Source organism: Anastrepha obliqua, chromosome 5 (assembly GCF_027943255.1).
Source record: "Anastrepha obliqua isolate idAnaObli1 chromosome 5, idAnaObli1_1.0, whole genome shotgun sequence".
NCBI classification, from domain to species: domain Eukaryota; kingdom Metazoa; phylum Arthropoda; class Insecta; order Diptera; family Tephritidae; genus Anastrepha; species Anastrepha obliqua.
The window spans coordinates 7,850,891-8,070,705 of NC_072896.1; the positions used below are offsets into that span (position 1 = coordinate 7,850,891).

At 35.9% G+C, this 219,815-nt stretch overlaps 6 protein-coding genes across 8 annotated transcripts; 1 reads left to right on the forward strand and 5 right to left on the reverse strand.

The window, feature by feature from the left end:
* Positions 1 to 6,025: 6,025 nt before the first annotated feature.
* Positions 6,026 to 6,970, reverse strand: LOC129247453 (uncharacterized). The gene is made up of 2 exons (XM_054886584.1): positions 6,860 to 6,970; positions 6,026 to 6,767 (listed from the first exon to the last, which is right to left on the reverse strand). The coding sequence occupies exons 1-2, from the start codon at positions 6,908 to 6,910 to the stop codon at positions 6,114 to 6,116; spliced, it is 705 nt and encodes a 234-aa protein (XP_054742559.1). The 5' UTR covers positions 6,911 to 6,970; the 3' UTR covers positions 6,026 to 6,113.
* Positions 6,971 to 18,316: 11,346 nt separating this feature from the next.
* LOC129247487 (vitellogenin-A1-like) lies at positions 18,317 to 19,383 on the reverse strand. Its single transcript, XM_054886627.1, has 2 exons — positions 19,262 to 19,383; positions 18,317 to 19,208 (listed from the first exon to the last, which is right to left on the reverse strand). The coding sequence occupies exons 1-2, from the start codon at positions 19,310 to 19,312 to the stop codon at positions 18,372 to 18,374; spliced, it is 888 nt and encodes a 295-aa protein (XP_054742602.1). The 5' UTR covers positions 19,313 to 19,383; the 3' UTR covers positions 18,317 to 18,371.
* Positions 19,384 to 25,537: 6,154 nt separating this feature from the next.
* Positions 25,538 to 29,544, reverse strand: LOC129249121 (uncharacterized). The gene is made up of 3 exons (XM_054888774.1): positions 29,472 to 29,544; positions 27,139 to 27,252; positions 25,538 to 26,913 (listed from the first exon to the last, which is right to left on the reverse strand). The coding sequence occupies exons 2-3, from the start codon at positions 27,202 to 27,204 to the stop codon at positions 25,846 to 25,848; spliced, it is 1,134 nt and encodes a 377-aa protein (XP_054744749.1). The 5' UTR covers positions 27,205 to 27,252; positions 29,472 to 29,544; the 3' UTR covers positions 25,538 to 25,845.
* A 7,239-nt stretch (positions 29,545 to 36,783) lies between these two features.
* LOC129247345 (uncharacterized) lies at positions 36,784 to 37,426 on the reverse strand. The gene is made up of 2 exons (XM_054886452.1): positions 37,373 to 37,426; positions 36,784 to 37,275 (listed from the first exon to the last, which is right to left on the reverse strand). Exons 1-2 carry the CDS (start codon positions 37,424 to 37,426, stop codon positions 36,844 to 36,846), a joined length of 486 nt encoding a protein of 161 aa, XP_054742427.1. The 3' UTR covers positions 36,784 to 36,843.
* A 3,615-nt stretch (positions 37,427 to 41,041) lies between these two features.
* LOC129248516 (cytochrome c oxidase subunit 4 isoform 1, mitochondrial) lies at positions 41,042 to 42,461 on the forward strand. 2 transcript variants are annotated; one of them, XM_054888089.1, is made up of 3 exons: positions 41,042 to 41,158; positions 41,631 to 42,054; positions 42,116 to 42,461. In XM_054888089.1, the coding sequence occupies exons 2-3, from the start codon at positions 41,643 to 41,645 to the stop codon at positions 42,247 to 42,249; spliced, it is 546 nt and encodes a 181-aa protein (XP_054744064.1). In that variant the 5' UTR covers positions 41,042 to 41,158; positions 41,631 to 41,642; the 3' UTR covers positions 42,250 to 42,461. The 2 variants fall into 2 exon arrangements, with proteins under 2 accessions (XP_054744064.1, XP_054744065.1); XM_054888090.1 differs by having other exon boundaries at positions 41,044 to 41,139.
* An 8,463-nt stretch (positions 42,462 to 50,924) lies between these two features.
* LOC129247634 (protein sickie) lies at positions 50,925 to 204,613 on the reverse strand. 2 transcript variants are annotated; one of them, XM_054886836.1, is made up of 6 exons: positions 204,493 to 204,613; positions 126,370 to 128,317; positions 52,679 to 54,510; positions 52,365 to 52,620; positions 51,673 to 52,152; positions 50,925 to 51,601 (listed from the first exon to the last, which is right to left on the reverse strand). In XM_054886836.1, exons 2-6 carry the CDS (start codon positions 128,098 to 128,100, stop codon positions 51,482 to 51,484), a joined length of 4,419 nt encoding a protein of 1,472 aa, XP_054742811.1. In that variant the 5' UTR covers positions 128,101 to 128,317; positions 204,493 to 204,613; the 3' UTR covers positions 50,925 to 51,481. The 2 variants fall into 2 exon arrangements, with proteins under 2 accessions (XP_054742811.1, XP_054742812.1); XM_054886837.1 differs by lacking the exon at positions 204,493 to 204,613 and adding an exon at positions 196,243 to 196,341.
* Between the last annotated feature and the right edge of the window lie 15,202 nt (positions 204,614 to 219,815).

Sequence of the window (219,815 nt, forward strand, 5' to 3'; positions counted from 1 at the left end):
GACTGACGTATAAAGGTCAAGTAGACGCATACACACATGTAGCGAGTGGGCATCAGCACATGAATTGAATCAATCAAAACTGTTTGAGGCAACGAATGTAGTTATGTAGAGGCAATGTAATTATCATCCTCCTCCGTTGTAGGCATATATGTATGTTAATGTAATATTTCTTAATTACAGATGATGTCAAAATTAAAAATTCCAATTAATCTAATCGGGATTTGGAAAAGGACGACCTTTCCCGCGCACTTTTAGTACAGAAATTGATATTACACAAGCTGCTGGTGCTTACTGTGGATCGAGTTTGATGGCGCAATCTTTTGATGGCGCCTAGGTGCTGGTGTGGAGTTTGAGCTCCTTAAATTGCATACTGTTTGAAAGCTTCTTCTTCTTCTTCTTTCATAGCGTTACAACGCGGGGTGCGTCAAAGCTTCTTTCAAAATGCTCCTCCAAAGCGTTCTATTGAGCTGTTGCTTCATTTCAAGCAAAATTATATACCAGGTATATACCTATGAAATGAGACTTTTAGCTATTAGTCCATATATGTCGCTAGGAGTATTTCTTAACCTTCCCAAATGTCTTGTTTTTTTCGGCTGTCATCTGTCAACAATATTCAGTTCATTGTTTGTTACGTTTCATACAACAATGCATTTTTGCCGCTCTTACAAATGTCGGATTTCGTGCCTTCAAACTACGATTTGCGGACATCGAAAAACCACTTGTGAAATGCTGCTCTTCCGGTTCAAAAGGAAGTCTTTTTTGCATCGAATCATTAAGGGTGATGAAAAATGGGTGTATTTCTCCAATCCCAAGCGTAAACGATCGTATGGTCCGCCCGGCCACAAGCCAAAAACAACGGCCAAACCAAATCGCTTCGGCCGCAAGGCAATGTTGTGTTTTCTGGGATCACCGTGGTATGATTTGGTACGAGCTATTAAAACCAAGTGAAACAGTTGACGGTGCACGATACCAACGACAAATGGCCGATTTGAACAGCGCTATACACCGAAAACGCCAAGAATATGCCGATCGGCGTCACAAAGTAATTTTTCTTGATGACAATCCACTGCCACATCGAACAAGAGCGACCCGGGAATTGGTGGAGACATGCGGCTTACTCACCATACTTGGCGCCTTCCGATTATCATTTGTTTGCAGCGATGGGCCAAGCACTTTCCGAGCAGCGCTTCAATTCTACGAAGAAGCCAAAAAATGGCTCGATGATTGGCGGCGAAAAAAAGTCTCATTTCATAGGTATACACCCAAAATTCATCGATTTGTTTGTGTTTTGTTTGAAAAACCTTAGACCTCTAAATCTCGTCCGGTTAGTTGGAACATACTAATTAATCCTAAGTTGTTATTGTCATGAAGTCCAGTTACTGCCCAGTTTCCAAACTATTGTTTTCCTGTATTATTAAGCTGCCAAACCACCTGGATTCACAACTTTACATATGAACCTGTATGAAGCTGATTTTATGGAACTTTCAGTAAAGAGCTCCCAAACGTATGCAACAAATTTTTGTTAAGCATTTCATGGCTACAAAGTAGCTTTAGGAATTATTTCTTTAATTTCGCCTATTCCATAGAACTTTTTGTAGATACACAAAATGCTTAGAAGGGGCGAGGTATGGCTCGACACTATAGCAACAGAAGTAGAGAAAATATGATTAGGCCTTGAAAGGTATTAGTATTAGGGATTTCGCGCAAATTAGTAATTTTTTAAGAGATTTAAGGTTTACTGTATCGAAAAGCAAGCATATTTTTGGAAATATGGAAAAGCTGCTTTTAGTCGATTTTGGATTGCGCTTTTATACCGTTAAATTCTTGACCATACTTGTGATTTAGCTTTCATGAATAACGAAAGTGAACTTCAGCTGGCGCACCCGCGGTGGGTGTGATTGTGGGAGGGTATGAAACGTGTCGAAAAAAAATGTCTACCATCTCATTTTATACCGGCTGAAATTTTGTCCATGTATTGTTGACATTTAGTAGAATCAAACAAAAATAGTCAGCTGCGCCGTAGAGGGGGGAAAATACGTCAGCTGAACGCAATGATACATTCTTGCTTCGGCTGACGGTCTTCCCACCGCTATAAACGCAGCTGACCATCATTATTATATTTTCATATGTGTCCAAAATTATTAGCATTTTATTTTATTAAAATTTGAAAATTTTCAATCGGCATAAAGTAGTTTTACTTTGTAATTTATTTTACAAGTTCGCCTGTTCAGCTATATGGCAGATTACCTGCAAAATTGCTGTCAATCCTGTTGTGAAAGGTGTTTCTTCATAGAAATTATTTTGGTGGAATATTTCGGTGGTTTTGGTTTGTTTAAGTGTTATTACCGCAAACAAAAATGTTCTGAAGAAGAAGCCTTCGAAATAAAAAAGTTTATGAACATCAGTCTTAAACGATTTTGTCTAAGTTCAACTAAGTTCCCCAGTCGCTTTTTTCCTAAAATATGGTTCAACACTATAGCAAAAGGAGTACAGAAAAAAAACAAGCACAGGGACTTCGCGCAACTCAGTTATTTTTTAAGAGGATTAAGGGCTCGAAAGGTAAGCAAATTTTTGGATTTTTTAGTAGCATAATAATAAACCCAAATTCCGAAAAAGCTGCTTTATTTTACATATCACAAACTGTACAAATTATTATTTTTTATACGAAAGAAAAGGGCGGTGTATAACTTTATTTGGCGAAGTTCTTTCCTTAAGAACGCGGAGCAGGAGAGACTCTTCCTGCAGCAACAAAAGTTTACTGTAAACAAAAAAAATCATTTTTTCACGGCTATCGATTTGTTTAACAAATGGATTTTTTGTTGAAAGCATCGCATTTCAAAAATAAGGCTGCTATTTAAAAAAGCGTTCTACAATTTTTTATAAAAATTTCAGTCTTCTTATTTTTATTGAAGTCAGTTCAAGGCCGGTTTAACCATAAAACAACAAATTAAATTATTGCTATAAATTATTTTTCACAATAAAGCAAGCGTTTGAATTTATGCGAAACTTCAGCTTTGTGCGAGTACTTTTGACTATGGCTGTATGTGTAAGTATATGAGCACAATGTTTTTCTTTATACATTAATAATTATAAATAAATGCACAACGAACTTATACGCTTGGCTGTGCCTTTCCGACTAATTAAAGAGATCATAAAAAACTATTGAATATATCGAAGAAACTCATCATCACCTCGAATTTAATTGTAGATAAACAGTTCACATTCAATTTCAATAGTCAAGATTTGTTCAACTTCTGAGTCCGGCTGGCTTGAACAATTTCTTTTCGAAAAAAAGCTTTAAAAGTTTTCGGTACGGACATATCGGACTAAAATGGGCTTGGTCAAAATTGAAATATTTATGCATTTTTCTCATCTTGTTGTTGTTGTTGGTATTGTTGCTGCTTGATGTTGTTTTTGTTGTTGTTGTTTATGAAGTTGTTGTTGATGTAGCAGCTTACTAAACCCAGTCAGTGTGATGTAGTCACCAGTCGCCTTCGTCTAACTCATCTAACAGTAGACCCAGAAAACATGCTATTTCGACAGGTTGCGACCAGAGTGAGAGGGGTGTTAACATTCATTCATTTACATATGTTCTGCCTAAATAAATTTCTTAAGAGAAAAAATAGATAATATTATAAATAAATAAAAATAAAGATAAAACATAGCGATTTAGCTGATTTTTTCATGTAAAGGCCAAAAATGGTGATATTTTGAAATTGGGGGACATCAGAATTCGTTTTAGAGGTATGGTTCCTTCGGCAAAGTTTCTTATTTTGATCACTAGAATACGATTTTCATAGAGCAATGAGCGATTTTTAAATCGACCCGCCCTACTGTACATGCAATGCTGTGCCTATGAATGCGCGCTGGATTTCTTGAGAAATTTTACCGTATGTTTTGCTGTGGCGAGGCACATACATATGTACATACACACAACATATATACATATATCCGCATATATACATACATATATAAATTCACAAATTTAAATTTGCTTATGCCATCCTTCTGTGTGCCTGGTAATGAAGCACTTTCTATACATACATACATTCTTTTTGGTGTCGCTTTTTCGTTTCACTTTTTCTCAAATCACTCCCAACGATTCTAAAGAAGTTTTCACTTCAAAAAGTTATTTGTTGCAACGTAGTAAGTTTCAGCTGAATTGATGTTGTTGCGTATTTCAGGCAGATCTATGGATGTAACATTTGTGCGAAAAAAGGTATAAATAAAATTTTAAATTTTATATTTAAAATTGCTATCGATGCTGCAGCAACCCTTTTATTAATGAAAGCCGCGACACTGATATGTACAATGTGATGCGATACACGGAAATGATATCTACATTTTCACTGATAGCCAAGCGGCGATAAAATCCCTCACAAAATAGTCGACAACCTCCAAGGTAGCCATGAAATGCCGCACATCTCTTAACGAGATTGCTGAGTCATTTCACTTAGGGATCATTTGGGTGCCTGGCCATCGCGATATTGAGGGTAACTGCAGAGCCGATGAACTAGTGAGACTCGGCACCAAATTGACCGATGAGTGCATAAACAATGTCATAGGGACACCCTTACAAACATGCAAGCTACTTATCCTTGAACAAATCGTAAGAGCAGCGAACGAAAAATGGAGTAATGAAACCAACCCAGAATCGCCCGACAACTGTGGCCGGCTCTCAATGCTAAACGCACAGAATCTCTGCTAAGCCGAAATAAACACAGTCGTAGCACACTGACTTCAGTCATAACGGGGCACTGCCTAATAGGTAGGCACAAGGATGGGTGTGCAAGCACATGACTTCTGTAGAAGTTTTCTAGATGAGGAGGAAGAGACAATTTTGCACCTTCTGTGCCATTGTCCTGCTTTATCCCGACGTAGGTTTACTATTCTAGGTAAAGAATTTTTTAATGAGTTGGAAGATCTCAGTTCTGCAGAAATCCGAGATATTCTAAAATTTCTGAAAAGCATGCACTGGTTTTAGGAGAAATAGGGACAAGCTCCCCACGCGGCATCACAATGGGCTATGAGCCTGAGTGCGCCCCACAGGACAACCTCTTTAACCTAACCTAGGTAGGTAGGTAGGTATAGTGGTTGTCGTTTGACACACCTAGGACTGCTGTAGACCCATTGTGATACCACCGGGGCTGTCCCCTCTCCTCACTCTACATCGTCCTCATTGAACCAACCGGTGGTTTTGATATATCTAACAAGACTTGTTATTTTTATATTGGCTACTTCTGCCAAGTTATTCAGGGAGATTTTTCCTAAAATATTGAACCTTCTTCTATCCAGAGCCAATCGCCTGCATAGCAAGTGTTCTATAGTCTCTTCTTCTTCGATGTCGTTACAGCTTCTGCAATAGTCGTTATAGGGTGCTCCCAGTCTACTGGCATGCCTACCAATCAGACAATGCCCTGTTAGGACCCCGAGAAGACTTCTCATGTTTTTCCTGTTTAGTTTCAACAGTCGGTTTGGCGGCCGATGTTCCATTCAGGCCACGTGATTCTACTAGTTGCACAGATCAGGGACTGAGACCATAGCCTGTTGGCAGCACTGATAGTGTGTTTATCTATAAGCATCTTGCAAGTTGCAAGCATCTGAATATATGCTTATATATCTTGTTGTGAGAACACTTTTATTTAGGGTTAGCAGGCCTTCCCTGATAGCCAATATTTCAGCATGAAATGCACTGCCTAAACCTAACCTGCCTAACCTAACCCAACCCGTTTATTCACGTAAAAAAAGTTGAAAATATTCAATTTAGAAAAAATGAAACTTCCACCCTCCTTTTCTCCTTCCCTTCCCCTGAATGGTAGCGCAACAGACAAATTTTGAATTCTTGTTCCAATGGGCCCTCGCAAGGAGATGAATATAAATATATTAGATTTTCCAAAAAGCAAACGTACATCATCTGATTCATTGTTGCTCCCGTTTTCTGGCACTTAGCATAGCGGTAACTACATAAACTAAAAGTTTCCAGAATTCTCAGCAGCATAGACATCATCCAGACGTAAAAAGTTAGTTAAAGTTTTGAGCATTTAGTTTTAATTTAAAATACTAGCATATTGAAACACATTACATTTTTGAAAAATTTCTAATCAAACATAAAATTATGGTTTGAATGAGTCGAAAAAGTTAGCATAGTGCTCTGCCTTCTTCTCATCATTCTTCTCGTTCTTGAATTTTGTGAACCAATCAATCAGTTTGGACTCCTTTGCCGTGTCCTCTTCATTCAAGGTATCCAAATATCTTTGGATTGCCTTTTCGAATTTTCCAGATACCACTTTTAGTTCCGCCAACAAATCCTCCTCGAACTTATCCGAACCGTTATCAATAAAAGCCCGTTGAATCGTTTTTGTTTCATCCAAATCGGCTGGCATGTCGTTGGCATCCTGCAATATGTCGGTGAGTGTAATCATCGATTCGAACAGGGACAGCATGCCTTCAGCCTCGACTGTGTTTGTAGCGTCGTTAGTTTTCAGATATTCGGAAATACGACTAATATTCGCCTGAAGCGCGGGACTCTTTTCTGGGAGCGCTTCCAATTGTGCGAGTGTCTTCTTGAAAAGTGGACGCCCATTTTCCGTCGTATATTTGGCCAATCCAACTAAGTCTACAAGGGTGGTCGTCATCAATGATTGACGTCCTTTTGTAAAGCCTAACTTCTCGGAAGAGGAGGCATCTTCATCTTTAGCCGCACTCGTTTGCTTCCTTTCGACTGCTACCTCGCCGGCATCACGTCGCATACGTGGAATGGCCTGTGCCTGCAAATCGAAATTTAATATTTAAAACAAGTAATACATACACATTTAATAGCTAAATTTATGTATTTACAGTTATAATTTTTTTTACTTACTTGCATCAGCAGACATGCGCTGAGTATTAAAATGATTGAGCTCTTTGACATGGTTGCACTTTGGATGATCGACTGACTGAATCGTACTGACTGCTGCAGCTGCACTTTTCAATTTATATTCGCTTGGAAAATTATAAAAAAGTAACCCCTTAATATGTCTCTGTATATATACTATACATTTCAAGAAATTGAGTTTCTTGGGTATATTTGTAATCACTAAAAATAAAATTCTAATTAAATATTCATGCGATAGCAATGACCTGGCCTTTTTTCCATTCAGTGCCTATAAATCCTTATCTTTGTGCAACATTTCATTTAACTCTATTATGCATATTTATATATTATTTGTTTGCATATGGGTGTAGAGGTTTTAAAATGTGCGTTTATTTCACAGAAATCGACCATACACAAATTGCTGATTAAAAAGTTCAAAACATACTAAGTATTGCGAGTAGTTGTTTGTAAAAAGTGCTCAGTTGTTTTAGGAGATCGTTTGCATTTTCTTCTTCCGCCTACAAAGAGATTGGCGGGAACGTTGATTTTGATGTTGTTGTGGTGTTGGTTGTTGTTGGTGTTGTTGTTGTTGTTGTATCAGCATAAAAACTCCCCATACAATTACGAGGAATGCAGCTGGAGTCACCGTCTGTGGCCGGATAGAAATCCATGTCGTCCCGGTGAAGTAGAAAGACCGCCGTGGGAGCGTTGGCGAGAAAGTCGTTCTAGATTCTTCGTGTTTCTTTTTAGGTTATTTCTGATTTATTTGGTTATATGACATGACGTCCAAAACCAAGAAATAAAAATATGTTTACTTTTTTTTGTTATGTAATTAAAGGGTATGCTGATTAATAAAAATCTTCAGTAAAATTTAAACCAAGCCTTGATAGTTAAAAATAGTAGGGGGTGGGGAATATTTATTAATAATGCCACATGCTTTGAAAAGGGGGAAAGTGACTACCATTCGGAAGAAATAGGTTCGAATCTACGTGAAATACCAAAATGAAGAAAAATTTTTTTTCTAAAAGCGGTCGCCCCTCGGCAGACACTGGCAAACCTCCGACTGCATTTCTGCCATAAAAAAGCTTCTGATAAAAAACATCTGCCATTCAGAGTCTGCTTAAAACTGTAGGTCCTTCCAGTTGTGGAACAACATCAAGACGTACGTCAAAATAGGAGGAGGAATTTGGCCAAACACCCAAAAAGAGTGTAAGCGTCAATTATATATATGTATTTACAGTAGACTAGCGGTTGAGGGAACTCCCGATTGAGGGAACTACACGGTTGAGGGGACCACAAAAATTCTTTCATTGAGTACTCTGTAGAGGGAACTTTCAATCTAATAAGTACCGAGTAGAAGGAACTTCAAAATTTTTATGCAATTTCAGTTATTTTACAGTTATGTTAGAATGCGTATATGATTGGTATATACATACATATACATATATGTATATTGTGTACATTGTCCAGTGTAAAGCTATTTACTTCGGTTCAGTACGTTGAAGCAATTTTGCGAAATAAGATAGTGATAAAAAGATACATTTACTTTTGCTAGTTAACTATGAAAGCGAAAAGGTTATTACCCCTCAAAACAAAATCTGAAATTATACAAAAGCTCGATAAAGGCTTTACATTAAAATCATTGGCTTATCAATATGGTGTTACCAAATCGAGCATATCACGTATAAAAAATGGCAAAAGAAAGATTTTAAAAGCAGTGACAGCGTAGAGCATTAAACGGAAGTCTCTGAAGAAGGGTGAGTTTGTTAATATGGAAACTAATTATTATATAAATGGTTCATCACTCAAAGAAGTCGATATATTCCAATATCTGGAAACCTTATTAAAGAAAAAGCTAAAGAACTGCATGCAGAAACTTATGGAAATGGAAGTGGCTTTAACGCAAGTTCGGGCTGGCTAAATGGATTCAAGGCCAGATTTGGAATTAGATTGTTGAAAATTTGCGGTGAAAAACTGTCTTCTGATCAAGAAGCAGTGCCAGCATTCAAGGCAAAATTTTAGCGACTAAAAAATGATTTACAGTTGGATGAAAACCAAGTTTATAATGCTGACGAAACTGGATTATTTTGGAAAGATTCTTCGTGTTTCTTTTTAGGTTATTTCTGATTTATTTGGTTATATGACATGACGTCCAAAACCAAGAAATAAAAATATGTTTACTTTTTTTTGTTATGTAATTAAAGGGTATGCTGATTAATAAAAATCTTCAGTAAAATTTAAACCAAGCCTTGATAGTTAAAAATAGTAGGGGGTGGGGAATATTTATTAATAATGCCACATGCTTTGAAAAGGGGGAAAGTGACTACCATTCGGAAGAAATAGGTTCGAATCTACGTGAAATACCAAAATGAAGAAAAATTTTTTTTCTAAAAGCGGTCGCCCCTCGGCAGACACTGGCAAACCTCCGACTGCATTTCTGCCATAAAAAAGCTTCTGATAAAAAACATCTGCCATTCAGAGTCTGCTTAAAACTGTAGGTCCTTCCAGTTGTGGAACAACATCAAGACGTACGTCAAAATAGGAGGAGGAATTTGGCCAAACACCCAAAAAGAGTGTAAGCGTCAATTATATATATGTATTTACAGTAGACTAGCGGTTGAGGGAACTCCCGATTGAGGGAACTACACGGTTGAGGGGACCACAAAAATTCTTTCATTGAGTACTCTGTAGAGGGAACTTTCAATCTAATAAGTACCGAGTAGAAGGAACTTCAAAATTTTTATGCAATTTCAGTTATTTTACAGTTATGTTAGAATGCGTATATGATTGGTATATACATACATATACATATATGTATATTGTGTACATTGTCCAGTGTAAAGCTATTTACTTCGGTTCAGTACGTTGAAGCAATTTTGCGAAATAAGATAGTGATAAAAAGATACATTTACTTTTGCTAGTTAACTATGAAAGCGAAAAGGTTATTACCCCTCAAAACAAAATCTGAAATTATACAAAAGCTCGATAAAGGCTTTACATTAAAATCATTGGCTTATCAATATGGTGTTACCAAATCGAGCATATCACGTATAAAAAATGGCAAAAGAAAGATTTTAAAAGCAGTGACAGCGTAGAGCATTAAACGGAAGTCTCTGAAGAAGGGTGAGTTTGTTAATATGGAAACTAATTATTATATAAATGGTTCATCACTCAAAGAAGTCGATATATTCCAATATCTGGAAACCTTATTAAAGAAAAAGCTAAAGAACTGCATGCAGAAACTTATGGAAATGGAAGTGGCTTTAACGCAAGTTCGGGCTGGCTAAATGGATTCAAGGCCAGATTTGGAATTAGATTGTTGAAAATTTGCGGTGAAAAACTGTCTTCTGATCAAGAAGCAGTGCCAGCATTCAAGGCAAAATTTTAGCGACTAAAAAATGATTTACAGTTGGATGAAAACCAAGTTTATAATGCTGACGAAACTGGATTATTTTGGAAATTACTGCCAGACAAAACATACGTTAGCCCAAATGAAAAAAATGCGTGCGGAAGAAAAAGTGAAAAGGCGCGAGTCACAGTTTTTGTGTGCAGTAATGCAACTGGCAAACACAAATTAAAGCCATTAGTAATAGGTCAAGCCAAAAAACCACGATCATTCAGAAATTTTCAGCTTCCGTTGAACTACAGGTGCTAGAAAAGAGCATGGATGACTGCGCACATTTTCGAAGAATGGTTCCACAATTCCTTTGTACCAGAGGTAAATTAAATTATTAAATCATAACATAGGTAAATAATATTTAAATTGAACTAAATAAATTTATTTTTATTTTTTAGGTTACCACATTCCTAATACACGAGGGTCTACCAGTGAAAGCTCTTTTGATCTTAGATAATGCACCGTGCCATCCAAAACAAGAGTTATTAAAAACAGAATGTGGTTCAATTTTCGTTTTATATATGTCACCAATTGTAACACCCCTTCTCCAGCCGTTGGACCCGAATGTAATAAGGTTAACCAAGTTGCACTGTAGAACAAATTTATTAAAATCAGCTATTGGCCGACTTTTTAAAAAAAATTTCTTTGAAAGATGCCATTTGCCTTTTGACCCAACATGGCAAAAAGTCGATGCCGACGTTATTAAAAAATGCTGGTGCCCATTACTTGATTATAAACATCCGATAGACAATGATGAGTGTATCGAGGATGGTGTGCCTCTCAGTGTTTTAAGACAGCAGATAGTTGCCCAACAACATTCCGAATTTGAAGAATTACTCAATTTAACTGAAACTGCATTTCCACAGGTAAGAAACACAATCACTACAGTTACACGTGCACTTAACATGCCATAATTTTTTTATTTCAGTCAAACCTAAGTGTCAACGAACTAAGAATATGGGCAGGAATAGATTGATAATTGCGCTAATGGTACTGAGGGCGTTATCGATGATGTTAATCAACCTGTTGAGGCATCTGATGAGGATGAGGATAAGCATGACGAAATAAACGGCGACAAGTGTACAATAGAGTCAGCTGAAGCCATTAAAATTTTTGACAAAGCTATCCATTGGACCGAACACAATACCAACTCGCTCGCACACATCATTTTTCTTAACAATATCAGGGATACTGCAGTGAAAAAATCACTAGAAGCTAAGAAAAAACAAAGTACTATATTAGACTTCTTTAAATAATATAATATGTTTTTATTATATGAAATAAATACACTCACTGCACAAACTATGTACCTCTACCTTACATACAACAGTATTAATAAAATATTTATAATCCGCCCACTTCTGCACATGTATAATTTCAATCTCAATTGGAGGGAAAGTCTGGGTTGAGGGGAATAGCCCTTGAACGAATTAGTTCCCCGAGTCTACTGTATTTGTATAATGGCAAAAGTATTATTTTCGGAATAGTGAGAGTTATACAGGTTGTTCAGAAAACACTCCCAACATCTCCATCAAGTTTCAAAAAATGCGGCACATACTAAACCCGACCCAAAATGGCTACTTTACATCATAAAAAACAAATTTTTTGGAAACTATTTTGCAAATTATATTAAAAACTACATCTTACCGGGAAGCCTGTATATACATTTGTAGATTGACGTAGTGTGCGGATTAGACCAGTCACAATGGCTCCGTTGTGTCCGTTGCGGCAACCCATGACAAGTAAAACGTACTGTGGTGCCACATTGAAAGTATTTCCGGATATAAAACAGACGTTTTTGTCGTGAAAGTAAATATTATATTTCGTTGTGTTTGGACAGGTTTTTGTTGGTTATGAAATACATATATTGTACGAGGCGTATTTTTAAAGTGAGTACCGCTTTAACATAAAAAAACAACAAGTAAACTTTTTCCAAAAATAATTTATTCACTTGATAGCCCTACTTTACTCTACTATTTTACATAATTCCCATTACTATTGAGGCATTTATCATATCTTGAGACCAGCTTTTGATTGCCATCGTTAAAGAAGATTGCCGCCTGATTAGACAACCACTGCTTCACAGTCGTTTTCACTTTGTCATCACTGAAGGTCTCCCACTTCGTTCCTCATCATGAATGTTTGTGCGGCCATCTTTAAAGGCAGAACCCATTTCCGCACCATTACATTACTCATAATGTTTTCACCATACACTTCACTGATTTGGTGATGAATGTCAACTGATTTAAAGCCTTGAGCACAGAGAAACCGTAATACAACACGCACTACACAGTCGGCGGAGTTCTCAATAGGTAGAGGCATTTAAAATCACGCAAACAGATGTTGACTAGATCGGATGGCTCCGAAATAGCGTCTGTGGCTTCCCAACAGATGTAGCTACACGACACGCATGCTCTAAACGGCGCCCGCTACGCTGCGGTGGCGTAATTTAAAAACGGTACTTACTTTAAAAACACGCCTCGTAAAATTAATGTTTATTGAACGGGTCAGTGGCCCGAAAAAATTGTGATTTTCAATCATTTTTTTTTGCTAGTCAATTACTTTATTTTACAAATATAAAAACATAGCATTGGTTGGTTGGTTTAAGGGTGACCCCGCATCGGAGTGCCATATAGACCGCAAGTTGGGTCCGTTGTGTTGCCCTAGAGCTCATTATGTTATATGATTTCCCCACCTAAACGAGATTTTTATTGAAGATTTTGGTCAAAGATATTAATTCGTTTCGAGAATTTGATGAGAGATTCGATTTTCAGGTTCGAGAGTACTGAAAGATTATCAATTGGTGGAGAGCCTAGAAGAGTGAGTCGACTTCTGGCTAGACCGGGACAACTGTACAGCAAATGCCTGCTCGATACTTCCTCATCTTCCTCCTCGCAGTATCTGCACAGGTCATTTTGAGGAACCCCAAGCCGACGTGCGTGAGTGCCCAAATGGCAGTGGCCGGTGATAAGAGATATTATATGCCTTAGTTGGTGTTTCGAAAGACTTACCTATAAGGGTTTTTGTCTGTTTCAGATTATAGGATGGCCAGATTTGTCTGGTCGTAACGCAAGTAGTTTCCACTCGCCACCTCCGATCAGCAATGCTGTGAAACTCTCGATCAATGAGAAATTTACATGTTGAGAGCGGAATGTGGATTGTGGGTAAGTTACTAACATTTGATTGCGCAGCTCCAGCTCTTGCGAGCTCATCAGCTTTGCAGTTACCTTCGAATCCACTGTGACCCGGTATCCAGATAACTTAGACAGAATTCTGAACATTTATTTCGTTAAGAGATAAGAGAGAGGATCGAACCACATCTGAGTGGGTATAAGAGGAGCTGAGTGCTCGAACGGCCGCTTGACTGTCGGTGAAAAAGCGGATATCCTCTAGTGATATTCTATTTTCTAAGCGAGTTTTCGCAGCATACCAGCTAGCGCATACTTCCGCTTGGAATACACTACAGTAGTCGGGTAATCTAAATGATAGATTGATGTGAGGGGAATTGGTAAAGATTCCAAATCCCACTTTACCGTCTTTACATCATGTTTCGACTTGCCTTAAGCAAAATCCTAAAAAAAAAACACAATTAATAATTGTATAAGTTATCGCTGTTTGTGTGGAGCCCATTTTTCCAGAAGCCCCTTGCGGTGATCATCACAAGTCCTTGGAGATTCATCTAAAATCAATCGCACAAGAGAAATTAGTTTTATTAATAGATAATCTGGTGCCTGATCAAAGCATTATTCTTCAAAATTAATAATATGGCGCCCTCAGGATATATTTTTCAGATTTTCGAAGAAAAAACCGACAATTAATTGTTAAAAAAAAAGAAATTAAAAAAAAAATCCTCTGATTGAATTTTTCCTGTTTTTCAAAAGCAATATACATTTTATTGAAATCATCCAAACGCGTTTTTCTCTAAACGACTTTTTTTGATACGGTGGTAACGATTTCTCGAAGACTAATGAACCTATTTGAATATTTTTTTTTTGAAAATTTTTGTTATCGCATTGGCTATCGGCTACTTTGAAAATAACTCTTTCTTTAGGCCTTTTGAAAATCAAAAAAATGGTGAAAAACACACATCAAAATTCAAATCATCACCATTTTGTCAAAAAAAAAAAACAAAAAACGGCTACGTACAACGATAGCCACTATTATGTAGATTAATAAAATTTTTGGTTTTTAAATTTCAGATGATTATTAATTGCTGTATCGCTGCCACCAGATGACGTCATTTTTTTTTCTCGTTACGTTTATTTACATAAATTTGTCAATTTTCAATATTTTTGAATAAAAATTTTCATCAACATAGTTTAGTACATGCCTTACTGTATATAATAAATTGCCTTTTGTCTGATCCTCGAATAATCATTCCTACTTACAAGAAAAATTCCCAAAAATCGACTATTTTTTGGCCCCCCACAGTGGCGCTCCCCCTTAAAGTTTTGCTATCAATTTATGTATTGTAGCATCCGAGCACCCTTTGTTTATTGTTGAACAACTCGAAAAGTATTTGTCAGACTCATTTCAAATTTTCACTCAATATTTTTAAGATATTATACTTTAAGAAAATGTATAACAAAAAAATCCAAATCTTTGAAAATTCTGACTACCCATAACCCCTCAAGAGAGAGTTTTAATATATTAGAATTTATGGCAGTCGTAGATGGTGAGTGCGACCATAACACCGAGATCGGGATGCACAAACATATTTCAAGACAACTTGGTTAAGCCTAGCCTTTTCCCTACCCTTTCCAGCTTTTATGGAAAAGATAGGGGTGCATTTACATTGACTCAATTAATTTGAATTTAATAAAAAACACCACCGATAAAAATTTGCGCGATACAAAATTGTTCTTCTTCAAATAGTTGTTATTTTCGCCGCACCTGCCGAACGGCGAAACTAGAAAGTCGCCAAGTTTCTGTATATACCTTAACCCACGACAGTCGGATTTATATCCGGCCAAGGACTGTCACTTCAGCAGCATTCCCCATATATGTATGCAAGTTGCCAATTTTTGTGCATTTCGGTGTATGGTGTACAGGACGTATGTGACGCCTTCGACTCAAATACACATCAGCTATTTTGCTGTCAGTCGAACTTGTTGCCGCCACGGGCAAAGCGGACATGGGTACGCCTAACTGGCCTATTATTCCATCGTCACTGCGATGAATATTGCAGCTAACAAGCAAAGGTGCATCATTGAACCAAACTTCAGTGGCGTACTCTGTATGGTGTAGGTGTGACTTTATGAGAAGCTTTCCAATTCTACAGATGGATTCGCTCAGCGTCGATTTATTTAGTCATATGAACAAAACGAGTGATTTGAATTTCAGGCATCCCGGTAGGTACAACTTTTTGTGTTGTCGAAAGCGGCTTTAAAATCGACAATGAGTTCAAGTGTCAGATTTATCATGGCAAAGCTATCACGACGCTAACTTCACCCAATAAGCTTTGTGACTTCAAACTTTACTTAACGGTAAGCGTCAACATTTTAAATATGTAAAGAAAAACAACAAATCAGTCAAAAACTGAGGGAGGTTTACAAATTTGACGGAGAGGATTTAGACAGGGCAACTAGGTGCTAGGGAGGCCTAAGGCTAATTTTACCGATTTTTCTTTTCACTCCTATTGTTTTTTTTTTTCTTTGAAAATAGGTTGTAAAGCAACAACAATATCGAATGAGCAAAAACGCTCTCTAATTCCAAGTTGTATGATATCCTCTTTCAATAAAAGTGCCATAACTCCCTCAGTGTTTCTCCGATTGCTTTGAAACTTTCTTTGCGGAATTTTACATTCTCCGGCCTTTCCCAACGTGCAACAATTTTGAAATTTTTTTGTATAACAACAATAGAATCGCTCTCTAATTCCAAGTTTTCTAAATATCCTCTTTCAGTAAAAGTTCCATAACTCCCTCAATTTTGCTACGATTGCTTTGAAACTTTAATTGCGCAATTGTACAAGTCATCAGTAAGGTTGAAAATAAATATCGGCCAAACTGGCCTAAAGCCTCCCTAGCACCTAGTTGCCCTATCTAAATCCTCTCCGTCAAAGTTGAACAACCCCCCAGTTTTCGCCTGATTTGCTTGAAATTTGTACACAAATCAACGTCTAAGTTTATCTCTGCACATAGACAAATGGCATACATCTCCGCTTTCAAGATGCTTGGAAAACTACCCATCGGCGCAGAACGCTTGGTTCTTGGGTCGTATAATCCAGCGCCTATGCCTTTTGGAGTCTTCGAGCCAACTGTGTACCAGTGCAGGGTACACTCCTGGAGCTTCCTTTCAAGTGCAAGTCTACTTCTGTTTAATTTATCGTCCAGTTCAATTCTGAACTTCTTTTCGTATGTGATGACTTTAGTGATATCATCTCTGGGTAGCTGGGTAAATAGGAGCACTTAGGCATTATAAGCAAACCTTTCGTGGTAGTAATGGACAGTTAACCCACCTAAATACTTTCTGATCTCACAAAATGCAGCATTCATTGTTCTCAGTCACGATTTTCCGCATCATAGAACGATTTGCGGCTGCACTTATGGCTGTCATAACACAAGTATAAGTAAACACTTTTTTTGAAGTGAAAACTTCTTTAGAATCGTTGGGAGTGATTTGAGAAAAAGTGAAACGAAAAAAGCGACTCTCTTGGCTACGAAGCGTTATATTATATGTTGATATAAACGTAGCGACGAACTAAATAACTTTTAGGCCAGCGCCGACAGCATGGCGCGGTAGCCGAGCGACTAGCAATGTGAGCTTCCGATCCAAAATCCTTGGTTCGAATCACAAGAAAAAAATTTTTTTTATACAGTTATTTTATTTTATTTTATGATATGTTTATGAGGAGCTTTTTTTCATGGCAGAAATACACTCGGTGTTTTGCCATTGCCTGCTGAGGGGTGAGCGCTATTAGAAAAATAGTTTTCCTTAATTTTGGTGTTTTCACCGAGATTCGAACTGACGTTCTCTCTGTGAATTCTGAATAGTAGTCACGCACCAACCCATTCGGCTACGGCGTTTGTTTAATTTTACTGATGCAAAAATGAGGAAAAATATATGAATAAAGTTTGCTTACTGTTTACACATTTTCCAAAGGTGACGGAGAACCAAAAAAAAAAGTCGATTTTCAAACAAATACGAGTGCATATGTGTAATTGTGTTAGAGTTTCGGTCACGCCACAGCAAAACCTGCGTGCATATGTGTTTGTAACATTCAAAAAAATGTAATTGTGTTAGAGTTTCGGTCACGCAGGTTTTGCTGGGGACGCTCATAATAGCAACCGCGTGTGTATTTTTATATTCGTAAATATTTTCATTTTTAAATATTTACCGCAATTATTCCGAAAAATAATGCAGAAAAGTGTCGTGAATATCGACAGAAAAAAAAATCAATAAATAGCATCACGGAATTCATTCACGAAAATTTAATAAAGTATACACCAGAAGTATCGCGGATACTTAGAAAAGATTACGATAAAGTTCCAATGATTTTAAGGGGGGATTTTACCGTAAATTTTGCATTGGACACAGCGGTTCCTTTAATTGACTTTCTCAATACAACATTCAATTTAAAAATGTGTAACAATCGCACTGAACCGACAACACGATCAAAAACAACAATTGACGCGGTATTTCAAAGATATGTTGACCAAAGCATTTGTATCATATTTTAGCTATCATAAGCCACTCGTATCATTTGTTGAAATTGAAAACATTGAGGATGAATAATAATAAAATGAAGAAAATAAAATATGAACTTTATAGCAATATTATAATGAACCTATAATTATGCCGCCCCTAATGCTGCTTTCGTCTCATTCTCTCTCAGTTTGTTTTACGGAAGGTTTCACTTCTATCGCGTCTAACCATTAGACTGGTATTTTTTTTTTTTTTTTGTTAACAGCAACAATAATCTACTGCTCTTTTGAGCTTCTCATAAAGTGAGATGATTGGGCATAAAAGTTTATAAAAACTAAATTTTGTACAATTTGAAAAAAATGGCGCATCAATATTTGCATTTCGCACTCAGTTGAAAACAAAGAAAAAATAAAATAACAAAATCCAAATCAAAATATTGATATCACACAAAAATGTATTTCAATTTTACATTCTAAACTAAACATCATTCGTTTCATAGATTGAGAAGAAGCGGCGAAGTACTTTTATTTGGACCTCGAGGCCCTTTGCTTCTTTATACTGATCGTACCAGTCGATCAATTGCGTTTCAGTTGCCCTCTCTACCGCTGATAGGTGCGCCTTGTAATGACGCACTTTATCACCAAACGATTTATAGAAATCTTCAAATATACTTAGTATTTCTTTCATCAAATCATCCACGCCTGATTCCGCGAGAGCCTCTTGAATTAGTACTTCTGTGGCATTGGGTTCTTTCAACACTTGTGGACTATATTGGCTCAACACCTTAAGGAAATCGGTTATTGTGTCCAAGCTGGTAGTAAAGTACTCTGCAATCGAATAAATATCCCCAGTGGTTCTTTTACCATACGTAGTATCCGCTTCTATGAACTTTGTGAAACTCAGCTTGACTTCATCCACATATTTAGCATCCACTCTTGAGACTAGTCTGTTTTTAAGGAACTTTTTAGCCACTGATTTTAGTTTTTTTGTTGCGGATTTGACAAATTTCGTGTAACTTTTCAAAAATTCACTCAACAATACGTCGCGTGTGACACGTTCCTCGGAGGATTCACTAGAGCTGGAGCTGGAACTGGAGCTTTCATCGCTGGTCGATCGTTTGTCTAGTCTGTGGTGTTCAGAGGACTCTTCGGAGGATTCACTAGAGCTGGAGCTGGAACTGGAGCTTTCATCGCTGGCCGATCGTTTGTGTAGTCTATGGTGTTCAGCGGACTCTTCGGAGGAGGAGGATGAGCTGCTACTATCACCGCTTTCATCACTATCGTCTCCCGATCGTCTGGGCGTTGTTGAAACCAACTAAAGGAGTATGAAATGCGTAATTGGATTTATTTCATTGTCGTTTTTCATACCTGCAATAAAATGCAAGAAATCAACAGCAAAATTATCGCCTTTTTCAACATTTTTCCACTTCCTCTGTACTATTTCTCAACAACGTCTCGAATGTTGAAATGAAACTAAATTAATTTCCAAAATGTTTGCTTAGTTATATGCCATTTACTTTCTAATGCAAACTGTATTAAAAAGTTGCAAGCTTTCTAATTGTATTTGCTTTAGATTTTAATTTGATAAACCAGCACGCTACATTCATTGCCCTAAGTTCAGTTAGATTAATTCTCATTTTCACATCATTTATGAAGTCTATGGTTCCAAAGCCTTACAGGCTGGAGGTGAAAAAGAGACAAGGGAGACAACGTAAAGATAAGACGTAAAAGTAATTTTATTCCAGCATAGATAAAAATAAAGCTCTAGGAAGGATGACATCCAGATTGAGACTATTCAAAGTTCTTTTAATGGGTAAATAATTTGATTGAAAATTCTTAAAGTGAAAATATACGAAGTTTACTCAAAAAGTAAGGTGGCTTTACACATTTCGCGTACGTAGCCACATTCTACGGATTTCTATCTGGCCAAGGACTGTGACTTCAGCAGCATTCCCAGTATATGTATGGGGAATGTTTAGCTACAACAACAAACAATAACATAGCTGGCCAATTCGACGTCGTTTTTTCCCACGACAGTCGGTTCTACGTTACCGGAACGACCTGGATTTATATTTGGCTAAGGACTGTCACTACAGCAGCATTCCAAGTAATGTATGGGGATTGTTTATGCTGCTACAACAACAACGACGTTTTTTAGTAACTACGAGGGCGGGTCAATAAGTCCGTGACTTTTTGTATTTCTGACCTCTTTACTGAAAAAGAAAAATCACAGTCGATCACAAACGCAATCGTGTAACAACTTCACAGAAAGGTTTGGCGTTGTTTAATCGCAATATGGAGGAGTTTTTGCGCCGTTTTGTAACCGTGTACGAAACATGGATCCATCACCACACACCAGCGACCAAACAACAGTCGAAACAGTGGGTTTATAAGGGTGAATCGGCTTAATAAGCACACGAAATTCATTTTTTTTTCAATTTCTCCTCAAATTACTGGGTAGTCGGATAAAGGTAGCTGTAAAACACAAACTAACTGACGCAGCACGTTCAAATTTTGACAGGAGTCAACTGACAGATGCCTGTTGACAGGAGCAGTATTTCTTTTTCAGTAAAGAGGTCAGAAATACAAAAAGTCACGGACTTATTGACTTATCGAAGTCAGAGCAAATAATTTGTACGAACCGATTCTAACGGCGACTACTTAATAGCGAATTGTCTTTATGGCTGTCTGGACACCCAGGCTACGCAAACAATTATTCTGCTTTTTGACTGCTAATATGAGTTTTATATTCATTTGCCTTCTTTAAGCTAAGACTTTAGATTTTCTTGTCTATGAGATATCTTTGATGACCGATGCTAGGCGGATGATTGAGTTTACTTGAGTTTATCCGGAATGAGCGAATTGCCATTCTGACTAACAGTCCGGCGGCACTCATGGCCCTATCGCCCTATGAGATCAAATCCTCACTGGTACTTGAGTGTATCGAGAAACTTAATCTAATAGGAATGCACAATAGCATCTGGCTAATTTGCGTCCCAGGACATAGGGGTATAACTTCGAATGTAATAGCGGACGCTCTTCTTTGCTATGGCACACCACACCTTCAAGAAGAAACTCAGGCGTGAAGAGCTAGGGCTCAGGGAGGTTTGCTGGCACCAAACTATAGGGCTACGCCAGGTGAAATCCTTACTTCAAGGGTATAACCAAAAGAGGTTTCAAAGGCTCATAACCCTCCGCAAGGCTAAACTAGGAATGTTCGCGCAAATTCTCACAGCCCACTACAGATCTCGAAGTTATCTGCACATGAACAGAACTCTTCTTGTTTCTGCGATCCATCTCAGGATGCTCCAATTCACCTTCTTCTGGAATGCCGCGCTGTACCGCGGAGAAGGTTAAGACATATTGGCCAATTGCTGCCAGAAGAAAGGCGCATACGCTCAATCCAACCCAGCTCTAAGCTGAATTCAATAAGGGAATTGGGCTTGGATGAGGTAGCGAGATGAGTAGAGGGCACAAAGGACGGTGAGGTCGAAGTGCATTTTTTTTTCCTTGTTCACTCCTCTCGGAAGCATAGGGCCTCGACAAGACTCTTCCATCGTACACGGTTCTGTGCTGTTGTTGGAGAATGCTGGTTTTATTTCTATACAATGGTTGTTTTTGCACCGTCCCAAGAGATATCGGCATCAGCTAGTTCGCACAGCATCGAAGTTCTCCAAGTGTTTTTTTGATCGACCGCGACCTCTGCTCCCTTGGGGGTTCTAGTCAAGTGCCATCCTCAAGTGCTCGAAGTGCATACCTCATAAAAAATCTAATCTAATCTAGTCTTGAGTTTACTCCATTTCTAAAATTGTAGATACTTATATTTGGATGTTTGTGGCGGCCTTCTCCAACACAATAAAATTTATACAACAAATCGAATCTTCTTTGAAGCAGCGCTTCGAAATCCCCGCGCACTCTCCTATTAAATATTCCACTACAATAATTACCGAGTACTAGAATGATTTCATGCAAGTTCAAGGCTTCTCAATTTAAATATTTATCAATTTTATTAGTACACTTGAAGAATTTGTTATATTTTTATCCACACATACATATGTATGTATGTATGTATGTACGCAAATAGGAGATTCATCAAGCGTCAGCTTCAAGGTTGTTCAATTAAATTTTTTCTGTTTAGCGAATTCGCATTTAGGCAACGAAAATAATATTTTGTAGGGTGTAACATAAATCGCTATACTCAAAAATTAACCTATACTTATTACACTGCATAAATCATAAATTAAAAATAAATAAATGCATTTGTGTATGCTATGATTGGGCGTGACGAATTTTAATTTTTAAATAATTAAAATTGGCAAAGGTCGGTTGAGTTAGATTTGAATTTTGAGATTATAAGAATATTTTCTTACGCAGTGGAGCACTATCAGACACATAATATATACATATTTACATACATACATATATATATTTGCGGCAAATTAAAGAAATAAAAAACGCTTTTATTGATTTCATCTTCGTGTATTTGGAAATGCAGCTCCTTAATAATTGCTTACAAGGTCTGTGGCGGATAGTTCTGAAAAAATAATAGGACTGTTTATGAAGCAAATAGTTCGTAATAATTGTTATAAATTATCACGTTCTGGAGTTCACGTACCCAAAAAACTTGCAAAGTAGGGGAAAGTGAGAGAGCAAAATGAGATTACATTTTGAGGGGAAGTTGCACGTTTTTACTGGATAAATTTTTACTTGTAAGAATTTGCAAGTGAAAAACAGTTGATCGCAAAGCTTAAATAAATATGAATTTAAATTTACGAATTGAGTCAAATAAATTAAAAAAAAAAATATTATAATTAAATTGTAGAATGTAAGTAAACAACGAGATTTATTTACAACGAGATGGGATGAGAGTGGCATTGAAGGGCCAAGGGTCTCAAGCTCATTTAGAAAAAATCGACATGGCATTTCAAACGAGTGACCAACAACCAATGACTAATTAGATTTAGATTAAGATTAGTTGACAATTAACTACATCGATTTTGCAATATTTGTTGGTGTTTGACAGTTTGATAACTTGATAACTTGGAACGAGGTCCAAGCAGCCAGTACAATCTCTCGTTTTTTCTTCAAAAGCTCCATCCAGTTTAATTTTGAGTCGTTCGTAATGCTCAGCTGTTGTTGTTGTTATTGTTGTAGCAGCAAAACATTCCTTATACACGTACGGGAAATGCTGCTGGAATGACAGTCCTTGGCCGAATACAAAACCGGGTCGTTGCGATGACTTAGAACCGACTGCCGTGGGAACAAAAGAAATCACTCGTCCCCATCGTTGTTGTTGTTGTAGCAGTACCTCGTCATCGTTGTTGTTATTGTTGTAGCAGTATCTTCGCCCTGTCAGTGTAGTGTAGTTTTTTTACCTCGTCATCGTCGTCTACTTCGCTTACGTCTGCGCCAGCGTCTTCGTCTCCGGTAACGTAATAATGCCCGAATATTCACTGATATGGTGTCAATATGCGCGTCGGAATTGTCAACCCTAACTGGCATCATAGTATAGGGTAAGCCATGTAAAATTTGCTTTTTGAATCGGCCATAAAAAAAAACTAATCAATATTTTTTCAAACTTTTTTTTTTATTTTGAAGATTGAACATTGTCATTTATGAATAAAAAATAATATCGTTCAAATGACTACCACGACTGACTTTACAGTAGTGTAAATTGTGTAAATTTCAGACATTTTCACTTTTGCAGCAAAATTATTATCTCACGTTTAAATAAAAAAGTAAAAAATATTCAAACATTTTTCCATTTACAGTATCTAATCAACTAATATTTCTGAAAAAAATCATCAATTTTTGTCCATTGCTATGAAATGTCTTTTTCAATTATTTTTACAAGCATTTCTGCCAACATATGGTTGTCTTTTTCTTTCACATGCGCACTCAAGCATATTTAGTACTTTACACACAGTTCAACTTTAACTTCGATTAACTTTTAAAGGAGTCTATTTATCGAAAAATTTTAAAAGATCTTTTTTGCAGAGGGTTAAAATTGCCATCAGAATATGTGTTTTTCATAGCTATAAATTAGCATACTAGAGAAAAAAAGTTTATTCCAAAAAGTAGCAAAATCCCATGTAATTTATATGGGAAATATATCGTGTTTGGGGCAAGGTTTATTCTGAATATTAATATATACATACATAATATATACATAACGGACACCCTAATATATATATATGTATATGTAATAGACGCGTACACCCCTTTTGGGTGTTGGGCCGAGCTCCTCCTCCCTTTTGTGGTGTGCGTCTTGATGTTGCTTCCCAAATGAAGAGGCCTACAATTTTAAGCCGTCTCCGAATCGCTTTTTCATGGCAGAAATAAACTCAGAGGTCTGCCATTGCCTGCCGAGAGACGACCGCTATTAGAAAAAACGTTTCCTTCATTTTGGTCTTTCACCGAGATTCGAACCTACGTTCTCTCTGAATTCCGAATGGTAGTCACGCACCAACCCATTCGGCTACGGCGGCCGGGCTACGGTAAGCCTAATACAGTCTCAATATATTGGTTTTCAATTTAGAGTACTGCATGATAGAGTGTTACCCGACCCACTTGAACCAGTTGCAGAAGTGAGGCAAGGCTGCATTCTGTCGCCCGCTCAGCCCTCACAGAGGCATCCTCTGGATCCCAGTCTTAGTAGCCAAGTCATCTAACACTCATCTAACACCCTTCGCCCTCTGGACCCAACAACCTGTTGAAACATGAAGTTTCCTGGGCCTAGCGTTAGATGAGCTAGGCGAAGACGACCGGTAATTTACATTGCACTGACAGGGTTTGTTGCTACAACCACAACAAGTGAACAAGTCTGGAAACTTAGGAATAGGGCGGATGTCAGTTGGCGCGTTGTCGTGATGGAAAAAGAAAACCACTTGTTGTCGTTGTTGTTATTGTAGCAGCAACATAAACATTCATATACGATACATGTACGGGGAATGCTGCCGAAGTGACAGTCCTTGGCCGAATATAAATCCGTGTCGTTGCGATGACTTAGAACCGACTGCCGTGGGAACAAAAGAAATCACTCGTCCCCATCGTTGTTGTTGTTGTAGCAGTACCTCGTCATCGTTGTTGTTATTGTTGTAGCAGTATCTTCGCCCTGTCAGTGTAGTGTAGTTTTTTTACCTCGTCATCGTCGTCTACTTCGCTTGCGTCTGCGCCAGCGTCTTCGTTGGTTGGTGTTGTTTTTATGAATTGTGGTATCGAGAAAATCACTCGACTTCCTCAATTCAAACGAATGCCAAACACAAAGAAAAGTCCCATCTGACTGAAACTTGGTATGTGTTTTTCCAAGAGATGCTACAAACTAAACATAACCTCGATGGGTGCCAGTAGTGCCCTCTCTCTGGCTTTGCACAAACTTTTCAAACGACCCTCGTACTTACGTGTGCATGCAATTATTATATATTTTATTATCAGACCAGCATTAAAACAAATTATTTATAAAAATGCGTATTTTATTAGGCAACGATTTTATTGTACGTATTTATGTATGTGTGTTTGTATAATTTGTTTGGTATTTACCTAATTTACGTATTATGTTATTGACCCTACGGTATTGTATATTTTTGGCAAAGTTTATCAAATTTTATTTGGTTTTTGGGTTTTAAAATTATAAAACCCATCGTTTTCGCATTTGAAAGTGTATTAAGCGCAAACAGTTTTTGGTACTTAGAATAAATTATTAATACTTTATTTACATAGGTAGAACTTACGGCACAATGCTTACACATAAACACATATTCAGCTTTTGATTTTGTTTTCATTGTTCTCATTTTTGTATTTTTCTTTGTTTTGTTTGGCGCTTATCATAATTAGGTATTCGTGTTAAATTAAAATTTAGTTTTCTTATCATTACTTTTATTATTATTAAAAATATTTTTTTTTTTTGTATTTTTTTTTTTTTTGTTTTAATTTTGCTTCCTTCTTATCACTTCTCAATTTAATTCAATTTCTATGGAAGATATATTTTTGTACAGTGGTAAAAACTTTGACAAAGCTGTCACTTGACTACTAATATTCGTCGCTGCTTTGAATTCTTCATACCACTCCACCATTGTTTCATCCAACTTCCGTTCATGCGGCAACAGTCTATCCACATATTTACCCACTATCGACTCAAATAATTTTGAAAATTCCACAAAACGTTTCTGCATATCCAACTCGATCTGCAACACACCCGCCTTCTTCAGCGCATTGTCAATAATCACATTTTCCGCTGTCGGTTGCTTTATGCGCGTCGTATTATGTTGATCCACAAATGATTCGAAATTTCTCGCCATCAACGTTTTCATTCCGAACAGCGCGAATTGTGTAGGAAAATCTTTACCTTTGTCAATCTTGAGGGCTTCTCTCACACCCTCTATGAATGAGGCGCAGCTCTTTTTCACCGTCTCCATTGTCGCACATTTCACCATCTCAATTGTATCGTCTTGTAAAAACTGGTTGACGACCGATCTCTGTTGCTCCAATGCATAATCAATCAACTGTGTGAATTCGCGCATCATTATAGACGCAAGCCGATCGCGCCCGCGTAGCTTAAGTAGAGGAGCTTCGGATGCTTCAGCATTACTTTCGCCAACACCAATGTATTCTCCAGCGAAGTCGGCGCTGCCCCCTTCACCAACATCAACACTACCACCACTGCCCTCGTCGAATACATTCGCTTCGCCATCGTCATCGCCATCGTGATCACCAACACCGCCATCGTCCCCGTCCCTGTTGACTTCGTCGCTATCGCAATCGTCACCGGCGTCTACTTCGCTTACGTCTGCGCTAGCGTCTTCGTTGGTTGGCGTTGTTTTTATTAATTGTGGTATCGTTTTCTTTGTCACTTCGCTTCTCTCCTCATCGGCTTCGTACGTTTCAACTATTGCTTCATCGGGATCATGATCGTCATTGTCGTTAATATCCAATGCTGTCGCCACGGAACGCTCCGTGCTACTACTACTGGTGCTGATGTCTTTTGCATTAACTGGTGGTTGCGTTGATTCCGTTGCGACCAACTAAATAGTAAAGTAAATAGATGGATGTTTTGATTAATAGACACATATGCACATAAACTATACTATACATTATGGTTGTTGGTTTTTTTTGTCGTTTTTGTATTTTTTTTTTTTTTGTTTTTTTGTTTTGTTTTTGCTACTTGTTTAGTTTGCATGTAGTTTAAGGTCAGATTTGTTTATAAATATAATAGGAAAGTGTATAGTGGGAAAGTGACACGGACTCACCTGTGCTAAGAGTAATGCGGTGAGCAGCAGCAGCAGCAGCAGAGGCAGCATCGCTTTCTTCCACATTCTCTCAGCGAAAAAATGCTATACCACACACCAATGACTGAGATGCAACTGAAATTGTTTATCATGTCTATAGTCTTTTATACATTACACTTAATAAAAGAGAAATTGCAATATCTCTTTGATTTGTTTTGTATGTTTTGATATTTTCACACCCTACACGCAACAAATGGAGGAGTATTAGTTTTTCGGAAAGAATATGTGTGGAGTTTGTGCAATTGCGTGAACGGAAATTGTGCACTTTTAGAGATATTTTAAAGGCGCTCAGTTGAATGAGATTACAATCCAAAAAGGAGAATGATGTTTAAATTTATTGAGAGGACTTCGAGATTGTTAGTTTTTTAGGATCATTTTAAGAAATGCAAGTGAAACGGATACGATATGGAAACTAAAATTCAAAAAATATAAGAATAGAAAGGGCATCTCAAATAGATGAAGAAACGCGTATTTGTTATAAAAAAACAAAATAGTTTAATGATATCATGCAATTATGCGCACAACGAATAAGTAAAGCTTCTGTAAGCAGCATAGAGCTATGAAAATGTTTATTTTTTTGTTATAATATTATTTTTTAAATATATTTTGCATTAATATTTCAGTGAATTTTTTAAATTTTTTATCCTTTTTGTATAAAAAATATGAGTTTTGAAGCATGTACAAAATATATTTATGTTAAAAAATTATATACAATAAAAAAATACTAGTTTTTCTCTTCACAAGAAAAAACTATATAGAAAAAAAATCTGCATCCTATTAAAAATGTTAGTTTGTTGTTCAATAAACGTTTCCCTTCTTACTTTTTTCGCCTTGTTAGACCAACAACCTTAAAAAAATTCACATCTAGTATTAATTACCATTACAGAGTGCTGACATGAAAATTATTTGTAAATATTCGAAAAAATTGAAGAATTTTACAGTAGATATTTTTATTTAAAAGCACTAAATAAATGATAAAATGAGAGATTTACAAATATGGTTCCAGTCGCAAATGTTTCCATTTATAAAACAAGTTAAAAAAGCATAATAAAAATGTGTTTCAAAATTATTGAGAAAACGAATTTAAAAACTGGCATGGTAAATATTGGTAACGTTATTAAATACTAAAATAAGAAGTAAATATATTTTTTAAACAAAAAATGCAACAACACACAGATACGAAAAATGTTTCAAATAATCCTCACTTTTACTCAAAAAAAAAAAAAATAATTTAAATGAATAAATTGCGCGTACACTTCTGTTAAGCTGTTAAGTGTTTGACCGAATTTTCACTGAACAATATAGCCCTATATTCGACACTAGTAATAAAATATGTATGAGCTTTTTGATTTATATATATTTTTTGCTTTTGCTTTTATATATTTTAATTCAAGATTTTTAAAATTACATAAACCTTACACCAAAAGTACTATTCTTCAAAACTAAAAATTTAATTGATATAAAAAAACATTATCAGTATGCAAAAAATCCTCAATAATTTGATAAATTAAATGCTAGAAATTTCTTTTTATAACAATATAAAATTGAACTGAATAATTTGGTGAATTAAACTGCAGAAATTTTTAAATTTAACAACAATTTCATCAATAAAGGCAATTTTCTGACTAATGACACAGCCATTCATATTTTTCGACCCAATCGTAAGTTCCATCTAGACAAATAGTATTCCCCTAAATGCAAATGCAACACGAACACAAATTTGTCCACATTGTTTTTCTTGCGCAGACACAATTACACACATATAAGCGTCCAGATTTAAGGAATAACGTGCATTCACAGTCGATTCTGTGTTATCGGAACGACCTGGATTTATATCCCACCAAGGACTGTCACTCCAGCAGCATTCCCCAAGCATGTATGGGGAATGTTTAGGCGGCTACAACAACAATGGAATAACGCGAAAACAGTAACGGAATTGCCGCAAAATAATAAATAGCGCATTGAGAACTAAACGAATTGAAATACGAGTTAAAATTTTACTCCAACTCAGAATAATTTCCGTTCAATTACACATTAGCAGATACTTTAAAACGTTTTCGTTCAAATACACATTTTTTAATCACTAAATATTATTTTAAACGCAACAACGTTTCGCAGCAAACTTTTTTTTTGTTCTAGAGTAACTGCACACTCATTCCTGCACAATATTTTGCCACTATTTCGATAAGAAAAGAAATATATTCGAAAAAACGGTCCTCAGCAATAGAAAATCGCTGCATATTCACCTGACCGATAATAAAATTCAACATATCTTTATTTCTGTACACACTCACGCTAAGCAATTTTTATTTACTTCACTTCTCGTTAATGTAATATATATATATTTGAAATTATTTTATATTTATAAATTCATATGTTTTAATATATTTTCTTATGCTCTTCCTTTAGCTCCCCACCGTCGTAGTGCGCCTCATATTCGCACTTGACCGCACCGATTTGCGAACTTGTTTTTAATTGGAATCAATTGCTTGCATTTTCAACACCCAATTACATACATATTTTCATACATAAAAATCACACGCGTTCTTAAATACATACTTATATGAGTACATATGTACACTTGACGACATGTGATTAGCAACACGAGAAGCTGGCTGCAAAACTCAACTGCGAAATGTGAAGTTTTGAGAATCCAGTCTGTGGGAGAGCGAAAATGTTAATTGAGCATCATATTTAAAGAATCAATTCACACCACACATTCACATTCACACAACATTTACGTACATGCGGACATAAATAGTGTATTTAATTTTGGTTTGTGTGTTATTGTTGTTGCCTTTCGACGAGTACTATGCGTGCGTTTAAAAATATATCTAGCTATGTGAATTAATTCACACATTTCGAACTTGAGGAGAAGCGTTGCTTTCAGGGGTTTTTGGGCAGAACTTAAAAATTCATACCAAATCTCAATGAACTTAAACGTCTCTTATTTTACCCCCACAACGGCACTTTCAGCTACATAAATTAATAATTGGCGCGTACACTTCTGTTGAGTGTTTGACCGAGCTCCTCCTCCTAGTTGTGGCGTGCATCTTGATATGGGAGGACGAACCTATAGCTTTAAGCCGACTCCAAACGACAAATCGTTTCATATGAGGAGCTTTTTCCTGGAAGTAATACATTCGCAGATTTTCCATTGCCTGCGAGGGGCGACCGCTATTAGAAAAACGTGTTTATCATATTGCTGTTTCATGCACAGAGTGCTACATATGTACATATTTCTTGAAAATATCGACCCGGCTACTCTTTTATGTTCTGTGGTGTATGCAAGTATGCAAAATACAATGTATGTACTTATATGAACGCACACTCTGAGTAACTTTCAATGGAAAAATAATGCTCCTCTGCAATACTTTCAGTTGCGTTTTGGGATAGCTTCTCTTTATATCTCAATGAATTCTTTATATTTACGACATCAAGGCATTCATAACAACTCCATAATACGTACATTTTTATGCATGTTAATATGTATATATGTATGTATATGTACATATTACTAGTATGCATATGTGTTTAAGTACACGGAATGGTTGTTATATATAACTTAATCGATAACAGCAATTTTATATTTACTTATTACAATATATGTCAGTCCCGTGGTCCCGAGATAAAGTCGCGAACTGGAACTGATTGTAGCTGTATTAGAATAATGTTAATTATATTAGTTGTGTCATTTTTGCTGATTTGGAATTGTAAAAACCAATTCATTTATTTGAGATGCAATCAGTAGGGCAGTTGTGCTATTAATTATTCAGATTTATTTAATTTTGTTTTTGCTAAATAGCTTCCACTTTATTAAAGGTGAGATGAATAAACACAGCTAACATTACTTGCAATCCGTTATTCGAGATTACTATAATATAATATTTTATTAAGTGATGGCTCTAACCGCAATCTCCCAAGTAAACAACGAGAGTGTTAAAACCCAATAACAAATGTTGTGTTGCATGGTGAAACGGTTTTTAGAGATGTACTTCCTAGCAGGCCGTTATTCAACTCTGAGCGAATTTGACAGGTATTCCGACGTCATTCTTTTTGTTTTTCACTAAGCTAAAGCTAAATTTTCAGAAACACAAAACGAATGACGTGGAATCCAAAGTTTCCCTCAAAAAGATTTTTTTTTCACCATACCTACCGAACAAACCTGGTATCTATTATCCTTGGTCGTGTTCTAACTCCTTGAATTAGTCATACACGCACACATTCTGATAAATCTCTAGGCTTGTTTCCGCCTTTGGGATACTAGCATCACAACTAGTTTCCTTTCTATTTCCTTAGTAATTCTACGCTATGCTAAATTAATGTATCTTCTCCCTTTCGTTGCCTTGAAACCCCTTATGCACTTTACCGCGTTTTGTACATCCAAATATGTCTACTTCGTTACAAGTCAATGGCTTATATATTTTTCATATGCATACATATGTACATATGTAACTACATATATAAGAGTTCATCTGTTGTTACTAACTAATTTGAATTTTAAATTCCCGCAACAGCTTTGTTATTGTTATTCTAATAAAAAAATATTTTTCTGCGCCCACATGTTAATTATTTTGTATTTTATTCTTATGATAACTTTCATAACTACATATAAGTGATTTTTCCTCCCTTGCAAATCAATTAAAATATACAAAGTAATTTAAAAAATGTTGTGTTGTATTACTGTTTATGAAGAGTATTAGTAAAGGTCACTCTTGGAGAGAAAACACGTGCGGCATATAATTGTTCTCAAAATTCTAGCACCAACAATAACGACAGCTACACTTGGATACGTTTGTTTCTACGAGAGCTATGGGGAAGTTGGGCTGTCGAATTATTAAGTAGTGAGCTCAACACCCGAAAACCTTAAACATTACATTTAGTTCTTTACTTGCATATAGCAGTCGCCCGTCTGTGGCCAATATCATTTGTTTTTCAAAGTTTGTATAAAACTCATTTAGGCCTAAAACTGAAGGGGAAATTTAACCTACACCAACAACAATTTTAGCTTAATCTGACTCAAATTCGACATTTGGAACAAGGCTGGAAAACAGGTTGTCATTCTCATTAGAAGTTCCTTCGAAAAAAAATTTTACATGCCGCTCACTTACTTCAATAATGCCGTAACTCAAAGAACCAAAATCTCGAGAAATATGTACATGTGCAAATGCCTCCCTGTGGAAAATTAAATACTTATTTGCATCTAAAAAGGTACTGTTACCGCGATGAATCTCTTACACAGCTCAAAAGCAGTGCGGTCATTTCAGTATACTTATTTAAAAAATATGTTTTCTCCTTTTTAAAAAAAATTTCACAATCGGAAAACAAGTTTTTTTTTTCAGAAAGTATTTAGTGTAGCGGCATTTTTTTTCTATTTTGCCCTTAAGAGGCACACGAATGAATTTCAATGATATTAATAGCTATTTTTAATATATATTTTTAAGCTATTTTTAAATAATTCTCAATAAATATTTATTTACAATAATGTATATCTGTCTTATCTTATGGTTATACATTGCGATAACCCAAAAATATATATATTTGTTTTATTGATGTTATTTCCTAAATTTGTTCTATGACCAAAAATAGAGGACACAAATTTAATTTTTTTTTTTAATATTTTTAACCCGTGTCGCCAACGCTTCGAAAATTAATTTTCCGTAAATCTGGTTTAACATGTTTACAGATCGATATTATTTAACCTCTTCTTTTATTTTCCCTTCACAAATGTCTAAACAAATTTACCATATGCCGTATTAAAAAAATATTGTCTTATTGAAACTATTTATTATGCACTCGTAGGTTTGCCATTGCCTGCCGAGCAGCAACCGACACTCAACAAAAAAAGCCTCTTATACCAAAATATTATGAATTTAAATCACACTACAAATATATGTAAATACATATACACCTTTTACATCGCGTCGGAGAGAATACAGAACCGCTATCCTGCTCCTACTAGATTTGGCAGCATGAGTCTGACGTGATATTATAATATTTTTATTGATTTTATATTTGCAGTGTTTTTCACTTTTATTGTTATTCACGAGCAAACTTCCCCTACAACGCCGTTCTCTTTTTTTTTATTGTCACGTCACAGCCAGAATTGCTCTCACGGTTGTCCTAATCTTGTAATCTAACATTCTTGTCCTCACATACACCGCGAAGTATACCTAACGGTAGTTCGCGGAAGGAGGAAAACGGTGCAGGGGTGGGTGAAACGGCTCACTGCAGTAAAAACCAGCATGCTTACATATTGGTGTACATATATGTAGATATTTCGAATATGCATGCAGGCATTTAGAATTAGAAGCTATACTCGTAAATTATAATTACATATTGTATAAATATTCATTAATTCTTCGTCATTTTACTTGCAAACCAAAAAATGTTACATTAGAAGAAATAAAACAATGCATATGTAAGAGAACTGATCCTAAGAAGTCGCCAGGATACGACCTAATAACTGGAACAATTTTAAGAGAACTCCCACAGAAGGGGCTTATCTATATAAGGAACTTGTTCAATCAAATCTTGAACTGAAATATTTCCGAAAAGTATGGAAAATTGCTCAAATTATCGCAATACCAAAACCATGCAAAGATCCTACGCAAGTAACTTCGTACAGACCTATAAGCATACTACCAGTATTATCAAAAATTTTTGAAAAGTTACTTTTTGACAGAATCGATCCCATTATACAAAAGGACAAAATAATACCTTGCCACCAATTCGGATTCAGGCAAAAACATTCCACCATCCAACAAGTTCACAGAGTTACAAACAAAATTTTTGAAGACATCGATAAAAAACGAACGTGTGAAGCAGTATATCTCGACGTAGCCAAAGCTTTGGACACAGTATTGCACGCAGGACTTCTACAAAAACTCTTGACTTATTTACCAACAGACTACTACGAACTAATGAAAAGTTATATAACTGGAAGACAATTTTATGTAAAATTCGAAGATAAGTATTCTGATATACTAACAATGGAAGCAGGTGTACCGCAAGGTAGTGTCCTTGGGCCGCTTCTTTACCTTCTTTACACAGCTGATATCCCTACACCGGCAACTAAGAATTCTCTAATAGCAACATTTGCAGACGACACTGCTAACATGGCATTGCTGCCATCGGCTGATCGGTCGCGCGGCGGCTTGAGGGACCGCGCAAACTGAAGCAGCGTACAACTACGTCTCACTTTCTGCACTTTGAGTAGGACTGAAAAGCGCATCAAGTTACAAAACTGTCAATATCTCGGGAATGGAGTAAAAGTACAAAATTCTAATTTCAGATTATTGAAGGTAAACGTTTTCCGCACAATTATTCGTAAGTCCGATTGTTTAACAGCGTGAAGAAAACATGAAAAAATGCAACTGATTACAAAAAGTTATTATTTATTTATCTATTTGTCACAATAAAAAGAGTTATTAACACTTAAAAAATAGTACAGACAATACTTGACTGGTATGCAAAATTTCACGTCATTATCTATTGTAGTTTTGGAGTAATTAATTTTTCAATTTAATTTTGCTTAAAACTTTGATTGTTAATAACAATTGCTAAAATTGGAATTTGCGCGAAATATTTATAGAACAGCGTTAACATGACTTTGACTACACAACGAGACATCTTGCGCTCAAATCCGTGACTTAGTGAAATTTTCGAGGATCACTTGACATGGCTTTACTCAGTTACAGATTGGACAAAAACGACGCGAAATCAAGACTAGGTTTAAACAACTTCATTGGCTTTTGGGAAAAAATTCAACGCTCTCACTAGAAAATAAGATACTAATATACAAAGTAATTATAACACCAATATGGAAATATGGTTCAGAGCTTTGGGGAACTGCGAGCAGAACAAATATAAAAAATTATACAACAAACGCAAAATAAGATACTCCGTATAATATCAAAAGCAGAGTGGTATATACTAAATGATAATATCCATCGAGAACTTAAAGTAAAAACAGTCCATGAAGAAATACGCAACAACAGCTTAAGGCACACAAACCGACTACTAGAACATTCTAACAGGGAAATTCGGCAACTTCCATTAAAAGAGGAAACCGAGACGAGGAGACTTAAGCGCAAACGACCAACTGACCTGCAGATGTAAATGGTGTCACAATTTTATGAATATATTTATTAATTAAATAATTAAATTAATTAAATAACTATTTTTTGTTTTTTCTTAGATAAATGTATATTGTGGTATTGGCTTCTAAATACTGTTGAAACCCAAAAAGAAAGAAAAATTGTAAATATTTTAAGTTGAAATAGAAACAATAATAAAGGGTTAAAAAAAAAAAATTTTTTTACTTGCATTATTTCACGTTACACCTTCTTACCAGTGTGATAGACAATAGTCAATACTCAACATTGTTATTCTAATAAATAAAGGGTGTTTTTTTAGAGGTTAGGTTTTCAAGTTGGCACTACTTTTTTCGTAGATGGTCTTTTTGACAGCTGTCACTTGATTTATGCTCAGTTTGGTTTGCCATTTCATAATGAATAGACTTACACCTGAACAACGTTTGCAAATCGTGCAAATTTATTACGAAAATAATGGTTTTTGTTCAGCGATGAAGCTCACTTTTGGTTGAATGGGTATGTCAATAAGCAAAATTGTCGCATTTGGAGTGAACATAATCCACAAGCCATTGCTGAGACGCCGTTACATCCTCAAAAAGTCACTGTTTGGTGTGCTCTATGGGCAGAGGGAATCATTGGTCCATATTTCTTTAAAAATGAAGCCGGCCATAATGTTACAGTCAATGGAGAGCGCTATAGAGCCATGATTAATGACTTTTTCGTGCCTGAATTGGACGATGTTGATGTGGACGACCTTTGGTTCCAACAAGACGGCGCTACATGCCATACAGCCAACGCAACAATCGATTTATTGAAGGAAACTTTTGGTGAGCGCATTATCTCGCGCCGTGGACCTGTGACGTGGCCTCCAAGATCGTGCGATATAACACCGCTGGACTATTTCTTGTGGGGCTATGTGAAGTCGCTTGTCTACGCAGATAAGCCCGAGACGGTTGACGTCTTGGAAGAGAATATTCGGCGCGTTATTGCTGACATACGGCCCCAATTGCTGCAAAAAGTGGTCGAAAATTGGGCCTCTCGGCTGGAATTTATTCGAGCCAGCCGCGGCGGCCACTTGCTCGAAATCATTTTTAAAACATAATGGCAAACCCTTATCTTTATAATAAAGCTAAATTCTTGGCCATAACATTAAATTATATACGTTTTATTTCATCTTGAAAACCTAACCTCTAAAAAAAACACCCTTTATGTATGATAAATAGGTGTGAATACACTCTTTCGCGGCAAACAGCAGGGGAATTAGCATCACAGATGTCGTACATTCGTTTTACTACAGCTTATTACATACATATCTTATGCGGTATTTTTAATGACATTTTACATTTATTAATATTTTTACTATCACTTAATTCTCACAAGTTTTTACAAAAGATTCGATTTATTAAGCATATCTAACAAACAAAATTCTATACACACATTTTCATAAATGTTGCAAATATTGCACTGTTATATTAATTTAAGCGGCAGGCCATACTGATCATTAGGAAGCCCGGTAATTGTTAACAAAAATTAAAACATGCATTAAGAATTACAATAGTTAAGTAAAGTTCTAAAATAGTACGGTCATACTGTGCAGTTCGCACACCTTTTCACGTTCGTTTAGTTTTTTCAAACGTTCGGCGCGTGCGACATAATCCGAAAAATCGCGTAAATATGTTTTTAAAATCTCGGAGTGTTCCTCGTGTGTGGATGCTTCTTTAAGAACGTTTCGTAAAAGTTGTGTGCCATGTTGAACGGTAAAATTTGAGAGCAATGTTAATTGGTTGAGCGAATAGAAAAGTAATTTATCACGATCACTCCGTTTATCGTAGTTGTTGTTAATGCTATTGTCATTGCTCTTTGCATTAGTTATAATTTTTTTAACCCCGTGTTCGCCGTGGAGAACTGCACATTTCGTCAATTTAGTAGTTAGACCCTGCTGATCTTTAGCATCTTCGGAAGTGCTGCGGACTTCATTCGGTTGTGATAAGGCGTTAATGAGCTATGCATACGTTTATATGTCCATATGTAAGACGAAATTGCAACATTGTATTCGCTGATTTTTTAAGTAAACTGGCGATAATTTGTCATACGCTAACCTTTGTGAGCACAAGCAAATAGCTGAGCAGCAACAATATATTCCTGCTAAACATTGTGCGCCTATCTAAGTACTTAGTCAATTTTATTTGTTTAAATGCTATATTATATATTTTGTTTGTTTTGTAAACAACCTTCTGAATTTCAACGCGGCTCAATTCGTACTAGATTAGCGCCTAGTCATTTTCAAATACAGAAATCAATTTATTATCGGCTAAGCTGTGCAAAAAAATACTCTAGACTGTGCAGACAATATTCACATTCAAAAAGCGCGAAAAATACTAATAATAAAAAATATGTATGTGTGTATGAAAAGTATGTTAAATGAAAAAGTTCAAAGCGGTCAAGTTCCAATCTGAGTTACTTAAATTTTATCCGTTGAGATTCTGTGATGATTGCGCTGATATCTGCGAAAAATGTTTACAATTCTAGTGCTATGGCACTGATTTAGAAGAAAAAAAACATGTTTTTAACATTAAAGAAAAAAATATATAAATACATATACAGTTCACTCTCGCCTAACGGTCACCTCTCTCAAGCGGGCACATCTCATAAGCGAACACATCTCCCTTTTCAGACCAATTCAGCAGACTAGAGCGGAGTGCCATACCATAACAGGATACGAACACGTTTTCCCCACCAAAGCCGTTCCAGTTTCCCCATAAGCGGAAAACTTACTATTACTTTGGTTTATTCATAAAATCACTTTATTAAATGTTATTGAAAACTAACATAAATTTAGGCTCTTTATTAGAAAGCATTTCATATAAATTAAATACATGACGTCAATTATACACGAAAGCTGACTGTGATTGCGGCATCATTTCACGAATTGTTGAAACGACTTGTTTATTCCACACACCTGCGAGCAAGGGAGCCCACAGACGGGGAAAAATTGTTTCAGGAAAGCTATCCCCCCAATAGCGAAACGGTTGGGGCGCAGAGGATATAGCTTCCCCTATCAGCAGTTGCTCAATTAACCAATGTTATTAATCTAGTTGAGATCCATATGTAAGTCGAAAATATCAATTGTTTCTCAGGAATCGCTGGTCAACTCTTGTGAAGCTAAACTAAAACATGAGATGTATAAAGAAGTTTGTAGGCCAAAGGCTAAAATAAAACTGAAAACATTTTACTGATATCCTAGCGACATCAAATGCACCCCCAAGATATTGGAATTAAAGAAAAAACTTGCCCAGCTAAAATATCTGACTTTTTTAACTCTATTTGAAACCTTGCATAACAAAATATGTATGTTTTTAACATATCTCGTATTTCTCTATATTATTTAAAATTCTGTTTAATTTGGCAAATATTTATGTACATCGTATGTTTTGGAAATAAAACTGAAGATCTGTAAAAAATGATTATTAACTTTTTTTTACTTTTATCTTAAACCCCTCACATAAGCGGACAAATTTTTCTGGTCGCCGATTGGTGGCTGATTTTGGAGTTATGATTACCAACCTTTTTGAAGCAGAAGTAGGGGATATGGTCTTGGGCGATTTTTAGTTTCAGCAGGATAAATTCTAGTGTAGCGGGCCACTCCACACAGTCCATTAAAAATGGTTCTTTTACGAGTAAACTTTAAAATCATATTAAACAACATGGCGAAATTGGGAAGAGGAGCCCGCTTATGTAACTTAAGCGCTGAAAATCATAGTCATAAAAACTCTGGAAAACTTCAAGATATGCGGTGGTATATTCCATTCAATTTAAATATAAAAAAATCGAAGTTTGGAGTTGCTTAAAAATTGTGTTGACTTTTGACAATTTCTACCATATAAACAGTTTTTGTTGTTGTTGTTTATATGAATGAAAATGCTCAACTCCTCTGAGGAAAAAAATTGTGAAATATCAACGAGAACTTTGAGCTACCTGAAAATTACACTTTGTTGTGCTATTTTGGCTATAATGGATGTATTTTTTTTTTTTTTTTTAATTTTTGTGAATTTCGTACAAAGTTTAGAGCTTTGATTGATTTTTGCACTATAGCTTTATTGAAAAAAAAAATTAAATGCAAAAAAAAGAGTTAAAACATGGTTATTCATCCTGCTTCAATTATATGTAACACAGGTGTGTGTCCGTCCGTCCTCTAAAATTAACATTATATACATCCAAAGATTTTATTTTATGTACTATTAACACATTTATTTTTATGAATCATTAACTTAAAGTTTTGGCTATAAAACTGCATTTCCAATTTTTTTATATTCTAATTAAAAAATGTGAAATTTTGGCAAAAATTTGTTAATTTTTTTTTCTAAAGTTTTAAGGGGTTACATACGTCCAGTAGCGTCAAAAATACGCTAAAAGAAAAACTGTTTTTAGAAAGGATAACAATAGAAATACATATAAAAAATTTTCTACATGGGTTATTAGTACTTAAGCTTTATAAAAACATTTGTTTTAATTTTTCTTTACAAAAATTACTACATAAAAAATCAAGTGACCCAAAGTAAAATAAAAAAAAATAAATAATTGGCGCGTACACTTCTGTTAGGTGTTTGGCCGAGCTCCTCCTCCTATTTGTGGTGTGCGTCTTGATGTTGTTCCACAAATGGAGGGACCTACAGTTTCAAGCCGACTCCGAACGGCAGATATTTTAATGAGGAGCTTTTTCATGGCAGAAATACACTTGGAGGTTTGCCATTGCCTGCCGAGGGGCGACCGCTACTAGAAAAATGTTTTTTTTTTTTTTTTTATTAATTGTGCTTTCACCGAGATTCGAACCAACGACCTCTCTGTGAATTCCGAATGGTAATCACGCACCAACCCATTCGGCTACGGCGGCCGCCCAAAGTACAACGGTTAAATGTTGGTGGATCTGTAAAAAGTAAAAAAATTCTTGAAAAATAAAGTTGTAATTATAGTCTGTGATGCCGGATTTTTTAATTTCGCAAAATTTAGCAATTTACGGCCTTTAAAAAAAAATTATGCGTTTTAAGACAAAAATGTCACACTTTATTTATGTTTATAAAATTTTTTATTAAAAATATCTAAAATCTGGCTCGACAGACTATAGAGGAAACACTTTCGAATATTTAAAAAAAACACCAGCAATATTTTTTGCTTAACTATATTTTAATGGCGGCCGCCGTGGCCGAATGGGTTGGTGCTTGACTACCATTCGGAATTCAGAGAGAGAACGTTGGTTCGAATCTCGGTGAAAGGTCAAAAAAAAAAAAATAAGAAAAAGTTTTTTCTAATAGCGGTCGCCCCTAGGCAGGCAATGGCAAACCTCCGAGTGTATTTCTGCCATGAAAAAGCTCCTCATAAAAAACCAACAAAGAGGAGGAGGAGCTCGGCCAAACACCCAAAAGGTAGTTGTTCATTATTCCAATTTTTATTTATTTTTCAAACCAAGTTCGACAAAAGTTGTGTTGTAATTCGATTATGTGTGGAACATATCTCCAATCACTTTGCTCTAAAAAGCGTTCACTTAGTTATGTATGTATAGGAAATATGTAAAACAAATTAATAACTTTTATTTATATCATTTCTTTTTTATTTTTCGGTTTGTGGTTTAATCTAATTGATGTAAAACAAAATGTTCCAGAGTCGTTCCGAGCAGATGAAACGAAAAAAAGAATACTGCACGCAATCGCCCGTAGAGTAAGTTGATGCAACCCTGAAGCATGTGTTTATTGATTTTTTGTTGGTTATTCGTTATATTCGTGTCAGATTCGACGAGTACACCAGTGACACTCGCTACATAAAAGTTGGCATATTCCGCGAATATTTCTTCACAATCACATCGAGTGAAAAAGTGGGTTTATTTTTAAAAGGTTAATTAGTATTAATTTATTGACAATAAAGAACAAATCTTCATAAAGCTGTAATTTATAAAAATTAACTATTCCACTTGTCCAGCGGTCCACTTGCTAACGTTTGCGGGTTGAAGCAAAATTTGTATGACTTTTGGTTGTGTAATCTTCGATGCCGTCATGCTAATATGGGTTTCAATTATTAATTAAAATTAAAGCAATTATTAAAAGCAATATAGTATGAAATTTGATTTATTCAAACATTGTGCCGATAGCAAAAAGCAACTTTTCCCATCCTTCGAATATTTTCTATTCATTGTGTTTGAAAATAATTGAGGTGGCACCCAACAGCCAAAAGTTACATAACCTCTGCGCAATCATAAAATCGCTTTAGTGATTTTTCAGCCGCAAGCTCCCTGCCCCTTTTTAACTTAGTTTTAAAATAAAAACGTCCCTTATTTCAAAACCAATTAATTTTTGTTTTTACTTCTAGGCAGCATAGAAAATGGCACTCCGTGGTATGAGCCTACCCATGCAGCGTCAGCTGTTCCAGCAGTTGATCAAAAATATGCAAAGTGGCAGCGTTGCCTCCATTCACACATTGGATAAAATTGGTAACCGGGAAATTGTCGGATACGGCTGGAACGGTACCGCTTCCTATGCCGATCGTACAGATTTTCCAATGCCCGCTATTCGCTTCCGTGAGCCAACCAACGAAATTAAGGCACTGCGTGAAAAGGAGAAGCAAGATTGGAAGAAATTGAGCCATGAAGAAATTAAGGCTCTCTATCGTGCTAGCTTCTGTCAAACCTTCGCAGAAATCAAAGCTCCAACTGGTGAATGGAAAAAGCACTTAGGTGTTGGTCTCATTTTCACCGGCCTGGCCATATGGATCGCCATTTTCATGAACTTGTTCGGTAAATATAAAAGAAACAAAATCTATATGAAGTATACACTTACCACAAGATTTTATTTTAGTTTACGATGAGCTGCCAATTACCTTCGATGATGAGCATAAAAAGGCACAATTGAAACGTATGATTGACTTGGAAGTCAATCCAGTCACTGGTCTGACCTCCAAATGGGATTACGAAAACAACAAATGGAAATAAATCAAATGAGATTTTTCCCCTGTTTCGTGCTGCTTCTGCACCTACTTAATAAGTCTAAAGCAATTACACTCTACAAAATACAACATCAATGTAAACCCAATTATGCAGGAAAAATTATTGTAAAAATAATCATTTAAGCTTTATAGTTGAATGCAGTACATTTAAAATAATAGTGTAAACATTAAAAACCTGTGAAGAAAATAACTGTTAAATTGGAGTTTTAGTAAAATTCTAAACTTAAAATGTGACAACACAATTATTAAAGAGCGAGTATTATTTGAATACATACATACTTAATTTTAATGAATTTCCATATAATAGTTTCGCAAAACCAAGACTGGTAAATTGGTGAATACTGTGCATGTGCCCCAAAACACAAACCTACATTCCTGCGTGCCAGACTGGCAATTCTTTCATAATAGCACATTCGCTTGAATTGAGGGGATTTCCGCCATCGGTTTGTCACTGAATAAACTAATGCGAGAATTAACGCTAATTGCGATAAATGGTAGAGATAAAATACTACCACAAACAAACGCGTTCCTGTTGGAGGAATTACCATTCAAAGTTAACATACAAATTATATTTTCGGCTTCAATAAAATGAACAGCGGGAGTCCTTGCGGTAAAGTGCATGGATTTCCTATCTACGTAAAATTAATTGTTTTTCTTAGTGCGAACAGTTTCGTAAGATATGAAAACGGTTTTTGTTGCTGTTTTATAAAGTGCTTTTTATAAATAAAATATAGCGAATAAAAGCTTGTCAAATTGAATAGATGAATTATTAGAAGATTCAGGATGAGGAAGAATTCTAAGGCTACTTAAGTTCTGACATGACGGGGTTGTTGATGATAAACTCGATGAAATCAATGGGTAAAATACTAGCCTGGAGGATGAAGGTGCAGGTTCTCCTGATATTGAAATAATAGCTATTTGGCACAATTATACAAAGCCAATACCATCGTCTCCATTCAACCTTAGTACATATCCACTGATATTTCAAAATTCAACAGAATATCCCGTACTTATGTTCCCAAAACTAAATAAACTCTTTTAAAATGCGGAATACAGTAATTTTGCACATTTGTTCGACACAGCTTAGAAAATTATACTGTGAAGTTACGCATTTACTTTTTATATGAGAAATATGAGCCATATGAGACTCCCTGTACGGTGGAGAAATATCTAACGCCAAAATATATGCAACGTGAAATCAACTACCCGTTAAGCTGTACAATAATTAAACCCAGCAGAAGAATTGGTTGCAATATAAGCAGATGTTAGTAATAAGCAGAGAATTTCTGATGTTCTAGGATAGTTTCGCAAATCGTAGCTGATTTGTGTAAAAAAGTGCCAAATGTAAGAGAATCCCTAAGCTGTTGTTGTTGTTGTAGCAGCATAAACATTCCCCATACTTACATACGGAGTATGCTGCTGGAGTGACAGTCCTTGGCCGGATATATAATATATCCGGGTCGTTTCGGTGACGTAGAACCGACTGTCGTGGAAACGTATCCCTTTATATATTTTCCCCTTTATCCCTTTATATACTTTGAACATAAACAAACTATTAAGGAAGTTATTTCCAAATACAAAAAAAAAAATCAAATCAACAAAAACAAATTTCAAAACAAAATCCCTAGCGGCTTACCACATGCCTTTGGACACAATTAACAAAATAATATTACATACATTTTCAGTTTTATGAGTGTTGTAAAGTTTGGATAAAATTACCCATCAGCTTTTTCATAAGTAATTCTTCGTGTAAATTATGGAGTACTCTTCCAACTGAGATGGCTGTGGTATGAACGCTTAGTCAAACGGTATACAGACAGGCATTAAGGGGGGACCCTCATTTATCGGGTCAAAAAAATCGATTTTTTGGAAATAATTTTAATCTATTCTACAACTATTTAAGAATATACTTTCAAAATTTCAAGTCGATATCTGTATTTTTGAAGGAGTGACAAAATTTTTAACAGGACGCGACGGGTGGCCTGATCGCCTGTATCCAAAACTTTAAACGCGTTTTTCTCGAAACATCATTTTTCGATTTTGTGTACACAATTGAGAACGCTGTATTGAACCAATCAGGCTTTACAATAGCTCATTTTAAAGATAATTAAATTGTTTTCAATGTGACATTAAGTGTTTTTAAAAAAAAAAAAGATTTTCATATTTTTTTGTAATTTTAAAGTCAATTTTTATGCATGAAAAATCACTTTTAACATAAAACTGGGTAAAAAATATCAATTTCGACATTTTTTAATCAAAATGTCACATCGAAGGTATTATCCTAAAGTTTTAAAAAAAATTTGGTTTTTTTATTTCAGAAAAAAATTCAGAGCGCTAGAATGTACACAGATAGAATGAGGTGCCATGGACGAGGTGTATATTTCCATACTTAAAATGTTTTTTTTCTTCTCCGAAAATTTTTCTAGACAGTCAAGACATTTATTAAAGTACTTTATGAATTACAAAACGTTTGAAGTTATTTTACCTGAGAAAAAAATTCCCAAAAATGATGCATTTTTCGACCGTCTAAATGAGGGTCCCCCCTTAAACGACATTCATCGGGAGTCTCTTACAACCTTCTTAACCGCCCGATCCCCCAATTCCGTCATCGGACTCCAACTACCACAAATTGCAGACGAAGAGCTTGAGCTGTATTGTGAGCCCCACGGACGTAAGAAGCCCTTGGCCGGATATAAGGCGGAGGGCGTGTCGCTCCTGCAACGATGAACTCACTGTGTTTGGAACTGTAATACTGGTTGTAATAAGTGCCGCTGTCAATATGTTTCAACTTGGCGAATTTTTGGAGGACTTCAAGCTGGCCAACAAACCCGTCAGGGATATGAACGGAATTTATCAATTAAAACGCAGCAGTTACCATTAAATTAATATTTTCTTTATTATTGTTGGCTTTGTTTGAATTTTGATTCTGCATGCTTACAATCATTCCAGCGCAGTTGTGTTCATTTTTTCATTTATTTTCCTCTTTTACTTTACCACTACATTTTACCAACTTCGTAAATGTAGATTCTTTACGCTTAAAAGAAAAATTGTTTTTCTTAATAAATGGCACAAAACCCAAATAAATGCGCCAATAAACACAACTCATCGCTAAGAGTTTACTTGCTAACGAAGCTGTGTGCATCGCACAGCATTCGAAGTGGGGGGAAATTAAATTTCACAATCTAATATAAGTTTTTATTTTTGTTAATTTTATTTATTTTATTGTACAATTCGTAAATAATAGTTATAGTCAATACATTTACGTATATGCATGTATGTGTAAGCTAGTATGTAAATTTTTTTTTTTTGTTGCATTTTAGTTGTATTGGTTGTTCGCTTTGATTTTCGTTACTTTTTTGTTTAAATTATTTTATTAACACTTAGATTTTTTTGCTTGTAATTAAAGAAACATATTACGGCATTTTTTCTTTTGAACTAAGCTAAGTTATTTATTTATTTTTAAATAAATATAATTCGCATTTTATACATTTTTAATCATAATTATTGTAAATTTAATATTTCTTCATTAATTCAAAATATCTACTATTCTTATACAACTTGATTGTTTGCCTTCCTAGCAAAAGAGAAATCATGTTTCTTTACTCTGTTTTTGTTTTTTTTTGTAGTTGGTAGCAAAAGTTATGCATGCTTCTTCTTCTTCTTCTATTTTATACTGCAAGCCACCGAATATCAATATTATTTAAGTGTATATAGTAGGTTTTTGTTTGATCCTGGTTTTTAGGGTATAAAAAGTGACAAATTCATAAATTTTAATTAATACTAGCACATTTTTTTATAGCTTTTCACTATTTTTTCCATACAATAGTTCAATAGCTTCATTTTTATTTTATTTCATAGTTTATTATTAGCCAAAAAAGGAAGTTCTGTTGGTTGTTTTATTTTTTATGTTTTGCTCCCTTTATTTTCAGCTCTCTCGCTTATAGTAAATACATACACTAGAGTCTATATGTAATTTTGTCCACAAATTCCATTCCAAAATACTCTGCTTTTTATTCAATCCCATCTCATTAACGGGAAATAAGTAAATTATATAAATCGGTACGAGTTTGGAAAATTTCCGTGTTTGCCTTGCTCAGGACCGAATGCAGTTTAGTATAGTTTATCTATTTACATACGTTTTGTTAGTATTAAATAATTACAATCAATAGCGGGTTTGATTTATGCATGCACAAACATGCATTTACTAGGTATTTGTTGCATTTGTGTTTGCTGTTAATGCATGACTTTCTTTTTGTATTTTTAGGAGAGTGAGTGAGTAATATGAATGTGAGTGTATGTATATATTCATGCGCTCTCTAGACATTCAACATTTATCATTAAGCTTTATCGTACTTAGCATTAAGCTGCTTTATTTGTATTGGCATGAATGAATTCGTATGTAGGCATGAATGTATGTAGTTGGACGCGTAAGAAGTGCTGAAAAATCGGTGCTTTTTAGTAGGTATTTTAATTTTGATTTTTGCAACTCTTTGGACATTTTTCTTCTGATTTTGACCTTATTAGCTATGCAGTATTTGTAAAAATTAGTTTCAATAATTTACTTAAGTTTTGCGAATCTTTTTTGAGTTTCATAACTCTCTTTAGAAACGATAATTTGGTTTTTTTTTTTTGAGAAATTTGTTCTTCAATAAGTTTGTTAGATTTTTTTCCTTCAAGTATCTATCAGCTGGTTATAGTCTTTCCCTAGTGTTTTAATTTTTATATACATACATTCACTTGAACGTATGTATGTATGTATGTTTGTATATACAAACATTTGTATTAACTTTGCTTCCATAATCCTAATCTAGGCAATACCCTTCAAAGTATGCAATGATAAATGGTTGAAAAATAGCAAATAATATTTTTGGCAATGAAGTGTGAAGTGGAGTGAAAGGGTAAGGATCGTTTTCAAAATATTACTTAAAAAAAAAAAAAAAAAAAAATGTATGCAAAAATTAAAAAGAAAATTTTGCTAAGAAATTTTTATACAAAAATTGTGTTAAGAAAGTGCTATAAAAAAATGTATGAAGAATTTTTTAAACAAACTGTACCAATAAAAAGTCATGGAAAAATTGTATAGTGGGAATAAATGTGAAGCGGAGTGAAAAGTAGAGATTGTTGTATAATTTTAACTTATTAATAAAAAAACTATAAAAATATTGTATAAAAAAAATTGTACAATATAAAAAAATGTGTAAAGAAAATATAATATAAATAAATATAAAAAAGTATAAAGAATATTTTATAAAGAAAATTAAAAAAAAAGTTTTATAAAAAAAGTTGTATAAAGAATATTTTCTAAACGAATTGAATAGGAAAACAGAATCAAAAAAAATAGTTTAAGAAAGTTTTATAAAAAAAATTTTATAAAGGATATTTTATAAAAAAATTTTATAATGTGAATAAATGTGAAATAATAATAAAGAAATATTATTTAAATAAAAATTTAATAAACATTTTTTAATTTTTTTTTTTTCAAAAATCTTATAAAAAAATTGTATAAAAAATATTGTGTTAAGAACATTGTCCGAAAAATATTTTACAAAAAAAATGTTTAAAGAAAATTGTGTAGAAAAGTTGTATAAAGAAAATTTTATAAAAGATTAAAAAAAATATATAAAGTTTCCAAATTTAAAGAAATTTATTTGAAAATAAAAATATACTTTTTAAAACTTAGGAACGTATAGTACAACACTTTTGCTCATTTTATCCTAATATTTAATTATTTGCAGTGAGTTACATTGTAATAATAAATTTTCTTGATACAGAATTTGAATTAAAAATGAAAAAAAAATGTAGACTACAAATAAAGACTTCAGTTTTTTAATTTCATTTATTTAGTCCATTTAATATAATATATAATTTTAGAGGCTTTTATTTCATGCGCACAGAGCCATACAAGGAAGGTGTAAGGGAATATAATTTTTTTGCTTAGAGAAAAAAATACATGAAAATAATATAAAACATAAGGCCCATAAAACATAATAATAAAATTATATCTTTGAATAAAAACTTAAAACTATGCTTTCCATTGAAGGCTAAATTAGTTAAAAAATAGCAAATCATATAAAAATTCAAAGTATTTATGGCAGCGTATATTTTTGTTCTTCAAAATTTATATATTTTTAATTTTGTTTTTTAAATTTGCATTTTTAACAGGTGCATTTAAAAGTGCAATTTCCAACATTTCAGAATGGAAAAGTTTTCGTCCTATAAGAAAGTTCACAATTTACTATTTTTTTCTTATAGTATTAACACATTTTGCAGGATAGAAATCAAAATGCTGCTCATTCTGAAATATTTTATAATAGGCGCTGCCTTGTTTTCGTGACAAATAAAATTTTCTTAAATATAACTGCTTTCTAAAAATCGTGCGATTGAGTGCCGAAAGTAGTGCAAGAAATTTTATTTGTGCAATCAAATGAATGAAAATTAAATAAATAAAATATAAATAAAAACATGGAAATCACTCAGCTAAATCAAAGGAATAAAAAGGAAATAAATAAAAATAGAAAATAAAACTAAAAAAATAAAATAAAATAAAATAAAATAAAAAATAAAATAAATAAAAAAGCTAAAATAAGATAGTTGGTCCTAGTAGTAAAAAAAATTATTAAGAATATGAATTCCTACTAGAAAAACGATTTATTAACTACTGGAGTGAAAGTAGTTAAATGAAAAACAAAAAAAAATTATTAGAAATTTTATATTGATGTGAAAATATCGTCACGCTCGATCAAAAAGGTATTTTTAAAACGATATTTTAACATTTTTTTTATAGTAAAGCCAAAAACAGAAAAATAAATAGGAGTATAAATTTCTGCTTTAACCCTACAGCTAACGACTACCTGGAAGTTGCCTTCCAAAAATTAAATTTTCGATTTATGGATAAAACCTCTTGAAAAGGATCTTTGAACAGGACGAAAAAACTGCCAGGCCGGGAGCCCAACCACAGGCTTTGAAAAAGCATTCAACGGAGGGTTAAAACAGCGATTTGTGAGTGTTCAAATGCCTACCAATTTGTTTTAAATTTAGTTTTGATATGAAAGTGGTTTTACCTTTATACCGGAAATGTTGTTCTTAAAATGATATTTATTAATTTTTTTTAAAGTAAAACCAAAAAGAAAAAACTAAATAGGGATATACATTTTTACTTGAAGAAAAAGGATTTGTGAGTAGTTAAATGCAAACAAATTTATTTTAAATTTGGTATTGATTTAAAATAGTTTTACATTTGTAGCGGAAATGTTTTTTTGAAGTTGTATTAAAAAAAAAAAAAAAAATTAAATAGGAATATAAATTTATACTCGAAGAAAAATGATTTGTGAGTAGTCAAATGCAAATAAAATTATTTTACATTTTGTATTGATATGAAAATATTTTCACCTTTATACCGGACATCGTTTTTTTGAAAGCGATGTTTAAAAATTTTTAAAAGTAAAAAACAAAATAAAATTATTAAGAACATAAATTTCGGCATCAAGAAAAACGATTTGTGAGTAGTCAAATGTAAGAAAAAGTATTTTAAATTTTATATTGATGTGAAAATATTTTCATCTTTGTACCGGAAATTTTTTTATAAAGAGATATTTAAAAAAAAATTTTGAAAGAAAAAATAAAAGAAATTAAATAGGAATATAAATTTCTGATTAAAAAAAAAATAATTAAGAATATAAATTTCTACTTTAAGAAAAAATGGCTTGTGAGTAGTCAAATGCAAAGAGAAAAGTATTTTATATTTTGTATTGATAAAAAAAAAAAATAATAAAAATATTTTCTTACAATTGTTGCGGAAATGTTTTTTAAGTGGTGTTTATAAAATTTTTTAAAGTAAAAAAAAAAAATTAAATATTAAATTAAATTAAAAAAAAATTAAAAATTTATATTTTAAGAAAACTCTCAAATTTTGTATTGATGTGAAAATATTTTCATCTTCGTACAGGAAATAGTGTTCTTAAAGTGGTATTTAAATTTTTTTAATATTTATTTTTAGAATTGTCTTTTCTATTTCATAACGCGCTATACAAGCATTTCAATTATTTTAGGCAATAAAATAAAATTTAATATTTGGCCCTACCAATAAAAATATAACAAAAAAAAAAAAAATTAAGAAGATAAATGTCTATTTCAAGAAATACGAAAAGAGCGGAGTACAAGGAATTGAAGGAAAAAGTGATTTATGATTTTGTGTTTATATGTAAATACTTAAACTTTTCTACCGAAGTGCAATTCTAATCGGAAGTGTTCTTTTCATATGCTCTTTAATTTTTCTTTGTGTTCATATTCTTTAGTTCTGAAAATTTTATTTTATATTTCATATTTGGGCCATGCAAGTATTTCGTTTTATTGGTGCTGTTGTTGTAGCAGCATAAATAAACTTTTCCCACACATGTATGGGTAATGTTGCTGGAGTGACCGTCCTTGGTCGTTTATAAATTCGGGTCTGGTAACGTAGTATTGACTGTCGTGAAAACGAAGAATTTCAGGTCGTAATGTACGCGGCATTAAGAAATTCGAATGGAATGGCCATCAATACCATAACAATTTTGCTCCATACATACAATTTTGCTCATGCATCTGTATATAAAAGTCCTAATTAATTTATTATGAACACTCTACAGCTTCGATTTTAAGAAAGAAGAAAAATGATGACTTGACTGACTTTTCAACCAAATGCGCAGAGCTTTTGCAAATAATATGAGAAAAGATATCTCAACAGCAACTTAGTCATAAGTCATCTATCTTAGGAAAAACTATTTCAATAAATTACTAACTGGATATAGTAAGAAAATAATATAAAATAAACAGTGCCCACTTAACCCTCGCTCGTTCACACTTCATTGCCAAAAGGACTTGGCACTTAATAATTTGATTAATTGTAAAATATTTTTTTACACAAAAAACTTTTACTTTGAATACCTAAATTGCAACTAAAATTAGTTTTGCGTTCCCTAAACAAATGTCGCATTACTTTCAATAATTTACAAAATTTGCATACTGCCATTTAAGCCGGCAGGTACGCACATAACAGCACTTACAAATATACAAGCCATGCACATGAATGTTTGATTTTAAGCGATTAAGTGTACATAGTTTGCAGTATCAAGATAGATAGGTAAGTAGGTATTTAGTATTTGATTAGTTTTACTTTGGGCCTAAAGCCCGCCGCTGCTCGTCATTGTAGTCACTTCGGCCAGCAACAACACTTTGGGTGATTACTCAGCGCCCGCCGAACTGTCTGGTGTCACATTTGAGTCTAAGCTCGCACAGTCGGACTCCTGATCTTGATTTTCCGAGTAGTTAGCTGCCTCCTGTAGGCGCATGAGCATATTTAACTGAATGGGAAGAGGAAGAGGTAGAAAGAAGTGTTAAATAAAAGTTATTAGGAGACAATTTTGCCGCTTACCAATGGGTCTGGATTGTCACCATTGCTAGCCGCCACACCTTCTAGTCCTACATCTTCTGCGTTTATTTGCCGCAATGGTGGCACCGAATCCGGACCATATGGCCATGGATAGGAGTTGCGTATGAAAATCGATGGGTCATTCCATGCGCCACCGCGTCGTCCATATAATTGTACACCCTCGCGCACCGCCTCAACCAGATATGGTGAGAGATGATAATTCCAAATGTCAGTGAACCACACTTGTGAGTCCTTCAAGTCCAATGGACAAGCGAGAAAGAGGCGCGGTCCGATTGTTACATCGCTGGAGCTGTGCGCCTCCAAAAACCGATTTATATGCTGCCACACGCTGGGCAACCAAGCCAGAACAGTTGACAATTCGGGCTGAGGGTGGCCAGTCTGCAGTTCCAGCTGAAATAGACGGCGACGTAGAAAGCGGCCAAGGAAACCTTTAACCGGTTCCATGTGGTTGGCAGTAAGTACCTGCAATCAGAGGTGGAAAAATGCATTAGAACAGTTGCAAAAATTGTAAATCTATGAAAGAGAAGAACAGCTGAAAACTGGTAAATTCCGAAGAAGGGATGTGATGATTTCCAAAACAGCCGCTAAAACGACTTCAGATGACCCGACATAGGACTTTGGCCAAATCCCCCATTCAGTATTTGCAAAAATTCTAGCTGCCAGCTGCGACTTACCCATCGGAAGTTATGATGCAACTGCAGATTGGTTGTGTTGCACGTGGCCTGCGACATGGTGCCAATTATGCATGGCAGCTTTCCAGCAGGACCAGCGCTTAGCAAGCACGAGAAGACATCGCCCAAAGCTGACGCGTGATGCAGATTATCCAGAATGATCACAGATGGCAATTCTGAAGCGCCATTCGCAATGGCTGCCTGTTCGGCCACATGGCCGAGATACTGACGCAGCTCCTTTGAAGATTTATGGTCAACGCTGCAGATAAATTATAAATTTAATAAATTTCCAGCATCGGAATTTGCCTAAAACTTACTTGAATGTTGCAATCGTTTCGGAGGGATTACCGCGTCCCGAACGTGCCACCAAAAACTCTGCCAATCTACGCGCTAAATAGGATTTACCTGTGCCACTGGGTCCGCACAAGATCAACCGACGATGCTCGGTCAACAGGCTGATGTAACGGTGCACAATGCTACGCGGTATCAAGCTATCAAAGGCTAGGCTGCCTACACCTTGCAGACAGATATACAGCGTGCGTACGTTGCCAATGATGTAGCCACAGGGCAGCAGCTCCGGGAAGCCCATTTCTGGCCCACGCTTCGCTTCACCCAAGTGGTAAGATGTGATTGAGTCTGTATTCAAGCCCAGATTGGTGCCGGGATCAATGCGCGACACATAATCTTTGAAAGTTTTCCGAACAATATAGTCCAGATTCTGCCAGGTTGTCTTGCCCGAGATGTATGTGTATGCGACGACAAACTCATTCAAACTGGCCGTGGGAAACGCCTTACGTTCGCTGATGCCATCCGCATCGACACCATTTGCATAGAATTCATCGGCCTCTAGCATTTCCTCGCAGTACTTGACAAAGGACTCGGGTTGTCCCAGATAACAAGCGATGGCAATTTTCTTGCCATCAGTGACATCGGGCAGCTCCTCAACTGCCGCGGCTGCAATGTGTGCTGGGCTAGGAATCGTATTGAGTGCGGGTGGTGGTGGCGTTAGATCGATATGCGTTGCAGGACTTAGTGGTGGCGGTGGCGGCTCTGGTGCTGGTGCAGGCGGAATGTTCTCTTCCTCGACCTCCTCCTCCAAACGTTTTGGCAACTCCATTGGTGGGCGCGCATTGCCATCTGCTAACGAGTAGCGGCGTGACTCGCCGATAGAACCGCTCGGGCTAATCGCATTACCCAGCGACGCTTCAGAGCCAGCTAATGAACGGCTGGTGACCAACTTTTGCAGACGCTCGTTATTTTGCTTCAATGACATCATCTCAGCGCGCATTTTGTTCACCGTATCTTTGAGACTTTCCAATTGAGAAGCAGAACTCAGTGCCTCCAAACGTATATCGGTCAACACCAAGTCCTTTTCGCGCAATTGCTTCTTGAGGTCTTCCACCACATGATGATCATCGTGATCGATTGCATCGATCGGCTTTGCATTGTCTATCAGCGTGACAGTCTTAGCTGGACTACCTTTGGTGGGCGAAGCATTCGCTGTAGGCAGCGGTGGTGGCGGCTGTGTAGCCAAGGCGGCCAAACCTACAACAGCATCGGCATGGCTATGGCCATTAGCTTTGTTGTAAGCAGCGCTGTTTTCGGCATGCACTCCAGGCGTTGCATGCACCCCTATGCTAGCGTTGCTGCTGCCAGTGCCTCCTACATGATGATGACCGACGTGCCGACTAGTCTTCGAAATTTTGGCATTGCGGGAGAATGCTTTGGTGAAGGAGCTGCGCAGCCAACCCTTCTTCTTTTGCTTTTTGTCCTGCGTCGAACAGCCGGAACTAATGGAATTCAATGAACACATCGAATCAGAGCTGTGGTGACGTTGCATAACACCGGTTGCAGTAGACGAAGGCGTCGATGAGGCGGTACCATTGCTGGCGCCATTCTGATTCGACATCGGCTGCTGTGTGATGGCAGTGCGACCGAGCTGTTGTTGCTCGTTCTGCTGCGTTTGCACGCCCATGCTTTGCATATGCGCAGATGTAAGACCCGCCTGAATGGATTGCTTGCGTAGCAGCTCAATTGTTTGACGCATATCGGTCAGCTCACCATCTTTGCGCTCGGCGGTAGCCGTCAGATGCTGAAGGCGTGACGTCATATTGGAGAGGGACTGCTCAAAGGCGGCAACCACATGAGCCTGAAATGGAGAAGGTGAAGAATTAATTAATTGAGAGTAAAGGTAGCCAAATGTTGCTAGGAAAAAATTAAATTTTAATTAAATTAAATATTGGAGGATGTATGAGGTGTGTTCAAAAGGTAAGGTGACTTTTCACACTTCGCGGCAAATGGATACAAAACTGTGATTTTCTGTTGGCCACAAGTAAAACCGTAAAAGATGTAGTCATCGAAATTGAAACTTTACGACTTGCTCTTGTTATATATGAAAAGACGGAGATTTGTCACAATTGTAGAGCGAAGGCCATACTTTGTGGAAGAGCTCAGGAGATAGCAAAGCGCTTTTAGGTGAGAAGCGGTTCGGAGATTGGAAAAAGCGTTGACTTTAGTGTATTACATGTGAGGAAGACTACTTTGAAGAGGACAAAATACAGGGTGGGCCATATAGCGTTTGCTTTTTGAACCACCTATTTTTTTGAGAATGGTAACACAAATGACATGTCAAAGGTGTTCATAACTTACTTAAAGGTTTGACATTTACGAAATGGGACGCTATACGCTTGAACAAAATTGGGAAATATTGAAAACCTATTTCCAAAGTGGTGATTCTTCTTCTTCTTCCGCGGTTACAGTAAATGGCGAGCGTTACCGTGACATGCTCAACGAGTTTTTGTTTCCAAAAATTGAAGAGGATGACATGGACGACATTTGGTTTCAACAGGACGGTGCAACTTGTCACACTGCCAAAGTTACACTCGAACTTTTGGCTACCGTTTTTGAAAACCGAATAATCAGCCGAAATTCCGATATCAATTAGCCGCCTCGGAGCTGTGATTGAAGCCCGTTGGACTATTTTTTGTGGGGATCCCTGAAGGACAAATGCTATGCGAACCATCCAGAGACGATTGGTGCTTTAAAACACGAAATCGAAATTGCCATTCATGAAATTGGAGCCCAAACAATCGAAAATGTGCTTAAAAATTGGGTTGATCGAATGGCCTACTGTAAAGCCAGTCGTGGCAGTCATTTGAACGATATTATTTTTCATTCATAAATGACAATGTTCAATCTTCAAAATAAAAAAAAAGTTTGAAAAAATATTGATTAGTTTTTTTTTATAGCCGATTCAAAAAGCAAATTTTATATGGAATTTGGTGGAAGTTCCATCAACATACGATACCAGATATTCGGCAGAAATTTCTTCTTGATTGGATCGATTTTTTTAATGAAATGTGTAAGAAGCATGACTCCTCGTTAACGAAGAGCCCATATTACGCCAGCTGACTCGCAGGAAATGGAGTTGGATAGGCCACGTTCTTAGAAAACCACCACACAGCATCACAAGAGTGGCCCTGGATTCGAAACCTCAGGGAAGCAGAAGCCGCGGCGGACCAAAGAAAGATTCACCTTGCCTGACCTATCTTCCACAAACACAAGCTGGGATAATGTGAAGACGAAGACGATACGATCTAATCGCGTTCGTTGGAAAAGCCTTATAAAGGCCCTCTTTACATCCGAATAAAATATAAAAAAATCGCTAATTTTAGTTAAATACAGCGTACAATTATGCAGTGCGACCACCTTCCTAAACTTCGGAGCCCCGATTGCCGCCATCGTAGTCCAACCACCACCCATCGCAGACGAAGAGTTTCAGCTGCTTCATGAGACCCGCGTAACTTTAGCTTATCGCATCAAATACTTGCAACAATGAAAGCGATATACCTTCAACGCTCAGAGTGACAGCGCAACATGCAGCGAAGAAGTCAAAAGCTACTCTCGACTGGAGGTGGACAGCCTACGAACTGATGACAAAGCACAGACGCCTGACAAAAGTGCTCACGACGGTATCAGACCACGACATGTCATTAATACTTTCGACATCTTTGCCGTTGTTCCATTTGCTGCAGAACCGCTTATGAAGTGGAAGCAATGGATATTATCGATAGGGTATAACCTCCATAAGCCCATGTGAGAGGAGCCCGAACGCAGGTACCTGTTGTGTCAATAGACATAAAGGCGGCTCCACCTTGATGAAATGTTAGCACGGTCTCAGGGTGGAATTCAGCCGAGAAGGAGGATGCTAGTGGGATGCTTCGCGTACCACTGGTGCGACGGCATCTTTGATGATGTTTCTGACATTTTGATTTTAACCACCTTCGCTTTTAGTTTAGTTTTTTCACAGAATGTCACCCTTTGTTTTAAAGCGACTTAGTGCTTTAAAAAAATCATATAAATCTAAACTAATACAAGGAATACAAATACGGGTATCAAATTAAAGAGGACAGTGCGCGCTTTACTAAGAATTTTTATTTTTTAGTTACTTGGGGTACACCACCTCAAAAACTATATTTAAAGTTTACATTTGTATATTTCAGTACCATATTTCAGTACATTATGACATTTTTTTTTGAAGCCAGTTTCCTTATTGTGACTTTAAGGCCTTTTAAAAAATAATCGTGACATTCTGTGCAAAAATTAAAATTGTAGATTTTCTTTATTTGACCTAAAGTTTCTTCGCACGAATGTATGTAGGTATATCGATTTTCTCATATAAGACAAAAATAGTTCAATTTTGTAGCACGGTGTTGTAATAAAAAAAGTCCAATCCAAACAAAAATCTGCACTTTACGAGCCCACTGTAATAAGTAAATGGCGAAAATTGACTAATAAAGATAAAATTTTTCAAGAATGAAAAAACTTAGCACAACACACAAAAGAAATTAAGAATGACTTGTGCAACTTGAGCATAAAGTGAGCCACCGACAACAGACAATGAGGCAAAAATGCAACAATGCGCCTGTGGAATTAGCGGGTGGGCGCACAAGCATTATTCTAGTAACGCAGCAGCAGCCGCCGAACAATGCATGCAACCGCAGATGGCACAAAACTGATTTCATAACACCAACAACAACAACAATAACAACAAATACTAGCAACAACAACAATTGCAGTTAGCCGCAGGAATGTAATTTATAAAATTGCGAAGCGCAAGAAGTGAATGGAAGTTTGAAGTTACGTAGAAGATCGGCGATAATGATGGCGAAGAGAAAGAAATAGAAAATAACCCATCCACATCTACTGGTTGAGCGGACAATTTTACTAGTCAATAACTATGTATGTACACATACAAATAACCATGCTATGTTGCGTGCAATCTGATATTTGTTCAGTGCCGATTCTCGCCATTATTATTATCTTTTATGTGCCATGCAGTCTACCGTTCGCGTGCCAGTTTGCTCTGTGTAAGAATGATGATCGATAAGACGTTGAGTTCTTAAAAACACTGGTCAAGCTCATAGACCGACCGGGGGCAAACATTTCTGATCAATAAAGATGAAGTTGGGTATGAATAGATGTGTGTATGTATGTATGTATGCATGTATGTACATATGAATGTATGTTTGTATGGATATTCTGAAAATTGCGTTTATTTATTTTCAATACAGTAACAATTTATTTTTATGTACTGTTATATGCTACAAATCTGATAAAAAACTGAGCCGAATTATATTTTTGCCTTCTAATTCCAATTATAAATACTTTACGAGTACCACATCGAAGAGTTGCGAGGCTGAAGTGGAGTCCTTTGGACAATGCAGGAGTGGTCTAGAATAAAAAAAAAACGATTTTTTGTTTTTGATATTTCGAAAGTATAGGATATATTTTTAAATATCCTGTCAAATTTTTGGAAGGATATTCCCAGTATTTTCAATTCTGCGGGTGGTTTCATTACTCCAACTTTCATTCGCTACTCTTACGATTTCTTTAAGGATAAGTAGCTTACAAGTTTGTAAGGGTATGCCTATGCCATTGTCTATGTACTCATCGGTCAATTTGGTGCCGAGTCTCGCTAGTTCATCGGCTCTGCAGTTACCCTCAACGTCGTGATGGCCAGGCACCCAAATGATCCCTAAGTGAAATGACTCAGTCATCTCGTTAAGAGATGTGGGGCATTTCATGGCTACCTTTGAGGTTGTCGACTATTTTTGTGTGGGATTTTATCGCCGCCTAGCTGTCAGTGAAAATGTAGATGCCATTTCCAGATATCGCATCACACTGTACCAGAGTCGCGGCATTCATTATTGCCATCAGTTCAGCCTGAAATACACTACAGTAGTCGAGGAGCCAAAAACTGGAGGAGATCCGCAGATGCTCGGAGTATATACTTCCGCCTACCTTGACCTCGAACTTTGAGCCATCTGTGTATACATGGATAGACTCGCTCCTTACATCGCACAGTGCGGCCGATTCCCAAAAAGCTGGCCAAAAGTCGAAAAAAAAAGTTTCTAGATAGAGTTTTTTTGTCTTTGGGTTGGCTACAGTAATGCCTTGAGTAGTGAAAACCGTTCATAGCAACGTCCTGTACCCTAAGTATCCTCTGTATTTTCAGTCGCAACGTGGCCTTCGTTTGAGCATCGTATTACTGTCGATGAATAGTGAAAGTTGTACACATTTGAAAGATTTTGTAATGGAGTAAATTGAACAAAACCAAATGGAATCATCTTCGGAAGGTTAGTAAAATACGAGAAATCTTTAGTACATATCAATACCTCGACACAAAATTTTTAGCTGCAGCAATACGTAGATACATTTTTTGCAATTTTTTTTATAAAATTTGAGTTTTCAAACTGTATAGTAATACAACGCCGTCATATGCTACTTTGAAACCTATTAAAGGTTATTCAAAAAAGTAATGGTTACTGAATAAAACAAGATTCAGCTGCTACCGCTTGCTACCTTGCGACCCCGAAAACATATAAATTTACATGCATCTTGATTATGTTCTTGAATATACGATATTTCACGTGAGGGGGTGGATTTTCAAAATTTTAAGATCAAATTCGTAATCAGCGACCCCGACAACCCCCGAGTAAGAAATTTTGAATCAATTACTTAATTTTTTGAGTTTTGGCCAGCTTTTCGGGAATCGGCCGCACTGTGCATCGTCCCGTTCCCACTCTTCCCTTCAGGGTAGGAGGGTCGTGAATATTGTAATAGAAAGTATAGACGAGAGTGCATAGTCCACCAATCCGGGAAGCTCCGAAGTGGCAGCCAGGATTTTACCGTTACCGTAGTTCTTATTTGACCACTTACTTAGAGTGTTCAGCCTACGCGCGATATATTTTGCCTGCAGATTTACCGGCAGGAAGTTTAATGTCGCATATAATGCTTTCGATGGTGTGGTTGACATCGCGTCATTTATAAGAACAGATGCTAGTCTTTGAATCTTCTTCTTCTTTTGATGTTCACAACCTTCTCAAGGGCATTCCACCGTCTTACAATACCATAGTAGAGAATAGTCCTAACCCCTGCTGTGTGCCGCCAGTGTATCATTCTGGGTTTCAATACACATTTCTTTCCAATTAGCCTTCCACAGGAGTACAACGCCATCATAGATTTGTGTACTCTATCTGCGATTGTGAGTCCCCTATTTAGCTTTCTATCAGTACAACTCCTAGATATTTAGCCGTTTCTGTTACTCTAAGTGGTTTCGCTCCTAGGAATATGTGTAGCTGGAGTCATACTGATTAATAATTTTTTTAGTTTTTGTGTTTCAGATAAACAGAAGAGCCAAAATGGGCAACACCGTTCAGGTCCAATTTTTCGGGAGGGTCAACTTCATCACCACTTTTAAAATTATTAAAATTAAAAAAAAAAAATTTTTGTATGTAAAAAAAGTTAAAAAGCCTAAAAAATTTAAAAATCGTTTTTAATTTTTTTTCTTGTAAACAAAAATTCCTCAAAATACCCTAATTTTCGAGCTCTAGAGCACCAGGACCCCTAAAACCAAATATCGGAAATTATCGATAAAAACTTATCATTCAAAATATTGATGAACTGGCAATAATCGTTAATAGCGGAACCTATTCGGATATCACAAACAGAAGGTCTGAAATTATCGGTAGTGACTGCTAGTTTGTGACTTATCATCGAAAAACTAGCAAAGCGTGTCGATAGAGCAGGCCGGTCAATTAAATTTTGTACAGATGCACGAGCCGTTATTATAAGACCAGCCTTACTGAACCCACTTTACGATTACACCATTTGAGTGGTGGTGTCAACAAAATCATTGTTACGGACATGCTTATGGAAGTTTTCCTAACTTAAAATTTATCTGCTCCTTAAACACATTTTCATGTTTTACACAGCCTGTTGAAATGTGGAAACGATTTTTAGAGGTGTGCTTTTTTTCGGCTCTGAGTGAATTTAACAGAATGAGCTGATATGCTGACGCCACATAGGATGTGTTTATAAAAAAACTGAGACCGTGTTGGTGATATACGAAAAAGGTCAACCAATGACTCTTCGTTGCTATCTGAACAACGACTGATTGGACGAATGTGAAATCGTGCAAAATTCGGCTGCCGAACATCCCGAATGACATGACAGCCAAAGTTCTCATCACAATTTTCTTTTTCACCATAGTTAAAGAGCAAACCTTGAAATCTTCTTCTTCTTCTGGCGTGTTATGCCTATGTCAACGGAAAATTTTAAAAGGTCGCTCATCCTTTGATTAAGACTTGAATGCAATGAAATGTGATTTGAAAAACTATTGCAGTGTTAAATATCTTAATAAAAATAAACTATGTTGTTGTTGTAATAAAAAGTAGTTAAAAGCATGGAACCATCTGATAAATAAGGACGATGCCAATTAAATGGCCATCTAGTGACATATGACACGCGTTGGTCTTTTTGCCGAAAATTTGTCTTACGAAAATGCCAGCCATCGAGGAATAGTTCAATATAATCGAAGAATAAATTAATCCACTTATTATACGACTTAAAATACGGCACAAAAGTGCCTCGGGCTGAATGCATGGGAAGTTAAAATATCACTCTTGGCATTCCAGTTTCTCATATGCAAAAACTTTGGTCTAAAATTGTGATCAAAGAATACCCGAAATTTTTGAAGGACATCCGTTAAACTTCCACCATTTCGGCAGTGGATATTTACAACTCCTGTACATCGTGCTTCCGTAAGATTCTTCATGGCAAAGCCTCAATATTCATATATAACGCTGCCAAACCACAGCTGCGTGGGGCTGGCACAAAGCAATGTCGTGAAACGAAACTACTCGTATTAGAAAATAATTGAAAATAAATTTAATTTTGGTGCAGTTTAAGGTGCAATGATTTATTACCAATTCTGATGGCCAAACGAAAGAGAAAACCAGTAGTTGAAAATAAAGCTCAATTTGTTCCCCCTAAAATATCTTTAAAAAGCCCAATACCTCACTTCTTCTTATGCAGCTTCAAGGTTAATCCTAAATGGTAGCAATTTTCTAGGCGCTTGTCGGCTGCGCATACACATGGCACACACGTACATACGTATATAAAGGGTGTGTATGTGGGTGAACATGTGTGCTTGCAAGCAATTTGATGTCGCATCACGTAAGTCGTCGTACATAAAATTTGATTACAGCCAACGTGATGCGATGCGTCTGATAGCTGCAATGAAGCTGGCTGCCTTGCTGGCTGGCTGGGCGGTTGGCTGCTGCAAATGGTCGGGAATGCGTTGAATTAAAGGAAGAAGTTGCAGTAGAAAAGGTCAAAACCAGGCAAACTAGTGCTGTTTTTTTTAAATTAGTGGTAAAAAAACAATTCCCATGGGAGCAGGCGAAGAAGGTAGGTATTTTAGCAATCGCCTAGGGGAGTTAATGATTGCGTATATTCTTGTGGTAAAGACTGGTCTGATAAAAGTTGGAGGTGTGCATAATTTATATTTTTTATAAGAAAAGTACGTTTTTGACCATAATTACGCAATTTGTTTGTAAAACTTGTTTCACACTTAGAATTACATTAAAAATTGTATTCAAGAAATCGGTCTTGAGCGTACACAGAGACAGTTGAAGTGCAAAATTTAGGCTTGGAACAGTTTTATGAATATGAGTGCAGAGGAGTTTCAGTGCATGGATGTGCGTACGGTGAAACATCAAGAAACACTCTTAGTTTTGCTGAGCGAATTGAATGGCTCTTAATTTTATTTTAAATGCTCTAATACTTTTATTAGAATTTGTTATATTTTCGCGAAAATGGTGTTATTTTGTGTGACACTCTTTTTTACTAAATAAATAATAATTTGGTTTTGGCAAGAATTAAAAGGAAACAAAAATTTTCGAATTCATATTTCCTCCCAAGAATATCTACTATTCGCTGCTGCCCACTCCATCTACGTTGGGTTAGGCTAGGTTATGGTGGTGTTGGTCTGTACGACCAACTCACATAGACCTTAGACCAGGTCCATTGTTATACCATTTACTCCTCATTTTCTTCATGGAACGATTTTGTGGCTCTTATGAAGCGCCAATACCCACGCCGGACTGTTCCGTAAGAGTATTGAAAAAGTATTTACTTAGACAATCTGCTCAGCTAAGCTAAGGCTGGACAGAGGATGTGCTCAACTGTTTCTTCCGCTTCCTCATCTCTACAACATTGATGGCAGAAAACTCTTAGTCTGAAGGAATACCTGCCAAATAGCCAATGGCCGGTTATACAAGCCACCCCCTTCGAGATATCCTCTCTTACAGATTACAGAAGAAAAAACATAAAAATTCAAAATTTTAATGAATAAATATTTGTGCAGTAAAATTATTTAAAAAAAATGTAATAATATTTTTATAAAGGGTGGTTAAATTTCAAGGGCCGATGCTGAATGTGAACCACACCTAAACGTCAACGACACCGTTGGACTTCTTTCTTTGGGGTTATTTCAAAGAAAAGTTGTATGTCGATAAGCCAGCAACAATTCAAGAGCTAAAGGATGAGATAATTCGGCACATTAACGGCATAGAACCTCAATTATGCCTCAGCGTCATCGAAAATTTGGACCATCGGATGGAGGTGTGTCGCCGAGGCCGCGGCGGCTATTTGGCCAATATTTTGTTCCATACGTAATTCAGCCGTACCAATATTATCATAATAAAAAGAAATGACAATTATTTCTTAAAAAAATGCACTTTATTCAAAATCAACACCGACCCTTAAAACTTAACCACCCTTTATAATATCTTAAGAATATACTGTGAAATTTTCTTGTGGAAATTACCAATATTATATCCTCTACAGTCCATTAACTAGGTAGAAAGCGTTCCGCGCGCTCCTGTACCTCAAACTTTAAACTCATTTATCTCGAAACGACGTTTTTCGGCCTGGTGTTGTCCAAAAAACCAAAAAAAACTATTCATTCGAATCATCTGAAATTTTAATATATTTTTAACACAGTCAATGGCTATTGCCCGTACTAAAATCATATTATTATTATTTCAATTATTTCGTTTTTTTGTTTTTTATTAAAAAACTCGATATTTAGAGTGTCAAATTCAAAGCCTAGTAGCTGGACGTAGTTACAGTTATACTGATTATTAATTTTTTTTGGTTCTTGTGTTTCCGATAAATAGAGGAGCCAAAATGGACAAAACCGTCTGGGTCCAACTTTTCGGTAAACTCAACTTCAGCGCCATTCTTAAAATTATTAAAATTTTTTTTTTAATTTTTGTATGTTAAGTCTTAAAATTTAAATATCGTTTTTCATTTTTTTTATTGTATAAAAGATTCCTCTATTTTCGAGCTCTAGCCCACCGGGACCCCTTAAGGTCTCTATAGTGATAGCATCACCTGGTGGTTGCTGCGGGAACTTTTTGATCAAGGTGGTATTTGCTCACATGGAGTTCAGGATAAAACCTGTCAATTTTTATGTAGAATTTCATGAGGATAATTTTTGTAAAATATTTTGAAATCATTGCATTCCGACTTTTTTCCAGATAAATTTACTAGTTTTCTAGAAAAATATTGTACAAAAAGTTCTTTTATATGGAATACTTGAGAACTAAAGCGTTCAACGAAAATATTTGAGTAAACTGCTACAACAACAACAATGAAGCTATTTATCAAAAAATTTCAGTGGAGCCTACCGAAGACACATTTTATATGCCAACTCCGGCAAAGGGTTAGTTTTTCCAACAAAAAAGGGTTGCTTTTGATTGCCTTAGTTTTTGAGTCATTTATTCACAACGAAAACTATTACCATTTTATTAATACATACATACATATGGTATATATTTCCATCTGAATATCATCATCCTTTTTCTAATTACTATTAATTCGGTTAAATATTTCTCTAATTTAGAACAATATTTTCCCCAATTCATAAAAGTGCCACTAATTAATATGCAAAACTTGTGAACATCATTACAGACAGACAATCCAAGCACCCAAAGTTTTCTAATTACTTGTACATGGATGGAAAATAAAATCTGTAGCACAAATTTTACTGATATCAAAGTATCACAATTTGGCTGGCATCAAAGTGATAAGTAGGTACGTATGTATGTATTTATGTAGGCGTGTACGAGTATAATGCATTTCCCGCACATTACCATTTAGACGACGCCGTCACGCTGTTTGCAATAAAAATTTTAACGCCCGCTTAATTTTTCCACGTTTTTCCGCAATTGAAAGTCAAAAGCGTGCAAAATTTCTACGAATAATCATCCCGCTGGCAACTGGTGCCGCCGAGCAACCAAACACTGATTACCCAGTAGCTGCTGTTATTTGCCCAAGTGATGGCGAGGTGGCGATGAGGAAAGTGTAAGTTATGGCGATTATGTGCTTTGCATGAACGCAATTAACGTACAAGTATTTACGTGCGTGTCAAGCGACAGTCGTTTAGAAAATATTTAAGCGGTTAATTAGTATTGAAGGCGTGGAGTGGTGTTGGGTGGCGGCAGTGGGTTTCATGGATGAAGGGATAGTTTCAATAGTTTTGGGAGGCTCAACCTTAGATTAGATATGAACGAAGTTATGTGATATGGCGCCAAATTTGATTGCATCAAATGAAGACTAAATTACACTTTGGGAAACAATTTATGGGTAAAATGTGATTGGTATGAAAGAGTACCCTTTGGATGGGGGAAGTAGAGCAATGCTGAAAAAGTGTTCGATGCCGAAAAGTTTGTGTATTATTTTCAATCTCAGTAATATTCCTCCAACTCAGCGAGCGCTGGGCAAGTATACAAACGTGTAAGGTCGCGAAATCCTTCTGGCCACGTGTGGACCGGAGGCGCTCGGGCGAGCTTCTGAGGCTGACAAAATATTAGCTCTCTAATCACGTGGGTTCTCTCACAGGACACAATGCGCGAGGAATGCATGCTGTGAGACTTGGAATCACCTCGAGTCCTTTTTGCGCTGGATGTATGCAGGATGAGGTGGAATCATCTCAGCACCTTCTACTAAGCTGCCCTGCTCTGGCATCACAAAGGTATCACAAAGGACGAATCTTTCTTCGTCCAAGTGTGCCCATTCCTTGGGCAATCATACCAACCTAACCTAATATTCCTCTTTTTAACTCCAAAAATAAGACCAAGTATTCCAAATATTCTAGTATTTTTATTAGAGGATTTCCGTTACAGAACCAAATTCCGAGTGTATTTCGGTCTTGAAAAAGTTGCTCATATAAAACGATCTGCCGTTCGGTAGTGGTATGAAACTGAGGAATCCTCCATTTGTGGAACAGTATAAAGACGTGCACTACAAAAGGGAGTAGGATCCTGAACTAAACAATTTTGAAGAATAAATATGTCAGGATATTGGCTATTATTCCTGATTTCTTTAGGAAGTGATAATGAGGAAAAAAAACCTTTGTTGCAGCAAAACTCGACATGTCTAATGAAATAAAGAATGTACTGTTTACTCTTTCACCTTTTAATTAGCATTTTAATAGGCCAGTATCAATGAAAATGGTGTCCGCCGTAGCCGAATGGGTTAATGCGTGACTAAAATTAGGGAACACTGGAACGGCACAAACAGCCTTAATCACTCCAAAAAGCTTGAATGCGCAATCTGCGCTAACTCTAGATAAAAAGGGTCTCAGATTACTCTGTCGAGCACTTACAGGTCACTTTGCCTATAATAAACACTTCAACACAATAGGTTATCTAGTACAAGGTCATACAGGTTCTACTGTGCTGAAGAGGACTCTAATCACCAACTGTGAGACATTAGGCCACAGGAGATACAGAATACTGGGCTCGTAACTACTAGAGGAGGAAGACGTACAATTGCTCCCTCCTAGGGGGCTGGTTCGATTCCCGGGTACTCGTATACTAAATGATTATAGTTAAGTAATTAGTGGCGCACAATAGATCAATCTGCATACAGGCCTTAGCCTAACCCGTACAACCAAACACCAAAATGAAGTAAACGTTTTTTCTAATATCGGTTGCCGCTCGGCAGGCAATGGCAAACCTCTGAGTGTATGCCATGAAAAAGCTTCTCAGGAAAAATATCTGCCGTGCGGAGTCGACATAAAAACTGTAGGTCCCTCCATTTGTGTAACAACATCAAGACGCACACCACAAATAGGCGGAAGAGCTCGGCCAAACACCCAAAAATGGTGTCAATGAGGAAGTTGGCTTTAGTGATGTCAGTCAACACTAAGAAAATGTAATTTAATCCGAAATAGCGCATTGGAAACATTTTAGCACACTTAGATTACTCAGAATACTCGATTTGACTTAGGATAGAATAGAATAAATTTGAGATTTGCATTTCGACCCCATGGACTTTTGTGTCTTCTACTCATCACAGTATCTCATCCAAGCCCAGTTCCCTTATTAATCTTAAGATAGAGCTGGGTTGGGCTTAGCGTTTATACCTTTCTTCTGGGTTCGATTGGCCGAGATGTCTCAACTTTCTTCGCGCTATACCACCTCATTCAAGGAGAAGGCGTATTGGAGTCTCCGGAGATTGGTCACAGAAACGGCAAGAGTCAGTGGACCATATCCCATGCGCAATCTGCAGTGACTTGTGAGAATGTCCGTGAGCATTCGCAGCTTACCCTAAGGGAGGGTTTTAAGTTTCCTAAACTTCTTATAATAATATACCTCCCCCAGTGAGGACTTCGCCTAGCGTAGCCCCATAAATTGGTGTCAGCATTAGCTCTTCACTCCTAAGCTTCTCCTTGATAGTGTGTTCTCTCGTAGCAAGGAAAGGCTCGGGTCTTGTTGGTAACGAGGCCGCATCTTCTCTAACTAATATATCCGGATTTGACTTAATATAATCAAAGATAAAAATATACAAATTTTCTTCAAAAATACAAACCTACTTATACGTAGTAAAGGTGCAAATTACAACCCTAATGCCAAACACGTGTATTCCGTGCACAACTCATACGAATATCGCTTTCAAAATGGCTTGAGTCACTCATCAGCATAAATTGAAATTGATTAATGCCAATAACTTAACTCGGCAACTCAAACCCATCTAAGCGGCGAGTAAATGCAGACTTGTTAGCAAACTCATTATCTTAATTAAAATGAGCCAATAATGTCGGCCATGTGGTTATTGATGTCGCAGTTGTGGATAATTTTGCTGGAGATGATGAAGGGGATTATGATGGTCATAACTTGGACGCTGCTTAGAGTTGGTGGTTGGCTGTGATAGTAGAATTCATTCGGCCGTTTGTTGAGTAATTATTCTATAGGCCGAGATTGGCTTTGATAAAGCAAATAAAGGCGCATCTCACAGCACAGTTAGGACTGGGCAAAAGAGGCGGCAAATGTAAAGCCAGAACGGGGATGCTTAAGTAGTCACTTTGTGAATGCCAAATGACAATTTATGGATTATTACTTAAATTTTACTTTGAATAGCCGCCAACTGAATTTTGTAAGTACTTATGGGAGAATTTAAATGGAAAACTAAAATATTTTGATAAAAGTAAACAAAATTCATATGATTTTTCATTATATAAAAACCAAAAAAAATATTTACATATGTACTTTTCATATTTATTGATGTCAGCCTGTGTTATTTATATAGTTGTGCCTCCCTCGCGATTTTATCTAATAAAATGTTGAAAATTTTAGTTTATTCAATTATTCTCAATATTTAGCGGATATGAGACCTGGGCCTTTGAGTATGACCTCGAGCCTGGCAAATAAAGTCAGCAGGTGGTGGAGAAGGGTGTGGAGTAGCCAACGAAAGCGAGGATTTCCAAGTCGCGACTGAAGGCTCTATTGATCATTTGCGTTCAATATCCATGATATCATTCATTGGGGCTATGATACTGCCTGGGACTATGACTGCCTATGCTGATATCCTAGAGTGGCTGCGGACACTCACTTGAACTCGCCGCAAACGGATGAATTTTGAACCAAGACAACTCATCGTCCCATTTCTCGTTAACTTTTCGCGAAAAGTGGCAGGCCAACATTGAAATTAAAATTTGAAAAGTCGCACCGAAAGATTTCGTAACTCCTAAAACACTCAGGCTAAAAAGCCCATTGTATTTAAAGCACTAGAAAGTGATAGTAGATAGTCAAGGCGGAAAGGGGAGAAGTAACAGAAGGAAAAAGATAAGATAGAATAGAGATATAGAGGTAGCTAGATCTGTGAGAATTTTCCAGATTCTTTGCTAAATTTGAAAATATCCTTCAGTTTGAGAGAAGGAATTTTATTCGTGATGACTCATGACATCGGAACCCAAAATTCGCAGCCTTGCTCTAGCAAATATAGGGCCCTCACAAAGAAAATGCTCAGTGTTATCTGCCTCCTCCAAGCAAGACAGACAAATAGGGTTCTCAATGATTCCAATGATGGTCACATGTAGACCACATGGATTGTGTCCTGTCATAATACCGACCATCAACCGAACGTTTTATCTTCCAAGACTTTTTAGAAGAAAGTTCGATAGTTTTTTGCTTGGGATTGTCACAAAATACTTTACAGTTCTGCAGCAAACCCGACCATCGCTCCTTATGTGCGATAACGGTGCACCCTACAGAACTGATATAATTCCCTAATACTTTTTTTGATTTTCTAAGATGAGGCAACCCATCTCGAGGGAACTCACTATGAAAGAAGCTGTAAATGTGAAAGACGCTGAGCTATAGGGAGTCTATTTAGTAGATCTCCATGTAATACAATTTTTCTTATTACTTAATTTGCTTCGCTTTTATTTAAAAATTTCCGGAACTTAATTTTCTTGTGACCACTTATTTTGCCTCATTTAGCATATGAATTTCAATGAGATTCCATAGTCTACTGCTAGTGTTTTTCAAGCAGAAGTCTTTGCGATCTTGCAGGCATGCAAAATGCTTAGGGAACGCGGGAGCGAGAGAGATATTAACAGTTTCTTCGATAGTCAAGCCGCGATTAAGGATTTGACGACGCCGTGGTACAGAACCAAATTAGTAAACTCCTGTAAAGAAGAGTTCAAATCTGTGGGGGGTGCAGGTAACATTTCTCTGATCTGGGTGATGAGCTCGCCACAAAGGGGACTGAATTGGCCTCAGAGACCTCCTACCCGGTCATCGGCATCCCCTTGACAGTTGTTAAAGGGGAACTGCATAAGTGCGCATAAGGGATTGCATAAGTGCGCTTTCAGTAAAGTGGGTCTAATTTCATCATCATATTATACATTTTTAGAGTTTCAGTTGGGGTCATAGGGCCACAACGAATTTCTTCCATTCGCATCCGTTTTGCGCTCATCTCTTAACTCTATTCCGGCTAAGGTGCTGATTCTAGCAGCTGTCTTCTGGTGTTCGCTGGTATTCCTCATCTGCGGCTTTCTTGAGTCCAGCTCCAATCAGTACCTGCGCAGAACATGGGTATCGCGGCACTGAGATTTTTTATTTTTTTTTAGAACATGGCCGATCCATTTCCATTTAACAACGTTGCATCTAATAGCATTGGCTTTTGCGGTGTTCTGGCCCATAAGTCAGCATTCAATATTCGGTAATTGGGCAAAATATTGTGACGATTTTTCGAAGGGCATCTGTTTACAAAGACTTGTAGTGTCAGCTGTCGTCGCATTTTACGTTTCGCACCCTTAAAGTAAAAATGACTTTACATTGGAAATTCTATTAACTTCGAAGAGCACAAAGCAGATTTTGGTTTTTGTTTTTTTTTTTGTGTTTCAAAATTACCTTTTGTTTGATCACAGTAGTAGTGTTGTATATTTACTTATATATGTAAATAACCAAAAAGTAGAAGCAAGTTGACGAAGACGTGAGATTCAGTTTCGTAGTAAGCAAATAAAAAAGAAAACAAATTCGTGTCTAAAAACGACCGCACTTCAGGTCAGCCAGTAAACAACAACTGGTAGTGCATTCCTAATTAGAGGCTACTGTTTTGGCTGCCTCTCGCAGACTGGCCAAAGTTGTTTCATACAATTTAAGTAGCAAGTGCAAGGCAAGGCAACGCATTGGATAGGTAATGAGTAAATGCATAGGAGAAAATATTTAGTTTGCTGTAATGATTGCTGGTAGCTACACAAATTGCTGGTACACGTACGCAAAAACGCGCACAAAGAGGCAAATACGTTGTAGAGGCAATGGAATTAGCTGTGACAACTGTCTGGCTTTTGGCTCTCGTGAAGCACGTGCATGTGGTGATAAGAAGGAATATGCGGACGTATAATAACAATACCTTTTAGACAAATTTAGCAGTAAATTTGCGCAAAGTTTAATGCTTCAAAATGGAGTGAGAAATTTAAAGGTCGCAGGAGGTGTTTTGAAAAAATATTTAAAATTGTTCACATTAATGCCTTAATGAGATTGCAAAAAATTTACCAACATAACGAAAGTTTTATATTTAGCACACAACAACTTTTTTTACTCTCTGCTTCGCAAGTTTGTTATGCAACAAATTATTTAAACATTATTAAAAAGTCAGAAATTATAATAAACTATATTTAGAATTATCTTCTTTTAATAGAAATGATATGGCGTTAATGTTGTGATATTACATAACCTAAAATTAAATTAAGAACGATAAGCAACTTGCTCACAACAATACCACATATATGCATACCCATACATAAACACAAACACAATAATAAATCACTAATGTGCTATGTTGTGACGAGTGTAGATAAGATAAATTACAGTGGGTAATGCAATAACGATTGCGTGCTGCGGTAAACAGAGCGGAGAACGAGTGTAATCATAGAAGAGTAGGTTACTGCACACTTGCGCAGAGTTGAGATGCTTTAACTGTGCAGACTGTTAACACACATGGCTGTGTGCTGTGGAGGTGTGAATATACCATACGCCGGCATACAAAGATTCTACGTGAGTGATTGAATGAGCATTTTTTTGTGATGTATGTAGTAAACAATGTGTGCACATAAAAAAATTAACAAGTGTAAGAGTAGTTAGAAATTAAAATTGTATACGTGCCCACATTCTTGCAACTAAGTATTAGACAATTACCTTAGGATTAAAAAATGATGTTATGTAAGCAACATTGAGTAGGTAGTAAATGTTTACAGAGGAACATTGTAGCAGAAACAGTGATGGGTAGAGTGACCTTACCATACATCGTTTTATTACATCGTAGATATAAAGTTACTCGCACGACAAAGCACAATTTATTACAGGGTTTTTGCGTTTTTTGCGCATTGAATTATGTTAATCAGACACATTGAAATTTTAAATACTTATAAATTGAATTGCTGCAAATAAAAAATGAAGCTTTAAGTTATTGCAAAAAGTACTAAAAGAAAAAAAATAAAAGTAAAAACAAAAAAATTAAATCTTATTAAAAAATTAACTCATACATACATGCATATATAGGGGCTTTCAATAAGAGCGTTCGAAATAGAATGAAAAAAGGTGTGTATAAGCAAACTTTTTTTTAAAGGAAAGGCCCATTTACAGCCATGGACAGATGAATAGCACAAATGTGAACCTTATATGTTAAGTTAAGTTTTTAGTACGAACTCTGCTTTGATCAAATAAATTTGTTTGTTTACATTTATTACCGTTATTAAGCTTACATTTATGCGATTAATTTAGTTAAGAAAGATTCATCCTATCTAAGCAAAAAAACGGGAAGAACACCAAAGCCGGGAAAACTGATGTTAATGTGGATAGAGCTATAATACGGAAGAGCAAAGCAAATCCTTTTAAGTCGGCACGGCAAATAATGCTTGAAATAAACCAATAATCTAGTCTACAGATGTCCAGAAAGCTTGTAGGAAGGCGACTTAACGAAGCCCGTTAAAGCAGAAAAAAACCACTCCTCTCAAAAAGACATATCAAACACCCACTTGCCTTTGCAAAAGCCCACAAAGACAAATCTATTCAGTTTTGGAAAAAACGTTCGTTGGATCGACGAGAACAAAATAAATAGGATGGGACCAGATGGGAAAACTATTGTACGTCATCCAAAAAATTAAGCGCTAAATCCTAGGTTCACAAAAAAGACGATTAAACACGGCGGCGGACATATCATGGTTTGGGGGGCTTTTTCCTGGCATAGTGTTGAGCCGATTGTTCGCGTGGTTGGTAAAATGGATAGTATTTAGTATCTGGATATACTCCAGAATAAAATGGGGCCATTTGTGTTTGAGTTTATGCCATTAAATTGGACATTTATGCAGGACAATGATCCAAAGCATACTGCAAAGACAGTGAAGCAATGGGTCAGAAAAGAAAAAAATTAATGTACTCGATTGGCCGGCGCAGAGCCCTGACCTCAATCCAATCACGTTAAAGTTTCCCTAACAACATTTTTAAAAATTTTTATGATTTATGAGCCGCAGTTGAGGAGGCTTGATACTCGATTCCAAAGGAAAGATGCCACACGCTTGTAGAAAGCATGGAGCGACGGCTTGAAGTAGTAATCAAAATCGGTGAAAATAGTACAAAATACTAACCTGGTAAAACAATATCATTATTTGACTATCTGATTTTTTTACTATTTTTGCTTTTATTTGGAATTTTTTAGAATGTGCCTTTTATGTGTCCAGGAGGTTTCGTGACTTATCAATGTTCTCGCAAATTAAGTCTGAACTGAAATTCTTTTTGACTATTTTTTTTGTTTTAAAGTGGAAGTAAATAGGTTTTTTATTTTTTATGTTGCTTTTTCTCCAATAAAAAATAATTATTTAAAATCATTTTCAACCCTTTGCTTTCAAAGTCTAAATGTGCTATTTATATGACCATGATTGTATATTTTATGTTTTCTATTTATTTATATTTATATTTATTTATATATCCAGACATATTATGGAAGTGTGGATGTGTTCAAGGTCAGACCGTTAACTGGCTCTCAGCCAATTTGAAAAATATGCTGTTTGGCTGACGTCACCGAGGACGTGACAACAGTTTTTTTACGAAAAAACTGAGTTTGTGCTGGTGATATACGAAAAACTCCACACATTTTAGCGATAGTAACTCAATTCACCTTTACCCCGATCGTAGTACCAGTACTTTATTTGTGTAATTTATTCTTCTTCCTGTATTCTTGTTCTCTCTGATGTAAACAATGTGATCTCACGCACTCTCTAATGGGCGCAATCTTGTTTCTATTATTTCTGCTAATCTATTATCCTTGACTTTATGTCATATCTATGAAATGTGGCATCGCTTAAATATCCGCCGTGGCTTTAAACAAGTAAATTTTTCAATAAATTCGATGCACAGATCCGGCTAAATTTCAGAAATATCGTTGGTTATATTGACTACGAAAGCATTTGTGGATTGCGGCTTATTGGCAAAGACCTGCGACTTCAAGAAACCGCACAAGCACAAGCCTAGCGAGGTTAAATCACACGATCTCAGTGGCCACATTACCTCGTCGAGAGATAACCTTACCACAAATTGTTCATAATAAAGTTTTATCATTTGCAATTTGTGTGATTTGGCATCGGCGATCGAGTAATAAATAACAAATGTGACATACGCCGCCAGAATAACATCGTCGTCTGAGCCTGCCAACATCAAACCGTCAGCATTAGAAAACTCTAAAATGATATATGTATTTAAGTATGTTCATTTTCATTACAAGCCATTTTATTAAATCTTACTTATGACCGAACCTGAAATGACAGTTAAAAACTCATAAAAGAGTATACTTTGTAAGACGTGTGTCTGTGTGCAGGAATTTACTGAAATGCATGGCTTAAGAAGTATACTTAGAAGCTCGAATGAACGCCTATTAAGAATACGTTTGCTGGTGTTTATGACTTTCATGCATATACATACGAATACATACATACATACATACATACATATGACATGCTTAGTTACTAATTTGGAATTCCAAGCGGTTAGGTGATTGCCGCTGTCGTATTTCATTCCTGCTGCCAATTATAATGTTATAATTTTTGATTTTTTTAATTCATACTTTTAAGTATTTGCTCTAACAGCTCACTAATAAAATACTATATTCTTTAATTGAGTCAGTTTTTTTTATCATATAAAGCACAAATGCCTCGTTGATGTTAGTAGTCGTACTGGAAATATTCTTTATGCTTGCATTGGCAATTCGAATTAATCCTATGCACAGTTGCTTCAAAGTGGTTCGATATCTAAGCTAATTGATCAGGTTTTTATTTCGTTTTTATTTATATAATAAAGGGTTTTCCAATAACAGCGTTATCTCTCGAAGAGGTGATCACAATTGGCCACCGAGATCTTGTGATTTAAAACCTTGTGACTTTTTTCTTTGGGGCCACGTTAAGAGAAGGTCTACACCAACAGCCGAGGGTCGATTCAAGACTTCAAAGATGGAATTTGTGAGGCTATCGAGGATATAGGACAGCCACTTTGCAATTCGGTTATGGAAAATTTCATGAAATGGATATTGTCCTGTAAGCGGGGTCGTGGTAGTCATTTGCCTGATGTTATTTTCCACTATTAACATTCCTCTTTATAATGAAGTAAACACCCGATCATTTATATTAAAAAATAGCATTTTTCTTTAAATATCAAAATAACACCTCTGTTTGGAAAACCCTTTCCATCTACGTGCATACGCATACTTAATGTTTTAATAAAGGAAGCATTCACGGACTAAAATATACTCGCTTCGAAGTCCGGTATAAAATATAAGCATATTAAGACGTAGGAAAAGGCTTTAGAAATTCTGTTGAGACAAATTGTTTTTGAGCTTTAATAAAAGACAAACATCGAATTACAATGAAATTTTTGAATTTGTGGAAACAATTTATTTGTGAGCTCAAATAAAAAAATATTGTAACGCTTCTTAAAGAAAGAAGTAGACAGCAAAATGTTATAGACATTATATTATAAAAGGACTGAACACGGAGATCAGAACATCTATTTCAGACAATGCCAACCTGACACTTTTCAATAGTATCTGGAATTTGACAAGGCGACAGCTTAAGCCCAATGCTTCTTAATTTTATAAAGAATGCCATAATTGAAAAGGTGAAACCAGCAGCTCCAGGGTATCACATGTCCACTGGAGACTTCAAAATATTTTGCTACGCTGATGACGTAGTTCTATTTGCAGACTTCGAGGACAACTCACAGCGGCTTACATTTGGACACACAGCAAAAAAATACAATATGGATATATCGGTGGGAAAAACCAAAACACTTGTGGTATTCGAAGAGCCAATACGATGCAAGTTGGTCGTAAAAAACAAACCCATATAACAGAAACTTGAATTGATCTATGTACCTAGGGGCCCATATAACAAGCAGCATAGATTTAATAAAAAAAGCAAAAATACAAGCTAATAAAGCAGCTTGAATACGTTTGCGAAACGAGGTAGCACGTGCAGGCACTAGCAGAACTTAGCACTAGCAGAACTTAGAACTGCTGAAATGAGTGCACTAAGATCTATCGCTGAATTTTTCCGGCTGGGTAGAAAAACAAACACTGAAGTCCGAGAGATTTCCGTATTATGGCGCAGTCCGTTGGTCGAGAATACGAATTAGAGGATGGAAGACTATGCTCGTAGAAGGCCCAACAGCATAATGGCAAAAATGCCCTTAGACGGTTAAATATACAACCCCCACCAAAAAGATGGAATCAATGTTGGACCTGATACTCAGTTGAGCATAGGTGCATTAACACAACTCATATAACTTATACAATATATTGTATACATACATAAAATAACTTGAAACCTTTATACAATTTGGTTATAAATTTCATTATGAGCTGCAAATTAACTGTACGAAGTCCTAAATAAAGTTGGATAAGAAGAATAATAAAAAATGGGCATCGGTTTTTTTCCATGTGGAGAAATTATCTTTCAGCAAACCAAATGGGGAAAATGAGTGTATATGTAATAGTATGTATGTACGTATGTTCTTGTATATTATAACTATAAATGCCCGTTAGCTTATGCATGACCTAACTGATCCGGATCCATCATAAATTATTTTCGTTCCCTTTTGTAAGATTTAACAGACCAAATCCAAAACTCTCATTGTACAGGGTGAACGATATGAAGTATTACCTATTCAAAACACCATAATTTTTTTGTGTGAAATTAGTTTTTATTGATTTCAGAGACAAAATTGTTAAAAAATGATTACAATTTTAACATTTATTCACTTTAGCTCGATATGACCACCTTTTGCCTTAACTATAGCCTTAAAACGGTCAGAAAATTAGTTGCATGCTGCACGAATGTGATCTTGAAGTTTTTTGGCCCATTCTCGTATAATTACTTTTTTCAGCGCATCTATACTGGCATATTTTTTAGTCTTCACCTTGCTCTCCAAAATGGTTCAGATGGAATAGTTCGGATTTGCGGCTGGCGAATTCGAAAGCCATTGTGTGGACGAAATGAAGTGTGGAACATGATTTTTTAACCATTCTTGGTTCACACGTGCTTTATGAGAAGGTGCCGAGTAATGTTGGAACGTCCATGGTCTACGACCGAAATGTTTGCGTGTCCACGGCCTAAGAAGCTTCTAAAACATTTTCCCTTTAATGAGACGCATTCACTTTGACACCAGTCTCGATAAAAAACGATTGGAGAGCGTCCATCAGCGGTCACTGCGGCCCAATTCATTACTTGCGATGGGAAATTGCTTTGAGTGGCCATACATAGGCTCAAATTCTCGTATGAGCGTTTGGTCAAGTAAACACGATCGTTTTGGTGTTTATGAACTGCTCAATTGGGAAATTTGTTTCATCAGAAAACACAATGTTAGGAAATTCGCCACGTTGGTGCAAGCGCAACCCCTCCTTTGCTCTTTCGCCCCGAACTTTTTTTTTGCTGGGGTGAAAGATCGTGTGCTTTTTGGAACTTGTAAGCCTTGACCTTGAGCTCAATGTGCTTTCAATATGAGTCGAATGCTGTCTTGCGATATTTTCAGTTCTTTGGCCATTTTTCTTCCACTTCGACATGGATTTCGTTCAAGTCGAGCCTTCACTTTCCGAACCATTTCTGGTGTTGTTGCGGTTTTTTTTTGTCCACCTCCATAGCATTTTGCGAAGCTACCAGTATCATTGTAACGTTTTATAGCGCGATACACAAACATTTTATTCACTTTGAGGTGACTGAGCTCGCGAACAATGGCTGATTGTGATTTTCCAGCCAAATATAACGCAGTCCCACTATTATGTTTGAATTCCATCACAGAAAAAAAAAATTCAACAAAACTGAGACGCAAATGCTTTTGATGGCTTTAAAACAATATATTGAACTGTCATTAGAACAATTTTGACGTTGATGTCATGAGCTGTTTTACAGATACAAGCAGTGTGAAGTTGGTAACACTTCATATCGTTCACCCTGTATATTTCTGTTTTCTCATGCGTATATTTCTGATATTGCTGCTGCTTTGTTATTCTTTCACTCAGTGCTGTTGATGATGGATACCTCAACTAATGTTAAATGAGTTCTCTTTTTTATTCTTACACCCCATATTGAACCCAAATTAAAATAAGCAAATGCCATTCGGTATTAACAGCTTTGATGTGATGAGCGGATATTTAAATATTTAGCAATAAATATTTACATTCAAAATTATTTGTAGTCAATAAATATTTCTATAGGAGCAACTCCCAAAGATATCGATATTGCTATGATTGTGAAATTTCAAGAAACATGATAAAAGAAAAACATTCTCCCACGTCGAGTAACATAAAAATAAATAAAAGTTTTACCACAACTTGAAACACAAATGATGCCATTGAACTAATGAAATAAATAAAAAAGTGCAATAACATAAAACCCCCTACAAACGGTAAGCAACGAAAAAAAAATGCAAGAAATATTCACTTGTAACCAGCAGCAATTTGAGGAAGGGTACGAACAACTGCATGCCGTAGTAGATCGCTGAAATGGCAAATGTGCAAATGTGAACGAAGCGAAGCGTTGTGTTTCGCATCACATGACACCCCAAATGCTGCTACGAACAAGAAAAACTGAAAGTAAAAAAAGGTAGACAGAATCATAACAGACAGATAAAAGTAGCAAAAGTGCTGCAAGAGTAGCAGCAAAAAACTGTCAGCAGAACAAATGCAATGACAACCGACAACCGAGTATAGAGTAGGAAAGCACAACAAAAATACAAAAACCGAAAAAAGAGCAGTCATCTTGCAGGTACAGAAACAGCACTTCAATAGCGCCAAAACTTTTGTGAAAATCGGAGATGAAGATTAGGAGTCTCCTTTTATTTTCGGCATTTTTTTTGTTTTCAAAGTCCTACTACATCGTAATTTCTTGTAATTTAAATTAAATGACTTCTTATTATTGTGGGAATATTTGAGGTTGTAATGGATAAAGGAATAGAAGCAAATATTGATGGGGTTAAGTTAATTTGTGGCCCAAGCCCAAGATCAACATGTGTTTGTTTTCGATCAGCTTAAACAGAGGGAGTTTCAGATAACAAGTGCTCAATTCTCAAATAAAGGCAGCACTTTGTACTAACAACTGTGTAAAAACGATCGAGAAATGCTTCTCCTGAGCTTATGAGTTTCCAGTGTCCCAACAACGCCAGTTGTTGGCCTCCATATCAATTGTTTAAGAAAATAGTCTAAGTCTACCTAGCGACAAAAGGGAGGTGGACGCACAAACTTATCAGAAGCGTACAGGCTGGGGTTGAGAGAGGAAATGGTGACACAGATTACTACCTGACACAGTTCTTGACGGGACATGGATGCTATAGAGAGTATCTATAAAGACTCGGCCACGAGGACGTAGCAGACTGCTCGTTCTGCGGCAACGGTAGTGAGAACGCGGAACATGTCTTCTTCTCCTGCTCGAGATACGCATCTGAAAGAATGTCCATTGAAGAAATTATAGAGGAAAGAACAGGCAACATTGTAAATCACGTGCTGCAATCGAAGTTGGTGTGGACCAAGACGAGAGAATGGTCCGCAAAAGCGCTACAGGAGCTGCGGAAAAAGGAATGGGAATGCAGTAAACAAAGAAGAGAAGCAAGTAATGAAGCATAGACATAGAAAGAAACATATATGAAGAGCCATACTGGCCAGTTTGGCCCTGCGACGCAATGCTTAAACGGCGGTACCGGAGGGCAAACTAAAGCTACGGAGGTCGGAGTTAGAGTTTAGTACGTAGGTGTACTGTTTCGCAAATCCAGTTTAGTGGTAATACTGACTATGCGTGGCCCCGAATGAGGTGCACCTTTATGAATAGTGCATGCCGTCTATGCTGACAGCATCTATGAAAGATTCCCCCTTCGGATAAAAAAAAAAATTACTTGCGATGCATAGACCACTAATAAGAGTCATGCTGCGAAATGGCTAAAGTTCAGCTATGATGACAAACCGAACTACTATAACGAATAGTGTAGGAGCCACAAAATACTCAACAACTGTGAACAGCCGAGCCATTTAAAGTACCTCCTGTGAAGCAAAAACTACTCCAATAAACCTGACTTCAATGTGAAAACTTTAAACAACAAGAGTATCAGTCCAATCAAAAGCAGCTTCACAAATAAATGCAACACTTGTAAATTTGTGCATTTTGCGCTTTTTTACTGCCTGCTTTTTTTATGCTGCCAGCCACAGCGTTGCAATTTTCTTCACAGATCGCTGATTCAGTATTCAGACTGGCTTGCTTAACTGCCTGACTGCCTGGGTATCTGTCTGAGAGCTAAAGTGCCATGCTATTGTTTGCTAGTTGTACTATCAAATTGAGAAAGACCATATGGAGTTGGTTGGAAGGTAACTGAGGTGGTGGTGAAATAATGGAAATTGCAGCAACGGTAGAAAAATTGCAATAAAAATGAAATAGTTTTTTTAGGTTGTTGCTTTTAACGAGCAGCAAAAGTTTTAAAAGCTAAATAAGAGTTTAATTGGAAATAAAGAAGTATTATGTGGGTGGAGGTGTAGAATATTTGAATTTCGCATATTAATATGATATTTTGTAAACAACTTTTTTTAGTTTAAAATTGAGGTTTAGCTATTTTTTGATGGAAAAAGCTTTGTATTAAAAATTCCACAGGTGTATAGGACCTAAACTTAAGCTACTAATGGTCATATTGCAGCCATTAAAGACTAAAAAGGTTTTTTCAGAAAAGCCGTCACTCTCCATAGGCAATAAAAAGCCGTTGAGCGCAATTCTCCCAAGAAGAAGTGACTTAGAAAAATTGTTTCTCCTTCGGAGGCGGTAAAAAATACTGTGGGTTCCCTCATATTGTAGGTCAACATCAAGATATATAGCACAAATTTTAGTAGAAGATCTGCCTAAACATGGAAAATTGGCGAATTCCTACTCACGTTAACGAATATCATTGGAAAAATGAGTTTGCCAATGTATTTTGTATTACTTCTCAGGTATGATAGATGAGCAGGTTTGGCGTTCAGCTGTGGAGAAAAACAAAATTGAGCGACTAACTTCGGCTTCTACGTCATCGGATACTCGGCAGCAGAATTCTGCACGCTCATTTCACACGTATTCACACACTCGTCCAATCATTCGTTGTTCAGATGGTAACGAAGTAACATAAGCGGAGAATAAATTGATTCTTCTGTGCACCAACCAATTGATTTTTCCATACCTACAAATACAATCTCAGTTTTTTTGTAAACAAATCGCCGTCATGGCCTTCTTACGTCAGCAAATCAGCTGAGTCATTTAAAATCGTTGAGAGCCGTTTTTTTCCCCCCTTGTTTTTCACTCCTCTCGCGAGCATAGGGCCTCGACAAGACTCGGTCTTGCGTTGGTTCCTTTAATCTATTTTGATTTCTGACAGCGTTGGTGATTAGCCTGCCGCTACCAGTCCTAAAGTAATAATAAAAAATGGCCCACTTGTCGTTTGGAACAACGCCTTCTTATTGCTTGGAGCGCCATCTATGTTTCACATTTTTCCGGCAGAAGGATCGCACAGATGGTTTAGGACTTCGCTAAATTTGGTGTGTCTGCGGAATCACCGCGGTTGCCCGCTTCCTCTTGCTGGCTCCACTGATGCAATGTGTAACTGTATGCTTTTCTTTGTTTTTGTTTAATTACCAGCCACAATGCAAATAATGCGCTGACTATTGTGCGGGAGTGACGATGGAAAGGATAAGTTTTGGTTTGAGTGAGTTTTTGAAAATGTTTTTGGGATGGAAAATTATTAGAAAGAGGGAAAGTGGGCAAATTTGGAAAAGTGTGAGGACTGTGCTTTACGTGGGTTTCGACCCCACAACCTCTGGGATGGCAGGCCAGTGCACTTACGCTAGACTACCGAGCAGCCACACCTAAAGTTGACCATGACTTCTATAAACGCCGTCATATTGAATTTTCAAAATCGATACTCTGCTTTTGAGCGTTCAAGAGTGTACAAGTATTTTGCTTCCGTGAACGTTTTTTGTATAGCATATTTTTTTTGGCAATAGTTTGGTTCCATTCGAGGTGGATTAGACGCAGTTCGGTTCCTTTCTATGGCGTTTTAAAAGCGAATATGTAATTATACAAATGTAAATCGCACGATAACAATTTCTGAATTAAAATAACAAATTCGACGCGTTGAAACTGTAAATTTGAAAGACTAACGAAAGTCGGTACTCTGCTAATTGCCAAGCTTTTTTCTGAAAAAAAATGCAAAATGGATGCACGTCACTAAACGACGATTTATCGGAGATTCTCTCTGCTGGTTTATATGTAAATATTTGATATTTCCGTATAGGTTTATTCACGCAACAACAAAAGTGAAGTGAAAGGTTGGTAAAATGTATCTATCTTAATTTTAATTTTGAAATAAAATCTAATTTTATACATTCTTTACTGTCGAATGTAGTGAGAAATTTGTTGCACCAAACTTTTGTGATAAATTTTGAGTAAATATTTTCTTTCCGATATACTAGGAAGTTTTTTAAGATTTACTGGGGGTAAATCATTAAAGGATTAGGGATAGTCAGACTTTTCAAAAAATTGATTTTCTTTCACTTTCTTAAAGTATTGTGTGAAAATTTGAAGTGAATCCGACAAATACTTTTCGAGTTATTAAACAATTAACAAAGGGCGCTCGGGGCTCCGATTTTTTTCGATTTTTTTTAAACGATTTATTGTCAGCTTTTTTCTCAAGAACCTGAAAATTATTTCCTGAGGCCGCCATATTGTTAATTTTGAAAAAAAAAAGCTTCGATCAGGCACAAGATTATCTATTAATAAAACTAATTTCTCTTGTCTGATTGATTTTATATGAATATCTCCAAGCATTTGTGATGATCACCGCAAGGACTTCTGGAGAAACGGGCTCCACACAAACACCGATAACTTTTACAATTATTAATTGTTTTTTTTAAATTTTGCTAAAAATCACATCGAACCATGATGCATTAATGCTATGTTTTTATTTTTCTAACAAAAAAATTTCTGAAAATCATCATTTTTTCTGGCCTCTGACTACCCCAACTCCTTAAAGAATGCTGGGAGCAGTACTAATAGCTAGTTTTTAGTATAGTTGCTTACATTTATCTCCAATTATGCCTGTTTGCACTCTTTTTTACAATAAAAGTATTAGAACTTTTCAACTGATCACCGTACTTTTTTTCTTTCGAATTTCAAAGTAGTAAGTCTCAAGTGGGCAACTTACCTATAATAATTCTTAATACTACTATAAATTCTAAATTCAACCCCTCATTTCACTCACAAAAATTCTACATATACTCGCATACAACTTTTACAATCCACTTTAGCCGATAAACGATGACAAATAAAATCGCATTTATCGCAGTGACCTCAGAGAGCGTATGAGCCCTTGTGTGGGTTGGTGTTAATGGCAAATTGTAGTACTCACACCATTAGAGTTGTGTGCTGTAGTTTATGTCATCTTGAGCATTTGTAACGGCATCACATCATTTGCACCAACATAAACAACGCTAAAGCATCAGCAAACAATTTAAAAGTCACTTTCACATCCTCCACAGTCACAAACACACGCATATGCATGAGCGCATGTAGACACGCATATTTCGACCTTAGGCGGTGCACTGCAAATGAGCGTTGCATTTCGATGTCATTTTCAATTTTATGCAATGCTGCAAGCAGCGAGAGTCTTACCATGTGGAAAAGAGGCTAGTGACGCCCCAACGCTGTTGACCTCTGCAGCGAATGCATAAAAATGTTGTTGCAGCTGCAGTGAAGATGAACGAGCGCATGTGTCCATAGCCCCAGTGCGTTGGTGTGCACCGTGCATGTGTGCCGGCGTGAACATAGTGGTTGTACTCTTAAGCGCCTCTACACTCACGCCCCATTGAATGATTTATGTCAAGTGCGACTGCTGTGCCGACCCAAATGGATCACAAACATAACATTGTCACCGCACAGCTACGGTTCCAGCGCTTTCAAAGTTGGTCGATCCTTTTGCATTTGCAAGTTTTATGACTTCTGCTTCGGTTAATGCTTGCATTACCGGGGACATTTTGCGGATGACACTTTTCACTACAATAAACACTTGTATGTGTAAGTAAATATTACTTATGTGTGTGTGTGCTTGCGAGTGCATTTGACGAAAGTTTATGGCGCTACATTTGTTGTTTTATTGCTTGGCACTTTGTGGTTGTTTACTGTTTTTTGCAAATGTGTATTTTTGTTTCACTTAAATTTTCATTAAAAGTTTTTCGATTCATAAAAATAGTAAATTTTAAGTATTTACTCTTTGATGTGTGTGTTTGTCATGCAAGAAAAAAAAGTGCCACAGTTAGTTGGTCTAACCAAAATGGGAAGATGAATGGAAAATTTGGAATTCAAGTTTCTACTGTAGTGTTCAGTTCAAGAATGTAGAAAAGTAAATAAGTAAGAGTGCTAAAAAAGAGGTTAATTATATATATTAAAAGAAAAAATATTTTAGAAAATAAATACATTTTTGTTGAGTTCACTTTCAGTTGCGATCTGTTGCCTCTAATTTTATTACAAGAATAATAGAGAGAAGAAATTGCACTGACTGAAGTGGAAGAATGAGCGTAAGGAGAAAGGGTGTGAGAGAACTGAGAAGTTAATAGGCCTCTTCTATTCGCCATTTCCCCGCTCTCAATGCCAATTGCCTCATCTGTTCGCCACTTGGTAACGCTTGGCGAAAGAAGAGGCCTAATGTTAAAATACTCGAGATTTGTGAAAAAAAAAAAATCAAAAATAGGGTTGGAAAGATCACATGGAGAAGGACTTGACTTCACTTGGCGTGATCAACTGACGCCGTTTAGCACGAGAAAGAAACGACTGGTGGCGTTTTGTTAAACTCAGCCAAAATCTCTTCAGCGGTTAGCGCGCCAATCAAGAAGAATAACAAGGTTATATTAATGTAAAACATGAAGATAACAGAAGAGAAAATATAAAGAAAAAAATACTTGTACACAACTCAGTAGCTGATTTTGTCATATTCACTGAGAGCTAAGTACTTTCTCAACCGTGATATTAATCACATATTTTATTGGTGTTTTTTCACAGAAATTAATTATGACATATCCATGGCTAGAAGATTTCTAGAGGTGTAGCCAATATCACACCCTTAACCGGAGCTCAGCGAATTTGAAAAAATCAGCTGGTTGGCCGACGTAATCGGGGTCATGACAATGGTTTCTTTACTAAAAAACTGAGATTGTGTTGCTGATATACGAAAAAATCCACACAGTCTATCCCAATATAGTTTCGTTACCGTCTGAACAACAAGACTAAATGGACAAGTGTGTGAAATGCGTAAAATGAGCGGACATAATTCTGCTGACGAGTACCCGGTGGCGTTGCAGCCGAAGTTAATCTCTCACTTTCGGTTTTCGCCATAGCTGAAGGTAAAATTTTGTAATCCCTCATCCTTGGGCATTACTACAGGTGGAAAATACTAGTCAAAGGCCCGCCCAAATCATTTTAAGCAAAAAATTCTACCCAGATTGGCAGCATGGAAAATATTCATAACCTAGTGCCCATCGGGTAAAACAAAATACGATAGATTTATTGTACTTTTTCAATGCATGCATTCAAGCGGGACGTTTTGAAAAGCACTAGAGTTATATAACAGTTTTGAGTGATATGCGGCAGAGAGAGCTCTACTTTTAAATATTAGAATTGTGTTCATGTCCACTATTAAAAAACCACTTCAACTCCAAACTAGTTAGGGAACTAGGCACCCTTTAGGGCATCATTGACCATTAATGGACCTGCTTTCGATTTACCAACCACTTTGCGAGTCGTAAATAAAATAAAAAATGTCCCTAGAATCCAATTTTGCATATAATTTGGCAGCATTGTATTATATTCGTTTTGATACTCAAAACGTGCGGCTATATTTCATTTATTTGGAAGCACTTAATAAGTATTAGTAGAACCGCGTTCATCCAAGGCAATTTTCGTTGCTTCAACTAGTTATTTGTGATGCTCGTCGCCCTATTCTTGTTCTCCTCAATATTGCTGTTGTGTGCTATAGACTAAAAACTAAAAAATTGCAAACAACGGGGTTGGCGAACATGACGAGAACACCAAAAAAGATTTCACAAAGTTGAAGCAACAAGAGGTGCTTTGTATGAACGCGGTCTAAAGAAAATTGCCTAATATCAGAAAAGATAGAGTTGCCAGCATTTTTGCATGGACATTTTTTATCAAGCGAGCAGAGCCCACACATAGCGAGCAGAAAAGTGGTGAATTGAAGGCATCTATTAATGCTTTTCAAAGCGTTCCACCTGAAAGTATGCAACATATAAAAATGTATTGTATTATTTTCTATTTCTGGAAGCACTGGCCTAAATGGGTTAAGCAGTTAAAAATAAAGACACTTACAAATTTTAGCAGCTTAACAGTGAGTTCGAATCGAAGACAAATATTATAATTTAAACACAACGTTATTTGTTGCAGTAGGAGGTGGTGATCGTATTTTATATCAACAGTTATGTTGATTTTTTGAACATCCAGAAGTTTATATTTTAATTTTATCTGGTTTCGGAACAATTTCTTAATTTATTCATTAGTCAAGCATGAAGTGAAAGAAATAATTTTTACTATTATTGAAAACTGGTTTATTAGGAGTTATTGTATGAGCTCAGTATATATTCACTGTTCAGCTTACATGGGAATTATACCCATAGCAAATTTGAGCCATGACCCATATGCGACATGAAGGCCTATCTAGTCTTGTGCCCCAATTTGCAACATTTCAAAGCAAACCGCTTGGTCCAAACACCCGCTACCAACTAACTTATGTATACGTGTATGTGTATGTGCATGTGTACATGAAGTACGAATTTACGTCAAATCTTGACACACTCTTTGTCATAGTCAGTCGCTCAAAATGTTGAAGGTTTCTTTGGTTGCTCTTACCACCAACTCACCTTGAACATTCACTTTGGTCCGTTTATTTTACACGTAGTCTGCTTTTATTATAAAAAAAAGCAACACCAAAGAGTACTCAAGGAAAAAAAATCGCCTCTAGCCAAGTACGGCGCTAAAGAGCGTGTGGCGGAATGCATGTTGCATGCAACACGTCAATGTCGTTGCCGTTACATGCATTTGGGTGCCTAACAAAATATAGAATCATGTCAAATGTGCTCGCTGTTGAAATGAAAAGCAAAGCAAAGCGCACTGGCGTATTCTAAATGTTGCTGATGCTGAGGTGATGCAGAACTGCTGATGATAATGACGAGCGAGCGAGCCAAGCAGCGAGCAACTGGTAATGATTTATGCTCAAATTGGGCGTGAAGTAGCCCCGTTCTGGGCAATTATGTGTACGACTAGAAATTTTATTACTTTTTAGATTTTACTCAACTACAGATATTTTATATTTTTTTATATTAATATTTTTTTTATTTTTTCATATTCATATTTTGTATTTTTGATATTGAGTTTGCCGCATTAATTTTATGCCCACTAAATAGAGTAGACCACTAGAAAAAGATTTAGTTTTTAAACGCAAATAATTGTTTCTCTTTGATAAGAAGCTGCACTTGTAACAACCGCATCAATTTAATATTATTTTTAGTGCACTCAAACAAGTTCATAAAAGTTGAATTATCAGACTCTTTTAGACTTTTTTAGTTTTGCATTCATTCAAGAATGCCAAAAGGTCAGTGGTAATTGTATATTGTAATTGCTTCTAAAAGCAGCAGTCATCCATTTATTAATTTAATTTTTCTTTTTTTTCACAAAAGAATTTAAGGAATGCTGCCAGAGGTCAGTTGAATCAAACTTTTATTCTCGTTATGTGCATTTGTGGTTGTTTGTATGTATGTGTATTTGAAAAATTATTTTTCCTTTTGTGAAAAGCGCTTGTCACAGCAAATTATCATCAATCACGAAGAGACATGTGCTGTTTTTTTGTTTCAAGCAAAGTGTGTATTTTTAAATAAATTTTACAAATGAATTCTATATAGTATTCTCCATATTTTTACATGCGTACATATGTACAAATAAAAATCTAATAAAAACTACATACCTTTAACGTAACTGATACACCAATGAATGATAAATTAAAAGTCATCCACATTGACCTTTTATTGACTGCTCAGTTTACGAGTTTCAATGAGATTTTTTATTGTGATTTGTTTGTTGATACACCCAGGTATTTATGAATATAAGCATGTAATACATTCAAATTTGAAAAATATAAAAATTCTTACTTTTGGTCCTTTGGTTCTAAGTAAAGGGTGACAGATCACGCGTGACTGTCAAACTAAATACCAAATTTTTTTAGTATTCACTGACAATTCTTGATGAAAAGACTCACGCCTCAACAACCTTTACACATCGTACAATTGTATTACGAAAATCGACGCTCTGTGAGTAGTGCTAATCGCGCGATAAGGCCTACTTATGGTGTTCAGCGATGAGGCCCATTTTTTGGCTCAATGGCTACGTAAATAAGCCAAGTTGCCGTATTAGGACTGAAAAGCAACCCAAAGCCATTCAAGAACAGCCATTACTTCCAGTGAAAACAACCGTTTGGTGCGGCCTCTGAGCTGGAGAATCATCGGCCCATATTTCTTCAAAGACGAGGCTGGCGCCAATGTAACAGTGAATGGCGAACTCTATCGCGCCATGATAAACGACTTTTTGATGCCGGAAATTGAAGTTCATGGTTTTCACAACATTTGGTTCCAATGTTCTAACCAGACGGTGCTACTTGCCATACAACCCGTGAAACAATGGATTTACTGTATCGTCGTTTCGGTGAGCAATTTATCTCTTGTCTTGGACCAATGGATTGGCCACCAAGATCGTGTGATATCACACCTTTTATTTGTGGGGGTATGCAAAGTCTAAATTCTCTGTCGATAAACCAACTCCAATTGAAGCATTGGAAGCCAATAATACTAAGGTCATTCACGAGATACCGACCGAAGTCGGTCATTTGTGGTTACAGATGGCCGAATTACGGCCTACATTTGAAAGGGATCGCGGTAATAGCGCAGACACACCAATTTTAGCGAAGTCCTCAACCATCTGTGCGATCCTTCTGGCAGAAAAATGTGAAATACAGATGGCGTTCCAAGCAGTAAGAAGGCGTTGTTCCTAAACAACGACAGGTAAGTATTCCTACTATTTAGGACTGGTGGTGGCAGGCTAATCACCTACCCTCTTAGAAATCAAAATAGATTAACGAAACCAACGCAAGACTTAGTCTTGTCGAGACCCTATACTCCCGAGAGGAGTGAACAAGGAAAAAAATAAATAGTATCTCAGTTGAATGCGATTTGATGAAATAAAAATAAAAATGAAAAACCATACTTTTTATTCATGAGACAATTCTCTTCGGATGGCCATATCGAGATAAATTAGTATGGGTTTTTTTCCTATGGATCTTGACGATAAGTGGTTTTAACAGGTTGGTGCTACATGCCACACAGTCAATTAAATATTAGATTTTTTATATGTATGAAAGTCAAAAAGCACAAAAAGCCATATGAAATATTCAAATAATTGCAATCAGACATGCATACTAAAAATACGCGTGTAGGTTGTTATGAAAATGTATGCGATAAAAAAAAGATCCCTAAGCCATTTTAAGTACATAAGCGGCGCAAGTGGCTGTGCGCACGTAGCAAGAGGTGACCTGCAATTTGGGTGGCTTTTACAACTCATTAAAAAGAGATTAAACGAACCAATACATACACAGACTGTCGCTGTCAATTTGGAAACGTCTACAAAAAGAGAAGCGTTGGCGATAGGCACATTTTAGCGCAGTTAAACATCTTATAATAATAAATAATAAAAAGAAACGCAAAGCAGCCACATTTATGTTTGTGTGTACTGGAGTGTGCCACTAAAGCTCGGATGGCACGAATATGCGCATAGTACCATGTTTTTCTTGTGCACTAGCTTGTATGTTTTCGTGTCTCTATGTAAATTTTTTTCTACATTTATGTTAGTGCATGCAGCAAGTCCGAGTCGCTCAACACCAAGCATACAAGTTGAAGGCGTTAAAAAATTAATGACTTCATACGCCTATTATAAATAAATATGCCACAAGTGACACAAAGAAAAGCTAAAAAGCACAAAAAACAAAATTAAATAAAAAAAAAATAAAAAAATAAAACTAAAAAAAAAAAACACGAAGCCACATTCAGCGATCGCGCAGCTTTCTTCTTTGCAGCTATAGCTGTGACATTCCACTTAACCCTTTTGGTGGCTACGTTGTTGTTGCTATTTTGTTAGTTGTCGCCAGAGCTTTATATTATTACTTCTGTTTCCTTTGCTTCACCATAAAGCGCGAAGCGAAATAAAATTATATTTTCAAAATTCTAATTCCATCTGATAACTTTTGACACTAATGATTCGAGGTTGCGCCTATGGCAGAGCAAAATGTTGTCAACGCCAGCAGCGGCGATGATCAGCCGCAAACACTAGGGAGCTGTTGAAAGATGGCGGTGGCGACTTACATACATACAAATTTATTTATTTATTAAAAATTACTCATTTTTCTGTATTTATTTATAAATGAAGGAGTCAGCGTTCGCATTGTTTGAGGCGCGCTGAAGTTCGCATCAATGAAATACTCAATTTTTAATGCTTTTGTGATAGAAATGAGTGATGTGATGCCACACTTGTGATGACTACCCTTGCGGCTGCTGAGCTCAGTAAACTACTGTGACGACATTACGTGCTTTCTCGCCTTCTTTCTTGATTAATAGATTGACTCATGAAATTGGCTCACCAAATTTGCTGAAGTGTTCTTCTTTGAGACACTTTGTAAGTATTATTATATTTATTAAACACAGCAAAAAAGAGTGTACATAATTAGAAATGATACCCGTAAATGATATCGGAGTACTCTTATGATTCAGTAAAATTATGTATCTACGACGCATTATTTTCTTTGAAGATTCAGAGAAATGTGTTGCAATCGATGGGTGTAGAATAACCTCTAGTGATACGTAACAGGAAATGTTTTCTAATAAAAGCAATCGTCCCGGTGCATAAAAAGCAAATCTTTAAGTGCGATTCTGCCGTAAAAAGTCTTGTGAGACACCAAAGGATCCTCGTACGGACCTTGAAGCTATTAGTTCTCCCATTTGTATGAACAATTAGGATGACTTAAAAAAGTGGGGAATTCGGATCTAGAACTACTTGCATACGACATAATAGTACTTTTGATAAAACAATTAAATTCAAGGCTAGGCTTTTTCTTCCATATAAAAAATTAGGTCATGTACTTCACGCCATGTAGAAAGGGCGTGCCACCTCAGCGAAAAAAAATTAACACAAACCAACGGTATTTTGTAGTTTATAGAGTAGTGCCCTTTTACAACTCTCTACTCTACTCTACTAAAATTCAATAGAGTCTTAATGAAATTTGAAAAAAAAAAGTTTAAAATTGTGTACAAAGTTTGAAACTCTCAATATATTTTTATACAAAAATAATGGGGTGTTTATAATTTTATAATTTTGTGTATGAGAAGAAATCGTAAGAGTACGAATTAATAGTGGACAAGCAAAAGTATTAGTATGGTCGAGCGTTTCAGCAAGATGGGCTAGTTTTAATGGTCTAACTTTCTGGAATATTTTAAACAGCTTAGTCGTGTGAAAACTGATCTTTATAAATTTTTGTTTTCTAAATATTTAAATAATATCTAATAAAATCTAGGAAACAAATTTAATTTTAGAATTTAACTCTCTAATGGAAACTAAGAGAAAATTGACGCACTGCCACTGACTAACTTCTTTCGTGAACCAGCAGCGAGACGTCTACAATGGCCTGCGCTTTCGGTACTTCTTAAACTTTCTTTACCGCTACGTCATCTGAAATTTTGATCACAGCATATATTTTGATTTAATTTAAAAAAATGCTCCATCTTCGAAACAGTTCGTTTTGAAATTTTTGTAAATATTGAAAAAAATATAGGTACTGAATTTCTGGATCGATCAAACAATAAATTTAAATTTTGTTTACTATGCATGATATTTTAAGCAACTTGGCTATAAAGATTAACACATTTAAGGGATTTGTATATATAGATTATATTACACAATTAAGGCAACTAGCAGCAGAGTCTGTTTTTGGCTATCGGATACGTTAGAAAATAAAAGAAAAAGAACAAGCTGAATATCTTATTCCAGAATAACCAGGTACCTATCTCATGGATTCCAGGGCACATAGGAGTCACTGGGAACGAAATGGCAAATGAATTAGCCAGGAAAGAGACAGCCTTCCCATTTATTTGGCCCTATTTCGCTATTTTTGGCTATTTCGTAGTCTATAAATGGGTATCTTGTTCAAGAAGTAGAGGAAAGGCAAAGAAAATCATATTGGGACAATCTAACGGGTTTATCGCCATGAAAATCCATGATAGGTAGCGTTAAGCTAAGCAAATTCAAAGATTGTGTGGAATTAGGAGAAATTCTAGCAGGGCGTTGTACATTGAATTATCATTTTACTAACCTGCGAATATGCGCCAATGAAACTTATAAGTCTTAGGCGGAAGATTAAACCGCCAAACATGTGATGGTATCGTGCCCAGAAGAGAAAATAAAACCTCAATAAAATAGCATAAATACTAAAATTTATTGAGGAAGTTGAAGAAAAATACTCTGAATGAACGAAGGGGCCACAATAGAATCCTCCTACTTATGATAATAATGTTAAAAAAAAGGTTAAATGTTTGCATTTATTTTTGAAAACTTTCTTATTATACTGATCTTTCGAAATTCTTTTGAACCTTTAAGAAGCCTGCTAATACCTTACCTTTTAGTCATCAGGTCAGTTAGGGGCTTTAAGCACTGAATTTTTTTTTAGAGTCTCGGAAGCAACAATTCTTACTGGACACAAAAATTCGTTTAATCAAACAAATATTTACTGAGCTAATGCTCCCATGACACTCATACGAAAACAAGCAAACAAGGCAGATAAGGGTAGTGGTTAAAGACCTACATCACACATGACAACCTGAGGATATCATTGAAGATCTGCAAAGACAAGGTTTAAAGGCTACAAACGCATATAGAAAATTGAAATGGAAAACCAAAGAGCCCTTAAACATGTTTACCCTCTGTTTTGACCCAAATGAAGACATAAAAAAGGTCTATGAGATTAAAAACATACTCAACACAATCGTAAAAATTGAGCCATTAAAATTATCTAGCTTAATTCCCCAATGCAAGTCCTGCCAGGGTTTTATGCACACCAAGAACTATTGTTGCAAGCCTCCAAAATATGTTAAGTGCGCTGGTAATCATTCAACTCTTGAATGCAAGAAACCAGACAAAGAACCACCAAAATGCTGCAACTGCGGGCAAAACCACCCAGCAAGCTACAGAGGATGTCATGTTGCCAAGGAGTTGCAAAAGCTTCGTAACAAAAGCGGAGTTAAACACAAAGAAGAAACTGGCAAAAAACCCCCAACAGCAATACGTCAAGCATTAGCTATGCCAAAACACTCTGTAGAACCAAGAACGACTAAGAAACCAACACTAATACCGGGTAAACAAACATATGCAGACGTAGCAGCCCAAAAGGAAAATACGACAGATATATTGACACAAATTTTATTTAAAATTGAAAAGCAGTTAACCTTAAACCAGGATCTACTGAATCGCGTTGAAAAACTTGAGCAAATTATAAATGTCTAAAAACACAATAAGAAAAAATTTAAAGATAATGGCATGGAACGCGAATGGAATCTTAAAGCACAAAAATGAACTTGAGCTTGTACTTAATCAAGAAAGAATTGATATTTGTTTAGTATCTGAAACTCATTTGACCACCCAAATGCACTCTACATTCAACGGATTTATAATGTATTGCTCAAATCATCCTCTAAACAACGCAAGAGGAGGTAGCGCAATTATTATTAAGAAATCGATTGAACATTTCGAAGAAGAAAAGATCAGCTCCACTGAGTTTCAAGCGACAACAGTTGGAATCAAGTTTTGCAATTACCAACTGTCGGTAACAGCAGTATATAGTCCGCCGAGACATAACATAAAGTCTACAGAATACCCACAACTTTTAAATAAACATAAAGGAAGATTCGTTATGGGAGGCGATTTCAATGCAAAGCACATTAACTGGGGATCTCGCCTAACGACAACTAAAGGTCGCGAACTGTGGAAAGCGGCACAACAATGTGGTTGTGAAATATTCTCAACTGGCAATCCAACATACTGGCCAACAGACATTAATAAGACTCCAGATTTGATTGATTTTTCGTAGTCAAACAACTACCATACAACAACATAACTCTGGAGGATGGTTTAGATCTTAATTCAGATCATTTACCTATATTCATGATTCTTGATGGTGAACCAAAAACCAATGAAAGTAACCTGCTCCTTTCAAATAAATATACAGATTGGCAATACTTCAAGACTAAACTAGACACATATGTAAACACGACAAATGAAATCGATAATGTTGACGAAATTGAGAAGGAAACAATAAAGCTGTCAGCACAGATACAAAAAGCTGCTTGGTTAAGTACACCTGTAAGAGTCCAAAAAATTAATCGCCAAAGATATCCTTTGAATATAATTGAACTCATAAAGGAAAAAAGAAAAATCAGAAAAAAGTGGCAGTCGATTAGGTCTCCATCACTTAAAACACAATTAAACAACCTCACCAAAACAGTGAAATATGCTATTCAAGAAAATAAAAACAGAACTTTAAATATAAAGCTACAAAACCTATCTGCAGATAAAACCTCTGATTACTCTCTATGGCGGACTACGGCACATATGAAAAGACCAATTCAACATAATCCCCCAATTAAACAGCCAAATAGCAACCAACCTTGGGCAAAAACCGATTCGGAAAAAGCTGAGTTATTTGCACAACACCTCCAAAAATTTTTTAAGCCATTTGAAACGATAAATTACACTTTGTTTCCCCATACTGTGCAAGAATCTGTTGAAATTACAAGTTTTACCACTGATGAGGTAGCAAATGAAATCTCCAAACTAAAACAAAAGAAAAGTCCAGGATTTGACTTAATCACAGCCGAAGTGCTAAAGAACTTATCTTACAAAGCGCTAATCAAACTCACTTTAATAATGAATGCATGCATTGAATTTAAATACATACCAATGCAATGGAAAATTTCTGAAATTAAAATGATCCCAAAGCCAGGAAAAAATCCCAACGAAGTCACATCTTACCGCCCAATAGCATTACTCCCAGCCATCGGAAAGCTATTTGAAAAACTATTTTCCAAACGATTAAAGGATATAATTTCTAATAAACAATTAATACCATCTCACCAATTTGGATTTCGAGAAAACCATTCAACGATAGATCAGATACATCGTATAGTACACATCATAGAAGAGGCCATAGAAAACAATCAAGTGTGTTCAGCAATATTCCTTGATATCGCACAGGCGTTTGATAAAGTGTGGCACGAAGGTCTAATCCGTAAGCTCAGAGCGATGCTCCCATATCAATATACTTTGGTATTGGAATCATATCTCACAGACAGATATTTTAGAGTGAAACAAAGACAAGCATACTCAAACATTAAAAAAATTGAAGCTGGTGTACCACAAGGCAGCATTCTTGGGCCAGTACTGTATTTGCTCTATACTGCAGATCTACCTGTTTCAAATACAAGTAAGATAGCCACTTTTGCTGATGACACGTGTATCTTAGCCTATGGAAATAACGCAAATGAATCAACTAGAAAGTTACAGGCATCGATAGACGAAGTTGTCGCATGGACTGAAAACTGGAGAATCAAACTAAATGAAAGCAAGTCTGTTCACGTAGACTTTACAAACAAGAAAATAGCCTATAACCCAGTGAAAATATCATCTGCTACTGTTCCATATAGTAATACAGCAAAATACTTGGGTATGACTTTGGATGCAAAGCTCAAATGGAAAGAACATGTCAAAATTAAAGCAACTGAAATCAACTTAAAGATTAAAAAAATGAAATGGTTAATTGGCAGAAAGTCTACATTGTCAATACAGAATAAATTATTAATATACAACCAAGTAGTTAAGCCGGTATGGACATACGGCATTCAATTATGGGGATGTACCACTAAATCAAACATTGAAGCTGTACAACGCCTGCAGAATAAGATTCTCAGAGACATGGTCAACGCACCTTGGTACGTGCGAAATCACGACCTGCACAAGGATCTGTCGGTGAAAAAAGTCGCTGATATAATCCAAATTCTTGCAAGTAACCATGAAACCAGGCTGAAAGAGCACATAAACCCGGAGGCCGCAGAGCTTACCAAAACAGTCTGCACAAGAAGACTTCGAAGAACTAAGCCACGAGATTTAGTCGCCAACGCTGTATAATTGTTTGTAAAATATTTATAATTGTTTTTAAATTTCAATGTTAAGGATAGAATAATGTTACTTGTTAGCTTATGCTAGGCGTAATACCATGAAATGTATACAAATTTTATAACGTTTCAATAAAAAAAAAAAAAAAATCAAACTTTAAAAACTTCTAATTTTGTGAAATATTTTAAGCAACTTCTTTATAAGACTGATCTTTTGAAGTATTTTAACCCTTTGCGATTGATGCCACCATTATGGCATTCGCAAGTCGTCGTAAAAGCTGGTGCCGCCAATCTAGCGGCAAGATGTCATTAAGATGGTGGGAAATATTTCCGGTATCAGTAGAGTTGATATCAGTAGAAAGCTATACTATTAAACGCAATAAATCAGTTTCAAAAACTTAACTTCGCCTTTGTAACTTTAAAAGGACTTTGGCATTTACTTACGTCAGCATTTAAAATACTTGTAGTAATTGGCATTTAAAACTCACCTGGAAGTAAAGAAAAAAATAATTAAAATTAGTTATTGATTCAAAGCTATTCATGTTGGTTAACAATAATAAATATAAATTTGAGAGACATTCTTTTATCTAATATATTTAAAATATTAAAACAATACCCAATACCCTATAAATACCCAAAAACATTTTAATATACTAAATATAATATAAGGTTGTCAAAAAAGTCTTGCGGTATTTTTATTGAGTTTTCAATTGTTCATAAAATTGGTTATAATAATGCGATTTAAGTCAAATATGCGCCGTTTTGTTCGATGACGAGTTCCCAACGAGATGCCAACTTCATAATGCCCCTCTTATAGAAGCTCGCTTCCCTATTGTCAAAAAACTCGGAGAGCCAATTTTCACAGGACTCTCTTGTGGACAACTTGCGACTACCAAGCTCATTCGCCATGGACAGAAATAGGTGGTAATCACTTGGTGCGAGGTCCGGAGTATACGGTGGATGCAAAAGAACCTCCCATCCGAGCTCCCGGAGCTTCTGGCTCTTCTGGCGCGTCACCAAAGATGTGTGTGGCCTGGCGTTGTCCTGACGGAAGACAATTCGGCCTCTGTTGATGAAAGATGGCCTCTTCTGCATGAGTGCTGCATTCAAGCGGTCCAGTTGTTGGCAGTACAGGTCCGAATTGAGCGTTTGACCATAAGGGAGCAGCTCATAGTGGATGATTCCCTGCCAATCCCACCAAACACACAGAAGAACCTTCCTGGCCGTCAATCCAGGCTTGGCCACCGTCTGGGCAACTTCACCGCTTTTCGACCACGACCGTTTGCACTTCACGTTGTCGTAAGTGACCCACTTTTCATCGCCAGTCACCATCCGCTTCAAAAACGGGTCGATTTTGTTGCGATTCAGAAGCGATTCGCATGCATCCATACGGGCAAAAATGTTTTTTTGCGTCAAGTCGTGTGGCACCCATACATCGAGCTTCTTTTTGAATCCAAGCTTCTTCAAATGGTTTATAACGGTTTGATGACTCATGATGAGGTCGTGGTCGATGCTACGGCGGCTACTATGCCGGTCTCTTTCGATCAATTCAGCGATTTTATCGCAATTTTCGACGACAGGCCTTCCGGACCGTGGCGCATCTTCGATCACCTCTGCACCAGAACGAAAACGTTGAAACCATCGTTGTGCGGTGGAAATGGAAACTGTATCGGGTCCATAAACTGCACAAATTGTATTGGCAGCATGAGATGCATTTTTGCCTTTATCGTAGTAGTACTGTAAAATATGCCGTATTTTCTCTTTATTTTGCTCCATGTTTGCGACGCTATAACTCACGAACGACTAAAAGCAAACAACAATTAATCAAACACGTGTTAGCACGTGAAAAGAGCTTTCCAAAAAGCTCTAGCGTGAACCGATGCGACGAATACAACTAGAACTACGCGCTTGCAAAGACAAGCTTGCGGAAATACCGTAAGACTTTTTTGCCAACCTGATATAATTTATATACATGTTACATATTAATTCTAATAAATAAAGAAATAAAACGTCGTACATTTGTTACATGGAGAATTGCGCAATACAGGCAGGAAAAATTATAAAAATTTACCATTTTTGTAGCTTTCTTTTTACTTACTAAAATTTAGTAAGCTATAAAAGTGCATACCAAGAACTTTTGTAGAAATTCTGATTAGAATCTTTGAACTGTATTGTGCAATCCAAAGGAATTTGGATTTATATTGAAAAATCCAATAATGGAAATTAAATTTAAAAAAATTTCAAAACTGGTCAAAATCTTAAGGTGCTACAGTTCTTTCGCGGCTTGTTGTTAAACATTTCTCCATTTTTCCCCTGGCTTAACTATTTTTATGTTTTTTGTAAGAATTTGAAATATTCATTTCTAAAAATCCTTAATATTATTATAGCTTACTTTTGCTAGCCTTACAAATTTTATTATCACCAAATCTTAAGCCATGCTAGCTTTTGTTAAGTGCTATTTCTCCAACCCTTATGCGTTGGGTATGCATGCTTCAGTTGGTCTGCGTATTATACGTGCCATCCTGCTAGAACTTAAAGAATTCGGAAAGTATCCTTTTAGTACATTTCGCGTTGCGTAATTTTCGCTTTTCGGACCCTATCCCTACCTATGAAGCGTAGTGCTTATTGATTTACTTAAATCATAGCAGAACAGGAGAATAATCTTGTCCTTGCCTTTCATTTCTGATTTGATTCGTGGTGCTGTTGACTGGCCGGTGCTTCTTGAGAGCCGGTGCTTGCGTAGAGCTCGAAACGCTCCTATTACTAGAGCCTTGATTAAGTTCAAAAAAATCTTTAAATTTGTTGAGACAGATTTTTCATTTTGAATATTTTTTATAAATAGTTTAATTGTACTTCCTTTTTAATGCCTATTATCCTCAAAATATGTCCCTTAGCCTAGAAAAATCTATTGTATTCATTGGCTTAATAAATAAATGAATAAATTAATTAAAAACCTGATTTGCGGTCATAACATAAAAAATTTAGTTGCATCACCAATTTTGGTGGTTCCAATTTTAAACTTTTATTCCACCAAAATAATCGAATACCACTTGAATGTGGAAATCGTAATTGCATTTTTACGTGATGCCGCACGATGCCATTTAAAGTTTTTTCTTTGGGATTTTTAGGTACGAAATTTTGTGCAAATGCGATTAATGTGCGCTAGTCAAAAAGCAAAAAAAACAAAAACAGCAACAAGCAAAAAACGGTACTGGCACGATAAAAGGAAAACGCCAACAGAGTAGGAAATCATAACCATAACCTACAACTGCAGCGCAACAAAAACAAATCGCTGAAAGTGTTGGCCAAAAGCGCCTAACAGCTAAAACCGCAAAAACCACAAGAATGCATGCAAAATTACCATTGCAGATGGCAAAGAGAAAGAGAGGGGGCACGTAAAGTGATTGTGAAAAATAATAGTTCGAAAGGAGTTTGTCTCTATGTGTACCGGTGTTTATATGTTTGTGCGAGTAATTGGAATAGTGGTACTTTGCACAGGAAGAGAAAATGGTACTTGACTAAAAGGCAAGGAAGTGTGGGAGTAAACAAACAAAACGAAATTCTTCTGGCTTTTTGTGCAACGGACCTTTTGGCAAGAGGAAAGAATACTTTTTTACAAACGAAAAGCCTTTACACACGAAAAACCAAAGCCATTTCCGGGTAGCTACACAATTCTAATTACGATTTCTTATACGACTGCTTGTTTCAATAACTTTGATGACTCGCAAAAAACACACGTCCACACATGTGCTCAGATCGATATATTCCGTCTATTGCCTTCCCTTTCTATACCTTAAAATCTTTTTTTTTTTCACACACATATTTTCTTCTTTGCCAACCAATCGCTTCAAGCCTCATATCCCATCAATCAGCTCGCAATCCAGCGCTTATTTCGGCACATAGGCATATGGATGTTGTGTGCAGATATGTACAGAGATGTGTCTGTCTCTATGTCTGTCTATCCATATATTCATTTCATTGAATTTGGCACTCAATTATCGTATGAGCGTCTTAAAATTAATTGCTTTCAATTAAAATTGACAGTTGTTTGAGGATAATACTACTGTCGTAAGGCACAAACGTCAGTATAAGTTTTTTATTTGAAGCGTAAACAACAATATTTTTACCACACTTGAAAATGTCGAATTTCGTGCCAAATAATGTGTTTTTGCGGGGAATTCTTTAATATGAAGAAAAAAGCAGCCGAAAGTCATCGTATCTTGGTGGAAGTTTATGGTGAGCATGCTCTAGCTGAGCGAACGTGCCAGAAGTGGTTTGCACGCTTTAAAAGTGGTGATTTTGGCCGCGCCGCCAAAGTTCATGGATACCGAATTGGAGGAATTGCTCGATCAAGATCCGGCTCAAACGCAAGAAGAGGTTGCAAAAACTTTGGGAGTTGATCAATCAACCATTTCCAAACGTTTAAAAGCCATGGGAATGATCCGAAATTCAAATTTCGAAAAAAAACCGCACGAACTTATTCATAGACCTATTATAAACGAATTTTGACAGTTATGAATACGCGTATAGGCGAGAGGATTAAGGAAAAAATATATAAATGCTCGTATGAACGTATACACTCGCTTTTCATGCTGGCAATTCAGCAATAGAAAGGCGATCCACATTAAGAAAATAAAAAATAAATTGTTAATTGAAAAAGATTGACAAACTGATAATGAGAGTTATTGAATGCCTTGAAGAACTAAAATTCTATCCTTGGGCGCCTAAAAATCCAAATTAATCGGCTTTAAAATAAAAAAAAATAAATTTGTTGATCCATTTTTGGGTTAAAATACAAAAACTCGGCACTTTGCATTTTCTAATTCGCCAGTTAGAACAGATTTCACTAGTTCACTCTCTGTAGTATAGCAGCTCGTGCAGTTTATAGTTCGTGTAATTAAATCTGACCATCGCTCTCATCATTACTCATTGACCATATTTTAGCTCAATTTAGTGGTAATAGAATGTGTTAGATCTTTGGTACAAGCCAAATCCATAGCAGTACCTGTTGGAAAGCGTTTTTCGCTTACTTCTCAGTATTTCTCTAAAACTTGCATGCGCCTAAAAAGTAGGTCTTATGAAAAGCATTCAATATTAGCATCTGTGGGAAGTCATCTTTCTGAGGTAAAATATTTTTTTTAACTTTTCATCAAGTATCTTCGTTTATTTCATGTTACGTATGAGTCTGTAGTTTATCAACTTATTTCAAGAACTTTTTTCAATGAGTTAAAGAAATAAACGAAAATTTCGAACATACAAAAAATTGTATATTATATAAAAAAAAAGTAATTAAAAAAAACAAAAGTAAAACAAAAGATAATGTCGTTTGCACAACTTTCTTTCAACGAATAAAAAAGAAAATAGAAATTAAAAAAAAAGTGAAAAATTCCAGAAAAAAAATTTTCCGAAAAATATTTATAGAAGAAAGGGTAAGGGAAAAGAGAAAAATCCACCGTACTTCCACGGGAAATAGAACTGTGATATACGATTAAAAACTCAAGCCAATCGGCCGACTTATTTATTTATTTTAAAATTGACTTAAAGAGTAAATCTTAAAAGCTAATTGTAACATAAAGCGATAGCGTCGAGGCCTTACGCTTAAACTTTGTACAATATATGGAGTTATTTGGTATTGTGTCTTAAATTCTATGGCATAAGTTGGTTATTTTAAGAAATTTGGTTATTAAAGATATTGAATCGGAGGTTGGGGAGATATGGTAGATGCGTTATTGGGCTTGAGTTGCTGAAGATTTGTTTTCTGCGGGCGGTGTATAGTGGACAATGAAGGAGGATTTGGGGTATGGTACATATTACGTGCGGGTTGCACGTGCACATAGTTGGGTTGGTGTTAGTCATGAAGTGTCCGTGTGTAGTCTTTGTATGCCCTAGACGAAGACGCCCGAACTTTATGACGCCTAGTCGGGTCACCCTATTTTTATTATTTTTTTTAAAGTCCGTTATGTGGGTTTTTGTATGGTTTACCTGTTGGTACCAGTCATTGGTTGAGGTCCATGCATGGTGCTGTTTGTTATCAAAATGTTTTTTAAAGTCGGTTAAGTTGAAGTTATCTGTCATTAGCGTTGGTGTTTGATGTGCTTGTTTGGCGGTGTAGTCAGCGAATACATTTCCGGTTATGTTGGCGTGTCCCGGCACCCAAATTAGTTTGATTTTAGGGTATTTCGCTATTATAATGTTCCTAATGGTGGTTGGATAGTGATCGTAGTTGTATATGTTTGCTATTGAGTTGATGGCCGAGAGGGAATCAGAACATATTGCGAAGTTTTTGATTTTGCTCTTTATTGTGTTTACAGCTTCACATATGGCTATAATTTCTGCAGAGTATGTTGAGCTATAGCTTGGTAGGTTGACATTTTTATAACTTCGTTTTGTGAGGTTATGCTGTATGTAGTATTGTTGTCGATCTTAGATCCGTCTACGTAGATGAAGGTATAGTTGTGGTATTTCTCTTTAATTTTGTACAACTTTGTTTGATACTGGATTGGGATCGTGTTGTTTTTGGTTAAGTTACTTAGGGTAGTATTAATTGCTTTAGGCTTTAGTATCCAGGAAGGCGTGTTGTGGATGTTAGGTTTTGGATGTTTTGTAAATCGGCCGACTTAAAGGATGTAGTTTCAAGAAAAACGCATTTAAAGCTTTAGGTAGGCATCGAACTTAGAGAGGCTGCCTCAAAATTCAAAGTATGATAAATTGGGCCCCCTCACCACATTAATCCTTTGAGTATGTAATTTTCAAGATATTAGGGTATCTTTTTAGCCAAAGAAAAAAAATCCATTTTTTGAAGTTTCTGCACTGGATCTTAGAATAAAGTTGAGTGTTTCACAAGTGGGCAATTAGGTAATTTATTATTTGTATTGCTGGTTGGTTTTTGTTTCTTAAGCATGGTGCTAAATTCACGTTTCAAACGAAATGGCTGTCAAAATCCATACAAATTGCATTGCTGTGAAGTATGCGTGAAGTTTCACATGTATCTCATGGCAAATTAGTACTCTGTTCACGACGCGAAAACACCGCCCAACAAGCTAGCAACATGATGCCAGCAACATTTTTTCACACCTACTGAAAATACATATCGCACCCTAAATACAAAAGGGGCACAACTCAAAATTTTCCACACTCGAGCTTGACTTGTTTACAGTAGCACAGAAAACAAACTATGTGACATATCACGCTGAAATTTGCCATGTAAGCTTATAACAGTCCTACCAAAAAACAAAAAATTTATTTTTGCCATATGTCATCCGTGGACCGTTTTATTGATAACGTCTCGTTCATATTTGAGCTTCTGCTCATTTTGAGTTGTGACCCTTTTGTATTTAGGGTGCGATATGCCGTTTAAAAATGAGCGAAAATTGATAGTTCATTTGCGAGTGAACTGGCTGAGTTCGATTGCCACGAAGATATGGCGTTTTTAAGTGAAACGTCTTCGCAAAGGGTGTAAGCAAATCTTCTTTATATTAATTTGTGTCAATATATATATGTATATCGGTTAATTTGTTTAAAAACACTTTTCTCACCAAAATTTGCCAATTGCCTCTGGGGCGATGCTCATAAGTTTGATGTTTCCTCTCAGTTCAAAATCAATGTTGCTAGCAACATTTCACGGCAACACCAAATGCATGTTGCTGGCGAAATTTTAAGGTTGTGAAGTTAGTACTAGCCTTTCAAGGTGGAATATAAAACTTGATTTGCCAACGCTTTAGTGGCAGTCTTTAGTTTCTAGAATATTTCAAAAGATATGTATATGTAGATAAATATCTTCAACCTGCACCGAAGAACTGTCACATAGTGAAAATTTACTTAGCTCACAAAACTAACAATGGATTGACCTTATCATTGATGTAGATATTTCAGTACACCATAGTAGTACACACTAAACATACACATATATACATACATACACAAACTTGTAATAAATACCTCTTTTTAGTAACCAAATATTATGCAATTGAGCAACACCGTCCAACACACAAACAGTTATATGCTGACAGCCGCAAAATTACATTGATTTTCATAATTTTTATTATGCACAACAAGTTCCGTGTATTCTACGGCAAAGAGGAAAACAATCACTGAAAAGTTCTCACACTACATCAAACTACAAGAAATGGGAGAATGAAATAAAAATAAAAATATAAGAAAACAATGAACTCTGCCACAGGTGTCCCCTGTTGTGTGCTCGATTGTTTACCAACTATCAGTTATGTGACAAAAGGGAAAATACAATCAAGATATAAAGTAAATTAAGTGCATAAAAACTTAAGCCAAAGCAGAAACCGGTTATAGACCACTGCCAAATACACTAAGTTGAAGTAGCTATAGAAAGAGTGCAAGAGTACGTGAGTCTCGAGCAAATCACTGCACTACAATCACAGCAACTTCATTGAGAAGAAGTCGCAGCTGAAGAAGTAACCGAAGTACGAGTTTCTTTTTCTTAAAACCACAAAGTCTCCTCAATTACATATTCAGCAGACCAGACTTGGACAGTGGCGACAAACTTACGTGCATACCTACCTACACACCCGGCATGCCTACTTCCGTGCAGGCAAGTAATCCCTCAACTTCAGGATTTCTGTGGCAGCAAATTGAGAAGCTAAAGCCAATGAAAACCACAAAACAAAACTAAAAAAGAAAACATTCAAAGCAAAAAACTGAAGAAGGCGTATACAGAATAAAGCAAAACAAAACAGACAAAAAGGAAAAAGGCAAAACCAATACCAAAGACAAATCAGACTGGCAGTATCCCAAAGGAAATCTGAGAAAACAAAATAAACAAACGATTTTAAACTTATGAAAATACAGACTCTCGAAATTAAAGCCCAAGAGTTTAGGGGAAAAGGCTGAGTAGGTAAAGAGCCAAACAAGCCGAAAAGGGTTAACGCACACAACAACATTGAATGTTGAAGAAACAAGTGTGGCATAAGATTTCAACGAACTTCGATCTGAGTTAAGGAAACGAGGCGCATTGCCAACGCAGTAATAGGATGCTGTGGTCAAGCCAAAAGAAGTGACGCCGTGTTAAAACTTGAAAACAACACAAACGAAAAAGTAAATAAAATAAACTCTGCTTTGATTCAAAACAAGGTTCTGTGGCAAAGTTGATGATGAGTAAGCTTCTGAATTCGACTGCGGCGCTCGAGTGCTTGTGCGCTTGTTTGTCAGCTAGCCGATTGTACGATTCGTGATAGTGATAATCGGAATGAACATGATTATGCTCTTCTGTTGTTTGTTGACTAAACACGAACTGGTTTTCCTGGTTGGCATTCATGAAATGTGCGCACATGCACACACTGCTTTATGGCAGATCGATTCGATCTGTGTTTGTTGTGTTATGGTAAATAACAAATCAACTGAGGAGATAAGATGTAATGAATGGCATTTTATTAGGTTACTAATTTTCGCTGGAAAAATTTATATAAATAATTTTGTTGAAAAAGTGCATTTCTGATATTTTATATAAACTCAAGTTTAGTGGATTTAGTTGGTTTCGATCAGAACTCGGATTTATTGGTATTGCCTAGCGGTAAGTTGTGCCGTTGCTGCGGTCCTAGAATCACTGCGTTTGTGCGGGTGATAAACGCTCGGAATAGTGCGCGTTGTTGCCACGGTTTGTGTCCGGCGTTTACATATACCGGTCGACCCTCCTCCGTTTTTTCTAAATTTCGTATATTTGTATTCCCTGCAAATGTTGTGAATTTATTTAGATATATATTCTTTCTCTCTCTCTCATTCTCTCTCGGGTCTCACTCCCTCATTCTCTCTCGGGTCTCTCCCTCTATCTTTGTCTGTCTTGAAAGTTTCTTTTCTGTTATGTGCACTACTACAATAAAGTCCCCGGGCATGAATCACCAAATATTTAATTGCTTTTACATTTTGGGTTCTCGAAATTGGCTTTAGGGCTACGCTTTACTGAACTTTGTGTCTTAGAATTTTATATAGCATACGAAACTGCTAGGAACGTTGACGAAAAAAACATGCCATACAAATTGGTCCGCCCTAATACATACCTATGTAGCTGAGAACATGAAAATAGCAGTACCCTTAAAAAATTATTTCGAAGTCATTTAGTTTTTTTCTATAAATCATACAAAATAAATTTTTTCCCCTACAAATCATAAAAAATGTTTCAATACCAAATTTCTACCAAGAGTTAAGTGATTTCAGATGTGTAGAATTTATCGGAATAAGTCCAGAAACTAAGTAAGTAACGGTTCTTTATTGGCGTCGTTACATTTTAAGTGCAACATTGAAATAGCAGTGCAATCGGTTTTTTTAGGTTATTTATTTATTTCTTATTTTACAATGAATTTAATAAAATTTTGCATAGATTTAGATGAAAACACATTTTTTATGAATTTTTTTTTTTTTTTCAATAAAATTGCAGAAAGCAGATTCTGAAATTGAGAGCAGATGGAAAATCTTACACAGAAATACAAAATTTTCTTTCATGTCTAACAAAAATAATTTCACATGCAATAAAATTTGTGGAAATACCAGAAAAAAGAGGAGAAAAACGAAAAACTGCCAAAAAAAAGGGAATGAGCAGCTCAGTCCACCGACTTCAATCCTATAGAAATCTTAAAAATAGCTGCATACAATGCCAAACCGAAAAATAATCAACAACTTTGGGCAATTGTTAAAGATGCGTGGCTGAAGATTCCTAAGCAGCGATATGATCAATTGTGCCCCGCCGTTGTGCCGTCGAAATAAAAAAATTGGCAAATTCAAATTAACAAATTTGTATATGCAAATTTCGTCAATGCAGTTTTTTATTTTTTATTTTTCTGTAAACTTGGTCAGCATGCGTTACTTATATGAGCACTGCAATTTTAATGTTAATCCTGTATGTATGTATGTATGTATGCTAATAACTATCCACAGAATGCTCCGATTTTCACGAGGTTTGCTTTATTATGAAGTTAGTCGCTCCAGGAAGGATTGTTTTGTATGTTGCATAGACTTGCAAAAGAGGCGTGTCTATGAGTCAAAATGCGTAGGCAAATCATTAAATTAATGTTCGAATTGCAACAAATCAGAAATGACTCAATCGATTGGAGGTTTCTTTTTGCTATAAAACTTAAAGTTGTTTATTATCACTCTACATTATTAGAATTTATTTATTGCTATATGCTCAAAATAAAAAGTACATTTTTCAAAAAATTGCTGTTTGCTTGTATGGTTGCGCCACTAAACGGGAACAAGTAGAAAAATAATTGGACATGCAAAGGCTCATGGGCAGCCGTTCAGCGCTAACTAAAAATAAACTATTAATCTACAAGCAGATACTAAGGCCAGTATGGAGTTATGATGCCCAACTATGGAGGCGCGCCAGTTAAACTACGAAAGCCTAAATCCAACAGGTTCAAAATAAGTAGTTCCGATAAGAAGTTCCGACATTGACAGCGGCCTTAAAATAGATTCCGTGAACATTGAAATCGCTAAGATTGCAGTAGCGCATAAAGAAAGACTAATAAGCCACATTGATCGTGCTATTTGGCACCTTAATCCGTCGATGGGTCGTTCGCTTATTCCTACTATATAACGCCAACAGAAAATTAGAAAATATTCATAAATTCTTCTAAGATTTAACTAAACATATCCGATATCATGAAACATGTACCGTACAGTAGTTTCATAAAAGATTCATGATTTTTCAACGAATTGGCCGGGCACGAATGACCCATCGATATGGGATTAGGGTTAATGAGGAAGCTCATAATTTAATTGAAACGGACGGGTTAATACGAAGGCTCAGACGCACTGAACCTAGCGATATCTTACTTTCATAAAAATGCTTTTTTGTTATGTAGTGTAAAAAATTGTATAATGTTGTTGTTATTTAAGTTGCTTGCTAGTCATTTGTAAATATTTATGAGCTAGTCGCAATAAACAAATAAAAAAAATAAAGAAATAAATGGCAAAGGCAAATTAAAAAAACTTTACTCGATGATTTCAATATCAGTTGATTTGTTATTACATTAACTTATTGGCACTGAAGGCCCTAGTAGCCAGTGTGCTAATTAAATTAGGGTTATATTGTATATATCTCCTATAAATAATAATAATAATAATAACTTATTACCCTTCGAGCAGCGCATGCTCGCTATTTTCTAGTTTTATTATGCGAGTAAAATATCTAATTGTTTATTGATATAATATTTACGAATGATTAATAAATATTCGTTACAAAACGACCTAGGAATTTCATTATTCTCTAACAATTTTTTTTCCTTCTTTTAATCGCAAAAAACCAATTGATGCGCTAGAAATTACTTGAGAAACGTTGATTCAACAAAAATCACTGGAATTAATAAAAGTGTAATTAAAATAACTCATTTTTAAATGCTCCCCACGTACTTTGAAACAACCAGCAAACACAAGAGGAGACTTTTAAAAAGTGCGCGCAATGCATTCCCAATAATTATTGTGCAATAAAAATCAGCAACTACATTAAACACGAAAAAGTTGACAACAAAAATTCCAATCACCAATATATACCATGCAAAATTATGAATGCGCATAAATTAAGCGCAAAACATTTAATTGTTGCAGTACAGACACAAAAAAGTAGCATGAAATAAATTTATCTAAAGTAAATGATAAATAATAATGCAGTAAATAATGCGTGCTATAGTGAATAAGAGACAAACGACAACGCATTGTAATCCATACCCATACATCCATTCATACCTATGTTGACAAGCAAGATGAGCGCATGCGCAAACGTTATCACACACACACACGTACGCTTAAGCACACAACCAGCAGCAAGTGCGTGGCTAACGACAGCTGAAGATTTCATGAGTAAATTATGGTCTTTAATTATCATACGTTGCAAATTTACTTAATGAATTTCCATGGTGATTGTTAATTAAAGTAAAAAATAATAATAACAAAAAACCACTGCCCGCAAAGGGTGGAATGTCAGCTGTAAATGTTGATAAATGGAGCTGCATAAACACTTTAATTCGTACGCCAATGCAATAAGCTGTGATGAGGCTTCATTACACAGCAGCCGGAGCAGCAGCTAGCACTTGAAAAAATGTAAAGTGGCTGCAATGGTTGATAGCTGCGAAACAGCTGCGTGCCTTAAGTCAATAAACAATTTTTTTTGTAATTTTTTCCAATACTTTTTACTTCCACTTCAACTTACAGGCAGCAATAGTTGGTGCTGCAGGTGTTAATTTTCATGGAAAATGTCGTGCAAAAATATACTTTTCCGCGCACGCTCATCAGCGCGCTGCTGTGTTGAACGCACACATATGCGCACACTTTTCGAACGCACTGTGTCGGCAATAAATCAAAAGATTGCTAACTCTTCAAAAACTTTTTAACAACGCTTGACTTGATTAAATTCAACGCGTCCCGTTCAGTCTAAATTTTCTTCTCCTTTTTTGTTTTTGTTTTCTAGTTTTTTTTTTTTTTTTTGCTTTTTTTCTGCTTTTTTGATCATCTCTTTAACTTTTCGTTTGCCACTTTTTATTGCAATTATTATTGCGACATTGCATTGTGATGCACTACTAGCAATCAAAACTACCAACACCAATATTTGTGTTGGCAATGGCAACAACAACGTCATGACCAACGTTGGTGTTGGTGTTGCCGAGTTGCTTCATTACTTGACACAATGAGTGAGTGACAGCTGCTGGTCGCAGAAGTAACTTTGATGTTGTTGCCGTCTCAGCAATAGAGCATTACTATGCTGCAGCAGAGACAGCTGTTTGTAACTTGCCGCAGCTACTGTTTTTCGTAATGACTATTAGTTGGGTTAACGGCTGTTTGATTACTTTTGACGATAAGGATAAAACTAACGAGTCACTTGAGGCCATTTTTAATGCGGAATGTAAGGGAAAAGAGTAAGAAGTAAAAAGTAAAAAGGCTGAAATCTAATGAAAATTAAGGTGAAAAGTAAAGAAATTAAATGAGGATATATTTCAGTGGCGTTTGTCAGATTTTTATTGCTAACGTGTAAGTGGCGCGGGAAAATAATGAAGGAAAAATAAAATTTGTCGTTTTAATTGTAGAAGCCAAAAAGGTATATGATAATTTTCTTCTCTTAAACGGGCATTACTTGCATTTTTAAAGCTACTCGAATATGCATGACAAACATTTTGGTACAACTACCAAGTAAAAAATTCTGACCATTGTCCGCTAGACACCATAGGCAACCGTATTTCATAAAAGAACTTTTTTATTGTAATAGAATTGACGCTTGTGATTATTACTGAAACGTAGCGAGGTGCACTCATTTTTTAATTGCAAGCAAACTCGCATGAAAAATGGTTCAGGTTCGGCTCAAAATGAACGCCAATCCCAATTTCAAGGGCCAAGAAAGATTTACTGTTTCTGGTGGGAATGACGGAGAATCATCCACCATAAACTGCTTCCACCGAACCGAACAGCCAATTCGTACCTTTACTATCCACAACTGGCCGAATACACATGAAAATATTTTTTTCTATTTTTATATTTTGTCTTCAATTAAAATTTCAGCGCAGTTTCGGTTGCAATCATAGCAGCGCGTTATATTTCAAAGTGTTGAATATTTATTTATTTTTCATTCACTTTTTTATAGAAATAAGTTCATACTAACTTAAAATCAGATAACTCAAAAAGGTTCAAACTTTGTACAAAATGACAAAAAATTCAACAAATTCGCATCAAAATTATAAATTTTTTTTCAGAATTTTTCTAAAAAATCTGTGTAGGTAGTTTTGTAGCCATGGAATTTCGATATGCTATTCTGCTTCTTTACTTACAAATTCCTAATGCGAAATGTAAGTGATCACAGCAAAAAATTGTTGATTAATTTTAATATAAAAATTATTAATAATTCTTTCTTCTTTTTTACCTTCAACAAACATATAAAATATTAGATATAATAAAGGGTGGTTAAGTTTCAAGGGCCGGTATTAATTTTGAATAAAATACAATTTTTTAGGAAATTATTGTCATTTCTCTTTATTATGATAATATTGGTGTGGCTCGATTACGTATGAAAGAAAATATCGGCCAAATGGTCGCCGCGGCCTCAGCGACACACCTCCATCCGATGATCCAAATTTTCGATGACGCTGAGGCATAATTGAGGTTCTATGCCGTTAATGTGCCGAATTATCTCATCCTTTAGCTCTTGAATTGTTGCTGGCTTATCGACGTACACCTTTTCTTTCTAATAACCTCAAAGAAAGAAGTCCAACGGTGTCGTTGACGTTTAGGTGTGGTTCATATTCAATATCGCCCCTTGAATTTTACCACCCTTTATTACGGTAATTGTCTCTGCTTTGTACTGCTTCAACAAACTGCCCAATAGTCCTTAATCCTGTTCACTCTCTCTTGTTACGTAGCCAAGGCATTTGCTTCATTCCAATTCATCCTTTACCTTCGATTTTACCTTTCTTCATCTTTTAAAATCAGTTGCCACAACTCTCGGTTTTGCGGCGCTTTATCGTTAGTAAAAGCTGTATATCCTCTATAAGTTTCGTTAAGACTTCTTTGTTTCTAACTTTGTCTGTCCCTAATATTTTCATCACCCGCCGATTGCACTACATTTCAAACGCCTCGAATTTATTCATATCCGTAACCTTTAGTGTCTATGCCTTCACACCGTACAACAAAGCAAGCTAAACGTAACATTGAGGGTACCGAAGACGTAATTTTATGTTGAAGCTTTTATTGGAGATAATTTTTCTGCAATTGAAAAAAGCTTCCCTCGCTGTTTCAATCCGACAGAAAATTTCTCTGCCATTTGACCATGTTTTGCTAAGCCGATAATCTATGGATCGAAGACTATTGTAAAAGTTTAAACTGGCTAAAATTTCGCGTAGATATTTTTTTGATATTTTATATTTATTTTATATATTTTTGAAATTTTTTTTGTTTCGGATTTTCTTCCATATAAAATATAATTCGAGCATTCAATATATGGAAGACAACATCAACAGAAAAATCTATCAAAAAATTATCAAAAATCTGCCTAGTTGATAAGCTGAGTATAAAATACTCTGATCAAAATTGCATGTCCATATATACATATATGCATAACTATGAGCTGCTCAAAAACAAGTTAAATCGACTTAGTTACCTTCTACCTGGCATGGGTCAAATTGATAGTCTTAGTATGATACTCGTATGTGGATAATTTTCATAGCGATAGAATCCGTTTGAATAGAAATTGAAGAAAACTAATAATTTTTTTCCAGGAAATATAAGATTTTATTGCTTTAAAAGTAAAAACTACTAGAGTCTAATTGTCTACTTAAAAAAATAGTAAACAAAATATATAAAAAAATTCCTACAGTTTCGAATGATAGCAAAAAATCGGTAAACAATATTTTCGTAATTTTGTATATGTATGTGCGTACATACTATATAAGAACACATGCACAAAAACCAATAAAGGAGCGCTGCGTACAATTTATTCATCAAATTGATTGATTTTTTGACATATCAATTGACACATTAAGAATGCGTAACCGAAACATTGGCTTTTTGTATGCTCAATCAGCCTGAGATTGTGAAATGAATGGCGCTGTGCGATGGCAATTATTTGGTTGTTGGCTGAAAATTAGTAGCAAATAGCTGACAGCTGATATAAATAGCTGATGACGATGCACAAAAATGCGCAAAAAGGGGGTATATTTATTTTCCGGGAAGCATATGCTTGAAGATTCTACAACAAATATTCTGTGTAGCAGCCAAAAAAAGGAAAAAAACCGGTATAGCGATTATGGAAGAGCAAGAATTTATCCCACATTTTCGGTTTTTACAGTCTATTGAAGTTTTCCTAATTTGGTTTCAAGTTGATCTAAAGTACTTGAAACTTATATGAAACCCCATTTACCAATTGCCTGTAAAAGTTTGTAAGAAAATTTAATGGCTCACATTTGTGTATAACTTTTTAATCCAAACTTTCTCACCCGTACGGGTCATTTTGTGAAAATGTATAGAGCGCCAGTGTGGCCCATACGTACATACAGCAAGGAGGCGTGGAAACTTAAGGCAGCAGACACCGCGCAAATACTGAGACTTGAAAGAAAGACACTACGAAAAATATATAGTCCCTGGCGACTGGATGACGAAACATATCGAATCAGAGATGATGACGAGCTCGATGCATTGATACAGCATGAAAATGCGATACGTTTAATCAAAAGTCAAAGATCAAGGGTGTTGAGGCATACGTACAGATTACGCAAAAAGAGAGCTGCCAGTTTAGCGTTCCATAGACTATCCATTGGATACAAAGGACGAGGGGGGCCAAGTAAACAGCTGACTTGCGGAAATTGCGAGTCACAAACTGGAAAGACGAAGAAGGAGATCGATCGAAGTGGTGAGCTGTAGTTGCAGAAGCAATGTTCCGCACAAGATTGTAATGCTAGTGATGATGATGCTAGGTCATTTTGACCCTTATTTTTATAAATCTGAAAAATATTAAGTCTTTGGGGTCGATGGAAGGCTGAAATGCTCCGGAAAATTTCAGTAGAGGTCTGCTCAGATGAAAACAAAGTGCGACACTGTTGCACCAGAAGCCCATAATAAATCCATCTATGGTGAGTACCCATCTTCTGCAATCATTTTTTTGTTTTTGTTCTGTCAAGTTCTCAAGTGATTGATGTACGACGCCAATTGCAAAAAGTATAAATCTTCCGATAGGGTGATTAATTTTGCGCCACCTTGTACATACATATGTAAATCAGTAAAAATGTACTTTCCAACACCACATTTTACTTCTTCTTGATTGGCGCGATAAGCATTTACGCCATTTTGACTTAAACTTAGCGCGTCAGTTGGTGTATCCAAGTAAAGCCAAGTCCTTCTCCACCTGATTTTTCCAAAGCAGAGAAGGACTTCCTGTACCTCTGCTACCATAAGCTGGTACCGCATAAAATATTATACTTTCAGCGCCAGAGCGTTTGTATCCATTCGGACGACACAATTCAGCCTACGAAGCTGCTGGTACAAATTTTCAATCTTTCCAACACCACATCGCCCTTATATTTTATAGAGTGGAAGAAATTCTGTAAGTGACTGGTATTTCCCCTTTTATTTTGAGTCCTTTACCAGTGTTAGAAATCTTTCAATTAAATGTTTGTTTTAAATTATACTTTTTCTTCTTATATTTTTTCTGTCCCATTTTGTCGCACAGTGTAATTAATGCGCTCAAAATAGCAAAAAATCACCTTCGCATTCTACAACGAAATGTACTTAATGTGCAACACTTTTTTTTGCATTTGTGACCACAAACTGAAGCTGATTTCACATCACCGCCTGACAGGGTTCAGCTTGTTTTGCTTGCGCGCAGCTTGGCAACCTTATTAAATCAAGAAACTGCTGCATTGACACGCATTTTCCAAACACACTTTATGCCATATACTTGTACACCCTCCATCTCCATCTCATCCCTCAGCCGCTTCGGTAAACTTGACACAAAACTTGCTTTGTTGCTCATTCTTGTCGGCAGCCGCGCTTTTTGATTTGTTTTTTTTTTCTCATTATAGGCTTATTGCCATCAATATTTATGTTTAGGTTTAACTATAAATCTATATACTACCTATACATACATACATACATTTTAGTGTGTGCGAGTATGCCTGGCATGTGTCGCAATCTATTGCCATGCACGTCTGCTACTTTCCAGTATTTTATGTGTGTGTTTGTATGTATGTTCGTACATATATTTGTTAGCATGCCTCGATTTAGATTTCCTGATTATCCGCCAAATGTGGTGATTTGTAACGTTATTTGCGCTGCTTGTTGGTGTTAATTCTACTACGGGCGCAGTTTCTCGCGAATTCCTCTCCAACGCGCCCTCAATCGGGGAAATGCTGGTTGCAGTAGTTGGCGTGGTTGAACATAGACAATGTATTCCTTTTAACAACTATTTACTACTGTAAAAATTTCTATCTGCGTTGACATTTGCCTTTTTCTAGAAAACTCACGGAGTTGTGCTGCTGCGTCGGTGGCTAACTGATGCTCTGATGATTTCTTTATAAAGCCTTGCAACAAATATGTACAGACTTGCAATGTAGGCTGCGGTTTCTGCAGACTTTTGTGGTGTTGGAGAAAAGTTTTCACGAACTGCATGCAAACATAAATTTCTGCAATGCTTACATATGGTAAAAATAGCTATACATAGGGTAATGGGGTGGGGCGATGCAAGATTCTATGTTTACCTACGAAAGTTTGAAATGTTGAATGTTCTATGCCTGTTGAATTTTTAACTTTCTTTTAATGCCGATTTTCAAAATGTTTCTAAATGCCTCTAATATTTCAAAAATGACTATTTTAAGGCTTCGGAAAAATCATTGGGTGTAGTAAATTTTTTGAACAATGCATAGAAATCAGACCGATTTAAATTTAAAAATTTAATCAAAACCTACTCTATCATTAAAGTAATACGATTGCGCTTTATATCAAGATGTGCAACACTTTTGAAGCTCAAGGAATATGTTTGTTAAAACGATTAAATGTGTATCTGATCACTTCATTTATTATTATTATTGATATGTTCAAAAAATTTAAACATATTAGGAACTTAGTCTAGTCACAAATGATTTCAAACTATTTCTATCGCGCGCAAAATCTCTTAGTTTGAATGATTTGCTCGTCGCTTTGTTGTTTGTCCTTCGTCATGTTGTTTTCGGTCGATCGATATTTCTTCTTCATTACGTGTTCCCTTCCAAGGTGGCATGTGCTATTTCACTTACAGCTCTGCGATCCAGCCACCATATTTTTTCAATTTATCTGAGGCATCCATTTTTTAAAAAAGGTTTGTAACGTTTGTGTGATAGAAACCGTCTCAAACCAATATTCTAAGTTAAAGAGCAGCACTGTTTTGACGCGAGCCTTAAACATTTTTAATTTTGTATTTAGGAGCAAGCCTCAAGTACTCGATAAATATTCCCTGTCGCATAATCGTTATATAGAGTTTAGGCTTACCACCGCGACAACCTCAACCCCAGTAGGCTGGAATCCCCGAAACGCGGATTTGACACGATATGAGCATCTCACTAAAGAGCAAACTCCTAACGTTTCCAAATTCCGAACAATAACTGCGATTGAAGAAGCCACAAACTCATTGGGGTGAACTTTAGACCACAGGACAGATATCCATGGTATTATTTACGTAAGTCTATGCCTTCTTGAACGTGGCATACTGGCTAATTGAGAAAAAGTGGCGGGGTAGCAGTATTGGAATTTGTAGTGACAGCCAAGCTGCACTGGAAGCCCTTGCTAACCCACGCTGCTTAGTCGGTGAATGTAAGACAAAACTGAACAGTATTGCAAAACACAACAAAGTTAGTCTTATTTGGGTGCCTGGACATTGTGGTATTACAGGGAACGAGTTAGCTGATAAATTGGCAAATGAAGGCTCTGAAAATATGCCACTAGACCATGAACCCTTTCTAGGTGTCAATTCTGCATCGACTCAACTATGGAATGACGAGTGCACGAGGTCTACCCATAGAAAACGATAGTCTGAGTTGGGCTCCTGCAGAGTAGCCAAGTAGTTTGTGAAAGAACCAAACAGGAAACTAACGACCTTTCTCCTAAAACTCAGCAGAAAGGACCTGAGTAAAGGTGGGTGTAATCACAGGGCACAACGCCTGTGGTCAGCATATAGATGTCATGGGGTTCGTCGACAGCCCGATATGCCTATCCTGTCTTGAGGATGACGACATTGCAGAGCATTTTCTCTGTAGCTGTCCGGCGTTTCCCAGAATCAGACTGAGGATATTGGGTTGCGATATATTGAGTATGGATAAAGTTCATACTCTTCCTCTTCCAGATCTCAAAAGATTCTTCAATGAATCGAAGAGATTTGTGGAAGAGTGACCTCAAACTAATTTTTCCGTCTTATTGCCCACATTTTATCTTTCCTATCTCTCTATTCTTTCTATTGAAATCTATCCGGGTGTAGTACAATAGGCTCCTGACTGAGTGCTTGGACTTGTTCAACTCCCCACAAATCTATCTAATCTTCAAGCTCTGCAGATCTTACTTAAATTTTGAAATTTTGATTTTTGCGAATTTTTTTCTATCGCCGTCTTGTGCATTTCTCCATTTAACGCCTATTAAACACTTTTTTATATGGAAGAAAACACTCAACACCGGTAGCAAAAAAAAAGTATGTCAAAAAACAGCGCGATTTTTTAACCACTTCAAACTTGAACTTTATTAAACCAGAATTCAGTGATTCATAAAACTGTACACCTGAAATTTTTCTAAAAATTCTGAGTAAAAAGTTTGAAAATTTGAGCAAATTTTGCTGAATAATTCAAAGAATAATTTAAACTACAAAAGAAATAACTAAATAGTATAAACTCTCAAAATGAAGTGTGCACTTTCCTTTCGCGCTGACTGTGTGTATGTATGTATATAAGTATAATTGGTGCTTATCTGCTCTTTGAACGAGCTCCTCCCCCTATTTCTAGTGTGTCTCTTGAGTTTTTTTTCACATATAAAGGGACCTACAGTTTAATGCCGCCTCTGAACGGCAAATAGTTTTTTATAAGGAATTTTATCATGGCAGAAATACACGCGGAAGTATGCCATTGCCTGTAGAGTGGCGACCGCTATTAGGAAAAAAATGTCTATTAGTTGGTGTTTCGTAGTCGAGTTTCGAACCCGTACACTTCCTAATGGTAGACACCCACCAACTAATTCGGCTATGGCGGCCACAGTTGTAATGTCATTTCTAATTGGACTCGAACTTCACAACAAAAAAAAAAAAAAAAAATCGGGATTAACTATTTATACATTTATTAAGAAAACTTACTTAATTTTCTACACACGTAACTATTTATGTACATATGTACATATATTCCTTTTCTGCTCAAAACGGTCGTTAATTGTTTCTAAAATCAAGTCTTACCTTTCAAATCAATTTTCCCATGAAAAGTTTCTAAAACGCGAGAAAACATTAATACATGAATATGACAAAATACCTTAAAAGGCCAACATGCACAATTTTTTCATCAGTCTGACAAAAATAGTCAGATGTACACACACACTCACAAAAATGCCAATTCATGGCTGCATGCGTGTGCGTGCCTGCATGAAAAGTAAGTGTGAGCCGAAAAGGTCTACCGGGCTCCATGTAACGCAAAACCAAAAACGCTACGAATGCATTAGACGCTCTAAAAACGGCCGAATTTGGATTTTCCTGAGCCGCTGTTGTTGACATTGTGTCAGCCTGGAACTTTTCACTACGGCCGCGTAATCATTGTTTAGGTGACTTTATTTGCGCAACGCGTTGACTTTGATTAGACGCATTTGGTATGTGGCGGCTAGACAGACAGTAGCGCCATTTGTATGATGGGTAAAGTTCACAGTTGTTGCAAAAAGTTGCTAATTACGCTTTGGAAAAATACACACACACACACACACACATATGATAGTTTATGCGAGGGGAGATGGGGGGATGTAGAAAGTTTTTGTAATGTTACCTGAATTAAAAGGAACAACTGTTTTATTTTATACTGGCACTGGATTTTAGTGAGTTCGCACAAATTCGAAATTCGTAGAAAGGCCTCACTGAGTTCTTTTGTGGCGCCATTTCGCAGATTTTTCATAGAATTTGTTACGACGTGCTTCGGTTGTCGGAGAAAAGTTGCAAAATAAAATTTAGTGGGAATAGCGGATTTTTTTTGAAGTACATATATTTATGAAAGCACGGTTAATTAATAAAATGCTAGTATGCAATTAAATAAAATTTTGTTTTTTTTTTTGTTTTTTGTTTTCGCTTTTTGTTTAAGAAATTTCCTTGACGACGATTTCGGTACATTTGAATTATCCTTATTTTGCACCTCAACCACAACCAAAAATGCTGATTTATTCTATCGACGATTTTTAAATTTATTAATTTTTAATTTAAAACGTGAAAAATTATATATTTTAATAGCTAAGAATTTTCCTTGTCAACTATTTTTAAAGGATTAAAGGCTTCTTCACCACTTTTGAAGCAGAAGAAGTGTTTCCGCCACATTTGAAGTACTCTTAAGTTTTGCTCCCTTCTTCACTCAAAAATATTATTAAATAAAATAAAATATTATTATATAAAATATAAAATAGTCCATTTTATTCACAAAAAAAAAAAATAAAATAAAATAAATGTAAAAAGAAATACTCTGGAATGATTTTTTTAAACTAAGATTTGTTTTACAGCGGGAGGAAAAACATCAACATTTAATAATTGAGTTTGGCAGCACTTTTTTCGAGTTCTCATAGATTCACTGACAGCAAATTTTTTGTAGTCTTAGCGGAGAGTTAAACTGGTAAGTTTGCTATAGCCAACTCAGTGATCAGCTATAGCTTAAGTTTGATTTTGATTGTAATGAAAGAATTTAAAACTCCGGTATGAACAAAGGGGGCAGTGTGTATATAGCTATCCAAGAAATTTTTATATTATTGAGAATACTGTTGGAATGATAACACAGTGCAACACATAAAATGTGCACTCCATTTTGACTTCAGTTTCTGAAAGTACTTATCGAAACTAGCAAAATCTCATTTGGGTTTTTCTAGATTAGCTCGGATTCTAATTTTATTGCGTCATGAATATTTCCTCTGAAACTTGATTTTGAGCAGTCTTTCTTTTAAAGAAAACGTAATTCTTCTCACAGTTCTTGGTAAAATATACACTTTATATAAGTCAATCGATTCGTTTCTATTCAAGGAATTTAATTTTTTGACTTACTAATTAAAATTTCTTTTAGAATAAATAAATAATTTATAGAAAACTTATTTTTAAGACAAAAATTATTTTTGCGACAAAAATCTGCTCACAATTTGTTGATTTAGTATTTCTTAAAATTCCTGTTTTCGTTTCTAGATTTTTTTGAGGGCAATAACTCTGACAAAATTTCATTGAAATCGTTTTCTAAATATTTGGTTTAGTAAAAAGTGTCACACACAAACACACACAAAAATTTGCTTAAAACTTCGTACACTTCATTTTTAGATAAGAAGGATTTGATTCAAACTATTTTTGGAAAATCAAAAATTGACACCATCACAATGTTTTCTCTTTGAGGAGGCAAAGTGTCGAACAAGTTGTTTGCTGAAGCTGTATCTAATGCTTTAAAATTGAACAAATATCGAGAAATTAACAATTTTCGAACCTTTTGTCATTAATGTTTCCCGTGCTTTTGTTACCAAGCAGTTGAGTTCGTTATTATAAGTAGTTGCTACATAAAGTACAGTACGTACAGTGTTCATCACGTACGAAAAGAGCTTTTCGGAACGGTTTGTTTACTGCTCTAGTGAAAAGAGAGAAAAAATTTGCAACTCATCGACTAAGATATTTTTTTCGTCTTTTTTTTTAACATCTTTTTTCTGTACTTAGTGCACTTGTATTAGTACTTAGTATTATTAAGAAATTCTATTGTGAAAATGGAAAATAACAAGTGCCCGAAAATAAATGAATTCTGTTATGTGTGTGGTCATATAGTGCCTAAAATTGAAGGAAAAGAACGAAAAAATTTGTTTTCTCAAGAATTTAAATTGGCCTATACGAAATATTTCGATGAATTTGATACAAGTGGTGAAGATTTTACGCCAAATACAGTATGTAATGTTTGCTATAGCAATCTTTAACATTGGTTACATGGACGAAGAGCAAAGTTGCAGTTTTCCAAGCCCGTAATCTGGGTAAAAGACTCAAACGGGCATGAAGAATCCAGATGCTATGCGTGTATCAATTTCTCTGCTGGGAATAATAAAAAAAAGTTAAGAAACAAAAAATATATTGCTGCTCTCACTGCTTCCCTTCCAGTGTCACTGTCTGCTGATTTCGAACCCCCTAAAGCTCCAAGTCTGGATACTTTGTCTGCTTGGATGACAACAAACAGTTTAACAAATGCATCAAATTTTCAAGACCCCGATTGGTTACCAAATTTAGATATACTATTGCCACCACTCCATATAAAATTGGGAATTGCTAAGAAATTCATCGAAGACAATTTCCGAAAAGCTTGGAACGCACTGAAAGCTGTAATCGAGGAAGTTTTAGGAAAAAATCGTGTACAGCAAGACAAGGCACAGGAATTGGTGAAAACAATGCTCCATTATTTTCGTGAAATCAAAGCATCCATGACATTGAAATTAAAACAGTTGCCTACTGAATCAGACGAACAAGGAGAACGTTTTCATCAAGTTACCATGCCAATGGAAAAACGCTACAAAGGAAAAAGACTGGATGCATTACTTGCTGAAGTGTGTTGGTGGAGTCATAAGGTATCTCAATATGAAGATAAAGGTACCGAAGACACTAGATTTGAAGGACATGATGAAAGAAATATGCCCTTAAATGTTTTATCAACTTTAGATGAAGAAGCAGATTCAGACCATCAATGTGAACGACCAGTGAAAAAATCGAGAAGGTCCACTTCGCTTTCAATGGACGCTAACTAACATTGTGTTTTTCACAAAGTAACATCTTAAATTTTAAATATAAAATAGTAGTAAAATAAATGGAAACTTTTTATTATAAGATGAAATAATAAACCTTAAAATTAAAGAGTAAATATTTGTTGATGATTAAAGAGCGTTGAGTAGTATATTAATAGTAATAGTAATAGTAAAACCGAATGAAAAATTTGATAACATCTATCGTCAAAAATGTTTAATTTGACTAAATTCCTTAAATATTGTTTTTAATTCGAAATTCTTTAAAAGTATTCACACTAAAATAGTAGTCTGGATACACATTAACACTGTTTAAATACACTAATTTTTGTTGATACAAATCATTTTTACAATATTTAAAAGAAAAAAGAAAATTTTGATTGCTTAGACTATTATATAGACATTAACTTCTCTCTACTTTTTCATTTTTAAGGCATTTGATGTAGTTTTTTTAACAGATTTTTTTGTAGTCTCTACCTACATTTATGTTGAACAAAGGAAAATAAAATTGCAATCGGTTTAAGCGATATAGAAGTGAGAAAAATTACATTTTCATTGAAGAAAGTGCTCAAAATAAAGTTTTAGATAAAATATATTCAAAACACTATAAAATTGGAATCCGAGCTAATACAAAAAAACCCAAGCGCAATTTTGTTAGTTGTGACAAGTACTCTCAGAAACTGAAGTCAAAACGGAGTGCACATTCGATGACTTCAAAAATGTTGTACAGTGTAATATACTATAATATCATGGAAAAAAGAGGTGCAAGTTTCTTTTCTATCAGCAATCAGTAAATTAAAAGCTCGTCTGAACTTACAAATTAGATTTGGTGTTTATGGACCCACAACTTTCTTTCCATCAATAATAAGAGTAGTGTCTTTCTTTTTGATTAACTCACCTACATGTAAGTAGTAAGTACAGCGGGTATACCTTAGCTAGTTCAAAAGGCTTGAGCACAGTTAGAGTGGTGTTAAAACACATTCTAATTTTGAAAAGTCGGTAGAGACCCCCATAGAAATTAAATTTTACGAGGGTTATTTGAAATGTCCGTGCAAAGTTAGAGGGATGACACTACTGACGCATATCGAGGCTATCTTTATTTAGTAGCATCTCTTGGAAGAACAAATACCCAGTTTCAACCAGATCGGAGAATATCTTTGTGCTTGGCATTCGTTTAAATCGAGGAAGTCGAGTCACACCTCAGCAGTCGCGGTCGCAAAATTAATGGAAATAGGATTTCTATTCGTTTCACAGTGAACCTATTCTCTAGACTTGGCTATTATTCGGAAGGGATCAACAAACTAGAACAGCGCTGGACAAAGTATACAAGCCTAAAAGGAGACTATGTCGAAAAGTATTAATAGGAACTTTTACGGTTTCTTATCACCCCCTATGCACACCCTACTGCAAAATTATCAACACACTACATTTTTTGTTGTAATATATTTCACACAAAAAATATAGCTCGTACTACTTTTTTTTTAATTTTTCAAAATTTCATCAAAACTTTCAACTTTTTTTTACCGAAATCTTTAGAAATCTTCTGGGTATGCAGTTTTCCTCGAAAAGGCATACTAAAGTATTTATATGTCCGAAGTGTTTTTGTATGGAAGAAAAAGTCTAGTCACGTAAAAAAAATTGTCAATGTTAACAGTATTTTGTAGACATTTGAAACTTGCAGTTTGTGATACTAAAATTCAATAAGCTATAAAACTGCATACACAGAAAAACTCTGGTTAAAATGTTAACGCTTCGTTGGACACCTTTAAAGCCAGCGACTGGACACTCAGCTCTGGCCTTTTTTCGTTCTGTTCCAGGATCCTTTTTAAAAGGTTATGTCCATAAATCGTTAGAAAATTAAATTTTAGGGAGCTAAAAAAACTCAAGTCGTTAGCTAACATATAATAGAAATATGTGAAATTCAGGTCGAAAAAATCTGGTCAGTCCCGGATGCCCAACGGAAATTTTGAAAAATTGTGTACAAAGTTTGAAACTTTGCGTTATTATTTTTTGCGTTACGAACTATATTTTTATGAAAAAAATAGCTATGTGTTTCTAACTTGCCAAAGGGTTGCATATGAGTAGAAATCTTAAGGACGCGAATTAATAGTGACTAGGGCAACAATAGTTGTGTTACTGTTGTTACTAAAGCAGCATTCTCAAAAAATTTTGTGTGAAAGGGGAAAATACATAACTTTTGGTCCTTAATAGTTAACTTTAGAATGAGACTCCGGTGAAGGTTCTCATTCCTCTGACAATCTCAAATAGTCTAGCAGTTCAGTTACCACCTCCACATGAGTCACTGGACAAAAGTAAAGCTTTTGTTTATTTAGAGTAGTGATCGTAAATCTTATTACGAGTCATATTACAAGTCTTTTGCATTACTAACACATACTTTTCATCCGTTCGCCTCTTACGCACAACTGTCATTTTAATTATGCGCTTTGCTTTAACTATGCAAGTATTCCTTTCAGATTCGTTCATTCAAGTCATGTTTGCGCGCTTTCCCCTGCAGCTACTTAATCTTTCACTGCACTTGCATTTAGTTAATGCGCGAAGCGGTTATTTGTGCGGATGATGTGTGAACGTGTGCAACATGTTGAACAAAGTGGTAGGTAGGTTGGTAAGTACGCTCAAGTTTTATTAAATCAATCAAGCCAGATATGGTAGGCAGGGGCTGCGGCCGTCTTGTTGCTGAGGCTACAGCTACTCCAACTTAAAACGCTAAATAACGGCAAATGACAGTTGACTACGGCGGTGGTGAAGTTCACAAGGAAATGTGAAGCCGCAGTGAGCAGACATTCTGGAGAAATTTGTAATGAAACCTTAGAATTAGATTTCATATAGAATATACATAGCGGTTAGGACGGAAAGGTACTACATTCGCATGACGGTTAGTAGGAACATAGCAGTTGCATGTGGGAATAATAAAATAATGAGGTCATACGTGGATGAATATGGTGAATATCCATGGTATATCCAGACAAATTTTGGAGAGGATTCTTCTAAATTGTATTAAGTGAATAAATAAGTTTTCACCGCTTGACAAAGGATGGTTCCACTTGAAAGCTTCGCAAAAAATGTCAAATGTAAAGTAAAATATTCTTGCGCAAAAGCTTGGACGATGGCAACCCGGATGGCGTCTCGTGGAGTGTTTGAGAGAAAGATTCTATGGAAGAGTTTTAGACCTTTGTATCGATGGAACAATGACCTGTATGAGCTTTACGCCGACATAGACATAGCGTAGCGAATAAAGATCCAGCGGCTACGTTGGCTGGGTGATGTCGTCCGAATGGATACAAAAGCTACGGCTCTGAAAGTATTTAATGCGGTACCACCTGGTGGTAGCAGAGGAAGAGGACGGCCTCCTCTGTGTGAGAAAGATCAGGTGGAGACGGACTTGGCTTCACTTGTGTAGCACGAAAAAGAAACGACTGACGCACTTTGTTAAACTCGGTCAAAATAGCGCAAACGGTTATCGGGTGAATCAAGAAAAATAAAGTAAAATATTGATTGTTTGGGTATTTGCGAACTACACAAACTTCAGTATCAATGACAGCATTAGTTTTTTTGTATGTAAAAGTGGCAAGCCTTGTGCTGAATAGGTGTTTTTTGCGAGAACTGTTGATTTACTTCTTTAATTGCGAAAAAACGTATTTTCCTACTTATGAGTTCCAACCTAGTACAACAAGAAAAATGCTCTCACTACTACTCCAGGCACGACAAAATTATTCTTTTACATGACAAGACGCGCTCGCCTGCTTTTTGCGGTGTCCGTTGAAATCTATTTGGAAACACCGAATTGGAAAGTTCCACGATACCCGCCGTGTATTCACCAGACATTGGCCCCTTCCGATTATCACCTATTCCACTCGATGGTACATAGCAACCTGCCCTGAGCGGCACTTCACATTATACTAAAAAATTATATTGATTTGTGGATCGACTCAAAAAATCAGGAATTCGTCCGAATGTGATGGGAAAAATGAGAAAATGTGGCTAATAATGGATAATTTTTTATTATTATAATTGGCGCGTACATTTCTATTCAATGTTTGGCCGAGCTCCTCCTCCTATTTACGGCGTGCATCGTGGTGTTGTTCCACAAATGGAGGGACCTAAAGATGTAAGCCGATCCTGAACGGCAAGTGATTTTTATGAAAAGCCTTTTCATGGCTCCCTGCGTTTTTTTTTCTGTTTGATCGACTTTAAAAACGACTACGGGGAACCACTTTGGCGTTTAACAGCCGAAAGAAAGTTATGAAAAGATCGAAGACGGCTCTTTACATTCTGATTTCATATACCTAATATTTTCTTAGAATACAGACCTATTACCAATGAAGATCCGGAATAACCGTAATCATTTCCTGCTGATATTTGTGCTTTCATAAATCTGAAATAACTACCCGACTAAGAGCAAGTAAACAATGAACTGAAATGTTTAATGGATTAGACTCCATTGGCAGGTTAAAAAAAATGTTCGATGCGAAGAGGGGTACAAGTAGTCCATCAAAATATTGTAAAAATTAAAGTAATTTGTAGTAAAATGGTAATAAACAAAGAAATATAAATGATTAACCTTATTGTCTGTGCTGCGACTCATGCTGAGCGTATTGCTGCCGTTCGTCAAACCACTCCCAGTAATCGGTGGGCAAGACTGCCGCTTCAAATCCCGCTTTATAGCCAACTCGTACCAAGGAATCACTGGTTTACTGCGCAGCGTCGTTTGGCAGCCGATTTTAAAGTCCAATGGATCAATGTACTCTGGCGCCAGTCGATTTAGGTCTGCTACTGCATCATCTGCAGATGCATAGATATTCCCAGCTGATTTATTCGTATGCAGCATAGAATGATGTTGACGTCCTGCATACGCTGAGTAGTAAACGCCACCCATCATGTTCAACATGGAACCCATAGGCGAGGAATCGTAGGAGCGATACAATCCAGTGCCCATACTTTGAACGCGCATATGGCCCAGTGTATGGTAACGACGATCGACGGCATTCTGCAGCACGGGCATGGCATTGGGCACTGCTGGCATATCATCCTGATCAATCGTGTTCAGGGAATGACTAGTGTGTGAACGTTCGAGTATTTCGGCGCTAGTGCTGCGTTGCGGCGTCGAGAGCGCTGGCAGTTGTGGTTGATACGTGGCGCTATTTATGGGCGAGCGTAATGGCGATTTCGTCGGACTCTGGCATGGACTAGTCGGGCGTGAGAGTGAAGTTGGCGTTGGTGGTACTGTTGGCGTGTACATGGCATAAATCTTTGGTTTGGCATAAAGGCTTTCGCGCCGCACGGGTGTAGGCGGCGCGTTGGGCGAGAGTGGTGGACGACCAGCGTAAGTCGGACTCTCGCTTTCACTGCGATGATAGGAGTTTGTCATCAAGGTGGACGGACGTGAACTCTCAATGAGCGACTTGGTACGGCTATAGTGCGAACTAGTGTTGGAGGTGTTGCTGCGTGTTGATGAACGGCGTAGCTTTGAGGGCGAAAAGTCACCAGAAATGCGACCACTATGCACAGTGATGTCTTGTATTTCGAAAGAGTTCTTCGTGGATATAGGCGAGTAGCAGCGTTCTGAATCACCATAAGAGTGACGTGTACTTGTGCTATCTAAGCGTCTTTTGGGACTTTCAGGTGCGGTATACAAGAAGATGTTCTCATCTTCGACCGCAGTGTAGTCAGGCGTTTTCGGTGTGGCGCTGCTCTGTAGTGAATCCAATGAGAAACGGGAGTTCTTTTTCATGTTATGATATTCGACTGCAATGCTGCCAGAGCCAGTTGAGTCAATCGCACTATCACGACAGCCACCACCATTACTGCCGCCACCACCAGATGAGGAAGACGCATTTGAGAGTGGACGAAAGCCAGCGGACCGTGCATGTGTGCTGGCGTAGAGTGGTTCCATATCACCAATTTTTGGTGCTTTCACGGCTTTCGCCACAGGCCGACTTGCATATATTTCCTCTGCAACACTCGGTGTGGTTGCGCTTAGCGTGCCGCTGGTAGTGCTATTGGCTCTACCCAAACGTTGAGCATTCTGACAAATTCCGCTGTTGCCCGAGCAGCAAGAACACTGGCTGTAATCGCTTTTCAGTGAAAGTGTACGACGCCGTTCCACCAAGGTTGGGCGTCGCATATCAGTGGCACTATTGCTGGCATTCGTGTTAGTGCCATTGAGTTCTGCTTCCAATTCGGCGGCGCGTATGGAACGAGAACGATAGAGACCACGCGAACGTATGGTCGCATAGCCATCGTAAAGCGGTGTAGTTGCTGGAGAAAGGGGAGGTCGAGTTGTGGCGGACATGCCGCCACTAACAATTTTGCACTTTTTTGAATCGATCAAATGCGTCACGTCGCCGCCACAATTGACGCAATTGTCGTTGTTGTCGTCGTCGAAGTCGCCGTAGTATTCGTAATTACCACTGTCACATTTTCTTTCTTTTGACCTTTTTGTCGATTTAAGTTTTTCAATTTTCTTTTGCAGCTTCAGTTTTACGGCTTTAAATGATGATTAATTGCAACTGTATTTCAATGTTCATAGAAAAAAAGAAGAAATAATGACTTTTTATCACTGTAGCGCGTTTATTTGGTAGGAGGCGACCAACGCTCTGCAATGAGCAACGAATGAAGTTTAAGTGATGCTGGTGGTCCAGTTTAAGTGACTGGTGTAGAGTTCATTATGATGCGCTTAGTTTGATTATTTGATTTTTGTTTTTTAGTAAATATGCACATCAATCATTTTGTAATATCATTCATTTTTTTATATATGTAAATAGTGTTGGTAAATTGTGAAGTATTGACTTAATTGGTTCAAGTGGGAGAGGGAGCGAGAGAGGGTATTCATTGCGCTTGATGAGTTGTGGCCAGTAATTAAAGAGTATACATGATTTTGTATAATTTAGTCTAAAAACAATATGTAAAACAATTATTTTTGGATTGTGTTATGTTTTTAAAAATATACTACAACCAACCAGCTGGTAAACGCGGCTTTGCTTGTACACTCCTACATTCAACAGCATTGAAGGAAAAGAAAGTGAAAGCAACCAATTTCTGTTTTTAGCAGTTTTTTTTTTACTTTGTATTACGAAGTAATTTCTATACTTTCTAATTTAAAAAAAGTGGCAACGCCATTCAAAAAAATAATATTTTATTAAAATGTTCTCAAACACATCCAAATAAATAATTCATCTGTACTATTATTTGAAATTTTCGCGTGAATAGTTAGGTGGCAACGCCACACAGAAAAAATTTAATTAGAACTTAATGTTCTATGTACATATGCGTATGCATTTAAAGGTTTTGCAATTAATATATTGGAATCAATGTTTTAATATCCCAAAAATTAGGTGGCAACGCGATACGGGGAAAAAACTTAGTTAAAAGTTTAATAATTCTTTTGAACACAGTTCGTTTGATATTCATAAAATAACCTCTAATAGACATTTTTTTTATTAGCTTTTAGTTAATTTTTTTAAATAGATGGTAACTTGTTTTAAAAATATTATTCTATTGTAATATTGTACTATGCACATATATTTTTTACAAATAAAATTAAGTATGTCACAAGTTCCTAGTTTTGTAACAAAAACCATGTGGCAACACCGGTTAAATATATTTTTTATTAAGTTTTATTTTAGCACCTTTCATTTGATACCTTATTATTCAAGTGAAATTTGTGATTAGTTGCTATTTTTGCATTAAAATTCAGGTGGCAACGCTATGAAAAAATTTTTTTTTTTCGAAAATACACTTTTCTTAAAAATATTTGTTTTGATATTCATCTATTTTTGAAAAAATTATCAATTTTTAAATGCAAATAGGTGGCAATACTCATTTAAAATGAGCGTTACACCCAAACCATCAACGACCCAATGGTGTAAAAACCATTTGTCATTGTTGCGTGAAGACTAGAAATTTTCTCCACTTTCTTATTTCATAGCATTGACAACATTGTCGTATATATGTACTAAAAAAATTACTACATACAGCCATACGTACTATGTGTGTGTAATTGAGTATAAATGTTTTAGGTAATTCATTGCATTTAAAGCCATAATAGTTGGGAACAATCAAAACTCCCTAACTATGCATATGATTTGCAAATATCACGTCATGACTACACGCAGGAAGAAATGCCTGCAATAGAATATTACCATATTCCATATTCTCTTATTTGTCCTCCTGGGCATAGAAACATAGAAGGATATGAAATTGCCGATGAACTTGCCAGGAAGGGGTTGACAGAACCGTTTTCAGCTGTTCCCTTCTCAGACATCGGTGTCCCCTTGTCCGTTGTTAAAGGGAAATTGCACATTTTCTTTCTTAAAATAGTGCAAGACAGATGCAGTTCTATCTTATCGTGTGCTATCTCAAAAACTCTTTGGCCCCAGCCGACAGAAGCAGGACGCTTAAAGTCCTAGGGATCCCTCACCATTTAATTTCCAAGCTCCCTGGGTGATCGGATCTCACGCGTAGAAGCTCGGTCTTCCGTACAACCATCTTTGCAGAGAAAGAGACTGTTCAACAGTTGCTTTGCAAATATCCGAGACTGGTGGCTAGGCGCTTGAGTTTTCTTAGTGCACCTATCGGGGATAGCTTCAGGCAGTTCTTCAGCCTAGATCCCGTTTCTCTTCTAAACTACATCAACAGCACTAGATGGCAGTAGATGGTTTTTCTTCCTTTAAATAGTGAAATGTTTCGCCAGTAATGGTCTACATTATGGATCAAAACGCCACTCTAGTGCTATTTGTATTCGAGATACTATTTCCATTAATTTAGTAACCCGACGTCTAGAACTTTTAGAGGTCGTCCCTTAACACCTTTTACTCGCGTGTTTTGACTTGTTTTCCTGACATGTGTGCAGTTGCTGCCATGCAATTTTAATATATTTGCAAATGGTGCTAAAGAAATGAGTTCATCGAGCTCGTTTCAAAAGACTCAAGGTGAGTTGTCAAGCAATGACATGGCAGGTCAGTAATGGTAAGGCAAAGATACGAATTAATAATGATAATTTGTGGTCCCTCTCTTATTTCTGTTTTAACATAAGGCCTCTTCTTTTCGCCAAGAGTTAGCAAATGGCGAATAGATGAAGCAACTGGTAGAAATGAACATATATATGTATGTTGGCAACGCGGGAAGGGAGCTGCCTTAAATTAAATGTGTTTTTTTGTACGACAGTAAGTTATAAAGCAAGCTAAAGAGCAATAGCCATGCTCGCTAGCGGCGAGTCTTACTCAATAACTTTCTTGTTGCTTTCGCATGGAAATTTTTCGCCAAGTGAATTGAACATAGAAATAGCGATCGGGGAAATGGCGAATAGAAGAGGTCTATAGATTTCTTATCACAACCTTCGGAAGGTGCAGATGTGGAGTAAAGTGAGCTCGCCACTTTCATGCTCTTAATGTGAAAAGCGACACTAAAGTTGTTTTGGACAAACGAAGTAAGGGCGAGTTTCAGATGCAAAAAGACTGCTATATCGCTTTATATTATTTTGCAATATTAATATACTTCGAGATTTAAGAATCTAGTTACACAAGGCTATATAATTATCACCAGTTAAGCTATAAAATCTTAAAGCCCTTAGAGCCATAAAAATGTGTACTTAATGCTAATCAGAGCAATTGCCATCAATTCAAATCAGAGACTTCTAACGCTCATAAACAAAGGCGCAAAAGTATACATACATATATACATACGTACATACATATATGTAAATATGTTTTGAAATATTTGTACAAATGAATAAATAAAATAAAATCATATGGAAATTATTGCTCACCATGACAGCGGTCACGGTGACTTCGAGTAGGAAATGCTTTTACGTTTATTAGTAACTACTTCTATATTTATACGGATACACATACATATATTTATCTACATATACATATGAATGGATGTGTGCCGTTCAGGCTTGTCTATTGTACGTATTGCACAATCACCATACAGTAAATAGTTATAAACAACACGAGTCACAATTGCAAAATGAGTTGCCAGTTAGGCAGCAAAAAATAAAAGTGAATATAAAGACATTATAATAAAACAAATACAATACATGTATATGTGTGTGTGCAAAAAGCAGTAATAGTAAATGAAAATGACATTAGAAAATTGTGTAATTTATTACGATTTCCTAGACAACTAGGAAAGGCAGTGAAAAATACAAACAATAGACAATAAATGGGGAGCGAAGAACAAAAGCGAACTGTTTCTCACTTGAATGTAATATAAATAAAAACAATTTCAAAGCAAACGGAATTAATGTTACATAGAAAGACGTTGAGTGATATGAAGTGTCGTGAATGCACACACAAATACATTTACAATATATGTATAAGTACATATGTATACTCCAAACTTTTGTGCATATGTATAGGGTGGACCAAGTAGAGGATACTAAAAACAAAATTATTTGATAGCTGTTTCTCGTTCAAACTCTGGACTACCAATATTGAAAAAAGTAGTTAAGCAATCGAATCACATCGTGAAATACTGAAATCAGCTGAAAGAATACGAAAATATTGCGAAGTTCGCTGATGCGCTACTCCAGGTTTGGTCATCTGCTTTAGTGAAGAACAAAATTGTGCGAGTAACTTCGGCTGCCACATCATCGGCATCATCGACAGCAGAATTCTGCCAATAATGGTAGATTTATCAGGTTTGACCTTCAGCTATAGTAAAAACCGAAAGTGAGCGAGTAACTTCGGTTGCTACGTTACCGGGGACTCGGCAGTAGATTTCTGCCCGCTCAGTTCACACGCATTCACACACTCGTCAATCACTCCTTGTTCAAACGGGAACGATGTAACATTGGCGAAGTCTGTGCTGATTTTTTTCGTATATCCCCAACACAATCTCAGTTTTTTTTGTACACAAATCGCTGTTATGATCTCGCTTATGTCAGCCAATTAGCTAATTCCTTCAAAATCGCTGAAAGCCGATTAACGGTCTGATGTTGGTCACACCTCTGAGTTCTTTTCAGCAAGGCGTATTTATAGAAGGTAGTGTGATTAGAGTTGATAGCTTGTTTTTCAATTTTCTCTCATTTAGAAATGTCAGTAAAACGGAATGACGGAAAGTTGTTGTTGTATTGTGAATGCGATATAAACCAATTTGATATATTTGCCATTCATTCCATACTTCTATTTTCTTTCCATTAACAGTTCTAATATAAAATGTTGTTGTTGCTCGAATGGTACTACCTTAAATATGTTTGCCTTACTTTTCACCATGACAATATTTGGTCATCAGAATAAAATTTTTAAGGGTAATTTTGGATGCTACGTTATAGGTGAGTTGACGCCACTTTTGCGCATACTCACTTCGCATATATTCTTACACTCTTCCAATCAAACGTTGTTCGGAGAGTAATTTATGACATCAACAAATCAGCTGATTTCTTCAACATTGTTGAGAGTCGATTAGCAGTTTGATGTTGGTGACAACTTTGCTTTCTGTATTTTATAAGAATACTCGGCTCTCAGTGAATTTGACAGACTGAACTGATGAAATTGTGTATACAACTTTGCTGCACTTATTTGCTTACAAAATAGTTGTTTCCCCTTTATTTACGATTAGTAACCTTGTTTACATTAATCTATCCTAGTCTTTAATTTTTGTTGTTGACTTTGATTAACTGATTTTTTTTTTACTCTGCATACGCAGAACCTTTATGATTTGGTATACATTTTGCATTTATAGTAACATTGACCCATTTAATATTTTGTTTTCGAAAAGGCTACTGAAAATACCACTTCGGGTAAAGGGCAGTCGACATTTCGAATTTGAACTTGTAAGACCTTTGATACCAGCAAGATGGCCACACAGCTTATCAAATAATCGTACTTTTGCTTATGAAGTTCGAAAACACAGGCCGACAGAATTTTCGGGACTTTTAGAACCTAGGTCAGACTACAATTTTCGGTAGATCACTGTTGTGCGGAATACCAATCTCATCCATGAAAAGCCACAGCACATCACCGTACAACGACGTTTTTTTTTAAGAAACTGTCGGAGATTGAATACAGCAGCTTTAAAGCGACGATGTTGTGTGCCACTTTCGATGAAAGCTGTCGTTTCAGTCGTTTAAGCTTTTGCTCTGCAGAATTTATAGCGTGAATAACCAGACCGAGATATCATATGTCTGATACGACCTTTTCACTTTTGGCCAGAAAAAGTCTACATTAAAATTTAATGAACTTTTAATTTTTAAAAATCATTAACTCATGAATTATTGATCCATTAATAGTGAAAGTGTCAAAAGTGTCTGATACGAGGTTCTTATTTTAGGCACGGAATTAAGATCCTATCTCCCACGCATTGTTTTAAGACAAAGTGATAAAAACCAAAATATCAAAATATTGTTAGAAGTTACCTCAGATAGTCACAGTAGATAAAAGTGCAAAGAACATAACTTTTGGCTATATTTCAGGTTATGAGAGATATTTTTTTAAATACCATAGCAGTATCTTCAAAGTACAGCCCTTTATCTTCTAAATCGCTTTACATATGCAAAATTATTTCTTTTAGTCTTTCAGATACCTTTGCAGAGTGCGCCTAAGGTCGGTATTATGGAGATAATTTGAACTCCTTCGCCATTTACTCCCGAGTCATTCGTAAGATAAGAGTCAGAAATACTCTAGTAGAGGAAATTTTGGTTAACAGTATACGCTAGTGTTCAGCTAGCCGAGGCAGCTATATTCATGGGATGGTCGTCCACAGTTTTGTTCATTGAGTGCCAAGCGGATTTGACGATTATCTTCACCAAAGCTCAAGCAGATGTTTTATTAGAGGGAGTATTGTGAGAGTATTACATATTGATTTCCTTTTTGGATTTTATAATTCTTTTTATATGTGAATGATAAAATTGGAATCGTAAAACTCATCATAGGTGCACAATTGGTGCGTACACTTCTGTTGGGGGTTTAACCGAGCTCCTCCATGGCGTGCGTCTTGATGTTGTTCCAAATGTTGCAGTAAACGTTTTTGCAAATACATAGGTCGCACGAAGATCCACAGTAAGGTATAATTTGAAACAACCCCCGTCGTAGAAAAACGAGCAACATGGCATTCAATGTGTTAATGTGCTCATTATACATAGTATCCCCAAAGAAATTAGGTTTTGTTTCATTTTCTAACATTTCAGCGATTAACCATACTTCCATTTGGACCACCCTGTATGCATCTAAACACATTTACTATCTGTTTATGCCTGTCTGACGCTGCTTGCTTTCTGCAACTGTCAAGTGACAAGCTGCAAATGACACATGCAACATGTGGCCAGTACTGTGCACAATTTTTTTTATGATCGTGTGCTTGTAGCTCGTAATTTGCAGCAGAAAACATGAAACAAGCAACAACAATGGCAACAATAGCACAAGCAGCAGTGGCAGCAACGACAGCCGCTTGAACAGTGGCTGCAGTTAATTTTCGAACAACATGTGTAAAGGTCAACACATGTGATATGCGTATAATTCCATGTGGAGCAAGCAACAACAACTACAACTGCACTCGCAGTTATTGTACAAATAAACACAGTATATTTTACTGCATTCGCACTCAATCACACTAACTCACGCACACAGCATGACACCAACAACCAACCGAGCAACCAACCAACCGACCAGCCAACAACGAGAAGCTTCAAGTGTGTGCTGCCGCCACTTTCAGGCGGGATAGCAACTAACGAGCGGCAACTGTGTTTCCTCCATGCTGCATGGCTGCCTGTTAGACTTTTATGTGTTTGTTGCTTTCCATTTCTATTCGAGTAAAGGAGTGGTTTGGTAGCGAAAAAAAAACAAAATAAATTTTTCATGGCTTTTGAAAATTTGACACTTTTCCGACTTGGTGAGCAATGCAGAAAGGTTTTTCTTTGCCCTGAACACATTCATGTTGACCAGACTTGTCGGTTGTCTGCAAAAGTGGCGTTCTATTTTGTTATTTGCAGCATATTTCTAACCATTTTTTCTTCAAGTATTGATTCTAGGATATTATTTTGGTGATATCGAATAATTTTGCTAAGGATGTGATCTCATCGGAAAAAATAAGCCTGCAGCTACTGTTCAATTCCTTAGCAACGGTTATAAGTTTCGAACTGGATAATAATGTAAACCTAGAAAGGAAACTCTAGGTGTATATGCGCCTTGTACTGCTACATGAAGGGCATGAAAACACCAGAAGTCTAGGCAGACGCTAATATATTTGCTCCCAAAACAAAGCTATCGATGGCGGTGAATAGGTTTCCAAGCATCTTTCAAGCGGTAGTATATGACGTCTGTCTAGGTAGATAGGTGAAATGGTTGAAGTACCACTCTGGCACACCCGAGGTAGGTAAGATACTTCTGACAGGCAGATATCTACAGTCAGCCAGAGCTGTTGATGTAATGGAGAAGATTGATAGCTGCGCCAGGCTGTCGAAGAAAGGAGTTCCCAGTGACCTTATTTGTCTAGCTGCCAAGCCCAGACATTTACAGCGAAAGTGCCCAACAGTCTCCTTCTCTGAAAGGACCCCACAGCTTCTGCAATAGAGGTTAAATAGTAAACCTAGTAAACGTGTGTGCCGATCGCCAAATGATCGGTAAACACAGCTACGAGTTTGGAAATTGAATCGCATGGAGTCCCTGGATTTTCAGAGTCTGACGTCTATCTACGTGTAGAGATAAATGCAAATAGAAACGTTCACAGTGAACGTTCATAGCCGTTTTAGATGACAGGCAGCAGGCTGTATTCAAAGCTGTGCCATCATTCGAGGTTAAATCCTGTATACTTCTGGAGTTTTAGGGGATATTGAACTCATTAGAACGTGTAATCGATTTAGATTATGTGGACCCTGAAGCTCAAGGACATACCTGATAACGATGTGGCAGATCCATCGGCAAGAGAGGCTGCAATTTGAAAATCAATAGAGCCTCAGCTTTTCCTGGCTGTGGGACAACACTCCATGAAAGAAGAGCACAGAAATAAAGAGCTAAATCTGCGAAACCCAATCTGTGGGGCTGCGTAGAGCAAAGTCTCTACTGGAAACGTACTAAGTCCGGTGTTTTTCAAGTGGGTATCTGTCGTGTATCTAAACATCTGGTATGCTTTGGGTCCGGCACGCAGTTGCATCGTACAAAAAGTTCAACCAGCGTTTGGCAAGCATGCAATCAGAAGAGATTTAAACATCTCATAAGCCTCTCGAAGGATAAACTGAGATTGCTAGCAAGTATTCTTACTGGTCCTTGTGGACTACGAAATCATATGTACAGGTTATGGTTTAACGGCCCTATCTATTTTGTGATCCGTCTTTAAAAAAATTATTACACCATGCGACGACATATCGATAAACTTTTATCAAGTAGTAGCAGAAACTCATACTGAGTAAACTTTTCGACTGGTAATGGCCGGAAGATAAGCACATACGCTCAGCTCAATCCAGTACCATTCAAGGTTTATTCAAATAACAAATGCATTTCCTGAGGAATTGTAAAGAGTAAGATCTACAACACAATACAATTTTTGGAAGGTACACTTAATTGTACTAAATACGCTTCGGAGTTAAGTTCTTTGAAACTTTAAAGCTGATGAGCCTAGGAACATCAAGTTTTTACAGAAGCTTAATTAACATATTTTTTAATAACAAACTAGGAATTTTTTCTTATCGAAATACAGTTCAAATTAAATAAAGTCAAAATTATTACAAAAAATCTAATACTTTTTGAGAAGTTCCCATTTAGTCAGATTTAGTCAATCCAAAGATGCTGCGCTCACCGGACAACACCTTTTTTAAATGGACTTCCGGAGCTAAAGCAGCTTTAAAAATCATAACTTCAAAATCAAAAAATACCAAAGTAATATGTACAGCAACAACAATATGTGCGCATATGCTTGGCTATGCTATTTTTGGCAGTCTGAATGCATGCAACCACTTACTAAAGTCAACTCATTGCGTATGGAATTCCGACTGGGCAACATCGGCTGGGCATTTATCGTAAATGTATGTCTGTATGGCAGTTCCTTACACACACATGTATGTATATACATATATATATGCATATACTGCACACAAATTCAAATACTAAGTGAGTGGCATATGCCTTAGCATAGGAAAACATAAAATATTTTATTACCCGCAATTTTGCATTTCGCATGCAATTCGTGTATTTGTCCTGCTGACGTTCAAGCGTCTTTATGTTCATCAACGCTAGTCAGCGGTTATTTTTTCATATCATGGTGCTTTTTTATTTAAATTCTTTTTATTACAATGCGGTCTTTGACTTATGAGTCATCAGCAGTGCTCGGCAGCAAGACTACAACAGCTGGTTAGATGGTTGGCTGGTTGGTTGGTTGGTTGGTTTGTTGGTCGAAGGAAATGCCACTTCCAAAAGCTAAGTGAGACAAAAGGCTGTGATGGTTGAGTGTGTTTTAAACAAAAGGGGAATTCGCGTATAATTGTGGTTTAATCAAAGGCGGAAGATTCATAGTTAGAAAGTAAAAGGGGTTTTATTGCCTTTGAGCTTAGACGGTTTTAGAATTTTAATCTTAATTATGGTGGAATACATGCAGGAGTTATACCCGTTTAAAAGGGGCTGTAATTTGAGCTATCAAAATTAAAGTACGAATTTGTAATTTGTATATTACTGAAATGTGAATAAACTTTGTAGCAGAATTAATTTATTCTAAAAGATTGCAATTCATCCATTTACATAAAGGGACGATACATAATCTTTAATCTTTCACTTGTTTACAGATCGTTGGAAGTTATACCTTAGAGTCTGTCTAGTCGTTATGTCGTGAAGTAGGAAGAAGTTGTTTCTAATAGAAGTCGCTCATCTGTGGACAATGGCCAGCCTCCAAACGTACTTTTCTCATGTAAAGCTTTACAGCTACATTAAATTGCAAGCCCATCCATTTGTGGGGCAACATTAAGACGCACACCACAAATTGGAAGATCAGCTCTATCAAATACCTGTAAGCGCCAATTACACTGTGTAACAAAAAACGAATAATTGCAGGCACCGAGACCTATTAGATGAGCGACCAAGAGAGTTCATAAAACTCCACTCAAATATTTATTTTTTTTTTGTCTATGAAATGAGATTTTACGGGTGTAATTGAAATTTCTTCTACAGTATTTTTCTTCATTTTACTAGGCATACTAGACCTGCTTCAGAAAGCAATATATGTATGCATTTGCTTATACAGTGTTGGACCAAATATTTAATGTAAATTTGGTGTAAAAAATATCTGCATCTATTGAAAAGCACCATAAAGCGCAGCTGGTGCAATGTTGCTGCATTTTAGCATTGCTTTCGTGCAGACAAATTTTTCAAATATTTTCGTGGGCTTTTGTTCTTAGAATTTTCTCACCTACTCACATACAGATATGTTGGCATACATACACATACATACATATGTAGGTACATATGAACAATGATGCATTAAACATATGCGCTGGATTTCTTGGCATTTTTTCGTCTTTCGTGTGCCGCATAAGCAAACATTCATCGCATAGATTTCTTAGAAGTGGCATAACTCAAAATTTTTCAAAATCGAGTTTTTTCATATTCTTAATTTTTTATTGCTCATGCTGCATATCTTTACTAAATAAAAGTGGAAGCAAAAGCGTTCTCACGACAGTCGGATCTACGTTACTCGAGTGAATTAGATTTATACCTGAACATAGACCCCATCGCTCCAAACATTTATGGGGAATGTTTCTAATGTTACAATAACAACTAATAAGCAAAATATCAAAATATGCAGTTATGTTTCTCCGCATGCTATACTATTACATTTTTTTATATTTTTTCTGGCAAGCAAAAAATTTTGCGTTGTGTCTCCTTTAAAGTTAGCGCGCGATTTACTTGCCTACAATCTATGAGCAAATTTTTGCTTGTCGCCTTCAATTATCGCAGAACGCTCGATGTCTTTATCTGTACGAAAAGCTTAGCCACAATTAAAAAGTTACAAATAACGAATGCTTTTGTTGGCTTACAGTTTGGTGGTTATCGCCAGCATTGAATCAAAGTGCAATGAGCGCATAACAGCAGCCTAAAGTAAAATTGGACTATGAATGTGCATAAGTGTGAGTGAGTATGTAAAATTTAAGCATACAAAGCCGGCAATTGATTGCATGCAATTATCTATGTACCCTCAAACGCGCAAACGTGTGTGTGTGTGTGTGTTGTTTGTTAAATGTTGTTAACTTATGTTGTTTCGCTGGCCTACAACAAAATCACTTTGTAGGCCGACAAATTGTTCAACTAACGTGGTTAACAATCATTGTTCTGCCCTGCATATGTGCGCTTGTATGTTAAGCAACAATGCAGCTTAGAGCACGGCTGATGACAAAGGCATATCTACACATACATACATATGTACATATGCATGTAAATAAGTAACCATAAGTAAGCCATTAAGGCTGACTTAACATTTTGCTTCAACGATCTACAGCTTTGGTGCAGCAACTGGTTCCTCTGGCTGGTCTACGAATGCTTATATGAATAGGTGACCAGGTGGCTGCCTGAAGGAAGCCAGCTAATGGGGGAGTGCTTTGGCATTTAATTGTAATAAATATCTACATAAAGTCGTGCAAGTATCTAGGTATGCATGTATGCATGTATGCATGTACATATGTATGTATGGATGTATGTATGTACACATATAGGTAAAATTATTTAAACTAGTTTGTGGGCCTGTGAGACTGGTTAGGAAAATTATGTTTAATTATGCGTTAATGAAGTTATTTATGCTACAATAAGTGGAATCTGAAATACTTAGCACTAAACAACTCTTGCCATTGACACTCTAAAGTATTCCCGGCATGTTTGAGAATAATTCAAAAAACAAAAACAAAAAAATGTATGCAGGTAAGGAATACCAAAGTGTTAATCTGCTGCATAATTGGCTCACTCACTTTTGAAAAGCACAATTTGATAAATTTTTATTTTTCCTAAAACCCAAACAAGTTTTGTTTGAATGGATTTGTATGTAATTGAATGCATTTAACATTAGAATATAGAGCTGACCTTACACACACACACAGGTCATGGGCACTGAATCATGATCGATGACTGATTTTCGTGCGTTTTCTGTTTCAAGTTCGTTGATGTTTCTGTTTCAACCCAAGAATAAAGAGAAACCCGAATTTCTAGTTTGTTTAAAGCGTAGAAATTATATGGCAAAGTTTGTTGTGCGTGAAAAATTTTCAACTGTGCGGATTTTGAAGGTGATGCGGTCTAAAAGAGTAAAAATGTAAATTTCGTAAGAAAAATTATTCTAGGCGAAAAAAATACAAAATTTCCCAAAAACTAAAATATTGATTATTTGGTTGAATAACTCAAATTTTACGGAGTGTATGTGGACATGTATGCATTTATATTTGGTTGGTTAGAGTGGTGATTCATCCAGAATCCAACTAGCGCTTCCGCACCATTTTGTTGCCACATCCTCGTTACCAAATTGTTTAACAGTTATTTGCAGCAGGACTATATCCAGTCTGTGCGGTTTAGGAACCTTATTAGGTTGTTGACGTCTAAGCCAGACAGCTGCTCGAGACTCTCGAACAGCGGTTTGCCCAGGGTTGACATTCTGTCCTTCCATAGGGCAGGGCATTCACAGAGAAAATGGAAGATTGTTTCTTTTTTCTCCGGTTGTTTACAACTATGACAGTATGTGTTGTGAGGGATGCCCATTTTGGCGGCTTGTTCTCCGATAGACCAGAAGCCAGTTATGACTGCCGTAAGTCTACAGGTGTCCCGTCGTTTCATGTTAATAATGTTTATATTTAGTAAACGTTATTTTTAGTATTAGTATATGGTTTAGAATTTTTTATTTATTAATCACAAATAATATAAATCTTTTTTTTATATTAATAATTCAATTTAAGGCGAATTTCTTCGTTTTCAGCGATTAAATTATAACTTTTTTTATTAGGGAGTGCAACACTACATCAAAAAATATTTGTGAAAAATGAAAAGTTTTAAAATAACTATTGGTTTATTGTAAAATAAGGCTACACCAGGCAAAAGAACACTAAAATAAGCTTTTTAAAATATTTTTTTCCTCAAAATTTGCACACTCGAAACCTATATAAAGGAAACAATTTTGTTGTCGACTATTCAAAAATGTGAAAAGACCAACCAGCTCTTCTTTTATGATATATAAAAAGATCATGGGGGTATCTTTTAACAGTAGAAGCCTTCTATTAGCCAAGCGTTAAGGCTAGTACTTACTTCACAACCGTGAAATTTCGCCAGCAACATGCATTTGGCTGTGAAATGTTGCTAGCAGCATTGATTGTCAAATAAAAAGAAGCCTCAAATTTATGAGCATCGCAATTGGCAAATTTTACTAAAGAAAAGTGTTTTAAGCATACTAACACATATATGTATGAATGTATATGTATATTGATACAAAAAATATAAAGATTTACCTACACTCTTTACAAGGACGTTTCGCTTAAAAAGGCCATATATTCGGCGTACTAGAACTCAGGATTTTCACTCGCAAACGAACTATCAGCGTTCGCTCAATTTTAAATGAATGAATATTATGAACATATTAATAGTTGTGAAAAAATGTTGCTGGCACCATGTTGCTGAAAATGACGCGCCTAAGATGCATATGAAATTTAATGCATACTTCACAGCAATGCAATTTGTATGGACGTTGACAGCCATTTGTATGTTTTTAGTTTTACTTAGGCGGCATTGCAAATTGAACGATTTTAAGCAGTTTTTCTCCACATTTTTGTTTTTTGGATTATGCCATTTTTGCCGCAAATGAGCGATAATTATATACTATTGCAAGCAAATAAATATCCAATGTTTATTTTTCTATGTTTTTTTATTTTTCTTATTTTATTTATTATTTTGTTATTGTATGTCCATTTTTATTCTAACCCAGCTGATTTAGTTTTCCTCAAAAGTATTCAAGTTTGCTAATGTTAAGCACCGGTCATAATTCAATAGCCATGAACTGTACACAGGTAACTAATTTCAGTTAAATTTATAGCAGACCTGCAACTCTCTGCTGATCAACCCCCACAAGCTCGGAAACTATTCAAGCTGTGAAATTGACTTATCGGCCAAGTGAAACGCTGTCAATCACAAACACGTCAGTGGCCATTAATTTTAGGTGCATTTGACCTTAACTGACACTCTAAGCTGCAAAGCAAGTCAACTGGAACCTATGCATAGGAAAATTAGTTAAGCTAAGAGAGAATGAAAAAAATCCATTTTCCTGCATTTGCATTGTGCAAATCCCCATTCATTGAGCCAACCAAAAAAACACGTATCCTTTAATTTATAGCAATAAAGAAATCGCATAAAAATATTCTTTAAAGAACATATTTTTTAATTTATAGCAATAAACAAATGGAATAAAAAAATATGAATTCATTCTGTACCCTGAACTTTCAAGCACACACGTAAGCCGCTTAGCAATCGATAGGGGGCGACGCGCGCCGTCAAAACAAAGTATTTTTACATTATTTAACATTTTTGTTTTATTGTTCTATTTTTTCTATTTTTCAAAGCGTTTACAAACCATTTTTTGATAAATGACTGCAATTCGATTTTATGCATAACGCCAATTGGCACATGACAACTGACTGCACATGAACTCCTAAGCGAATTTCATTAAGCTGCTAGCAAACGCGTGGGTGGATTGGCAATTGTTTTGGCCAAAAACCAAGACAAAGGCCTAGTAAACTGAAAAATGTGAAAAATCGTAGACAGGTCAAGTCAACAGCCAATGTAAAAAAATACAAAAAGTTGAAAATTCAATTGAAATTCAATGCAAACAAAGCAGGTTGCCCATAAAATGCACAAAATTTATGCCTACTTTTTGTGACTACAACATTTTTATGGCAATTTTTCTATATTTACATTCAATTGTGTTGCATTTATGCGGCCAATGTAAGGAGTTTAAAAAAAGATATGTGTTTATATACTAGAACACTTGCTACCAGAACTTTTATTATTATTTTATGCACGTTTTATGAATTTTAACTTTTAATTGCGCAATTTGAGAACATAATTTAATGTATTTAAGTTATTTTAATGATTGCTTACTCTCTATATGAGCACAAGAGATTTTGTCACTGTTTTTTGCCATATACCTATAAAGGTTAGTCGTATATTGGCGTACTTAGCGAATTCTTCCTACGGAAAAACAAAAAAAAATGCTAAAATCCATCACCAGCAGGTTGGCTTTCTGAGACTTTTTCTGCTCACACCACTGTCATGAAAGTCAGTTGCTTAATTTTTTAAATTTTAAATCCTAGGTGTTAACGAACGCGAAAAAATTAGTTTGAAGCGAGAATGTTGGGTTTCTGTAGCATCGAAATTAGCGAGAAATGTTCAATGTAGCAGAACTGCCTGTTAACAATGGATGCTGCTCTTAAATATAACATAACTGTCTGTTAACATGGGCCATAGAGACACAGGCACAACAGGCAGTCGAGGAATTGAAAGCGTGTTCAAAGAGCAGATGCATTTGAATCAGTAAGTTGAGATAATAGCACTTACAATTTTAATTTCCCATTTTTAAATTCCGAATGGAAAATTTTGAATATATAATTTGATCAAATCAGATTGCGGAGCTTCGAGGTAAAACTTTGAAGCTGATATTTTGATATAAATTCTTGAATTCAAAATTTGAGTTTCGATTTTTATATATGAATTATTAACGTCCTGATTAATTTTAAATTCTGAATTTAGCATTTTAAAATATGAACGTTGTACTAAGAAAATTGAAGTTTGAAATAAACAAAATGTTTTTAGAGCAGATTTCCAAATTTCGGAGTAAACTTGTGAAGCTGATTTTTCGATATAAATTCTTTATTGAAATTTTGAAGTTGAACCCTTTTTGCTTTTTTTTTGTATTTGAATTAATATTTTGAATTATATTTGAATTAATATTTGAGTTTTAAGTTTAAATTTTTAGAATATGAGGAGAGGAGATTTCGGATTGTCAATGTAGAACTGTGAAGCTGATATTTTGATAAAAATTTTTGAGTTGAGTTATGTACTGCGATAAGAAAATTTTGTTTTTATCATATTTCGAAATTTCGAGTTAAAAGTTTGAATGTTATTTTTTTTCATATGAATTTTTGAAAAAATTTTTAAGTAGAATTCTCTTTTTTATATGAATTAATATTTTGATTTATTTTAAACGAACACTTTTAAAATATTAATGTTGTACTTAGAAAATTGATTTTTAAATAAAAAAAATATTTTGTATATCAAATTTCGGAATTTCGAATTAAAAGTTTCAAGTGAATTTTTTCGATATAACTTCTTGAGTAAAATTTTTAAGCTGGACTCTTTCCTTTTTTTGAAGTTAATTAATATTTTGATTGAATTTAAATTTAAAAATATGAATGTTGCCCTAAGGTTTGAAATGAAAATTTTTTTTTTTTTACATAAATCAGCTTTCGAAATTAAAACCATTCGGAGGTAAAACTTTGAAGTTCATTTTTCGATTTAAATTCTTGAGTAAAACTTTGAAGTTGAATCTCTTTTTTTGATATGAATTAATATTTTGATTTATTTTAAATTTAAGATTTAAAAATATGAACTTTGTACTTAGAAAACTGAAGTTTGGAACAAAAACATATTTTTTTTAACTTGAAGCTAATTTTGTCATACAAATTTTTCAACTCAGTTTTGAAATTCGATCTTTTTAAAAGAATTATTAGCACTTTGATAGAATTTTCAATTTTAATATATGAATGATGTACTGCTACTGAGACATTCGAAGTTTGAAATAAAAAATTAAATTTTTTTGTATTTTTATTTTTTTTTTTTTGGTTTATTTCGTTTCAAATTGGCAATTATTTTGAGCTCCCAAAGATATTCAAAGCTAATGAAGTCATTAAGCATTAATAAATTTTGTATGTATGACATATTGGCTGTATTGTAAATATAGCAACAATACAAAGCACTTACAAATTCCACCGAGACACTATTAATCACTATCTTAACGGCATTGGCGACCGTCGAAACTAAATTTTTTACTATGTCACTATCAATTGGCTGCTGGAGAGTTCCATGGCAACTGCGGGCATGAAAAAGCAAATGATGAAAAAAGACTCTGCTCAAGCGCATTTTTATGGAAGCTTTAATTAAATTTAACTTCACGTATCATGCTATATTTGTATCAAAACTTTGACAGAATTAGTAATTGGGGAGTTTTGTTTGCTTTTTTTTCTTTACACACAATTTTGTTTCCATTATCTTTTTTGTTTATATTACCTCCCAATCTTACTTTTAATTTTTGCTTACAAACGCTGACTACTTTGACACCTTCTTCTTAGCTCTCTCACACACCTCATCACAAGTATGTCATGTCGACCTAAGGCTCTTTCCAGAGCTCTAAATACAATGGGCTTTTTAGCCAGAGTGCTTTAGGAGCCACAAAATCTCCTGGTGCTCCTTGGCTCGACCTTTTCAAATTTCAAATTTCGATTTCAATTAAATTTAACTTTATATTCCACCAATTTTGGATTCCCTTATTAATATTTAAAATTTTCTTAATTTTCATTTAAAATGCCCTCAAAACCAGGTGTCAGGTCGATAAATACACAAAATATTCACTAAATTTCTTTTCCTTCCCAAAAAGTTCACTCATTCGTGGTCGCATTTGCATCTCATCGTGGTTGATAGTCTTTTCGCCACATCACCGTCTCATCCATCCTTCCAGCTGTCTGTCAAATTTATGTATTTGCTGCTATCAGTCTGCGTTTATGCCTCTACATTCTGATATATGTCATACCATATTTTTGACATTTATATAGCGCATGCGCGCGCGCTGCCTCTTCGCCGTTAGCGCAGACACTTTGAAATTTATAAATTATGGCAATTTCCTGCTGATCGTTTTCGCTTGATAAGCGTCGTATACAGTTCTTGCAAATATTTCACTCTTTCCCTCTTTTGTTGTTGTTATTTTAGTAAGTTGGTAATTTAGCTTTTCGCGTCATTGCTTTGCTGTTGGCCATTTAAGGTTTTGTACACATGTATGTGTGCACGTGTGTGTGTTTGTGGAAAGTGTGTTGTTGCGATTTTCCGCTGCACAAATGGGCAGGTTTTTTTCTGGCGGTTGTTTAGAAAATTGGGTGTGGGCTAGCTGGCTGTGTGGCTGTGTCTATTTTGACTTCGCCTTTGCCTCGACTGATGTGCGCATGATAAGCAGCGACAATGAGCAATGGCAGTCATACATACACATACATACATATGTTTGTAGGAATGTGCGGCGAGTGAAAATTTTTCGTTTGTGTCCGAAGTGTTGGGCGAAATTTTCTTTGTACGTTCGTTAATGGGTGACTTTTTCAGTAGTGTTTGATGTTCATTATTTTGTTTTTTAATTTTATTTCCTTATTTGGTTTTCATCAATAAAATCGTCGCTGAAATTTTTTTAATTTTTTTTATTAATGTAATTTTTATTTTATTCTTTTTCTGGGTTATCTAAAATCTTGAATATTGAGACAGGAAATTAAATAGGGAAATCTGCGTTACAATCGCATCTGTAATCAACACGTGTGTGTGTAGGTTTTAGATGGAGAAATCAGTGCAATTAAATTTAATATGAATAGTGTGGCAAAGGGAGAAAAAAATCTTTGCGACTCCATTTACAGAACCAACAGCAGTTGAATGCATTGATGTAAGTAGCCATTTATATTCATGTATGTATGCTCACAATAATAGCAGCGTGACATATTGCAAGGTTTTGACTTTTAATTTAATTTTTTTTTTTAATTTTTGTATGAAAATATAGTTTATATATATATACTTTATATATGATTGGCGCTTGCACTCTGTTTAGGTGTTTGGTTGAACTTCCCCCAAACAAACAAATGGAGGGATCTACAGTTTGAAGCTGACTCCGAACGGCAGATATTTTTTTGTGGAGCTTTTATATGGCAGAATTACACACTTAGAAAAAATTAAAACATTTAACCAATTTTCATCGAAATTTCAAACTTTGTAAATAAAATTTAAAAAAAATTCGAGCTTTCGTTGTAAAGTAGAAAATACTTAAGGGGACAAATACATGTAAACTTTCGAAATTTTTTTTTACAAAATATAATCCTTTAATGTGTAAAAAAAATTTTAGAACGTAAATTTAAGTATTTCTTATATTATAGATTGCCAACCGTGACGACTCTCTTCTTTGCGTTCGAGCGCTGAGAGAGATATAGTTACGTTGCATTCAAACTTTAGACGCGTTTTTCTCAAAACTATATTTTTCAAATGGGCGTACACGATAACTCGAAAAGTTAATGACCGATCTCCCTAAAATTTTGCACACATATTTTTTATGATGTTACTTTCTATGTGTTTTAAGTTTTCGAAAATACTTGGAAAAAATAATTTTTTCGAAGCAAAAATAGTAGAAAAATTCGCCCGAAAATTCATTTTTTTTAAGCATTTTATTCCGCGAATTTTTTTTCCATTTCTTTTTAATTCATGTAGAAATTATGACATTCTTAAACTAAAAAAATTTTGGTTTTTTTTTGTTCAGGTCACTGAGGAAGATGCTACAATGCCCGCCGATTGAGAAGCCCCGCTGCGATCTTCCTGGAAGAATTGAGTGTACATCCGCCATTTTAAATAATTAAAAAAAAATTTATATAATTTTAATGTACTGTAAACTGTATGTCAATTTTGAAAATAATGTATTAACTTCTTCATTTTAAATAATTTTAATGAAAATCAGGGACAATATGGCCGTTGACAGGTATCTGTCCCCTTCAGGGCGTCAATAAAAAAAATTATCAAAAATCAATGCGGATTTTGAGTCCCTTCAAACTGTCATAACATTGCACCAAAACTGAATGGGCTACAAAAATTGCATACCAAAATTTTTTCTAAAGATTCGGACAAAAAAGTTCGGAATTTCAAAGAAAATTTGTTGATTTTTTTTTAGTTTTTTGCAAAGTTTGAAGCTTTGAATTACATCATTTTTGTTGCATGATGAGCTATATTTTTATAAAAAAAAAATAACAAATAAAGAAAAAAAGTAGTTAGGACTTTACCATATGCAGAGCTGCTATTATTGGAAGCACAGGTGTACTTATTTATAGCTATGAACAATGCTCATATAGTCATTACAATAGGAACGCTTTCTTTATCTATCGATAAATCTATCTATCTATCGGTGCTACTTGGAAAATTTTAAAACTATTAGTCTGGATCACTTGGTCGCTCCAAAAACTGTGTTGCAAATGCCCTTAATCCCAAAAAGTCCGCAGAACAAAGTGATGAGAAAAAGAAAAAAAAAAGAAAACGACCTGCACTTCTGATAATTTAATTTTGACCCTTGCCAAGAGGGATTCTTTTAAGTCATCATGGCCATTGCAGCTTAAATGAACAACGTAGTAACAGCGAGAACTGTACGACATCGATTGTACAACATGAACCTACCAGGCAGAATATCTCACAAAGTTCATCTGTTGAAACAAGCAAATTTAAGGAAGAGGAAAAGTTTTGCGCAAGAGCGCAAGTCATGGTGTGAACCAGAGGGTACGAAAAAATGGTAAAAAATACTTTGGAGCGCTGAAATAAAAAAATAAATAAATCATGCAGGTCGAAATTTCAGATGTCCTAAAGGACAAGAGTTCTCACCACGGTTCACAAACAAAAAAAAAAAGTCAAGCACGGTGGCGGAGACCTAATGATTTGCGGATGCTTTTCTTGGTATGGAGTAGGATCTATGCACCTCATAACCAATAAAATGGGCAAATTTAATTGCGAGGAAATATTTTATGAAGTGATGCTAACATTTGCTGAGAGGAATATGCCACTTCGGTGGCTTTTTATGCAAGATAATGAGCCAAAACACTACTTAATGTTAGTACATAAAAGGTTCATGAAAGTAAAGAATCCGCCATATAACTTTACGGAATTAAAAATGCTATAAAAAAGAAACTAATCAATATGTTTCCAAACTGTTTTTTGTAATTTGAAGTACAATCCTTCCGGTTAATGATGGAACACAACTTCATTCATATGGCTGCCTCGGCTAGCCATGCACCATCCCATCCGATCGGTCCAATTTTTCAACACATTTTCGATTGTATGCGGCTGTATTTCAGCTATGACATCGCGTATGTTGGTCTTCAGTGCATCAATTGTTGCTGGTTTGTTGGCATAACACTGGTCTTTGACGGTACCCCAAAGATAATAATCCAACGGCGTCAAATCGCAGCTCCGAAGTGGCCAAACGCAAAGTAACGCACATACGCTTCATTCGGTGCCTTTCTTCTTCCCATTGCCATACGTAATTTTCGTACACATTCTGCAACATTACCATGATTTTCAAAGTAATGTCGCAATATTTCCCAGCGTTCTTTGAGCGTATACACAACCATTTTTGTTCAGCGGAAGAATAAAACTAATTTTCTGTCAAATCAGATGACAGCTAAGTGTTACCATTCTTCAAATAATACCTAGTTCAAATCCGTAACGATAGATGGCGGGCCCTGTATAAAATAAAAAGTCACTCAAGCTAAATCCCATTGAAAACCTTTGGGGAGATTTAAAAAGCGAGTCGGGAGAGAAACATTCAAAGATAAGTAGGATTTATGGCAAAAAGTCAACAAACTTTGGCATTCCAATCCCACAGAAACCTAACGCAGGGTTACCAAATTCTATGCCAAATCGAATACAACAAGTCATTGCCAATCATTGTAAACACAGCTTCATTAAGGGAATACATACAGTCAAAATTTTCAAAAAACGATTTTTTTTTCTTAATTTACATATATTTAGGAAAAATTAAATTCGTTCCGTTGACAATTTTCGAAGTTACTCGCAAATTTGAAAAGGCGTTTCAGAGTGTTTGTAAAGTGCTTTTCAAACTTTAAAAGCGTTTTTCTGAAAATGGTGTTTTCAAAGTCGGTGGCCAACATTACTCGAAAACGGCTAAACTGACTGTCTCAAAATTTAACACGAGCTTCTTAAATATATTTTTAATAATTAATCGAAAATTTTTTCTCAGCGATAAATATATTTTTTTTTTGTTTTTATAAATTTTGGTCAAAAATCGATTTTTTTTAGAAACCGTCATTTTGTAAAAAAAAATATTTTGCTTATTCCTTCGATTAATTACTAGATTCAATATTACTTTAACGAAATTTGTTTGGTTTTCTTAATTTTAGAGCTTGACTTGTTTACAGTAGCACAGGAAACAAACTATGTGACATATAATATCATGCTGAAATTTGCCATGTAAGCTTATAACAGTCCTACCAAAAAACAAAAAATTTATTTTTGCCATATGTCATCCGCGGACCGTTTTATTTATAACGTCTCGTTTATATTTGAGCAGAAGGTACATAGTGTGCACTGCAAAACGTCTTTTTTAAGAGGAGCTCCCGGAGATCAGCTGTAGCTCCTTTAATACTAAATCAATACTAAGTCTTAAAATACAGTTCAAAAATAAGATAATGTGTGTACAAATTTTTAGATCAGTAAACTCAAAAGTTTTCTCAGAAAAAATACTGGAAAATTCGCTTTTTTCGGACTTCTAACTGTATACAACCCCTTAAGCTTCAATAATTTAAATGGCATTATTAATAAAATTACTAACTTCTTTTTGTGCCTATTTCTATTTCTTTTGTGCCTATTTTAATGACCATATGAATATTTCCGTTTTGTTCCTATTCTCACTGGTTTAAATTTTAAAATATCCTTGAACTATTATGTAAATCCCTTACATTAATCTATGAATATTTGTTATTATTAGTTCAAAAACTTGCATTTTTCGTATGAATGTTGAAGTACCTATTTTAATGACCATATGTGTCCATATGACTGTTTGTTTGCTTGAAGAACATAACGACTAAAAAAATCAAATCATCGAGAAAAACGGCTTCAAAATTCGCTTTTTACTTTGCATCCCTAAGTAAAACGAAAATACATATTTTCGTCATTCATATTAATAGATATAGACATGAATTTTTTACACAGAAAAAGGGAGAGGTGGCTGGTCAGTTCCGCATACTGATATAAAAATTAAATTAATTAAAATAAAAAATTAAAAAAATATTTTTAGGTTGTGACGTTCTTCCGGCAATATATACTCGTTAATAGCAGTATAAAAATATATAAAAATAAACTAAAGAACCTTCAAACCCTCATACATTTCTTAGTTCAACTTTTATGTAAAAGCACAAAAAAGAAAAATTATAAAAATCTTAGCATTCACAATTTGCTAATAATCTTCTGAAATATCCACGTTCTTTAAACAATCGTGATTATCAGATTTGTGACTATTAGTAAATAATAAACAACAACATAAACACAAATGCCTGCATAAGTGGAAAAAAATTCTTTAACGTGGCTTTGATGTCAACAAACTCGTTTGCAATTCTTAGCACAAAGCCAATGTCAAATTCAAACGAGCAAAAATTAAGCAAATTAATGCCATACAGTAGAACAGCTCAATGAAGTGAACGACAGGAAATTGCAAGTACCTCAAAGTGCTGAATCGGATTAAGATCAGGTTTTGCATATTGCGAATACATAGAGAGTGGAAGGTTTAGAACTGGCACGCCTTCAAATTTGAGGGAATTTAATATACCGCCAAATGAAATGGGCAAAATTTGAGTAAGAGCGCAGGAATTATTTGAAATATAATTAAATTTGCGTTATTGGCATACATGTTTTTAAAGTGCATATACATACATACATAAGTAAATACATGCGTATATATTTCTGTTACTATATACTTTTATGCATCTACTTTTATATACATATAAATTTTTATATTACAAAACAAACTTATTTACAATTACCCACATAACTGTGGTTAGCAAATATTTTCAGTTATTTTCATTTTACTTAAAACCATTTCAGCGCATGTTAATTGCCGGATATGGAAATTACAGCGAATTCCTTCACGAACATTAAAATAAGTGGCTGCTGGGTAGCCAATACTGGTACTCTCTTAATGCATGTGGCGGCCAGACGACTACCACTGGTGTAATAATAGTTGTTGCTAAGTGTTTTTATTAACCAGAAAAGGACCAGCTTCATTAAAACTTTTGAAATTTTTATATAAATATATCTTTTTCTTACTTGAATTAGCTATTAGGAAAATTGATGCTTTGCTATTTTCGGCTTCTGAGAAATTACACCGAAAATCGCATGCGATTTCGATTGAAATGATATATTTGACATGCATACAATACAGTTTAAGATCTTTGTTAAACACTGCAAAATAAGCACAATAAAACAGCAAAGTGGTGATTCCAACGACTCTGTTTTAATAATAAGGGCGTCGAAGATGAGGTCAGTCTAATCGTCAAAATTTCGAAGAAACTATGGAAATCGTTTTGCCTGAGCGGCATGTGAGCCAAATATATGAGTAAAAAAATACCTAGGTCTTGTTTTCACAATAGCGGAGTGCTTATTTTCATTGCTAGCTAAATGATGGCGAAGTTTTAAGGCATGCATCTGTTATTAGGCCTCTTGTATTCACCACTTCTCTGCTCGCTATGTCTGTGCTCGACTAACTTGACGAAAACTTTGCATGTAAAAGCAACAATAAAATTAACGACTAAGATTCGCCGCTAGCAAGTATTGTTCTACCTTATAAAACTGGTATAACTCACTATTTTACAAACAAATGTAATTTAAGGCAGCTCTATTCCAGCGTTGCCATTTTATGTTCATTTATACCAGTTGCTTAATCTATTTCCCACTTGCTAACGTTTGGCGAAAAGAAGAGACCTATTAGGGATTCATAATTTGTTTGTGGTGCACTGCAAGCTTAATTCTGCTAATTTTTCCAGAATTTACAGCAACCTTAAGGAACTGATGCTCTCTGGAAATAGCAATAGCAACTTGTCTGTTAGTTTAAGGCGGCTGTTAGATTCATTAACAGATGACTGTTAAGGAAACACTTTGAAGCCAAGAGACATATCTTTTATTGCCCCTAAGTAGTTGTCAGTTTTCCATAAAGCTTCAGAGAGCTAAATTATTAACTTGAAGGGGAAGGTGCTTCTAGAGAGAAGTAGTAATCAAGGCTGATGACCGGCCACTTTCTGTGGGCAAAGCACATGGCAAAGGTAGGCATCTCAGTCAGTGTACTCTGCCCAGCTTGTGAAGAGGAGGATGAGACGGCGGACCACTTCCTGTGCGTCTGCCCCGCCTTCGCTCGAATCAGGACTTCATTAATGTCTGAGTGCTAGCACTTGCACTTGCTAGTTGTCCCGACAAAAAAAAAGTAATTAAAACCAAATCTATATTTTTCTCACGGCTTATGCCTCATCACTAGTTATAGCTTGTATATTGGTTTTCTTTTTTAGTAATTTCAAATTCATGATTATACCTTTATTCTGTAATGTTTTATAACCATAAACTCAAATATATAATTGAAAAAACTTAGTTAAATAATTCATATGTTTTCATTTTTGTGATTTATATGATTACTCGCTGAATGTTGTCGACAGTATGCAGCAGTGGTGAGCACAGTTATAGATGCCCCAAATACAAAAACTTCTACTCTTTTTTCTACAGTATGCAAATTTCTTCGGTATGCAAATTCATACTCGCATGCAAGGTAGATACAAAATTTTAATTTCTCGTTTTTTTATTTGCTTAAAATGCTAAATAGCGGCAAAACGATACAATTTCAATTGACGTTTTTATGATAAAAGGCTAACGGGTTCAGCGGGCACCCCGCCGCATTTTAGTTCAGTGAATTGCCAACGACGGCAAGTTCTCATAGACCAAAGAGACTTAAGTAGACAAAATATTTCTATCTATTCTATACATACATATGCATCAATAAATGTGTGTATGGATATATATATATATGTATGTATGTAGGTATGTATGTATGCATGTATTTATATACACTACATATGTGACACGTCATTATTTTATTGCTTTTCGTTAATATTTATTTTTATATCATTTAATATACAGACATTTTTTTAATCAATAAATTGTTTATTGAAGATGCGAATGTGAATGTGAATAACTAAACATTACGTGTATACGTGTGTGTTAGTACACATTATACTCGAGATATATACGTAGATAAATTTGCATATTTATAGTGAAAATTTATAGAAAACTTCGCAGGTATTAAAATATGAATATTTCAATAGAAGTAGCAAACACTTTTTCACTGTCATAAAGAAAAGCAATGAATACCTAGTAATATTAAAAAAAGTATGTATTGATAAATGCTTTCATATTTCTTTCTTTCTTCACTTTCCATATTCACTTCAATTGCCATCAAAAAAAGAAGAATCTGGTAACCTCCTCCTTTCGAGTTAGCATTGCAAATCATTTGGCTGTTAATTTTTATTCTTTGCCGCTTGCTGCTGCCGGTCGCCACATGAACATTACGAGGCGTGAACTTTCGTTTATTTACGCAACTCAGCTACGCCTCGCCGTGGTGTTGCTTAGCAGCAGTTAATTAAGCGCAATAAAATGCATAAAGTGGTGAAGTAAATTAAAAATCGGCGCTGGGCATATGTTGTTTACGAGGGCAGTGCAATAACGAAGAAGAAGAAGCAGAAAAACAAGAAAAAGAAGCAGAACAAGCAACGATGACAGGCGCAAACAGAGAATTGTAGGTCAGAGGCGTATTTTGTGAGCATAAATTAGGGATTTACTTGCATTTTATGTGCAAGGGGAGTTAAGAGAGGTGTACCGGGAAATGAAAAGAGGCAATAGAGACAGGCAACAAAAATCAATGTAAGCAAAAATATCGTACATGAGAGTATGTAGGAGTATGGTTGCATTAAATTTTGACCAGCTTTGAGTAAAGCTGACAGAAAACCAGGAAAAAGCGAATATTAATATAAAAAAAATTGTTCTTTAAAAAATTTGCTATAATATAATTTAATATAAAAAAAATTGTTCTTTAAAAAAATTTGCTACAAAGAAAAATTAGCACGCGATAAATCTAAAAGTTTAATACTTTTGATCAGAAAAATCTTTGGCTTCCGTAGAGCCAAAAATTTGGTTAGGTATTCTTTATCCAGTTTTGAAGGAAAGTGAATGGGTCTCGTGATGAACGAGGACAAAACGAAGTACCTCCAAACAGTCGGCGCATTCGCGTGATTTCCAGGAACCAGCTCTAACACCGTTAATAATTTCAGCCTTGATATCCAACATAAAATCTCTCTTGCCAACAAGTGCTACTTTGGACTAAAAAGGTAACTGAGTAGTAAAGTCCTCTCTCGACGAACAAAACTAACACTCTACAAGACTCTCATCAAGCCCGTACTAACGTATGGCGCAAAAGCATGTACGATGACAACATCTGATGAAGCGTCGCTTGAAGTGTTCGAGTGAAAGATTCTGCGGAAGATTTTGGGACCTTTATACGTTGGCAAGGCCGAATATCGCAGTCGATGGAATAATGAGTTGTATGAGCTTTTCGAGGGCATAGACATAGCGCAACGAATGAAGATCCAGCGGCTTCGTTGGCTGGGTCATGTCGTCCGAATGGATATAAACGCTCCGGCTCTGAAAGTATTCGATGCGGTACCAGCTGGTGGTAGTAGAGTGAGAGGAAGGCCTCCTCTGTGTGAGAAGATCAGGTGGGGAAGGACTAGGCTTCACTTGGTGTGTCCAACTGGCGCCGGTTAGCATGAGAAAGAAACGGCTAAATCGCTTTGCTAAACTCGGCCGAAATAGTGTCAATCAAGAAGAAGGAGAAGTTAATAGCGTAGGAATACGAATACTAATACAAATACGATTACAAAATATGGATAAAATACCAGTACAAAAAGACGCATATGAATACGAATGACAACACAAATACGAAGACCATTACGAATACGAATACCAAAAAAATACGAACACGAATACGAATAGGGATATGGAAAGAATACGAATACGAATACGACTACGATTATGAACACGAATGCGATAACAAACACGAATGCGAATATAAATATTGCAAAATGTGTCACATTAAAACCTCACGTTCACTTGTTTTTTCTAATAAATGATATTTTTGTCTAAAATACATGACACAACTTTTTTCACGTTTATAAAACAACAATGAATTAAGTCCAATTAGAACTCTGGAAAGACAAAAGTACCCATTGCACATTAAATTTTATTCCCTCGGATCTCTGCTAAGAATGCACTTAGTCAGCGGCCACTCCACTCAATTAAAATCGAAACTTACGGAATGCTTTAGCCAATCAACAACAACAAACAGCCGGCACCACATCCGCCCTCAACTAGTGGCACATATTTATTATGCCACTTTTTTACTTTTGCCTTTCGAGTGCACTTTTTCAAGTAGCCATTGCACTCACCACCACCACCACCACCACCACTAACACACACACACACATACAATACAACTATTACATTAGCCACTACCTATTCCGCTGCTTCTTGGCTGCTGCATTATAGTGATTTTTTGCTGTTGTTGCCATTATGCATAAACAAGCACCGGCGTTGTGCGCTTGTGTAGCACTTTATATGCAACATTAAACTATCAGCATGAAGCCATCAAAATCAACAATCAAAATCCAGTCAGCCACCCAAAATGTAACTCAATTCAACACACATCGCGAGCGCACCGAGGAGCTGCGGGCTCAGTGGCTACTGCTGTTGGATTGCGACAAAAGCGATTTTGTGGCAAGTAAACGTGCAAGTAAAAATGCAATCGCAGGCACATAAATGTAAAGATTTTGCGTCATACAAATACAATACGAGTACTCTCGCAGAATACTACAAACGTAGCACTGAAGTGAGGGGTGGGTTGAGGGCAGATTGTAGATATATGCAACAGCATGAGGCAAGCAATGCCAAGTAGCATAAAAAAACGTTTTTAAGAAGTCGCGCATTTACTTAAATAGCGGTAAACTTGCAAGCAGTCAGCAGTCATATTGTGGCAACTAAGTAAATGTTGTCCATTAGAGCACAGGGCTCTCTGCAGCAGGCAGACAGCCATCCGATTGCTTGTTTCGCCGTTTTTTATTCGCCCAATGCTCAAGTGGAGCAGATCTGCTTTATTTGAAATCAGTTCCTCGAAATGGATTTTTTTTGTATTCACGTTTTGTGTTTGATTAATTGTACTTACGTATGTGCGTATATGCACATATGTATATATGTATGCATGTATGTATGTAATCATGTATGAACGCGTACTTCACTTTAATGGCAATTAAGTTTTAAATTTGGGTCTTTTGTGGCCGCTTGAGTGCGGGTAATAAATGAATGAATAAGCAGGCCCGCGAAATAGTGCCTGAATGAGTGATTGGAATATTAGTTTGCATAAAGTATTGAAATTGTAAGGTATTGAATGAAGCGGAAGTGTTTGTTTGCTGCTGGCGCAATGGGTTGGAAATGGGGGACAAGTGTTGTACTTAAAGAGCTTTGTGCTAAATGAGAAAAAATAGAAGTAAAGTGCATTTTATATGCGATAATTTTGAATTTATTTGAAGTATCTTAAATATATATACCAGGTGTATAAGCTTAAATCCGCTGTTTTTTAGTAAAAAAAACCCATTTTTTTTATAGAAAGCAAAAAAATAATTTATTCAAAGTATTTGCCCTCGCTAGCTATACATTTTTCCCATCTCTCGGGCAATTTGTGTATACCACGCCAAAAGAATTCTTCATCTTTCGAGGCGAACCACTCGTCAAGCCATTTCCGGACGTCTTCGTACGAATCGAAGTGCTGTTCGGCGAGCGCGTGACCCATCGATGAAAACAGATGATAGTCCGAAGGGGCCAGGTCTGGTGAATAAGCGGGATGAGGTAGCACCTCCCAATTGATTGTCTCCAAGTAGTTTTGGACCATTCTTGACGTGTGCGATGGGGCGTTGTCGTGGAGGAAAATCAGCTTCTCATGTCTTTGTTCATAACGAGGCCTTTTTTCACGCAAAGCACGGCGCAATTTGATGAGTTGTTGGTGGTAGCGATGAGAATTAACAGTTTCACCAGGTTTCAACAGCTCACAGTAAACGACACCCTGCTGATCCCACCAAACGCACAGCATCGTCTTGCGTCCAAAGCGATTAAGTCTTGATGAAGAAGTTGATGGTTGGCCGGGATCGACCCATGATTTTTTTCGTTTAGGATTCTCAAAGTATATCCACTTTTCATCGCTAGTCACCACAAGATGCAGGAACGACTTTCTTTTATGCCTAGCCAGCAAGATTTCGCATGTGTTTTGGCGTCGCTCCATCTGTCTATCGTTCAATTCATGGGGTACCCATTTTCCGACTTTTTGGACCTTTCCCATGGCACGTAAACGCATGGAAATGGCTGGTTGAGTGACACCTAACTGCTCGGCAAGCATTTTTTGCGATTGGGTATCGTCTTCATCCAAAAGAGCCTGCAATTCATGGTCCTCAACTTTTCTGGGCCGATTTTCACGCTTCTTGTCACTCAAGTCAAAATGGCCGTCTTTGAACCGACGAAACCAGTCTCTGCAAGTTGTTTCCGATAATGCACTGTCACCATAGGCCTCCACAAGCATTCGATGCGATTCGGCAGCCGATTTCTTCAAATTAAAGCAAAAAAGTAGAGCTTCCCGCATATGCTCTTTTTTTGGCACAAAATTAGACATGATTACGCAAGGAAAAAAGTGTGTTGCTGTATGAAATCACTGATGATGTGCAGTGATTGATGTAAACAGGTGTCGAACCCATGCAAAAAAAATATGGCATTTCTATGGTAACTTGATATGCTCACTAACGCCATCTACGAGCAATCAGCGGATTTAAGCTTATATGTATATATGTGCACATAGGAATTTGTTTTGAACATGTTTTTGCATAACTCTACAAATATGTATGCGTAAATGCATATGCTCCATTTTGAAATTGTTCCAAGTTTAAGTGGAACTGACAGTGCAGCAAAGTACTTACTTACTTACTCAGGTGACCATAACAACCCGTTACCGAGCAAAGTGGTTCTCAAAATTCTAATAAATATAAACCAGCCATTGTCATAAGTTTCTGTACTCACATTGGGATAAGAGACTGCTCAGACTCATCTTTTGTAGGGAAGTTATATTACTTTTGGCTACTTACAGATGTATAGAAAGTTTTATATCTATACCATAAAGGTGAAAATCTGTACGTTGTCCGCACATCACTACGAAACGACAGCACCAAATGACGTAAAAATTTGTATACATTCGTATTTTCACCCAATGAAGGTTAAAGGCATGTTTTTATGATGGAACTCCCTTCCCACAGCCCCCAGGCCGCGCCACCACTCTCATTCGTCACTAATAATCGAATATTTGCTTAAATTTAATCTAAAAAATCTTAGTTTTTCCTATTTCCCACTATTTATAGCACACTCTAGACTTCATAATCCGCATAAGCTGTTCAACTATGACCCAGATGCAAAGTTCAAAAACGGTTTGAGATAGAAAATTAATAAAAATAATTTTGCTTCATATTTTTCTGATTGGTTGTTTTGATTTTATTCTACGAGGCATAGCAACGGATGCCGGGTATTGTAATATTATGGTTATTAATAAAAAAAATATTTTTTATCCTAAATCCCTCGAAACTACTCCTACGCGAGCGGGGCCGCGGGTTAAAGCTAGTTTTATATATAAAAATGAATGTTTGTCTATATGTCATCAATGAACTCAAAAACTACTGGACCAATTATTATAAAAATTGGTATATATATGTATTTTTCCACGGAGAAAGTTTGTAAAATATGCTCATTGATGCCACTCGCCACCAGGTGGCGCTTCAGAGTAGCAACTTCTGCCCCGCTCAACCGATTGTCATAAAAATTAGTATGACCATGTATTTTTACACAGAGGAAACGAATATGACATGTTCTTAAATTTATTGTAGTTGTTGGCGTAGCAATGCGCGCCTGGTACAGCTAGTATTATATAAAAAATATTTTACACATAATATATATTATTTTATGTTCATATGTTCTCAAAAAATGCGTGTAAAAAGAGAATTAGCTGAAAAAATATTAAAAACTTCTCTTTAGAGTTCACTTAAGAATTTATTTTGAGCTCACACATTTTAATTGATTAAATATATTATAAGAAGGAAAGTATTAAATGGCGAGAGCACAATATCAGAGCACTATTTACACGCTTCGAAAAATTTCTCTCTATTTGCTCTGTTGGAATCAAGCAAAATTCCTAAACTATTGAAAATCGTGATCAATCAAAATTCCTAAAAGATTGAATAATTCGTGTAAAAAAAACAATTTTTTTCTTTTTAACTAGTGTTAAATGAAATCCGTGTAAAAACAAAATAATTCGTGTAAAAAAAACATTTTTTTTTAACTCGTGTAAAAAATTTTATTGTATGTAAAAAGAAAATTAGGTATACGAGTATACATACATATTTTAGTTATACGGTCTGACCAGAGTTATTTGCCAAACGCAGGCGACTTGTGAAGTACATATTTATTTTATAATTTATATAAAAATTTAGAATTTTAAAAAATAGTTTATAAAATATTATTTACATGTTCCATCATCGCTTCTAGTTTTGAAGTGCGGACATGAACAGTAATGTGAGGCCAACAGTGAAATACAAGCCTATGTTAACAATATTACAATAACGCAGCTCAATAGGAATGTTAGACTAACAGTGGAATTGCTCTTAATAACATAATGGAGTATTGGGATTTGTGTACTCCATATGCAGCTAAGTAGAGAAATGTTAAGCTAACAGTGGCTCATGCGTTTGTAACATTATAAATATATATAGTATTGGGTATTGTTGTACTATGAACATCATTGTATAGGAATAAGGGTAGATTCACACTATGGTGCCGATCACGGTTCGTTCTCGGTCTAGTCTCGGTTCGGTAAAATCTTTCGACATCTACATTCGTGTTCTTACATCGGTCCAGTCGCGATTCATCGTTAGTTGCGAGAACGCAACGTTATTCACACTATCAGTACAAGTCGCGGCCAGTTCGATCACGGTCCAGCAAAATATTCTTCGAACTTGATCGATGCTGGAGTGTGACTGTACCGAAACTTGAACAGCACGGATAGTGTGAATACAGTCATTGTTTTTCGTTTGTGAATATTTTACCGGACCGAGACTGGACCGAGAGCGGACCGTGATCGGCATCATAGTGTGAATCCGGCCTAAAACCAGCATCTTCAGGGCCATTTACAAACTTTTTTTTTTTTTTGTTTTTTTTTTTTCAAAACAATAAATTATTTTCCGGTGTTGAAGGGCACTCAAATTGCAAGAAAAATGCAATGCATGTAACGCATCTTAGATTATTATAAATTTAATGCTTTTCATAATGCCATGTAAAATAATCTTGAACAAGCTATGCAATAATTTTACTACAACTCTAACGGTAAATATCAACTAATTGTATCGCTGACCAGTAGAGTGCTAGAATAACTGAGCGCCAAACACATACACACACACAAGGCGACTCTACTAGCAGTGTAATGGTAATTGAAATGCTACAATTTGCTGCTACTCAGCTTAGCCAAGCTTAGCCTTAGCTCTGCGTGAGCTTAAGGCTGATATACGTCGTTACGCTTGAGTGGGATAATGTTCATAAAAAAGCACTTAATTTAAACTGTTGAAGATTGAGGCGTTTATAATTGTTTCATGGAAGTTAGTTATTATTGTTTATGAGCGCATTTAAGAGTCATAAATTTACGCGGTTTGGAAGTGCGGATTAGTATTAGGAGAATTAATCAATTCAATGCATTACAAGTGGATGGAAGTTAAGGTTTCGGAAGAGTAATCGATTAAGAGATGAAAGTAATTTATAGGTAGCAAATTATGTTTGTAAGCTAAAGAGTGTTGGTAATTAAAGTCGTTCCAATGCGATATAAAATAATTTCAGCCTTCAAACTGCAAGCTGTGCATGAATGCTCGTTTTTCGCCACCCAAAAGAAATGCTCCAACGTAAGCCATCAATAATTGCGACAAATATGTCAACACAAAAAGCAACTAGCAGAAAAGCACAATAACTATTGAATAATTAGGGCTGCATATATGTATACATATTTACATGCATTCGCATGCTGCTGCATAACCGGAACAATGGCAAACAAAAGATGATCACAGCAGCAGGAAGGCAGCTGCAGTAGTAAAAGGAACATGAGAAGAAAAGGCAGAAAAAAGCAAAAATGCAACAGCCAATAATAAATGCTTTATGTATTCAGAATCCAGGCGTAGTTGCAGCGCAGCAAGAGGATGAAGAGAAAATTGCTGCTATGACTACGCGCAGCTACAAGAACAAGCACTCATAGTCAGCACTGCTTCCGCTGCAGCCATAATTACTACACAAAAAAAGGAAAAAGACGCAGCTGCTAGCAACCCAAGAGGCGCAACGCTTGGTGGTTGTAAGCTGTAGTAGAGGCATTATTGGCCAGTGTACACAAGCAACGTCTTATACTGCATTACTCTACTGTGTCTCTTTATTGTCATCTCATGTTGACGGCTTCAAAATTATTGCAGCTCAGCTAAATGCCGGCAGCTGATTAATGATTTTGTCGCACAGCGTTGCAATTTCGATAAAACTCGATGTGACTCATAAAATAAAATAAAAGAAACCGAAAATCGTGTAAGACACGTGCCTTGGGTGTGCTTTTGCTGCTTGCCGCATCTTTATGAACACTCGCGTCACATAGCAAAAGGTGTTTTTTGATAAACATAATTGTTGATTTATGACAACTTGCCGCATTGCAACAGTAGCCGAGTGAGGATGCACACCAACTGCATGGCCGACAGCTAACGAGTTTGTCTAGTAACCATTGCTAAGCTGTTAGCATCGGCAGCTGTTGCTTGGTTGCAGCTGGAAACGTCATTATGTGTGGCGTAATAAGTATTAAACATTAAAACCTTGAAGGCTCTTCATGGTAAAGGTTGTATTAGTGGTGACATGGAATTTCGTAAAATTAATTAATAGTTTATGGGTGGAACGAGCACCTGTCAAAAGGACGAAAGTGTTTCGTAACGATGGTAGGGGTGTTCTCATTAGTATGGATTTTTACAATGTTGCCAAATCCAATTTAAAAGGTAAAGTGGCTTCTATATTTTTACAAAGGATATAACAGAATGATGATGTAAAAAACAGAAAAACTATTGTAATATAAAAAATTTATGTTAGTAGAAAAGTCTCCACTCCAATTAAAAAATTATATTTGCAAAAATTTCCCTTATAATATAATTGCAAAGAATATAACAAAATTTTTAATTAAAGATAATTAAATAAATATAAAAAAACAAAAATATTTTATTAAAAAAACGTCTTCATTTAAATATTTTTTTAATTTGCCGATTTTGATTTTTTTTTGTCGGTGACTTAAGAAATTTGCACAAAATTTGAAAATTTGTGTGACCAAAAATTCCTTTTTTAATAAAGTTTTCACATAAATCTAAACTATTTACGGAAATGTATTTATAATATAATTGCAAAGGATATAACAAATTTTAAATTACTGATAATAAAATTAATATCAAAAATAAACATTTTATAAAAAAAGTATTCACATAAATAAATAAAAACATTGCAATTTACGAGTTTGGAATTTTTTGTAAAGGGTGTTTTTTTAGAGGTTAGGTTTTCAAGTTGGCACTACTTTTTTCGTAGATGGTCTTTTTGACAGCTGTCACTTGATTTATGTTCAGTTTGGTTTGCCATTTCATAATGAATAGACTTACACCTGAACGACGTTTGCAAATCGAACCAAAACGAGATGGCCACCGATCCCGATTTTCACAAGAAAATTTTGTTCAGCGATGAAGCTCACTTTTGGTTGAATGGGTATGTCAATAAGCAAAATTGTCGCATTTGGAGTGAACATAATCCACAAGCCATTGCTGAGACGCCGTTACATCCTCAAAAAGTCACTGTTTGGTGTGCTCTATGGGCAGAGGGAATCATTGGTCCATATTTCTTTAAAAATGAAGCCGGCCATAATGTTACAGTCAATGGAGAGCGCTATAGAGCCATGATTAATGACTTTTTCGTGCCTGAATTGGACGATGTTGATGTGGACCACCTTTGGTTCCAACAAGACGGCGCTACATGCCATACAGCCAACGCAACAATCGATTTATTGAAGGAAACTTTTGGTGAGCGCATTATCTCGCGCCGTGGACCTGTGGTGTGGCCTCCAAGATCGTGCGATATAACACCGCTGGACTATTTCTTGTGGGGCTATGTGAAGTCGCTTGTCTACGCAGATAAGCCCGAGACGATTGACGTCTTGGAAGAGAATATTCGGCGCGTTATTGCTGACATACGGCCCCAATTGCTGCAAAAAGTGGTCGAAAATTGGGCCTTTCGGCTTTAATTTATTCGAGCCAGCCGCGGCGGCCACTTGCTCGAAATCATTTTTAAAACATAATGGCAAACCCTTATCTTTATAATAAAGCTAAATTCTTGGCCATAACATTAAATTATATACGTTTGATTTCATCTTGAAAACCTAACCTCTAAAAAAAACACCCTATAGGTGGATTAAGAAGATCGCTCAAGGTTTCAAAATTCGAGTGACCAGCGTTGCCATTTATTCATAAATATGTATATGGTATGCAGTATAGAGAGGGTTTTAAAAAAATTGTTACTAAAAAAATTTCAAAAATTAATCAGATCATTTTAAATAATTTTTTGTGGATAATATGGGTTGACATGGAGTTGAAAAATAAATTAAACATATTTCAAATGTTACGATATTTTTACGGGTTTGTGTTGCTTAATAAAATAAAAATATTATAAATGTAATATAGTAAAAAATATTGTAAATAGTTTTGTAAGATTTTTGTGAAAAAAGATAAATGAATTTATCTACTTAATTAATACAATATTTTATAAATAGGGGTGCCATTGGCCCAAATTTATCATTTTTTTGACTTGAATTCAGAACATAAACTTTCGTAATTACATAGATTGAAAAGTATGCGAGTCTCTTTCGAGAATTCCGAGAATATTTGAGATACATTTTGTTATTTAACAGTTAAAATTTTAGTGGAGTTGTAAATTATGAATTTATGAATTTAAAATAAAAAAAAAGTTGGAATTCAAAAATTGAAGTTATTTTCTAATTAAATTTCGGTTTCTGTTTATTTCGGTCTTAAGATAAATTCTTGATATTTTTGTCAATTGCATATCCCTATTGCAATCATGAATATTTGTACTTATACGAATGTTACCATTACGAGTTACTTGCGCTGAAGAATAAACTTATACGGCCATACCATAATTTGAAATAAATTTATTTTATTACTAAGATTGTGTAGAGTTGCCAAATGCATTTATAATAAATAATTGTTTGACCAGTTTGTGTAGATTTTTGTAATTTGCGGTTACTGAAATCATTAAAAAAAATTACTGGCGCTTACACATCTGTTTGGTATTTGGCCGAGCTCCTCTTCCTATTTAAGATATGCGTCTTGTTGTTGTACCACAAATGGAGGCACCTACAGTTTTAAGCCGAATCCGAAAGGCAGATATTTTTTTTTTATGAGGAGCTTTTTCATGGCAGAAATACACCGGAGGGTGGCCATTGCCTGCCGTGGGGTGACCCCGATTAGAAAAAAACGTTTTCTATTAGTTGATGTTCATGCACGGAGTTTCGAATTTATGCACTCCTGAATGGTAGTCGACCACCAACCATTCGGCCAAAATAGAGGTGTATGCCTGCTGATGTAGGCACCTTATAGTTTAAGGCTTTTTTAAAAGTCTTAGCACATTCTAGGGTTTACTGTTTCAATCATTTATGAATAATTTTTTTTATAAAAAATTCTATTGATAAAAATCTTCATGACAAAGTAACGACAAGATTTAATTGCAAATTAAATACATTTACTTAAACATTGCAACATATTTAATAAGAAAATAAGCTATGTGGAGATACAAGATAAGTTTTAAAAAAGAGGTTGTCTGCCCATAGTCTTGAAGCCCATAGGCTTTGAATTAGTCTTGTATTATTGTATAGCAGCTGTCCGGACGCATCGCTTACTCAATTAGGAGAGAGTCAGATGTCGAACGTTGCCGAACGCGGATACCAATTGTGCCTCTTTGTCGTGCGTTCCGCGCTCTCGCTTGCAGTTCAAGCCTCAGAACAAGGTAACGCTTCATTTTTTTGGTTTCGGCTCCATCAAATTATAAGACGTTGTCACGTCAAAAAATGTTTGAAAAATAATAATTTGAATTCTTAAATTAAATTAAGTTTGAAACTATTTTTAATGTTTTTTCATAGTTTCCAGTATATAAAAATTATTTTTGGCAAATCACAGTTCTGTTTAACATTTGGAATCTAATTGATTAGAAAACGTGTATAGAGTGGTCTAACTAAATTTTCCATGCCAATTTCCGTTCTAAAATTGAAGCTTTATTTGGCTGTTTTGTATGATCACTGTTGCCATTTATTTCTAAATACAAAAAACCTCGCATCAAATTTATTAAAATCTACTTACTTCTAAAGAAATTAAGGTATTTCCTACCATTTATAAACTATTCTCTCTCCCCCCTTTAAGGTTTTCCGAAAATCTGTGCGCTTCTTTCATCCTTGAGATTCCCACTTTCGGCAAAGTGATCTGCAGGAAATCAGCTTTTTAAAAATTACTTGAACTACTGTTGAGTTTTATGTCTTATTTCCCCCTTTGTCAACTTTTTCTCCATTTATGTGTTTGCTCTCCTGCCCAACTGTCAACACAAATTTGCATTTAAAAATTGTTTGCTGCCAGCCAGCATTCCTCGCTGTCGGCAAGTCGTCAATAATCATTCCCGCTCTCACATTGTTTGCCTTTCGGTATTTGCATATTTATAGTTATAATATTTGTATGTGTGTGTATATGTATTTTTCTACGCACATTTGTATGTGTGCACGTTTGTGTGTAAACGCCGACGTTTCTTTCATTCACCACTGACAAACTGACAAACTGTCTCTGGCAGCCCGGATTGGTGAAAAGACGGGCGGGTAAGCTGTCATTCGTATCGAGCGATTGCATGTTTTGTTGTTGTTTATGTGGTTAAAAATATTACCGATAAATGCAAACATTACTGACAAATGCAAAGCAACTCACTTTCGCACACAAATTTTCAGTGGCCATGCACCCACACATATACACTCGTACAAACAAACATAGGATTATGTATAGCATCGTTTACATTTCTTCATCTGTTTGCTTGTTGACATTTGAGTTTATGCTAATGTCAACACAAATATTATGACAAGTAGTGAATATTTATATTTTCAGGACAAGCTTTGCTTGTGATTTTACAGAAAAACGATCCAACGAACTGCCTACATACCTATTTAAAATTATGTAGAGATATCAGTAACTGTCAAATAACTCGCACGGTGCACTGATTGTCAATTATTTAAAGTTTGGATTTGCTTACTATTTGACAATCAGAGAAATGTTTCACATTTACTCCAAAACTCTTAATTTTTTATGTCTATTTCAAATGTAATATTTTTTTTCTTTTGCCGAAAGGAAGTCGATTAATGGTTGCGTTCAAATGCAGAACGGAAAAGAAAAATTAAATTAGTTAACCTTGAAGCCATCGTAAAGGCGTTGAGCTGTAAGCGCCCAAGGCAGCGATACACATCAACATGACTTCGATTTTTTTTTAACTTGCGTATAACCAAACTCTTTTCATACCTAATTGCACCCTCTTACCAGCCTCTATATACATATGTACATGTGTGTGTGTGTATGTATGTATATGCGTATCATTTTCTGTTCATTACAACTTATTATGCAGGTCATCAACAAATCATTAACAATAGCATCGACTTCACTGCCTAGGGCAAAAACGCTAAGCCTTGACGTATTTGTACTTCATCACTTCAACAGTTGGCGCATGCGTGGAAACTTTAATGAGTTTATGGATGTGTAAAAATCATATTCATATTCGAATGGCTATGCAGCTGCAGGAAAATACGATTATGAGTGGTCTTCCGGCGCAAAGTGCATTTGGATTTTCAAAGTGCTTACCTACATACATACATACATGCATACACAAATCCATATGTATGCATGTGTGCGTGTGTGCATTTCATCAAAGAGGCTCATTCAAATCACTATTTTCGCAGTTAATTATCTGGTCACGTGATGACGATTTTTCTTTTCTTTATTTGCTTTCTGGTGGTGGTTAAAATAAACTTAACGTCTTTGAAGTTCTTAAATGTCTTACAAATCTTCTGCTATGTTGGAGAGGGCGAGGCGCTAAGTATAGAGCGGGTACTGGCAGAGTAGTAAAAGTAGACAGGAAATGATTTACACTACAAAGACTGTTGATTTAATATAGCGGAAAGAGGTGGTAACCTGATGTAATGGTAATTTTTGTGGAGCCAGTAAAATTATGAAGGGAAAGCGTGAGAAATTTCCGATAAAATAGGTTATAACAAATAAAATAAATATGTATACAGTGTGTATGTATGTATGCACACATGCAGGTAAAGAAGTCTAGAGCTTCAAAATTAAATATATTAAAAAAACATTGTTTTTGAAAATTTTGTTTACAAAAAAAATTGTTTTTTTCAACTTTTTTACCAAATAAAAAAATGATTTTCAAATAACTTTTCTACCAAATAAAAAAGGTTTTTCAGTGATGGAAATCTTTATTTGGACCTTTACGCGTTTCGTTGCTTGTCTGTTTGCATGCTGCAAGTATCAAAAATTATAAATGTATGACGCCATTCGGAAAGATTATAAATCTCACGATTGGGTGATTAATTTTGTGCCACCTCGAATATTCATATATCCGCCTTGTGGTGGGCTCCCTGAATAAAAAAGTAATTAAAATAAAATAAAATAAGCGCGATGAGTTGCCAAGTTTTCACAATTAATTTGTTTAATATTTTTTTATATAAAGATATACAGTGGCTCAATAAAGAACTTGAAGAGTTGCACAAAAAAACCTTTCATCAACGAGATTAACCAACGCAAGAAAATAAAATTCGCAAAGCGTCATAGAGATAAGGATTTCGAGTTCTGGAAGCACATTTTATTTGCAGACGAAAGCAAGTTTAATATTTAGGTCAGGTGAACAATCATATGTGAGGAGAAGACCTAATACAGAGTTGCTGGAAAAAAAATTAATAGGACTATGAATAAGTTCCTTGCGGTTTTACAACAGATGGCGTAACTTGATTATTATTCCATCGATCCACATTTCCAAACATTCATTGGAGAGCTACTGTCGTAAGGCACAAACGTCAGTATAAGTTTTTTATTTGAAGCGTAAACAACAATATTTTTACCACACTTGAAAATGTCGAATTTCGTGCCAAATAATGTGTTTTTGCGGGGAATTTTTTAATATGAAGAAAAAAGCAGCCGAAAGTCATCGTATCTTGGTGGAAGTTTATGGTGAGCATGCTCTAGCTGAGCGAACGTGCCAGAAGTGGTTTGCACGCTTTAAAAGTGGTGATTTTGGCTTGGAAGACGAAGAACGCGAGGGTGCGCCGCCAAAGTTCATGGATACCGAATTGGAGGAATTGCTCGATCAAGATCCGGCTCAAACGCAAGAAGAGGTTGCAAAAACTTTGGGAGTTGATCAATCAACCATTTCCAAACGTTTAAAAGCCATGGGAATGATCCGAAAGGTAGGCCATTGGGTGCCGTATGAATTGAAGCCAAGAGACGTTGAACGCCGTTTTATGGCATGCGAACAACTGCTTCAACGGCACAAAAGAAAGGGTTTTTTGCATCGAATTGTGACTGGCGATGAAAAGTGGGTCCATTACGACAATCCAAAACGTCGGGCAACGTATGGATACCCTGGCCATGCTTCAACATCGACGTCGGCGCAGAATATTCATGGCCTGAAGGTTATGCTGTGTATCTGGTGGGACCAGCTGGGTGTTGTGTATTATGAGCTACTGAAACCGAATGAAACGATTACGGGGGATGTCTACCGACGACAATTGATGCGTTTGAGCCGAGCACTGCGAGAAAAACGGCCGCAATACGCCGATAGACACGACAAAGTTATTTTGCAACATGACAATGCTCGGCCACATGTTGCACAAGTGGTCAAAACATACTTAGAAACGCTCAAATGGGATGTCCTACCCCACCCGCCGTATAGTCCAGACCTTGCGCCATCCGATTACTATCTCTTCCGATCGATGCAACATGGCCTGGCTGACCAGCACTTCCGTAATTACGATGAAGTCAAAAAATGGATCGATTCGTGGATTGCGGCAAAACCGACCGAATTTTTCACAAAGGGAATCCGTGAATTGCCAGAAAGATGGGAAAAAGTAGTGGTAAGCGATGGACAATACTTTGAATATTAAATTTGTAACCATTTTACGTCAATAAAGTTTCAAATTTCGAAAAAAAACGCACGAACTTAACCATAGTCCTATTACGTCCGGCAGTTAATCATGGGGGGTGGCTCAGTAATGCTAAGGGGTTGTATGTCCGCTGCTGGTACTGGAAATTTGTGCTTCATTAACGGCAATACGGGCCACAAACAATACCCAACAATTATGAAAGATAAATTGGTCCAAAGTGCTGAAAAATTGGGAATTAATTACGATTTCCAATACTATCAAGACAAAGATCCCAAGCATAAGCCACTTGATGTCCGTCTATGGCTTATGTACAATTGCCGTAAAGTACTTGAAACACTTCCACAATCTCCAGACTGAAAAAGTGTTATTATTAGAAACAAGAAACACCTAGAAGATGCTATTAAAGAGGAGTGGGGGAACATAGATCTTTTAACACGCAAGAAGCTGATCGAATCCATGCCAAGAAGACTGAATGCGTTGAGAAATATTGAAGGCTAAATGATACTGTTTTTTCTTAAATATTATTTGCCTAACTCTACTTTATATAAATGTCCGAGTTCTTTTTTGTCATGCATTTTGCTAAGTTTTCATGTTTGTATTTTCTATGTACGAATGCGTTGAGGAAAATAAATGTGGCACACAAACGCATTTTAATATATATTTTTTGATTTAAAACCATCACTTTGGTGTCCGAGTTCTTTATAGATCCACTGTATGAAGTGCATACTATAACAAAAACCACATAGCTCAACGTTTCAAACAATCCTAAAAACAACGCCTTCGAAAGTTACATTTAAGAGCGCAGATCCGTTAAGGTAAGTCCAGAAAAATATTGAGATAGACTTTGAGTGATAGCATTAGGCCCACAATTGCTGCTAGGGCGAAAAATTTTTAATGTCTTGGTTCCTGTTCTATTATCGTATGTAGAGTGCAATAATAACATAGTTGTTAGTGGACTCAACGATGGGGCAAGAACAAAACAGAATAGCTGCGATACTGAAGTCGCTTCGCGCCGGGAAAAGCCCTGTTGAGATAATTGAGCGGTTTAACTATAAAACAAAAAAATTAGTTTATGATACTGCCAAACTGAGAAAGTGACTACAAGGAATATCCATTCACAAGGCAAGGAAGGATCAGTTTTGAATCCACAGCGGGTTTTCCTACCATTTTTCGCCAGATTTGTGATCACCTGCAGACGCGGATAGCAATCGCCTTGATTATTACGCGTGTGTCATCAGTCTCATGGACTCATCACGTTTCCAACAGTGAAGTTCTACACCTAATAAACCGGAGTACGTAGCTTCTCACGACGGTGAAACGAAAGAAGAGAACTTACTTAGGGCATATTCTACGATCTCGCAGCCAATTAACATCCGGAAACGTAACCTAGAAGGAAGACGAAGTATAGGAAGAAAACGACGGTATCCGTAATATTATGCAACGGACAGGCAGCAGAAACATCGAAAAGTTGTGGAATGTGGAAAGCGACAGAGAAGCTTTTAACGAAAACACCAACAATATTTTTTAGAAACTTTAAATTATAAGTTGTAACTAAATTGTAATGAAACTTGAATTGTACGCACGCTTATATTAGAAAACGAACATTCAAATAAAGAAGAAGAAGGTTATAGTTGAAGCAAAGATTAGTGTTCACCTTTATTCTTCTAAGGACAGATCGCAAGCACAGAAGTTGTGACTTTTTTTTTTTTTTTTTTTTGTCGGGACAACTAGCAAGTGCAGCACTCAGACATTAATTGAGTCCATTGTACTACACTTGGATTCCCTTTTAATTTTCTTTAAATCTACCCGATCTCCGAAGAAATCTGAGTAGATCTTGTGGTGCCAAGGAGCCAAGATGGTCGCTTCCATCAGTGCCAAAGACCTCAAACCTGATTCGAGCGAAGGCGGGGCAGACGCACAGGAAGTGGTCCGCCGTCTCATCCTCCTCTACACAAGCTGGGCAGAGTACACTGTCTGAGATGCCCAACCTTTCCATGTGCCAAGTTGTGACTACAATGAATAAAGAAGAGCTGGTTCGTGTAAGTAGGCACCTCAAGTCCTCGCAGCAGCAAGTTAATGCAGGTAATGGAGTTTATATTGAAGAAGTTTCAATCGTGAAATGCGTAAACTGGTATACAAAAGATCTTTTAGGTCGAAGAGCCCGCCAATGGGCACACTACAGATACTAAATTATTGTTAAGCGTACTTCACTCAAATTGTACTGAGGTGTGGGGAAATAGATTTATTTTTGAGTGCATATCTATTATTCTTATTTTTGAGTTGAATATTTCGAATTCAAATCGACGACCCTGTCATTGATGTCACTACAAATGAGTTGCTTAGCGAAAGCTTACTTCTAAGAACCATTTGCCCACAATTCAAATTTATTTGTTTTAAAACTATTTGTGTTGGAAGACTAGTAAATATACATATTACACAGATTTTGATCTTAATTTTTTGCAGGCAACCACTTGACAATAGTTTGCACATCAGAAAACAGAAAAAATGCCATACAAATTATGAGCTAATTCTGCAGTCATTACAAATGATCTCATCTCCCAACTAATTTGCAATGTGTAGATATGTATGACTTCAGTTTTTATGTCGCAGACGATTTAATTCAATTCGCTAAGTTTGAAATTTCAAAACTTTGAAATTTCCACTTGAACAGACACTTGACGGAACGAAACGTTCAAACACCCAGGCACACACCCAGCACTAAAAGCCAAGTGTACTCGTAGTAGGTGCGCGCAGGCGTCTAAGCACTACGCTTAGCAAGGCGCAAGAAATGCTGCGCGATCATTTTTTACTATAATACATACAAACATACAGACCTCGTGCGTATGGCTGTATACATACACACACATAGTATGTAATTACGATCATTTGCCAATTAAATGAAATTAACTCATTACGATGACTTCACCCGGCGCATCAAAGGCGCGCAGGCAGAGAGCCCCAGTCAAGCTGCTTGTGCCAATGTACGCTTAAGTGTGCAATTGAAATTTTAGAGCAATAAAAAATGTAACTTTTACTACTTTTTAAATTCGCCATAGTTGGTAAGTGAAGTAAATTGGAAGAAAAGTAATTAAAATAATTCTTAAATGTTGAGTTAATTGAAAAATTGCAAACCTACTAAAGTGATTATCGGAAGCGCAGCTTCAAAGAAATACTTTCGCACACACCCATACTCGTACAAACACAGCTCAGCCAATTCGCAACAGTGAGCTCATCACTCAACATTGAAGCTCAGTTCGACAATGTAATGCTCGTTCACGAGAGGTGAACGCACAGTGGTTAAAGCGGAAAATAATTTCAAAGTTATGTGAGTGATTAAATGATTGTATGCGCTTTATGGCCACTCACTCGCAGGTATTTGAAAGCGATCGTTCGTGGTGAAGAAATTGATTTGAAATTATGCGCGATCGATGAACAGCGGCTTCCACATGTATGATGATCGAGTGCGATCGCTGCAAGAGCAGCAGTGAAAACTTGCGCGAATAATAGCGAAAATGTATGCAAAAAATTCAGCGTTGCGCGCCTGTGTGCACATTGCAGCTCAATGACGACTCAGCTGCTGCTGACAGCGCTTGAAGAATGCAACAGTGTTGCGTGCGACTGAAGTCATCGAGAAGGTGGAAAAAAAAGATTTCAATACAAAGACACCGAAATTTGTTATTGTATTTTGTTGTGCTGCAAAAAATGCACCGCAAAAGTTGGGTCATCACAGTCACGCATGCTTCATCGATTTGGGTGAAATTCGACATTAGAAATGGCATAGAAATGACGGCGATTGTCGGCATAATGGAGCTATAAAAAGTGCGTCACCAAAGAGATCAGAGGGAATTGCAAATGAAAAGCTAATAAAAATCGTCAATGGAAATAAAATGCATTTGAGGCAGATCAAATAAATTTCGCCGTCATGAAAATTTGTAGTACAGATACACACACACGCGCATACGCAAAATGCGAAATTAAGATAATAAAGAAAATTGCGGCAATGCAGATCTGCAACGCTGAGCAACTAAATTTTTTTCAAGTTGCCTTGCATATGAGTGCACCTACGTGCATGCATACATACATATATTTTTATTTTGTGGTGCCATGCGGTCTGTAACGGGTGTTTTTTTAGCTACGTGGGAAATGTCGATGTTGATAACTATGGTGTGACAGCTGAGAATGACAAACTGTGTTGACACTTCTGTTCAGTAAAGTTTGGCAACTCACCATGAAAAGTTTAACGCCAAAACAATGCTTCCAAATTGTGGAGATTTACTTTGAAAAAACAGAAAAAAAACTTGCTCGCGAAATTCAGGCAGCACTTCGCCCATTTTATGCTGGCGGCATCATCGTTCCTTACTTCTTTCGAAATGAGGATAGAGCTGACGTTACAATCAAAAGCGAGCGCTATCGAGCCATCCTGACTGAATTTTTCTTTCTAAAAATTAATCAACTAAACATCGTCGACCTTTGATTCCAACAACAAAACGGCGCTACTTGCCGTTCAGCGTCCTTAGCAATCGATTTAATATATTGCAACATTCAAGCCACCATTGACGCTTCGTTGAAAGAAGTACTCAAAAATTGGACTGATTGGACCATTTGACACAAACCCGCGGCGGACATATGCCGGATATCAAATTCAAAAACTAAATACCATCAACTTATGTATCAGCTTATAAAAATGCATTCTAAAAAAAAATCTCTGTTTTGTATTTCAAGTTCTCAAAGCTCTTAAAAAATCACCCGTTGAATACATTCATAAGCACATTTGATTTACTGCAGCATTCGCTTGCACTCGAAATTGCTTCATTTCGATTGGAAATTTCTCCCTCAAAGTATTTTATTGTTATTACTTTCTTTCTTTCAGCAGCGGTTTTTATTTTGGAGTATGAATTTTATGACTATAAGGCAAAGGGTCGGAATATGAATAATATGACTGACTATAAGACACAGTTGAAGAGCCAATTTTAAACAAATGGACAAGTTTATTTTCCAATAATATTTCTTAAAGCGTTCCAGCCCTCCCAGTTTCTGTCACTGCCCGAGATTGGCCTTAACCGTCAACCACCTACTTGACGAATGTCCACACTTCGCAGCAATAAGGAAAAATATCTTCGATAGCCAAATCCCTTCTTCGCTATTAAATACTACTTCTCCAGAAAACATATTAAAAGTATCGGAAAACTTATTACGAACAGGATTAAACCCCTTAATTTGATATGGACAACCACAGCTTAAAGCTAATTTCATCAAACCCTCACTCTTACGTTTAAGTCTTAATTAAATTATTCCTCTTTATCCCCTGGCAGCCAGTGCTCCTTATTTCGTGTAAAAATAATTTATTGTTTTTCCTCGTTATAAATAAAAAAAATAAATAAATATTTCTTAATAGCAAAACATTCCGACTAGCAAATATTTAATTAAAATTAATAAACACAAAATTTGGTTTAAGTTAAAAATTAGTTTTAAAAACTGCCTCATCAGTCCAGCAATTCAAAGAAAATCGAAACAATGCCAGTAGTGGCGAGTAAACGTGCAACTGTCCACGAATGCAGCCGTGGCATGCGACCTCTCAGCCAGTAGATACAAAATTTGCTATAACTCATGCCCGTAGCGGCAAAGCTGCGCTTCTCCTTTGTTTTTGCTTCATTTATTTATTTTTCATGTTTATTTGCATGGGTGACCAGATCGGTTTGCATAAAGGCTTTCGTACAATTCTACAATTTCACTTGAGACAAATGAGATTAATGAAATAAATAAAATAAATGCACGAAATTATAATTAACTAAACAAAAATAGTTTATTTTCTTCTAATAACAAGAATTTATAAATAAATACGGGTGGTCGTCGCGGTAGCCGAATAGGTTTGTGCGTGACGGGGTTTGGAAACCACAGTAGGCATGAAGCATCAAAAGACTACTCATGAAAAGCCAACTGCCCCACGGAGGCGGCATAAAATTGTAGGTCCCTCACGCAAAAACATTTTTCAATGCAATAAATCTATTCACAAATAAAAAAAAAAAAATACTAGAAAAAACATAATCTAAAATGTAATATACTATTTTCAAAACTTGAAAACGTATATACTAGGTTGCTCAATAAGTTTTGCGGTGCGATAAGAGAGGGCGTTGCTACTAGCCAACATTTTTTTGTGCTGTGTTGATACACTCTTCATAGGAAATTTCATTCCAATCTGTCAATTCATTCTTTGCGTACAAGCCATTTAGTATCAATATGCCACAGTATTTTCTACAATGGAAAAAATCAAGTTTCGAGCAGTGATTTAATTTTTATTTTTGGAAGATTTACAAGCAAAAGAAATTTATGAACGAATGTTGAAAGCGGATAAGCACTTTTCACAATCGATTAGTAGAGTAGAAAGATGGTTTGCTGAATTTAAACCTGGTCGTTCAAACCATGAAGACGATCCACGCCAAGGACGTTCAAAAACAGCCACAATACCAGAAATCGTAGAAAAAATACAGGATATTGTATTGCAAAATCGTCAACTGACTGAAAGAAATCTAGTAGAAGCCCTAGGCATCTGATTGGGTAGGGTGAGCAATATTTTGACTGAAGTATTGGGTTTCAGAAAGGTTAGGTTAGGTTAGCCTGGTTGGCATTAAGCCACGCATAGATCTGTTGGTCCCTAGCGATACCAGATGGAGACCGACCTCTATGAATTGTGAAAGTAGACATAATGTAGGATGCCAACACTTTTGCCGAATCCAAGCAGAGCTGGGAGATCCGCTTTTGAGACGTCCCCCAGGCCCTCGAACAGTGCGGCTCCCAGGCATTTTAAACGCGTTTTTAATAATGCCGGAAAAACGCACAGAAGGTGTTCTAAAGTTTCCTCAACATCCTCTCTGCATATCCTCTATTTGTCCGTGTTAGCAATACCTATCTTGTACGGGTGTGCAGCCAATAGATTATGACCTGTTAGCATACTTATGATAGTTCAGAAGTCCTTTCACGAGAGCGTAAGTACGAATTGAGTAAGTTTTTTATCGTTAGCTCTACACATAACTTTTGTTGTTTTGCATGTGGGCAAATTAGTCCACCTAGCTTCCACTCGCTTTTTCATGTAGTCATCCATTTCGGTTTATATTGTATTTAGCGGTTTTAGTATGTCGTTCTCCGGGATTCAGAAAGCTGTGTGCACAATGGGTGCCGCGTTCGCTAACAATGAAACAAAAAACCCACTCGAATGCGACTTTCTCAGCACCATTTGGAGCGTTTTGGAAAGGATAAAGTGGATATTGTGCATTCATTCATCACTATGGATAAGACTTGCGTCTATCACCATTGTCCTAAATCAAATCAAGAGGCTAAAGAACGGTGCGAACCTGGTTCTTTGGCTCCGAAAGGATTTCGTATCCAGGAATCGATCAAGAAAGTTAGTTTTTTGGGATGGGAAAGAAATTTTGCTTGCGTATGACTAGCATACTGGTAAAGCAATGAATTGTGTATGTTATTGTAACGTTTTAGCCCTGTTTGCAAATGAAAACAATTATTCTTCATCAGACCAAGAGCCTTTTGACAAAGGCTAAAATCCATGTATTAAAGTTCGAATTATTGGAGGATCCAGATTTGGTCCCAAGCGCCTACCATCTGTTTCCAGACCCAAAAAAAATGCATGCATAGAAAGCGTTTTTCATCAAATGATGGGATCATAATAGCTGTTGGAGCGTATTTTGGAGCCCTTCAAGATTCTTACTTCAGGGATGGAATTCATAAATGGAAATCTCGTTGCAACCAGTGTATTGATGTTCAGAGAACTATATTGAATAATAAAGTGTATTTCAAACCATACAATTTTGTTTTTCTTATCCAACCGCAAAACTTATTGAACAACCTAGTATTTATTTTACCGAAAAGGCTCTCAACTGAAATGAATCTGGTTTCAAAGATAATTATTTATCAACTTTTGCGTTACTTTTTTTAGTTTGTCATAAAATCCGCTTTGCTTGGAATTCTTATTGCAACTGGTGAAACTCATAGGCTTTATACCGATTCTTCTCTCAGGAAATATAGTGGAGAAAGCAGTCGATTGAAAAACTGCTTTAAATTGCATTCAATACTTTTTCCAGTTAAACAAAAAAAAAGAAACCAAATCAAGCAACGACTGTCATGCAATTTTAATTAGAAAAAAGTAAAAGCCCAATAACGTCAAAGTAATTTTACAGATGAACATACATACATAAAATACATCCATACATACATATGTACGCATGGAAAAACTCCAATAGAGGAAAGCGCAAAAAGAGTGAATCCTATCAACAGCACAGCAAAAACGTATGCAAAAGCGACAACAACAATAGCGAAATTCTCTTTTTCTCATTAAAAAGCAATTTGCTTGTATTGTTATTTATTTCTCTTTTTTTGTTTTTTACCAATATTGTACTACGCCAACTCACTATTAGTATTTTCTTCTTCATTACGAACGCTTTAATTTCTTCTCTCATCCGGCCGTATTGAGACGAGGCAAAGTCACGTCAATTGTTTGAGGGCTTCGTTGCACACACATACATATGTACTATACTTTGTATACATACAAATGTAGGCATGCATTTACTATGCATATATGCACATACACATATATATGTATGTGTATAAAATTTAGCGCGACGAATTGATTGGCAACAGTTGCATCAAATGCAATGGGCAATTTGACGCTTTCTTCGTTTCGTTGCAATAAATATTTCAGCATGTGTGCATGTATGTGTGTATTTTGTGTGTGAGTACTGTTGTAGGTCATAAGGGAAAACGCTTTAAAATTGTATGATTTGAGTGAATAGAGAGTGAATAATTTCAGATTTAAGTGCAGCGATTTTTTATTTATTTATTTATTTAAGAAATTAAGCTGTGCCCGTAAGATTGTTTATTCTTTTTTTCAATAAAGAGGTTTTTAAACTTATACATTTGTAAACGTTTTAAGTTCGTGTATTACGTGAAATGGCTGCCAAACTTCATATAACTTGCATTGCAGTGAAGTTTGCATGAAATTTCATATGTAACTCACGGTAAATTAGTGCTCAGTTCACGCCGTAAAAGCACCGCATGCTAGCAACATGATGCCAGCAACATGTTTTCACACCTATTTAAAAAGCATATTCATTTAAAATTGAACGAAGAATTCTAATACTCCACGATATGGCCTTTTTAAGCGAAACGTCTTCGCAAAGAGTGTAAATAATGTTTATATAAATTTAATAATGTTTATATTAATTTATATTTAATCAAAAATATTTCAGAAAAAAATTAAAAATTATTTTTAAGTAAAAAGAAATCATGACAAATTTAAGGCACACAAGGATTAGGATCCATACCTAAATAAATGCGTTGGGCGTTGCGGCTGTCAGTCTCTCTTCGTCTGTCATACACACTGCATATACAAATTTGATGCGCTAGAGATGAATAAGCATAGCGAAACACTCGGCACGCTAATTTAGGATGGATATACGGTGTATAAAATATTTTAAGGGCGTTAAGAGAAAAGCGGCGGAAAAAAGCAGTTTTTCGAAATTTTTTCCAGCGATGCTTTGAATAAAGCAAAATTCCGCACAAGGTACTTTATTAAATATTTTATAAACTGTAAAAACACTGTAATAAATTTTAAAATTTTATACTTTTTTTTTTGTTTCTTTTTTTAAGTAATATGAAAGAAAATTGTGTTTTTCCTCGACGATGCCCTCTACGAAAGGCGATGAGGGCAAACCACATCTTGTACGTAGAATTTTGTCTATTCATCGACTTGTTTCCAAAAATTTTTCAAAAAATGGTAATATACAGAATTCCATCAAGATTATAATGGAAAATATAGAGTTAGTTTAAATTCCAGCGCAATTTGTTTGAAGTTATCAGTGCATTCAACTTAAAAAAATGTTTTCGGTTCGGTAAAAGGTTCGAGCAAGAGAGAAACAAAAAACCGATATCAATTGGCCGCCTCGGAGCTATGATTTAAGCCCGTTGGACTATATTTTGTGGGGAGCCGTTAATAACAAATGCTATGCGAACCATCCAGAAATTTGAGCCCAAACAATCGAAAATGTGCTTAAAAATTGGGTTGATCGATTGGCCTACTGTAAAGCCAGGCGTGGCAGTCATTTGAACGATATTATTTTTCATTCATAAATGACAATGTTCAATCTTCAAAATGAAAAAAAAATTTGAAAAAATATTGATTCGTTTTTTCTTATAGCCGATTCAAAAAGCAAATTTTACATGTCCACCCTTTAGAAGTATTTACTATTTGGCTGGTCATGTCGTCCCAATGGATACAAACGCTCCGGCCCTGAAAGTATTCGATGCGGTACCAGCTGGTGGTAGCAGGTGAAAAGCAAGGCCTTGGAAAGATCAGTGGGGAAGAACTTGGCTTCACTTGGTATGTCCAACTGGCGTCGGTTAGCACAACAATAAACAACAGGAACGCTTTGTTAAACTCGGCCAAAATCGCGTAAGCGGTTATCGCACCAATGAAGAAGAAGAGAAGTATTTACTTTACTACTTTAAGTGGACTTTTTTTCACCTTAATTTTTGGCTCTCGATAAATGTACTCGCGTTCCCTTTTCATTTTTGTGCTATTATATTGTTACGAATTAGTTACGTTTTTAACCAAATAAAATGTCCCACAATAATTCCTTTGAGTTCGATTTAAAATGTGCGAAATCCAAACACCGATCAGTATTAACGAATGCATGAAATTTTCTTTTATGCGGGAAAAATGCGCAACGCCGTCAGCTTTTGTTATACTAAAACTTCATAAGCTATAAAACTGTATATCTAACTTTGGTTTTTAATTCTGATTAAAAAGTTTGAAATATATACATAGTAGATGAAAATTTGTCGAATTTCTGAAAATATTTTACAAAGTTTGAAATTTTAGTTTATCTTTGTGGAGGTAGCACGACCGGTATACAATCACCAGCTCATACAGTATCGGGAAAATCATCCTACGCCGGCATAAGGTCATATCTACTAACTATATTTTATCTCTTCCCAGGAAAGAGTGGGGAGCTTAGATAATTTAAGTAGGCAGGCTGCCCACTTAAATTATCTAAGCTACGGAGCGAAAGAAAAAAATAAATCTCTCAATACAAACATTTGGTATCACTATGGATGAATTTCTGGTATATGTGCGATCTACAGGATCAACCAAGTGAAACCTAACCTAATCTTGCTGTAAGACGAGCAACATAGGTACATACACATATTTTCAAAAAAATGAATGAAAATTAAATAAACGAAAGTCAAGTAGTCAAAACTGGTAAAAATATCGCGATTCTATTATTTTGACGTACACAGATATACATAAATCATAAATAACAGGTGTTATTGGAGAATGGATCGCGTAATCGAGAGATGATAAACGATTTTTTATGGCCGGAATTGGGTTGTATTAATCTGGACAACGGTCATTTTCAACAAGACGACGCTACGTGCCACACAAGCAACGAAACCATTGATCTTTTACGGAAAAAGTTTCCGGACCGTGTTATTTCTCGAAGAGGTGATCACAATTGGCCACCGCGATTTTGTGATTTAACACTTTGTGAATTTTTTTTTTGAGCCACGTGAAGAGAAGGTCTACGCCAACAGCCCAGGGTCGATTCAAGACCTCACAGACGGAATTCGTGAGACTATCGAGGACATGGGGCAGCCACTTTGCAGTTCGGCTATAGTTCTTGGTGCAAATATTGATTTTGCAAGGATATTCATCATCAGATTAAAAGAGCATTCAACAGCCAAATTAGTGATTTGGGTCTTTTCTAATTTATACGGCGCTTCCAGATTCTAATTGCTGCCGTTTGTAATCGCTCCTACACCGACTCTACGTTCTTCCACTTTTCTCACCCTTCAACTCCAACTCGAAGCAACTTAAATAGCCATTGATATATTGCGACCAATCTATGCGGCGCGGAACTTTTATGTTAGTTTCAATTGTTTTCCTCTTATTTTGAGTTACCAGTTAATAAAAACATTCGTTGCGAAAAAAGAAGCTCTTATCAAGACCCAAACCGAAAAAGTAATAATTTAAAACAAAAATACTAAAGCAACGTATACACGTTGCTTTTGTTGTATCAACAATCCTTACGCCCAGCACACACGCTGCGATTGTTGTATCAACGCGTTGTACAGTGCGTACATGCAATTGCAGGCAATGCCCCACAGTGATTATAGGCCACTAGTGTCTAAAGACTGACTGCTGTCTGAATGCCAGCCATAGCTAGGCAAGGTATTTGATCTGTGGTCTGCTCAAATCTACTGCAAATAAATTCCAATGTAACTTCATTTGTATGTATGTGTGTACATACAAATAAATTCACTACATAAATTCACACTGTTTAGATACATATGTAGGCACATATTTACATACATATATCTTTCGCCAAGTGGTGGAGCTAATCATGGGCCATTAAATTTTTATTGCCGTTTCACCGCAATTGCAAAGTCGCAAAAAATTGCCGGTTGTAAAGTGTGCAAGCAACTATGGTCAACGAAAATTTGACATTAACGCACATAGTACCTTCACAGCCATTTGCATGCATACTTACTTACATACCTATGTATAAATGCATTATACTACATGTGCATTTATGTAATATATGTATGTGCATATGTACGACACTTCTTTCTACTTGCAACAAAACACCGTTGAATGCAATTGGAAAGCAATTGAAGACATTCATTACTGAGGTTGTGCACAATTGAAGGTCAATGCTATTGCCATTGTGGGTGTCCATCGTGGATATTATTATTATTCGTGGTATATGTGCCCTACTAGGGTCATAAAAGTACGTTTCAAGTCCACTATCAATAACAGTAAATAACACCTTGTTGACGACGCGAAAATGTCGAAAGCAGAAACTTGAAAAAGTGGTAAGGCGCAAAGAGGGGGAAAAGAAAGTTATGTTCGTGCGTTTTCCACCTTTATGCTATGTATTTTATGTACCATTTACTTGTTGTGGTTCGCTTAGCTATTGATAATTGAGGTTAAAGACGTGCGGCATTGTAGGTCTGCCAGGTTGACCATTTAAGGAAAGGTTAAATGTTAAAGACAACAAATTTGGTGGCATCGAAGCTAATGCGGGCGTTTTGTTCACTTTAATGCGCACATACATACACCCAAGTGTTAGTATTTGAGGTCACTTGTAAAGGGTGTTTCAAAAGTGACATCTACATGTACCTTTTCTATGCCATCTTAGACATTTGTTAAGTTGACAATTTTACACGATAGAAAAAATGATTGAAACTTATCAGAAAATGGTCGATAGCAAATTCATGAATGAGTCGACAATTGAAAAGTTGGTGGAAAAATTTGAGGGAACTGATTCTGTGAAGGATAGAAAGAGGACTGGGAGACCAAAAATAGAAAATGCTGGATGTTCTGCTACTGCTGCCCTTTCCATCATTTGTTAATGAATGTTTCACAGCACGCAAGATATATATTTAAAGAGGCCTAAGCCATCTTCTAAAGGTCTGAAAAAGGTTGTTTTGGTGGCGTAATGTAAATCTTGATTAGACCTTCTGAAGCAGAAAAACTTACGAAATTAGTTATAAATACAATTCGCTCCATCACTTGCGGATGCATTTTCATCAAAATTTAGTTTCAAGTATCATTCTTTACAATATTTGTAGGTTCTATTAAAAATGAAGGCGAATTTAAAATAAGTACTTCAATGGAAATTAGAGCTCAACTGTTTTAATCATTGAATTTGAAGCCGCTATTTAGAGAAAAATGCGTGTAAAGTTCGCTTGCTGTTCCAAAATCGCTCAAAATGCTTGAGCTTCCGTAAATTGGGCTCTGATTTTTATGAAAATGTGATACAGTTGGTAAAATAGATCGCGTTATTAGGAAGCAGGCGTTTCCAACATTTTCTTGATGAACGAATGCAGAGGCAACAAACGCGTGACCTGCTGTTTACTAAGTAGTGGATATGCAACTCAAAATCTCAACTACCAAATAATTCGCTTAAGTTTTTTTTTCACATTCACACAAAGTACAAATTTAAATGCCGAAAAATGCATTAGTGGCACCTCAAAGTTATTTGGTCTTGCATATCTCTCACACATTAAATAAAGATTCACAGCGCATTTAATTAAATTAGTAGACTAAGAATTTTCTGATGTGTTTTTAATTGGGTTCTCAAGACAATTTATGCCACTCGATGTCAGCCTCCAAGTTATTATGAAAGAATGCTGCGCTCCCCTTACTCAGCCCACAATAGCAACTCAATTGACTAATAAAACTTTAAAAAATGTTTCATTTAATTCTTCCACTTCTCTCCTCAAACTTAGCAATGAAGTTATTAGGAAGCGATAAACCAAAAAAATCTTTTTACTTATGATCTTATAAACTCATAAATCTTTCAAACTCAGCTCCGCTGCATGCAGTGCCCGATGCGCGCAAACTCGCTTATGCGGGCGCACACCTACATTTCTACAAATGTAAATATGTGGTATATGCCATCGGATATCTGGGACTGCACATGCAAACAAATACACACATACACGTACACTCGTATCTACATATACACATGTACATAAATGCAATTCACTCCTGCACTAAATTTATTACAAATCAGAGTTGTGACACTATTTACCATTTGAAAAAAGCGTTTGTTTTATACGGTTCCTTAGAAGAAGAAGTTGCATCGAATCTTGCGAGTGCTTCCGGAATTCCATTGACGCTGACACCACCACCAAATTTCAAGCGCTTGTGGATGAGAAAGAATGCGTGTGTAGGAAGCCACAGTCACACCAAAAACAGCCGTTTACAGAAAGAAGCAACCACCAGCAGCAACGGTAAGCGCTCCACACATATACATACATATGTACATGCACACATGTACAAATATACGCCTATAGAAGACAACAGGCAATAGAGACACACCAGACGCACCCTCGAAAAATCGAAAAGTGGAAAATTGTCGGTGTCTGTGAGGGAACAGACACGGCAGCTTGAGCCTGAGAAATTCCCTACGCAACACACATGACAAGCAGGCCCAAAAACAAAATTAAAAAAAGATGTACAGGCAGCACAAGAAATTTTAATTGCACTACTGTGGCACACAACAGTTGCGGGTCGTCAGGCACTAACACGACAAGCCAGTTGCCCATCTTGCCACAAAACTTCCTCCATACGAGTGCGTCAGTGGGAAAATGGAATATCACAACTGTGCAAACATATGTGCGTATATTGGCTGTGTGTTTACTGTGTTAAAAGGTTGGCACATCTGCTGCCACAGATTAAATAACATCAAACATCAACATTTATACGTACAACGGGACAGTAGTGAAATGCACACCCTAAAACGCTTGAGAATGCGGCGATTGTCATAAATGGTACACTAAATGCAATGCTGCAAAAAATGTGTCCTTCCGCACCCTCCTAACCCAACCCAACCCTGGTTTCATGTTGCCTAAGAAAACTCAAGTGATTGTGAGGTTTTGTGTTTTTTCTTTTGTTTTGTTTAAAAATAGATTTTGTATATTTACTATAAAAATATGACTTTGAAAAATGTGAAATCAATCGTTTAATTCGACAAAATTCACCATTTAGGGACAATAATAAGCATTCAAGGCATACAAAAAGGGAGCGTACAGTAATTGGCTGTGCTGGAGGAATGGTACCACACCGCGCAAGATTTATTGAGCTGCAGGCGACACAAAAATTAGTATTTTCTTCATGCTTTTGAATAAGCAGTACATACATACATAAGACTTTTTCTATTCGCCACTTCTCTGCTCGGCTCACTTGACGAAAAATTTGCATGCGGAAGCCATAACAAAGTTATCGAGCAAGATTCGACCGTAGCGAGTGTGCCTATGCCTCATAACTTATGGTTTAACTCACTAGCGCTACCACTACTGCCAAGATATGTTTATTTATACCAGTTGCTTCATATATTCGGTTGCTAACGGTTGGCGAAAAGAAGAAGCCTATAGTTTACCGAAAGCAAACCTAGACGAAGAAAACCACGCCTATTCGAATTTAAATAATCCAGTTTATTCCAAGTTTTGATTTGAAAAATGTTGTTTCTGAATCTGCGGTATGAAAATAGCCACTTCGATCTTACCCAATGCCATTAGTAAGTCACATCGCATGAGGCATACATACGAGAACAAACGATCGCCAAATTCGGATTAACAGAGAAGAAGATTTTACTGAGCTTTTCGTGAGAATGGTAAGGAATCATCTAAAATGAATTGCTTGTTTCGAGAGGGACACTAAATTTGGGCCTCTGTTGACAACAACTGACTTGACTGAAGCAGGCAATTGAGCTGAAGCGGCCATAATTGCAGAAGAATATTAAGAAAGTTGTGTTCCATCAGGACAGGCGACAGGTTGCACACAATTTTAGTGACAGAAAGCTCCAAAAAATGAAAGGGAGGTTCTATCACATGTCTCGTATAGTCCAGATCAGGCACCACACCTTTTTAAGAATTTTTAGCAAATGCTTATTTTTCCTCTTCTTGATTGGCACGATAACTTCTTCCACGATTTTGGTCGGGTTTTTTTTTTTTTTGGCTGGCAAAAATCCTCCACTGAACCCGCCCAGAGGGTGCCGGCTGGTAATAGGTACCACAGTAGTCCTGAAATAGGAGGTACCTAGCTAAGCTAAATATACAAAGTTTGGTGTTCGCTACTCCTCAATAGTACAACATCATTCGGAGTATCTTTAGCATGGTCGGGGGTAAAGGGCTGGATCAAGGTGTAATGCGACCCGTGCCGAGGATCTGTCAGGCTGGGGGCCCTTTTCAAAAATAACTCAGTCGCAAACGGAGCTTACGGATACCTGGCGCCCTCCGTAATAGCTAGCCTTACCTACGTACCTGGAGCTATGCGTAGGCGGACTTCTCCTTCTCCAACACTCGTGGGTCCAAAAATGAATATTGGCAAACTTAAAAACAAAAATTCCATGGAGACCGGTTCCTCCGCTAAAGGACCGGAAGGAGCTTCCAGCTCTGCAAAAAGGGCAGCGTCCTTGACGAGCCTCTCTTCAGCCCCAATTGCGACTGAGGCCAAGCCTAGTCAAAATTCGGTGGCTAACAAATCTACGGCTGGTAATTTGGTCCAGCCAAACAAGCAACTGTTGCGACAACCGAAAGTTGGTCGCCAAGATGAGGTGACTGCGACCTCAGTCAGCGCTAAAAGCAGTTCTCAGGTCCAGAAATGGCCTACAATAAAAATTTCCGACCCGTCAAAAGCTGGGTACCAGGAAAGGCGCAATGCGGCCAGGTTACTCACTAGAGTTCACTCAACGCCACCAGCTGGGGAAGAACTCACTAAGGAGTTGCAAGAAGCGATCGTGTGGGCGAAGGAGGTACTACCCAATTTCCAGATTGAGCGTCCGGTGCATCCGGACATATCTAAGCGTCAGAGGTCAGCCGAGGGGGACAGCTCGCAGGCAAAGAAAATGAGGGTGCATAATGTCACGCCACACAAGTCTTTTGCGGAGGTTGCAAAAAACCGCATCATAATAGGCGTTGTAGACGAAAACGACCCTGAAGGAAAATCCCCAAGAACCAGTGGAAATGGGTGAATGCTGCGCTGACGAAAGTAGCGATGGAGGTTATGACCAGCAACCCTGGGCCTCCTCCTTCCTGTACAGATGCAGGGTGGTATCAGGGGCAAATAAAGATAGTTGCTTGCGACGACGAAAGGTCGGTGCAGCTTTACAGGATTGCCATCTTTAAAGTTGGTGAAGTATATCCCGGTGCCAAGCTGGCGGTGGTCGAGAAGAAGGAAATTCCGTCTCGTCCAAGGGCAAGAGCTTGGTTACCAACTACTCCATCAGAGCCTGAGGATATCATGCAGCTGCTAAGAGCATGCAATCCTAATCTTCCAGCTGACAAATGGAAATTTGTCAAGTCCTTTGAGGAGAAGTCAACCACCGAGGTGGAGTCGAAAAGAGCCACTATGCAAGTAATGTTACTGCTGACTGAGGACTCACTAGAGCCATTGGCGAAGAGCGATGGCGAAATCAATTATGGCTTCTGTAAGATTAAAATCAGGACATACAGAAGCGACACGTTAGGCCAGCTTGCTGATGATGAAGAGTCGTCTAGCGAGATGGACGTGCACGAAAAGGAGTCAATAGGCGATGTCGACAGTATTGGACACGCTTCTTCTGGGGCGGATTTGACAGAAGACTTTGCTAACCTGTTGTCGGAGAAAGAGCTCCTGGGTGAGGTAGACGCAGACGTAACCTATGAGGCTCCTTCAAATAAATCTGCACCACAGTAAAGCAGCTACAGCAGCCCTTGTTGAACTAATGGCGGTAGAAAATCCTGACATTGTCCTCATTCAGGAGCCATGGGTGAGACAAGGGCGCATATGCGGATTGAGGGCTCCGCACTATAAGCTTTATGCTGCCAGCTGTGCAGGTAAAAGTAGGACATGCGTATTAGCTAAATCTAAACTTAACGTTTTCTTAATCCCAAAATATAGCAATGAAGACTTCACGACGGTAAGCTGGGAAGCAGGTGACATCGAATTTCGTATGGCGTCGATGTACTTGGCCCACGAAGAACCCGTACCACCACAACTGTTGGTGGATTTGACAACGGACAGCGAAGCCTCCAAAAGCAGACTTATACTGGGTGGTGACGTGAATGCACACCACTCTGTATGGGGAAGCTCGGATATCAACGAACGTGGTGAGTTACTTTTCAATTACATTTTATGTACTAAATTGCTGTTATGTAATCGTGGGAACGATCCTACTTTTATAATCAGGAATCGTCAGGAAGTTCTTGACATCACCCTAGTCTCAGATTGTTTAATAGATAAGGTGGTTCAATGGAGAGTATTAGAGAAGCACTCCTTCTCAGACCATCGCTATATTGAATTAATATTAGAAGAAGAAATCCCTCAACCTACTAGATTTAGGAACTACAGGAGGACCAACTGGCAGATGTATAATTACGAGTTGGAGAGAAATCTTCCCGAAATTCCCCCTTATTATCCAGAAAACGAGGAAGAATTAGATAAGCTAGTCAATTTGTTTACCGGAACATGTTGTAAAGCGCTAAATAAGTCTTGCCCTCTTGTCAGGCACAAGGGGAAGACAAAACCCCCATGGTGGTCCTCAGAACTTAGCCTTCATAAGAGTGTATGTAGAACACTATTCAATAAGGCGAAATACTCTAATTTGGAAGACGATTGGGACTTCTATTATGAGCAACTCAAAGTCTATAAAAAAGAGTTGAGGAAAGCAAAAAGATCTTCGTGGAGGTCGTTCTGTGAGGATATAGAAACTACAGCGGAAGCTTCTCGCTTAAGAAAGGTCTTGGCTAGATCAACGACATCTATTGGCTTTTTACAGAAGCCAGACAACGGCTGGACGACTTCTACCAAGGAGTCGCTAAGTTTACTACTAGATACCCACTTTCCGGGGAGCTCTGAAGTCTATAACTCGGGTCCTACCCGAACTTGCAACCCCAGAGTATCAGAATTCGAGATCAGCTCAGATATCTCAGACATAATCAATGGAACTAATATTACTTGGGCTATAGCAAATTTTAAGCCGTATAAATCGCCAGGCCCTGATGGGATAATACCGGCACAACTTCAGCAGCCCCTGGCTCATATCACAAGGTGGTTAGTTACCATTTTCAAAAGTACTCTTCAGTTAAATCACATTCCCTCAGCATGGAGGGAGGTTAAGGTCATCTTTATCCCGAAGGCAGGTAGAAGCTCGCATACCAAACCTAAGGACTTCAGACCGATTAGTCTATCATCTTTTCTACTGAAAACATTAGAAAAGCTGATTGACTCGGTTATCAGGAACAGCATACCCCAATCACGTATGTCACAATCCCAACATGCCTACTGTAAAGGAAAATCTACAGAGACGGCCCTAAACTCACTGGTCACATCAATTGAAAGCTCATTTGAAGTTAAAGATTATTCACTGGCAGCCTTTTTAGATATCGAAGGAGCTTTTAACAATATCCTGCCTAAGGTCATAACGAACACGCTGTCAGACCTGCGCATTTCCGAAACCTTTGTGAATTTCATTGAGCAGTTGCTTACGAGCAGGTTCGTGAATTCGACGTTGGGCTCTTCGGTGATGCGCAGATCTGTCTGTAGAGGTACTCCTCAAGGCGGGGTACTTTCTCCTCTTCTGTGGAATCTAGCTATGAACAAGTTGTTGTTGGATCTGGAGGAGAGGAGAATTAAGGTTGTGGCCTACGCGGACGATGTTGCTATATTAATAAGGGGGAAGTTTCCAGACACCCTCTGCAGTCTAATGCAAAGAACCTTAAAATATGTGGATACTTGGGCCAAAACATGTGGTTTGAGCCTGAATGCGGCCAAAACAGAACTAGTGTTGTTTACAAGGAAATATAAAATTCCCGACTGTCGGCCTCCGACACTCAACGGAACTCTTTTGCTGGTCGGTGAAAAGGCCAGGTACTTAGGTTTAACCCTCGACAGGAAACTTTCATGGAAGCTGAATGTTCAGGAAAGAATAAAGAAGGCTGCTACGGCGCTTTATTCCTGTAAGAGAACTGTAGGCTTAAAATGGGGATTAGCTCCCAAAATAGTTCACTGGCTATATACGGCCATTGTCAGACCAATTATGACCTACGGAGTCCTGGTCTGGTGGCCATCCCTTGATAAGAAAACTTCCATTAAGCACCTAGATAGTATTCAGAGGGCGGCAAGCCTCAGTATTACTGGGGCGCTCAAAACAACGCCAACTTCGGCTCTAAGCGTTATGTTGCATCTACTACCAATTGACCTATATTGTAGACAACTGGCCGCCAAAACGGCTCTAAGATTGAGGGAATCATCGATGCTCAAGACAAACAATTGGGGACACTCGCGCATACTTGGGATGTTTCCAGGTATTCCTAATACCACCGACTTTTGTGACTCGGTGAATACATACCTAGACAGGCCTTATACAGTCCATTTTCCATCCAGAGAGGACTGGGTGAATGGGTTAACAAACAACGAAAACGGGGTTAGTATATATACGGACGGCTCAAAACTCAATGATCAAGTGGGAGGTGGTGTTTATTCGGAAACTATTTTCGCCAATTTATCCTTTCGCTTGCCTGATCATTGTAGCGTATTCCAGGCCGAAATCCTGGCAATCTCAGAAAGCCTTTTAATGCTAAATAAAAGCGTAGTCACTGTTAGAGATATCTTCATTTATTCCGATAGTCAGGCAGCTCTGAAATCGCTTCTATCAAGCAAACACTCGTCTAAGACAGTAAAGGAGTGTTACAAATTATTAACAACACTTGCACAGTACTTTTCTATCAATCTACTCTGGGTGCCGGGACACAGTAACATTACAGGCAACTGTAAGGCAGATGAGTTAGCTAGATTAGGCTCCTCGCTCCAAATTAGTCAGGACAGGCTTGACATACCTATGCCCTTGGCAACATGTAAACTTGTGATAGACAGATACACCATCAGTGCTGCTAACTCCAACTGGAGGCAGTTAAACACCTGCGCTATAAGTAGGCTAGCGTGGCCCGAATGGAACATGGGTCGCACTAAGAGTCTACTTAAGTTAGGCAGGAGGGATCTAAGGATTGTAGTAGGTGTCCTATCTGGGCACTGTCTAATAGGAAGACATGCCAGTAGATTAGGGGCACCAGCTAATGACTACTGTAGAAGCTGTCAAGATATAGAGGAGGTAGAGACAATCGAACATCTACTATGCGGGTGCATGGCTCTGTGTAGTAGGCGGTGGAGATTGCTCGGTTCCCCTTTTCTGGACAGCATTGCAGAGGTTGCAAATCTCAAACTATCTAGCATAGCTAGCTTTTTAAAGGCCACACAATGGTTTAGAGAGGACCAAGTTGAGTAGGATAGGACAGTTCCGGTGGTATCACAAGGGGCCTCTAACTGGCCTAGGTGCGTCGTAGGACAGCCACTTCACCTAACCCTAACCTAACCTTGGTCGGGTTTACCAAAGCACACCAGTCAGTTCTTTGTCGTACTAGCCGCCAGGGGACACACCAAGTTAAGCCAAGTCCTTCTCCACCTGATCTTTCCAACGCAGTGGAGGCCTTCCTCTTCCTCTGCTACCAGAGCCGGAGTTTTTATATCCATTCGGACGACGGGATAAATACATTTAAAGCAAACGGGAAGCTTTTGTGCTAACAAATAAAATAAAAAAATTAAAAATTACAAAAAAGACAACTTCTGCGGGTAATTGATTATGAAAAGTTGAGATTTCGCAATGCCTCCAATATTTTTCGCTTAGAAAATTTTAACTCCAATTCGATCAAGAATCTGTATTGGACGAAGAAGACTTTGTGGCAAACGGAAGGCGCTTAAAATCAAGTAGTTATTTAGCTGTCGTGGCATAATCGGTCCCTTGCGAAAGAAGGTTCTGGAAAGCAGAAAAATCGCCTATCAGGCAGAGAAATTTCTTTTTTGTTTCTTGGTTGGTGTGGCAGATTTATATTTTTGCTTTATGTGCAAAATAAATGAAAAATTATAATTTTTGGGCGCTGCCCTTTATAAAATTAAAACAAAACAGGACGAAATAAATTTTTGTTCAATAATAAAAATTTTTTTAAAATAATTTTTGGAATTTAAATTTTTTACTCGATACTTTTTACTGACATTTATCGAGTACTGATACTTTTTCCGATTCCAGAAACAAGCAAAAGTATAAATACTAAGACGGTATCGAATTATCTTTACTCCCAGTTCATTCATGTACAATACAGAAGTCTTCATAGACAAAATACCCAATCACTCGTCGAAAATTTATCAACTTTAAAGCGGCGAGATTCTGATTCAAAATTTAAACAAAAGCCTGAGGGATAAGACTTTTATAGACAAATAATTAGCAAAATCCGTGAAAAATGCTGATTAAAAATGTTATTCCTTTTCGATATGTCGCTAATCTGTTGGGCAAAAGCTTTCGCCAAAAACCGCGTTGAAAACAAATGCTTCAGCCATTTCTTGCAACACTTTCTCCTCATTAAGATCAACACACACGAGTATGAACAAAAAATCTGTCAAAATGTTTGCTTTGCGATACTTCACTTTCTTCACCTTGCAAGAGTGAGCTGAGCAAATCGACTGGACTGTATGGCATAGCAAGTAGGTAAACAGCGCGCATTAGGGAGGAGCGAACTTTTAGTGTGAAGTAATTCGAATATCAGTTTGAGTAAGTAGATTTCGAAAATGATGGAGTTTTTAAAAACAAGTTAAGAGTAAATTTCGCCATTGTTAGTGCTGGGTACAAAAATGTCGTATTTTGAAGCAGTAAATATAAAATTTAATAACAAAAGGGATTCTCATTCAAATGTAGCAAAATAAAAAAAGAGTATCTGATTCGATAATCTTCAGGATCGATCGTCGAAGCGATCTTAACCTATTCTCAAACTTTAAATGGCTCAGAACATCATTTTTCTTACGCTGCAACTTAAAAGTTACGCTGCCTTAAGTAAAACTACCCTAGCACAGTTTTAAAATTGGATTTGAGTTTGCAACAACGAGTTTGTATTAAGATTTGCATTAAAAATAGATTCAATGGTGCGAAAATCTTAGAAATATTGGGAAAATGTGTCGGTAATGATACTCAAAAGAGAATTTGCCGTGAAGCGATTCGCGGTCGTCGTAGCCGAATGGGTTGGTGCGCGACTATCATTCGGATTTCAGATAGAGAACGTAGGTTTGAACCTCGGTGAAAGACCAAAATGAAGAAAACAAATTTTCTAACAGCGGTCGCCCCTCGGCGGGCAATGGCAAACCTCCGAGTTTATTTCCTCATAAAAAATATCTGCCGTTCGGAGTCGGCTTAAAAACAGTAGGTCTCTCCATTTGTGGAACAACATCAAGACGCACACCACAAATAGGAGGAGGAGCTCGGCCAAACACCCAAAACGGGTGTACGCGCCAATTATATATATAATTCGCCAAAAAGGAAGAATTTGTGGAAGAACAGCTCGTGGATTTTGTACCAAGTTAAGCCACCGTCGCGCACTGCCATCATTATCCCTGAATTTTTGACCAAGAACGAAACGAGTACCATCCAATAGCCATCGAAATCTCCCTGCGATTTTTTTCAGTTTGATCGAGTCAAGGAATTACCAGCGGGAACCCGTTTTAACAGCCGAAAGAAAGTAATAGAAACCGAAGACGGTTTTATACCAAAAATACAGTTCCAGAAATGCTACGAGAGCTGCATTAAACGCTGGCATAAGTGCGTTGCAGTTGTTGGGGAGTACTTTGAAGGCGATATTACCTCTCTTGAGATGTGAACTTGTATTTTGAATTTTCTAATATGTTCGGGAAATTTTTGATTTTGAATTAAGTTTTCCCCATAGACAGCGGATCCATCCTAGTATGCATGCACCCGATTTCTATAAAAAAATATGTATGCATGTATATATATGAAAAATGGCAAGTAATCATCAAGTGCTCGCCACCATTACTTGCTGCATGCCACCACATGTGAATACAGATTGACTTAAAAGTGTGCGCGCACAAAAAACCCATAAATCAATTTAGAGTTTATAAAAGAAGCGAATGAATTGAACAAAAATAGCTAAGCAAATGAAGTGGGGTGGAGTGAAGAAAGAAAGCAATATTAAAATTCACAAATTAGCCTGTAGTGTGCAGCACGCCACAACGGTACATGGCTGCAGCAACAAAAGCCAATTGTGAGCATGAATTTGCAGCGATTTCAACTTCAATTAAGTAGCCCTAATGCAAAGCGTAGTTAACAGCCTACAATTCACACGAGTGGGAAATTTAAGTAAACTTTTTGTGGGGTAGTCTTTTGCTGTGCATTCCTTACTAAATTTTCATGCAACCCGCTATTTGTATGGCATGTTGCAAGCGAATAAGTAGCAATTTGTGGCATGTTTGCAGCACTCAGCAAATATTTAAGTGCTCGAATAAATTAATGCCACATTTATAAAACTGTGAATTTGGTGACTGTCTGCCGAGCGCCCTCGCCCCTGCACACTTCACCGGGTCTGTGATGGTGGGCAATAAATGTGATTTGTTGTGTTTATTTATTTAATGTATTGTATAATAGATATCCGAATATATTTAATTTATACTCTCTTTCAAAAGATTTGTATTTTTGCTCAATCAAGCGCAATGAATATTGGCGCAGTTGACAATTGAAAAAAATAAAATAAAAAATACATATAACAGCAAACATGTTGCAGAGGGGCTAGGAAGGGATGTATAAAACCTATTTTCATTTTTTCAATACAATTTACCAACACTTACATACACGTAGCGGCGACAATGTGCAACATGCAAGTTGCGCATTGTGGTTCATTGATTTTCGCGACACCAAACGACATGTTGTTTTTGTAAACTGTTTTGTTGTTGCTGTTTGTCTTTTTTGCTACTGTTTCTCCGTCTGGTGCAAAGCCACTTACTGCGCTTGTATGCTATTTTGATGCTCCATTAAACAACATGAAAATCAGCAGTATTTGCATATTTTTTTATATTTTTTTATAATTTTTACTGATTTTTAATTTTTTTTAATTTTTATGTTTTTTATGCTGCAGTGACGGCAAACGAGGCGCAGCAATTAAAATGTCGTCTCTATGCGCACCCGACAATATTTACTTAGCCATTGTCGGCATAGAGCATTGATGAGCGTATTACGCCACTGTTGTTGCTATTGTAGACGCGCCTATTATATGTATTGAATGAAACTTTTATGTTCAGACACACATATTTGTGTGCTTTAAAAAATCACTATTTGCATAAATTTTATTTTATTTTGATTTTATTCATTATTTGAAAATGTTTAAATTAATTGTATTTTGTAAACCTGCTCAAATAAAGCAAATATACAATTTTTTTATTTTTTTGTTTTTTTAATTATTATTTTAATTCTTTTTATGCACACTAATAAACACAGTGACTGAATTTGCGTTTGCTGGTAGTCGCTGCATCACTGGTAAGCTGCTTTTGTGAGGTGTGGAGGGGTTTTTTCAAAGTAACTCAATTTAATATTTCAAGTTATTTAATAATATATTTGAAATTTTTTAATATTCAAAGTAATCACTAAGCAAATTTTCTTTTTGTACTTTTTTTTATTTTATTTATTTATTTTTTATTTTTCCTTTGGTGTTATTTAATATTATATAAATCTATAGATTTAAATTTAAGTGCCTTTCTAATATCGAAATTGCGTAAAATTTACTTAACTTTTTTTTTGTTTTTAACATTTTTTTGTTTTTCAAATTTTTAAAATAATTTTTTGTTTTTCTAATTTATTGCATGCTAAATATAAATTTTTGATATACACATATTTTTATGTATTAATACAAACTTTTTGTTTGTGATTGTTTCAAATATTTTTAGTATTTTTAAATTTTATTTGGTTTATACCCATTTTGGTATTTTAAATGAATTTTTTGTGGTACTTTTAAATTTTAGTTATTTATACTCCTTTCGCTAATTTTAAAATATTTTTTTAGCACCTTTAAAATTCAGTTAATTTATCTATATCCATTTTGCTTATTTTCAATTGACTTTGATTTTTTTTTATTATATACATATTTTTTTTTTTAATTTTATTATTAAATACATATTTTTTTTAATTTTAATTAAATTTCTTTCTAAATAATTTTAAGTTTATGTACTTTTTAATAATTTAAGGTTTCTGTTTGCGTTGTTATGCGTTTCGTTCATTTCTAATAGTTTAAACATTTTCTTTCAATTATTTTAGATATGTTTTTATCAATAATTTTAAATTTTTAAGTTTATGCATTTTTAATACTTTTAAGACTTTTTTAAAATTTTATTCTTCTTATTATTTATTTCTTTTGTGCATTTTATTAATTTGTAATAAATCAAATTTTTTTGAATTAAATTTTTTTCAATAATTTTAAGTTCATATATTTTTTAATATTAAATTTTTTTTCTTTAAATTTAATTCTTGTTATTATTTATTTTAATTATGAATTTTGTTAATTTTTAATAAAGGGTGGTTAAATTTCAAGGGCCGATGTTGAATGTGAACCTTAAGTGTTTTTCTGCATTTGATTTGACATTTTTCAATTTCAGACTAACTCAATTAGAACCATAGAAAGATACACAATCGAGCAACGCGTTCAAGTTATTCAGGCTTATTATGAAAACGGGCGTTCAAATCAAAATGCATTTCGCGTGAAATCACTTCGTGATTTTTTCGGTCAATTTAATCGTCCAAATGTACGTACAATCGGAAAATTTGTGCAAAAGTTTGAGCAAACCGGGTCTGTAGGAGATGTGAAAACACCAGGGCATGCTCGTACAGCTCGTACTGCAGAAAATATTGTTGCTGTTCGCGATAGTGTGGTCGAAGAGCCGTTCACCTCAACTCGTCACCGTGCCCAACAATTGCACCTCTCACGCTCGTTGTTGATGAACATTATGCATAAAGACTTGCATTTACACGCTTACAAGGTGCAATTGACTCAAGAACTAAAGCCTCTTGACCATTTCAAGCGTCGTCAATGGTCAGAATGGTGGCAGGAAATGGCAACAGTGAATGACCAATTTTCGAAGAAAATCATCTTTAGTGATGAGCACATTTTCACCTCTGTGGATTCGGCAATAAGCAGAATTGCCGCATTTGGGCGAATGATAATCCAAGAGTGATTACCGAAAAACCAATGCACCCACAAAGAGTGACTGTTTGGTGCGGTTTATGGGCCGGCGGCATCATTGGGCCGCATTTTTTCCAAAATGAGGCCGGTCAGGCAGTTACTGTGAATAGTGTTCGCTATCGTGAGATGATAACGAACTTTTTATACCCCGAATTGGAAGATATGGATGTGGACGATATGTGGTTTCAACAGGACGGTGCCATTTGTCACACAGCTAACGACACAATGGTTCTTTTGCGCGAAAAATTTGATGGCCGAATAATCTTATTGTATTTAATCAAATTGTATTTTATTCAAAATCAATACCGGCCCTTGAAACTTAACCACCCTTTAGTTTAAGATTTTTTAGTTAAATTTTTATGTATGCACGCACATTAAAGCTGCTAAGTATATTTCAAAGACGTTCCATATTCTTCATAAACATTTTTGGGCGCTATTTTTATTTCCATAGAAGACCATTTACTTGTTTTTATAACCACATTTTAATTTCATTCTCCACACTGTTTTATTTTCCTTTATACTATTGGCTCTTTGTCCCAATTTTCACGTAAACTACTTCACGTTTTATTGCTCTGGTGTAAAATTCAAATCTTCACATCTATCCTTGAATCCCTCCCCTAATCAGTGGCTTATTTATCAGTACTTTTGTAGTTAACATAATAGACTTTCATAAATCAATGTTGTGTTACATAAATTCCCATCACTTCATTTGTTGTTGCTTTTGGCAGTGCGTTTCGCTCTCTTTCCACTTCATGCATTCTAGAACAGTTTTTCTAGTGCGCTTATCACTCACCTTATCAACACTTGGCCATCAATAAGCTCACTATGCTTGTACTTATCGTTACTTATCGCTCTCCGCTATGCGCTACAATGTTTCTTAAAGTGATAAGCGCGCATTTAATGCTTAACGCACACACACACACACACACACACACGTGAGTGTTGTGGCTTAGCATAACTTATAGACTTGCATTAGTTTCGTAAATATTTGAACAGACAGGCTGTTCTATATGGAATGAATATGCAAACGTCTGTGAGATTGTGAAGTATGCAGTCACAATAACAGTAAATGTCTTGTTTACTTTGTGTAAGCTTAGTTTTCTTGAAGAGTAATGTTGTGTCTACTTATCTGATGGCCTGGTTTTTAATTGCAGTAACTAGTTCTTGTTTACAGAAGTGTTTTTTCTATTGCTGTGTGACACTTTCTTTGAACAGTTTTAGTAAAAAAAGGCAAAACTTCAGTTTTACGAAAAATAATTAAAAGTTTGTTATATAGCCTTCGCGAAGGTAGGCACCTTGTCGTGGTGCGGGGGATTAGTCGAATCATAAATCAGACCTTATCAAAGGATGGTACATTCCAGTATGGAGCGAATGTGTTCCATTCCTATGGTTAGAGCTAGCTTTTTGAATGATAACTTGGTCATCATCGCCAATCGGACGAGCAAGGCTTGGAACAATGTGTAATACGACCCGTGCAGAGGCTCAGCCAGACTGGGTAACAAGATTTAAAAAATATCCCAGTAGCGAACGGAGTGCTCCGGATACCTGGTGACCTCCGGTTCTATCTAGCCTTACCCGTGTGCACGGAACTATGTGCAGGTGGAAACTCGTCCGAAACTCGTAGGATCAAAAATGAGGTCGGTTCTAATAAAAACATTAACGGAATTGACTGCGATCACTGCTTCAGCCTCGAGCGCGGCAACAGTCAGACCGCCAGTGACAGTATGTGCGAACTTTTTTGTTTTCTAAACTACCTGACGAGGATACTTTTTTTAGTTCTGAGACTATCGTAAAGCTGGAGTAAAAATTCATTACTATTTTGAAGGCAGGTAACATCGGCAATCTTCTACGTCGTCTTAACTAATTTCCTTCACTATAAACTTAACTATAAATTTTATAGGACGTATCATTTAACCATCAGATATGTCGGTTCGGGAGTTTAACAAATTTTTAGCACTAGATGGCACTTCTTCGTCGAATCGACGACGCGAGTTTTTAAGTTTAATTTGACGCCAAAAGGGGATTATTTGCTGGTAAAATGCTTGGCGTAAAATCCATTTGTGGAACAACATCAAAACGCACACCACAAATAGGAGGAGGAGCTCGGCCAAACACCTAACAGAAGTGTACGCGCCAATTATTTATTTTATTTTTTAAATCCTTGGCGTCATTTGCCATCATTTCTTTTAAGATTTCGCTAGCTTCATTTGATCAATTATACAAATTCTTGACTGGCAGTGAGCATAATAAATATAATAGTATTTTGATTTGAAAAATTCGTGTTACCTCAAGAGACTCTACGGAGTGCTTTTCATGGTGCCGCACTTTAGTCCATTCAAAATTCATGTGGACTTTTATCATTGGTGTACTGCTTGTTTAGTAAGGCAATTTTATTTTATTTCTACTCAATATCAGTAATTGATAAGAATGAACTCAAGGTTGATAGAACGAAGATATACGAAAGAGCAATAAAATTAGTTTCGGTGCCCAATATAAGTATGTATGTATGTACACATATCCCACACTTAAAGAGATATGTATACGAGTACATGAGAATATGCGTAAAAACTAAATTTCGGTGTGTACTATTAAAATTGATGGTGCAGAAGCAAACATTTATTTGATTTATTTGCTTTAAAAAAAATGTTCTTGCAATTACAACTCGTTATTTTGCAAATATTTTCAATTCATTCGTGCACATAATTTTTTTTTTTTATTACACTTTAATGCAATGAAGCCATAAATTATTTTATTTAGAGTTATCTGTTTTTTGGGTTTTTTTCTCCTCTCTCTTCCTCTCTGTTTACTTGATAACCCATTACTCTTATTAATGAAACTTCAATTTGTTGTTATATATTTATTTGCTTGTCTCAATTGTTATTACTACTTTTTATGTGCTTATGCATTGTATGTGTGTGTGTCCATATTTGTTTTCAATTGGCACTTGCAGTTGCTGAGTAACGACCGGCGGCTCACTTGTTGCACTAACTAGCAGCCAGTTTGATTGCCGACTCGGGCTGCAACTTTTTCATATCAGACCCCATAAATTTAGCATTTTTATGCATTTTTTTATCTATTTTTTTTTGATTTCAAATGCATTGCATATTCTCAAGTCACACAAAATTAATTATGAAAATAATCTTTATCGTCAGTGCCATCTGTTGCTATTAATTTGTGTGGCAAATATGTAGAGTTGCTTTTGCTGCACTTTTCTGCAAATGCTGAGGAGAATTATTTATGTAGGCAATAAACAAAATAGCAAAGCATAGCGTGAAGTAGTTTTTTTTTTCAAAGCAGAGCTACATAATTTTAAATTAAATTTTATACAACTCTATTTCGGACATTTTATATTTTAATTTAATTAATTATTCTTTTATTTATTTTCTAAAAATTTTTTTTATTTATTTTTATTTTTCACTTATTTATTTTTTATTTATTTCCTTTTATTTTTTATTTATTTATTTTTATTTTTTATTTATTTATTTTTATTTTTTATTTATTTCCTTTTACTTTTTATTTATTTAGTTTTATTTTTTATTTATTTATTTTTATTTTTTATTTATTTCATTTTATTTCTTATTTATTTATTTTTATTTTTTGTTTATTTTATTTAATTTTTTATTTATATATTTTTATTTTTTATTTATTTATTTGTTTATTTTAATTTTTTATTTATTCATTTTTATTTTTTATTTATTTTTTCCAAAGTAATTTTTTTTAATAGTTTTACTCGCAAGCATTATTTTTTCTGTTCTTGTGTGTTAATTAAAATATATTTTTTAGATTATTTTATTTTGGAGCAAATTTTGTTTAGCATTTACATTTTTTATTTTCTATTGTTTTGTATCAAAAAAATTCTCACATGTCGTTTCAGCATTTCATAACAAAAGAATGCCGATATTTTATATTTTTTTTCTACAATTATTTTATTTCAACGCAAATTTTTCTCAAATGTCTTTTAGCATTGCATAACAAAACGATGCCGATCTTTTATAATTTTTTTGTTTTTAATTTTTTCGCGCTATTCTTATATTTTTTGCAATTATTTTGTTTCAAAGCAAATTTTGTTCATTTTTTTTAAACCTTTTTTTCATAAAATTTTTCCTTAACTTATTTTGTTTACAAGCAAATTTTGCTCTCAAAATTTTTTTAACCATTTCATTTCTGTGCAATGCGATATTTAAAGATTTTTTTGTTAATTTTTTTTCCTAAAAATAAAGTAAAATTTGTTTTCAATATTTTAAATTTTCTCGCGTTTTTTTGATAGTTGATTATGTTTTTGTTAAAGCAAATTTCGCCTTCAGTATATTTAAGGTATTTTATTTCAGGTAAGGCTTAAATACATTTTTTCTTCAATTTAATCTACAACTTTAATCAAGTTTTGTTTTCATTATTTTTTGTATACAATTTTAACTCTCAAAAATTGTTTAAATATTTTCTTTCAATGCAATACCACATTTAACATTTTTTTTGTTAATTTTTTTCCTAAAGCAAAGCTAAATTTGTTTTTAAAATTCTCTATTTTTTCGTGCCACTTTGTTGTTTTATTGGATTTTTTTTTTCAAAGCAAAATTTGCCCTACTCGTTATTTTATTAGATTTTTTTTTCAAAGCAAATTTTTCTCAAATGTCTTTTAGCATTGCATAACAAAACAATGCCGATCTTTTATAATTTTTTTGTTTTTAATTTTTTCGCGCTATTCTTATATTTTTTGCAATTACTTTGTTTCAAAGCAAATTTTGTTCTCATTATTTTTTTCATACAATTTTAAACATTTTTTCTTTTAATAATTTTGTTTACAAGCAAATATTGCGCTCAAAAATTATTTAGATATTTTCTTTCAATGCAATACCACATTTAACATTTTTTTTGTTCATTTTTTTCCTAAAGCAAAACTAAATTTGTTTTTAAAGTTTTCTCTTCTTTCGCGCTAGTTTGTTATTTTATTAGAATTTTTTTTTCAAAGCAAATTGTGCCTTCAATGTATACTATTTTATTTTTTTCTTCAATTTGTACCACAACTTAGAGCAAAATTTGCTTTCAATATTTTCAATTTATTTTTTATTGTTCTTATTTATGCATGAACTTTATGGCAATCACGTATCCTTTGAAGCAATTAAGTTCGTGGCGCCATTGTTTATTTGTTAAAACGGTCAGTTTCACAGCAATAAAAATTACTCTAAGGATTGAAAACAAATAAACACTTTTTTTCTGTCACTCCACACACACCTTTAAAGGCAACAACAAACAAGCATATTAATGTAAAAAAATTGCCATTTTTCGCTTTCAGAATTCTTAACTCGTTTTGTGGCAACGAAATGAATGTAAGATTAAAACCTTTTTCTCACTTTTTACTATTTTTGTATTTCTGTATTTTTAGCTCACTGACCAACTCTGTCTTGGCCCACACTTCATTATTGCTGGCGTGAGTCGCATAAAAAATATCACCAATTGTAGCCACCAAAATGATTCCGTTAAATTGGCGAAGGTCCAAGCAAAGCAAAAGCGTTAAGAATGAAAACAAAAACAGAAGATTGGATGAAATGGAAACAAAAACAAAAACAAAATAACATAATAAACACATTATTTATTTTAGGTTTCAATAATTTGTTTCTCATATATTTTATATGCACTGCTTGTAATCAGATTCACACAATTTTACGTTTTTAATTGAGAGCCTTCCACTCAACATTCAACTGACAGCTTTTCTACTCGACAATCACCAAGTATTTATTCTTTTAATTTCACTTATTGTAGGTATTTCATTTTATTTTTTTAATAATCAGTTGAATAAACACTTTATGCAGAAGCGGGCAACAATAGGTTTGTTGTGTTATTTCTTTCGAATTTGACGCTTCACTTTACTTACAAAAATTGGTTTTTGTTTACGCGTTTTGTTTCGTCTAAACACGCGTTATTTGATACGATCTAATTCGGCGTTTTATTATTTGAGCGAATGCTTATTGGATGTATTTGCGCGCTATAACTCAACTAAATATTCACAACTTACTTTTCAAACTAAACAAAAGTCGCTTCTAAAAACTCACATGATCGCCAATGTTGCGAGAAAAACGAGTTGTGAGAAGTTAAATGGTGAGAAAGAGCGCAATAATAACAAAAACACGTGTGTAGCGAGAGAGAGTGTGTGTAACAGCTGAGCACGAGAGTGTGCATTGTTGTGCCAGGTGGTGTGTTTGTTTTATGCAGATCCGCAGCATGTTGCTAAGCAAAAATGTTGCGAGAAAATAGAGGTTTGCGCAAGCTATTGTAATTGTCAAGTAATGTATAATATAAATGTTACACACACATGCATATGTGATTGTTGTAATTTTGTGTTATGCTTGCGTTATTTGTCTTTTATAATGAAACGGTGATTTCAATAGGTTCTTGATAGCTTTGCTTTTAAATAAAGTACAGAAAATTTTGATGTCAGACTGAAATTTATGATGTTTCTGGTGATTTACACGCGAATGATGGTTTGAAATGGCAATTTAAGCTCTGGTTATTTGAAGTCGGGTTAGCTGGATTATTGTGTATATTCTCGGAATTCACAAAACCCCATTAGGAAGGCTTGACAACTCCAATTAATTGAGTTTTGTTTATAAATTTTTTATATTCATGTTGTTTGCATGTACTAGGTCTGTTTTGTTTGTGTATTGTTAGTAAATTGCTACTGAATAAATGGAAGATATTAACAAGAACTTGTGTATCCAATCTTCTAAGCCCACATCTACACCTTCCACTAAATGTGTCTTAATATCTGTGAAATAAAAAATAAAAAAAATAAAAATAATACCAGTTGCCAGTTTTCGTTTTGGTTAGCAGCTAACCGGCAGCTCGTCTTTCGGTCAACTTCAAGAGAAGTTAACTGGCAGAAATTTGCTAACCAAACATTTAGAGATCACTTTTGTCGCCAACTGCAAACTATGTTCTGATGAAACGTTTAACAAGGCATTGAAAAAACGGCTATATGTACATAACACATGGGCTAAAAAGTCCCATACCTAAGAAAAAAATGGCACTAGTTTTATTGCATTCATCCGCTTTTTCAATTAGCACTAACCTTAAAAAGGGAGCTGTTAATGGACCAAAAAGATACGATCTAATTCGGCGACCAAAAAGAATTTCGTGTTTTATTTTTGCACTGTTTCTTGATGGGGAAAAATACCGTTCAAGGAAAGCACTGGCTTGAAAAGTGTTACGGAGACGCCACTCCATCAGAAAAAAGCATTAAAACGAGGGTTTGCTGACTTGAAAAGTGATTGTAAAGACACCAATGATCCTCCAAATAAGACGGTAACACTAGAAAACATTAAAAAAATCCACAAAATCGTTTTGAATGTGAATCGAAAAATGAAGTTGCGTGAGTTAACTGACATCGTAAGAATATCAAAAGAACGTGTGACTTTATATTGCATGAGCATTTAACTATGAGAAAGTTTTGTTCAAAGTGGATGCCGCGTTTGCTCTCTCAATTTCAAAGCTTCTTGAATTGAACTTCGAATTGCTAACAAATCCACCGTATTCGCCATACATATTTGCCTCCCAGCGACTACTGGCTGTTCAGACCTCAAAAAAATGCCCGGCGATAAGAAATTTCGCTCGACTGAAGAGGTTATCGCCGAAACTGAGGCCTATTTTGGAGGGAAAAAATAAATCGTCTACAAAAGTGGTATTGAAATGTTAGAGGGGCGCTGGAATGATTGCGTTGTTTTTGATAGAAATCGCACTGATGAATAAAGCTAGCTTTGAACAAAAAAAAAAGTGTTTTCTTTTATAGGCCCGGGACTTTCAGGCCATGTGTTTTATACATAAATACATGGACGATTTCTCAATCACTTTTCTTCCACTTTAAAATATCAGTAGTATGACCAGACTAAAATATTGGTTGGCTAAAAATAGTATTCTAGTATTTAACTTAATGAATGTTCTGTCTTGAAAATGGGTAGATCTGCTAGTTTAAGGAAGACTTGTCAAAGTTTGCTGGCACTTTATATTTTTTCACAGAAGTTTTGAAAAAGTTTTCTATATTAATATCAGAGAGGCGTACCATCAAGTTGGTGCAGTTGCATGAGAGAAACGTGAATTTCGAAGAAGAATGCAAGGAGAACAAACAACACACGAATAAATTGCACTCGTGCGACGTCACACACACAGCGATTCTGTCAAATTCACGAATAGCGGTACGAGATGTACGCCACCTTTGCATTCTGTACTTTGTGGGCGACATTGTACCAACCCATTTTAATGGAATGTTAAAAGCCTTCTGGTGCAAAGAGTGATTGCTTACATTCTGCTAACATAACATTAACAAGTGAATGTTGTATGCTGCTGGCTTTGTGGATAATCTAAAAAGTATAAACAAATGCAGGTGCGAAAACTAAATCCAGAGTGAACAAATATTTTAGTGTTAATATGTATATTAATTTACTCGATTTTTAACTTTCTTTATTTACTGGAATTATTTTGCATTAAAATTTTAAAGTAATAATAGGAGGTCACCATCATAAGGAACTCTGCAGGCTCAAATTGAATTAAAAACGCGCGCTATGTCATTTGATAGCATTAAAATTACATCCGAGTCGTTAAAGGCAGAAATGCATATTCAAAAATGGCATTCAGTTGGTTTTAATTGCAGATGCACAACATTTAAAATTATTTCATTCAACAAGAAGAGGAATATTTTTTAATCTCACATTTTCATTATCAAATAGTCACTTTGTCTTGCACATAAGTAAAATTGCATATTTACGCGTGATATGTGAATAAATTTTATTATTAAAAAGAAACAATACGAGTGGATAGTATTTTCACCATTTCCATTTTCAACAGATCGGATACGATTGAGTTGAAGAACCTTTTATTTTTTTGTTTTAAAAACAAAACTGTATTTATTTTTTTTTTCGCAAACAAACGACCGTTACATGACGCGCATAAAGCGACACTGAACTCGAAATCATATTGGAACTCCACCATTTGAGCTGACAACTGAATTAAGCATTTCCCAATCTATACAACAGTGGCGACTTACGGCCGCAACAACACTGGGCCAGCCGCCTCAAGCAAATACACAGCATCCACAGCTCAATAGCTGCGAGCAACTTCAACAATATACATAATTTTCAATGTGTTTTCCACGCCGTAAAGCAGCTCCCCCTGAACATAAAATACCTACATATGAATGTAAACGAAAAGAGAATAAATGGCCATCAAAGCATTGGCGCCAAAGTGGCGACACTGGCGCGACTGTGCAAAAATAATAAAAACAAGTAAAAATGGTAGCTAGCCACATATAAGCGCGGAAGGATGAACCATTTTGATATCCTTGCAAATTTTATATCATGCCTTTTACCACGCACACACACATACATACCTACAGACATACATCTATAACTACACACCGTGCAGCGTGCTATAGCATACGAGTAGTGAGCTTAGAAAAAGTTTAAATACAAAAACAATAATGCGGAAAAATAGTAAACAATCAGTTGGGTGGTGGCGTTGCAAAGTTTGGCATGGCGTGTTGCTAGGCACCCAGCAACCAAGTTAGTCAACCAGTTAGCGCGCCAGGATATGCGCCAATAAATAAATGTGTATGCATGGATTTATGTATGTATGTATGTTTTTACGAGTGTGTGGTTGTGTCTTCGAATGTTAGTTTTTGTAGAAAATACAAATACATACATACGCATCCGCACATATTATTTGTTATTGCATTTCCTGTTATTTTTACTTTTTGGTTGACGGATTTTTGGCGTCACTGAGTCTTGGCAAGAGGGTGGTGGCGCTGTTTGCTGGCAAATTTTGGCGCGTCAATGACGCCACTGCTACTTTGCACAGTCACAGAAGCTTTTCGCCAATTCGAGGGGCGATTTTGTGTCATATTTGTTATGTATATAAGTCCAGTAGTTGATTTGTATTCGAGTGTAATATACTTTAGTGCTGTGTGGATTTGTCTGAATTTATGTTTATTCCGTATATTTGGCAAGCATAATTTTGTGGGCAACACTAAATGCAAATGGCGTAGTAATGACCTCTAAAGATATGACAAAGAGAAAGAACCAGCAATACAACTTCAGGCTAGAGGGCAAGAGTTATTTGTGACTTGCATACAGCGGATGGGCGATATGTTTATGTGTGTCTATATTACATTTGGGTGCAGAATAATAGCAGCGCGACGTATTGAAAAGTTCTGGCTATTTATTTTATTTTTATTTTTTATAATAATATGGGTTATTATTAAGTTTGAAAAATTAAGAAAAAAAAATGTTTTTAATTTTAATTAAAATTTTTTTTATTTTTACTTTTCATTGTTAAAATGTCAAAATTTCAAACTTTTTATTACATTTTAAAAATTTAATTTAAATAAAAAAAAATGTTCATTGTTAAAATGTCAAAATTTCCTACTTTTTAATCATAACTTTTTAGAAAAGTTTCAAGTATACAGTTTTTTATATCCATAATTCGCGCTTACACAATTTATTGGGTATTTGCCGCGCTCCTCCTCCAATTTGTGGCTGGCATGTTTATTTTTTTTTTTCAAATAGAGCTTTCCACAGTTTTATAGTATGCCGACTTTGGACGTCAGTTGGTTTTCTGTGAGAAGTTTTTTCATAACAGCAATGCACTCGGAGGCTTACTATTGTTTGACGAGGAGCTTTTTCTTTGACCATTTGGTGTTTCACGCACCAAGCCATTCGGTCACGGTAGCCCCAGTTCTATAGCCCATTGCATTTTTCTATCGGTAATGTGTATTTTCTCCATATACATACAAAACTTTCAAGCATTCGATATATGGTAAAAAAGGACAACTACGTCAACAAAAACAAAAAAAAAGATTATCAAAAATCAATGCAAATTTTGATCGACTTTAGAGCAAGGCACAAATTATACCAAAATTGAATGAGGTACAAAACTGCATACCCAGAATTTTTCTTAAGAATCTGACAAAAAAGTTTAAAAATTTGGTGAACATTTTTTAATTATTTTTAAATTCTATACAAATTAACAGAATTTTTCTTAAGATTCTCACAAAAAAATGTTAATTTTAAAATTTTTTTTTTTTTAATTTTATACTACAAAATTTGAAATATTGAGTTATAGTGTTTTTATAATAAGATGAACAATTTTTTATAAAAAAAAATATAAAAAAGAAATTAAATAAAAAAAATATAAAAATGAAATTAAAAAAAAAAAAATTTAAATAGACATAAATTTGCAATTCGTTGCACTGCTATTATTCTGAACTCGAGTGTATAAACGCCTGTATAAAAATATAAAAAAGTTGTTACTTATAAATAATTATTTATGACTAACGAATTGCCAATAATCAAATGTGCCATTAAAGCAAAGTTCATTAGACTTTTTCAATTTTTATCAGAGTGAGTAGACTTGTGAGTTTCCTTTTTCTTAAGAGAAGAATTTTGTGCTAGTTTATAATATTCAGTATTTTTTTGTTTGTTGTGAAAGAAAACAAAACATTGATACTACTCCCTTCTTACTTGAAGCATTCACGATATTTAGGACGACAATGCTTACTCTATCTTTGGCGCGATATGTGGCAAAGGTAAATGGCAGAAGCGCCACAATCATGAACTTGAAAAACTGTACGTGCAACCGTCTGCAATAACCGCAATAATGAGCAACAGATTGAGATGGGCAGGTCACATATTATGGGCTAAGTGGGAAGTCATAGAAGAAGGGCCGCCCGCCGCTTAGATAGATTGACGGTGTAGATGAAGAAGTAGGTTTTTTGGGATTTCGTGCATGGAGGATGCACACACGAAGCCGAGACAATTGGAGCCATGTGCTGCAGCAGGCGAATACACGACCAGGATTGTCCAGCCAAGAATGTTGGTATTTACTCTAATTTACTTTAACTTAAACTATTCTCCCACCTTTGCCAAATGTAAGGCAAATTAATTTTTTTATACTAACAGTTTGTACATATTTCTTCCCAAAATATATTAAGTAGTACAAACCTGGTTTCGTATACATTAATGCTGCATAAATTTTTTGAACTTACCTGAAAAGATAGAAAAATAGTTTAATTAATTTTAGCTATTTTTGGCTTTTCTTGTTCTTGTCTTAAAGGTGTATTATAAATTAGAAGAAGAGACACTTGTATATATAAAAATTTAAGATTCCCTCAATATGAATTTAGCTTATAAAAATAATAATATTTTTGCAGTATCTATAATATTAAACATCAGTTTAATAAAAAATCTTTCAAAAGATGCATCTAGATGTTGTTTAAAAAAAAACTTGTAGAAATTTAGATTTTCAGGTTTCACTATTTTTATTCAAAATATGGCTCTGAAAAATTATATGTGAAAAATGATAACATATAAATGTTCACCACGAGCTCGCCTACAGATACAATTCGCCAAATAGTCGATTCACGAATACCCAATTGTTGAAAATTTCGAGATATCGATACTAAGGGTTGTTCAGAACGTCCAGGGTTGCTCAGAATGTCCGCTAGTCCTTTTTCTATCCTCAACAGAACCAGTTTCTTGAAATTTTTTCCCATAACCTTTAAATTGCCGATTCATCCGCATGATTATTTCCACCAAAAATCACGAATTTTATGAAATATTCTTAAGATGGACCATTTTCATAATATATTTCAATTATTTTAACGCGTTGCTCTATCGTGTAAAATTGTACATTTGTCTACTTGACAAATGCTAAAGATGACACAAAAGCGATACCGTCTAATAAATATTCCCTACTGATATCTAGGCGTCAGTAGGCAACTTTAAAACTTGCACTTTTTCATAATAAAATATGGTAAACCATAAAATTGCATACCAAAAATTTTTCTAGAAATTCTAATTTTTGTATAAAAGTTGAAATTCGGATTTCTCTGGTTTTTATTATACAATGAGTTATATTTTTGAAAAAATTAAAAAAAAAAGCAAAATGGCCGACACTAGTGAAAATGTTGAATTGCGGGCATCTTTTTTTTGCGGACTTCATTTCGTAAATCAACTTTCCCATAAATTTTACCTCAGAAACTCGATCTCAATTCAAGTATATCCACCTGAGTCTCGTGAAACACTCAGTAAGTAATAACATAGAATCAAATCGCCACAAGAACCACATCATTTCTCGCCTCTACAACTTGTCGCGATTATTTGCTCTACCACTTCTTTTCCCCCAAGCAAAATTCGTTTCTAATTTTTAAAGAGCTTGCCACAAAACGCCCCAATCTATCGGCTGGATGGCACGAAGATCACTCCAAGATACTTAAGGAGACCCGGTGGTCTAGAAATTTCAAAAAAATCGATTTATTGTTTTCTCGATATTTCGAAAGTATAGTGTCTTAAGAATATACTGTGAAATTTTCATGCGAAACGATTTTTTTCGGCCTGGTGCTGTCCAAAAAACTAAAAAAACTATTCAATTGAATCGTCTGAAATTTTAGTATGTTGTTTATAAAACCAATGGCTATTGCCCGTACTAGAATCATATTATTATTTCAATTATTTTGTATTTTTTTGATAAAAAAAAAACTGAAAAAAACCCGAATTTCAGTGTCAAATCGAAAACCGCGCGATTTTGTCAATTTTTTTTATTCTAGTAGCGGGGCATAGCTACAGTCATACTGATTAATAATTTTGTGTTTCAGATAAATAGAAGAACCAAAATAAACAACACTGTCCTGGTACAATTTTTCGGGAGGGTCAACTTCAGCGCCATTTTTCAAATTATTAAAATTAAAAATTTTTTTTTTCATTTTTATATATGAAAGAACTTAAATAAAAAGCCTAAAAAGTTTAAATATCGTTTTTAATTTTTTTTATTGTAAAATAAGAAAATTCCTGAAAATACCCTACAATTTCGAGCTCTAGACCAATCAGTATATTTTCTGTACGGGAATGCTCAAAAGTCATTATGCCTCTAATGTTTCGATTTATAAGCCGTAAAAAAATTTATTTCGCTTCCAAATCCCATTGCTCTTGATTTTTCTTACACAAAATACTTTTGACTCCAAAGTTCTTTCTTTGTAAACTGTAAGAAATGTCACATTTTCTAGTACGTCCAATATAAAGAGTCTATGTTCTGCGCTAATTGGTAAAATTTAAAAAAGTGAGCAGGTACATACGTAGTTGGTCCAATCATTTTAACCAAACAACTTTGACAAACAAAAGACTTTGTATTCTTAAGACCCAACTATGAATGCCGAAGATATGACGAAAAATGTAAAAAGAGCAACACCAAGGTACGGCCCAAAAAAAAAAATATCTTCGAAATCACCTTGCGAAAATTCTTTAAGTTCGGGGGTGTAGGGCGACCTTTTCTTTTCTTTGTTTGATGGTAGAGTTTAGTGTAACGTAGTTGGTACGCCATGATTTGAAGAAATAATATAAAACTATCATAATCAATTATTTTTCAAGCTGGAATAGCAGTGTTAGGAGAGAAAAATTGTCTCAGTGAGAAGAAAAAAAATTTGTTGCATAACATTTGCTATTTTTTTATTATAATTATAAATATTTTTTTTTTTAATTTTAATAATTTTTTTAAATGTTTTATAAAAAACGTATTAGCTCAATAATGGTAGCAAAAATTGGAAACTAATTCAATAAAAATATAAAAAACTATTGAAAAAAATCAAACAAACTCAAATGAAATTAAAGGAGAAAAGCTACTGATGATATTTCTCCAAGACATTCCGCCGCTACAATTCATTGCTAATGCCAAATAATTTACTTCAACCTTTGGTCATGGATGCCATAAAAGTGTTGGCGGCTGGCTGGTTGGCTGATGGTTCGCTGCCTGCATACGAACATAACTGTAAGAGCATAAAATGTGGCAACCAAATACCAGCAACTGCAGCCGCAACAGCAGCACAGCAGCAACATAAACTACAAATATGTACTGGTGCTGGCAGACAGACGCGACTCAATGGAGCATTAAAAATGGAGAAAATCCGGTAATGCTACGTGCAATAGAAGCAACAACAACAAGAAAAACAATAAATCGAATAACAGCATCAAAGAGCAAATATTACAACTGACTTAGTATGTACAGCAGCAAAAATCCATTCCACATATTTGTATGTGCCCGCATACTGCAAAGGTATACCAATTGATACGTATGTATGTAAGTATATTTGTAAGTATGCGTGATCACCAACAACCACAACAATGCAATTTAATAGTTAAAGTATTTTCGCTTGCGGTGGCTGTTGTGGTCACGGAGCATTGATGCCATGCAGTTGGCGTCGGCTGTGGGGATGCTTGTTACTTTGGCAATGGCATTGGAGACTTCTTTGTAAGTAGCAACAGCAATCAAATGAAGGTAGCAAACAACAACTAAACCATATAAAATGTAATGCTAGGAAAAAAGGCAAATGGAAGAAAAAATTTCAAGAAATATTTATTGTCACTAACGGTAGACACATAACACTCAACGAGACGCACTTTTTTCGTGGTAATTGTTGTTGGTAGTATACATTGTGCAATTGGCATTTGGCATTTGGTATTTGGTATTTGGCACTTGGGTTGTCATTTGGCATTGCACCCGCATGAGGGCACAAATATTTGTGACAGACTGCTCTCTCTCTCTCTCTCTCTCTGCCTACTGATAGTACTCACTGGTTGGAAAATCGACTATTAATTAAGAATTTTAATTAAAAAATCTGCAGATGTATTTGGTTATAAAAAAGGTTCTCATTAAAATCGTCTGTGTTTTGCAGGAACTAAAAACTGTGGGATTCCCCATCAACAAAGAGGTTGCTTATAGACTCTAAGATAGATAGCAACAAAGAAGGACCTAATCACAAGAGTCTTATTAGTAAATTCTTACAAGGAGATTTAGTTTAGGAACCAGCATTAACACCGATAACAATGTCAGCCTTGAAATCCAACGTAGAATCTCTCTTGCCAACAAGTGCTACTTTGGACTAAGTAGGCAATTGAGTAGTAAAGTCCTCTCTCGACGAACAAAACTAACACTCTACAAGGCTCTCATCATGCCCGTCCCAACGTATGGCGCAGAAGCGTGGACGATGACAACATCCGATGAAGCGACGCTTGGAGTGTTTGCGAGAAAGATTCTGCGCAAGATTTTTGAACCTTTGCACGTTGGCAACGGCCAATATCGCAGGCGATGGAACAATGACCTGTATGAGCTTTACGCCGATATAGACATAGCGCAGCGAATAAAGATCCAGCGGCTACGTTTGCTGGATCATGTCGTCCGAATGGATACAAATGCTCCGGCTCTCAAAGTATTCGCTGCGGTACCAGCTGGTGGTAGCAGAGGAAGAGAAAGGCCTCCTCTGCGTTGGAAATATCAGGTGGACAAGGACTTGGCTTCACTTGGTGTGTCCAATTGGCGTCGGTTAGCACGAGAAAGAAACGACTAGCGGGCATTGTTAAACTCGGCCAAAATCGTGTAAGCGGTTATCGCGCCAATTCAGAAGAGGAGGAGATTTAGTATAAGAAAAGTCAAAGTCTAAGGAAGATGAATAAGCACCAAACAGAGCTGGCGTCGTCTTAAAAGAAGCATTCATTCCATAAACAGTTTTAGCAATACGCATGAGGGAACATTAAAATGAATTTTATTGAGGAGATTTGGGCAACCTATTGAGCCCGCACATACAGGGTTTGATTGAAAAGTAATGAGCCTTCCCGCGAGGAGCGTCAGCCAAGCGATCAACCGAATCAGCTGGTGGGATAAAATGATCGTTAGACCTTTCCCTTCCACTAGAAACCGGTCCCAGTTCGCTGGCAACAGCGGTGCAGTCAACAGCGATCCGCGCGTGAAAGCTGTTTTGAAAGTGTGTTAGGATTTTGCAGTGGCGAAAATGCAGCGATCAACCATGCTGATCATCTTTTTCGACTCTCGAGGCATCGTCCACAAGGAGTTTGCACCTCCAGGAAGCACTGTAAACGAGGCATATTACAAAGAAGAGCATCTTCGGCTGAAAAACCGCGTCACCCGCTCATTACTTTTCAATCAAACCCTGTACATCAAAAACAAAACACATCGACAACAGAACTCGCGCGGACTCTAAGGACATGAAATTTATTAGTAAGCAACGAGAGCGATGGAACGGAATGGGATCAACGAATTTCTTCGTACGCAAAGCAAAGTGCACAAAAACTCTCTGAAAAGAAGAAAGGCCCAAGATTTTATGCCGCCTATGAGTAGTTGTGTGAGTATAAAACCGCCCTTATATTCCCACAAATTTTAAGGAACCTTTAAGTATTCGTACTTTAATGCTTTTTGTTTTTTGATTAACAAATTATTTTATAATTTAAAGTCTTACAGGTGGGCAGTTCCATGGGAATGGGAAATGCTGGTGCACAGATTTTTTTTTAAACTTTGTAGTTTTGTAGTACTGGAGGTGTTAAAAACTTTTGTAAATTTTTTTATTTATTTTGCAAGATATTTGCAATTGAAAATTAGAAATTTTAAAGAAATGCTTTTTTTTAAGAATTTTTATATGGAAAATTATTAGTCGGACAAGAAAAAATCGTTTACACAAATTCTTCTACTGTTAAATAAAAATATATTTATAAAAATAAAATTTTAAATCAGTCTTTAAATAAAGGGTTTTCCAATAAGAGGTGTTATTCCCGTAAAAGATCAATGACTTCTTTGCTTGTGTAACACGTAGTGCCGTCTTGTTGAAAATAAACGTTGTCCAGACCAATACCATCCAATTCTGGCCATGAAAATCGTTAATCATCTTTCGATAGCGCAATCCATTCACCGTAACTGTTGCTCCAACTTCATTTTCGATAAAGTAAGGTCCAATGACTCCGCCGGACCATAAACTGTCACCAAAAAGTCACACGATGAGGATAGAGAGGCTTTTCAACAATAAGTCTTGGATTTTCTGAGCCCCAGATCCGACAATTTTGCTTGTTGACGAAGCCACCGAAATGGAAATGGGCCTCATCACTCAACATGATTTTCGATGGAATTCCGGATCATTTTCATGTATTTCAACGACCCAATCAGCAAATACACGACGTTGTGATGTGTAATGACGCTTGTGGAATGCCTAATTCCAAAAAACCAAGAGGAATGGATAAACCGGGTTTTATTCTTCACATCATTAACTTGTCCCAACAGCTCGAATTTATTCACCAATTTCTGTATTGCAGTGGGAGGTCCGAAAAGGTGCTTCACAATGACTCAAAAATGTTCGAGTTTTACGAACCGTCTCTGCCAAATGTTTACCATTTTTGTGTGAATTTTAATCATTTCAATGTTGTTTAAGCGTGTATCGTTACACTTTTATTAATGACGTAGTTTTTACTTGTCAAATATCAAAAAATGACAGCTTGAAAAGTGACATATACCGAAAAAGCGGTCTATTCAAACCTTCTTTAAAAAATAGTGAGATAAATTTTAAACCTGAATGACACTGAAAATCACAGCTGATAATGATAATTCAAGTTAAAATTTTTTATATACATATATAGGAGCGCCAAATTTTTTTTCAATTTTAACTTTCTTTAAAACATAGTGAAATTTTTCTCGTAATATCTGAGAAAATAAATTTCCTGCTTGCACTTCAAGTTAAAAAAAAAAATATGTTAACGGTACTCTATGGAAATTTTGAACCTGAATGACTTTCAGAATCAAAGCTGATAATGATAGAGTTAAAAGTTTTCATGTATTAAAAATGAATTTTATTTGAAGGGCCGACCGCTTTTAGAAATAAACTGTAGGAATTATCGTTTCATAGTCATAGTAGACTCATAGACTCTATGCCGTATTTATTAAAAAAGTACCGAGATTAAAGCCTTTACATATTTCACAGATATAACACATTTTTTTCTTCATTTTTTTCAATGCTTAATGTTTTACTTTTTCAAATAAATGTTTATAACTTCCTGCAGATGAGGGCGATTTTAGTGCTTCTAACTTTTCTTGCTCACTTCATGGCAATGTTCTCCACAAATTGATAACAGACAGAGTTACAAAATCTCATTAAATTAAATGACTTTTGCCACAGCAGCCACATCGCAAGTTGGCAACTTTCAATGTCATAAAGCGACGAACGAAGAGTGTCAGTTATTAAAGAAGAAGAAACACGGCAACATTGAAGTATACATACATAAATATAAAATTGTCTACGAAAGAACAATTTACAGAAAAATATATTTCTGAAGGAAAGTAAATGAAAACTTCATCCATACATTGTTTTTGTTGTGTGCTCTTACTCTTCAAAGAAAAACAACAAAACTTTTGATAGTTAGATACAACTTCAAGAGTTCAAAACTACTTAGTGAAACGTGAAAAAAATAGCAGAGTAAGCGAGTCACATTAACGTTTGGTTTCTTGGGTTAAAAAGTGCAGGCTATGCAATTTAGCTGGTAACTTTAACAATGAAAGAATTGCATTAGAACTAATGCCTGTTTGAAGATAATTTAAGTTAGTATTCGTGATATTGCTCACTTTCATTGCATTGATTTCGATTCACTAAACTCTGAGGCAACTAAAGGACTGCTATGTGTTTGGGGGATGACGAACATTTTTTTGCCGTTCTCAGAATAGCAAATGGTTCCTATGAGAAGACTTTCACACTTCTTAGATGACAAGCCCGCAAACAAAGCATCGCAACATTTTGACCAATTTGACCCATTTTGACCATTTTTCTTTTTTGTTTAATGCTCTGTTTTTATAAAGGTGCAGCTCATTGTCTGACAAAAGTCATAAAAATTCAAATTTGAAACTTTATACCAAAAACTAAAAATTTGGCAATTTTTCATCAAAATATCAACATTTTTTTATCAGAATTGAACAAAACAAAATATTTGGGTACGCAGCTTTATAGCCCACGCCATACTCAATTCACCAGAGAGTTAACAGTGAAAATCTCTTAGGTCGGACTTTTATAACAAATAGCTCCCTTACAATTGATCATTTAGATATGGGGTGATCATATTTTTTAGTAATAATTTGACATAAAAAAAAGGTAATCGGACAATATTTCTTATGAAATTTTAACTTTTTATAGACATAAGTTAATATATTCACTAAAAGTGATTAGGATATGACAGTTTTTAAATAAACTCAGTAAAATATAATTAGAAAACTTCAGAAATATAAATTTAGAAAAATTCAGAAAAATAAATTTAGAAAAATTCTGAAAAATAAATTTAGAAAAATTCTGAGAAATTTAGAAAAATTCAGAAAAATAAATTTAGAAAAATTCAGACAAATAAATTTAGAAAAATTCAGAGAAATTTAGAAAAAAAAAATTTAGAAAAACTCAGAAAAATAAACTTAGAAAAATTCAGAAAAATAAATTTAGAAAAGTTCTGAAAAATAAATTTAGAAAAAAAAATTTAGAAAAAAAAAAATTTAGAAAAATTTAGAGAAATTTAGCAAAACAAATTTAGAAAAATTTAGAAAAATTAATTTGGAAAAAAAATTTAGAAAAATTCAGAGCAATTTAGAAAAATAAATTTAGAAAAATTCAAAGAAATATAGAAAAATAAGTTTAGAAAATTTCAGAAAGATAAATTTAGAAAAAAAAATAAATTTAGAAAAATTCACAGAAATTTAGCAAAAAAAATTTAGAAAATTTCAGAAAAATTAATTTAGAAAAAAAAACTAAATTTAGAAAAATTCAGAAAAATAAATTTAGAAAAATTCAGACAAATAAATTTAGAAAAATTCAGAGAAATTTAGAAAAAAAAAATTTAGAAAAACTCAGAAAAATAAACTTAGAAAAATTCAGAAAAATAAATTTAGAAAAGTTCTGAAAAATAAATTTAGAAAAAAAAATTTAGAAAAAAAAAAATTTAGAAAAATTTAGAGAAATTTAGCAAAACAAATTTAGAAAAATTTAGAAAAATTAATTTGGAAAAAAAATTTAGAAAAATTCAGAGCAATTTAGAAAAATAAATTTAGAAAAATTCAAAGAAATATAGAAAAATAAGTTTAGAAAATTTCAGAAAGATAAATTTAGAAAAAAAAATAAATTTAGAAAAATTCACAGAAATTTAGCAAAAAAAATTTAGAAAATTTCAGAAAAATTAATTTAGAAAACAAAACTAAATTTAGAAAAATTCAGAGAAATTTAGAAAAATTCAGAAAAATAAATTTAGGAAAATTCAGAAAAATGTAGAAAACTAAATTTAGAAAAAATCACAGAAATTTAGAAAAAATATATTTATAAAAAATCAGAAAACAAAATTTAAAAAAATTCAGAAAAAT

Coding starts and splice junctions, on each gene's coding strand:
- LOC129247453 (XM_054886584.1), bottom strand. CDS start 6,910: ATGTCAAAGAGCTCAATCATTTTAATACTCAGCGCATGTCTGCTGATG. Junction 6,768..6,859: donor GCGCATGTCTGCTGATGCAA/GTAAGTAAAAAA, acceptor TTCGATTTGCAG/GCACAGGCCATTCCACGTAT.
- LOC129247487 (XM_054886627.1), bottom strand. CDS start 19,312: ATGTTGAAAAAGGCGATAATTTTGCTGTTGATTTCTTGCATTTTATTG. Junction 19,209..19,261: donor TTTCTTGCATTTTATTGCAG/GTATGAAAAACG, acceptor ATACTCCTTTAG/TTGGTTTCAACAACGCCCAG.
- LOC129249121 (XM_054888774.1), bottom strand. CDS start 27,204: ATGTGGAAGAAAGCGATGCTGCCTCTGCTGCTGCTGCTGCTGCTCACC. Junction 26,914..27,138: donor CCGCATTACTCTTAGCACAG/GTGAGTCCGTGT, acceptor TTTACTATTTAG/TTGGTCGCAACGGAATCAAC.
- LOC129247345 (XM_054886452.1), bottom strand. CDS start 37,426: ATGTTTAGCAGGAATATATTGTTGCTGCTCAGCTATTTGCTTGTGCTC. Junction 37,276..37,372: donor ATTTGCTTGTGCTCACAAAG/GTTAGCGTATGA, acceptor ACGTATGCATAG/CTCATTAACGCCTTATCACA.
- LOC129248516 (XM_054888089.1), top strand. CDS start 41,643: ATGGCACTCCGTGGTATGAGCCTACCCATGCAGCGTCAGCTGTTCCAG. Junction 42,055..42,115: donor CATTTTCATGAACTTGTTCG/GTAAATATAAAA, acceptor ATTTTATTTTAG/TTTACGATGAGCTGCCAATT.
- LOC129247634 (XM_054886836.1), bottom strand. CDS start 128,100: ATGTCCGCCACAACTCGACCTCCCCTTTCTCCAGCAACTACACCGCTT. Junction 54,511..126,369: donor GTCGCAGCACAGACAATAAG/GTTAATCATTTA, acceptor TCTCCATTTCAG/GCTCATGTGGTTGCCGCCTT. Junction 52,153..52,364: donor TGCATCATAACTTCCGATGG/GTAAGTCGCAGC, acceptor CTCTGATTGCAG/GTACTTACTGCCAACCACAT.